General features: G+C 40.2%; 1 protein-coding gene across 4 annotated transcripts; it reads right to left on the bottom strand.

Annotated features, from left to right (window-relative positions):
• Positions 1–109623: 109623 nt before the first annotated feature.
• On the bottom strand, positions 109624–278316 carry LOC140486332 (phosphoserine aminotransferase-like). 4 transcript variants are annotated; one of them, XM_072585318.1, is made up of 24 exons: positions 277793–278316; positions 276445–276708; positions 268849–269024; positions 267412–267484; positions 267218–267321; positions 266912–267086; positions 263844–263957; positions 239109–239173; positions 229640–229748; positions 220811–220828; positions 217893–218022; positions 215682–215724; positions 212094–212240; positions 211294–211371; positions 207313–207479; positions 204337–204490; positions 137318–137378; positions 137169–137238; positions 130109–130314; positions 129850–130022; positions 122194–122363; positions 119598–119726; positions 116309–116446; positions 109624–116104 (listed from the first exon to the last, which is right to left on the bottom strand). In XM_072585318.1, the coding sequence occupies exons 2-24, from the start codon at positions 276659–276661 to the stop codon at positions 115999–116001; spliced, it is 2823 nt and encodes a 940-aa protein (XP_072441419.1). In that variant the 5' UTR covers positions 276662–276708; positions 277793–278316; the 3' UTR covers positions 109624–115998. The 4 variants fall into 4 exon arrangements, with proteins under 4 accessions (XP_072441419.1, XP_072441429.1, XP_072441437.1 ...); XM_072585328.1 differs by lacking the exons at positions 220811–220828; positions 263844–263957; positions 266912–267086; ... (3 more) ...; positions 276445–276708; positions 277793–278316 and adding an exon at positions 253825–253872 and having other exon boundaries at positions 215668–215724; XM_072585336.1 differs by lacking the exons at positions 220811–220828; positions 229640–229748; positions 263844–263957; ... (4 more) ...; positions 276445–276708; positions 277793–278316 and having other exon boundaries at positions 215668–215724.
• Between the last annotated feature and the right edge of the window lie 10042 nt (positions 278317–288358).

The raw sequence follows: 288358 nt of genomic DNA, 5'->3' as shown, positions 1-288358 counted from the left end.
GTGGACTTGTTGGGCTGAAGGGCCTGTTTCCACACTGTAAGTAATCTAATCTGTAAGTCAGTTGTAGAAGTACAAAGTAAAACATATGGGCAAATAAAGGAAAATCGGTAACATTGTGATTGTATTGCATCCAGCTGGGTCTACAGCCACTTATTTTAAAAGGACAATGGTGAATATGAGCTTAAATAACAGCAGACTTAATGCAATATGAAATAGTACAGATTTAAAATACTTTTACAAGAATAAAGTTAACCAGTACATTGGGAAGGAATTGAAAAGGTTGCAAAGTTACAAAGATTCAAGGTCAGAGAAAGACTGTACAGAATACAAGAATTGTACTTCATGAAAGTTGATGGATCTTATAGCACTGCCTCAAAATTAAACACTCAGGCTGAACTTAATTCTGGAGAATGAAACCTGACCTGGCAGATTCTGGTCAAAGTAGACTGGGAACAGCTACTTCTCTGTATATCTGCAGCAGAACAGTGTGGGACATTCAAAATGTAATCAATGCGAGTACAGGCCCAACAGGTTCCCTTGAGGGGGAAATATAGGAGCAACAAGCCCAGAGAACTCTGGAGGTCTAGAAATAGTTAGCACTAGATAAAAAGGAAAAGATTTTTAACAGGTTCAAAGGTAACAACTCAATGGAGGCCTTAGTGCAGTACAGAAAGTACATGCGGTGGGTGGTCATAAAACAGTAAGCATATCAAGGGGAAGAGGATGTCCAGGGAAAGAGTAGGGCCCTATTAAGGAACAGGTGTTCAAACTGCATGTGGAGCTGGAGGACATTGGTTTGGTGTTAAATGAGTACTGGCAGAGTTTAGAAGTAGAGGGCATAATCCCAGAAGAAGAGGTCGGCCGTTTAAGACAGAGTTGAGGAGGAATTTCTTCTTTCAAAGGGTAAGAATCTATGGAATCTTTACCACAGAGGGCTGTTGTTGTTGTGTCATGAAGAATATTCAATGCTGAGATAGACATTTTTAATCAGTAAGGGAAGCAAAGGTATGAGAAAAGAGAGGAAAGTGCATTTGAGGATTATCAGATCAGCCATGATCTCATTGAACGATGAAGCAGACTTGATAGGCCAAATCACCATATTCTACTCTTTAGTGTTCTGGCCTTGCGATTTTTTTCTAGTTACCAAAATTTAACAAGTTTTATTTCACAAGATCTCAACTGTTTGCAACGTGTATAAATCACTTGGATGAAGGGATTAACGGTTTGGTTGCCAAATTTGTTGATGACACAAAGATAAGTCAAAAATTAAGTTTTGAAGGAGGAATGCAGAGGCTACAAAAATACATAGATAAGAGAGAGGGCAAACACCTGGCAAATGGACATAATATAGAAAAACGTGAAATTGTCCATTTTCGCTGGACAAATAGAAGGAAGCATATTATCTAAATGGTGAGAGATTGCAGACGTCTGAGATGCAGAGGGCTGCATGGCGTGTACGAATTGCAAGAGCTTCATACGCAAGTACGACAACAACTAGGAAAGCATTATCATTTATTAATACAAAAGCAGGGACGGTATGTTTTAGTCATACAAGACATGTTATAAAGATGATGTACGAGGAAAGCTTTCCCACAGAGGGTGATAGGTGCCTGAAATGCACAGGCAGGCAAGGTACTAGTGGCAGAGATATTAGCAATGTTACACATGAACAGGCAAGAAATAGAGGGATATGAACCATATGTAAGCAGATGGGTTTAGTTTAGAATGGCATCATGGTCAGTGCCGACATGGTGAGCTGAAGGCTGAAGGGCTTGTTCCTGTGCTGAACTGTTCTATGATACTGGTGAGACCACATATCTGGAGGATAATGTACTATATTAGTCACCTTTCTGTTTTGTTCATTATGGACTAAAATAGAAACATCAGGGGCTATGGAAGGCATAGCTGCACTCTTAAAATCAGATTACTGAAATTCATTGTGTGAGATGTTGACAGTGCTGTTTTGTTCAAGCAGTTCGAAGAAAATGTATGCAGAGTGAAATGTGACTTACAACTGGTTGGTTTGTACAACCAGTAATGGATATCGAAAGCTATCAGCCTGACAGCAACTCCAATACTTTAGATGGGTCAGTTTTTGTCCAATGTGTGCAGGAGGGTTCCTGACACAGTATATAAATATGACAACAAGAGGCGAGGCCACATTAGATTTGGTACTGGGTAATAAACAAAGCCAGGTGTTAGATTTGGAGGCAGGTGTGCATTTGGTGATAGTGATCATAATTCAGTTACATTTACTTTAGCGATGGAAAGGGATAGGTCTCTATCACAGGGCAAAAGTTATAGCTGGGGGCAAGGCAATTATGATGTGATTAGGCAAGATTTAGGATATATAGAATGGGGAAGGAAACTGCAGGGGATGGGCACATTTGAAATGTGGAGCTAGTTCAAGGAATGGCTACTGCGTGTCCTTGATAAGTATTTACCTATCAGGCAGGGAGGAAGTGGTCGAGCAAGGGAACCATGGTTTACAAAAGAAGTTGAATCTCTTGTCAAGAGGAAGTAAGAGGCTTATGTAAAGATGAGGCGTGAAGGCTCAGTTCGGGCACTTGAGAGTTACAAAGTAGCCAGGAAGGACCTAAAGAGAGAGCTAAGAAGAGCCAGGGGAAGCCATGAGAAGTCTTTGGCAAGTAGGATCAAGGAAAACCCTAAAGTTTTCTGTAGGCATGTCAGGAATAAAAGAATGGCTCGGGTAAGATTAGGGCCAGTCAAGGATAATACTGTGAAGTTGTGTGTGGAGTTTATAGAGATAGGAGAGGCACTAAATGAATACTTTTTGTCAGTATTCACACAGGAAAAATACAATATTGTCGAGGAGAATACTGAGATACAGGCTATTAGACTGGATGGGATTGAGGTTACAAGGAGGAGGTGTTAGCAATTCTGGAAAGTGTGAAAATAGATAAGTCACCTGGATCAGATGGGATTTAACCTAGGATTCTCTGGGAAGTTAGGGGGGAGATCGCAGAGCCTTTGGCTTTGATTTTTATGCAGTCATTGTCTGGCTGTTTTCCTTAAGAGAAGAAGGTTAAAAGGTGGCTTAATAGAGGCATACAAGATGATCAGAGGATTAGATAGTGTGGACAGTGAGAGCTTTTTTCCTCGGATGGTGATGGCTAGCACAAGGGGGCGTAGTTTTAAATTTAGGGGTAATAGATATAGGACAGATTTCAGAGGTATTATCTTTATTCAGAGAGTAGTAACGGCATGGAAAGCACTGCCTACAACAGTAGTGGACTCGCCAACATAAAGGGCATTTAAATGGTCATTGGATAAACATATGGATGATAATGGAATAGTGCAGGCTAGCTGGGTTTTAGATTGGTTTCACAGGTCTGTGCAACATTGAGGGCCGAACAGCCTGTACTGCGCTGTAATGTTCTATGTTCTATGTTTAACTCTCTAATTGGCTCCAGAGCAGCTAAACTGCTTGTGGATGTAGCAGGTACAGAGAAAAGTCTTTGGATTACTGGAAAGGTGATAATTTGTACCTCTGTCAGCAGTAAAAATACCTGAATCCTAGAGAAAGTTATTTTTTCTTTCACTGATTGCTACAAGTTATTGTATTTCACCAAAAACTAAAATATTTTGTGGTTAGTGTACCAATTCCTGAAGAAGGGCTCATGCCCGAAACGTCGATTCTCCTGCTCCTTGGATGCTACCTGACCTGCTGCGCTTTTCCAGCAACACATTTTCAGCTGCCAATTGCTCTGTGCCTACTGCAAGGAAGTAAGCGGACCTAGCAAAGGAAAATTGAAGAACAGAAAGTCTTGGCAAGCCAAAAAGATGTTTCAATGAGCCCTGTGGACTGGTGCTACTGAACTGTGTTTCCCATTTATTTTCCTTCCAGCCATATAACCAATTTTCTTTTCTTAATCTATATTTGTTTTTATGTGTTTATAGGGGTTTTAAAAGAAGCTTACAGTTTTAATAGATAGATGGTGTTATCTCAAATCTTTTCTTTTGAGTAGTATTTACTTATTTGTAGTAAACAGTAGATCTTGTTAAGTACAGGAACCTGGTCAGTGTTTTCTGTTAACCTGATTCCAACAGACAAGTAAATCAGCAAATTTATATCCTTTGATTAAATCATTAACTTCTGTGGAGACTTGGGAGTAGTGGGAATTGTGAATCAATGCACTTTCCCAGTGAGTCATACTCATTCTAGTTGATAATGTTCCATTGCAGATCCTATGCCATTGTTTCATTTTAAACTGAATAGTTGCAGGCAACTTTCATCTCTCTGTATCTGAATTTACCATGAATAAAACAAGAGATGTGGATTTCTGGAAATATCAGTAAGTTTCAGAGCCTCTTGGTTGAAATGGTAATTCTAATGCAGTGTACTTCATATATTCCATGTGGGTTGCCTTGGCTTATTAAGTAATCACAGCAACTATTTTATGTCAAAAGGGTCCTTTTTAAAACCAGTTGCTGTCCATGAAAGTCTCAAGTATTAAGGTCAAATGATGCAAGTTGAAAATTGACAGTTCATTTTCACTACATTGTAACAAGAGTTTTGTGGTTTGTATGTTCCAGGAGGGGGTCATCCCACAGGGAGTGAGAGTCAGGATAATAAATGGGTGAAGGGCCATCTATAAGTCTTCAGGGTGAGTGCCACTTTCAAACCAATGTTCAGCACTGATGTCTGCTTGTGCTTGAAGGAACACAGTCCAGACCATGGTACCAAATTGCACAGAAAGACAAAAAGGCTTGAGGCATTGTGTATGAAGGAGGAATTCAGATTCTAAGGATATTAGGACAAGTTCTGGGTCAGGAGGGACCTATTCAAAAGGAATATATTGCACTTTGATGCAAAGATTGACAGGAAAAACTATTAATAATCTTTAAAGAAGTGATGTTTCAGGTACAGCATAGTTCCATTCCAACAAGAGAGAAAGACAAAGTAACCAAAGCCAGGGCACTTTGAATGACAAGAGAAATAGAAAATATGAAAGTTAAAAAAAGGGTGTAAGATGCAGGTCAGATGAAGTCTCTAAGTAAGAATCAGGTCAAATTGAGTGTTAAAGTGATGAGGAAATAAGACTGGCAAAGAAAAAAAATAAGAGTAGAATTGCAGTCAGCATAAGTGGGAAACAAACATTTTTTACCAATATGTAAACAATAAGCAGATATTAGGAGAAGAGGTGGATCTTGTTTAAAAAAAAGGTAAAATTTGATTCAAGGCAAACAGCAAGGCCAGAAAACCTAATGAATAATTTCCATCAGTATTTTCTGAAGAAGAGGATGCTGATAGAATTTTGATGGAAACAAAGATGATTGAGGAAATGAAGGGGTGAAAATTGATTAAAAAAATGTACTGGAAAGCTTGCCTATGCTTAGAGACAATAGATCACTTGCTCCATATTGCTTTCATCCAGGTTGTCATATTCTTTGAATATTCTCTCAATATGAGGAGAGGTGCAAGAGGTTTGAAGAGTGGCAAATGTGACAACCTTATTTAAAATATGAGTAACTTTAAAAGGATAAGAGGAGATCAGCCCATGGTACAATGAACCAAAGACTGACAGGAAAAACAATGAATAATGTTTAAAGAAGTAATGTTTCAGATACAGGGAAGAAAATAATAAGATAAAATGTAAATAGTAAGTGGAGTTTGGGAAGTGGGGTGGTCTTGTTCAGAAAAAAATGGGAACATTTGATTCAAGACAAAGGGAAAGGTCAAAATACTTAATGAATAATTTCCATTGGTATTTTCTGAAGAAGAAAATGCTGATACAAGATAGTTAGAAACAAAGGTGATTGAGGTAATGAAGGTAATGAGGAGAGGTCCAAGAGGATTAGAAGGTGGCAAACATGACAACCTTATTCAAAATATGGTATCAAACATTCCTTGTAACTACAAGCTGATCAGTTTACTATCACATATGTGTAAGGTTTTAGAAACAATAATCAGAGAAAAATATTTATGGGCAAATGAAGAGTTTTGAGCAAATTAAGGAGAGGTAATCCTGATCTGTAAAAGCAGATCATGCTGGACTAACCTTATTGAATTGATTGATGAAGTAACAGAGAAGGTTTTTGAAGATAAAGTGATGAATATTGTCCATGTGGATTTTAAGAAGCATTTGACAAAGTACCATATAAAAACCTGGTTAGCAAAATTGAGAGTTATAAAATAGGAGATCAGCACCAACTTTCTGGTCAATGGGAAACCCCAGGATTTTGGTAGTGGAGGATGCAGCAATGGCAATGCAATTGAATGTCAAGGGATGATGGTTAGGTTGTCTCCTTGGCAAGGTGGCATTGCCTGCAGTTATGTGGTGTAAATGCAACTTGCATTTGCCTAATATAAGCCTAATGTTGACCAGGAGTTGTTACATTTGACATAGATAGCTTCAGCATCTGAAGAATTGTGAAAGATGCCGAGTACTGTGGAATTATCAGCCAATGTCTGCATATCTAACATTTTTATAGAGGGAAAGATCATTGATGACAGAGCTGAAGATAGTTGGGCATAAGCCATTACCATGAGAGATTCCTACAAAGAGGTCCTGAAACTGAGATGACTGACCTCCAACAACTGCAACCATCTTTCATTGTGTGAGGGCTGTTTCATGCCATACTCCATCAAATGTGGCCTTGATGTCAAGGGCAGCCACTCTCACCTCACCTTCAATTCAGCTGATTTGTCCATAGTTCACCAAAGGCTGTAAGGAGGTCAGGAGTTGAGTCACCTTGGAGAAATCCAACTGGGCGTCAGTGAGCAAGTGTTGCCAAGCAAGTGCTACTTGATAGCGTTGTTAATGACATATTCCATCACTTTGCCAATGATCAAGAGTAGACTGACATAGCAGTAATTTGCCAAGGTGTGTTGGTCCTTTTTATTTAATACAGGCCATACCTGGAGAATTTTCCACATTGTCAGATATATGCCAGTGTTTTAGCTGTACTGAAACAGTTTGGCTGAGTGCATGAGAAGTTCTATAGCACAACGCTTCAGGTCTATTGCTGAAATATTGTCAGGGTCCATAGCCTTTCCAGTTTCCATTCCCTCAAACCACTTCTTGATATCACACAGAATGAATGGAGTTGGTTGAAGACTGACATCTGTGACGCTGTGGATCTCTGGAGCAGGCCAGGATGAATAGTATGGTGGCACTTTGGTGAGGATGTGGTCAAATGTGCCTTTCTCTCTTGATGGCTCTTTTTGCACCTGTTGAAGACCTAGTCTAGAGCAATTTCCTTTAAGAGTTGACCAGCTCAGTCAATACAGGTGCTGCTCAGCCACGCTTGGTGATAGTCATTGACGTCCCCTTTCAGAGTACTATTATGCCCTTGCCACCTTCAGTACTTCCTCTGAGTGTACTCAACATGGAGGAATGCTGATTCATCTGCTAAGGAGGGGGTTAGATACATGGTAACATTGGGGCCTTCCTTTGCCTATACTTGAACTGATTCCATGAGGCTTCATAGTGTCCAGAACCAATTTTGAAGACTCTTTGGGCAGTTCCCTCCTGACTATATACCATCTATGCTGAGCCTGTCCAGCTGGTGGTACAGGACTTATCCAACGATAGTGAAGTTGTTGTCTGGGACACTGTCTGATATACAATTCTGTGAGTACTACTTGACTAGTCTGTGAGACAGCTCTCCAAAGTTTGATATCAGCCTGCAGATTTTGATAAGGATCATGTTGCCGAATTGACAAGGCTGAGTTTGCAGTTGTTAGGAAGCAGATAACTATGTTGGCTCTCTGATAGATTAATTCTATTAATTCCACTCCTTTGCTGTTTTTCCATGACCATAAAAAGTTTTCATTTTCATGTGTTTTTCAAATTCCTTTTTTGAAGCTTGATATTGAATCTACACATAGCTACCTTGAGGTAATACATTCAAATTCATAACACATGACACGAATGAAATTCTCTTCATCTCCCAATCTATTACCACTTATCAAAAAGTAGTGTTATCTGGAACCTACTAATTAGTGTAAGGGTTTCTCCTCATCTACACAATTGTAATCCTTCACAATGTTGATCATCTTTATTAAGTCCTCCTTTAACCTTCTCAGGTCTGAGTGGGACTGTATTAGCTTCTCTCAGCCATCCATCCCTCAGTCCCAGTGCCATTCTAGTCGATATATTTTCATCCTCTTCAAGGCCATGGAACTCTTTCAAAAGTTTGGTGCCTAAAATTGAAAAAGATACTGCAGCTGAGACCGAATTTTTTTTTAACAGCTGTATCAACCCCAATTTTTTTCTGCTCTTGCGTGCTTTTTAAAACTGAACCAAATTATTTATAAGTATTTCTTGAAGCCAAGAGAACAAAGAGAAAAGCTACAAGTGTATGCCCAATATCATGATTTTTTTTGTTCTTAATCTTGCTCAAACAAATGCACAGAACTTCTCCTTAGAGACTCTTCACTTACTGAACAATTGTCCTCTAGCTTTTACTCAAATTTTGAAAAACTACTGAGGTCAAACTGACAGAATGTAAAGAAAAATATTCTATCATTGCACCTGACTGAGCAACACTCTCAGAAATTAAGTACAATGCATACATCATACTTCACAATCTAAATTCAGCTAATAGCATGTAGCTTCCGGCAAAAAATGTCAAATCAAAGTCCAAATTGTTAAGGGAAGCTGATGTTTAGAAGTAAACATTTTAATGAAAGCATTAAAAGCCATAGAAACAATTCAATACAATCACGACATGTGATTTTTCTTTTCTATTTTTGGTTAAGCACTTATTTTACACATTGGAAAAGCAATGAAGTTTATTGTTGAGCATGCATTTTGTGTGATTTTTGAGGAAAGGATAGATGTGGGGTGAAATAGGAATCATTTTTGATTCCTAGAATTGCCCTTGGGCCATCAAATGATGATTGTGGTGTTAGTGTACACTTATAGGCAAATCATGTCAGATATATATACATGCATACATACAAAATGGGAATAGGAGTTGACCATTCAGATCCTCCACCTTGCTCCACCATTCAATAAGATCATTACTGATCTGTTTGTGCTTCAAAGTTCACATTCTGCCCTCTTAGTCTTTTATTCCCTTCACCAACAAGAATCTAATGACCTCTGTCTCTCCACCTTATGAGGCAAAGTTACAGAGTACCTAAACCTTTAAAATAACATTTTTGCTTCATTTCTGTCCTAAAAACATGTCCTTTAATTTTAAAATGTGCCCCCTAGTACTGAATTGACCCACATATTTCTCTCATAATAAAGAATTGCATCCCATTAGCCCCCTTAATTAAGTATTGTACCTGCATACTCATGTTTTATGACTCATGAACTAGAACACCTAAATCCCTCTGCACCTCAGAATTCCATAGTTATTTGCCATTTGGGTAATAATCTGCATTTTCATTCTCTATTTCAAAGTGAACAACTTGACATTTTCCCACATTGTATTCCATGTGCCAATTTTTTTTTTAATCCTCTTAATCAATCTGTTCACAACCATCTTCAATTTACTTGTGTCTTCATCACAACCTACTTTCCTACCTATCTTGGTGTCATTTGAGAATTCAGTTCTATGTCTTCATTCCCCTCAACTAAGTATTCGATGTAACATGTCAAAAAGTTGAGGTCCCCACACAGAACCTCTCAGGACTCAGTCATCACACCCTGTCAAAGACAGATTCATGCATTCTCTCTTCTCTTCTGCCAGCCAATCTTTTATCAACGGTAAAATGTTACCCCATACCATGAACTTTTATTTTCCACTGTAACCTTTGAAGTTACACCTTATCAAACGCTTTCTGAAATCTAAGTACAGCATGTCTTGGAAGGCAAACTTTCAGCTGGTGGTGTTCTTGTGTATCTGCTGATCTTGTACTTCTCCGTGGAAGTGGTCATGGGTTTGAAAGGTCCTGTCGGTGGAACCTTGGTGAATTTCTGGAGTGCATCTTATAAATAGTACACATTGCTGCTGCTGAGCATCAGCAATGGTGGGAATGACTATTTGTGGATGACATGCCAATCAGGTGGACTGCTTTGCCAAAGTTGGTGTCAAGTTTCTTGAGTGTTGTTGGAGTTGCACTAATCCAGGCAAGCAAGGGAGTGTTTCATCATATTCCCCACTTGAGCCTTGTAGATGGTGGACAGGCTTTGGGGAGTCAGGACTCGCTGCAGCATTCCTAGCCTTTGACCTGTTTTTGTAGCCATAGTACTTTTTATACCATGTATCAACTGCTACTGACCTTCTAATGGTAGAGGTTGCAAGCTTGTCAAAGGAACCTTAGTGATCTATTGCAATGCACCTTGTAGACTGTAGACACACTGCTGTCACTGTGTATAGGTGGTTAAGGCTCTGAATGTTGATAGGCTGCCAACCAGACTGTTTTGCCTTGAATGGTGTTGAGCTTCATAGCTGTATCTATGCAGCTAAATGGAAAATATTTCATCATACTCCTGACTGGTGACTTGTAGGGAGTTCACCCAGACTTGCTCTGCTTCTGTAACCACAATACATATAACGCTCATCCAGTTCAGTTCAGAAGTACAGTCACTGGACCCAGAATATTAACTGTGCTTTCTTTCCAGAGATGCTGCCAGATCTGCTGAGCTTTTGCTTCTCATTTCCAGTATCTGCAGTTTGCGGACCCTCACTTTCCCGAAGGCACCAGCTATGAAAACCTTTCAAGTGTTGATGGAACTGGTTAAAGAATATTATGGCCCCAAGCCTTCTTTGATTCTGAGACACCATCGGCTTTATTCAATAGTTTGAGAACCGGGGATTCCTTATCAGGATTTTTGACTAGCTTAAGATGACTGGCAGAGGCATTTGACTTCGCTTTAACCCTTAATGAGATGCTGATTGTTTGGTATGTGGGATTAATGATGTAATCATGTAAAAGCACCTACTGACTGAAGCCCAACTGGACTTCAAACAGGTACTACAACTGGCTTTATCATTGGAAAATGCGGTTAGTGAAGCATATGAGTTGCAGGGTATTCCGATGAAGTGGACACCCTCGCCAGGCTGACTGAACTTGGGGAACATCATTTGAATGAAAGCAATTGCATAGCCTTACTCAGGAGGGACTCGAGGTCAGCCCGCAGCAAAACACCAAAATATTCCAAGCCTCTACGAAATGGTTAAAACTTTCTTCAGGATTCGGGCTGGCCATCCATTGTAGTTATTGCCAATGTGCAGACTTGAGAAAGCAAACAAATCCCAATAGAGCTAAATGGAATAAGAGAACTCATAGGACAGCATCCAAGAGAGTGAACACCCCAAAAATTCTACCTACATCTGATTTGGAACAGTCAAATTGCTTTGCAACATTCAAATCAAAACCAATCAAAATAAATATCTGGTTAAATGGTCACCGAATTCTAATGGAGTTTGATGCCAGTGTGGCCATTTCAGTGATTGCAGAACCAGTCTGTAACAAAAATCAGTCTGACCTCCAACACTTATGTTTGCACAAGACCTCATCTAGACTGAGAACCTGTACTGGGAAACCTTTACACATTCAGGGTACAACTTCAGTTCTGATTTCTTATGAGAAGCAGTTGGTTTAGTTACCATTGATTGTAGTAAAAGGCTCAGGCCTGAGCTTGATGGGATGAAACTGGTTGAGAAAGATTCACCTAGATTCGCTCAATGTTTTTCGATTAGTAAATAGCTGCCTGAATGAAGTCCTAATTGAATTCCCAGAAGTTTTTCTGAAAGCCATAGGGACTATCAACAGAACCAAAGCCACATTGCATATTGACCAGGAAGCAATTCCACGATTCTGCAAGGACAACCCAGTAGGTAAAAACAATGACTGCAGATGCTGGAAACCAGAATCTAGATGAGAGTGGTGCTGAAAAAGCACAGCAGTTCAGGCAGCATCCGAGGAGCAGTAAAATCGATGTTTCGGGCAAAAGCCCTTCATCAGGAATACTCAGTCATCAGGACAATCCAGTGCCATTTGCCTTATGGGCATAAGTAGAGGCAGGCATCAGAAGGCTGGAAAGTGAAGGAATCATCAAACCTTTCCAGTTTGTGGAATGGCCAGCACCAGTTGTACTGATTGTGAAGGCCAATGGGTCAGTTCACCTTTGTAGGGATTTTAAACAAATGGTGAACCACTTTTTGTAGCTTGATAAAGATCCAATCTGTTGCATTGAAGAGTTACACACAAGGTTGGCAGAGATATTGTCCTTCACAAAGCTGGACATGAGCCATGCATACTTGCAGTTAGATGAGGATTCCCAGAAGTATGCTACAATTAATAACCATAAGGGTTAGTAATAATAAAAGAGACTGCCTTTTGGGATATGGGCAGCCGGTGCAACTTTTCAATGGATGATGGAAAACAAGGTCTATCCCAGGTCAATGTTCTCAGTCATTGGGGACGCCCAATCAAAGTGATTAAACATGCATAGAATTCATTCATCAAATACGGAGATCAATAGAAAAACCTTGTGCATCTTTTGCAGTAAATAGACTCCTAGGAGTGTTGGTCATAGATAATGGGCCATCATTTACTAGAGTCATAGAGTCATAGAGATGTACAGCATGGAAACAGACCCTTCAGTCCGACTCGGCTATGCTGACTCGATATCCCAACCTAATCTAGTCACATTTGTCAGCACTTGGCCGATATCTCTCTAAATCCTTCCTATTCATATACCCTCCAGATGCATTTTAAATATTGCAATTGGACTGGTCTCTACCACTCCTCTGGCAGCTCATTCCATGCATGCACCACCCTCTATGTGAAAAAGTTGCCCCTTAGGTCTCTTTAATATCTGTCTCCTCTCAACCTAAACTTATGCCACCTAGTTCTGGACTCCCCCATCCCAGGGAAAAGACTTTGTCTATTTACACTATCCATGCCCCTCATGATTTTATAAAGCACTATAAGGTCACTCCTCAGCCTCTAATGCTCCAGGGAAAACAGCCCCAGCCGATTCAGCCTCTCCCTGTAGCTCAAATCCTCCAACCCTGGCAACATCCTAGTAAATCTTTTCTGAACCCTTTCAAGTTTCACAACATCCTTTCTATAAAAAGGAGACCAGAATTGCATGCAATACTTCAAAAGTGGCCTAATCAACATCCTGTACAGCCGCAACATGATCACCCACCTCCTTTACTCAATACTCTGACCAATAAAGGAAAGCATACCAAACGCCTTCTTCACTATCTTATCTACCTGCAATTCTACTTTCAAGGAGCTATGAACCTGCACTCCAAGGTCTCTTTGTTCAGCAACACTTCCTAGGAATTTACCATTAAGTGTATAAGGTAAAAACAATGACCGCAAATGCTGGAAACCAGATTCTGGATTAGAGTGGTGCTGGAAAAGCACAGCAGGTCAGGCAGCATCCGAGGAGCAGGAAAATCTATGTTTCGGGCAAAAGCCCTTTATCAGGAATACAGGCAGAATGCCTGAAGGGTGGAGAGATAAATGAGAGGAGGGTAGGGGTGGGGAGAAAGTAGCATAGAATACAATAGGTGAGTGGGGGTGGGGATGAAGGTGATAGGTCAGAGAGGAGGGTGGGGGAAGGTAGCAAAGAGTACAGTGGGTGTATGGGGGTGGGATGAAGGTGATAGGTCAGAGAGGAGGGTGGAGTGGATAGGTGGAAAGGAAGCTAGGCAGGTAGGACAGGTCATGGGGACAGTGCTGAGCTGGAATTTTGGAACTGGGGTGAGGTGGGGAAGGGAAAATGAGGAAACTGGTGAAGTCCACATTGATGCCCTGGGGTTGAAGTGTTCCGAGGTGGAAGATGAGGCGTTCTTCCTCCAGGCGTCAGGTGGTGAGGGAGCGGCGGTGAAGGAGGCTCAGGGCCTCCATGTCCTCGGCTGAGTGGGAGGGGGAGTTGAAATGTTGAGCCACAGGGCGGTATGGTTGATTGGTGCAGGTGTCCCAGAGATGTTCCCTAAAGCGCTCTGCTAGGAGACGTCCAGTCTCCCCAATGTAGAGAAGACTGCATCGGGTTCCCTAAACTGCTCTGCTAGGAGGCGTCCAGTCTCCCCAATGTAGAGAAGACCGCATCGGGTTCCCTAAACTGCTCTGCTAGGAGGCGTCCAGTCTCCCCAATGTAGAGGAGACTGCATCAGGATTCCATTAAGTGTATAAGTCCTGCTAAGGTTTGTTTTCCCAAAATGCAGCACTTCGCATTTATCTAAATGAAACTCCATCTGCCACTCCTCAGCCCATTGGCCCATCTGGTCAAGATCCTGTTGTAATCTGAAGTAATCTTCTTTGCTGTCCACCACACCTCCAATTTTGATGTCAACTGCAAAATTAATAACTATACCTCCTATGTTCATACTACCAGGGAATTTGAGTATTTCCTCAAGTTGAATGGTATTCAACGTATAAGAACAGCTCCATAACATCCATCATTCAATGATCAAGCAGAAAGAGTAGTCCAAACTTTGAAGGCGGGCTTAAAGAAACAGCCTACAGCTTCACTAGATACCAAACTGTCCCCGTTCCTATTTGATTATAGGACGAATCTTCATGCAACTACAGGGATAGCTCCAGCAAAGTTGCTAATGTGCAGAAGACTCCACACCAGGTTAAATTTAGACTTCTGGACCTGAGAGAGAGTAAAACAACATCAGGAACTCCCATGCCAGACAAAGACTCCACTACACATGTGAGACATTTTAATTCAAATGACAAACGCTTGCTTGTAGGAACCACAGGAATCGCCCTGCATAAGGTATGGTCAATGTTAGGTCAGGTCCAGTGACGTATAAAGTTCGGGTAGGTACAATGATCCTGAACAGGCTCTGGGCAGAAAAGACAAGCTACTGTGCATTACCGAGGCAGAGCTGGAGGAACCTGATCCTCTACTAAAATGCCCCAGGAGGAACTACAAAATAAAACAGTCTATGGCCTCAGACTCAGAGGGGAAGAGATGTAGTGACTATAATGAGGTCAACTGGGCAGATCTCATAGAGTATGAGTTCACTGATTGGGGCTGTTAATCTGGTCTAATCCAGGAGCCCTGGCTGTCAGATAAGAACAGGAGTGTCAGAGATCGTATTCATTCTGAGAGCTGACTCTGATGGAGCTGAATCAGTGTCAAGGACTTTCCACATGTAATTAAAGAATGACTTGGTGATCAGCCTCTGTGAAGTTATTACAAAACAGAGACAGTTAGGATCTCTATTATTGGAGATGACCTTTGCCTGGCCATTGTATGGTACAAACTGACACACACCAATTGCTCCTAAAATTTTTGCACAGGCAGTCCTTTCCCTGGAAAGCAGCATGACACAGAGAATGAACAAAGAATGAGAATGAACTAAGCTGCTGGCAATATTCATCAAGTAAATATTTCTACCTCAACTCAGCAAGGAACAATGAGTCAGGTTTTTGTCTTTCAGATTGATCTTCTTTATTGAAATGTGTCACCTGTTGCAGTCAAGACTGCAACTTCAAAACACGGTGAGGATCACACTCTGAGGGGTTGTGAACGACACTGCTACTATAAATTCATATGTGCCTGGCTTCTTCCAAGTTGGAGGTAGAGATATTTGAAACATCTCACTGGCTGGTGTTTACTGTTATATCCCTGGTGCTCTCTATTCATTTAAAGATTTCATTTCATTGTCTCTTACCATGGTGGGACAGTGTCTTTAACTGCATGCACATTACTTTGTGGATGCTGCATATCAACTCTGCTCGATTCAGAACTGAAAGAGAAAAGATTTCCTGAATTTCCATGTTACACACAACTATAGATATCAAATTACAGAGGTCAATGCCCATTTTCCTGACAGCAGCCATGATGCTTTTGTTCTGTAAGAACCCATTGCACTGACTGAGTTTGATCCACCCTGGGAAAGCAAAGAGTGGTAATTGGGCAATGATGACAAAACCAGTACCTGCAATCTCAAATCGCCAACCACCCATATCTTACATTCCTTCTGTAACTGACCTTGGTGTGGTCTGGTTGGTCACAACACTGAAATAAGACACAATAAAACATAGAATAATTATCCCAAACCATGTTTGTAAATGAAATCATGACATGTTGCATTCAAAGCTCAATAAACTATCTTCATATAGTCCTTTAGCGCCTGCCTTCCATGTGGGTTCTTCAGTCCTAGTGTGCCTATACAAGCTATTTAATTTCAGTACAGGAGACCGCAAATGGTTGTGGATGACAAACACAAGTGGCACTACATCAACAAGGTGTGGTTGTGGATTGTGCCAGCTTGACATAGATAATAGCAATGGCACTGGCAGAGTGACTGGAACTAAAAGATGAATTCTTCAAGCCACTGCTGCTTCAAGCCAATGCTCCTCCTGCAAGGCTGCATGTCAGCAATCTGAGTAATCATGTTCATAAAGATTGCTGGGCTGCTGTGACATTCTGCAAACCATCTTGCATACCATAACCTACAGCCTTGATAGCAAGGCGATCTTCAACTGCAACACTTACGCTGCTTGTAATGCATTGCAACTGAATCTCTGCCCTCAGTCTCCACAAGTGTACAAATAGAGTTGGCCACCACCTTTACACAGGAAAGCATGGAATGCAATCTCTGAGTGAAACCCTGAGTCGAGATAATCCTGTACTCCTCCATGCTCCATTAAATAACCACACGATTTCTGGTGGGCTTCCCGATGCACAAACAATTTCATTGTGTATATCCATCATCATCCCTCTGTCCCATTTGAGAGCTCGCTGACTCCCTAGCAGCAGAACAGTTGTGTGACTTGGTCGTCCAGCAAGCGGGCAGGAGATCTGTTTGCTCCATCGCCCTTGGCTGCAGCTCACTGGCCAGTGTTCTGTCTCTCACCACATGCAGAGCCCACCCATGTGCTATGCTTTAAATTACATGCATAGTATTTGAGCTGATGTTTACAAATGAAATTGTTTCACAATCCACTTTCATTCTTGCTTCTTTCTTGCTAATCCTCCACTGTCAAGTTGGATGACCCTTCATGGGTATCTAAGAGGGAAAAAGCACAAGGGTAAAAATGTGATCGGCAATGATGCAAAGCAATATGTGTATATTTAAATCATCTGAAGATTGTAAATTGGAAGGACTGATGGATTGCAAGAAGAATTAGGTACGAGGAAACATCAATTTCCAAACAATTGCAAGAAAATCACCAAATGAATACAGGTAATAAGCATTACATTTAGAGCACAGCCTATGCCTTGTGCCATGTTAGTTAAAAACTGTGAAACTGAGTATTCAGTGAATTGAACATTGCATGAATCCAGCACTGAAGTTGATCGGACATGGCCTTTGCAGATGCATTGACTGACATCGACCACGCAAAAGAGATCAAATAACTTCTTGTGCATGACATCCAGATCTTCAGAGTTGATTCCTGACACTGATATTCAAGACTAACTGTTCCATTGTCTTTTAACATGAGACTGGAGGGCCCCAGGCCCTTCGTAGGGCTTCTCATTATTCACAACTCCTCCACCAAGACTTCCACCTAAAAACCTTGAAGTCCACACTTTCCAATGTTGTACCACTACATACTATTCAAAGATTCACAGATCAGATTCACTCTCTGTGTGGCAACCTCCACAAATTCTATCCAATTTCACTAACCCCTATTAGAGATGCAGGTGAACTTTAAGAAGTGCAAGATAATTTTAATTGGTACTGGTTGCTTATAATGTTAGCTCCTGGATGAGATGTACAGCCAATTATGAGCATTTCTAATGCTACCTGGATGCTTGAGTCATTGAAAAAGGCAACACAACATGACATTGATATAAACAGGAGAGAGTGAAACAAAGCATTGACCTTCTTCAGAGTGCAAAACTTCCATGGCAGGAAGAGCAAGGTCTTTGGTGACTGATGATTTGGCAAATCTGAAGTAACATATCAAATAATCAGCAAGAAAAAGCTAGAACATGCGCTAAAGATTTAATGAAGAGATACTGTATGCAGGATTTATTAAAGAGGATTCTTCACTTTACCTTCTGGTGAAATGAAAACATTGATCTGAATTGGATATAATCAGGAATTTAAAACAGAGCTGTACAAGCTATACAACTGTTGGCCTGCAGGCTGTATAATGAGCATCTCTACCATATTACACATAAGACATGGTACACTGTATTGTAGCATATTAGAAATCACCAACTTCCTTAATGAGAATGGAAATTGCTACAACTGCATGCTCAGCCAAACTATATCTGGAAGAAAAAATGTTGTAATATTCAACACTCTAATTGACTTATTACATACTTCTTCTGTTTTCCCAGCTGTTATAATCATTTCTGTTAATTATTTTATTACCATAGTTGCAGCTACATAATGACATTTCCCTACCAATGGTGTCTTTATTACTCTTGCGTCTGTACCATTCTGTCTCTATAATATTCAGTGTGCCAGCCACATTACAATAAAATAACTAATATTAGATAAGGTATATATCATTAACAATAAGAAATGCTTTGTGAAATCTTTCAGTAACTGGGATCTGCCAATATTCACAAACACTTTTGGCTTTATATGTAATGATTTATTCAGAACCTCTTGATTGAATTGTTGCCTTATAATTAACCGCCAGCTATCTATTATCCTACATTTATCTGACAAGTGAAGACCTCATAAACGTTGTTTCTATCCCTTTCGCAAGCTGATTGCCACCATGCATTATATCCAGCTGAGATATCAGAATGCTCTGAGCTTTGGTTTTGCTCCAGAATCACTCTCCTGCTGCTCTGTGATAATTTCCACCACTGTAATTCAGACAGGCCAATAGACATTTATTGAATTTTCAATCATGGTGGCCTAATTTTTTTGTATTTAATACAAATGTAGAGAAAATCAAAGTTAATCCATGCCAGCAACTCAAGCAGAAAGTGCTATACCTGAAATATTTTTAACTTGTCATTGCAATGTAAAATGTGACGTTTGAATTCTATTGAAAAGCATCAGTCTATCCTATTCATGAACACTACTTTAAATAATCTAGGAGAAAGTGAGGACTGCAGATGCTGGAGATCAGAGCTGAAAATGTGTTGCTGGAAAAGCGTAGCAGGTCAGGCAGCATCCAAGGAGCAGGAGAATCAACGTTTCGGGCATGAGCCCTTCTTCAGGAATCAAGAAATGATCTACCAATGGCAACTGGAGTTAAGAGATTCCTAGATTGTCTGAGAAGGCTTGTAAAATGAAATAGTGTAGTTAGATGTCATGAATTACTAGTAATTAAGTAATGGACACAATACTATTTAAAATCAATTTAATTATTTTGATGTTATTTATTAAACTCCAATGATTTTCCATGAAAATGATTGACAGATATTCTGGGATAAACACGACATCCAAGACTGTCCACTTCATTCGTTGAACGCCTGACAACATCACCACCACCATTAATTTTAATTGTCAGAAAAATCACAGGCTGTGAGCACATAAGCAGAAATCCCTAACTCATGCATGTTATCAAAATGCAATTATTAAATGTAATTCTTCATTTGAAATGTTGCATATGGACACAAATTAGTGTATTTTTTGTGAGTAGATGGAAAGCCCCTGCCTGTAAGATGTACTAGTTGCATACTGAGGAATTGATAAGTCTGGTGAGAACGAAGGCGAAAAATCACATGCTTTGCTAGAGCTGTCTCTTAAAGTTACAATAAATCAGGCAGACAGTGTCGGCCTTTGAGGATAAATCTCTGAAGGCTTGTTGTGCCTCTCTGAACTGCCTCTGAGGCCAAGGGACTGAAAAGTGCCTGAATGTCACATTAAATCTACTAGGAGAATGGAGCACTTCAAAGAGGAATGCAATCATATCTGATGGAAAATACATTTCCTGAAAGCAGCTGACAAAAAAGTAATCTTTGATGGGTCTGTTGAATAACAATTGATATTGTCTTTTCCAACATTTTTCATTATTATTGCCTTATGCTGGCTTCTTCATGTATTAGAGCAATATTAACTGTTTGACAGAGACAAACCAAAGGATCCACAAACGACACAGGCAGACGTTCTTGAACTATTTTACTCAATATTATTCTTTATATTGAAAGAAAGGACAATAGTTTCTAGTAACTGAGTTTTTAATTGTGTTCTGTTTTGCTTTATTCAACATTGGTCAAAAATATCTTCCACAAGTCAAAGTTGGATAAATTTGAAGGTTTGAGATTTGTATGCAATGGATCAAACTCCAGGGAACATTGTTTGATCTGTAATATCTATACAATAAGAATTGGTTTTCAGTTAGAACTGGAGTCATTAGAATTTCATTTAGGTAGGCATTTTTGACAAGGTGGCTTTGAAATAAGAACATTACAACCATCTGTAGGGAGCACAAACATGAAATTCTATGAACTTTGTTTGACTCTACAGATGCTGCTTGACCAACAGTATTTCAACCATTATGTTGCTAATTCAGCTTTATAATATCCACAGTAATTTTAGTTTTACAAACGTAATACTGGTAGCAGCATTCATTAATATTGCCATCATTTTAGACATATTTTCCATAAGCCAATCAAATATTCATAAATGAATGCCAAATGTACATTAATTGAATGGAAATTACCTTGATGATATTATAAATATATGTAACTATATCCTCTGGTTCCAATCCAAGATGCCAGCAGAGTAGGACACTCCAGACAAAGCTTCTCTGCTCTGCCTACTTTTTTCTTTTTCTCTTGTCTTTCCAAACTTCTAACTTTAAACTTACGTGGAGGAGAATGGATGAGATGACTCCCGAATTGGAGGCTGTTCCAGAATGGTGTGGGAGGCATGTCCCAGTGGTGAGTCCTAAACCAGACTGGTGCAGGAGGTGAGTCCCAGAGATGAGTCACAGATCGGAGCCCTGCAAGGGGAGGCAAGTCACTAAGGAGAGTTCTGGACTGGAGGCTGCCATGGGGAGGCAGGTCCCGGACTGGGGTCCGTCGTGCGAAGCCGGGTCCCTGACTGGGGGCCATCGTGAGAAGGTGAGTCCCAGCCTAGAGGCTGCCATGGGGAGGTGTGTCCCTGACTGGAGGCTGCCAAGGGGAGCTGGGTTCCAGACTGGAGGCCGTCGTGGGGAGGCAGGTTCCAGGCTGGAGGCTGTCGTGGGGAGGTGGGTTCTGGACTGGAGGCCGTCATGGGGAAGCGAGGCCTGGACTGGGGGCCATCGTGGGGAGGTGTGTCCCAGACTGGAGGTTGCCATGGGGAGGCGGGATCCAGACTGGAGGCCGTCATGGGGAGGTGTGACCCAGACTGGCGGCCGTCACTGGGAGGTGTGTCCTGGACTGGGGGCCATCGTGGGGAGGTGAGTCCCGCACTGGAGGCTGTCGTGGGGACGTGTGTCCTGGACTGGGGGCCATCATGGGGAGGTGTGACCCAGACTGGAGGCCTTTGTGTGGAGGTGTGTCCTGGACTGGAGGCCGTCGTGGGGAGGTGAGACCCGGATTGGAGGCCATCGTGGGGAGGCCAGGCCCGGACTGGGGGCCGTCGTGGGGAGGCAAGACCTGGAATGGGGGCTGTCGTGGGGAGGTGAGACCTGGACTGGGGTCTGTCATGGGGAGGCGAGACCTGGACTGGGGGCCGTCATGGGGAGGTGAGGCCTGGACTGGGGTCCGTCCTGGGGAAGTGAGACCTGGACTGGGGTCCGTCCTGGGGAGGCGAGTCCCTTGCAGGCTGGAGGTGAGGCCTCGGGTTTTGAAGGCCGACATGGTCTAGAGACTTGGCCCAGGGCAGTCTGAAAGCTAGTCACTGGCACGGACTTGGATGAAAAAGACTGTAATTCGAGTACTTTTCTTTTCTTTTTGTTCTTATGCTGGAATTTTATTTAGTATTTTTTTCAATTTTGTACCAAATACTTTAATATCTGTACCTGGATATCTTGTATCTAAGATGGCGTCATAAGTGGTGACATTGCAAACTTTTCAATGCACTTATTCGAGTAGACATGACAATAAAGCCAGTTCTAATTCGATTATGTCCGTGAAGGAAGGGAATAAAATGCTGCTGAGAAAATCTATACAAACTGATAGCAGACCCTATAGTGATCACATGGTGGAACCATTTTGTTTAAGAAATTCTCAAGTTTTACAAACAGGCAAAAATTTGGAGGTAATTCCAAAGAAAGTTTAATGGAGTTTGCTGTGATCTGCCTTGGTTTGATATCATGAGGCTGTATATCACTGAGTATAAATACCACAGTTAGCACGAACTTAGTACACTCTCAAATCTGAAACTCTGCACCAGGGCAGATTACATTATGGACATGACAATACAAAGAAGATAAATTAGTCCTTACTTAACGTAACTATAAATCAATGATTAACAAAATGTACACATTTAGCATTAATGCATTATATATTGTAATTTGAAAATCTAAGCCAGATCAGTCTATAAAAACACAAACTCAAAGAGGGGCATCAAACCACATGATAAAAGAGAGACAGTAACTAAAGTCAATGTTTCCCATTGGATCAAAAAACTGAACCAACCAAATCAAGTATACTTCAATAATGACAATAAGAGAAATTAAAATGTTCAGGCAGTGCAAGAACTTCCTGAGGCATAGTCACTGTATCACAGGAATTGAACCTAGCACTGGGGTACTATTTCACTCTGTTAACTCTAAACACAAGGGTAAAGTAAAAAATAGCATCATAAACCTTGGATGAAATCAGCTAAGCAAAAACAACACAAATCACAAATGGTTTACCATACAATCTTAGAACGTACGAAATTTTAAAAATTACCATTTCAATTAATTTTCTACTTTCTGAGGCCAATTTCTATCTCAAAATTGTCCTATATTCAGCTATGGTAATAGCTGGACAAAGAAAAGAAACTAATGCCAACTTACTATTAGTGATTTCCAGACTAGATTTCATTTTAGGCAAATAGCACCTGCACTGAAACAGGCAGTACGTTCTTCACAAATACACATCAAGGTTAGATAGTATAATCTCATTTTTTATCTCTTCCTGTTTTGCTATACCATGAGCAGAGTAAGTAGGGAGATAGCCATTTTCAATGATATTTAAAATGTATTTACCTACCCTCAGCTAAAGCATTGCGACAGTTTGGGAAAGATTTTCCTTCTACTTGAAAGTTTTCTTGGTTATTGACATGGTTTTAAGGAGTATCTAGTCTCTGTACAATTCTTCATGGGTTCCTGAAAAAGCATTTCTCTCTTCAAGATGGCAGTTCCGCCAAGTAATTTCAACATGATTACAGGAAGATGGGAAGGTGAAGTAGGAGCAATTAGGGACAAGAGATAAGTCTCCAGCTACATAGATATATTTTCTCAAGAATCCATATCATTTCAATTTGGTTTATGGAACTATGTCCACAGACATACACTTCTTGGACAAGTAGTATGTAAAGAGAATAAGCTTTTTTAAAAACGCTGTCACAGATTTATGTTCACCTTTCACTGAAATATTTAACATCAATTGCTGCAAATTACTCAACATTGCCTGTTGCAGTCATGGTCACTACAACCTTGAACCTCAATGTCTTATTACCTTCTAGGCTGGAACAGATGCTGGAATGTTACATAAGACTTTTGTCAATCCTTTAGTCTGCTCCAAGCCTACTACCTACTCAACTGCGCCACCCCTCCTCACAACTTCCATTTGCACACCTGTCCCCCACACAAACACTACTCTTTTCGCTGACACAATAAGAGGTCAGCTGCTTGGGGATATAAACTATGCCCCAAAACTTAGCTGATAATTCTTCTTTCTGGTCACCCTGTTATAGATGAGGGTTTAGAAGAAATTTACCAGGACATTGTCAGGTGTGGAAAGCTTGAGTAAAGAACGACTGGATAGACTTTTGTCACTGGAGCATAGGAGACTGAGAGGCAATCTGATAGAAGTTTATAAGATAATGAGAGGTATAGCTAGAGTTGGTGGTAGTTGTCTTTTCCCTAGAGTGGGGGTTTTCAAGAATGAGGGAATGAGGGCACATTTTGAAGGTGAGAGCAGAGAGATTTTAAAAAGACAGGAGGCAATTTTTTTACACAAAGTGTAGTTCATCAGTGCAATGATCTACCTGAGAAGGTGGTGGATGTGGGTACAAAGACAACGTTTAAAAGACATTTGGATACATACATGAACAGGAAAGATTTGGAGCGATATGGGCCAGGAACAGGCAGGTGTGCCTGATTTAGTTTGGGATTATGTTCGGCATAGTTGAACCAAAGGGTCTGTTTCTATGTTTTATGACTCTATGACTCTATGCAATTAGCTGTTCTTTAGAGCAATATCCCTGGCTGAGCAGATTACTGAAATACTTAAACAATGGCTTAATCACATTTTTGTTATTTCAGTGAGGGAATTTCAGGCCCTTCGGGAGTCAGTAGGGAAATCTTCCACATTGTCAGGTACACACGATATTATTGTAGAGTAAATGGTTGATGGTTTTTTACTGTAAGAATAGTTACTGAGTATGTCTGAAAGGAGTTACATCAGAGTGATATCAGATTACATGGAACAAAAATTCAAAGTATCAAATCTCTGCAGCATGTTGTCTCTTCCCATCCCTTGCACATCATTACATTTAATATAGTCTGTTAATGTTCACTTATAACAATGGTGACTGGACCCCAGAAGCAGAAGCAAACTGCACTAAGAGCATAAACTGAAGATCAGCAGTGTTCAGGGTTAGCAATGAGACCAGCCAGTAATATCAAGCACACCCAGGCACCAAATTGTGGGGAGGTAAAGATCTTGCACAAAAGCTAAAAAAAAAAGGCAGAGAAAGCCCACAGCAAGAAACAAGTGAAAATAAATCAACTACATTGAATAAAACACTAAAGTTAATCAAAAGACTTATAGGACAGTGAGTGAAAAGAGCATTCACTAAACCCACCAACAGGAAGTTTGCAAATAAACTGATCAAAACCGTTCAGGTCGGAACATAGTTCAGTCAGTTTTATAGTGAATCGCAAGTATTGAGAGACACCATGTTACACCTGCAGTCACAGCAGACTACTGGTCACAAGAGTGTACAGGTGTGCCAAGTAGAAGACACCGAGGGCCAACATAAACTCTTGCTGGGAGATGTGGCTAGCCCACTGCAGGATTTTGACAACCCTGATTATGCAGACCACAGGATGAATTCTGGCATGCAGATATCATGGCAATTTTAATTTGGACACAAAGGCATATGTATTCATTTGTTCAAAGGTCATGCCGTGAAAAAATTCTCAGACCATCCTGCATTCAACTCTCCAACACAGGAGTTACTAAAATCAAAGTGGAAGGGAAGATATATTGCTGCACTTTACTACGATAGAAGATAAATCTCAGAAATCCTGTATTTCGTTCCTAATCACTCGATTTATTTGTTAAGTGGATCTGCCTGGAGAACTTTAAATATTCTCTGATAAGAGACACTGGAAATGCTGACGTCAATTCAATATGCCAGTTGTTACTCTCCAATGCAGTCACTATAGATCTAGACAAAGCAGCCCCTCCAATTTTCACAAAACAGAAGATACAAATGATTGAAAAAGGCACCAAAGAAGGCAGTGATGAGCCACCAGAGGCCATTTCAAATGCAGGTTTGCTTTTCAGTAAATAGTCACAGAGAAGAAACCTAACCACTTACATTTTTAGATTAAATTATCTACAGTGTGGAAACAAGCCATTCAGCAGGAAATGGTGGAGGCTGGTACAATTGCAACATTTAAAAGACATTTGGATGGGAATATGAATAGGAAGGGATTGGAGGGATATGGGCCGGGTGCTGGCAAGAGGGACTGGATTAGATTGGGATATCTGGTCGGCATGGACAGGTTGGACCGAAGGGTCTGTTTCCATACTGTACATTTCTATGACTCTATGACTAAGTCCACACTGGCCCTCTGAACAGTAACCCACCCAGACCCATTTTCCTCTGACTAATGCACCTAACATTTTGGGCGTTTTAGCATGACCCATTCACCTAAACTGCACATCTTTGGACTGTGGGAGGAAACCAGAGCACCTGGAGGAAACTCACACAGACAAGGGGGGAGAATGCGCAAACTCCACACAGACAGTCACCTGAGGCAGGATTCGAACCCAGGCTCTTGGTGCTGTGGGGCAGCAGTGTTAATCACTGAGCCACCGTGCCACCCTCAATTAGTTTTTCATTAGTGCAGGCTGAGAGTTTCAAACTTCTTGTACTCTGGATTCAGGCAGCACTCTTCTTGAAGTCTCTGATATATCATTCAAGGAGGATCAGTCTTTCTTTGTTGTAATGCATTGATTGTGGAACTACACAGTTTTATTTATAATTAGCTTGCTTATATTTTTAACATTTAAGGAGTGCTGTGTAGCAGTTTCAATGGATTAGTGTTTCAGTTTTTGTTATGCTAGGTGCTACCCCTGGCATATTCTTCTGCATTCCATAAGAAACTTGTTTGGTGATCTCCTACAATGCAGACTGGAAGCATTATATCTCCGACATGTGACAGCAATGATGCTAGTGTGATGGCACTGGAGATTGAGAAAGTACAGAGGACTCCAACAAATTCTTTGGAAGCAATTCTTTGAAGAATGAGCAATTTCTGCTTACTTCATTAGTAGTCATGTCCGAAATCTCTACTAGTCCTTCCACTCTTAAACAAATTTTATCCTGCCAAGAGCAACTTTAATACTTATGTCACCTTTAAAATTAAACAGCTACCATAGCAACACACACTGCACAAAGATTTCTAAAAGGCTTATCATTTTACTGCCTTATACTAGCCTATCTTAGGTACTTTTCCACCAACTCAAGTTCATTACTAGTTAGTCCATGGATAGTTTCAGCACACTAACTGTAAGGCCACTTACAGTTCTGCCTGAGGTGCACACAGTTAGAAAGATCCAGAAATTCAAAGATGAGAGTGCCCAGCTTCAGATGTCACCAAGGTGGCATCTACCAAGGCAGTCTGACCAAGTAGGCTCTCCTGTACTTATGTGGATATTTTTTAAGTAAGTGGTGAGAATATAGAGGTGCTTCCATGCTGAAAGAAGGCCACATAGTCATTTACTTGCCATCCGAACAAATGAAGCTGCTATCATACTGGGGAGATTCATAACCTCACTAACATCTCTAACCATTAACTCTTCCATTCTGCAAAGGTGAAAGGGACTGTGGAACTCAGTACATACATGGCTCCAGTATAAACATCCATGATACACGCTATTATATTTAACACAAACCTTTGTGACAAAATCTTATTCTATTGTTAAACTAGAAAAGGTATAGAAAAAAAGTACAAAGAAGTTGCCGAGGCTGAGGGGTTTGAGCAATAAGGAGAGTTTGGATCGGCTGGGACTTCCTTCCGAGTGTCAGAGGCTGAGGTGTGACCTTATAGAGGTTTATAAACTCATGAGAGGCGTACACAATGTTAATAGCCAAGGTCTTTTTCCAAGGGTACTGGAGTCCAAAACTAGACGGCATGGTTGTAAGCTGAGGGGGAAAGATTTAAAAGGGACTTGAGGGGCAACGTTTCACACAGAGGGTGTTGCATGTATAGAATGAGCTGTCAGACAAAGTGATAGAGGCAGGCACAATTGCAACATTTAAAAGACATTTGGACAGGTGCACAAATAGGAAAGGGATATTGGCCAAATGCAGACAAGTGGGACTAGTTCAGTTGAGGATGCCTGGTCAGCATGGACAAGGTGGATTGAAGGGTCTGTTTCGGTGCTGCATGACTATGACTCTATGACTCGAAATATTGAATTTCTATAGACGTTTCCTACTTGGATGCTGGAAATTAAATTTTAAAAAGTATAGAAACACCCCAAAAATGGTGGAAATATTATTTATGCCATTTTTAATCATGCTTCTTCCAATTAAATTGTGACAGGTAAGCAGCAGAACCTTCCGTGCAATTTCATCATCTTTTTGATCTAACTATGGACCACCAGAGGGATAGAAGTTGGGATTGGGTTGTTGATTTTGATTTTGTGCAATTATATTAAAAGTCAGAAAGCACACAAAGTTTTCAGCAAAGCATACACTTCAGATTGTTCTTGGCTACTTTGAAATGTTAAATTTCCACAGTAAAAGTATGAAGAAAACATAAATGAAAAATGATAAATATGATTGAAATGGATGCTTTACTGACTCAAGGTGATGATTTTTGCTTTATTGTCAATTTTTCTGTTATTAGTGTATCATTATAGTTATACAGAGAAACTGGAAATTTCGAATTGTTCTTAGAGGGTTTATTAATGTGTAAGTGAAGTTAAAGAGGTGCAAGCAATTAAAACCAAGTCTTGGAATAGATGACAAATAATCTCTGCAACCTTAAGAATGTTTAAAATGTATTGCCTGCCAAGACTGAGAAGACAGAAGGTAAAGAATTAATAGACAAAAATGAAGTCAAAATAAATCCAAGATAAAGACCTCAATCTACAGGCAATTGACACTGCAGCCCAGTATTCAATTATACTTGATAGCTGTTGATGTGAAAGTGTTGCTGTATTTGATGATTATAAGGAGCATGATCCATCTGGTTCTCTTTACTATCCTTATCGAGCAGTTATGCAGCATGCCTGCATGATAGTCGAAAGAGCTTTCAGCCAATTGTTAACCATCATTGCAACTATCAGCAACAAACCTGCTATTGTCATCCTTACAGCAAATTCATCAAGATCTGGACACCATGAACCTGTGAAAACAGAAGGGTACACCAGGTCCCACAGTCACATTCAGTGGCAACTTTATATGTGCAACCAAGAACATTGACAGTTAGTTAATCTGCCTTGTCTTCCAAAGTCCAATATATATCTGATTGAGCATTCACATATCTTAGCGACGCTATTGGATTAGCTTCCTTTGGCTGCAAAATAGATATTAATCAAGTGAGCTTGTCATTGCTGGCCCCCGTCAGAAAGACTCAGGTATATGGAGCATAAAGCAATTGAGTCATATCTCAGAAATCACTAAAACTCTTGAAAGGAATACCTTGCAAAAGCATTCAAGTGGAGCCAGTCCAAGTTCTTGCCTTTTTTGTTCAACTGTGATACATTCTAGTGCAGTGGGTGCCGTAGTGAGAGAAATTCTGTTGCAGCAGCAACTAGTAGATTACAGTATTGACAAATAATAGCACGGATGCAAGCTTTTTGGGCCTTTAACTATGGTCTTTTTTCTGCCATACCCAGCCCACACCCCACACCTCCCCCCCCCCCCCCACACCAACTATCACCCTCCCCCATCCCCAGGTGTAACTCTTGATGGAGAATAGTTCTGCCCTGAAAATGTTTCTCATAGAGATAGCATTGGGATATAAGAAAAAAAACATATTCCCAATTCCTGCCACAATGATGAAAATCCTGCCCAAAGTCTTCCCTGATCGGGGAACTATGAAGCTTCGGAATGATCGTAGTTGACTGTGTTATCCCTGAAAGCAAGAATTGCTCTTCATTTTTCTGCCCTGAGTTATTTATATGGAAAAAGAAAATTATAGATTTTCTATTCACATTTTATACTCTGCCAGCTTCCAGTCCATGGTTCATTCTGCAATTCTGCAGACATGATTTGGGAAATGTCCCAAATATGCCAACCTTACCGGAAATTGTAGAAACTCTGACATACCCACTTCCAAATAATTGTCAACAACGTCCAAAAAAACAGACAGGAGGGGTTTTCCACCCTGTCTCTGTTTTCCCATTACACTGAAAATAGCCAGAAATAGAAATTAAGGCAGAACTTTTGCCGTTACAACTCAGGAGCGTTGTTTTCTATTTTCTGACTTTGTGTGGTGCCTAACGATGTGAGAAAATCCAGCCCTATGAACCACATCTGGTTCATAATCATCGATGCACATGGAGAACAAACTCCGAAAGTAGTACAAAAGGCCACGAGACATATCCTTTCACTAAAAGACTGAACTATGAAGAAAGGTAACATAGGGGCATAAATCTGTTGCTGTGGAATTGCACAGGCAGCAGGAGCCCCAAATAGTGGTCCCAATTTCATGCACTACCTCAGGCAGCTTCGACATTGAAGTTGTTGAAAAGTTAGCCACTTGCCTTAACTTCAGCCATTGAAGTAAAGGGAAGGAATAATGCAGGCAAATTGACAGGCAGATGGGGAGTCATTCATGATAGCTGTGGAGTGAGAAGCTTATGGTCATTTCTGTTTGAAAACAAAAACTTTAAAGTTTTACCCACAGGTTATCAATCACTATTTGCTTTAGTTGTTCCCTCAGATGCTGAATTTATCCCTTTTAATCTTTAAGTCTGGCTTCTGATTTTAGACATTTCTGACTCCCTGATCACTTAAAACTTGATCAGCCTGTGGTCATTATCTCTCACAGTGCTACTATTGCAGTTAGTGTATATTTCTGGATAATTTACAATATGTATTTTCAAACTGCTGTCTGGAATTAGAAGATTGCAGATAACCAGCTTATTAAAGAAACCACACAATTTTTGTTAGATTTAAATAACAACTGCCAAGATTGTCTTGCAATGTCAGTTTGATACATTGGCAGAAAGTTAAGAACATGCATCATTGAGTGTAACCCACTCAAGCATGTTTTTGCTAATTTTGACTTTAAAGTAATTGCAGTTTGTTAGTTTGCATTCAGCAGCAATTTCCCACCAAAATGCCAAAGATTGCTTGACACACGAATTAACCACCATGGAGGTATCATTTCCTTATTTTTAAATATAAATAGTGTCTTGTGAATGAGGATCACTCAGCTTTTGGGGATGGGAAATATTTATTCAGTATATTCCTGCAGCTATCAGCAAAATAACATTGGCAGTGGGCCTGATCATTTCTGTCTTACTCTTATGGAACTGATGTGCCAGGAAAGGGGATAGGGTGTTAGAAAAAGACGATTTAAACAAAGGCATAGTATGGCGGACCATTAAAAGGATTGCCTAGGATTTTTTTTTAGTTTAATCAACTGACAACTGATAGTTCAACCAGAACATAATAATGGGACACTTCTACTGATTTGTACATGTGCAGTCTAAGAGCAGGTATTAATATGTTTTGAAAGATCATTGGCCCCATCTGGTGGATTATTTTCAAAACTATGCATTTTTGCCATTCTGGCTTTACATTTGCTACAGATAACATTAAACAACTCTCTGCTATCTACTGCTTTCCCTCCCAAAGGGGTAGCGTATAGCCCACAGTTCACATCCATTGATGCATTCCGGCATCATGTTGCATTCTTATTTTAAATTCCCACAATTGTTGTTTTTTGTCTGTCCCCATATCATTACCTCTGAATTAACCCAAGAATCCACTCTTGAATCTCTTCTATTTTTTTATCTCAATACCACTCCGAGGTGATCTCTTACAAAGAATGACATCAGATTCAAAATGGACTCGAGAGACACTTCTGTATCTCACCACTACCTCTCTTCATTCCTCCATTATTCTGAATTGTCAGATTGGTTGCCTATCATTCAGAATTGGATGAAATGCAATTTTCTTCAGTTAAACGTGAGAGAAACCCAAGCTTTTATCCTTAGTTATCACTATAACTCTGTTCCATTTCCTGGCACAGGCTTCAGCTTATACCAGAATGTTTGCAATTTCAGTTTCCAACTGAATCTGAGCTGAGCTTCCAGTTCCATCTCCTGTCCATTAAAAAGATTAGCTACTTTTACCTTTGTGCTCTGCCTAAGCAATCTGCCAATGAAACTTTCATTCATTCCATAGTTTCCTTCAAAAATGGCTAGTCCATTGATTTCCTGTCTAACCTCTCTTCTATCACCCTCTGTAAGCCTGAATTCATCCAAAGTTCTACGGTCTGCAAATCATATCACTCCTGTTCTCTCTGATCACTAAAAATTTAATAATTCTCATTCATATATTCAAATCACTCCATGGATTTGCCCCTTTCTACATCTTTAACCTACTCCAAGTTTACAAACTTTCTGTTTTCCTCAATACTGGCCTCTTTTTCAAACATTTCTTCCTTTGCCGAGCCACTGTTGCAGTTGTACAGGGCCTTCGTGAGGCCACACCTTCACTATTGTGTGCGGTTTTGGCCTCCTAGTCTGAGGAAAGACATTCTTGCTATTGAGAGAGTCCACTGAAGGTTCACCAGACTGATTCTCAATTGGCATATGAGGAAAGATTGGATCAACTGTACCTGTACTCACTAGAATTTAGAAACATATAAAATCCTGATTGGACACCATAGGCTATGCGTGGGAAGAATGTTCCCGATATTGGGCAAGTCCAGAACTAGGCGTCACAGTTTCAGAAAAAGGGGTTAGCCATTCAGGACTGAGGTGAGGAAGACTTTCATCACTCAGAAAGTTGTGAACCTGTGGAATTATCTACCACAGAAAGCTGTTGGGGCAATTCATCAGATATACTCAAGAGGGAGCTAGACATGGCCCTTGAAGTTAAAGGGATGAAGGGATATGGAGAGAAAGCGGGAATGGGATACTGAGATTGCATGATCAGCAAACATATTGAATGGTAGTGCAAGCTCAAAGGGCTGAATAGCCTACTCCTGGACTTATTTTCTAAGTGTCTCTGTTTCTTTGCCTTCAGCTGATTGAGATCCACTCCACGGAATACTCTCCTTAAATCACTCTGCCTCTGTCTTTCTTTCAGGCACTCGCCAACCTACATAACATCCTCTAAACACCTCTTACCCCCACCCTCCCCTACTCCTTCCCCCACCAGAACACAATATCTGTGACTTTGGTATGATTCTATTTTCAGTGTTTCTGCTCACTTTACCAAACACGGATGTCATTAGGTTTGTAAAGAATAAATAAAGGTGCCATCACACACAGGCCTAGCTGAGAATTCCTGGATCCAAACATTTTCCAGATTTTCTACCAGACTTCTGCCAGAAAAGTGATCGGAGTCCAAAGGAAAACCCGAGCAAATCTGGCGGCTGTGGGCATCTTTTTCAAATAATGTTGAATTAAGACGTTTAAAGGTTGTTGGCAGCTGATTTAGTCTTTCACTAAAACTAATCATGGGATACCAGTAATAGGCAATTATTTACACAGTCAAATTGCATTATTTTTTAATTAACTATTGGAATTATTCCAGCTGTCTGACTTCTGAGAAAATATTCATAGTATACAAACACTGCTAGTTTCACAATTACTTTAGAATATTTTGAGGTTATGAAAAGTACTCCATAAATGCAGATATTTCTTTTTATAATTCAGGACAGGTATCAACCAGTGTAACATTCCTATGATAGTTTTGCCTACCTGGCTCAAGTTTTAATATTTGCAGAGGATTCTAGGAGGCAAAAAACAGTCTATAAAAACTTTCAGCTCTGGTGTCTGCGTCATGATTTCTGTCGGATCTTGATGCATATCTCCCAAATGCATTTCCAATCTCAATGATGCATACACCAGAAGATTTAAGCCAATGCTCTGGAAATGAAACATCCATTAACATAGAGAGAAATCACTAGAGAAACTCATCAGGTCTAGCAGCATCTGTGGAGAGAAGAACAGAGTTAACGTTTTGAGTCCAATGGCCCTTTGTCAGAATTGTACTGACAAGGGGTCACTGGGGTCAAGTCACTCTATTTGTGTCTCTAATGACACTGCCAGACAGACTGAGTTTCTCCAGCACTTCTGTTTTTGTTTCAGATCTCCAGCCATCTGCAGTTCTTCATTTTATCCATCAACCTAGCCTGTCTGCTCTTACTCATTGGATTTCAAATGGCTGATTATTCTCTGGCTGACTGCATACATCTCTTCTCCTCCCTTAACTTTTCTTCTTTCAGATGAAATATTAAACCAACGTCCCACCTAACCTAGATGGGTGTCAATGATCCCACAATACTGTTCAAAGAAGAACAGTTCTTCCACTGACTGACCAACATCTATACTTTATCTTTCATAGTAAAACATTTAAAAGGGACGGGGGAAATAGACTAGGGAAAGTTGATGGTAGAAATGGTCAAGTCCAATGAGACCTATCTTGGCATTGGGAGCAATTTACTCCACCTTTTATGCTTTTGTTGAGAAGTGTGGTGAGATGAGGAGAAAATATATGAAACTTGTTGATGACCTACTAATGAGAGCGATCACAGCTTGTTACAGTGTTTGTGTTTAGGCTACAGTAATGTGTGTATTTGCTTATATCAAGCCTTGTAGCTCAACAATAATGGACTGAATGGTTTCACTGGAATAGCTGAAGTTTTTTTTAAAAACAGATACAGTGAATAAGATCTGATAATGTGGACTATTTATCATTTGAAACTGTGATTGTCATGGAGTTGTGCTGTGTAAATATCATACAATTAATTAGATGACATATAAGTGGTGAACAGCAATTGTAAGCTAAAGTATCATGTCAAAGTTTATTCAGTGCAAAAGATAAGTGTTTTTTTTCCAAGGAGACACAGGCAAGTCTTTCTGAGTTAATTGATCAAATTGATGTGGAACACATGGCACATTTGTGACATTTGTTAACGTCAAATTGTTCATTTTCTGAAGATTGGATCATGTAAAAGACTTCAAATATTCTTTTGAAACTTTCTTTAAATGGAATCAATATAAAAACAGTAAAAATTTAGCTAGCTTGAGGGAAGGTCTATTGATCAACAATGATTTGATTTGATTTGATTTGTTTTTGTCACATGCACTGAGATACAGTGAAAAGTGTTGTTTTGCAAGCTCTATAGGCAAATCATACCATACAAAGTGCATCAGGGTAGTAGAACAGAGTGCAGAATACAGTGTTACAGCTGCAGAGAAGATGCAGAGAGAGAGAGAGAGAGACCAACATTAACATTTAAGAGGTCCATTCAAAAATCTGATAACAATGGGGAAGAAGCTGTTCTTGAATGTGACTTTGAAGTTGGAACAGGGCATGTTGATCATCTGTTCTGGTCTGGTCTTTGGGACAAGCCCATCTGAAAATGTCACTTGTAATAGTAAGCATTTTATTCATAAGATAAGAATTTTTTTACTTTGCTTTATTAAAGGACATTGGGAATATTTCATTGTTAGAACTTCCTTGAGTTACTGATATCCAGAATAAACCTGAAGGATCAGGAGAAATGAGAATGATTATTGGCGAGCCAGCTAGGACGATTGAAGATAAAGAAATAACCAGGTTAGGTAATGGAAGAGGAAATTTTTGTAGATATGGCAGAGAATCCATTTAAGGAATGGTGTGTCCAGACTATTTTGAACAGTGAGAATCCAGTCCAGAAAGCCAATGAGTGGACTCAGGGGTCTACTTGTAAGGCATGAATGAGAAAGGCCATTTGGTTAATAACATTGCAAAGGAAAGAAAATAATTCACCACAAGAGATAAAGGAACTGGACGAAAACTAGATGGGAGGATGGAAGTTGTAGAAAAGTTATTGAAGCAACATGAGGAGGGGAAGTGGGAACAAATAGAGGAATCAAACAAATATGAGTGAGGTATAGCTGATTGCAATTTGTTGAAAGTCAGTGTATCAATGATCAACAGTACCATGACAATCCGAAAGAAAAGGAATTTTCACAATGCTGCAGAGCTGAGGATTTAGAACAGCAATGGGCAGACCTGAAAATTGCTTATCAGAGCCTGGTCAAAGAAAAGTCCTGAAGACAGTATCAGGAGGAGAATCATTTCAGGATAAAGTGGATAAACTACAGGAGATTCTGAGCTAGGTCAGAGGATGTTCAGGGCACTGGATTGTCAAGTGTATGGACCTCATCTCAGAACACCTCTAAATAGCAACTGATAGTCCCTGTCATACAGAGCCAACATAAACCAGGTTCAAACAGGCTGGATGGGATAATAGAACATGATTACATGGTACCATATACCCCTGTACAATTATGAAGAATGGCTGAAACCTTCATTAATTAGACTTTGGGAAGGACCTGTTCCGATATTTCCAGGAGTTGGATCAGACAGCTTTCCCCCATAATTTGGAGTAACTAGAAAGTGTTTTTCTCTACCTTATCCAGTAGCCTGTTTGCTGTACTCCCCATTATTCCTAAACAAGGAATGAAGAAATATGCTGCACTGCAAACTGATGTGCTAGATGCCTTGGATGGCATTCAGGAAATACCGACCAAGCTCTTAGATAATTTCCAACAAGGCTGAAAGATTCTCCTGTTTCCAATGTGGTTCGATTTTAGAAAGCTTTTAGACAGCCATTCCTGGAGCTGTCAAATGCAGAAATGAACTTACACATGATGCTTTAATATATATTCAGGCTACACTTGAAGAATTTGATCCTCTGGCCACTAATAATGCAGAAGCTGCAGTGTTGAGGAAAGTAACTCCCTATTTGAAAAAGACACAATGGGAAAAGAATGTAGGGCCTTAATGGAAAGTTATGGGGAAAATGCGTTAAGTAAAAAGTAGACTTTTACTCTGAAAGAGATCTGGCCTGGTAAGCAGGCATCAGCCTTGAGGCCAAATCTGAGGAAGGGAAGATTATGACAAAAAAGAGGGGAATTGGTCAATGATCTGATGACTGGTTTTAATACATGAGTACCAGTGATTAACTGCATAAATTTGGCTAATCTATATAAAAGGTTAGGACCCTATGGCCCAGTTAAAGGGAATCTTGAAGTCAGGCCAGTAGATCCTGATGGAGGAATGATAGAACTTCCAGTAACTAGGGTCCCAAGGTCAATCCCTACCTGGCAATAACAATTAACACATTGCTCAAGGCCCAGAGGCTGCACGAGGAGCAACTGGCACAAATGATGTTTGCTTTACATTAGGTCACTGAGCAGTAGAGCAGAGCCAGGAAAATTTGCAAGAGATACATTTGGGGGAGGTTCCTTCTGCATCATTAATGACCAGCTCAAGAGCTTCATATCAGGATCGATGATGTGACTAGTTCCCAATGCAGGAGATTAACACACGTGTATTTGGCCAAGGCTGATTGTGTGGCTAAAGGTGGAATATTGATATTCCCATAGTTATTCCCATAATTGTAGGGAAAGAAAAATGCAGATTTACCATGAAAGAAACATTGGAGTCGTACAAGAGAAACATCACATTTTCTAGAGATACATTCACCCAATACACTGTAGTCAACAGATGTGATTATGGTATAAACCCTGATTTTGTGTAGGATGGGGGAAGTAGCTATCATCTGTGCCCACCTTACCTCCATCACAGAAGAAACTTTTTGTGGTTTTAGTGTTTCTGTTGAATGTACTATGCAAGTAGTCTCAGCTGTTATGGGAGTCATGTTCCCACCTATGAAAGGATAAAAAATGCGGGCACCGATTCATCAAAAAGGAACAATGATGTGAGGAAAAGATTTTCTGGTTAGGGTCTAAAATGCCCTGAGAGTGCGATGGATGCAGACTCAATCAAGGCATTCAAAAGGAAATTAGATGGTCATTTGAAAATGAAGACTGTACAGGGAGATGGTAGGAGAATGGCATCAGGTAAGACACTCATTTGGAGAGCTGGCACAAATACCATAGGCTGAGTGGCCTCCTTCTGCCCTGCATCAATTCTGTGATTCCATTTTACTTTTCCAAGCTTGGTGAACCAGAAAACTAAAATGTAATGACTCAATGGCTGTCCTTCATTGCCTGTCTCACTGCTAACACATCTCTGAAAGTAAATAAGATAGCAAACATTGTAAAAGGCTGCCACCCTGAACATGCAGCAAATTCAATTAATCAGACGCTCTTTCACTGAATGATAAATAATGGCTCAAAAATTATGCTTTTTAATACATTCAGCTATTTTGCATCACCCTCCAATTTTCCTCTTTCCCAACATGCACATGAATTTAAACCTCTTGGATTAGGTGAGTGTCGCACCCAACCATAAGATGCACTATTGTAACATGAGTTCAGAATCATAAAATCAGTTGATCATTTTATGGGAGGTATAGTGATTGGAATGAGTTTGGCCAGGTAGATCTCATTGAGTATGAGTTCCCTGACTGAGCTGTTAACTTGGTCCAATCAGGAAGCCCTGGCTGACAGATATAAACAAGAGTCTCTTTTGTGAAGGGCAGTGCTTGTCACTGGCCACTCGGGTGTTTTCCTATCTTTCTGGTGGTGGAAATTGAATAAAGATTCATACACCTTGTAAAAATAAAAAAATTTTTAAAAAATAAACAAGAGTCTCAGGTGTGTCAGGGCAGACCGAGAACTGGATGGGGCATGAGGTGGACCGAGAGCCGGAAGGTGGGTAGGGGCAGGCTGCCTTAGAGTGGCCAGAAGGTGGGAGGGACGGGGACTTGCTGGGTCTGTATTGTCTGCACCTTTTTTTATGTAACTGAATGGTCTTATGTATAAAGGTTATTGTTGCTGTCTTTTTATATTTGAAACTAGGATTTGTGGTTTGTCCTCATTTCCCTGTAAACTGGTTGGACGGTAGGGTTTGGGGCCTAGCTTTGCTGCTCCTCTCCCTTGTAAAATTGCTGTTGTATATAGCTGTAAATGTTAACTGTTTTTTGTAAATTGTCTTGTAATTTGTTTAATAAAATATTATAAACAAGAGTCTCAGGTGTGTCAGGGCGGACCGAGAACTGGAAGGTGTGTAGGGGTGGGCTGCCTTAGAGTGGCCGGAAGGTGGGAGGGACTTGGTGGGGGGGGGGAGGGGGGACTTGCTGGGTTTTTGGGGGTCTGTATTGTATGCACTGTTTCTTATGTAATCGGACTGTCTTGTATGTACAAATGTCATTGTTACTGTTTTGTAATGATTGAAACTGGGATTTGAGGTTTCTCATTTCCCTGAAAGCTGGTCGAATGGCAAGGTTTGGGGCCTGGCTTTGCTGCTCTTCTCCCTTGTAAAATTGCTGTTTCTCTGTATACAGCTGTAAATGTTAATTGTTTTGTAAACTGTGAATTGCTTGATAAAATAAAAAAAACAAGATTCTCAGGTGTGTCAGGGCAGACCGAGAACTGAAAGGTGTGTAGGAGTGGGCTGCCTTAGAGTGGCTGGAAGATGGGAGGTTCGGGGGGTACTTGCTGGGTTTCTGAGGCCTGTATTGTATGCACTGTTTTTTATATAATTTGATTGTCTTGTATGTATAAATGTCATTGTTATTGTTTCGTAATGAGTGAAATTGGGATTTGAGGTTTGTCCTCATTTCCCTGAAAACTGGTTTAACGGTAGGGTTTGGGGCCTGGCTTTTGCCATTCCTCTCTCTTGTAAAACTGCTGTTTCTCTGTCTACAGCTGTTAATGTTAATTGTTTTATAACCTGTGTACTGTTTAATAAAATTTTTAAAAAACAGGAGTCTCAGGGATTCTGCTCTAGTGACAGTTCTGAGTTAGCTGGTTAGAGCCCATGTACTTTGCACTTGAAAATAAGGGGTGACTTGGTGATGGGATACCAGCCTCCATGGAGTTATTTGAGGGGGCAAGCAGACATTAAATTCAGGGGCACCCCCTACCTATACACATTTTTTGAATTAAATCAGTTATGACCGCGTGAAACATGACAAGGATGATTATTAAAAGGGATCACTTGTCTATCTTTTAGCCTAACGGAAGCCTTGTGAGAATTGGTTAAAACTGAGGTAAACAACCCCGTGGAAATTGCCTGCTCCACTAAAGACTGTTCCTCTTTTGGGAAATGAAGAGAAGGAGAGAGTGGATGGCAGTGAGCCATGGCCAATTACAATCTGTGAGCCAGGCAAAGGAGGAACCCAGTGCTGCTGCACGCCCTGAAAACCCAGACAACCAGCTGCAAATGGAGACAAGCTTACTCTGTGGGATGACAATATGTTTCTTTCCTCTGTTTATATCCAGGAGCGCTCTTACACACAAATCATCCATGGATTTTTTTATCTCTTTACCACTGCCTATAAATCACCCATTTCCCTATTGATTACTTTTTGCTGCAAAACCCGTTAGGAGCAGTGAGACATGAATAGAGGCAGAAGCTCAAATACCTGAAGCTATCCCAGATCCAGTGACTTTGAAGATTGCAATTATTTCAATTTGCAGTGGTGTCTATATGATATAATGGAAAGGGAGATCAGCTCCAACTGCATTAAGATTACCCTATGCCAGTCTCTCAAAGATGACTATAGCCTTCAATATGCCAGCTATTGGCTTCTTCATGATCATTTCCAGAGATCTGGAAGCATTCAGGAAAATGTGGCATGGTGGCTCAGTGGTTAGCACTGTTGCCTCACAGCACCAAGGACCTAGATTTGATTACAGCTTCAGGTGACTGCGTGGAGTTTGTACATTCTCCCCGTGTCTACAGAAGTTTCCTTCCACAGTCCAAAGATGTGCTGGATAGGTGGATTGGCCATGCTAAATTACCCATAGTATCCAGGGATGTGAAGTTAGGTTGATTAGCTATGGGAAATGCAGGTTTACAGGGACAGGATATGGGCGTGACTCTGGGTGGGATGCTCTTCAGAGAGTCGGTGTGGACTTGTTGGGCCAAATGCCTGTTTCAACACTGTCGGGATTTTAAACAAAATCTGCTTGGCATCTCAGAGATCACTGCATACCACTGCATCAAGGTGGTGGCTAATGCATTATTTAGGAGACCAGAGGAGGTTAATGAATTTTGCTTCAGATTTGGTTAGTCAGCTTGATAGAGGCAAAGGCATTGGAGTCCCAATTACCTTCCCATTGATGCATGTGACTATTAAGACACCTTCAGACTAGCCTGGTGCTTTCATGTACCACAAGTTGTTCCCATTCCTTAAAGGTGCAGCCAGCATATTTTCACTGGTAAAGAATTCTGCAGGTCTGTGTGCAATACCATTGGAACAGTATATCCTGAGACCCTCACAGAAAAGACTCTTAATCTCACACCACAACAGGATGTATGGATTTTTGGCAACTAGGTATACATTGCATGTTTATAGAATCATTCAGCAAAATGTGATTAAAGTGGGAATTATTTAATAAATCTGTGCACAGCAGGATCCATGAAGATATGAAAAAGACTATTTTATCTCCTCATGGTTACATCTCATGGAATACAGGGAGAACTAGCCATTTGGAAACAGAACTGGCTCAATGGGAGAAGACAAAGGGTGACGGTGCAGGATTGCTTTTCAGACTGGAGATCTGTGACCGGTGGTGTGCCACAAGGATTGGTGCTGTATCCACTGCTTTTCATCATTTACACAAATGATTTGGATATGAATATAGGAGCCATAGTTAATAAATTGGCAGATGACACCAAAATTGAAGGTGTATTAGACAGCGGAGAAGGTTACCTCAGAGTAAAATGGAATCTTGATCAGATGAGCCAATGGACTGAGGAGAGGCAAATGGAGTTTAATTTAGATAAATGCGAGGTGCTGCATTTTGGAAAAGCAAATCCTCACCATTAAGAACTCATACACTTAATGGTGAGGTCCTGGGGAGTGTTCCTAAACAAAGAGACCTTGGAGTGCAGGTTCATAGTTTATTGGAAGTAGAGCTGCAAGTAGATAGCATAGTGAAGAAGGCCTTTCGTAGGCTTTCCTTTATTGGTCACAGCATTGAGTATAGGAGTTGGGTAGGCATGTTGTGGCAGTACAGGACACTAGCTAGGCCACTTTTGGAATATTGCATGCAATTCTGGTCTCCTTCCTATTGGAAGGATGTTCTAAAACTTGCAAGGGTTCAGAATAGATTTCCAAGGATGTTGTCAGGGTTGGAGGATTGATGTGATAGGGAGAGGTTGAATAGGCTGGGGCTGTTTTCCCTGGGGCGTTGGAGGCTGAGGTGTGATCCTGTACAGGTAATACAATCATGAGGGGCATGGATAAGATAAATAGACAAAATCTTTTCCCTGGGGTGGGAAAGTCCAGAACTAAAGGGCACAGGTTTAGGGTGAGAGGGGGAAGATGTAAAGGTACCTAAGGGACAACTCTTTCTCCCAGAGGGTGGTACGTGTATGGAATGAGCTGCCAGAGGAAGTGGTGAAGGCTGGTACAACTGCAACATTTAAAAGGCATCTGCATGGGTATATGAATAGGAAGGGTTTAGAGAGATATGGACCAAGTGTTGGCAAATGGGACTAAGTTAGGTTAGGATATCTGGTCGGCATGGACGAATTGGATCGAAGGGTCTGTTTCCATGCTGTACATCTCTATGACTCTATGACTCAATCTGCAAAAGGCAGAAATTCTCCTTTTAGCTCCAAAAGGCAGGAATGCTCCATTTCAGATGCAAAATGCAGAGAAAACCTTCTACTAGAGAGCAGAAGAACTATTATTATTGCGAAATAAACCCTTTTAAGCAAGAAAACGTTATAATCGTTTTGAGACGACACGGCATCAGAAATATTATGGCCAGGAAGACTTAATTTGAGAGATGGACTGAACAGAAAACAGAATTAGAAATCTTAGAGAAAGCAAATGCCAGCAAAGCTTCAGAGGCAAAGCAAGCAATTAGTTAACCAAGAAAAGTATAAACTCACCCCTGCCTTGAGCCAATAGACAAATCTATAATTGATGCAACATAGAGTGCAACACAGGTTGATGAACAAATTGCTATGACATTTTAAGTCTGATATTAGATGTGGAGATGATTCAAGTCAAGCAGAATATTTAGCTTCCGTATCTTCCCAGGAGGAATCCTCCTGGGAAGGATAAAAATCATACTAAGCCAGAAGAAATGTTCAAATAGCAGAACTGAGGAAGTGAGCACTAATAATGCTGTTGCTAAGAGTGAATGGGAGTCCAAATCAATCAATATGTTGAAGTAAAAGGGTTAACTACTTCAGTACGAATTACAGGCTAATTGAGAAGAAAAATCTTCTGACATCATGTGAAGATCTGGTGCACCAATCTCTATGGAAGCCACCAGCATTGAAAAGAAATGACGAATGTCAAATGATTCAAGGCACCATAAGGCAGAAACTACCTGCCTCAGAAGGGAAGACATCTTCCATGAAAGGAATCCAAGAGCTTAAAGGTCCTCCAGTTTAAATTGACCGCCAGACCTCAGATAGAGTCATAGAGTCATAGAGATGTACAGCATGGAAACAGACCCTTCGGTCCAACCCGTCCATGCCGACCAGATATCCCAACCCACCTGCCAGCATCCGACCCATATCCCACCAAACCCTTCCTATTCATATACCCATCCAAATGCCTCTTAAATGTTGCAATTGTACCAGCCCCCACCACATCCTCTGGCAGCTCATTCCATACACATGCCAACTTCTGCGTGAAAAAATTGCCCCTTAGGTCTTTTTTATATATTTCACCTCTCACCCTAAGCATATGCCCTCTGGTTCTGGACTCCCCGATCCCAGGGAAAAGACTTTGTCTATTTATCCTATCCATGCCCTCATAATTTTGCAATCCTCTATAAGGTTACCCCTCAGCCCCCGACGCTCCAGGGAAAACAGCCCCAGCCTGTTCAGCCTTTCCCTATAGCTCAAATCCTCCAACCCTGGCAACATCCTTGTAAATCATTTCTGAACCCTTTCAAGTTTCACAACATCTTTCCAAAAGGAAGAAGCCTAGAATTGCACGCAATATTCCAACAGTGGCCTAACCAATGTCCTGTACAACCGCAACATGACCACCCAACTCCTGTACTCAATACTCTGACCAATAAAGGAAAGCATACCAAACACCTTCTTCACTATCCTATCTACCTACGACTCCACTTTCAAGGAGCTATGAACCTGCACTCCAAGGTCTCTTTGTTCAGCAACACTCCCTAGGACCTTACCTTAAAGTGTATAAGTCCAGCTAAGAGTTGCTTTCCCAAAATGCAGCACCTCGCATTTATCTGAATTAAACTCCATCTGCCACTTCTCAGCCTATTGGCCCATTTAGTCCAGATCCTGTTGTAATCTGAGGTAACCCTCTTCGCTGTCCACTACACCTTCAATTTTGGTGTCATATGCAAACTTACTAACTGTACCTCTTATGCTCGCATCCAAATCATTTATCTAAATGACAAAAAGTAGAGGACCCAGCACCGATCCTTGTGGCACTCCACTGGTCACAGGCCTCCAGTCTGAAAAACAACCCTCCACCACCACCCTCTGTCTTTTATCTTTGAGCCAGTTCTGTATCCAAATGGCTAGTTCTCCCTTTATTCCATGAGGTCTAACCTTGCTAATCAGTCTCCCATGGGGAACCTTGTCGAATACCTAACTGAAGTCCATATAGATCACATCTACTGCTCTGCCCTCATCAATCTTCTTTGTTACTTCTTCAAAAAACTCAATGAAGTTTGTGAGACATGATTTCCCACACAAAAAGCCATATTGACCATCCCTAATCAGTCCTTGCCTTTCCAAATACATGTACATCCTGTCCCTCAGGATTCCCTCCAACACTTGCCCACCACTGAGGTCAGGCTCACTGGTCTATCATTCCCTGGCCCTTCCTAAAGAGTGGCACCATGTTTGCAAATCTCCAGTCTTCCGGCACCTCACCTGTGACTATTGATGATACAAATATCTCAGCAAGAGGCCCAGCAGTCACTTGTCTAGCTTCCCACAGTGTTCTCGGATACACCTGATCAGGTCCTGGGGATTTATCCACCTTTAACCATTTCAAGACACCCAGCACTTCCTCCTCTGTAATCTGGACATTTTGCAAGATGTCACCATCTACTTCCCTACAGTCTATATCTTCCACATCCTTTTCCACAGTAAATACTGATGCAAAATATTCATTTAGTATCTCCCCCATTTTCTGTGGCTCCACACAAAGGCCGCCTTGCTGATCTTTGAGGGGCCCTATTCTCTCCCTGGTTACCCTTTTGTCCTTAATATATTTGTAAAAGCCCTTTGGATTTTCCTGAATTCTATTTGCCAATACTATCTCATGTCCCCTTCTTGCCTTCCTGATTTCCCTCTTAAGTATACTCCTACTTCCTATATAACAGTCATCCACTCAGTAAAGTTACTTTCTCAAAATCTGAAGATAATGTATTCCAGGACAGAAGAGCTCTTATGGTGCAGTGATAGTATCCCTACCTCTGGGCCAGGTGGCCAGGTCCCATCTGCTACAGAGGGTATGTAGTAGCATCCCAGAGCAAGGTGATATGGATGGTGTACTGGTTAGCTACGGATGCCTCACAGATCCAGGAGCCCAGGTTCAATTCTGGCTTTCGGCAACTATCTGTGTGGACTTTGCACATTTGCCCCATGTCTTGTGTGGGTTTCCTCCAGGTGCTCTGGTTTCATCCCACAATCCAAAGATGTACAGGTTAGGTTGATTAGCCATGTTAAATTGCCCTGTAGTGTCCAGGGATATACAGGCTAGGTGGATTATCTATGGGAAATGTGGGTTTGCATGGGTTGGTTGTTGCAGACTGGATGGACCACAAAGCCCCTGTAGGGATTCTAATAGAATAGTGAAGACTCCATATTGCCTGAATTTATAAAGCCAGAAACTTGGGGTGAGATGGGCAATGGTAAATTAAGTTCTCTCGATAGGTGTACAATATTAATAATGAAATAAAAACTGGGGAAGGATTTGTATATGATTCTGAAAAGGTTAATAAAGTGGTGAAAGCACTAATAGCAATGAAAATGTCAGATGAAACTGTGGGCACAACAGCTTAAGATCTCAAAGTAATGAGACCTAACATCTGATCATCTTCAAAGTCTCTGTAACTAGAACTGTCATATTGTTATGGACAGACTAGACCTCTCAAAACATTTTAAGAATGTAGTCGAGACCCTATTTCTTATTTTTAAAGGCAAGTGTGAAGTGTCTATTCTAGATGTAATGTGACTGGTCAAAATACTCAACACTAAGCAAAGTCCAATTTATTTAAACACTATAGTTCAAACACAACCAAAAACAGAGGAATTTAGAATAACAACTCAACTGGAAATGTAACAGAATACCAAGTTACAGCAACTATTACCAATTAACTGTTCCAATAAAGTATCATCCCATAAACATAACCCTTGGCAAAAAAAAATGAAATTTCAGGCACAGATTCTCATGTGCAGTTCTCCAGTCCAGCAGGAAAGAACATCAAGAGAAAGTTCAGAGAGAATAGCAGCCAGGAGACATTCATCAAAGCGTCCAACTCTGTTGAGATCCCAATAGCTTTTGATGCTACTGAAAAAACCAAAACCCAGAAATTGGAATCTGTGACAGCTAGCCACACCCATTCAGGCTGTTAAAAAAAACACAAACCCCCCAAGCTGTTTACTCAAGTAGCCTTCAGTAGCCAGCTTTATATCTCAGCCTTACAACCTCTCTTCAAAAATACCAGGACAAAATAACCTCTTAAAGTGACAGCATTGTCACAATACCAACATCACCTGTAACTTGTACAGGGAATAAGCTATATTTTCAGTTTGAATTCCGTCACTGCTACCCATGTGGTGGGTACACTCAAATCAAATCGGTACACCATATGGCCTGTGTATTTTTTAAAAATCTACACCTCCCAATATTACAGGTGTTCTACCACCATCCTCTTTCAGTGTAGGGATCTACAGTAATTGTTTGATCTACTGTGGTAGAGGAAAGCCAATTGCTTTTCAATCTAAAAAATGATCTTATAATCAACAAGCAGTGGTTTATTGCATGTTAGCAACTATTAAATGTTACTTGTTACAACAAATATCATTATGGGTACAATGAGGAGGACATAGATGTTCAGTTGCAGTCCTTTGAAAATCAGCCTTTATTGCCCACATCTAATTGCCCAGAGAGCAGCCAAGAATCAACACATTACTGGGTTGGAGAAACATAAAGACTGGATGAGGTAACAACAGCAAATTTCCTTCTCCAAAGTATAGTAGTGAACCAAATAACTGTAAGGCCAGCTTTTTATTGACTTCAAATTTTCTCCACCTGCCATTTGAACTGACATCATCAGAACATTAGCCTAGGAGTCTGGATGATTAGGCCAGCAACATAACTATGACTCCATCACCTTCCCTATGCTGTAATTGCTATTCTATCCTCCCTCCATGACAAGTGCAGTCAATCAACTAAATTGGAAATAGCTAATTGTCCATTGCCCTGAGCAATCACAAATTCCAAAAGTGGAGTCACAAGTAGATAGGATAATGAAGTAGGTGTTTGGTATACTTTATTGGTCAGAATATTGAGTACTGGAGTTGGGAGGTCATTGGTTAGGCTATTTTTGGAATATTGCATCCTATTCTGCTCTCCCTGCTACAGAAGGACGTTGTGAAACTTGAAAGGGTTCAAAAAGATTCACGAGGATGTTGGCAGGATTGGAGGGTTTGAGCTATAGGGAGAGGCTGAGGCTGAGGCTGTTTTCCCTGGAGTGTCGGAGGCTGAGGGGTGACCTTATCTAGGTTTATAAAATCATGAGAGGCGCGGATAGAGTAAATAGACAAGGTCTTTTCCCTGGGGTGGGGGAGTCCAGAACTAGAGGGCATAAGTTTAGGATGAGAGGGGAAAGATTTAAAAAGGACAAAAGGGGCAACATTTTCATGCAAAGGTGGTGTGTATATGGAATGAGCTGCCAAAGGAAGTGGTAGAGGCTGGTACAATTACAACATTTAAAAGGCATCTGGATGGGCATATGAATAGGCAGGGATTGGAGGGATATGGACCAAGTGCTGGCAAATGGGACTAGATTAGGTTGGGATATCTGGTTGGCATAAATGGGTTGGACCAAAGGGTCTGTTTCTATACAATATATCTGTATGACTCTATGACTCTACACAGTAGTTAATATCATCAAATATCTAAGTGTTTTTCAATTAACTGGTTGGATCCTCAAAGTAATGATTAGAATGGTTATTATTATTTGGAAGCATCCTGTTGAGATGTTTTTTAAATGTTGGCATTGCATTACAGCTGTAAACCAAATACAGACTTTTCAAATAGTGTGTTGTTCAATGCTTACTTGATCAGTATGGAATCTCAGAGAACTTGATATGCTTTGAAGTTCTCATGGATAAGTGCACTCAGTTGTACATGGCACCCTCAATAATCACTTCTTGCCAGTACCACTGCATATGGTTGGTACATTATCAAGTTGACCCCTTGACTTCAAGTACTTTTCTGCATAAGAAGTGCAGCATTTCAAAATGGAAGAAATCTGTCATTTTCAACTGCAGCTTTGCCTGAGATAGAGTATGCTGCAATTAATATGGAGTAATTTGCTCATAGTTCAAGAAAAGATTTAGTTTTAGTAATAGTTGCATGGTGAAGAAGCAGATTTCCTAAGCACAGGATTAACAAAATTCTTCACGGAGAAACCTTGATTTTTTTCAAAGTCTTTCAAGTTCTCAACACTGGAGAGATTACGACTGCTTAAAGCAGACTTGGCTTTAAAAAACTACAAAGTATTTTAGAAAAGGATTTTGAATTGCCAGACCTCTGTTGAAGAGGGAAGAGTTCTATAATGTAGGATTATTTAAAACATAAACTTCAAAAATAATTATTTTTGCAGGTTTGGGTTAATGCAGGCTAACATGTTGAAGAGGCAGCTTCGTAGGAGCTAATATGCATTTTTCTCCTGCTAGTTATCCTGGAGATTCAAAGTGTGGATGAAAGGAAATATTCTCACTTTTTCCAAACTGAAGGGTCATAATAGGTGTTAAACAAAGATTATTACCTGAGAAAGTTTAGTTAAATACAAGCAAATTACTTAATTGATTTATTGCTTGTTATTGTTTAATGCCCTTCCATTCACTCTTCACAAATCTCCTTTGAAAGCAGGTTGTCAGGTTTGTAAATTTTCAGTAAATGAGTGGAATGAGTTTCTATGTAGCCTTCATTCAAGTATATTTTTAATATATAAGGGATTATCTAGCTAAAGCCAAAGTTCATGAAACATTATGTAATATACCAAACTGAGAATCACAAAATAATTAAAAGTCTGAGAGTGCAAGCCAAGTTAAATGCCTGTGCTTTTGTTCCCAATTTAGGGCAATGGTTCCTTTCTTTAGCTTATGTAGTCAAAAATTGGGCAAATCATGCAGCATTTTCTGTTATTCAGAATGCAACAGTTTTTCTGGATTGCAATAAAGGCATCAAAGTATGTTGCCTTGATAGATTATTTGGAGAAAACTAATCTGACAAAGTGTCATGCCACCGGTACTGAATACTATTGTGCTCCTTAGGCCCAACATAATTCTTGAATTGTATGAAAGGTAGAAATAACAATTTGAAAAGAAATTTGGTCCAGATTTTAACTGCAGGGCAGTTGTTGGCAGCTGAGTTTTAACATTGGTTCGCAAAACTATGTCTTTAGTTCCCACATGTAATTTAAGTGCCAAGTGCCAGAGTCCAATTTATTTCAGATGGGAAATTCAGGTAGTGCTAATGATATCAGGAAAGTATTGATTTTAGCTGTCAGGCTATGCCAGTGTAGTCCTGTGATTAGGAATGGAGGAAGTGACAGTAGAACCTTCAACTAACATTATGGGGTTTGAAAGTATGCTACCACACCATTGGCCCAAGAAAAGTGAAAAAGGAATTTTAAAAAATACTCTTTGGTCATCATCAGGCCCCAATCCAACTCAAAGCTCAGTTCAACTGGTGGGAAATTTACTGCCACCTCACACTCACCTTGCCATATAGGAGTTGCACATTGGTCCCAGTAATCAGGGCTGATATTCATATGTGAAAATGAACTCTGCTGTGAAGGTCTCCTCCCCATCTCCTCAGATAAAAATTGTGGAGTCTTTATTTCCCACCAGCAATGCAAGGGCAAACTCCAACATTTGTATCTTTTCTTCATATGTAACTCTACAGAACCAAACTGCTTTAGTGACTATGCATTTTTTTATGAATAAAGCAAGCTTTTGAAATAAAAAAAGGCTCCCCCAGGTGTTAAATGGGGGTCAGTTCAGTTATTGGACCCTGCAGTGTCTCAAATCCATGTAAATATAGTGTTGCACAATTAAGAAGTATCTTTGGTTTGTTTGTTGATAGAGTCAAACTCCAATGTTTGTTTGTTTTCTTCATGGGCTACTCTACTGAACTGAACTGCTTTAGTGACAACGTATGAATATAAAGATATTTTTATAACTAAAGTATATTTTTGGAATTAAAAAAAAAGACCTCATTATCCTGTTTGGTTTCTGTAACTAGGTCAGATTGAAAGTGTTCCATTTTGGTATCATCAAAAAGGAATATAGTTCCATTCTTCCTTAGATTCAACAAAACTAGACTGGGGTTCAACACAACCTAGTTCATGCTTCACAATACAGAGGGACCTCGATTATCCAGCATTGGATTATCCGCCAAGATCGCAAGGTTCCAATGCTTGGCTAAATTATGTTATCCAGCATTTGATTATCCAGAATTTGACTAACCAAACAAAATGCTCCCTGCCCATGTCCTTCGGATATGCAAGGTTCCTCCGTATTAGAAAATACCTATGTAAAACTAATTCCTGCACCAACAAATTTCTCCTATGTGTAAGATGAAATCTTCCATTAATATCATTTTTTTTTAAAGTGAACAAGCCAGCAATCTGGTAGCATCTATGAAAGAGACAATTCCAAGAGTTCTAAATGGCAACATTCAAGCTCACCCTGCAATAGGGAAGGAGCCTATCTTTAAGTTTTGCGATAGGTCACCTAGAACAGATAATGAAGTGGAGCTCAAAGGTTAGAAGCAGTGAGTGAGGATGTAAAACAGAGAAAGAAGCAGGTTTCGTGTTAGGACCTCTGCTGTTAGCTATATTTCTGGGAAGGTAGTTGTGAATTACACAGAGTCTGTGGAGGGAGCTTAATGTGACAATTAACCAATCAATCAATCAGGTGGGAAGGTTGTCTATTGGGTAAGCCATGAGGCAATCAGAAAAAATCTGCAAGAATTATGCTTCAATGCAAATGTGAGAGTGGGTTTGAAAGTCCCACAAACAGTATTTGCTTGATGAAACTGAGCAAGGCTGGAGCTTAGGGCAGAAAACTCAGGACTGTCTTGTGGAAGTTGACAGTCAATCAAGAGCTGAAGCTATGCTTGTGAATTACTAGTGGAGTGCTGTTTTCAAGTCAGGGGGTGTAGACTCAGAAAATGAAGCTGCCTGAATAGCCTGCATGGTGGCTCAGTGGTTAGCACCACTGCCTCATAGCATCAGGGACCCTGGTTCAATTCTAGCCTTGGGTGGTTGTCTGTGTGGATTCCAAAGATATGTAGGCTAGTTGGATTGGTTGTGCTATAGTGTCCAGGGATGTGTTATTTAGGTGGATTAGCTATGAGAAATATAGGGGAATGATTCTGGGTGGGATGCTCTTTGGAGAGTTGGTGTGGACCTGTTGGGCTGAATGGTATGTTTACACAATGGCCGGATTCTATAAAGAGACAAACATTGAGGTGGTCAATGGCAGGGTACATATTATTGGGGAGTTACAAGACTAGATCAGCAAAAGTAAAGAATTGAAATCCCTTAAGAAAATGAATAAGATTTGATAATGTACTGGACTATTAATGTCTTTGGAGTGTGGGAGGGACAGTATTTGATTTCATTTACTATTTGATGTACATTGTGTGCTATATGATCACAGTGTAACCCATGTTTATCTCATGTTAATTTAAGATGTTAGAACTAAGTTATACATGTATTATTAATTATATTGCTGTTCTAACATTGTTTAGTAGTGTTAATTTCATTATGACCGAGATGGGATGAGTGCACTGTCTTCCTTTAGTCACACTACTTTGCTGGTCACAATGTAAATGTAATTGTTTTACCCAGTTCCTGATATAACTAATTACATACTTACTCTTTATTAGACATAGAATTTTTTAAAATCCACCATGTAGTCTTTTTCAATAAACAAACAAAATGTAATCCACAAAGACGTACAACTGGTTCACACAGTTTATAATAAAATCAGTTCTGCTATAATGCAGTAGTTCCTTTCTTGTGCAATCCCACATTATAAGAAAATTGCATAATAGCAGCACCAGTGGGGCTGAAATTGTGTTATAACCAATACATGCATTGAAAGTTTGCACTTTAGAAACAGTGTCCCCAATACTGTACATCAATCGTGTTACAGCAAATTCGTGTTAACGAAACACGCAGAATGACTTGTATGAAGCTATAAATGTTTTCACCTCTAATTAACCTAAACCACATGCATAAACTCCCAAACATGCATCTGACAACCAGATAAAGTGAAAAAAATGGATTCCTGTCTGCAAAATTTCATAAAAATTGACCAATAAGGCTTGAGTTGTTCCAGTGGCTATCAGTCTGATTTTCTTGTACACAAACAGAAATGTCACTGAACAGACGTGGTGGTCTCTGAGATCTTCACAAAAATATCAACAAACTCTTTCAGAGGATTCTTATACAAGAACTGCTAAACCACGATGCCAGCTACCAATTGAGATAGACAACAAGGCTTCTTTTCCTGAAACAGGAGAACTGAACAGGGAGGTTTCTTTCTGAGAGCAGGCTTCTCCCATTACTACCCAAAGCAGAAACTGGAACTTGGCAGTTACAAACCCATGAAATAAACAAACACGTCACAAACATGTGACTGTTAAATGCCTTATTAAAAGAATTGTTCCAAAGTCCTTTCATTGACCTCTTTAAAAACAATCCATACATCCAACAATCTACAAATCTCCAATTCAAGTCCATAAAAATTCTTAAATACAAAACTTCTACTTGTTAAAATCAGTGGAATCATTTTGCTTTATTTTCTTAGCAAGTCCCCTGGATCTCACGTTTTGCCTAATTTTTTAAAAAGTTATAGGTCCTTAGCCAGATCATAACATAAATTTGGTAGTCTTATCCAGGATTGTAACATAATTTGGGGCTCATCTGAGATTTGAAAGTACAGACAAATGCAAGTCCTGGGATATGCTGAAGTGAAGGCTGGTTGAGATGTTTATAATGAATTTTACCATACATATTTAAAAGCTAAATGGTTTTGTTAGTAGCTATGACTCCTACAGAGGGAAAATTTACAGTTGAGAAAATAATCAATGCGAGGGTAATAGCATGAGGAGAAAATTTGAAGACAGAAGATAAGGTGGGGGGGGGTGAATAAACAATAGATGGAGATGCAGTGCAGAGAGAGAGAAAAAAACAACAGTTATACAGACAAAGAAATGACTAAAGGTCAGCCTGGGGGAATCAACAGCTGTTAATTGGAAAGTGTTCAGGCTCCCAGGCCCATCTGCTCCATCCCATATGACCAACTACATATTTCTTTCTTTATTTTATTTTCTTCATTTAACTTTGGAATTAACTTAATTTTACCTTCTTTCTGTGGCTGCTGTGCTGGAGTGAGGTTGCGGAGAGGAGCTGTTGAGCAGTAAATCTGATCCATTCCTCATGGCAACGGCGGTTGCAGCTTGAGCAACTGTTCCAGTGTCAATGGTGGGGTCCATTCTTTTCCTCTGGCATTTTCGCAGCATCTGCAATGGTGGCAGAGTGAATGGTCTCCCAATCCTCAGGCGTTAACTTGGGCGGTCTCACAATCCTTGAGAGTTGGGTCCTAGCTATGGCAGCAGTGAGTGCTGCTTCCTCCTTGGTGTTGTAGCCTCAGGGAATAGTTTTGCAGCTGCTAAGTGTGGGCAGCGTGCCATAGCCACTTAAGAAATCAAGAAGCTGTGAATGGAACCAAAAATGAAATTTGTCTTTGTGTGAATTATTTCTTTCTATAACTTATATAATTAAAATGGCACCAGATTATGGTGACTTATACGTATTTTTCTGTATTTTATAAATATATTAACAATAAATTCCGTGCAATGCTATATAGAGGAGGCCACATTGAGAGCAGCAAACAGAATAGTCTAGATAGTGTGAAGTGCAGGTAAATCACCTGGAAGATGTGTCTGGAGCCCTGGATAGTGAGAAGAGAGCAAGTATTACACCTTCTGTGATTGTATGGGGATGTAGGGAGATGTTGAGAATGGAGGAGGAGGAATGGACCAAGGTATTCCAGGGGGAACAGTCCCTGCGGAAGGCTGATAAGTGAAGGGAGGGGAATATGTGCCTGATGGTGGCTTCCCACTGGAAGAGTTAACAATGGTAGTTAATAATCTTTTGGATGTAGATGCTGGTGGGATAGTAGGTGAGGATGAGAGGGACCCTTTCGCTCTTGTGTGAAGGAAGAGAGAGGGTGAGGGCTGAAGCGTGGGAGAGGGGTTGGATCTGGCTGAAGGCCCTGTCAATCACAGTTGTGGGGAATCCTTGGTTGAGAATGAAAGTAGACATTTCACCTCCCTAGAAGGAGCTGGCAACATCAGAACACATGTGACGAAGATGGAGAAATTGGAAGGATGGAAAGGAGTTTTTACAGGAAACAGAGCATGAGGATGTATAGTCAAGGTCACTGTGGGAGTCAGTGAGTTTGTAATGGATATCAATCGCTGCTCATTGGATGCTGCCTGAACTGCTGTGCTCTTCCAGCACCACTAATCCAATATTTGGTTTTCAGCATCTGCAGTCATTGTTTTTACCTAATGGATATCAATGGCCAGCCTATGCCCCGAAATAGAATCAGAGATGTTGAGGAATGGAAGAGAAGAGAAGTGTCAGAGTTGGACCAAGTGAAGGCGAGAATAGGATAGAATTTGGAAGCAAATAGATAAACCTTTCCAACTTCAGAAGAGAGATGGAAGCAGCACCATTGATGTCTTTGATATATCAGAGAAAGAGTTGTGGGTACGGCCAGTGTAGGACTGGAACAAGGAACATTCCATGTATCCCAGAAACAGACAGGCATAACTAGGACCCTTGAGGGTATCTTGGCACACCTCTGACCTGAAGAAAATGAGAGGAGTTAAAGGAGAAGTTGTTTAAAGTGAGGATGAGCATGGCTCGGTGGAGGAGGGTGGTGGTGGATTCCTTTGTCCATCCAACTGTTGTTTTCTCCCTCTGGGCTTTACCTCTGTATATATTTTGCCTCACCTCAGCCCCCACTCCATCTTCAGCATATATACCAATCTTTTCTGAGCTACAATCAATTCTGAAGAAGGGCCAGTGAACCTAAAACATTAACTCTACTTTCTCTCTACAGATGTTATCAGACCTGCTGAGATTTCCCAGCAATTTCTGTTTTTGGTTTTAGGAAAACTGGTTTAGTCAATGGAAATGATAAAATAGAGAATGGAAATGATGTTAGAAAAACCAAATGTTTTCATTGCTTTAGGGTAGGATATGTAAAAGCGGATTGTGAGTAGGATGGGTAAGTAATGGGAGTAATGGGAGTAATAAAAATGCTGAAGATGTCTTCCAAAAATAGAGAACTAGTGACAGAAATGTATTAAAAATGGAGATTAAATAGTGACAATTTTGCACATGAAATGTGTTTCCTTAGAATCTACTAGAACAGGAGATATGGTTCAGGTAATCACAGGAATTCATTCTTGGATACTGCTACATTGAGCCAATTTACTGGAGGTTATAGAGGTTTTGTCTCTGAGGGAGAAATGTTACCTTAATCCTCCAACAAAAAAATATACAAATTAATATTTCAGAGCTACTGGAGCAGATCTGTCATTGATGGCAGATGATGCAATTTACGTTCCCTATAATCTGATGAAAAAGGAAGTATTACAAGGGGTTTGTGAACCTGTTCATTTGTATAAAGTCACTTTATCAACACAATTTTGACAGTGAGAATTGTTGATTGTGGGAATTGTTCTCTGTTTATGTTTTTAGGGGATTGATTTTATGTTTGGGATTAATTTGTCAGCTCTGAAATTTTTCACATTTCCAAGAGTTTCACAAAGCCAGTTGAAGTGAGAGCAACAGAGATTTTGCAGGAGGGCCTGGATTGTTACCCACTTATGTTGTAGCTAGAACCCAAGCTCATAAAGTTAGAAAGGATCAAGCAGAAAAGAAGAACTGGCACATTGCTTGGATAAACCAGAAAATGGATTGGGCAAAGAGAATAAGACTCCCTTTCTGCAGGTTTATTCATCTGAAATGACAAAAATCTTTTGTGGATGAAGTGTTTGAGGAAGTTGAGTTTAAAGCTGGTTGTCAATCAGAAATATGTGCATTCCATAAGAAACATTAAGGACCCAATGGAAGAACATTGGGCGCATTGTAGCAGTGGGCGGCACGGTGGCACAGTGGTTAGCACTGCTGCCTCACAGCGCCAGAGACCCGGGTTCAATTCCCACCTCAGGCGACTGACTGTGTGGAGTTTGCACATTCTCCCCGTGTCTGTGTGGGTTTCCTCCAGGTGCTCCGGTTTCCTCCCACAGTCCAAAGATGTGCAGGTTAGGTGAATTGGCCATCCTAAATTGCCCGTAGTGTAGGTAAGGGGTAGATGTAGGGGTATGGGTGGGTTGCGCTTCGGCGGGGCGGTGTGGACTTGTTGGGCCGAAGGGCCTGTTTCCACATTGTAAGTGATCTAAAAAAACATTTCTCTATCAACGGAGAAGTAAGAAAAATAACTCTCTTCTGTATTCATGTTGAGAAATTTATAAGAAGTCCTTTGTGTTACAAATCATGATTAATACAAAATGGAATTATAACATAATTTGGGGCCCAACCACAATGTGAAGTCCAGGGTCAAATATTTTTGACTCCTCACTGAGTCCCCTAGTGAGAACCTATGTACTTCAGCTGTTTTCCCAGCAGTACAACTAACTGCAGCATGCTCAACATAGAATCTGCTTCTCCCTGGTTCTCATAACCCTACTCACCATCTTTAATCTTTAAATGCCTCCTTAGTGACCCCTGAACTATCCTGAGTGACCGAATAAAGATCTTGCAGAAACCCCTCTTCTGTTAGTAGCCACTTTTAAATGTTGCCTCTGAAAAACTCATGGAACTCTCTGCTCCATAAATACTATCATACCCAGATTACTGGCTTGCTCAGTCGAAAAGAAAACATCACTTGAATAAAAATAAAACCATCCCTATGAAATTTTAAGGTCATAGCATATAGCATAATAAAAACATAAGTAAATCTAAAAACACAAAGCTTTTCAAATATCCCATCTTCCAATATTTTTAACAGTTTTCCCCTACCCAATTCCCATGAGGAATTTTGAAATTTATTTCTGCTCCCATACTAGCTTTTGCAAACTTTGAGCAGGAGCTGGTGTCTGCAATTATTTCTTCTGGGAGACTATTTCCCATCAATCATCCATTTTTCCCTTCAATGATGCATTAGTGCAGTATCAAGATGGTTTACAGAATTCTAGATACATGAGGAAATTCAACTCATGAGCAGCCAATTGTCGAAAAATGCATAGCGCAAGCAAGGGTGCATTGGCAACGTCAACTTACTCATTCCAAGACATGGCTGATGTCTCAACATGGCCGTGCAGACTATCTACCTCAAACATGCCTTTCGCTACCTAAATCAGATTCCACAGTGGTTCAGGTACAAATTTAAAATTCAGGTACAAATAAGCAAACATGCACTACAAATTATCTGCCCGTTTGTGTGAGATTTTCAGGGTTCAATCAAATAGTCCCCAAAAACAGGAGCCATGATTGCAATGCGCAATAACTGCCTGACCATTCATTGTAAAATGAGCAGCCGATCCATGTTTTGGTATCCATTCACAAGAATGATTTCAAAAAAGATCAGCGCTACTGTTCATTGATTGCAAACGTCAGCAGGTGGCACAGCATTTTATTTCCCAGCACTATTTAAAACTGGACTATTTAAACAGAATCATTCAGAGTGGAGGATATGGTATATTCACTGTGTTGTGAAGAATCAAAAAGAACTTGGTTTTGTGCAAGGGAAATGGTGTCTCACAAACTTGGTTGAGTTTTTTGAGGAAGTAACCAAGCTAGTCTGAGGTACAGACAGATGTTTCTGTGGCCAGCAGCGAAAAAGCAGAATGGTGTGTTGTTTCCCTGGTGCCAGGATCAAGGATGTCTCAGAGAGGGTGCAGAATGTTCTCCCAGGAGAGAGGGCCCAGCAAGGGGTCATTGTCCACATTGGAACCAACGACATCGGAAGGGAAAAGGTTGCGATTTGGAAGGGAGATTACAGAGACTTAGGCAGAAATTTTAAAAAGGAGGTCCTCGAGAGTAGTAATATCTGGATTACTCCTGGTGCTACGAACTAGTAAGAGCAGGAATAGGAGAATAGAGCAGATGAATGCATGGCTGAGGAGCTGGTGTTCGGGAGAAGGATTCACATTTTTGGATCATTGGAATCTCTTTTGGGGTAGAAGTAACCTGTACAAGAAGGATGAATTGCACCTAAATTGGAAGGGGACTAATATACTGGCAGGGAAATTTGCTAGAGCTGCTCGGGAGGATTTAATCTAGTAAGGTGTTTGTGTGTGTGTGGCGGGGGGGAACCCAAGGAGATAGTGAGGAAAGAGATCAGTCTGAGATTTGTACAGTTGAGAACAGAAGTGAGTCAAAAAGTCAGGGCAGGCAGGGACAAGGGAGGACTAATAAATTAAACTGCATTTATTTCAACGCAGGGGGCCTATCAGGGAAGGCAGATGAACTCAGGGCATGATTAGGAAGATGGAACAGGGATATCATAGCAATTACAGAAACATGGCTCAGGAATGGGCAGGACTGGCAGCTTAATGTTCCGGGATACAAATGCTACAGGAAGGATAGAAAGGGAGGAAAGAGAGGAGGGGGAGTGGCACTTTTGATAAGGGATAGCATTACAGCTGTACTGAGGGAGGATATTCCCAGAAATACATCCAAGGAAGTCATTTGGGTGGAACTGAGAAATAAGAAAGGGATGATCACCTTATTGGGATTGTATTATACACCCCCGAATAGTCAGAGGTAAATTGAGAAACAAACTTGTAAGGACATCTCAGCTATCTGTAAGAATAATCGGGTGGTTATGGTAGGGGATTTTAACTTTCCAAACATAGACCCGGACTGCCATAGTATTAAGGGTTTAGATGGAGAAGAATTTGTTAAGTGTGTACAAGACAATTTTCTGATTCAGTATGTGGATGTACCCACTAGAGAAAGTGCAAAACTTGACCTATTCTTGGGAAATAAGGCAGGGCAGGGGACGGAGGTGTCAGTGGTGGAGCACTTTGGGGCCAGTGACCATAATTCTATTAGATTTAAAATAATGATGGAAAAGAATAGATCAGATCTAAAAGTTGAAGTTCTAAATTGGAAAAAGGCCAATTTTGACGGTATTAGGCAAGAACTTTCGAAATCCGATTGGGGGCAGATGCTCGCAGGTAAAGGTACGGCTGGAAAATGGGAAGCCTTCAGAAATGAGGTAATGAGAATCCAGAGAAAGTATATTCTGTTATGGTTAAAGAAAAGGCTGGTAGGTATAGAGAATGCTGGACGCCTAAAGAAATTGAGGGTTTGGTTAAGAAAAAGAAGGAAGCATATATAAGGTACAGACAGGATAGATCGAGTGAATCCTTAGAAGAGTATAAAGGAAGTAGAAGTATACCTGAGAGGGAAATCAGGAAGGCAAGAAGGGGACATGAGATAGCTTTGGCAAATAGAATTAAGGAGAATCCAAAGGGTTTTTACAAATATAATAGGGACAAAAGGGTAACTAGGGAGAGAATAGGGCCCCTCAAAGATCAGCAAGGCAGCCTTTGTGTGGAGCCGCAGAAAATGGGGGAGATACTAAATGAGTATTTTGCATCAGCATTTACTGTGGAAAAGGATATGGAAGATATAGACTGTAGGGAAGTAGATGGTGACATCTTGCAAAATGTCCACATTACAGAGGAGAACGTGCTGGATGTCTAAACGGGTAAAGGTGGATAAATCCCCAGGACCTGATCAGGTGTACCCGAGAACTTTGTGGGAAGCTAGAGAAGTGATTGCTGAGCCTCTTGCTGAGATATTTGTATCATTGATAGTCACAGGTGAGGTGCCGGAAGACTGGAGGTTGGCAAACATGATGCCACAGTTTAAGAAAGGTGGTAAAGACAAGCCAGGGAACTACAGACCAGTGAGCCTGACCTCGGTGGTGGGCAAGTTGTTGGAGAGAATCCTGAGGGACAGGATGTACATGTACTTGGAAAGGCAAGAACTGATTAGGGATAGTCAACATGCCTTTGTGCATGGGAAATTATGTCTCACAAACTTGATTGAGTTTTTTGAGGAAGTAACAAAAAGGATTGATGAGGGCAGAGCAGTGGATGTGATCTATATGGACTTCAGTAAGGCATTCAACAAGGTTCCCCATGGGAGACTGATTAGCAAGGTTAGATCTCATGGAATAAAGGGAGAACTAGCCATTGGATACAGAACTGGCTCAAAGGTAGAAGATAGAAGGTGGTGGTGGTGGTTGTTTTTCAGACTGGAGGGCTGTGACCAGTGGACGGCCACAAGGATCGGTGCTGGGTCCTCTACTTTTTGTCATTTAGATAAATGATTTGGATGCGAGCATAAGAGGTACAGTTAGTAAGTTTGCAGATGACACCAAAATTGAAGGTATAGTGGACAGCGAAGAGGGTTACCTCAGATTACAACAAGATCTTGACCAGATGGGCCAATGGGCTGAGAAGTGGCAGACAGAGTTTAAATGTGAGGTGTTGCATTTTGGGAAAGCAAATCTTAGCAGGACTTATACACTTAATAGTAAGGTCCTAGGGAATGTTGCTTAACAAAGAGATCTTGGAGTGCAGGTTCATAGCTCCTTGAAAGTGGAGTCACAGGTAGATAGGATAGTGAAGAAGGCATATGGTATGTTTTCCTTTATTGGTCAGAGTATTGAGTACAGGAGTTGGGAGATCATGTTGCGGCTGTACAGGACATTGGTTAGGCCACTGTTGGAATATTGCATGCAATTCTGGTCTCCTTCCTATCGGAAAGATGTTGTGAAACTTGAAAGGGTTCGGAAAAGATTTACAAGGATGTTGCCAGGGTTGGAGGATTTGAGCTCTAAGGGGGAGGCTGACCAGGCTGGGGCTGTTTATCCTGAAGCGTCGGAGGCTGAGGGGTGACCTTATAGAGGTTTACAATATTATGAGGGGCATGGATAGGATAAATAGACAAAGTCTTTTCCCTGGGGTCAGGGAGTCTAGAACTAGAGGGCATAGGTTTAGGGTGAGAGAGGAAAGATATAAAAGAGACCTAAGGGGCAACATTTTCACACAGAGGGTGGTACTGTATGGAATGAGCTGCCAGAGGATGTGGTGGAGGCTGGTACAATTGCAACATTTAAGAGGTGTTTGGATGGTTATATGAATAGGAAGAGTTTGGAGGTATATGGGCAGATACTGGCTGGTGGGACTAGATTGGGTTGGGGTATCTGGTCGGCATGGACGGGTTGGACCGAAGGGTCTGTTTCCGTCCTGTATACCTCTTTGACTCTATGACTCTATGACAGATTGATGAGGGCAGAACTGTAGATATTTTTTACTTAAACTTTAGTAAAGTCTTTGACAATGTCCAGCATAGTAAACTAATTAGTAAAGTTAGATCAGATGGTATTCAGGGAGAGTTTGCCAATTGCATACAAAAATGTCTTGACGGTAGATGACAGAGAGTGATGGGGAGGGTTTTTTTTTGGACTGGAAACCTGCGACCAATGGTATTCTGCAGAGATCAGTGCTGGGTCCACTTTTGTTGTCATTCACATAAATGACTTAGATAAGAATGTAGAAGGCATGTTTATGGTAGTATCGTGAACAGTGAAGAAGATTATCTAAGATTACAAAGAGATCTTGATCAATTGGGTCAGTGGGCTGAAGAGTGGCAGATGGAGTTTAACTTGGATAAATTTGACAAATTACTTATTAGTAAAACAAAGAAGGGAAGGACTTATATAATTAATAGTAGGGCCTGGATAGTATTGGAGAGCAGAGAGGTCTAGGGTTCAGGTACATAATTCTTTGAAGTTTGTGTCACATATAGACAGGGTGGTTAAGAAGGCATTTGGGATGTTATGTTGAGGTTGTACGAGAATTTAGTGCAGCCTCTTCTGGAATGTTATGTCCAGTTCAGGTGGCCCTCTTATAATAAAGATATTATGAAGCTGGAGAATGTTCAGAAGCGATTTCCCAGGATGTTGCTGGGAATAGAGGATTTGAGTTCTGAAGAGATGTTGCATAGGCTGGGACCTTTTTCACCAGAGCATAGGAATTGAGGGGTGACCTTATGGAGATTTAATGAAATTGTTCGGGGTATAGGTTAAGTGAATGAAAGGTATATTTTTCCTCAGGTGGGGAACTTCAAGAATAAAATTTTTAAGGTGAGAGGAGAATGACTTATAAAGGATATGAGGGATTTTATTTTATGCAGAGAGTGGTTCATGTGTGGAATTAACTTTCAGGGGAAGTGGTGGACCTGGGAATAGTTACAACTTTTAAAAGACATTTAGATAAGTACATGAATAAGAAATGTTTGGAGGGATATGAGACAAATGCAGTTAGCTGAGACTATTTTAGTTTGGGATTATGGTCGGCATGGACTGGTTGGTTTAAAGCGTCTGTTTCCATGTTCTATGATTCTAATTAACCCCATAGGAGAAAGAGTGCCCCAAGGATCTTGGATCTTGCACTGGAAGCCTTAATGGCAGAAGTAGAGAGGAGGAGTGGAGATCTGTATTCGCAGGACCTCAAGAGGCTGTCCAGACATGCAATGAGAAGGCAATGGAAGCATATAGTCACAGAAGTCAATGCCAGCAGTTAGTCCCAGTGACTGGGATGCACGTAGAAACATGTTAAAATAAATCACATAAATATTCAAAATTAGCAAATGCATTTTCAGGGAAGAGGTTTTGAATGCTGCAGGCATGCTGGTTTCTTTTCTGGTCTGACCTAGTTTCTCTCTATCTTTTTTAACAGTCCAAATTGTTCAGCTCCCCAACAACCAATCACCTCATTGTTGACAGAGAGAGGACATTGTCATTGTGTTATGAAGATGTACAGGTACTATACCTTTGAGAGTTAAAAGCCAACAGAACTAGCTGACACAGCACCAAGTGTTCTGAACAAGGTAACACTATAACATTTCTCAAACAGCTAGAGTAGCTGGGTTGCCTGGAGGAAAAAAAATTCAAATTCCGCCTATCGGTTTAAATTATGCCCCAAAACACCAAATTTTAATCAAGTTTGAATTTAGTATTTTGTCAATATTAACATCAATGAAATGATCCAATGCTTTGGGGTATAAAAACAAAAAAAAATTGAACAGTTGAGGAAGAACTGCCAAGCCACCAAGACATATTGACTGTCCACAGAATACCTCTCTTAAAAGTACCTTTAACTATCAATGACCTGTGACACAAAATTCCTAAGAAGAAGAAAAGAAGACAGAGGGGGAAAGAAAGGAATATTCGACAGCTCGCTGGTTTTGAAATTTGGATTTTTGGTAAATCTTAATCGAGGGTTTTTTTATCAGACCGTATTTTAGAAGGGAAAGTAAAATATAGGTTAGAGAAAGGAGTTGTAAATAGCTGTTACTTAATTAGTCTCAGTTAGACTTTTAAAAAGTTGTTAATTTTTACTTTAAATAGTGACTGTTGGGATAGTTCTCAAACTTTAACAGATTACCGCAGAGGGTAAATCTTTTCTGTGTTGCTGGTTGAAATTAGCAGGGGGGAATTTACCCTGTGTCATAACAATTTGTTAATAAGTTGCTAAACCACAAACAAATCGACCTCACTTTTAAACTGCCCCCAGGCTTCAGTCATCAGAACCCAAAAACAGGGTTCACAAGTGGCATTAAATTTCTTGCTTTCAAAGCGTGCGGCCATCCTTGAAAAGACCTGCATTTCAAAACAGTTCTTTTTCATTTCAGCATACAGTGTTAAAAAGCACAATTAAAAAAAAGACATAGTCTTTACATCTAAAACCTATTGGCAGAATTTTCTGAGGAGTGTCAATGTCTTGCAGATCACTACTCTGCTCCTTTTTTTTTAACACCACAAAAAGGCAAGAGATCCCAACTAGGGCTCCTTCAGAGTTGCAGTGCTTTACTTCCAATTAGACTGTTCCCTTGTAGCACAGAACTTTCGGAGAAAGACAAACTATATGCCATTTTTCACAGAAATAAGGGCTAACATTCCATTAGCCTTCCTGATTACGTGATAGCTTTCTGTGTTCCAACACAAACACCCCAAGTCCCTTTGAGTCAAAGCTTTCTGCAGTTTTTTTTTCCATTTAATTAACATTCTGTCATTTTGTTGTCCCTTCCTAAATCAATAACTTCACATTTTTCCACATTATATTCTATTTGGCAACTTTTTGTCTGCTAACTTAGCTTATCAATATCTTTCTGTATATTGCTTGTATACCTCTTGCAATTTATCCTTCCATCTATTTTTGTGTCATCTGCAAGATTGGCTATAGTACATTCACTTCATTCCTCTACGTCAGTAATTTTATTGGAAACAGTTATGGTCCCATCAGTGATCCCAGTGAAATTCTACTGATCATAGTTCACCAAACTGATAAAGAGCCCATTATCCCCATTTGCTGTTTCCTGACGATTAGTCAATTCTCTCTCCATGCTAATATGAAACCTCCAACACCATGGGCTCTTATCAAATGATTTAACCTTTTGTGCGGTACCTTGTCGAACACCTTCTAGAATTCCAAATACAACACATCTACTGGGTGAGACTTTCTCAAAAACTCCTTTAAATTAGCCAGACATGATTGCCCTTCACAAAGCCATGCTGACTCTACTTGATTAGATTAGTACTTTCCAAATATGCTGCTATTACTTCATTAATAATTGATTCCAACATTTTCCATCAACAGATGTTAAGATAGTTGGCCTATAGTTACCTGCTTTTTGGATCCCTACCTTTTGAATAGTGGTAACACATTGGCAGTTTTCCATCCTCTGGTAGTTCTCCAGAGTCAAAGGACTTCTGAAAAACTACAACCAATGTGTCTACTATTTCTGTAGCTACATTTTTAAGAATCCTAAGATGCAAGCCTTAAGGGCCAGGAAGATTATATACCTTTAGTCTCATTCGTTTGTTTAATACTACTTCTTTAGTGATGGTACTTAATTCCTCCATAGTCTGGTCCTCCCTTACACTGTAATCCTCTAGTCCTTGAAAACTTTTCCAATTCTAGCCCCTATGCATTTCTGATTTTAATCGCTCCATCCCTGGTAGCTGTGCGTCTAACAGTCTAGTCCCTAAGTTTTGAAAATCCCCTAATAAGTGTTTTCCATCTTTTTAGTTCTCTCTCCACTGTTAAGTTGCTCATTATGTGGCTTGATGTCAAATTTTATTTCATAGTGCTCAAATTTAATATTTTTAATGCACTATATAAGTACAAGTTGTTTTTCTTATTTATGCATTTTCAGGTAGTTCTAAGAGGTTCCTTGCTGTGCGGTTACTGCATTCACAATTTTAAAAGAACAGAATATTTAGGAGTAGGTACATCTCCATCAGCATCACCAAGTATGTCTGTCCCCCTGGCAAGGCAAACCCACCAGAGATGACAACACAGTGGCATACAGTTGGGAGGGAGTAACCCTGGAAATCCTCCGCATAGACTCAGAATCCCAAGGAAACTCATGACATCAGGTCAAAATGGACAAGGAAACCTTCAGCTGAATACTCTATACCACATTATCACTCTCGCTCAACTCACAAATCAGTACTCCTCCATATTGAACAATATTTAGAAGAAGCACTGATCTTGGAAAGAGAATTGAATTTTCTCTGGGTGGGTGGGTGGACCAAGAAACTCTATCACCAAGAGTGGCTTGAGAACACAACTACTGACAGAGCTGGTAAAATCCTAAATGACATAGCTGCTAAACTGTTTCTGCTCGAGGTGATGAGGGAGCCAACAAAAGGTTAATATCTTAGTGATGTCATCCACACCAATCTACATGTCAGAGAAGGATCTATCGATGAGTGTATCTATAGGACAGACCATCATCCAGTTTGTGTGGAGGTGAAGTCCCATTTTACATTGAGACTACCGTGCACTAGTGCCACTGTAAATGGGATAGACTTCAAATACATCCAGAAACTCAAAACTAGACATCCATGGGCACTGTAGGCCATGAGCAGAAATGGATTTGACCACATTTTGTAAACCCATGTTCTGGCAAATCACCCATTTTACCGTTAGCATCAAGTCAGGGGAACAATTCTGAGTCAATGAAGACTGCAGGAGGACATGGAAGAAGCAGCACCAAGAAAACCTAGCAATAAGGTTTCAACCTAGTGCAGCTATAAAACAGGACTACCTGCACATCAAACCATGAAAGCAGCATGCAATTAACAATTGGTTCTGCAGAAGAATTATGCCAGATTCAAATGTTATCTCTGTTTCTCTCTTCACAGTTGCTTCCAGACTTACTGAGTTTCTCCTGTATTCTCTCCATTTGTGTAATAAACAATGTTAAGTGCTCCCCACAACCAACAGATCAAACCTAAGCTTTGCAGTCTTGTCACATCTAATCATAAATGGTGGGAGACAACTTAACTGGTAACAGATTGTGGATGCTTCACACTATCCTTATCCTCAAAGATGAAGGAATCCAGTATATCACTGCAAGACACAAGACTAAAATATTTTGCATCCACCCTCAGCTAGATGCCGAGGGGATGATCAATTTTAGCCTCCTCCTGTGGTCCCCAGATTCCAATTTTCAAACAATTTGATCCACTCTCAGGAACGACTGAAGACACTGGAAACTGCAAAGACTATGAGCCCTCACAATATTTCAACATTAGTCCTGGAAAGTTGTGTTCCAGAATTTGCTGCATTCCGAGCCAAGCTCTTGTAGTACTACTACAACACTGGCATCTATCTGACAATGTGGATAATTGCCTAGGTATGTCCTGGGCATAAAAAAAACAACTTGGTCAATTACCATTCTAAAAGTCTACTCTTGATTTTCAGCAAAGCAGAAGGAGGTAGTCATCATATGTTGTAGTAGATTGCACTTACAAAGGAGTAATCTGCCCACTGATACTCAGTTTCAGATCCACTGTGGCTACTCTCCTCCTTAACTCCATGGACAAAAGAGATGAATTCCAGAGGGAAGGTGAAAGTGATTGCCAGTGACAGCAAGGCAGCATTTGACCAAGTGTGGCAACAGGAAGCTCAAGGAAAATTGGAGTCAATGGGAATCAGAGAGAAGCTTCACCACTTGTTGGAGTCGTATACATTGCAGAGGAAGTTGACTGAGGCTGTTGAAAGTCAATCATCTTAGTCGCAGCACATTACTGCAGAAATTCCCCAAAGTGTCCTAGTCCCAATTATCTTCAGCTGCTTCATCAAAATTATCTCCTGTCTATGGTAAAGTCAGAAGTCAGAAATATCAGGAGATTAGCACTATGTAATGATGCTCACTTGAAGGGTTGGTGCAGACATAATGGGCTAAATGGCCTCCTTCTGCACCATAGCTGTTTTGTGATTCTGTGGCCAACATCATCCCTGTCTATATTAGAGTGGTGCTAGAAAAGCATAGCAGGTTAGGCAGCATTCGAGGAGCAGGAAAGTTGACTTTTCAGGCAAAAGCCTTTCATTAGGGATGGAGGGCTTTTGCCCGAAATGTCGACTTTCTTGCTCCTCGGATGCTGCCTGACCTGTTGTGCTTTTCCAGCACCACTCTAATCTAGACTCTGATTTCCTGCATCTGCAGTCCTCACTTTTGCCTAACATCATCCCTGTACCTAAGAAGGCTCATGCAGCATTTCTCAATGACTATCGCCCAGTGGCCATAACTTTGGTCATCATGACGTGCTTTGAAAGGCTGGTTATGGCATTAATTAACTCCAGCCTCCCCACTACTTTTGACCCACTCCAATTTGCCTATCAGACCAACAGATCCACGTCAGGTGCCATATCATTTGCCCTTCACTCCTCCCTAGAACATCTCGATACCAAGAACAGCCATGTAAGAATCCTATTCATTGAATTTGGTTCAGCCCTCAATACTATTATCCCCTCCAGACCGATTACTAAACTTACTGATCTCGGAATAAGCCCCGCTCTCTGCAACTGGATCCTCAGTTTCCTGACCCACAAGCCACAATCAGTGAAGATTGGGGACAATATTTCATCCTCATTAACACTCAACACTGGAGTCCCCCCAGGGTGCATACTCAGCCCCCTACTGTACTCACTGTATACCCATGACTGTGTCGCCAAGTACCAGACTAATGCCATTTACAAGTTCGCTGATGACACCACTATAGTCTGTCGAATCTCAGATGGTGATGAAACAGACTACAGACGGGAGGTGGAAGACCTGGAAAAATGGTGCACTGAGAACAACCTAGCTCTCAATTCCAGCAAAACCAAGGAACTCATTATTGACTTTCGGCAGGATGTTACTCACGCACCCCCCCCCCCCTCCCCCCTACACATTAACAGCACAGAGGTGGAACCAGTGGAGAATGTCAAGCTTCTGGGAGTGGTCATCCTCAACAAGCTCTCTTGGACTTTTCATGTGGACGTAGTGGTTACAAAGGCCCAAAAACATCTCTTCTTCCTCAGGCAGCTGAAGAAATTTGGCATGACGGTGGATACCCTTGCCAACTTTTATAGGTGTACCATCAAGAACATTCTGTCTGGATGAATCACTAACTGCTATGGCAACTATACCACTCAAGATTGGAGACGGTTACAGAGAGTGGTGAACTCGGCCCGGACAATCACAAAGACCAACCTCCCATCTATAGAATCCATTTACCAGGCCTGCTGTCAAGGAAAGGCCACCAGCATTCTTAAAGATCCATCCCACCCTGGCAATGTTTTTTTTACAACCTCTACTATCGGGGAGAAGGTACAGAATCTGAACACATGCACCAGCCCGTTTTGAAACAAGTTCTACCCTACTGTTGTTAGAATACTGAATGGACTCACAAACTCTTAACATTCACCTGTACCAGTATTTTTGTTTTTGCTGCTGTTTACCTATTATTTACTTATCTATGCTACTTAACTATGTGATCTGCCTGTACTGTTCTCAAGAGAAAGCATTTCACTGTGCCTCGGTACACGTGACAATAAATTCAGTTCAATTCAGTTCAATTCTATGGGTCAGATTTCAACCCCACTGCAGGCCCTACATATATAGTGGATAAAGTTCAGTTTAATCAAACACTCATGTGGGTTGTAATATATCAAATATCTGTTTTCTACCGCAGCCATATTTCCGATCCAGTGATTTCAGGATGGAGGTTAACATCCTCAGAGAGTTCCACATCTATCAATAACACAGTACTTCAGGTGAAACCCTAAACCAAGAATTTCATTCCTAATCTTGGTTATTTTCAGATTGCAGGAAGGTTTCTGATAGTGTTCTCCAGGAATCAGTATTATGATTATTCCTTTCCTTAATCTATGTCAATGAATAGACTTGGATATGGAGAGCACAATGATAAAATTTGTGAACTGTGAGGAGGATAGTGATAGACCTCAAGAGAATATAAACAAAATAATTTAATATGTAAACTCCTAGTAAATGAAACTAATGGTGAGAAGTGAGAGATGAATCATTTTAGCAGGAAATATGAGGAGAGGCAATATTAACTAAAGGTTAAAAAACAAAAGAATTGTGGATGTTATAAATCAGAAATAAAAACAGAAGCAACTGTAAAAGCTCAGCAGGTCTGGCAGCATTGTGAAGAGAAATCAAAGTTAGCGTTTCAGGTCTGGTGACCCTTCCTCAGAATTGATGGTAGCGAGGAAAATGTCTGTTTATATGCATAAGACAGGGTAGGGGGACGGGCTAAGGAATAAACTATAGATAGGGATTGAGTCCAATGAGGGAGAAGAACAGTTGGACAGACGGAGGAGCTTATAACGATCTGGCTGGGAAGGTGAATAGCTGTTAATGGAGACTGTTAGTGGCTAACAATAGGTGGTGTGTAATGGCAGACTATGTGATAACAAGGCCTGGTGTGTGTGGTAGAGTGCTAGAACATGGGGGAGTTCAGGCCCTAAAATTACTGAACTCAATATTGAGTCCGGAGGGCTGCAGGGTCCCTAAGCGGAAAATAAGGTGTTGTTCTTCCAGCGTGCACTGAGCTTCACTGGAGCCCAGCGGCAAGGCAGCGCAATGGTTAGCACTACTGCCTTACAGCTCCAGAGACCAGGATCAATTCCAGGCTTGGGTAACTGCACAGAATTTGTACATTCTCACCATGTCTGCGTGGGTTTCTGTCGGGAGCTCTGGTTTCCTTCTACAGTCCAAAGAAGTGCAGGCTAGGTCGATTGGCAATGCTAAATTGACCATAGTGTGCAGGCTAGATGGGTTAGCCATGGGGATTGCAAGGTTGTAGAGGGTGAGTCTGGGTGGGATGCTCTTCAGAGGGTCAGTGTGAACTTGATGCGCCAAACGGCCTGCGTCCACACTGTAGGGATTCAATGAGAAAATGGTTAATAAAGCAGATAGGATGCTGGGCTTTATGAATATGGGGTACAAAAGTATTGAAGTTATGATAATCCTGGACAAAACACTGCTTTGGCTTCAGCTGGAGTAGTGAGTTCAGTTGTGGGCCCACACTTTGGGAAGGATGTAAAAGTGTTAAGAGGGTGCAAAAAAATTTAGTAAGAATGGTTCCAGGATAATTAACCTCAATTGCATTGCTAGGTTATAGGAGTTAAGATGTTCTCCTTGAAGAAGCTGTTTAAGAGAAGATTTGATTGATGTGTTTAAAATCATGAGGGGCGTGAGCAGATAGGAAGAAATTATTCACATTTGGCAGGAGGGTTAAGAATTAGAGGGCACTGATGTAAGGTCACTGGCAAAAGAAGCAATGGCACAATGAGGACAAGGTTTTATACATAGCAAATAGTTAGGATTTGGCATGCACTGCCTCACAGTTTGATGGAGGCAAATTCCACTCTGGCTTTAAAAGTGGAATTTAAAAGTGGACCTGAACAGAAAAATATTTGTAGGGCTATGGGGAAAAGAGGAGCAGTGCAATTGTTCGTTGAGAGACTCCTGCATAGTGACAGCATGGACATGATCCAGCTAATGGCCTCACCTGTGCTGTAACCACTCTACCATCCTAAGATTTTATTTAAAAGACCTATCGCACCATTTAAAAAAAGAGTAGGGGTGGCATTTTTAACCAATATTTTGTATTCAGCCTGAATCAAATTGATTGGAATTTATTGTTCATGGAGTCTAGAACAAAGAAGAACAAGACAGCAGAGTCTTAATTCAGTATAGTGTTGGTTTGGGTTGCATTACCCAGTTTACACCAGATGATCAAGTCCATAAAATCAAAACTGCAAATGCACATGAAATACCAAGACATTTTGTTTATAACATGTTAGTAGATGCATATTTAATATTTTATAATCCAACCTCAGTTTTCAGAAGCTAAAAATGCGGGAAGTTAGTTAAGAGTACTGAATATGAAATAAATTAAAATTAACATGTTATCCCCCTCATGAACTTTAATTTTTGTTGGTTATATTTGTAGGAGATATTGCCTTGTCAGGAAGATTTTGCAATTGTATATATTTTAAGGTTTAAGTCTCTCAGTTGCATTGACAACAATCATACGTACAGAGCAATGTATTTGAAAAGCTTTTAACGATATAGCACGGCTTTTTAATCAGGATGACCAGTCAATGAACCATCTTCAAACTTTCATTACTGCCACAGGCTGCCTATTAAAGCAGTTTTACACACAATGTTAATCATATGTCTTTTGAATGCTGATGTGACAAGAGTACTTCAAATTCATTTGAATGGTAAGTGACATTGAATAAAGCCACCTAAAGATATGATAACTGTTCTGATGAATTTCTTTATTCCACACCAATGGTTAATGGCTTCTTACAATTATCATGGGTGGGGTGTGGTGATGCTAGTTAGCTGAACGAGTGTGTTAAGTATATGGATATCATATTGGAAGTTCATCTTGTATCAAGTGCACAAAAATAGAGCATAAACATCAACTTTAGGCAAATTGCAAAATAGATAAATGCAAAATGTGTGGCCAAAGTGGATGGTATCAGTAATAAATTTTACATGAGATATATCAATTTTCTTTTTAAGGACAGCTATAGGTTGAATACGGATATGCTTAAATGAACATAACAGTCAGACTAGTTCGAGGACACCTCAATGTTGTCTCCTTCTGTAGTTATAATTTCTGCCATTCATAATTGCTGCATCTCCTATTCATTTCAGTCTTCCCCCAACAGACTTCTAAACACAAACTTGGTGTCACCTGATCATCATTTCTTAATTAATCACATGCAATGGAGAGCTAAAGATCTTTCAGGGAGTATAATGTTGTTTTGTACAGTAGGTTGCCTTAAAGGGGCAAAACAATCAATTTTACAGAAGGTTCCCATGCAGTTTACTAATCACAATTTGTTTTTCACTTTTTCCAGCCATCTATGAACATTGTCTCATTCGGAAAGTGATGACAGTTTTGAATCGTGGAGGGAGTTTTCTCAGGCAGGTGGGGACAGGTTTGAGTGCGTGCAGGGAATTAATTCCCCCCAAAACTGGTCTCAGGTCGATGTCATTCTGCCCTCTCACAGCTTTCACTTGAGCAGGTTTGAAGGTGATCAGGAATTCCTGTATAGCTGTTGGGCAAGAGAAAGAATTAACTTCGACCATAACTCTGCCTCTGCCTCACTTTCTTCCTTTAAGGCATGCATTAAAATCTAGTTATTTAATCAAACTTTTAGTCATCTGACTTAATACTTGCTCGTGGGCTGAATGTCATACTTTGTTTTATAAATGCTCCTGTGAAATGCTTTGGGATATTTTATTTATCAAATGTGCTATTTGTGTTTCTGTTGCATTATAGGTAATTAATTTTCTTTCAAACCAAGAATTCTGGATTTAACAGACAGGTTGTCTATTTGCCAAAAGGTCACAGAGGTGAGTGCACCTCAAGCACTGCTACTTCAGTGAAAGTGACAGAGTGGGAAGCCCTTTGATCTGTAAAACTGAAGAGTTGCAGTCATGGGCAGATGAGAGGTTCCAGCTCCTTGCACTCCTTCTAGAGAGTGTTTCCAGAGCTTAACAGGTGATTGGTGACTTGTTGTAAGTCAATTCACTTCCCTTGCATTTCACACAGCCCTAGCTGCAGTCCCTACTGTCAAAATCTCCCATGGCCACAGAAGCAACTTATGAACCTTTATCTTATTCTTCCAACGAAGACCAGCAAATGGACCTTCTTCTCAACCACCTGCCAGTCCCCAGAGCAGAGGGAATTGACATTGAGATCCAGCTTCAAGGCGGTAAGAACCCAATACATGGTCTACAGGCAGAGAACCAGTTCTCTCACGTCTGAGGACCAGTGCCTCAGGACACAAAAGTTTTCACAGTAGGTCATTATTAAATCTACTGACTCTTTGTTTCCTTCCTTGTGGGCCAAGTAATCATGCATCTCTAACAGCCAAATAGGTATCTACTCAGCTTGCCGCTGGGCATCTGTATAAACTGCAAAGAGAGAAAGTGGAGCTATTAGTGATGGTGATGAATTGTATGGATGGAGAGAAACATAAAACCTGTGAAGGGTGAGTGTGAGAAATGGATTGAAGCAGACAAAAAGGGGAGGCTGAATAGAGTGTTGGTGCTGGGGATGTGAGGACGTTTCTAGAGAGGGGCATATTTGTAGCTGCAAGATTCTCTGCACAACCCCAGGAGTATTGAGCAGAAGATGCTGGAAAATGCAGAAAGTGAGGCTTGGCAAATGAAAGCTTTAAGTCATTCAGTTTTCCCATCCTTCTGAGCTCTTTGAACCTCATTTAGCCACATATCCAGAGCTAAAGGACGCACTGCTCTAATGGCATAGTATAGTCAGAGAGTCATAGAAATGTACAGCACGGAAACAGACATTTCAGTTCAATTCGTCCTTGCCGACCAGATATCCTAACCTAATCTAGTCCCATTTGCCAGCACTTGGCCCATATCCCTCTTCCATCCATGCCAGCCTAGTTGAAGTGGTTGTCCTCATTCTGCCATTCCTGAATGAGTTCACTACACCATTGGCCATAAATCTCACAACAACGTCTTCATGTCTTCACGAAACATCGACTTCTCCACCTCCAGATGCTGCCTGGCTTGGTGTGTTCTTCCAGCCTCCTGTTTGTCCACCTTGAAAGCCCAGGCAAGTAACCTTTCTTTGACAGGTACAATGTATCATCACAACTGCCTGCTTTGATTGGCTTGGGAGTCAGGAAACAGAATGTTAATGCCCTGGTTCAGTTAAGAAGCTGCAGTAAAGCCAGCTGAAGATCCCAACAGGTTTCCAGCTGAAAATGGCTCTGGCACGTTAGCAGAAACTAGGTTTACAGAATTCCATCTCCACTAAAGGGAAGGAAAGGGGAGTTATACAAACCAGAATCTATGGTTTAGTTTTCACAAGCATTGTCAGAAATCAGCATTTATGGAGCCTCAGGGAGTGGACACTAAGATATGTGCTAAAACTTCCTCATATAGACCATAGAACGATAGACGAGGTACTTGAAATTGTAAGAAGGAAAATAACTCTAAAACTTGAATTCAAGAAAATAAAATTTGTCGTTCAGTGATGTGATCAGAACTAGAAAGTTATAGAGAACTCTTCTGGAAAGCAAAGTGGGGGCAGCAAAAACAGGGCTTGACCAAGATATAGTTGGAGGATGAATGTCACAGAGTAATTGCAGAAGGTGATGGATGTGTGAAATGGTGCAAAGCAGGGAAATATGTCTTACCATGCAGTAGATCCCCTGGCAGGAGTACCTATATGCAGCAACAGTAGGTGTGCTGAAAGGTGATTTGGAGATCATGCGATGGAACAAAATATCAAGCAGGAAAGTGGGACTATAGCATTTTGTCTTTATTTACTTATGGGACTTTGGTGTTGCTGACTGGGCTGGCTTTATTGCATATGCCTAGGTCACCTTCAGAAGATGGTGATGAGCTGCTGTCATGGACCACTGCAAACTAGTTGGTGTAGGTAGACCCCTACAATGCCGATAGAGAGGATGTTCTGCATTTTTGACCCAGTGACACTGAAGGAACGATGATATGTTTCCAGTTCTGGATGGTGAGTGACTTGGAGGGGAACCTGTTGGTGGTGGTGCTCCCATGTATCTGCTACCAATGTATTTCTAAATGGTAGTGGTCATGGGTGCTTTCTAAAGAGCCTTGGTGAATTTCTGTAGTGCATCTTGTACATTGTACACATACCTGACATATTCCTGCCTCTGCTAGCATTTTACCAGCAGTGGGAATTTGACAGACAGCCATTGTATCTAGAGCCAATTGAGATTCATAAGTGCCCAATTAGGGGTCCTCTGATTCAAAGCTTGAATTTTGTCCCTCCAAAGTCTTCTCCATATTTACGCACCCTTGTAGTCTCCTCACTGCATCAACAGAACTCAACTTTCCCACAATCTTTCACTCCTACAATTGAAACCGGGGTTGCTGCAGTCTCCCAGTGCTCTCCAGAGAAATGGGCTTGGATGGTTAAAAATATTCCAAAAGTTGAACAGGACAGATAAGTGACTGAAATTTCTTCAAAGGTATTATTTATTAATATTAACGAATGATCTACATTGAAACATTTCTTTGTTCCATTCCAATGATTAGAGGTCTCATTTAAGCAATTATAGCTGACATAGTTATAGAGTTCAAGATTTATACATATAGAGAAAAACAGAATAAACTACAATTTTAAACAATCTGCGAAACAAAAGTATTGCTGCAATGATTAATGTAAAAGAGTAGAGAAAGAGAATAATATCTGTTAACCAGTTGACAGGGGAGACAAAAATATTATATTAAGGACACGGGTTGAATGGAAATTTGAAAGAATCAAACCAGTGATTATTTGGGTTATGCAAATTAGGAGGTCACACATTTGACCCCACTCACTCTGGTCTGTATTGAATAAGTTTATTTCAGCTGTGAGTTCTACAACCAAGCCCAGCATGTCTGGGTGAGAGGAGAGAGTCAGCCAGTGTTCCATTCCTCATCAGTATCCAGCAATTCCAGCCACCCGCTACTGGAAGTTCCTATGTGTGTGTTTTGCTGAGGATTGTGTTCAACTACCATATCCCTTGCAGTTGAATAACCTGCTAATATTCACTGTCAGAGTTCACACGTGAATAATAGCCATCAGAATGAGGTATTGCAGGAAGGCCAATGTTTATATTACTGTAGGCCAGTAAGAAATTGCTCCCTTGGGGAAAGGAGAGGAAAGGGATACTTTCTCAGGAGAAAAGAAATATAAATTGTGGAAATCTGAAGTAAAAACAAGCAGAAAATGTTATGAATGTGTTGAACCTGCAGTTCATCAGAGCTTTTATGAAATCTCCCATCGAAAAGGAGCCTTTGCTTTCCATTGTTGACTCCCCCTGTGCAGAGCAACATCATTCAGAATTTAACAGAACCTAGTAATTTGAACAATAAAGAATTTTCATCAACTATATATATTTATAAAACATTAAAATTTAAGTGCCTGACTGCCTTTTCTTTATTTATTCTGTGTTATAACTTTAAAATATGCAGAAATCATAACTGCCGTCCCGTATTATTGTATTACTGACCTCCCATGACAGTTTTGAATTATTTGACTATCAAGAGTCTGCTAAACATTAAATTAAGCATCCACTCTGCCGTGTCCTAAACCATTAAGTTATGCAAATGTACAGATAATGGGACGTATGACAGCTGGAGGCATTAATCAGGGAACTCTGTCTCTGAACTGTTGCTCTGCAGAAGCTGCATCTGCCAACATAAAGAACAGATGCAATTAGATCTCAGTTAATGCAGTGATAAGCAACTATAGAGAAAACTCCTCATTTATGTTAGGTTGTGGACTCCAGCAATGCATGATATGCAAGGCAACTTCAGTTTTTATTTCCATTAAATTGGCTTATTTATTTTCACACTCTTTTTCAATTTTAATTGCATCAGGTTATAATTAATGATTGCAAACAATATCAGTGGTTAGAGACATCAATGATTTACAAAGGAGTTTGATTATAAGTATTCCAAATATTGCATTCTTCTCTTTCAATTTAGTCTCATTATCAATACATCTGAAGGATCAGCTCCCATGAAGCAAGTGTTGATTACATGCTTACTTTGTAGAGTGTTATGAAATATCAGAATTTAATATAAAGGCTGTTTCATTCTGTTTTTTGCTACCAACTTCAGAATTAATTTTATTTTTATGTACGTGTCCTGTTCATTTTTCTGTTACCCTGTTCATTTAAAATAAACAATTATATAGCATTACGTTCAAAGTGTTTATAATTGTAAGACTGATAACTAATGATCTCTGATAAATCTGGTGACAAAGCAGGAACCTGAAATATTAGCTGATTCTCTCACCACAGATGTTGCCAGACTCACAAAGTATTTATGGTATTTTCTGATATTTTTAACATGAATCTCTTTACTACCATGAGGACTCTTAACCTCCTCTTTACCAAACATTCACACTGTTATCCTCGTAAGAAGGTGTTCTTTTCTAAGGTGCTTAATAGAGCACTAGAAAGTTGCAGAACAGCACAATTTGGAGAAAAGAAAACACAAATGGCACAGCCTATGACAATTAGAAGGGACCAACTTGATGTGACCAACCCAAGGTGTAGAACAGACCATTTTACCCAAAGGCCAAATTATGTGGAGATGGAAAGGTAGTAAAAATAGGTAAAGGGGACTGTTTTATTTGTTCCCCATACAAGCAGTGCCACTCCAAAAGCAAATGACAGACTTGAGCCCAACATTAGAGTCTAACTTGAATCCAGCTGCCTCATTCAGGTTATTAAAGACTCAGTACCATCCAAGTGATGAGTTAAAAGGATCACTGCCCTGCTCAGCTCAGTATTAGTCAGCATTGTTTACAGATTTGTAAAATCCTTGGTCCAAGTTAAGTGTCGTTCAAGCTGATAAGTAAAGGGAACATTGGGCATAATGAAAACAGAAACTATATGTTGAATATGACATCCCCTGTCAGGTGTGCTTTTGGCAGGGAATGACTGTAATTTGAGTATTTTTTAAACATTTTATGCTTATGCTTAATTATCTGTACCTAGGTATCTTGTATCTAAAATGGTACCTAAAATTATACAATGGTATAAGTAGCGACATTGAAAACTTTTCACTGCAGTCATTCGAGTGCATGTGGCAACAAAGCTAATTCAATTCAATTCAATTCACATGAACTAGGCAGGGTAACCAGCCCATCACAGTCCCATCCACCATGACCTCAATCTATAATAGGGGGATGGGCAGGTACCAAAATCAGGAGGGTAGTTTAGAGGGAGGATGTACTCATGGTGACATAACAGGAATGCTTGATTTACAGTGAGGGCAGGAGATGGGTAGAACAAGTGTCAGCACACTGGAAAGCAGGACTGAATTGTGTTCTGATATACATGACTCAAATAAGAACTTCAATGTGGCTGTCTGCAGAACAATTATGAACAGTAATATTGAAATGCTAGCGTAAGGTTTACTGCCAGAAATAAAATGTGCTGAATGAGGAGTTTGGTGAATGTTGGGGAGGAGATTGTCTTTTCTACTACTCTTCCTATTACTTGTCAGCGTTTGATTTCTAAATTTTTGCAACCAAAGGAGTAGATAGATCAGTAATTGGTGTTATTCGAAACTGTAAGTTTTATGAGGATTGTAAACATTGGATTGCTTTGGCAGACTCCTGTGGCATGCCAAGGTGGATTTGTCCAAACCTGGACCCTGAAGAGCCCGAAGATTCTCGAAGGCACCTTGCAAGGTTATCCACTGTCTTCCCCATGGAAACGGAGCAGCGACTGTGGAGGCCCTGTGTAAGAGTACCAAGGCAGCAAAAACACATGACAGGCAAGCACTACAGAAATACACAAGGGTGATTTGTCACAGCCTTTGCTTCAACATTGTAGCCAAGTGGATATTATGATCGTCAGTAACAGAGGAATGGTAAGAAGCAGAGTTGTTGGTGAATGGGGAATTGGCTTGCATTCACTGACAAACTGTCCAGATAAGTGAAGCATTGGCAACCTCCATCCTTCTATCTCCTTCTCCTCTTTTTTTCTCAGTTGTTTAATATGTCCCTGGTGGCAGGAGCTACACCTTCATTAAGATGAGTCTTTCCAGTATGCAGCAGACAGCCACAAATTTTAACACGTGTGCTGCTGAGTATGACAGATCTCTTCCACTGTAGTCCAGGCAGCATAAACATTGCTGAAGCGTCCCAACAGTCTGTCATGGTCAATGTGTGTGTGTGATGTTGGGAGCATATAGCCAGGTGGTCTGCAGATAGCCCTTCTCCCCCATTATCCACACTAGATTGTTGTGCTGCCTGAAATAAAGACGGTACAATGGATTGCTAAAGTATGAATTCATCGTGGCTACTTTAATAATCCCAAGTATTAATTTGTAGAATGCGTTGAGTTTGGTGATTTTCTGGTGTTGTATGAAGTAATGGTTCTGAAAGAGATCATGTCATTAGGGGTGTCAGTAAGGACACTCAGTCAATGACACAGAGGTTGACTGAGTGTATCTTGGAATTTGATTCAGAGAGGAAATTCGGTGTGTCAGGTTAAGTAAGGTTTACTGAAAGAATTGAAGTGTACTGAGTTCGGAGTTCAGTGAAGGGCATTTTTTTTTCTACTATTCATTTTATCAGCTTCTGTCATTTGATTTCCAATTCACCACAGCAAAAAGAACAAGTCAATCAGATGGTGTTGTGAGAAATTGTACATTTTATCAGTATTGTAATTATTGTATTGTTTTGATGTAATCTTAATGTTTTCTGCTAATGCTAAAACCTTTTTAAAGGTGTAGAATGTACTAATTATAAATTAATGAATTAATTAACATATTTGAGATGGCAGGTGCTGTGCTGCATTTGCAGAAAGTGGGGGCTTCAGGATGCTGGTTTGACCCAGAGCAAACACATCAAAAGTAAGTGCTTGAGATTGCAGGAACTTCAGCTCAGAGCTACTGAGCCGGACCCCAAGCTGCAGACTCCACAGTACATTGGATGGGGAGTGGCATGTTTCCTGGACACTTTATTCCAGGAGAGGAAGAGTGAGGAGGAATGCTGTGTCATTAGGAGCAGTTATAGTGAGGGGGGATTGGCACTGTACTCTGTAGCAGAGTAAGTCCAGATGCCTGTGTTGTCTGCATCTGCCTTGTACCAGGATTTGGGATATCTGCTCTGAACTTGCAATAGGAAGGGAAGGATCCAGGGGTCATGGTCCACATTGCTACCAACATCATAGGTAGAATGAAGAAAAATATTCTGCTGGGGAAGTATGAGAAGTTAGGTGCAAAATTGAAAAGCAAAATGTCAAAGTTAATACTCTCCAGAATACTCGCTGAGCCATGTGCTGCAAAGAATGAATTCGTGGCTCAAGGGCCATTGTGGGAGAAGTGAGTTCTACCTTGTGGTGAACTGGAGAAAGTGGGATCTGTACCTTTTTGAGAGTCTATACCTGAACTATGCTAAGACTTCACAAGCCTCATAACTGGGGAAGTCAAGAGTGTGGTTCTGGAAAAGCACAGCAGGTCAGACAGCATCCGAGGAGCAGGAAAATTGACGTTTTGGGCAAAAGCCCTTCATCAGGAATCATAACTGGGGAAGTAGAGAAAGCTTGAAATTAAACAAGGCAAGTGAGGAATTTAGCTTGTGGCATTGTAAAAAAAAGTCAAGGGATTGAGTCAAGACAAGATAGCAAAATATTCGTGAAGAAAATGAAGATTAGAAAATGTCTGAGGAACAATGCACAGAAAAGTGAAAGATAAATCCACAGTCATGGTCAGATGCGATAAAGATAGCAAAAATACAAAATTAAAGGCTCTGGATCTGAATGCATGTAACATCTAAAACAAAGTAAATGGATTGATATGCACTTTAAATGAATAAGTATGATCTGACAGCCATTGCTGACAGTGCAGAATAACAGAGATTACGATCTGAATTTTGAGGGATGTATGATATTAATGATGGAAAGGAGACAGGTTAAGTTGAAGTGGCAGTACTCATAAGCAAACATGGCATTTTGAAATAGAATCCCTACAGTGTTGTAACAAACCACTAGGCCTAACAAGTCGACACTAACCCTCTGAAGAGTAACCCACCCAGACCCACTCCCTCACCATATGTACCTTTGACTAATGACCAAACTTACACATCCTGAACACTATGGGTAATTTAGCATGGCCAATTCACCTAACCTACACATCTTTGGATTATGGGAAGAAACCGGAGCACCGAGAGGAAACCCACGCAGACACGGGGAGAATGTGCAAACTCCACACAGACAATCACCTGAGACAGGAATCGAACCCAGGTCCCACGTACCAGAAGGCAGCAGTGCTAACCACTGAGCCACCATGTTAGTGCCATAGTTAGTGATGACTTTGGTTCAGGAAATCAGGATGTAGAATCAGTTTGGGGCATCACGTTGGCTCAGTAATTAGCACTACTGCCTCACAGTGACAGGGATCCTGTTCAATTCCAGCCTCGGGCGACTGTCTGTGTGGAGATTGCACATTCTCCCCATGTTTGTACTGGATTCATCCAGGTGCTCTGGTTTCCTCCCACAATCTAGGAGACGTGCAGGTTAGATGGATTGGCCATAGGAAATGCAGAGTTACAGGATTAGGGTGGGGAAGAGGGCAGTCTTGGGGTGGGGGGGGGGTGGAGGTTGCTGTTTGGAGGGCCAGTGTGGACTCGATGAGCCAGATGACCTGCTTTCACATCATGGGAGTTCTCTGATTCTAAGTGAAGAATAGTAGACTCCCGAACAGTAACCATGATGTGGGAAGTACACAAGATGAAATATCAGGTGTTTGTCATAAGGATGGCAATAGTTAGGGGTGATTTGGATCTATATACAAACTGGAATAATCATAGTGGTATTAACAGCCATGGTGGAATGTTTTTGAAATAGTTTCTTAAAGCAACACATTCAGGAACTGATTAGAGATGATTCTGGACTTGACTTGGTATTGAGTTTAATTAATTACTTCAGAATAAAGGCAGCTCTAGGTAAGGGCGATTATTTTTATTTTATTCATTCATGATGTGTTTCACCAGCTTGGTCAGTATATATTGCCTATTGCTAATTGCCCTTGAAAATGTAGTGATGAGCTGCCTTCTTGAACAGCTGCAGTCCATTGGTGCAGGTAGACTCATAATGCTATTAAGGAGGGACTTCCAAGATTTTGACCCAATAGCACTGAAGGAACAGTGATAAGTTTTCAACTCAAGATAGTGCAGATTGGAGTGGAACTTGCAGTTAGTGGTAATCCCATGTATTTGCTGTCCTTGTCCTTCTAGATTAAAGTGTCATGGGTTTGGAACATTCTAAGTAGTCTTGGTGACTTTCTACTGTCCATCTTGTAGGTGGTACTCAGTGCTGTGAATGAGCAGCAGTGATGGAGAGAGGGTATGTTTGTAGGTATGCTTTCTTCTGCATGGTGTCAAGCTTCTTGAGATTTCTTGGAACTGCACTCATCAAGAAAAGTGGGGAGTATTCCATTACACTCCTGACTTGTGCCTTGTAGATGATGAATAGACTTTGGGGAGTCAAGAGAAGAATTATATACCGCAGGACTCCTAGCCTCTGTTCTTGTAGTCACAGTAAATATATAACTGGATGAGATCCTATTTTGTTCAATGAAAACCCACAGTATGTTGGCAGTTGTGGGATTGAGTAATGGTAACACAGTTGAAAGTAATGAGGAAATGGTTACATTCTCTCTGGTTAGTGATGGCATTGTAGGGCACTTCTGTGGTACCATTGTCCAGATCTTGTTGCATTGGACATTGACTGCTTCAGTATCTGAGGAGTGGCAAATGATGCTGAACATTGTGTGAATCATCAGCGAACATCCCTACTTCTGATCTTATGATGGAGGGAAGGTAATTGAGGAAGCAGCTGAAGATGTTTGAGCCTAGGACACTATCCTGAGGAACTTCTGCAGAAATATTCTGGAGCTGAGGTTCAATACCCTCTCATTGTTTTTTTTTAATGCGAGGACCTTTGAGGTCTGTGCAGAGCATTGAGTTCCAAAACTAGAAGCCGATCAGATTGCACATAACCTCAGAGGAACCTGGGAAGAGCAATACAGCTTCAAGGGAACTTTGCTGAGATGCCTGACCTCCAACAACAATCTTTGTACCAGGTATGCATCCTATCAGCAGAGAGGTCTCCCCTGACTTCCATTGTCTCTGATCTGTGAGAGCTCCTTAATGCCACACTCAGTCAAATACAGCCTTGATATCAAAGGCTGTCACTCTCACCTCACCTCTGGAATTCAGCTCTTTTGTTCATGTTTGAACCAAAGCTGTAATGAGTAGTCCAGATGGAAACCAAACTGTTCTTCAGTGAGCAGGCTGTTGTTCACAATTGCTGTGTGATAGCATGTTGATGACATATTTGATCACGTTACTGACAATTGATCGGGTGGCAGGGTGGTAATTTTGTGCACAGCATATACCAAGGCTTCATTCCACATTGTTGGGTGGATGCCAGTTGTAGCTTGGTTTTTGTTTAATTCAATTGTGGGTGTGGTTGTTGCTAGCTGGGCCAGTATTTATTGACTGTACCTGGTTGTTCTTGCAAAAGTGGTGATGAGCTGCCTTCTTGAAATTTTGCATTGCATGTGCTGCAGGTACCAACAATTGTGCTATGGATGGAATTCCAGCCTAATAAATTTATTGGGCTTGTTGTAGATGGCCAGTGGATTGGCCATGAGACATATTTGGAGCATTAACAGCATTTCACAATTATCGTGGACCTAATGGTGTTAAATGAAAGGCCGCTGGTTCCTGCTTCATAGCAATGATATATTCTAGACACGACACACCAATGACACACAGGGATTACAAAGCACAGCCACAGAAAACAAAGCAGATTGAGGACCTCGTGGCTGACCTCATAATATACACTGTAATCATTTTGAAGGATTTAAGTGTATATTGCATTGGCTTTGTTAATGTCACTGTCTGTGGGTGGGAAAAGGTGCTGTACCCTAGCTTTCAGAGGGAGTAAATATAACTGTACCCATTCCCTATGGTGCCAATCTAATCAAAAGTAATTGTGATTATTGTTGTCATGCAATAAACCTTTTCATTACCTAAGAATAGATTATTAATAGATAGTCAACAATGAATTATCCTTGAGTACTAATCGTTAGATAGGACAAAGCAAGATAAAGGTGGATTGATGGCAGCAAACTACCTCAAACAACCATTAGTCAGATAACATATTGGTACAGAAAATCCCACAAGGTGTCAGGCAGTGGTCCTCAGACAATGTTTCACAATTAGCTGGCCACTAGGGAGTGAAATCCCTTCCAGTTTTATTCTTGCATCTTAAAATTAGTGTATAATGTCTACAAAGTGACATCTATGCAACCAGTGGCAACACATTAGGAAGCTTGCAATCCCCATTCTGCCTTTTCCTTCCTTGGAAGCAGAGAATAATGTATGTTCAGTTCTCTTTACATATACAGTCTTAATGAGCTCTTTTATATTACAGTGAACAGCAAGAGTGGGAGTGGTACAAATATTAGATTAGATTAGATTAGATTACTTACAGTGTGGAAACAGGCCCTTCGGCCCAACAAGTCCCCACTGACCCACCGAAGTGCAACCCACCCAGACCCATTCCCCTTCACTTACCCCTTCACCTAACACTACGGGCAATTTAGCATGGCCAATTGACCTAACCTGCACATTTTTGGATTGTGGGAGGAAACCGGAGCACCCGGAGGAAACCCATGCAGACACTGGGAGAATGTGCAAATTCCACACAGAGAGTCACCTGAGGCGGGAACTGAACCCAGGTCTCTGGTGCTGTGCCACTGTGCCGCCCATATCACCTAGTTCAACTTGGAAGAAGCTCAACAGAGACACAATCTTTACCTGCAGAGCCACTAGTAATGCCATTCTCACCCTGCTTGAAGTTGAAGTTGTAGCTGAAAAGGACTTTCTTATTGGAGCAGAGTAATCGGACTCTTCCGCACAGAGATTCTGGTTGTACAACTGCTTCCCTAAGATCCTGGGCTGAAAAGGCCTCCTCTTCAAAGAGATTTTCATCCCCTGCTTCTCCTCCCTGTTGAAACTTTTGTCCTCCTCTGTGCTGCCACTCTTCATTCTCTGCCCTGCCACAAACCAAGGGGAATACAAGCTCCTGCACCCAGGACGTAAATGGTCAAACTAAACCCCTGAAGACAAGACCCAATCCATCAGCATATGCCACAATAATACCCTGTAACCTCAGCAACTTTAAGTAAATGTAGAAGTGACCAAAGACTTACAAGTTCACCGACACTCAGGAAAATTCAAACAGTAACTAACCTGGCAATAGTTAATGATTCCTTCAAATATTATTGATGGGGATTCTTCCTGCAGCTTCACCCACCTCCATGAGTGAAATGTTAGGACAGGGCATTAATTGGATTGATTAGTTCCAAAATAGTAGTGCTGATTTTACAGGCTGATTGGCCTACTCTAGATGTTTCTGGTATTCATGCATTTCCCGCACTCACTTTAATGCTCTCCTATCGCCTGCCACTGCCACTCGGGAAATGGGTATGCTCGAAAAATGCCATCTTAGAAGCAAAATGCACCCGTTACACTCAAAATATAAATATTACCCAATTGAATTTTGCAGCAGCATAACACTGCGTTAACACAGATTATTTCACAGGTAAATCTCTGTCGCCCTCCAGTGTTAATTCAAATAACTGCAAGATATCTGTGAGAGAAATTCATCAGTTGTAGGTAGTTAAACTAAAGAAACATAAATAAATCATTACATAAATGTGCAGACAAATTATATATCATGCATTTTGAATAGGTATAGGATAATAGATATTGAACAGAAAGTTGTGAAGTCCAGAGATACGACATATCAAAAGGAAACAAAAATACATGATCTTATTTGCTATGTGTGCATTCACATGTAATAACTTGATTAATTAAAAAAGCTTTTGCTGATTTTTGCCAACTTTAAAAATATATTCAATAGTAAGAGCTATTTTGGCATGTTAGTTCCTGTACAAGAATCCCGACCTTTCTTCCACAAAAGTTAAGGTTAAAGTCTTGCTTTCCAGTTTACACTACGTCAAGAGATTGTTTTCCTCCAGAATGCTGTGGGGGTCTGGAGCTCACTGTCTGAAGGGTGGTATCAGTGAGAACCCTTAAGACAGTTAAGAACTTTTTAGCTGAACATTTGAAACACCATAACATACCAGGCTAAGTCCTGGAAAATGCATTTAGACTAGATGATGGTACAGACACAATGGGCTGAAGGGCTTCTTCCCATGTTATAAACTATTTTATATCAGTGTCACCTCCTAGAATTTAAGGTCTACACTCTTGCAAGTCAACAACAACAGGCTTTATTGAACGTAACTTTACACAGAGTGTTATGAGAGAGGAAATGTTATCCATAGCCACACAGATCCAGGTTCCAGTTCCATGTGATCTAACATCATTGTAACATAATTTGTTTTCCACATGCCTGGCAGCTACCTTTAGAATGAAGATAGAATTCCCTTCACTCCACATCTCTTCCCAAGTTCTTTTAGGTACCACATTTTACGATTAACATTTAACCTCAAACATTCAACACTCTTAAAACACTTCTCCATAAGAAAGACATGGAATTGAAAGTCTCACACTTCCTTGATCCAAGGGTGAATGGGATAGATGAAAAGAGAAAATGGACAACAATGCTGGAGACAATCAAATGAAAAGGTCTCTAGCAGTCCAGAGTAGAAATTTCTCTCACTTCAATACATGTTGAGGTACCATACTGCTGAGGTGCTGCCAAGTTCATCTTGGTGACAGCGTAGGACATGATTGTGCTCTCATGGACAATGGAATAAAATGCTGCTGCAGGATCAATAGAAATTTCCTGTGCTGTACTCTGATTTGCAGATCTATTTAAAAGATCAACTTTCATTCTGCAGTTGATCTCTGTCATTAGTAAGGAAATGAAGATTATTGTTATCTCTATCTGGATTTTCTTCCTGAAATTTAGATCATTATTCATCAGCAATAAGTTTACTTTTAGTCAATCATTCATTGTGATCTTGGAGTTCTGAACATTTCTACATGATAGGCCTTTTCCTCCATCAATGTCTCTCTCTTTTGTGTCATTTGGGTAAGAAATGCTGGTTATCTGAGTGTTAGACCTTTTGTAAATCTTCTGCATGCTTCTTATTTTCAGCTTGCTGGACTTGATTGTATTGGTTCTGAGTTATTAGCCAGACTTATAGCTCCATAGTTACACTAAGTTAGTTGGACTGTGCCAATGTTTGTTAAGGTTTGATCTATTTAAGTTCATTATGATGATCAAATTTAAACTTCACCACGGCATCTGTGACACCAGGAGTTCAATACTTTATCTTGTAGGTTTTGGATGGAAAAAACGTATTGGTTCCTTAGTCTAGATTTGAGGGATTCTGGAAAAGCAGAGCAGGTCAGGCAGCATCCGAGGAGCAGGAAAATCGACGTTTCGGGCAAAAGCCCTTCATCAGGAATAGAGGCAGGGTGCCTGCAGAGTGGACAGATAAATGAGAGGGGGATGGGTGTGGGGCGAAAGTAGCATAGAGTACAATAGGTGAATGGGGGTGGGGATGGAGGTGATAAGTCAGAGAGGAGGGTGGAGTGGATAGGTGGAAAGGAAGATAGGCAGGAAGGACAGGTCATGGGGACAGTGCTGAGCTGGAAGATTGGAACTGGGGTGAGGTGGGGTTAGGGGAAATGTTCAGGACATGGTTGAAGAGCTTCAGAGAGACTCACTGAGATTCTTGTAGAGAGAGAAGGAAAACTTCTTCAAGGCAGACATCCTTGCAAGAGGATTCGCAGTAGGGTTAAAATCAACTAGGTAAAATAAGGGCTGCAGATGCTGGAAACTCCTCCTCTCTCTACAAGAATCTCAGTGAGTCTCTCTCTCACTGCAACCCCCAGGTCATCTCCTCTGCCCTGAAGCTCTACAACCATGTCCTGAACATTTCCCCTTAGCCCACCTCACCCCAGTACCAACCTTCCAGCTCAGCACCATCCCCATGACCTGTCCTACCTGCCTATCTTCCTTTCCACCTATCCACTCCACCCTCCTCTCTGACCTATCAACTTCATCCCCAACCTCATTCACCTATTGTTCTCTCTGCTAGTTTCTCCCCACCCCCCCTTTTCATTTATCTCTCCACTCTGCAGGCACCCTGCCTCTATTCCTGATGAAAGGCTTTTGCCCGAAACGTCGATTTTCCTGCTCCTCGGATGCTGCCTGAACTGCTGTGTTTTTCCAGCACCACTCTAATCTAGACTCTGGTTTCCAGCATCTGCAGTCATTACTTTTACCTTATTGGTTCCTTAGCTTGCGGATTGATTTCTTTTACAGTGTCTAGCTGCTATCTCTGCACACTAACAAATTCTACATTCTGAATATGAACATGATCCATTTTGGATTTAAGGGTCTCTTGGCATTGTTGGTCAGTTCGCCATGCCAGATGATTTTTTTCCACACATTTTGTCCTCCTTCTGGGTGACATCTTCAATGTCATAGAGGCTCCGGATGAAGTGTTTTTGTTGTGATTTTCCCAGAATTATACATTTCTGTCTGCCATGGCGCGTGGTTCTAATTCCAGTTTTGTACTGTAGTGGTCTGTAGATGTTTATTCATGGCACAAGTGAATGAATACTAGGCCTGCAGGAATTCCCAGGCTTATCTTTGTTTTGTCTTTTCCAGTATCATAACAGTGTCCCAGTTGAATTGGTGTCCTTTATTGTCAGTGTCCTTCATTGACATGAGAGAGAGCTGTTTATGTCATTTTGTTGCAGCTGATGCTCATGTATGCTGGTGATGAATTTCCTGCCCATTTGTCCTACATAATGTTTCTCACAGTTGCTGCATGGTATTTCATATACAGTAGCACCTCGACTTATGAACTTAATCAGTTCTGGGACCCAGTTCACGAACTGAATCAATTTTTCCCATTGTTCGGAGAGCATAAGAATGCTTGGACGTAGCAACGAATGATGTTCACAGCGCGCCAAAGACGAACTGAATGAGATCACGCGGGGTCTGAGAGCTTTTGTATGCAAAGTGCGCCTAGCAAAGCAGAACAATGAAACCACGTGGTCGCACACGGGCTTTTTGCGTTCGTACCTTCGTTTGTGCCTTGAATTTCGTACGTACATTGAAGCAAAATTTTATGTATAATCCTGTTCATAAACCAATTTGTTCATGAACGAGGTCGTTCGCATGTCGAGGCACTACTGTATTACATTCCTCCTGCATGTCGTGGGCATCGGGTCTTTAGTCCTGGATAGTAACTGGCAAAGTCCGGCTGTTGGTTTATGTGCTAGGCGTAGAAGTCTTGTAGTCAGTTCTGCGATGTTTATAATAAAAGGGTAGGGTGGTCAGTAGTTTGGGGCACACACTGTCTTCTTGGTCTTGTTTGAGTGTTAGGCATTGGCAGATGCAGCTGTTAGAGTACCCATTAGTGGAAAGACTTTGCATAGATGTCCCTCTTCTTTTTTTAAGAGCTCTGGGTGTTACACTGTGTTGTAACTCATTTAAACAAAGTCTTGACACAGCTTTGGTTGTGGACGTTGGGGTGGTTACTGCTGTAATTAAGGCTCTCTTTTCTGTAAACAGCTTTTCTCACTAGTTACTTAGAGTTGTTACACATCTTGATAGGCAAAAGTGAGGACTGCAGATGCTGGAAACCAGAGTTTAGATCAGAGTGGTCCTGGAAAAGCACAGCAGGTCAGGCAGCATCCGAGGAGCAGGAAAATCGACATTTCGGGCAAAAGCTCCTCAGATGCTGCCTGACTTGCTGTGCTTTTCCAGGACCACTCTGATCTAAACACATCTTGATAGGCCTTTTCTGGTTACATTAACAGAATAGATATTGGTAGTCAAACTGAGAAAACCTGGAAGATAGGTCTATCTCCTTCAAGATCCAGAGCTGCTCTCCCGACCTGAGTCCTTATGACAATATTCTATTGAGTTCTGCACTTCTTGCCATTAACCATTCCAGAACCAAACGCTATATACAACATCCCCCGACAGGCTTTTGTCCCATTACTAACATTGATATATTCATGTATATAATTACTTTTATCCCATTTCCTCCAAGTCTCTGACTTCACAAATCCAGGTGGTCTGCAAGTTTCACTATTGTTCCAGAAGGTGTTCGTGAAAGTTGAAAGATGGTAAGCCTCTGCTTGGGGATTTTTGACCTTGATTATGTTCTCGACTGTACCGGGTCTAAAAGTCCCTTTTGCCACTACATACCTCACTGAGTTTGTCCAAACCAAATATTGACGGACAATTGATCCACAATTGGATGAGATTCTGGGTTCCTTTGCATAATCTCCTCAGCTGTACGAACAATATACGATCACACCTGATCTGCTGTATGTTTCCTATTGAGGTCCTGCATCCATACATATTGCTTTGATTCAAAGTGATCCACTGTCATGCATGGTGGAATAGAATATAATGGCAGCTTAATGCTCCCAGTAAGGCTGTTCCTTCTTATATCCATTGTAGGGTAAATCCCTAAAATTACCTTTAATTCATATACTTACTAAGAAATCTCACAAAACAATCGACACTGAAATAATAATTTAAACTTTACTTTATGTAACAACCAAAGTAAGGCCCCTTAAGTAAACAAGTTAAACCTCACCACTTGGCTGTTACCCAATTAATAGTGGAATCTGGCTAGGATTCCAACCAACATCGATCTGTCTCTAAAAAGTGTCCAGTGTTCAATCTATGTTGGTCTGCAAAGTTCTGCTACTGACTTGTTCTGGTGTTGGATTCTTAGACTTTTTTTTTCTTTCAAGTTTGTGGTGTGACATTATGATGATTCAATAGGTTCTTTTATCTCCAACATAGATTACTCTTCAAAAGACCTCAACTCTGTAGCTTTCCTTTTTATCAGAAGCAGCTTCCCTGTTCCTCGTTAAATTCAGAGTTAGTTGCCTGCTTAAAACACAGTTTGTCTTGCAATTAACCCCTTTATTTCAAAACATTACTTCTGCAGACAGTCTTAATTGCCCATTTGTCACAAGGCAGCAGATTACCAAACAGTGTTGTCACCTCTCTCCCAGGAAACAGCTTGTTTATGTTGGTTCTTTCCAGAGATGGTTAATTCACATGTTTCTTTTAATTCCTTTATAACAGTTTCTCCTTGCTTCTTTCATCTCAAGAAACAATTTATTCCAGAAAGAGTTACTGCTGATTCTTTCAATCCATGAAGTTATTAAAGTTGTGAAATTTATATTGTCACAGTTCCTCCTCTTTGTTCATTATTTTTAATATGATGAACAAACACTAGTAATTAGACATTCCACCATATCAGTTCATATCCAAGCTGAGTTGCTACACCAAGCACTATTTAAAATTGATGCACTATTTCATTATTTGGTCCAGATGTATGTAAACCGATAATCAATAAATGAATTACAGAATAATGGTCAGTAAATAAATCACAAAAGTAATAACATAAACAAAGTGATAAACATGCATTATGCTTCATTCATTGCAGGTTTAAAATGATCATATCTTAACAAGACTGTTTCTCTTTCCATCTGCTGCATTTGTTGCTGAAACCAACATGAAAACGTCATAGTGATAGACACAAAACAGATCCAACGACACAAAATAATAATAACAATAAGATGTGAAATAATACAAACCCATACAGCTGTGTGTATTTTACTTCCCAATTTAAGGTTTCTTCTCACAAGAATGTTCCAGGATGTTTTCAATATCTTGATTCTCAGACTATTTTGCTGAACATTAACATGTAGCCTGTATGCCTTTCTCAGTATCCTTTTTAATTTTTCCAAAATATTCCCTTTGTAGTACAGTTACTTTCCAATTACTGGTTATGTTAAACAAAGTTATATATATTTGATGTTGACTGCTCTTTCCTGCTTCCTTTATTAACCAGTTAATCGCATCAATGTGAGATTCTAAGATGTTGACAATATGGAAGGCTCATTCACTGAGGCAATATGGGTAGAGGTCAAAAATAAGATGGGTGCAATCAATCTGATAGGATTACAGTATAACCTCAATTATCCAAACATCAATTATCCAGATCTTGGATTATCCAAACAAGATCTCAAGATTACGTAAAAATGGCATTAGGCAACTCAGCATCCAGTTATCAGTTAAACAGCATTAAGGCATGTATTGCCGGATAACCGAGAAATGTTCAGATAACTGGCACTCATAAATTTCCGCTTGTTCATGGTCAGATCGATTATCCAAACAATCAATTAACTGAACAAAATACTCTGCTGCCCATCTCGTTTGGATAATCAAGATTCTATTGTATACTATAGGCCCCCCCAACAGCCACTGAGAGATTGAGGAATAAATATTTTGACAGATTATGGAAAGATGCAATAAAAACAGGGTTGTCACAGTGGGTTACTTCAACTTCCCTAGTATCGACTGGGACTCACTTAGAGCAAGAGGCATAGATGGTGCAGAATTTGTTAGATGAAACAAGAGGGTTTGTTGAAATACAATGTGAATAGTCCAACCCGAGGAGGGGCCATACTGAACATAGTATTGGCTAATGAGCCTGGCCAGGTGACAAAAAAATTGCAGATGCTGGAATCCAATGTAGAGAAGCCTTTCAGTGGGAGAGCATTTTGGAAACAGTGATCACTTAAGTTTTAAGATAACTATGAACAATGATATGTTAGGACCTTGCAGGAGGGTACTAAATTGTGTAAAGGCAAATTGCATCAGTATTAGGCAGGAGCTAGGGAATATTAATTGGGAGAAGCTGTTATCAGGCAAGTTCACGTTTAACATGTGGGAACTGTTAAAAGAACTTCTGATGAGAGTTCAAGACCAGCATGTTCCAGTAAGGGGGAAGGATAAGGATGGCAAGGTAAGGGACCCTTGGATAACAAGGGAGGTTGTGAATTTAGTCATAAGGGAAAAAGAAGCATATGTAAGGTTTAGGAAGCTAAAATTGGTCGGGATCCATGAGGAATATAACAAAAGCAGGAAAGTACTCAAGTAGGAAATTAGGAGAGTGAAAAGGGGGCCATGAAATGACCTTGGTAAGAAGGGCAAAAGGGAATCCCAAAACATTCTATAGATACATTAAAACCTAAAGGATAATTCGGGAGAAGGTAGGACTACTCAAGGATAAAGGAGGGAACTTGTGCTTGGAGGCAGAGGATGTGGGTGAGATCCTACATGAGTACTTTACATTGGTATTCACCCAGGAGAAGGATATGGAGCCTAGTGAGATCTGTGTGGAGCATGCTAATGTGTGAGGATGTTTTGAGATCAAGAAAGAAGTGTTCTTGGATCTATTGAAGAGCATTAAGTTGGATAAGTCCCCAGGACTCGATGGTATCTACCCCAGGTTACTGAGAGAGGTAAGAGAGTCGATTGCTGGGGCCTTCACCAAGATCTTTCCATCCTCATTAGCCAGTGGAGAGGTCCCAGAGGACTGGTGAGTAGCTAATGCTTTTCCTGTGTTTGAGAAGGGAAATAAGGACAATCCAGGAAGCTTGAAGCTCATTCTGGGGAAAGTGGGACCTCTACAGGCATATGGATAATTGGGGCTCATTCTGGGGAAGGTGAGATATCTATAAACAGGACGGTCTTCATTTGAACCAAAGAGGTGCTAATATCCTGGGTAGGAAATTTGCTAGTGTTATTCGGGTGGGTTTAAACTAGCTCAGCAGTGTGATGGGAACCTGTGGTGTAGTTCCAGTGCACAGGAGGATATGGACAGGATTTCATGGTCACAGGACTGTGCTGGCAGACAGCAAGCTGATTTGAAGTGTGTCTACTTCAACGCCAGGAGTATCCAAAATAAGGTCGGTGAGTTTGCAGCATGGATAGATACCTGGGACTTCGATGTTGTGGCCATTTCGGAGACAAGGATAGAGCAGGGTCAGGAATGGATGTTGCAGGTCCCAGGATTTAGATCTTTCATTAAGATCAGGGAAGGTGGTAAAGGAGGAGGTGTGGGTTTGTTAGTCAAGGACAGTATAATGGTGGTTGAAATAACTTTTGATGAGGACTCATTTACTGAGGTGATATAGGCTGAGGTTAGAAACAGAAGAGGAAAGGTCACGCTGCTGGGAGTTTTTTATAGGCCTCTGCAAAGTTCCAGGGATGTGGAGGAGAGGATTGGCAAAACAATTCTATGTAGGAGTGAAAGGAACAGGGTGGTCATTATGGGGGACTTTAACTTCGCCAACGTTGACTGGAAATTCTATAACTCTAGTTCATTGGAAGAATCAGTTTTTGTCCAATGTGTGCAGGAGGGTTTCCTGACACAGTATGTCAAAGGGCCAACAAGAGGGGAGGCCACACTGGATCTGGTACTTGGTAATGAACCAGGCCAGGTGTTTGATTGAGTGGTAGGTGAGCACTTTGGAGAGAGGGACCATAATTCGATTATGTTTAGTTTAATGATGGAAAGGGATAGGCACATGCCACAGCGATAGATGGGGGAAGGGCAATTATAATGCAATTAAGCAAGACCTAGGAGGCATAGAATGGGGTAGCAAAATGCAGGGAACGGGGACAATCAAAATTTGGAGCTGGTTTACGGAACAGATATTGCGTGTCTTTGATAGGTATGTCCCTGTCAAGCAGGGAGGAACTGAGAAGGTAAGGGAACCATGGTTGACTAAAGAAATTGTATCTCCTGTTAAGCAGAAGAGGGAGGCTTATGTGATGTTGAGACAAGATGGTTCAGATGAGGCGATGGAGAGTTACAGATTAGCGAGGAAGGACTTAAAGAGAGAGTTAGGAAGATCGAGGAGTGGACATGAGCAGTCTTTAGCAGGTAGAATAAAGAAGAACCCTAAAGCTTTCTATGGGTTTGTGAGGAATAAAAGGATGACTAGGGTAGGAATAGGGCCAGTCAAAGACAGAAGTGGGAAGTTATGTGTGAACCCTGTGGAGATCGGAGAGGTGCTAAGTGAATATTTCTCATCTGTTTTCACACAAGAAACGGAGAATATTGTTGAGGAAAAGATGGAGATACAGGCTACTAGACTAGAAAGGATTGAGGTTAGTTAAGGTGTTATCAATTCTAGAAGGTGTGAAAGTAGATAAGTACCCTGGGCCAGATGGGATTTATCTAAGAACTCTCTGGGAAGCTAAGGAGGAGATGGCGGAGCCTTTGGCCTTGATCTGTGAGTCATCATTGTCTACAGGTTTAGTACCAGAGGAGTGGAGGATTGCAAATGCTGTGCCCTTGTTCAAGAAGGATATAAGAGATGACCCAGGTAATTATAGTCCAGTGAGTCTTACATCTGTTGTAGGAAAAGTTTTGGAAAGGATTATAAGAGATAGGATTTATAATCATCTAGCAAGCGACAATTTCATTGGAGATAGTCAACATGGTCATGTCTCACAAACCTCAGTGAGTTTTTTGAGAAGGTGACCAAGCATGTGGATGAGGGTAGGGAAGTTGACGTGGTGTACATGGACTTCAGCAAAGCCTTTGATAAAGTTCCACATGCTAGGCTTTTGAAGAAAGTGCAGAGGCATGAGATTGAAGGTGATTTAGCAGTTCGGATTAGAAATTGACTTTCTGTAAGAAGACAACGAGTGGTGGTTGACGGAAAATATTCAGCCGGGGGTTCAATTACTAATGGGGTGCCACAAGGATCAGTTTTGGGACCACTGCTGTTTGTAATTTTTATAAATGACTTGGATGCAGGCATAAGTGGATCGATTAGTAACTTTGCGGATGACATTAAAATCGGTGGAGTGCTGGACAGTGTGGAAGAATGTTGCAGGTTTCAGGGGAACTTGGATAAACTGCAGAATTGGGCTGAGAGGTGGCAAATGGAGTTCAATACAGATAAATGTGAGGTAATTCACTTTGGGAAGAATAACAGGAAGACAGAATACTGGGTCAATGGAAAGATTCTTGGTAGTCCAGAACTAGAAGACATGGGTTTATGGTAAAAGGTGAAAGATATTAAAGGGACCAAAGGGCCAACTTTTTCATGCAAAGAGTGGTGCATGTATGGAATGAGTTGCCAGAGGAAGTGGTGGAGGCTGATACAATTACAATATTTAAAAGGCGCCTGGATAGGTTTATGAATAGGAAGAGTTTAGAGGGTTATGGACCAAGTGCTGACAAATGGGACAAGATTAATTTAGGATATCTGGATGGTATGGATAAGTTAGACTGAAGTTTCCATGATGTACATATCTATGACTGTATGACTCTATGAGAGGCTAGAAAAACTCTGGCTGTTTTCTCTTGAGCAGTGGCGGTTTTGGGGAGACTTGATCAAAGTCTATAAAATTATGAGATGCATAGATAGAATTGACAGTCAGAATCTTTTTCCAAAAACTGAAATCTCTAAGACTAGAGGGATGCATTTAAAATGAAAGGGAGGAAATGTTCAAAGGAGACATGAGGGGCAGGTTTTGTACACAGAGAGTAGTAGGACTCTGGAATGCACTGCCAGGGATGGTGGTTGAGGCAGAACAATAAAGGCATTTAAAAGACTTTTAGATAAGCACATGAATATGCAAGGAATGGAGGAATATGAACCAAGGCCAGATGGAAGGGGTTAGTTTTATGTGGTATCATATTTGGCACAACATCGTGGGCTGAAGGGCCTGTTCCTTTGCTGTACAGTTCTATTTTCTATGAAACACAACATTGTTGGTTGTGTCCCCTGCCTGACTACTATATTTTGTTATAATTCATTGCACCCAACATACCTTTAACCTGAAAAGTTAATTGTTTAATTGTACTTCCTGTTTGTCCCTTAATTGTGACGACTTGTTGACTAAACAACCTTTTTAAAAATTCATTATAAATGCTAAGTAAAGGTTTTGGATACCACGATGGTAACTGAGAGATTCAGAATAACTGGTACCAATTCATGATGAACATTTTCATACAACACTTTACCCATATTTTGCATAAATATCCCTCCTCCTGCTCCATCTTTTCGCACAGGATACTCTGCAGGGTTTTCAGTCACTTCTGATGTAAGCACAAGTGCGATCTGAAGTTCTGTGCATGTTATTAGCACTAAAAAGGATCCTGGTAGTCTAAGATGAAGGACAGGAAGACATTGTGGCTGTAAGACCTGCTCCTATTTTGATGGATTTTCAATGTTGAAGTTGATTTTCTCAAATTCTTGGAGCAGTAATTACTGTTTCATAAGTTGTTGCATTGTTTTGGAACTTATAGAAAAAAAATCAAAACAATGGCACTTTAAAAGAGGAGAAAGAGAGAGCAACAGGAACCACTTGGGAGGTGAGAAAATGGAGTAGTGAATCTGCACAGCTGACTGCCTCTGCTGTTTAGTTTCAAGTGTCTCTGGATATCAGAGTGCATTCTAAGAAAAATAAACAGTGAAATTCACAGCTGACCTTGGAGAAACCTGTGTGGGGGAGCTCACAGCAGGCGAGCAGTTAAGTGGCCATTTTTTCTAACGTGTAACGTTACAGTTTTTTTCTAAATCTGCAATAGTGAGTCGACTGGGTTTTTTTATTATATATTTTATGAGATCTGTCTCATGATTAAACTTTAAAAATATAAAGCAGAGGTACTAAATTGACCTGGACCAGTGGTTTTAGAGCAACATGACTGTGCTATTTTCTACTTCTGTATATTGCTAAGCTGCAAAGAAGGCCTTTAGTAGAGTGAATGCACTCTGCCTGTCAGATGTGGGAGATTACCGTGTTACTGATTATTATGTCTGCAGGAAGTGTGTTTGGTTGCCAATCCTTTTAGATCACATAGATCCATTGGAGCAACTGTTAGAGGTAGTGAGGAATTTACAAGAGCTAGGGGGTGTGATGAATGGTGGTCGCAGGAAGAGAAAGAAATCGCAGACACAGCAGGTCACCTGCAGGAAAAGTAGGTGAGGAAGGCAGGTGGTGTGAGACTCTCCTGTATCTATCCCCATCTCAAACAAGTCTGCTGTTTTAGAAAATGTAGGGGGTGATGGTCTTTCAGGAGAATGTAACACTGCCAACCAGAATTCTGGCACCAAGATTGGCTCTACTGTAACAAGGGGTATGTCAGGTTGAAAGCGTTTGATGGTAACAGGAGACTCCCTTGTGAAAGGCATAGATTATGTTTCTCAGCTGACCACAAGACATCAGAATGGTGTGTTGCCTCCTTGGTACCAGGATCAAGGGAATCCTGGAGAGGGTGTAGAATATTCCGAAAGGGGAGAGGGACCAGCAGGAGGTCATTGAACAAATTGGAACTAAAGACACAGAAAGGTAAAAGGATGAGGTACTGAGGAGAAAATATAGGATATTAGGAAAGAATTTGAAAAGTCGGTCCTTGAGGGTTGTATTATCTGGATTACTCCCAGTGCCATGAGCTAGTGAGAGCAGGAACAGGAGGACAGAGCAGATGGATGCATGGCTGAGGAGCTGGTGCAGGGGAGGAGGGTTCATAATTTTGGATCATTGGAATCTCTTCTAGGGTAGAAGTGATCTGTATAAGGAGGACAGATTGCATCTGAATTAGAAGGGGACCAATATATTGGTGGGAAGATTTACTAGAGCAGCTCAGGACGATTTAAACTAGGTGGGTGGTGGAGGTGGGGCCCAAGGAGATAGTGAGGAAAGAGATCAGTCTGAGCCTGGTGCACTTAGGAAAATGAACAAGTCAAACAGTCAGGGCAGGCAGGAACAAAGCAGAGAATGAGGTAGGACTGATAAATTAAACTGCATTTATTTCAATGCAAGAGGCCTAATAATTAAGGCAGATGAACTCAGGGCATGGTTGGAAACATGGGAACGGAATATCATAGTGCTTATAGAGATGTGGCTCAAGGATGGACAGGACTGGAGGCTTAATGTTCCAGGGTATAGAAGCAATAGGAAGGATTGAGAGGGGGAGTGGCATTTTTGATTAGGGACAACATTACGGCTATACTTAGGGAGGATATTCCCAGGAAAATGTCGGGGGAAGTTATTTAAATAGAACTGAGACATAAGAAAGACATTATCACCTTATTGAGATTTTACTATAGAACCCCCCATCCCCAGTAGTCAGTGGAAAATTGAGAAACAAATTTGTAAGGAGATCTCAGTTATCGTAAGAATAATAGGGTGGTTATGGTAGGGGAGTTTAACATTCTAAACATAGACTGGGACTGCCATAGTGTCAAAGGTTTGGATGGAGAGGAATTTGTTAAGTTTGTCCAAGAATAGAGAAGGTACAAATAAGGCAGGGCAGGTGACTAAAGGTGTCAGTGGGGGAGCACTTTGGGGCCAGTGATCATAATTCTATTAGTTTTAAAGTAGTGATGGGGAAGGGTAGACCGGATTCAAAAGTTACAAGTTCGAAATTGGAGGAAGGTCAATCTTGACAGCGTTAGGCAAAAACTTTCAAAAGTTGATTGGGGGTAGATATTCACAGGTAAAAGGATGGCTGGAAAATGGGAAGCCTTCAAACAAGTAATAATGAGAGTCCGGAGGTAGTATGTTCATGTCAGGGTGAAGGGCAAGGCTGGTAGATGTAGGGAATACTGGATGACTAGAGAAATTGAGATTTTAGTCGAGAAAAAGAAGGAAGTGTATGTTAGGTATAGACAGCAGAGATTGAGTGAATTCCTTGCAGAGTATAAAAACAATAGGAGTATACTTATGAGGGAAATCATGATGCCAAAAAGGGGGCATGAAATAGCTTTGGCAAATAGAGTTAAGGAGAATCCATAGGGATTCTACAAATACATTAAGGACAAAAGAGTAACTAAGGAGAGAAGAAGGCCCCTTAAAGATCAGCAAGGCTGCCATTCTGTGGAACTGCAGGAAATGGGGGAGATACTAAACAAGAATTTTGCATCAGTGTTTACTGTGGAGAAGGATATGGAATCTAGAGAATCTAGAAGAAATAAATAGTAACATCTTGAAGCATGTCCATATTACAGAGGAGGACGTCTGGACGTCTTGAAATGCACATAGGTGGATAAATTCCTAACATCGATAGTCACAGATGAGGTGCCAGAAGACTGGAGGTTGACAAACATGGTGCCACTGTTTAAGAAGGCCAGTAAAGACAAGCCAGGGAACTATAGACTGGCGAGCCTGACCTCGGTGGTGGGCAAGTTGTTGGAGGGAATCCTGAGGGACAGGATGTACGTGTATTTGGAAAGGCAAGGACTGATTTGGGATAGTCAACATGGCTTTGCGCGTGGGAAATCATATCTCACAAACTTGACTGAGTTTTCTGAAGAAGTAACAAAGAAGATTGATGAGGGCAGAGCAGTAGATGTGATCTATATGGACGTCAGTAAGGCGTTCGACAAGGTTCCCCATGGGAGACTGATTAGCAAGGTTAGATCTCATGGAATCCTGTGCTCATTCCTATGTGAGTCACTGCAATATGTATTTCCTTGGGATGCAACCATATAACTTCGCTCTTGGCAGTAAAGTACCCCAGAGTATTTGGTAAATGTTCCACAATGTGACTTCAACCTTACTGAGCCAAATTTCAGCCATAAATTCTTCAAAGCGTCCAAGGCTCATCAGTTATTTTGCACAGTGACAGGATTTTATGGATCCTATGATTGAACCTAATTGGAGCCCATCGTCTGCTTCTACAAGAGAATTATTTTGACTAGACTTGGGGATGCCATGCAATGACTCCAGAAATAGTGCACTTTTGGCATGCTGCCGACATGTTGCAATCTTTTGCAGTGTCTAAAAAATATTGTTAATGTCCTTTGCTCTATTTCATTCCAATAAAGCTTAGTAACATTGAGTAATACTCAAGTGCAGAAGTATCTTTTTATCAATTTGATCCAGTTCTAAAGGAAACGTTAATTCTGTTTCTCTCTCCACAGATGCTGCCAGGCCTGTTGAGATCTTCCAGCATTTTCTGTTTTTATTTCGGTTCTCCAGCATCCATTGTATGTTGCTTTTAGATTTTATAAATTAGTTTGCTACTCAGTTTGAAACAATGACCACCATAAAATAGCAGATAAAATAAAAGGACAGACAAAATAAAAGGGCGGCACAGTGGTTAGCACTGCTGCCTCACAGCGCCAGAGACCCGGGTTCAATTCCTGCCTCAGGCAACTGACTGTGTGGAGTTTGCACATTCTCCCCGTGTCTGCGTGGGTTTCCTCCGGGTGCTCCGGTTTCCTCCCACATTCCAAAGATGTGCAGGTCAGGTGAATTGGCCGTGCTAAATTGCCTGTAGTGTTAGGTAAGGGGTAAATGTAGGGGCATGGGTGGGTTGCGCTTCGGCAGGGCGGTGTGGACTTGTTGGGCCGAAGGGCCTGTTTTCACACTGTAAGTAATCTAATCTAAACATTTTTGGTAATATAGCGCTACAATGATAGGCTAGCAGATCTCGAGGAAAGAAATTTCCGGAATGTTGTAAGCCCCACGAGGGAACAGGTAGTTCTGGATATAATGATTAGGAAACTGAAGGTGAAGGAATTCCGAGGGACCTTTGACCATAATATTATAGAATTCACCCTGCATTTTGAGAAGGAGAAGATTGAATCAGATATAATGGCATTGCAATTGAGTAAAATTAGTAAATTTTACTCTATAATGATTCAATGTAAAGTTTTGTCCTTTTTGCTCTTGTTTACTTTACAAGAACAACTTTTACATTGGAAGTCTATAAAAAAAATGTCAGGATTGAATACGTGAAACTATATTATAGCTGGATGTTATTGTACTTGGACCACGTAAATTTGTAAACTCCTATTTTCTCTTATTTTTAACTTGCAAAATGAAAATGTACATAAAGAGACACTGCAAGGAGTTCAAGTCTGGGAACTGTTCAATATTCAACAGTCAGAGCATTGAGTGCAAGAGTTGGTTATGTTCTGGCTGTACAAGACATTGGCAAGGCTTTTCAGGTCATTCTGATGTAACATGTGTTTAGTCAACGCAAATTCACTGTAACGCGATTGACAAATAGGCGATGCTGTTTCTAAAGCACAAACTTTTAGCAATAGTGCAATTGCATCGCCAACACTTTAAGTGTGATTGGTATTGCGCGATTCTTGCAGAGTGCAGGGTCGCACAGGAATGTAACTATCGTGTTGTAGAAGAAATAACTGTATTTGGAATCCTGCATACAATTCTGATCACCTGCTAGAGGAATGATGTTATTAAACTGGAAAGGTTGCAAAAAAGATTTTGAAGCATGTTACAGTGAAATGGGTGGAATTATCCAATTTGGCCCTGAAGAACTTGGTGGATGGATCGTGCAGAGAAAGAGTCGAGAGTGCAGTAATTTGACAAGGATGTATAAATGTCAATACCTCCTAAAGAAACCATTATGTCAGGAATTCTTCATTTAGCAAATATTTCACACAAGACCTGAACAACTGCAAATGTGATGGTGGTGTATAACTTTTTATTTACTACTGGTAAAAATAGTCAACAGCAATAAGGTAAGATAATCTGTCTGTTCCTGTTTATTCCCACAGTAAATCCAGAACAACCAAACTTGCTTCAAAAACCAGCAAGTCTTCTATTGTGAAATGCTAACTATACTCTAAACAGGTCTTCATGGATTACAAATTGACCTTTTGTTCTGTCCATTGGAAGTCTATAAAAAAAATGTCAGGATTGAATACGTGAAACTATATTATAGCTGGATGTTAGGAATAATAACACACTTTATTATTTTAGTGTGTTAAAGTAAGAAAGGAATAGTAACACACTTTTGGGTCATTTGTAGTTGTTTGACCCTATTTTGGCTTCTATATACTACAATGTTGTGCCAGGAACAGATCATACAACTCAATTTCATAAATTCCTCATTACATTTTATAAGGTTGTCAACATTGACTCTTGGAAATACAACAATTTTTATTTGCAGCTTTGCCTGTACACCTCTTTTTCCATAGGCAAACTTTACAAAGCAGAGTTTGAATCTCTGTATCCATGGATACATCCTTGCGAACACTTTCTCATCTAACAGGGATACCAATTGTTGATACTCATCTCTATGAACACTTTCAGGCCAAGACTATAATCTGGAAATTTCTCATGAGCATGTGTAACTAAAACAGCCTCGTTCTAAATGACTCCTTAATGGGGCTCCGTGTCTGCCAATGCTCCGGAGGCACAGTACCCCAGTTTCTGATGCCCATCCTGTTGCTCCCGAAACAGCACTGCTCCTAACAGTATAGCTGAAGTTTCAGTAACTGTAATGGTTTGGAAGTATACATTGTAATGAGTTAACATCAGCATGTCCTTCACCTTTTGGAAAGGATCCCCTGATGCTGATTCCAACACCAGTCTTCAATTTCAGTAAGGAGTTGTCTCAACAGTTCAGTCATTGGAGCCAAATGAGGCAGAGAATTTTGCCACTATCTTACCTTTCCGAGAAGTCTTTGCAGGTCATGAACAAATTTCAGGTGTGAAAGTCCGAAAAGCTTTGGTTTCCATTGGTTTGCCATTGTTCCATCATTGTTGACAAAAGATCCCTCAGAAAATTTACATTTATTTTCAGTGTGTAGACATTATAAACCATGTGGTCATGACCTTCGACCATCTCATCATAGATATGTTGCCTATGTGGCATATGATGCTTTCTAAACATTGCAGCATATTGGATATAGCCCATTGCAAAAACCTCTGTGGCTGGGGAAATCCCAAACGGCAACATGTGGAAGCACAGTCTTCCAAATAGAGTGACAAATGTGTTAAATAGTTGTGAATGCTAATCTAATGACTTCATCAGAATCAAATTTTCTCTCCTTTTTAGAAAATTTGGTTACATTCTCACTTACTATAGATAAAGAGTGTTTTTCTCTCCTCATCACCTTGCTGAGCTGTGTAAGGATCAATACTAATTCTTATGGCCCCATGACTGAAGACAGTTCAATCAGTTTTTACAACGGGGAAAATGATACCTGGGCATTTCTTCAAGTTGCTTCTGACCTTGTTTTATTCAGGCAATCAATATCTACCTTAGTGTAGGGAAATATAACTGCATCACATTTTTCTTCAAAATTAATTCTCTTTATTACGGTTAACAATTTAGAGTACTCCTACTCAAAGTACGTTTTATACCTGCTATGTCCAACTTTGATCTTTTGAATGTATCAATTGTGAAGTATATATCTATTCTGTACTACTTTGTGCTGCAGAGTTGCCTACAGCATACCATTAATCTCAAAATCTACACTTCCTGTACCTTGTTGTTTCACTGTTATAGGCTGTAACCGGTGTTACTTCATACATGGTATGCAATCTGTAAACATAATGATACTTGCTTTCATATTGAGCTTAAAATTAATCAAATCTACATTGACATATATCTCTTTTTCCCCCAAAATGACTGGCTTGGATCACTAATTTCCCTGGCTTCTCTTCTACTGTATGTTGCTCTACCTCACAAACATCTGTGTTTGTAGCTATTTAACCTTTTGCTGCTCTAACTATATTCAACATCTACATGTTTGGACTCGTTGTTCTACAGCATTTTTAAAAAGGCAGGCAGTGCAGTTCCCTTGTTCTGCAGCATTGATACTGATTCTTAGTGTCTGGCATCTGGCCTACTGTCCTCACTTGCGTCTTTAGAGATTGTGCACCTTGCAAACTGAATGGAGTCTGTTCCTCTCCTGTGATAAGGTTGTCTTTCTATGCTTGGAAATTATCTGAGTGTATTCTTATTTTTTCTCTCTCTTTACTCCATGTTCCAACTAATCTCCTTGACAAATAATTTTGTTTTTTTCTAATTATCTGCTGTCCACCCTGCATTTCTCATGGCTACTCCTCCTAACCTGGACATTACAGGCAACTTAGTGTGGCCAATCCACCTCACCTGCACGTCTTTAGACTGTGAGAGGAAACACAAAGACATGGGGAGAACGTTCAACGTCACACAGATACTTGCCCAAGGGTGGAATTGAACCCAGATTCCTGACACTGGGAGGCAGCAGTGCTAGCCACTGTGTCACCTCACGTTGAAAAACCAGATCAACCTGATGAAAACGGGAGAGATATCAAGGCAGAAGGAGAAAGAAACTTGAAGAGTTTAATTAAAGTATAAAAGAAAAAAAAATGATGACAAAAACAGACATCTCTAGAGAAGATCAGCAGGTCTGCCAGTCTCTATGAAGAGAATAACAGTTAACATTTAGAGTCCAGTAACCTGTCTTAAGGTCTGAAGTCCTATGGAGTTGCTATAGTAATTTCTGTTTGAGATTTCCAATATCCACAGATTTGATGTTCTGAAGGATCACTGAATCCAAAACATCCACAGGTGCTGCCAAACCTGCTGAGTTCCTACAGAAATTTGTTTTTGATTCACAGTTCTTTGCTTTATTTGTTATTGTCATTGCTTCTTTTCAGATGGTGATACTTTGTTCAACATGTAAGGGTGTTAAGGAAAAGGTTTTCCTTATTTGTACGTTACTCTGGCATAAGCGATCGTAAGCATTTTGGATTTGATGACACTGGAAACAAATAAGCAACCCTACCTGTTCAATTATCAGATGCTGGTGTGAATTTAGTCATTTTTTATTCTGAAAAATTACATGCATGTGCCATTTTATATTTTTAAAAAAGTTATTTTTAAAGTGGGGAAGGAGTGCACTATATATTGCATTTTGTCACATCACCCTCTCTGCTGGTGTAACTAATGTCATTCAGTAACGCCTGCTTGTACATGTGCATATTAGTTTTACCCTGTGCAATACGTAAGGCAGCAGGAAGCAGGACTGAGGCAAGCTAGTTTGTTATTCTAAATAGGATAGTATTGGAAACTTCCAGATAGCTTTGGAAGCCCTAAAGACTGATGACTGGTTCTGAAAAAACCGAGATCAAATAACACAGAGGGGAAGAAATTAGGAGGGGGATGAATAGTAACCAAAGCGCTACCTAATTTTCTTCTTGTGGTGGCAGTCAGTTTGTTTAAATGTGTGCGTTCTTAGTCTATTTGTATGCCCACACATACATAGCAACTTAAAGAGTTGGGCACAGGCTGTGTAGGGAAACTTTTGCTTGGCCTGCTGGTTAGTTGGAAAATTTGCAATGACTTAGTTTTAAATGTGAAACCAGGCTCAATGGGCCTATTGTGTACTGTATCACTCTATATGTAAGCAGTATCTATGGAGAGAAAGAGAAGGAACGTTTTGAGTCTAGTGTGGCTCTGCTTCAGAACTGAAAGGAGCTGGAAAATGCTAGTGCCAAAGGGAAAGAGGAGCAAGATCCTTCTTGCTGGTGAGAGATGGAGAGTGTGTACAAAGCATGAGATAAAGACAGTGATAACGACTGTAAATGAGGGATAGCTGTGAAAACAGGCGTACCTGTTTGCTGTGAAATTTAACTGAGAATGTGAAGCTGTGTTGCTCCTTTCAAATGAAGAGGAGTGCAGGAGGAAACTGATTGTAGCATACACTGTGCAATTTGGCAACAGGGCCTGAAAGATTCACTAGATTTCTGACTTGCATACATAATAGGTCTGGGGCAGTTCCAAAAGCACCATTCTGATACATACGGAGCTGTGTGTAACCAAAATACAGAAGATGCACAAAAGCAATACACCTTGACAACAACTGATCCTGTTGGAGGAGATTAATGACTCCTGTGTTAATGTGGATTTAATTTTGATTAGGTTTCCATGTTACAAACTTGTGTCCTTCAGCTCAACAATATAGCAGAGAATTAAGCCCTTAAGACTGAAACAAAGAGTCCTCTGTTTCATGTTATGAAACAGACCCAGATTTTCTGATCAGGATTGGAAACCCAATTACCAACCCTGATGGCCAAGCAAAAGACACTTACATTTAGGTCAGTTCTGCTCTTTAATTCATGGCCAGGAGTTTTGTGGAACAAAGCAATTCAGGAATGTTTACAGTCAGCAAAAAAAGTAGATCAGCACAGAAACCACACGCTCTCTTTCACCAGCATCATATTCTGTGGTTTAAACATTCTGCAGTCACTATGAAAGGGTATGTGTGGAGCTAGGGTGACACATAGTTAAGAGAGCAGTGCCAGGTCAGTGGGTGGGTGAGGGACATTGGTGCTATAGGACTGAGTGTGTAGGGGGCAGGTAGGTCAGAAGTTGGGTGGCAGGTAAATGGATGGGCACTTAAGATGGGATGAGAGGTCAGGTGAAGGAGGGGTTTGTTTAGATTGGAGAGTACTGGCAGTGAGCTGGGAGTGAGAGAGAGCGCGAGAGAGCACGAGAACAAACACAAAAGAGTGAGAGAAATTGTGGGATCAGATCTGGATCCTGCGTAGTCAGCAACTGGAGGAGGGGTAAACACCAGGCCAAGGTGGTGTATCTGGGGATGGGGGTGGGTGTCAGTAATGAGTCAAGTTCATTTTAATAGCAACACAGGAGTCAGAATAGGCTCTAATTCCTCTTACCTCTCCTGGGGAACTAAACTTCAAGTGAGAAGGTTGCAGCTCATTGAAGTCAGAGTTCAGGATATTTTTGGAAGATTTCAAAGTCAGGTAACAGCTGCAAGGAAATTTTCAATTTCCCAGAGAATTCAATTCTAACAAATTCAGCTGTATTGCAATTTCTGCATGGTGCCAGCCCACAACTTCTATCTTACTGCAACAACCATGTCCCCAGTGGAATTTCTAGGCCGATGTTAGATCCAGTCCTTGGCAGATTAACGGCTTCTCTTTTCGCAATGAAGGGAGGACTTATCTGGAAGCAAAATACTAGTTATGAAGATGGCTTTGATGAGGAGATCCTGATTACATCAGGTCAGCCTCATTTAGAGAGGGATTTCTCTAGAATTAGTACTTGCAAGGTATATGGTGCACATTCATACACAATGGCTCCAAATCTGTAGATAGATTTATGGTTCGATAGTTTATTGACACAAATTGTTTGGTTTTATGTGTGCCTGGATTGAAGAAATCATTCACTGTTTATATCAGATTTTCAATCTCGTGTGGAATTCTGGAAGGCAGAGTTTAGACAAATTTCTGAAAATTACCCATCACTAAACAGCTTTTGCTTTTAAATTTTGATTTCTTTTTAGCTGAATGAATTCTTGCTGATGGATTGGCTGCTGAGGGAAGGGTGGCTGTTATACAAAAACATAAGAATTAAGAACAAGAAGGAGCTATTTGTTCCTTTGAGATTGTTTTGACATTCAACTAATTCAAGGCTAATCTGCCAGAATTGACCTTCCTTTAAAATACCCAAAGAACTTAATGTTCTTAGTATATAAATATCTACGATCATCTGTCATGAATATACTCAATGATCAAGTATCCGTAGCTCAACAATCAAAAATTCTAAAGATTCACAACTCTGGGTGAAGAAATCTCTCAGTTCTAAATAAATTACTTTTGTTCTCAGACTGTTATCCCCAATTAATTTTATCAAAAGGTTTCTGAAAATCCAAGTATACTACATCCATCAACTACCACTTCATGAATTTTGTTAGTACCTCAAAACTCCAACAGGTTCAACAAACAATTGTCATTTCACAAATCCCACAGTGCTTCAGAGGTTACTACCACTACCTCTCAACGTCAGAGACCCGGGTTCAATTCCACCCTTGGGCAACCGTGTGTGTGTGGAGTTTGCACATTCTCTGTGCCTGCGTGGGTTTCCTCTCCTAGTCAAAACGGGCAGGTTAGGTGGATTGGCCGTGCTACATTGTCCATAGTGTCCAGGGGATGTGTAGGTTAGGTGGATTAGCCATGAGAAATGCAGGGTTATAGGGAAACCTTTTGGAGGGGTGGTGCAGACTGAATGGCCTGCTCCCATGCTGTAGGGTTCTATCATTATACCTAGACTGTGCCTAATAAGATTATTGTCTGTTTGTACATTTATCACAAACTTTATAAATAGATTCTAGCATTTTCCCTATTACCAATGTAAGGCCAACAGGTCTATAATTCCAAGTTTTCTCCCTTCCTAAATAGCGGGATGATGTTTACTACTTGCCAATCAACCCAAAAACATTCCAGAAGCACCATTTATTTATCAGCAATATATTCCTCTATATTCCTTAATATTTATAACAAAAACAACAGTATAAGCAAGGACAAAGATGTGCTTTGTGTGGCAACTATTAACAACTTGTATTTTTATGATATTTTAAATACAATAATATGTCAAAGGCAATTCACAAGCATTTAATAAAACTTGACATCAAGCCATTTAAGGACAACATGCTAGGACAGGTAAACAAGACCTTAGAGTTGAGACAGAGTGACAGATGTACAGCAGAGAAAGACTCTTCAGTCCAACTCATCCATGCCAAATAGAAGTCCATTAATCTCATTCCATTTACCAGCATTTGACCCATATCCCTCCAAACGCTTCTTTTTAAATATACCCATCCAAATGCCTTTTGAATACCTCCACTTCCTGTGGTACTTCATTCCATGTGAATTAAATTTAAAGGAACATCTTAAATGATGAAAGAGGTAAAAAGGCTTAACAGAGATTTAGGAAGGCAATTCTAGCCTTTGTACTAGAGATACCACCCCAAAATAGTGATGTGATTAAGAGACATTTAAGAATAAAAACTATTGGTGGAGCACAGATATCTCAAAAGGTTGTCAACTGGGAGGAGATTAGAGATGGAGAAAAGCAAGAATATGAATGGGTTTATAGTATAGCCTGGTGTTGAGAAATTTTTAACTTTGTAAATAAGCATTTTTAAAAATTGTTTTCAGATGGCGAATCTGCTTGGTCCAGGAACAGTTGTACATACATGTTCAGCACTCAGTATCCAGCAGTGTTACACAACTGCTCATATCTAAGAGTGGGCACTTCTATAGCTTTGTGTCTGCACAAAATGACATGGCTTAATGCCTGTAGATCAGGAAACAGTCCTGTCCACCACTGACCCATGTTCTCTGTTGCCTCTCACTTGCTCCTTTTTCAATCACAAGCGAAACATTTACTTTAATCAAAAACATGCTTCTTCTCTGGATTTCAGATAGTTCAACAAAAGGTTTTTGAGCATTTTCCTCACTCAATTAAAATAAATTAAGTTTTTGTAAAGCTAAACATATTTCAAGTTGTTAAATGAGTTAGTGGTTACTGAAGTTTAAAACTTAAGCGAACTTATATTGTACATAGTTAAATCATAAACGTTGGATTCAATAACTCCTCCACTTTCACACAAGAAAGCATTTTTGACCCACAAAAATTTGTTTAAAATGTTTTAATATGTAATTTCATATATTCATACATACAATAAGACAATCAACTAAAAAAATTACAATCTAGTTATGTTGTGACAAAATATAAGAAATTAAAGCCCTATTTTTTGTTTAACCTTTATTAGATCTGTGCCCTCTACTGTTAGTCTGCAAACTCAGCCTTTTAAAATCAAGTCTTTCCTGAACTTTATGCTAAGGAGTTCAGTGAGACTAAACAGAGGTGATGGGTGAACAGGTCATGTTTGAAAGGCAGAGTTTTGGGAGTAGAAGCTCAATGGAAGATAGTCAGGAGAGCATTAAAACAGGCGAGTCCCAAGGTAACAAAGATCTGAAATGAGGGCTTCCAGTCAAACATGTGAATAGACATGTCACAGAGATGGTAGTAGGTCAGGGATGGCATAGATATGTAGCTGGACACGCCAACTGAGAAGCCAAGAGTGCAAACAGTCAGATTCATTCATTTAGTCAGTCATGTCTTAAACGCTGCTCAATGAGAGGGATGAAGTCAATGGCTCAGGAATGGAGTTTGCAATGAGACCTGTACCCAAGAGCTTTTGATGTTCCAATATTTGGTTGGAGGAAACACCTATTCAGCCAGTACTGGAGGTTGAAAATGCAATATGCAATGAGCGAATGCAGAGGAGGTAAGGGAGGTGGTGGGGATGGCAAAATAAGAGGTCATAAATGCTCTTGAAGGGCATGCTAGGTCAGTTTAAGTGTCATCTGAATTTAAAGGCGACTCCTTAAATTTCAAACTCTCACATTGAAGGTAACAGCCCTTGAAATAGCAAGAACAGGGCATGTTTGAACTCAGTAATTCAAACAGCTCTGCTGAGTTTTTCCCCAGTGAGGATCTTGCCTGTCCCATTTCCCCACCAGTCAGTCAAAGTAATATTGGTCAGTAATTGAGTTGGGGTTCCAGATGTGAACATCCAAACCAATTTTAAAATTTCTCCAGAGATGATACAGCTTAGTGAAAAATCTGAATGTGGGTGTATGAATGGGCTATCAAGTAATACATTGATAGTTCCATATTTTCTCACACATTTTTCATGCGGAGGTAATTAACTGAATTAAATCCCCAACAAAAATCAAATAAGCCTTTATTATTATAGTTGTTGTTTAATTTTCCAAGTTATTCATTGGTGCAAAATGTACTTGTTTTAATATCCATAAATCAAAAAAGCTCAAACTGAGGCCTACACACAATTTTTTAAAAAATCTATTCATTTCTTGGACACTGCTTGTTGCCCCAATTTTCTGCTTCTACCCACCAACCAATGCATAAAATTTCCATAACGTTCAGATAGGAGGTAGTTCTGAGATATTGGAAAGAGGCCTGAGAAACCAAAATTTAAAAAAAAAGGCCATGTGATGTGCATCTTGTATTCCAGGTTTAAAATTCAGAGCAGAGCAATCTACAATTAATAGATGCTTACAAATATTCAGCTACTTGTAAATTAATAAATCTGTTTCTTTTAACCCTTCAATTTTCACTCCTTCAAAACCTGTATCAACCATGCTCAGGAAAAGCATTCCAAATGCTAAATCATTCGTGACAAAAACCATTTTCCTTGTCACAAACTTCATTCAACTATGCCACTAAATTTTTCCTTTAAAACACTTGATATCTTCAGAGAAACAAAAAGGCTGCCGAGACACAAAGAGGAATGAACCTCTTTGGCGAGGCGGGGTGGGGGACTGGGAAAGTCTAAAAGTGCATAGGAGATTGGAGAAGTAATAGATGCCCTAGCCCTTCCAATCTGGGTTATCATTCAGTGCAGTCACTGATTGATCTCTCTTCACCACAGTCCCATACATCCAAAACAAAATTCTACTGATCTGTCTCAAGTATATTTAGGAACTGAGATGCCCCAGCCCTCTGGAATACGAGAATTCAGAGACTCACAACTCCGAGAATAAAGTCCTAAAATGGCTGATAGTCATAGTCATAGGGTCTGTTTCCATGCTGTACAACTCTTCAGTCCAACCTGTCCATGCTGACCAGATATCCCAACCCAATCTAGTCCCACCTGCCAGCACTCGGCCCATATCCGTCCAAATCCTTCCTATTCATATACCCATCCAAATGCCTCTTCAATGTTGCAATTGTACCAGCCTCCACCACTTCATCTGGCAGCTCATTCCATACATGTACCACCCTCTGCATGAAAAAGTTGCCCTTTAGGTCTCTTTTATATCTTTCCCCTCTCACCCTAAACCTATGCCCTCTAGTTCTGGACTCCCAACCCCAGGGAAAAGACTTTGCCTATTTACGCAATCCACGCCCCTCATAATTTTACAAACCTCTATAAGGTCACCCCTCCACCTCCAACGCTCCAGGGAAAACAGCCCCAGCCTGTTCAGCCTCTCCCTATAGCTCAAATCCTCCAACCCTGGCAACATCCTTGTAAATCTTTTCCGAACCTTTTCAAGTTTCTCAACATCTTTCCGATAGGAAGGAGATCAGAATTGCATGCAATCTTCCAGCAGTGGTCTGACCAATGTCCTGTACAGCCACAACATGACCTCCCAACTCCTGTACTCAATACTCTGACCAATAAAGGAAAGCGTACCAAACGCCTTCTTCACTATCCCATCTAGCTGCGACTCCACTTTCATGGAGCTATGAACATGCACTCCAAGGTCTCTTTGTTCAGCAACACTCCCTAAGACCTTACCATTAAGTGTACAAGTCCAGCTAAGATTTGCTTTCCCAAAATGCAGCACCTCGCATTTATCGGAATTAAACTCCATCTGCCACTTCTCAGCCCATTAGCCCATCTGGTCCAGATCCTGTTGTAATCGGAGGTAACCCTCTTCGCTGTCCACTACACCTCAAAGTTTGGTGTCATCTGCAAACTTACTAACTGGGTCTCTTATGCTCGCATCCAAATCATTTATCTAAATGACAAAAAGTAGAGGACCCAGCACCAATCCTTGTGGCACTCCACTGGTCACAGGCCTCCAGTCTGAAAAACAACCCTCCACCACCACCCTCTGTCTTCTACCTTTGAGTCAGTTCTGTATCCAAATGGCTAGTTCTCCCTGTATTCCATGAGATCTAACCTTGCTAACCAGTCTCCCATGGGGAACCTTGTCGAACGCCTTACTGAAGTCCATATAGATCACATCTACCACTCTGCCCTCATCAATCCTCTGTTACTTCTTCAAAAATACTCAATCAAGTTTGTGAGATATAATTTCCCACGCACAAAGCCATGTTGACTATCCCTACTCAGTCCTTGCCTCTCCAAATACATGTACATCCTGTCCCTCAGGATCCCCTCCAACAACTTGACCACCACCAAGGTCAGGCTCACCAGTCTATAGTTCCCTGGCTTGTCTTTACTGCCCTTCTTAAACAGTGGCACCACGTTTGCCAACCTCCAGTCTTCCGGCACCTCAACTGTGACTATTGACTATCTCAGCAAGAGGCGCAGCAATCACTTTTCTGGCTTCCCACAGAGTTCTTGGGTATACCTGATCAGGTCCTGGGGATTTATCCACCTTTAACCATTTCAAGACATCCAGCACTTCCTCCTCTGTAATCTGGACATTTTGCAAGATGTCACCATCTATTTCCCTACAGTCTATATCTTCTATATCCTGATCCCTTATTCAGAGGTTATTTCTGGATTCACCAACAAGGGAAAGACATCCCCTTAAGCCCATCAACATTTGCCAAGTTATATTTTAAAGTATCATGCTAATATTAATTATCTTGCCTGTTGATTTAAATCAGGGGCCTAGTTATGGGCACAAACCACCAACTAACAACAAGACACGTTTGAGTTTGTGTAATAATTTGGCTCTTAGCCATTTAGCTGCCATTTCTCACTGACAGTGAAATAGCAATCACCAGCAGGTGGTCAAGACACAGCATATACCAAATCACAGAATGCATTCAGGATAGCCACTTGGCTGAAGAATGCTTGTGCACTGGAGCACATATGCCACAAATAGTTTATCACAATAATTCCAGGAACTGCTTGTCCAAAAGATAGTTTTCTTTTGCAGACCCTGCTGGAAGAGATATGACTATTTTACACCTGTTCTAAACATTGAAAGTTCAGGTCATTCTATAAATTTCTGGCAAAATTTTTAAAAAACACTTTTGCTAAATTACTGAGTCACTCATTCCACTTAACCATTTAAATAAAATATTTATTCACTACTTAAATTTCTGCTACAAGTTGTCATTGGATTAGATATTAAATTATGTTTGGTTAATGCTAAGTACGACCAACAGTGCACCTTTCATGTTGTGTCTAGTTAAAATGCCCTAGTCGGAGCCTTAGCACCGAAGTCGTCATTTGGTCAACTCAGTCTCTGTACAGTGATTCAAATCAGACACTATCCCCTTTTCTATTCCTGCAGCCCTGAAAGTTCATGTCCTTTAAACGTTCCTTTAATTTTCCTTTGATATCAGTGACCATCTTCACATCCACCACCCTCTCGGGAAGCAAACGCAGATGTTTACCACTGCTGGGCAAAGGGAATGTAACAACAATCTGACGAACCACAAGAAAGTTTGTGATTTCTGATGAACCAAAAAGTTTGTCCATGTACCAAAGGAGTTCAAAGTGGAAAATGTCAAACCTCAGGTTTCTTAAAATACAGTTATTCATTTGCGTTTTGACTGCCAGGCAGCAAATTCTAACATAAAAGACGGTTTTTGTAATTAATCTAGAAACTAAGTTCAATGTTATGCCAAACAAAATACAATGATTCAGATTGTCATAAATGGCTAGGCTGAGGCGATTTTTTAAAAAATGCAAAAAAAAAGTGTGAAAATATTTATCTTTACTTTAATTTCATTGTCTTGAATATAGAAACCTAGGAAATAGGAGTAGGCAATTTAGTCCTTCAAGCCTGCACTACCACTCATTGTGATCATGGCTGATCCTCAATCTCAATACCATTATCCCCTTATCTCAAGACCTTTTAAATTGAAAAATCTTATTCTTGAATATATTCAGTGACTTGGCCTCCACATCCTTCTGCGGTAGAGAATTCCCCAGGTTCACTACCTTTTGAGCGAAGAAATTGTTCCTCACCTCAGTCCCAAATGTTCTACTCCATATCCTGAAACTGTGTCCCCTAGTCCTAGACTCTCCAACCACAGCAAACGGCCTCCCTCCATCTCCTATATACAGCCCAATTAGAATTTTAAACATTTCATTCTTCTAAACTCTGAATACACGTCCATGTGAAATGCCAGGATATCCGATCAGCAAAGCTACATTCTATCCATACTCTTCAGGCTTTACTTTTACTTCAAAAATTGTGCAACTACCACTTTCCCTGCAAATAGCCACAAAATCAGTTAGAAAGTTAGCTTTACTTGGGAGAGCCTGGATTAAAGGGAGAGACTATATTTTAAAAAAAGCTTTGTAATGAGATTGGTTCTTGGCTAATTCAGTGGTAGTTGCTCCACTAAAAATTGTAGTTTATCATAGAGAGTGATAACCTGAATAGATAGTTCAGGTGTGCCAGAATAAAAAAAAAGACTAATATAGTATGATTTATAAATGATTAAAGAATCTTAGATGTATTTCACCAACAAGACACACGTTAAAGCAAAGCCAAAGATGCTGGAAATGTTCTGCAGGGCTGTAAAGCATGAGACTGTTTAAGGTCAATGATCCACTATCAAAATCATTATTAACTGGAAATTGAGTTTTCTCAGAGAAGACGTTTTGTCAAAGATTTTTGTACTGCAATTACAATAATAATTTGTAAGAATATCAATTTAAGTGGAAAACCAATATTTACACAGCATGAGAGAGAATGATGGTTGGTAGCAGTGTTGCCATAGAGAAAGTTCACCAATTAATAGTTGGTTGACTGTTTGCCACCAACCTTAGTTTAACCTTCAAAGAGATGAAGTGACTGATTGATCAAGACACTGCCCTGAGAAAATGATCCAGTGAATCAGTGTCACTTATTTTGCTGACTTGAGAGTCAATGGTTCTCAGGGCAATGCCATCGTCAACCAACCTGTCTGGTTTGAAATTTAAAGCAAATGTGGTAGTTAACAGACAACGAACTATAATTTGGTGTTCTCTCCATGGCAACACTTTACGAATCAGCACTTTCATACAAAAATTGTTATTTTCCTTTAAATTAGTCAATTATCCTGATAAGCGTAAGGAGGGAAGCTTTGACAATGCATCTTTTTCGGTAAGATTAAAGTTCTGCAATATCCAACTACTCTCTATAACCAGAAATGCTAAATCAAAAAACGTTTTTCTACCAATGCCACCAAACCTGCTGAATATTTCCAGCATCTCCTGAAAACCTAGAGGTCTACATTTCAGAAATACAATGCAACATTGAAACCAAAACACTGAAATATTTTACACATGATGCTCCTTCATAAAGTCGATCATAAACTCTGCGAGTTTTTGAGCTTCTTCCACTGTCACAGCATTATAGAGGGAAGCACGAATTCCACCAACAGACCTATCACAACAGATCATATGGAATTAGTGCTATTTATACAAACATACAATAAACATCAGATCCCACCTTTGAAAGAGACCCATTTACACAATTGCATATTCCTTAGTTATTAAATGGAATTCCCAAAGACTTACCAAAGATTTCCCAAAGAAATATCAGAATCACAGTTCCACTAAGTTATATAATTTGGGCTGAGAGATTTACCTGTGGCCTTTTAATGATATCATGTTGTGTTTAGCAGCTTTGTCAAGAAATTCAGTTTCAAGAATACTGTCCCCATTAGCATTTCCAATGCGGAATGGAATATTCATTCTACTTCTGTAGATTGAAGCAGGTAGACTCCTGAGAAGAAAAAAAATATATTAAGCATAGTTCAGAATGACACCCCTCAACGTCAAGGTATCACTTAAGAGAGCATGGCATCAAGGAACCTTAGCAAATTGAAGTCAATGGCAGGGATGGGGGGGGGAAAAAGAAAACTGACATGGAGAAGACTGGCTGGAGACATAAAAGGAAAATGGTTGTTAGCGACTGATTGAGCTTAACCCCAGGATATTACAGCAGAAAGTCCTTAGGGCAGAATCTGAGAATCAACCATGATCAGCTCCAATGACCAGCATCAAAGAACCAAATGGCCTGTTCCAGTTAAAGTCCTATGCCCTTCCCTCAATTATATTAAAAGAGAGTGTCAGAAGTAGAATGTTTGCACAATGTCCAGGACCATTCATAACTCCTCTCATATTAAACCATTTGTGTTCCTTTGGAGCAAGATTGGGGACATTATGAAAAAAGTTATCAGGGACAAGTGGAAATGTTCTTTACTGAAGGGCAGAGCAAGTTCGAACAACCAAGTGGCTTACTCCTCCAGTTCAGATTCGCACTCAGTGAAGGAGGGTTTGAGTTTGACAACAATTGGAGGCCTCCTTAAACTGGTGTTAACTCAGCAGTTCATCCATAGTATTTCCTGTGTAGCGTGAAACCTCACCCAACTTTTACATGAGTAAGAAGGTGTCTGCACATGTAAACCAAACTCTATATGGAAACAGAGATAAAGTCATAAGAATTAAAGTCTGGTCAAAAATTTCAGATGCCACCATTCTTGATTATCAATGCAGTTGATCAAAAATAAGGAGGTTTTTGAGAACAAATGCAAACTAAACATTCAGATGAAAGCCATAAAAACACAGAGGTGCTGGTGTTGGAAAAAGTTAAACATCTCAACACCAGATTATAGTCCAACAGATTTATTTGAAAGTACAAGCTTTCGGGGCGCTGCTGGTTTGTCAGGTAGCTCATGGGACAGGATCATAGGGCACAAAATTTATAGTAAAAGATCAAAGTATCATACAACTAATGTGATGTATTGAACAAACCTAGATTGCTATTAAGTCTTTAATCACTTAGAAAGGAGTGTCGTGTTCCTTGACTGTCAATGAATCAACCCTCAACTCTTACGGTTCAGTGAGCAGAAAGAAGACTGGATCAGTTATACTAATACCGTACCTACAAAATAGGTCAGAATCCTGTACAGAGTACTTCTGGCTCATGAAGACCCATCTGCTATCTACAAGGCATGAATCAGAAGCGTGATACCTGGATCAATGCACTTCAAAAATCTTAAACCCACCAAGGCAAAGCAACCCATCTTGAACAGTATCCTATACATCTCAAGCAAATCACTCCTCCACCTTTGGTGCACAGTGGCGTTATTGTGCATCACACTGATGACACTCTCCAGCAACTGACAAATGGTTTTTCAACAGCACTTTCCAACCCAGAACCACTACCAACTAGAAGGACAAGGGAAGCAGACAAAATGAGAGGGTTTGGGGACAGGCCAATATCACTGCAGCCATCCATGCCTGTCCAGCTTTCCTTTCCATTCTTCAAAACAAAAAAAAGGAAGATTCAAGTCTACAAGTCCCTGCGGTCAGAATGCGGGGGACTCGATAAATTGCAGGGGCAGTGGCTCCAATTCGCTCTACCCTCTGATTGATTTACTGTCACATGTACCAAAGTACGGTGGAAAGCTCTCTTTAAGAGTAGTGCAGGCTGATCATAGTAAGGGAAGTACAGATCAAAAGGTTGTTAAAAGAAAACTTGAGGCATACAAATTATATTGCACAGGGCGTTCGCTAGGCACGATCAACATTAGCAAGATCAGCATTATTTGAGGTTAAAGAGTTCATTCATCAGTTTAGTAACAGCCAGGGAAAAGCTAATCCTGAACTTGCTGGTGTGTGTACTCAGGCATCAGTATCTCCAGCCTGAAAGAAGAGGGTGGGAGGGATCTTTGATGATGTTGACAGCCTTTCCATGTTAACAAGCCAGGTAAATGGAGTCCATGCACAGAAGGCCAACTTCCGTGATGGTCTAGGCTGTGCACACAACCTTCTGTAGGTTCTTACTGTCCTGGGCAGAGAGGTTGCCATTCCAGGCCATTATCCTCACAGACATTATGCTTTCAATCGTACATCTGTAGAAGTTGATGAGGGTCCTTATGGACATGCCAAATTTCCGGGGCCGCCCAAGGTAGAGGAGGCATTACCGTGCCTCTTGACGCTCGCATCTATGTGGGAAGTCCAGGACAGGCTGTCAGTTGTTATCACTCTGAGGAACGTGACACTCTCCATCCTCTCAACCTCATCACCGTTAATGTAGATGGGGGCGTGTTCTCCTTTTTTCTGAAGTCAATAATCAGTCCTTTAGTTTTGCTGACATTCAGAGAGGTGCTGTTCCCACTGCACCACATCACCAAGCCCTCTATTTCTCTTTAGTGTTTGACTCATCATTGCTAGAGATCCGTCCTACTACGGTAGTGTCAGTGAACTTGTAGACAGCATTTGGCAACACAGTCGTGGGTGTACAGGGAGTACAGTAGAGGGCTGAGGACGCATTATTGGGGGAGGAGGAGTGGGGCTCTGGTGTTGAGTGTTATTGAGGAAGACGTACTGTTAGATTTCAACCAGGTGAAAATAGATGAGTCAGAAGGCTGAAAATCCAGTTGCAGAAGGTGGTGCTGAGACCAAGTTCTCAGTTTTGAGATCAGCCTGGAGGGGATAATGGTGCTGAAGATGGAGCTGTAGTTAATGACCAGGAGTCTGACGTAGATGTCCTCATTATCCAGATGTTCCAGGGATGAGTGGAGAGCAAGGGATATGATGACTGCTGTAGACCAATTACATCAATAGGCAAATTGTAGGCGATCGAGGCAGGCTGGGAGACTGGAGTTGATGTGGGCCATGACCAGCCTCTCAAACCACTTCATGATTATTGGAGGTGCGAGCCACTGGGGGGGTAGTCATTAAGGCACTTTTCACATGCTTTCTTGGGTACTGGGGGGATAGTTCTGGCTTATAGCCATCTTATGCTAACCCACAAAAAAAAACTCACTTGCTACCAAACCTCATGCTATTTCTAGGACTAAGTTTAGTTTAAACATGGCAATTTAAAAAATGTTCAGAAGTTTAGTATAATACAAAAGAGAACTTACACATAGAATCCATTGGATCCATCAATTACATTGTAAATCAGCTTTGACTTAGCAATACTGTTTTGTTCCATCACTTGAGCACCACCACATTTCTTAATCCATTGCAAGACCAAACCCATAATGTAAATGCTGAAAGAAAAACAAATCTGAGTTACTACATTGTACACATTTTGCAGACAAGGCAAGACGCCAGAGCAAACAAGACTAAAAGGAGATTTTCAGCTTCACTAGATTAAAAACTAGCTGGTTCATTTACACTGAAACAGTTTCCACCACCCTTTCGGCAGGACCTAAGTTTAGACTCCATTCTGAGATGAACAAGCATATACATGCACATACTTGAAATGTCAAGTTCCAACACAATATAAAACTAGTCACTGTAAATAAATAATAAATAAAATACAATTAGTGCATGAATATGCTGGATTTTTTTTAAAGCTAGAATTACAAGTGCCAACTTTGTGCAGGAATACAAGTAGAAGTACAAAAAGATACTAATAGTAACAACCATAAATTTTCAGAGACTTCATACCAGCTCTATTTTACTTCATGTCACTTATTTTCAGTGCTGTTAGGATAGTTCATTGTGTGCAGTAAGGAAACATGCCAAAACGTGCTCAGGTTTTGCTAGGGAAAGCATCAAATGTGAGAATCATTAAGACATGCAAGAATAAGTATAGAAGTTATTTTAAAGTTGTTGAATATGGGAGCTGGGGGAAACCAAGCAGGTGGTTACTCAAAACCGACAAGGTTGAAGCATCAAGAAATAAACAAAGGAAAACTGGACACTGGGTGCAAAGTAAGCTGGTTCAGTTCAAATCGGATATGGGGAAAAACAAATTTTTAGAAAAAAGGAAACTAAAAGATCTGGTTGAGGTAAACCTCGAACTATTAATATCTGAAGATTTGACATCAAGAGTCTTTTTCCAGTTTATTGACAGTAATTGAAACATTTAGGGCATTTAAAAAGAGTTGAAGTGACAAGAGTTAACATAGCGTCATACTGCATGGAAACAGACTCTTTGGTCCAACTCGTCCATGCCGACCTGAGGACATTAGAAAGCCACAAAAGTATAAGTTCCAATTTTACTTCTTTACCATGACATACTGGGAACTCAAGGGTTAAACATTCCACCGCTAAAAGGACTCACTGCAGTATCGATTGCAAACCTGTCCTCTTACAGAATGAGACGGGACATCGCAGCGGGCTGGAGGTGGTGGTGGGGGGTGAGTAGCTGACTCCCAGAGAACAGAATCCTCACACGTGGATTTCACTTGTGGCCTCAGACAAAACAAAAGGGTGTTTGTCTTCCCTGGACATGACTGATGGCCTTGGCCATAACCTTATTAACTGCCTCCTGTTCCCATTATCATGCGTCCCCTACCTATTAAACATGGACATGCGAATCCAACCATGAGAACAAAGTCCTTCAGTCTAAAATCTCTATCTATAAATATATGGTTATGAAGAATATGATAACCTGTCCCTGTAAACCATTGGCTAGTTATCACAGGAAATCGGCAATCACCGGGCATTGTAAAATTGTAATTACCAGTCTTAAACAATGTAACAGCAATCAGCTATGTGACTTGTCAACCTCTGTACAATAAAATTCCTATAAAATATTCTGCATTTGTGTGGAGCAGGGATTCGTTGAGAAGTGCCACCACAAGTAGACCACATGACTCCTTTGGGGTCACTGAGAATCTCTCACCAGCTGTTCGATAATAAAGCATCTACCGTTGTACTGAAACTTGTGTTGTCTGGATTGGTGGAAAAAACTTCAGCACACCAGATATCCTAAATTAAACTTCTTCCATTTGCCAGCAAGTGGCCCATATCACCATAAATCCTTCCTATTCATATACCCATCCAGGTACTTGTTAAATATTGTAATTGTACCAGCCTCCACCACTTCCTCTGGCAGCTCATTCTATACACATACCACCTCAGTGTAAAAGTTGCCCTTTCGGTCCCTTTTAAATCTTTCTCTTCTCACCCTAAATTTATGCCCTCTAGTTCTAGACTCTCCCATCCCAGGGAAGAGGCATTGTCTATTTATCCTATCCATGCCCCTTATCATTTTATAAACTTTTATGAGGTCACCCTTCAGCCTCTGACGCTCCAGGGCAAACAGCCCCAGCCTGTTCAGCCTCCCCCTATAGCTCAAATCCTCCAACCATGGCAACATCCTTGTAAATCTTTTCTGAACCCTTTCAAGATTCACATGTGTTTGAGAGTTTAGTTTGTATTCACTGTGCAACTGTAACAAGTCCAAATTCAACACATTGCAAACAAATAGTGAAGTAGACACTGGAATGTTAATAAGCAGGATTTGGCAACTCAGCCTATCTTTGCTGGGTGCTGGCACCTAGCCAAATATTTATAGTTGCCCCGACTTGTTTTACCATCTACACATATAATACAGATCCACTAGACTTGAAAGCTTGGAAAAAGCTCTACGCTGTATAGAAACTATGGTCTCTGAAAACAAAATTGCAACATGGAACAGCTTATTTAACACAAAAAAAACTATTAAACCAAATAACTGCAATTAACAATTTAGATATGCAAGATAAAATAGAAACCACTTACCTATAGGTTGAAGGAGTATTGTAAAGAGAATTGCTGCTCTCTTGTACTTTATAGTCAAACACTATTGGACATTCCTTCAATGCAAATCCCAGAAGGTCCTCTCTGATTATTACCACAGTCACTCCCGCACAACCAATGTTCTTCTGAGCACCAGCGAAAATCAAACCAAACTGTTGAATAAGAGCATGCAAAATTCTATTAATTTTGATGCACTGCAAGCTTGGAAATTTGGATGCAAACAGCAAACAAAAGCTTAGAGAACTCCTTTCCTAACGGCACAGTGGGTATATCGACCACCACACCACTCTCTCCCATTCAGCACAACAGCTCAAGGCAGCAGCTCAACAGGCCTAAAGGTAATTAGGGAAGGACAATAAAAGTTGGCCTCGCCAATAATATCCCACTTCCCCATGAACAAATATAAAAGTTGATTAGTTAATTAAAAATTTCAGCAAATTGGATTCAGCTACCAGGTATTCTGGCTGAATCTAAACATAGGTTCCAAAAGATCCAGGACTTCTGATGCAAGGGATAAGTACTCCATGCCAAAGAAAATAAATATTGCATTTATATATACTGATGTAAACATTGTTATATCAAAAGCAAAGTGTTTAAAATTAATGTATTTTAAAGGGGAGTGGCTTTAGAGCATTCTGAACAGGAATAACGAACAACTCTCTCAACAATGGTACCTATGTCTTTGAAACCAACGTGTAAGAAAAAGAATAAAGTCCGGAAAGCAGAAAATAGGAAGCAAGTTTAAAAGTTGAACCTCAAAAGTAGAATCTCAGGATTGCTACCAATTCACATACTAATCAGAGTAGAAATAGTGAAAGATCTCTAGCATTTGTTGTTTGCAGTACAGATTCCAGCTTCTGCAGTAATTTACTCCCACTTTGTGTTTAATCAACTGTCACATCTCTTCAAGGAATGCCTACTCTGAAGAAGCTTTGCTCTTCCCTCAGACAGGGGTCCCACCAGCTCGCTACATCTCACCACTGCCACAAACCACTCCCTCCACACCCCCTAAACTGTTGCATAAATGCTGCCTCCTCCACATTTCACTTCAGCTCTGAAAGAAAAAAAGTCATCTAGACTCAAAAGATGAGCTTGATCTCTCTCCATGGATACAGTCTGACCGTTGTGATCTCCAGCATTTGTTGTTTTCAGTTGATAGGAATACATAATTGGAGAAAGTGTGCAAGGGGGAAGGTGTCAGATTCCTGGAGCATTGGAACCAGTTCTCAGGGAAAGTGTGACCAGGTTGCATCTAGGCAGGACTGGGACGGATGACCTGAGGAGAATATTTGCCAGTGTAGTTGGGGGGAGGGTTTCAAACTAAAATGGGAGGGATGGGAACCTATTCATGGAGACAGTAGAGAAGAAACAAAAACAAAAGACAGCAGCATTGGCAGAAAAGACATTCTCTTCCTCAATGCAAAATAACGAGCAGGATAAAATGCAAAAAGATGACAATGATGTCCCCTAGAATGTGAAACTCTGCCCCATTTCTTGACTACTTAGAGTCTTGCACCTTTTGCAAGTGCTTCACTTATTAAAAGGTGTATGAATTAGTCACACAAATTACTATAAATGGGGGGTACGATGTAGTTGGGATTACAATCTTGTGGCTGCCGGGTGGCCATAGTTGGGAACTGAATATCCAGGATTTTCAGTTTTTAGAAAGTTAAAAATCCCAAAACACCAGATTGTAGTCCAACAGGTTTATTTGGAAGTGCTAGCTGCTCCTTCATCAAGAGCTAGTGAGGCAAGATCATAAGACATCAAATTTATTGCACAAGGTCAAAGTGTCACACAACTGATGCAATTTTACCTAGATTGCTGTTAAGTCTTTCACCTTTTATAATGAGTTGCAGGTTTTGATTCATTAATATGTAAATCCCAGAATTTCTTTCAAGTCTATGACTCTAAGTCACATTCCCAAGATGATTTAAGGTTTTACAAAAAAAAAGGTGACATCTCAGCTCAGACAATGCATTAAAGGTGTGAGATTAGAGTCTGTCTGTATCCCAAACTTGCATCAGACTGGGTCTATTTCCAAAGTAGGAATTTATAAAATGTCACGTGGATTGACTGCCTGCAGATTGAGTGCTTTTTGAACAAAATAGAATGTATCTGCAAATGCAATTTTGCAAATGCAAATTCGCCCCTGGAGACTTGTGCGCCACACACCCATGCAGATGCTTTCATACAAGTGTTCTCTCTCAGACACACCCCAACATTCTACCCATGCACACACCCTGTCACAGGCACATACTCCATCACACTCACGCACACACACTGTCTCCCTCACATGCACACACACACACACAGATAAGTTTATGGAGTGAATTTGCATTTGCAGATACATTCTATTTTGCTCAAAAAGGCACACAACCTATTTTAAAAAGGAGACAGAAAGCAGAGAATTTTAGACCCTTAGCCTGATATTGGTAATAGGAAAAATGCTAGAGTCTATTATAAAAGATTTAATAGCACAGCACTTGGAAAATAGTAACAGGATGAGACACAGTATGGATTTACAAAAGGGAAATCAGGTTTGATAAACTTATTGGAATTTTGAGAGGCTGTACCTGGTAGAGTTGTCAAAGAGTAATTAGTTGATGTGGTTTATTTGAATTTTCAGAAGCTGTTTGATAAGGTCCTACACAAGAAATTGGCATGTAAAATTAAAGCACATAGGATTGGGTGTAGTAGACTGATATCAATAGAAAACTGGCTGGCAGACTGAAAATGAGGGAATAAAAGGGTCTATTTTCTATTGGTAGTCAGTGCCCAGTGGAGTACAGCAGAGATCAGTGCTTGGAACCCAGCTATTCATAAATTAATTTAATGATTTCGATGAGGGAACTAAATGTAAGATCTCACATTTTCAGATGACTTAAAGCTAGATGGGAGGATGAGCTGTGGGGAGAACTTAGAGAAGCTTCAGTGTGATTTGGACAAGCTGAGTGAGTAAATAAATACATGGGATAAATGTGAGATTTGGTCACAAGAACATGAAGGCAGATTATCAGAGTGGTGATGATTGAAAAAGGGGGAGTCCTTGTATACCAGTCACTGAATGTAAGCATGCAAGTGCATCAAGGTGCTGAAGGAGGCAAAGTATGCTAGCCTTCAAACGGGGAGGATTTGAGTATAGGAACAAAGATGTCTTGCTGCAAATTGTACAAAGCCTTGGTAAGCCACACCTGAAGTATTGCATGCAGCTTTTAACTTCTTATCTGAGGAAGGATGTTCTGGCGATGGAGGGAGCATAATGAAGATTTAGCAAAATAAGTCCTGGGATAGTAGAACAGAAGATAGACTGAATCAGTTAGGATTATGTTCACTGGCATTTCGAAGAGTAGTAAAAGAGATTGGAAATCTCAAACTTATCAAATTCTAAAAGAAAAGGGGGATAGACAGGGTAAATGCGAGAAGAATGGTCCCAATGACTGGGGTGTCCTAAACTAGGGGCCACAGACTAAGCATACCGAGTAGGCCATTTAGGACTGAGATGAGGAGACATTTCTTCACCTAGGGAGTGTTAAGCCTGTGGATTTCTTGACCTCAAAGTGGTTGAGACTAAACATTGAATGTTTTCAAGAAGGGGCTTGAAATAGTTCTTGGTGCTAAAGGAATCAAAGGGTATGTAGCAAAAGTGGGAGCACGATACCGAGTGGCATGATCAGCCACGATCATACCGAGTGGTGGAGCTAAAGGGCCAAATGGGCGACTCTTGTTCCTAGATGAAGGGCTCCTGCCCAAAATGTCGATTTTTCTGTTCTTTGGATGCTGCCTAACCTGCTGTGCTTTTCCAGCATCTTGAATCTAATCTCCAGCATTTATAGTCCTCACTTTTGCATACTCTTGTTCCTACTTCATGTGTCTATGTGTAGTTACCTCAGCAGGGTAGTGCAGGAAACATGACAACTAATTAAACAAAACAACCTTCCCAAAAACAAAATAATGTTAATGACTAAACATTATTCAGCTTCTTCAAACTGCATTAGGATAATTTTTCTCCAGATAGCAGTAAACAGCTTGCCATCTCATCCAAAAAAAAGAGATCTCCAAAGTACTACTGAAAGATTGCTATAATGTTGAGAGTTTCGTTCAGCTCTGAAACACCGGGAGGGGCAGTAGGTTGGGTCATAAGGACTAAACCTTTAAGGAAGGCATTAGAAAAGGCAGAATGATGTATTTGCTAAAACTGGCAGAAACCAATATTGACTCAATCATGTAATCAGCTGTCAGTGGAAAAGTAGTGGCAATTCAATGTTTAAACAATAAAGTTCTATAGAGTCATTAAACAGCACTATCACCACAAAGTAATGGAACCAGTGAAAATCAGATACATTCTTCAAACAACTCCTTTACTTATTAAAATTGATCAACATATCTACTGTGTCTGGCTTGCAAAAATTCAATGATTCAATTTAAACACAATAGCCTCTAGCATAAACATAAAAAGAACAGTAATGTTGAATGTTTAAATTTATGAAAATTTAAAATTTTGTGTAACAAATGCTCTAAACCTTGGGTACAACTTGGCATCAAATTACACATGGAAAGGAGTGTCATGGCTTGGAGATCACTATAGGCTTGCACATAAAATGGAAATATCAGGTTATAAAGATCAGAGCCTTAGGGAAAAAATGGAGTTTGCTGTAAAAAGTGTGCAAAATTAAAGTAAATTGGTGAAGAAAACAATTAAAAAAAGTTAAAAGATTTATTTGGCCCATCTCATTGCTCATAAATAACTAGTGTTCAAAGTTTGAGAAGATTTGTAGCTCGGGTACTCGTTGTTGTGGTTCTGTTCGCCAAGCTGGGAATTTGTGTTGCAGACATTTCATCCCCTATCTAGGAGATATTCTGTGCTTGGGAGTCTCCTGTGAAGCACTTCTGTGATGTTTCCTCCAGCATTTATAGTGGTTTGTCTCTGCCGCTTCCGGTTGTCAGTTCCAGCTGGCCGCTGCAGTGACCGGTATATTGGGTCCAGGTCGATGTGCTTATTGATTGACTCTGTGGATGAGTGCCATGCCTCTAGGAATTCCCTGGCTGTTCTGTTTGGCTTGTCCTATAATAGTAGTGTTGTCCCAGTCAAATTCCCAGTCAATTGCTTGTCATCCGTGCATGTGTGGCTACTAAGGAAGCTGGTCGTGCCGTTTCGTGGCTAGTTGGTGTTCATGGATATGGATCATTAGCTGTCTTCCTGTTTGTCCTATGTAGTGTTTTGTGCAGTCCTTGTATGGGATTTTGTACACTACATTGGTTTTGCTCATGCTGGGTATCAGGTCCTTTGTCCTGGTGAGTTGTTGTCGGAGAGTGGCTGTTGGTTTGTTTGCGGTTTTGAGTCCTAGTGGTCGTAGTAGTCTGGCTGTCAGTTCAGAAATGTTCTTGATGTATGGTAACGTGGATAGTCCTTTGGATTGTGGCATATCCTCATTCCATTGTCTTTCCCTTAGGCATCTGTTGATGAAATTATGGGGGTATCAGTTTTTGGCAAATACATTGTAGAGGTGTTCTTCTTCCTCTTTTTGCAGTTCTGGTATGCTGCAGTGTGTTGTGGCCCTTTTGAACAGTGTCTTGATGCAACTTCTTGTGTGTGTGTTGGGGTGGTTGCTCTCGTAGTTCAGGACTTGGTCTGTGTATGTGGCTTTCCCGTATACCTTTGTAGTGAATTCTCCATTTGGTGTTCTCTGTACCATGACACACAAAAAAACGTAGTGTACAAAATCCCATGCAAGGACTGCACAAAACACTACATAGGACAAACAGGAAGACAGCTAATGATCCGTACCCATGAACACTAACTAGCCACAAAACGACACGACCAGCTATCGTTAGTAGCCACACACGCGGATGACAAACAACAGGAGTTCAACTGGGACAACACTACTATTATAGGACAAGCCAAACAGAGAACAGCCAGGGAATTCCTAGAGGTATGGCACTCATCCACAGATGCTAGTCAACAAACACAAGCGACCTGGACCCAATATACCGGCCACTGCAACGGACAGCTGGACTGACAACCGGAAGCGGCAGAAACAAACCACTGTAAATGCCAGAGAAAACTTCACAGAAGTGCTTCACAGGAGGCTCCCAAGCACTGAGGATGTCTCCTAGATAGGGGACGAAACGTCTGCAACACACATTCCCAGCTCGGTGAACAGAACCACAACAATAACTAGTGTCTACACATATTGGATTCTGTTAATAAATTTTTAATATTCAAGGCATGTTTGCTTTTATAGATCAGTGCATGAGTATAGGCGTTGGGACATCATATTGCAGGATATTGGTTAGGCCACCTTTGGAATACTGCAGTCAATTCTAGGCTCCCTGCCATAGAAAAGGATATTGTGAAACTTGAAAGAGTTCAGAAAAGACTTACAAGGATGTTGCCAGGGTTGGAGAGCTTGAACCAAAGGGAGAGGCTGAATAGGCTAGGATTGTTTCCCCTGGAATGTCAGCGGCTGACCTTAGGAGGTTTATAAGATCATGAGTGGCATGGATAGGGTGAATAGCCAAGGTCTTTTCTCCAGGGGAGGGGGATCCAAAACTAGAGGATATAGGTTTAAGGTGAGAGGAGAAAGATTTAAAAAGGGACAATTCATTTTTTAAAACAAAACAGAGCATGATGCATGTATGGAATGAGCTGCCAGAGGAAGTGGTGGAGGCTGGTACAAATACAACATTTAAAAGGCATCTGGATGGGTATACAAATAAAAAAAAAGGGTTGCGAGGTAGATGGGCCAAGTGCTGACAAATGGAACTAGATTTATTTTGAATATCTGGTTAGCACGGATAATTTTGACCGACTGTTCTGTTTCTATGCTGTACAACTCTATGACTAACTGTACAGCCCATGGATCATTTGATCATCTTGTTTAACATGCCAAGTACAAATTTTTTGTTAAAATCAAACTCCAGATCTAAGTTAGCTTTTCTAGTGGTTATTGCATTCTGCAGTTTCAGCAAACTGTCAGTATTACTGATTTATGTGTCCTGTAATCTAGAATTATCAGATTCCCATTGTATTATCTGCTTTATATTAAAAAAAAGTTAAAACCAGTTGCATATAATTATCTATCTTTGCAATAGAAGCTTCAGAACAACATCAAAATAAACTCCTGTGTGTTTTATGGTATACTTTGGATCACCTGAACAATAGAATAAGGTTATCAAACGTCTCAAAATCATACAACACAATAGAAAATAATTCAGCCCATCATAGTTGCACATGCTTTTGAGGGAAACAGGTCCAATTTCTAACTCTTTCCTCAGTCTGTGCAAGGAGTTTCCACAATGTTAAAAGGAAATTCGATGATTACTTGATTTAATTTTTCCATCACCTTTCAAGACCATAACCTTTCTCCCCCCAATCATGTTCTGCCTGGTGCTTTTATCATTTACCTTATAAGCATGATCGTCATGCTATAATCAGAAGCTGTTCCATCTCCTTTTCTTTTTCAAAACATTCAGATTTTCATATATCTTTATCTAACCTTTCTCATTGGACGAACTATTTTTCTTGATCCCCGCCATGCAATTGAAATCTTTCATTTAATACACCAGTTTTTCTAAGAATACCCACTGCAATGTAAAGACAAAGGTGATCTTGAAAGTTAAGTGAAAAGGACTTACCTTGGAGACATCTACTGGCTTTGAAAGAAAACATGACGACATGTCACACACCAGCACAGTTCCTTTTGTGTCTGGGACAAAGGGAAATTCCACACCATGCAGTGTCTCATTGGCACAACAGTAAACATAAGAAGCGTTTGGATTCAAATTCCAACTACTTGGATTTGGAATTGCTGGAAAACAAGATTTTTGTTTTTAAAAAAATCAGATCTTACAAATTCAGTTGGCCATATGGATCCATTAAACAAGAAGTTCTTACTTATGTAAGCATCGAGCTTGGGATGAACAATATTCACTTTTCCATATTTCGCTGCTTCAATGGCTGCTTTAGCAGACCAAGATCCAGTCACCACATAATCGGCACTCCTCTCTTCTTTCAATCCAATAAGGTTTAAAGGGACAGCACTGAACTGACCAGTTCCACCTCCCTGGAGAAAAATTACCTTGTAGTTTTCTGGAATATTCCTGCATTAAAGACATATAAACACAGGTGAATCTTCCCCTTCCTTGAGGAGGAATGCCAAACACTGCTGTAAACCTTTGCTGAGATTAGCTTAAATATAATTAGAATACAAATATTCTTAACTCTAATATCACACAAGTAATTTGCTCTGCTAACCTACAGGAAATGGGATGTCCCAAGGCTAGGGTGGGATGCCTGACTTACAGATATATTGTAAGAAAATTACATCATCCTCTCCCATTATTCAGAGCCATTTACATGGCCATTCCTTTGCCATTCATATCCATTTGCATCATCATTCCCTATTCAGAAATCAATAAGTTGGAATTCTGACAACTCCTCTTTGTTAAAAAAATAGAATTCACATCAGATCCGACCATTAAGGAATAATTTGCATTACATTGCAGTGACCACCTCACCTCCAGAAACACTGTTTTGACTGGCATGTGACTGTGAGGGAGTGACTGGGGGTTATCTGGTGGACATCACTGAATGTGATGTAAAGATTTTGTATAAAGGAAGGACTGTTTCCTTTGTTCAAAGAGAGCTTCCCTGGACATGCCTCGCAGGAATGGCAAAGAGTGTTCAGGGTTTCTCCAAAGCTTGTATTGTACTGTGCTTAATAACATCTAGCTTGTTCACAGGTGGTGAGTTGCAGTTGCATCAAGTGTGTAAGAACCTCAGTTAAAAAAAAAGAAGGACTTAACACTTGGGCAATTTCAAATGTTCCAAAAGCACTTTACACCCAATAAGAATACACTCATCAATTCCTATCACTGAACAAGCACTCAGGTGCCACCCATCCCTGCAACATTTCTCCCAAATTAATGTCACCTCTGTGTACACCTGCAATTTACCATCTAAAACCTTATCACTCAATCACAATCCCTGCCAGTCAAGCCAGGAGGAGAGGTGAAGGGAAGCAGAAGTGACAGTGACAGTCAGCAAGAGATAGAGAGAAAAGGTGATACTGTGTTTATTACTGTCGGAGCTCTAGGACGTAGCTGTAAGTGTGCAGGTTGCACACCATCTGCATCTGGGGAGCCAATCAGCAAAAGCAAACAAAAATATTTCTATACGGTTATCAGTTTAAAACAGAGGGAAAGGTAACAGCCACAAATTTCTCTAATCTTTGAAAAGTGCCTTGGGATCTTTTTAGTTCACTCAATGAGGCTGGTAGAGCAGTATTTAAAATCACATTCAGAAAAGACAATATAGCAATTCAGTGAGTCAAGGCTGAGACTTTAAACTAGGTAATGCAAATTGAATAACTAGTCTCTGACCATTTTAATACAATCACCAATTCTAACCAATACAACTTACAATTGGAAACATAATTATGTAGCATAATCACAGAATTGTTACAGTGCAGAAAGACTCCTACCTTTCTATTTAGAGAGTTATAGGGAAAGAATTATTCAATGCCCTCTTAAATGCCTCAAATGGAGCCTACTCTACCACATTTTTGGACAGTGCATTCAAGAGCACAAGCACTCACAGCAAGAAAAGACTCATCGTGTATTGCTTCTTTTGTAAATCACTAAGACTATGCTCTCTGGTTTTTGACCCATTCATGAGTAGGAACAATCTTTCCCGATGTACCCTGTCCAGAACCCACATGATTTAAAAATTCCATTAAATCTTCCCTCAGCCTTCTCTCCAAGGTATAATAATCCCAATTTCTCCAATCTATCCTCACTCAAAAGGTAGAAGACAGGGTGGTGGAGGAGGGTTGCTTTTCACACTGCAAGCCTTTGACCAAGGATCGGTGCTGGGTCCACTACTTTTTTGTCGTCATTTATAATAATGATTTAGATGTGAACATAGGAAGTACATTAATATTTTTGCAGATGATATCAAAATTGGAGGTATAGTGTACAGCAAAAAAGGTTAATTCAGATTATAACAGGATCTTGAACAGATGGGCCAATGGGCTGAGGAGTATCTGCTCCATAAACTGGCATATGGAGTTTAGTATTGATAAATGGGAAGTGCTGCATTTTGGGAAAGTAAACCAGAGCAGGACTTATAGAGTCAGAGATGTTCTACATGGAAACAGACCCTTCGGTTCAACCCATCCAGATATCCCAACCCAATCTAGTCCCACCTGCCAGCACCTGGCCCATATCCGTCCAAACCCTTCCTATTCATATACCCACCCAACTGCCTCTTCAATGTTGCAATTGTACCAGCCTCCACCACTTCCTCTGGCAGCTCATTCCATACATGCACCACCCTCTGCATGAAAAAGTTGCCCCTTTAGTTCTCTTTTATATCTTTTCCCTCTCACCCTAAACCTATGCCCTCTAGTTCTGGACTCCCTGACCCCATGGAAAAGACGGTGTCTATTTATCCTGTCCATGCCCCTCAAATTTTGTAAACCTCTATAAGGTCACCCCTCAGCCTCCGACGCTCCAGGGTAAACAGCCCCAGCCTGGTCAGCCTCTCCCTATAGCTCAAATCCTCCAACCCTGGCAACATCCTTGTAAATCTTTTCTGAACCCTTTCAAGTTTAACAACATCTTTCCGAGACCAGAATTGCATGCAATATTCCAATAGTAGCCTAACTAATGTCCTGTACAGCCGCAACAGGACCTCCCAACTCCTGTACTCAATACTCTGACCAATAAAGGAAAGCATACCAAACGCCTTCTTCACTATCCTATCTACCTGCGACTTCACTTTCAAGGAGCTAGGAACTGCACTCCAAGGTCTCCTTGTTCAGCAACATTCCCTAGGACCTTACCATTAAGTGTATACGTCCTGCTAAGATTTGCTTTCCCAAAATGCAACACCTTGCATTTATCTGAATTAAACTCCATCTGCCACTTCTCAGCCCATTGGCCCATCTGGTCCAGATCCTGTTGTAATCTGGAGGTAACCCTCTTCGCTATCCACTACACCCCAATTTTGGTGTCATCCGCAAACTTACTAACTGTACCTCTTATGCTCACATCCAAATCATTTACGTAAATGACAAAAAGTAGGGGAAAGGGTTCAGAAAAGATTTACAAGGAAGTTGGCAGGCTTGGAGGATTTGAGCTATAGGAAGAGGTTGAATAGGCTGGGGCTGTTTTCCCTGGAGTGTCGGAGGAGGAGTAGCCTTATAGAGGTTTATAAAAGCAGGAGGGGCATGGATAGGATAAATACACAAAGTCTGTTCCATGGGGTGAGGGAGTCCAGAACTAGAGGGCATTGGATTAGGGTGAGAGGGGAAAGATATAAAAAGGACCTAAGGGGCAACTTTTTCATGCAGAGGGTGGCGCATATATGGAATGAGCTGCCAGAGGAAGACATGGTGGCTGGTACAATTGCAATGTTTAAAAAGCATCTGGATATGAAGGTTTAGAGGGATATAGGTCAAGTACTGGCAAATGGGACTAGCTTAGGTTGGGATATCTGGTCAGCATGGATGAGTTGGACCGAAGAATCTGTTTCCGTGCTGTACATCTGTGACTCTATGACTGAAGCTTCTTGAAAATCTCTTCTGCATACTGTTCTGTATATTCATGTCCCTCCTGAAGGTGTATGCAACACTCCAGTTGAGGTCTAAACAGAAAAGTGAGTCACGGCTGGAGCTGATGCAGAGCAAATGCAGGCAGAGTCCTGGAAGCGAGCCACGGCCAGAGTGAGGGAAGAGCCGGCGCGGGCCAAGTAGGGAGCCAAGTCACAGCTGGAGCAGGGAGAGCCCAGGCCAGCCAGAGGGACAAGTCCTGGAGGAGAGTCTGGGACAAAGGCCAGTGCATGGAGACACCAGGCCTTGTGTTCGAACGTTGATAGGCACAGACTTGAGTATTTTGAAGACACTTTTTATTCTCATTCAGACTTTTAAAACACTGTATTCCCAGGTCAGTCTTTTTCTTTTTTACTATTTTAATTCTGTAACAACACTTAAAAGTATCTGTACTAGGTACCCTGTACCTAAGATGGCACCACATGGCGACATTACAAAATTTTCACTGCACTCATGAGAGTGCACGTGACATTAAATGCTCCACAAATTCGGCATAATCTCGCTGCTCTTATGCCCCAATTAAATTAAGTCTAGAATATCACAGCATTTCTACAAATAAAATCTCTCTACCCATCCTGTCACCCTTAATGACACATGCAGATACACTCAGTCCTCCTTATCTGAGACATTGGTAGGTGCCCAGAATTCCTGTGGATAACAGAAAAAATGCAGATTCCACTAAGACCCTCTCCTTTGTACCCAATACGTCTTGAAACAAACACTTTAATACAATAAAAATGTGGTTAGCTAAATTTTTAAAAACATAAGAATGGACACACCTTTATCAGAGTAATCTTGAGGAAGCCAAGGTTAGAAGTAATTACAGTATATTGTTCGTATAGTATGGTACTGGAGCCAATCTCATGAGTATACAAATCCACAGGTAGCAAATCAGTGGATAATGAGAAATAAGTGTACATCAGATCTCTCTGCTCTTGTACACCTTTAACAATAGCACTCTACTGTTTCTCCATATTCTTTTTACCAAAAATGTATCACTTAGTACCTCCCCATTGAACATCATCTGCCACCTCTCTGTCCACTCCATCAATTTATCAATGTAATTTTGAAGTTCGACATTGTTACCTCACCACTTTACATTTATCAAAATTTTCAGTTATCTGCAAGCTTTGCACTTGTCCTGACTGCACAAATATGTTAAAACTCTCATTTCAGCAAACAAATTCTCTGGTTAGCCACTTACATAAACAGACTGTAAAACATTTGAGTAAATTAAGTGATCAGATGGTGATTTAATTTTTAAAACGGTTCATTGGATAGGCATTTATGGCCCATTCTTAATTGCTTGAGCACAGTTACCGGTTGACCACAGTGCTGTAGGTTTGGAGTCACATATGAACAAGGTAGGAATGGCAGTTTCCCTTTCCTAACAGGATATTAATGAACCGGATGGGTTTTTCCATTTAATAAAAAAAAGCATTACACTAGCTTTTTTATCTCAGATTTGTACTGAATTCAAAATTATCATTGTCATGGTGAGATTCAAACCCATGTCTCCAGAACATTGAACAAAAAAAAACTAACTAGAGATGCTGGAAGTATGAAACAAAAAAAAAACAGAAGCTACTGGAGAGACTCAGAAGGTCTGGCAGCATCTATGGAGTTAAAGTTGAGTCAACATTTTGGGTCCAGTGACCCTTCTTCAGACTTCCCATTCCAAGGAAAGGACACTGGGCCCAAAACATTGACTGTTTTTTCTCCACAAATGCCGACGGAGCTGCTAAATTTCAGTTTTTGATCCCCAGAACACTGGCCTGGGATATTTGTATTTCTAGTCCAACGTCATTACCAATGCAACATCATCTCACCAGCTTGGTACATGCTCTTAGATCCTTTTAAAATGTTCAACTAATTTATTCTGAGATTTCATCATCCCTTGATGTTCAACTGTATTCTCACTAGGGATATTGATCATTGATTATTGTGTCAGCAATGGCGAAGGTAGTTGACAGACTGCCTCTGAAACCAAAAAGTACTGGATTCAAGTTGGATTTCAGATCTGAAGCTCAAAACCTCAAAGCTGGCACACCATTGCAGAGCTGAGGAAGCACTTTATTCTTAGCGGTGATGACCTTCGAATAAAGTGTTAAACTAAGGCCCTACATGCCTGTTGGCATGAAGAATTCAGTTTCACAATATTACAAAGTTGGGTAAAGTAATCGTACGCTGGGAGACAGGAAAGTAGAATTTGGTGTATGTGAAATTGTAAAATGCTAGGGGGTAAAGCATTGTGTGGTATCTTTAAAAGATGGGTTTTTTTTGTAAAATGTATGCCTGTGAGCAGCAGCTAGGAGGTTTGCAGGTGTATAAAGAGCCTGAACTGAGACATTTGTATCAAAAGGCCATACAGTTAGCAGGCCAAGCAGCAGTTTTTACAAAGACAACAGGTTTTTGAATTTAGCCAATTTGAACCAGGCCTTTCACTTACTAAAAACTTTTAAAATTGGATGACTTTGATAACAATATTCCTTACGTAGGATTGGTCCAATGTTATGTCATCCCGGTATAAAAGAAGGGGGCAGTTGGACAAAGATCGGAGAGCTACCTGCCACCTGGCAGAGCCAACTGCCCTTAGTTGTTAAGAAAGAAATTGGCTTTCACTTATGTCTTAGAGAAAGAATCATCTAAAAAAACAATAACAGTACCAATGACGAAAAAGGCATTCCTGACTGAAGAATCGGAGGGTACGTTCCTGACACAAACCTGGCTCTAATTTCAAGAGACCAAATTCTATTTTTTTTTGTATATGATTGGGACTTGAAACAGCACACCATTAGAATCTTGTTTTATTCAGAAATAGTTAGTAGCTAGGAGGGATTTATTTGGTTTGTTAATAGTTTAGTTAACTTATTCATTGTTGGAGTTAGATAAATAAATTGTTACTTGTTGATTTTTAAAAAAGTATCAGGGATTTATTGTATTTAACCACAATAAAGTTCCTGCAGATTAGTTTATATCACTTTTCACATTCTTTACAGATGATAGGGCGAGGTGCTTCTCTCTGGGCGTTTCAGTTTTAGTTCTTGGGGAGGTGGGGGCATGGTATTTTTAACTTCCGCTTTATAACAACAGCTTCAAAGAGGGAGTTGGGAGTTATTCCCTGAGTCTGGATAGTATTTCTCTCATATCAACATCACAAGTGAAATAAAGAATCACATTGCTACTGGTGGGAGTTGACCAAGTCTACGTTAGCTGCTACATTTTTTACATTGGAATGACTATTTTCATGACCGGTAAACCACAAAAACCAGGGTGATTGTGAAAATAGTGTTATATTCTATAAACTCTTAATTGCAGTAAGTTAATTGAAGTTATCCTTACAGTAGTTCTCTCAGATCATTTTCTGTTGTGTTGACAATTTTGATGAAGTCTGAAGATCTGTGGCTCATTTCTGTTGAAACAAGAAAAAAAAAGTTGAAGTATGAATGAATGAGGTTAACTTAAAGTAATCTATAGTTTTGCAGGCTCACCTAGAACACTAATTCCAAGTCCCTTGTAATCCAGCAGTTCTTTCTGTGCTTGGAGCAAGACCTGGAGACATGAAACATCATCCATTAAAAATAATGACACACTAATACATCAAATCATAATATTTATCACAACAGCAGATTATAGACCCAAGTTACTTCTAAGCATATTGAATTTTGAAGTAAGACAAGCTGCTTTATTTTTATTTAGAAAGAACATACTAGTCTGGGATGGCTGAGAATGCAACTGAGGGACTATTTAGAAAATTCCTGTGTGGATTACTCTTAGCTTTGAGAGGTAGCCTGGAATATTATACCCTAAATGGTGTTGAGAAACTTCAGAAAAGACTATTTCTGAAGGAAATATACAATTTAAAAAACCTGAAATCACCCTCAGAGTTACATTGTCAGATGAAGGCCATAATTACAGTAGATAAGAGAAAGAGTAGTCTGGTTGAAAAGATGTCTATGACCTTCCAGGATCATGCACAAGAGAAGGGGTTACAAACCAGCTCAGTATGGCCTAGTCTGGTGTTCGAGTGCTAGTGGGCTAGTGTATGCGGTGAGGATTATTGCTAAAAGTATCTACTGGCTATCCTCTTGCTTGCAAGTGAAAAAAAAACCAAGCCAATTGCTAGAAGCAAGACTTTGGTATGAAGCCATTATAGAAGAAACTAGACAACTCCTTGCAAAAAATAAAATAAAATTTGCTGAAGCCAGAATCACCAGACCAAATTGTTCAACTGCCACACGGTCAGTCAATGCCACTGGATCAGTTGTTGTGGTTACTCTCCTTACACAAGACTCAAGTGTGCAGGTTAAATTGGTATTTGTTGAAACAACTTTAGTCTTGCACTGGTTAAAAAAAAAAAGAGTTCTGTCTAACTTTGTCCTTCTAATCTCAACCCGGTGTCCATCTAATACAAACAGAAAATTACACTCTTGTACAATATGAACAGTGAGACGTTGTCCGCTCTCAGTCTCTTATCCTGTTTGTAGGAAGCTCTTCATACTCTATTTTGCTGCCAAGGTTGACCAGGCCTTTGGGTGCACAAGGGTCCTATACAGTCATTTCTTCTGGACACTTAGCAGCAAGAACCTTTAATACCCTTAAAAAAAAAAGGTGCCATAAAGCACACTACAGCCTACCTTATAAAAAGAGCTATTACCTTACTCCTGTTCGAATCCCTTTTTGTAAAATCTTAAAATAGCCATCTACTCCTCAGATAGACAAACTGAAAACTGATTGGTGTATATTTATTTTTAAAACCTTACCTTTTTTAGCCATTTCTAATGTGTGCACATCATTTGTTTTATCCCGCTTTAGTAACCAATAAACTCAATCCTGAAAGCCTGGTTTAATTAGCTCCATTTAAAACAAGAACATTGGAACTAGAATAAGTATCCACAAAAAAAAAGTTTTAATTGTTTTAAGTTAATACTATGCTGGCTAAGAGAGACAGAGTCACAGTGAAGGGAAATCAGTTCCTAGCTCCTCACCAAAAACCATTATGAACTAGAGACTTTGCCAGCTACAAAAGCAGGAGACAGAACATTTGTGGTCTGAACTGCATGGGCTACGGTGGGATTTATGGTAGAAGTCATCGCACAAGTCATCTCATGAAGCCTACCTTGACACCAGGAGCAGCTTTCTGTATTGTTTAGGCCTTTGAGTGGAGAACTGAGTTTCCTGCTACACAAGGCAAGTTGCTAATTAAAAGGGGTTTACAGCTTGTTAATAACATTAATATCACCAGATGAAAATCAGCTCATTAATATTTAGCTTCCTCGCTTAGCAAATGCACCAAAAAGCATAAACATAAGAGTCAGGAGTGGGTGCCTGGCAACTTCAGTTCACCACTTACTCCAAGAATATCCATGTTGGTGCCTGGTTTCCAATATCTTAGGGCATTGTCCATGGACATGAACGACACACCCACATCTGCGGAATCTGACATCTGACAGCCTCTAGGAACATCTCCAATCAGAAGTATGCTTCTCTGCTTCAATGCTGCAGCAGCAATTAGCATTGTTATGCTGCAGCAAGGGCACTGAACATGCATCCAGGTCATGGACTGGATCTGGTTGCATCTGTGAGACCTTCACTAGCTGTCTTAACACTCACTCACTCCCAAGCATACTCAGAGGGATACTCTCAGCATCCAGTTTGCCTTTTTGCACTTTGACCTCTCAGCCAGAGAAACCAAACTCATGGTATTACTGTATTAGCACAGCCTAAGCCAGGAAGCTGATCCTAATTGTCGGCAGCCCTGCCTTTTTTGGACTCTTATCCTTCTGGATGGTAAGAGGCAGGTATTAAAAAAGGGAGAGGCAAGTGGCTGGCACAGCTATTACTTTTGATGCAAGTGGGGAGGTGTTTCGAGCAAGTGACTAGGCAGCTCAGAGGACATACAGGGGTGTTGGAAGTTTAAAAAGTGGGTGATAGCAAGTGAGGGAAGATTGCAGTGCATATTGACCTTCTTCTTACATTGCTGTGCATTCTTCCAAACTGCTGAGACTGAACTGTCCTGATTGGCAGCCTTAGGCCAGATTGGCATGGTCTCGTGTTGGGGCTCCCCCCGTTGGTCCTGGGGGAAGAGGACGTCCATACTATGCATCTCCAAGTCCCTACCAGCAAAGCAAGGTGACAAACTTCCCTTGGCTGTCACATCTGGAGCAAACATCAGGAACCATACAGGGCAGCTCCAGACTGACAGTGCTTGTCCAAGTGCTCCAGCCTTTAATGACGATTCCAATGCTGTAGACACCAGTCAAATCCGGGATCTTCTGGCAGTGGTGAGTTGTTCTGAAAATGACCCATAGTAAGCTGGAATAGTATTGGACAAAAGGGATACCACAAGGGATGGATAAATAGGCAAAATGAGGCAAGTTTGGCAAGATACAGAATTTTTAAAAAAAGGGCCAGGGCACACAGCAAATAAACCTTAAAAAAAAGCTAGGTAACAATCAGTGAGCTTCCGGATGAAGCACTGGTGGTATGGCCTGCTTTCTATTTATGTGTTTGGGTTTTCTTGGCTTGGTGACATCATTCCCTGTTATTTTTCTCAGGGGGTGGTAATTAGGATCCAAGTCAATGTGTTTGTTGATAGAGTTCTGGTTGGAATGCCATGCTTCTAGGAATTCTCTCGCGTGTCTGTTTGGCTTGTCCTAGAATGGATGTGGTGTCCCAGTCGAAGTGGTGCCCTTCCTCATCTGTATGTAAGGATACTAGTGAGAGTGGGTGATGTCTTTGTGGCTAGTTGATATTTATGTATCCTAGTGGCGAGTTTTCTGTTTGTTTGTCCAATGTAAGGTTTGTTACAGTTCTTGCAAGGTATTTAGTAAATGACATTAGTTTTGCTTGTTGTCTGTAATAGAGGCTTTCAAGTTCATTAGCTGCTGTTTTAGTGTGTTGGTTCACTTATGGGCTACTATGATGCCAAGAGATCGGAGTAATCATTTCAGAGATGTATTTGATGTAGGGGAGAGTAGCTAGGGTTTCTGGACATGTTTTGTCTGCTTGTTGCTGAGAAATCGGTGGCCTGTGTTCATTAGGTACCCGTTCTTTTTGAATACACTGTATAGGTGATTTTCCTCTGCTCTGCATAGTTCCTCTGTGCTGCAGTGTGCAGTGGCTTGCTAAATAATGTTCTAATGCAGCTTTGTTTGTGAGTGTTGGGATGATTGCTCCTGTAGTTCAGTATTTGTTCCGTATGTGTGGTTTTCCTGTAGACGCTGGTTTGAAGTTCCCCATTGGCTGTTCGCTCTACTGCAACATCTAGGAATGGCAGTTTGTTGTTTTCTTCCTCTTTAGTGAATTTTTTGCCAGTAAGGGTATTATTGATGGCCTTGAAGGTTTCCTCTAATTTGTTTCATTTAGTGACGACAAAAAAGTGTCATCCACATAGCAGACCCAAAGTCTGGGTTGGATGGTTGGCAGAGCTGTTTGTTCAAGTCTCTGCATTACTGCCTCTGCTAAGAACCCTGATAGCGGAAATCCCATGGGTGTTCCGTTGGTTTGTTGAAGGAGTGAGTGGTAAGGCATAGCTCCACTAGCTTGACGATATTGTCCTTGCTGATGATGTTGGTGGTATTTGGTGTACGTGTCTTGATTCTTCTAATAGTGTAGTCAGTGTTTCCTTGGCCAGGTTGATGTTGTGGATGTGAAAAGGACTGTTACGTCAAAGGAGACCATTATTTCATCCTCTATCTTGGTATTTTTGATAGTCTTCAAGAATTCTTGGATAGAGTGAATGGAGTGATGTGAATCTTCTACTAAGTGTTTTAGTCTTTGGTGTAGGTCCTTGGTTAATCTGTAAATTGGTATTCTGGGTAGCGAGATTATGGGTCTGAGCGGTCTCCTGGTTTGTGACTTTTGGGTCATCCGAAGAAGCGTGGTGGTTTTGGATTTTTCTGGTTTCATTTTTTGGAAGTTGGCCTTATTTATTTATCCAGATTTCTTAAGATTTTTTGAGTAGGGCTGTGATTTTGTTCTGTGATGGACAACGCATCCATCCTAGGACAAGCCAAACAGAGATATGCATGAAAATTCCTAGAAGTATAGCATTCCAACCATAACTCCAACAACCGCATTGACTTGGATCCCATTCACCACTCTCTAATTACAGGAAATGGTGGCACCAGCCCAAGGAAACACAAACACAAATAGAAAGTAGGCCATACAACTAGTGCTTCATCCAGAGGCTCACTGATGCTGCTACCTAGTATGGTGACAAAACATCTGAAAACCTTCCAGCTCAGTGAGCAAATCTACATCCAGAATCTCAACCTGAGCTACAAATCTTCTCAAAACTTGCTTATATTAAAAGAAAAGCTCAATGCAACTCAAATTTAGCCAAAACAAGAAAGAGAGAGATAAGATCCAGCCCAAGTTATTTTTCTCAAATGGAGTAACTTCTGCTTTTTTGGGGGAGAACCTTAGCAGGTCTGACAACTTCTGAAGAGAAAATAGTGAGAATTGCAGAGCCAGTAACCCTTTTTCAGAGGGGATGGTAGCAATGAAAAAATGGTGGAGGATGGTATATATGCAGAAGACATGTGGTTGGGGCTGGGGGTTTGGTGGGGCGGAAATAATGGTGAGCCAGAGGAAAAAAAGAAAAAAAGCTGATAATTAGGCAACAATTGTATGATAAAAATTGGTTGGCTGTGATGAAAGCAGCCCATGCCATGACAGACCAGGAGTGTGGAAGTGAGTTAAGGACATGGAAGTTGATGTTCAGGTCCTAAAATTATTTGATTCAATATGGAGTCCTACAGGCTGCTGGAATGTGAGGTGCTGCTCTTCTATCTTGCACAGAGACTCATTGGAGCACTGCAGCAAGCTCGAGATGACGACCTACATAGTGTTTCTAAAAAAAAACTTTTCCAATTTCAGATTTCTAATAACAATCCCATTCCCCCACCCCGTAGTTTAAAAGGGAATGTTAAGATGCGATCACTAAAAAAAAAGTTCAGTTCAACTTTAAATATATAGTCAAAGAGTGTGGTACTGGAAAAGCATAGCCAAAAAGCATAAGCCCTTCATTCCCGAAACGTCGAGCCTCCTGCTCCTCAGATGCTGCCTGACTGGCTGTGCTTTTCCAGCACCACACTCTTCAACTCTGATCTCCAGTCCTCACTTTCTCCTTTAAATATATAGTAAGGAACATTGTTAAAGCTATTTTTCAGAACCAAACATTTTATTCTGAAGTTCAAATACTGATAAAAAGAAAAGAATAAGCCTCACAGCTGAAAGTCAATTGCTGAAGGATAACAAGACTTATACTATTAAAGACTAAAAATACTACTTTGTAGGCAACCTATATTAAAATTACAGAACAGAAGCATTCCCTTTTTGCACAATGGAAGTAAAGGACTTCACAGGTTATAATAATATCTGGTTAGAACTTTAAGTTTGATTGAGAAATAATTATAACTAATTAGGTAGAACATACATGTGCAATTAGTTCAATGTATACTCAGCAGAAGCAACAAAAAAATGTATTTGTATAGAGTTTAAAAATATCTAGAAAGCCAGGAAAAGGTGCATGGCAATACCACGCACTAATGTAAAATGTTAATTAACAGGAGGATTACTAAAACCATCCAATGCATAGAAGTGGGGGAAAAAAATCATTATCACATGAATTATTTTAGGATGAACTGCACTCAAATGAAATATCTTTCCTGAAAAGGTTTTAAAGTAAAGGATTGTCTTCAGACTGAACAGATAAAGGGACAGTTGGGAAAAAAAAAACAAATAAGTTGATTAAATTAAAACTTTTATCATAAAGGAATTTTCACCAAATATTTGAGAAACAATGATAAAATGACACATTCAAGTGAGAGGACTTTATACAGAAGTCTAACACTCATATTTACCAAGTAGATGGTATGTAAATAACCGTAAAAACTAAGACCAAGACTTCTCTGTGAAATTTCATAAGTATCAGGATCCTCTTATAATTGGTAAAGTCACCACAGACCTATAAACCATAGGGCTGCTTTCTAAGAGAAACAACTGTTTTAACTAGAGGGTTACCACAGGCAAAAAGGTGATAAGGGTGGGGTGCGGGGGTCTAGGAGGCAGAGAGATTAAGTAATAGCATCATTCATGGTAACCTCAGCTGATGCAAGAATTGAACCCACGCTGTTGGCCTCACTAACCAGTCATCCAGCCAACTGACTTAACCACAACTAAAACCTCTAGAATCTGTCAAATGATATTTTCGCCAACCAGGAGAAGATACCTTCCTTAAATCAGTTTTAAAAATGTAAAAAAAAAACTTTAAACGTTGATGGATACAATCTATTCTTTGAAAAATTATTATATATTCCTCAATAATTATGAATATCATTAAGCTGGATTCTATTAGATTTGTATTAGATTTTTGATCACTTTTAGCACTGTAGTTTACATACCCACTTAAAAGTGGTATTTATTAGTTTCTGTGAAATTAGGTTTTTCGATTACACTGGAAATGAACCCCAACATCTTAGACAGTTCATTAAAATTGAGAAGTGAAGAGAGAAATCCCAGCCTGGCTTATTTCATAGCCAATTACTAAAATTAAGCAGGCTATTTGGAGGATTGTAACATTTTCACATAGTTTCTCCTATGGGATGGTTACCTAAAATCTTACAAACCCAAAATAAAGTGTTTCTTGAATTAACTAGCTTGAACTCATTAGATCATGGTCATCAGGGAACTACTCCTGATCCAGTTTATTTCTAATAAGAATTCAACAGTTGTAAAATCACTTGAAGGCATACTCTTATGTTATCCTTTAAAGTATAAGATGCATTGCATCCAGAATAAAAAGTAATACTTAGGTGCAGAAAAATTTATTTCTGTCTTTTCTCCCCACCCACCTTAACCTAGTAACTTGCAATTTCAGATGGTTACAATGAGGTTCCTGACCCTTGATATTCCTCCTCTAGCACGAGTTAGGTGAATCTTCCAGCTTTGTTTTATCTCCTAACAAATTTGGTCTTTCCAATTCAAAGTGCAAAATCTCATCTGTGTTCTTGTGTTGTGAACCAAAAGAAACTTGTGGCCTCTAGCTGCTGTGTCTAACCTGGCATGAGCATTTTCAAGGGTAGCTCAAATCCTTACCCTCCTTAAGCACATTTCTGTGGCAACATGAAACACATATGCCTCATATCCTTGAAATCCCAACCTTTCTCTGGGAATAAAAACAGATTAGAGTCCAACTGTATTCAACTTGAAAATCCAACACCTTTCTGGGACTTAATGCTCAGCTATCAATGAAAAGTACAGACCACTCCCATTGTCTCCCAGTGTAAAGTCCCGAACATTCTTCTCAGTAAAATAATCAAGGTCCTCTTCAAAAAAAAAATCACCAAACTGTCCAGACGTGATGACTGTCAGAGTTCAGGTCAAGTCATATGACACACTTCATTTTCACTTAAAGACAGTCCCAAAAAGTAACAAAATCTTAAACTGTGTAAAAATGTTCACTAAATGTTCCAAAACTTTGATTTAAAAAATAACTTTGCTTTAAAAGAGGCTTGCACAATTACAGTAGTGTTTAAAATTTGCTCCATGAAAAATATAACTGGGATTTTTTATGAACAGTAATATTAGTATCTGAAAATTCAGTATTTATTGAAATAACAAGGCCTGCAGTTTAAACTAAATTGAGTACAAAAAAATTGAACTGAAATAAAATAATATAATCTATCTTAAAATAGAGTAATAAAGATGTAAATGTACACAATTACTTGTACTCCAAATTCAAAATGTTTTAACTCTACTTTCTTTCCATACCCAGGCTTACATTTCAAAACCTCAAGTCAGACACTTACCAAACTTTGGAAGGCTCACTGTTGTGTTATGTCTCATACTCATCTTTTAATATCATTATACCCTCAACTCACGTGCTATGGATAATTACCTCAGAAGCCATCTAACCTGGCATCACTTAAAACGAACTATAATAAAATCATCTAACACTAGCCCAGACACTTGCCTGTGAATGTAATAGTTGATATAATAGCCAGCCATAATAAGCAAGTAAATTGTTCGATCACTTAATCCACATAGTTTCTTAAGTTATGAGGGACAACATACTCAGGTATCATATCTTGCTGGAAGAAAAATCCACATCACTAACTAAAACAGAAATTGTTGGAAAAGCTCAGCAGGTCTGGCAGCATGTGGAGGGAAAGCAGAGTTCACGTTTCAGTCCACAACTGGAGGAGGGTCAATGGACCTGAACTCTACTTTCTCTCCACAGATGCTGCCAGACCTGCTGAGTTTTGCCAAGAATTTTTATCTTTGTTTCTAATTTCCAGCATCTGCAGTCCTTTGTTTGATGTTTAACAAGACGTCACTAACTGCTTGCTCTAAGTACTGTGATAATGATTCCCATAAATATATCTTGCTCCTTCTATTTACTTATAGCAAGTTTGGCCCAAAGCTCCTCTTACCAGCACAAGATTGCAAGCTCTCAGGTAAAAAAAAACATAGTTGAGGCTAAAGAGAGTTATGTGCTACAGAGTCATGTTAGGAAGCACTGTGTCCAACTACTCAGAGTAATAACAGGTTAATTGTTTGTGTCATATTAAAAGATTAAATTGGAATATCCCTCTGGACATTAAAGGGTTAAACTGCACTGACTGAACATTCTGGAAGTGGGTGGGGACGACATTCATACAGGAATCCAAATGACTCCCACTCCATTTAGTCAGTCATTTGCTACTACTCCCCTACTATTATCAAATTAAACTTCCATTCACAAGTGCTTTCATAGCCATCCCCCGAAGCTAGATATATCACATCTACATTGTCTTAGGGAATCACGGAGTTAGGAAATAGTCTACATAATGGTTCCCCAGGATTAGGGCATTTACATTATCTCAGAGGATGATCTCATCCTACCATTGTACCTGCGGTAACATGTGACTGAGGGAGTGGCTGGGTTGTCTTGAGTGGCATGTGACTGAGGGGGTATCCAGAGTATTTGTGAGCATTACCAACTGACCAGTATAAAGGGGATGTGGGTTTTTTTTTGTTCGGGGCCTGTTTGACTCGACTTCGCACACCCATGAAGAGGGTCAAAGGGGTCACCTCGCTTGTACGCTTTAATAAACTTTAACTGTTTGCAGAAGTTGGTGTGTGTGAGAATTACATCTCGTGTGTGAAACTTCAGGAAAAGAGCCTAACATTCTCCTTGATTTAGTTTCTTCTCCCATATATCCACAATATTTCCAGCCCTAACTAGTACCCTGGCTAGGGATGAAGTAAAATACCATCATGGCATCCAGTGAAATTTAAAATCAACTAATAAACCTGGAATATACAGCTAGTCTGAATAATGCAGACCATGACAGCTATCAGTAATTGTAGGATAATCTTATTCAATGTTATTTAGTGCAGGAAATCTGCCTATTCGATTGTATGTGGTTGACTCTTAAAATGGCTTAGCAAGTCATCTCAGTTCAAGGGCAATTAGGGGTGGACAACAAATGCTGCCTCTGCCTGTGACATCTATATTCTATTAGAACACAAAAATGGGAAAAATTCCTCTATGCCTCCACACCCTCCACCAGAATCACCCAATACCTCTCCACTTCTTCCAGGTTGAACACTCAACCAATCCTCACCTCTTATCACACTTTTCCACTGGGCTGAACTTGAAGACCCTCACCTTTGGCTCCTTACTTCTTCCAAAAATCTGTTTCTATGAAAAGCTTCAGAAGCCCAAGCTATTTTTGCCTTTTATGAGGTAGTGGAACATTCTTTGCACTCATCCTACACTGATTTCCTTTCCTCCTCGATTTTTTTAATATACAAATCTTAAGTGGTGCCAAATCCCAAACTGCATCCCAAATTGAAAAAACACTTTCTTCCAGTTGCCAACCTTTCCTCCCCTTCACATGATCAATTCCAGATCTACAGCCTAAGTCTCCACTTCAGTGTCTAGTCTTAGGTCCAGACTCCATGCCAGCTACTTTGAATATACTTCTTCCCACTTCATCTGATGTAGGGATTCTGTTCCATTATTCCAATTTCTCCATCTCATCTATTTTGAAGACAGAAATATCTGGTAAAGCATACTGTAAATTTTTCCCTTAACTGAAAAAAAAAACCCTCCAGTGTGGTTGACAGGGTCTTTGACTGCATCTGCTTCAAAGTCTGCACTTGTAATCTTGCACCTTTTCTGGAAATAAGGATTCCCCTTGTATCATTCCCCACACAAGCCTCCACACACAAACTTATCATCGATCACCATTTCTACCACCTCCAAGCATTTCTGGCCTTGCACCACAACACTAATTTATTTCTCAGTCATCTGCAAAAGCTCTTCCTGTTCAACTTTTGTTCTTTTACCTTTTCCTTTCCTACTATGCAGTCACTAACATCTGACCAGAAATAGGAACTTAGTGATCAATACACTCAATCCACAAACAATACAGTATGCTTTACATTGTCTCCTGCAATTTGATTTCCTCAGTGACCAACTAATCAAGGGATCAAAAAAAAAGTATTGAGGTAGAGATCAAAGCATGGAGTAGGCTTGAGCAATCTATTCTGTCTCCAGACTACAGTGATGTGTTGTCATTCACAAATCCACTTATCTGTGCAATTTGTTCATTGTGGGTCCAGTGTTTACTTAACCACAATTTCCAGAAAAACTTAGGTCAAAAAAAAACATTAGCACCTAAATTAAATATGAAAAGGCTAAGACCTGGAAGGAATCCATGATATACTGCACTGTATTTTCTTGACTAGGAAGTACACACTGTATATGCATAGTCTGCCATGTTGCTTTCTGTAATATTTATACAACTTGGTGTTAAAATTAACAAGTCATGTTGGAAACTCTTAATTGTCACACTTTCCATTATTATATATTTCTTACTTTATTAGGTTTTATTTTCAGTAGCGAAACTGTATCTTGTACTAAATGTTTGGACAGGTGGCACTTATCTAATTGGCTTCAAAATGCATTCAACATTTGCACTATTTTCCTCCATGTATGACACCCTAACCTCCGTAGGGCACAGGTGTAACCAAGCCTATCATTTGATTTCTCTAATTCACTCTGACAACCTATACTGTTTCAATAACATTGGAAGATGGGAAACACCATCTAAATCTTTCAATTAAGCTTTTCACAGCCTTCCAGAATCAATACGAGTGAGCTGCAGTTCCATGTCCTAATTTTGCTATTACCATTTATCCTAGCTCCATTTTCTGCTTTCTGGTTTGTCCCATTATCAACTCCCTTTGTCATTTAATCTTACCTGCATTGAGTCTCACCTGCCTTCCAGATAATCATGAACCTGCCTTTTTGTACACACCTACATGTCACATAACACCCCTCTCCATCTACAACATTACCTCTATGTTAGTAGTTCTACAGAGTAATTGTTTATAAAACAACAAAAAAAAAGAAATCAGTCCTTCTCTCCAGGTGCACCAAAATGGAGAGCCTGAAGACCATACAGAGACTGTGCAATTCAAAAAAGGTGCCATGAGAAGCCCATGAAACGAGCAGACTTTTGAAAAATGAAATCCATCTGGTTCACCAAATTCTTCAGAGAAGGGAATTTCCAGTTCATACATAATTTGGCTCATCCAAACCCAGACCCATAGCAACTGTCTTCTGCAATCACATAGCATGCCACCATCATTTTCAAAAAAGATTTAAAAGAGTAAAATTACTTGGCATCAAACTAAGCATCAGGCAAGACAAAAGGTATATCCAGTTCAGTCAACTCTACAACCACTCCAGCTTTAGTCTGTTCATCTGAAATTGAAATATTTTCCTACAAACCTCCAGTCAAACAGCCTGTCAAAAATCAGACAGATTCCTATCTTACAGCCAACTCCCCATCACCATCGCTGGTATCCTCAATTTCAGAGTTGGTGGTAGTGGTATATGGGTATCTGCCCTGGGAGCCTTCAACCTGAATTCAAGCTCCCTGAAGCATGAAGAAAATAAAAACAAACATTAACTGCTGTTAGAAGTCTGCACTTCAGGCAACATCTAGTGAGACAGAAATAGAGTTAGAGTTAATGTAGAGTCAAAGATGAATCTTAGAAAGAGAAGACAAGGAAGTCTCCTCTTCCCTTTCGCAAATGTGGAATCAATACTCCCATGTTCAACACCATTTGGAAGAAGCATTGGAGATAACAGAACCAGAAATTTGCTCTGCAGGACCCCACCAAGAGTATGTTTGGATTTCATGGCTGGCTGAATAGGGAGGTTAAAGCTGCCAGACGGTGTTCTCTCACTATATGCCCAGATCCGAAAGGAATGAAAAGCTACTTAACCTCACATTATTCCAGCACAGCTGAGAGAAAATCAAGGATCAACATTTCGATCCAGAGCTAGTTGTGAAGAAGGTCATACTAGACTCTAAACATTAGCTCAGTTTCTCTCTGCACAGATAAGGCCAGACCAGAATTCTCCAGCGGTGTATGAGTGTTTCAGATTTCCAACATCTGCAGTATTTTGTCATTGTTCATGATGGTAATGGCACAAATGACCATCCCACACAAATGTCGGTCTTCATAATGAAAATACTTTATAGTTTATCATGGCCCTTACGAGTGCTGAAACTAGGAAACTTTTCAAGACAGATCTTACAGCTCATAAAATGGGCACCTAAGAGGTGCTGTGGACGAAAGTTGTACACCACCATAATCTAAACTTGTGCGTTAGCATATCCCTGACTCTATTATTACCATCAAGTCAAGGGATCAATTCTAATTCAGTGAAGAGTATAGAAGAGAGTTTGCCAGAAGCAAACAAGAAAATGGAGGTGTCAAAGAATCTGAAAACAGAGGACTACATGCCTGCAGAAAGAGTCCTTAGCAGAAATGGGACAACTCTGTTAAACTCCGATCCAAATGTTATCTTCAAGTAACAGAAATAGCAATAGCAACTTACTGTCAGCTTCAGTATCTGGATTACTTTATTAGATTTTTTTGTGCACCATTGGACTTCTCCATAGCTACAACCCACGTCCTTTTATATATAAATAAATAAATAAATAAATATTTGCAGCACAGAAAGCAGCAAGTTCCAGATTCCCAACCCTCAGAGAGAAAAAAAGTCCTCAACTCTTCTCCTAGCCTTCTACTTTTTACCTTAAGCCTATGATCCCTAGTTATTATCCACCTTATCGAATCTTATCCACCTCTATCAAGACCCCTCTCAACCTTCACTGCTCCAAGGAAAACAACACTAGCCTAATCAATCTTCCTCCAAGCTCAGACCCTCTAGTTCAGGCAGCATCCTGGTAAATCTTCTGTACAATCACATCCTGTCTATAACTGCACACAATTCTTTAGTTGTTACCTAACCAGCATTTTATAGGGTTTCAGAATACAAAAGGAGGGAGGTTATGCTATGCTTCAGCTAATATAGTTAAGAAAGCATAGGGGATATTTACCTATCTTACATGCCCTGTTACTTATAGAAATCTATCGCAACACATATCAAAGTCCAACTCATCTTCAGTAGTTTAGTGTCATAGTCAAAGTCAAATGTACAGCATGGAAAAAGACCCTTTGATCCAACTTGTCCATGCCGGCCAGATGGACCACCTCAACCTAGTCCCACCTGCCAGCACCCGGCCCATATCTTTCCAAACCTTCTTATTCATATTCCAATCCAGATGCCTTTTAAATGTTGCAATTGTACCAGCCTCCACCACTTCCTCTGGCAGCCCATTGCACACACGCACCACCCTCTGTGTGAAAAAGTTGCCCCTCTCTTATCTTTGTGGACAGCACGGTGGCTCAGTGGTTAGCACTGCCACCTCACAGCCCACCAGGAACCCGGGTTCAATTCCTGCCTCTGGTGACTGTCTATGTGGAGTTTGCACGTTCTCCCCTTGTCTGCATGGATTTCCTTCGGATGCTCTGGTTTCCTCCCACAATCCAAAGATGTTCAGGTTAGGTAATTTGGCTATGCTAAATTGCCCATAGTGTTAGGTGCATTTAGTCAGGGGTAAAAGTAGGATAGGGAAATGGGTCAGGGTGAGCTACTCTTTGGAGGGTCAGTGTGGACTTGTTGGGCTGAAGGGCCTGTTTCCACATGGTAGGGAAACTAATATAATCTTTCCCCTCTCACCCTAAACCTATGCCCTCTAGTTCTGGACTCCCCTGCCAGAAGGAAAAGGCCTTGTCTATTTACCTTATCCAGACCTCTATAAGGTCACCCTTCAGCCTCCGACGCTTCAGGGAAAACAGCCCCAGCCTATTCAACCTCTCCCTATAGCTCAAATCCTCCAACCCTGGCAACATCCTTGTAAATCTTTTCTGACCTATCATCCATATAATGTAACACATTGCCTTATTAGCCCACCACAACTCATACATTTACTTACAAGAATTTTTGATTTCCAAGTTTCAGCCGTTTTTAGTTAGGATCTGCAAACTTTAAAAGCAGCAGGAGATCTCCTAGATACAGGATTCACCTCTCTAGATTGGAAAACTGCACATGTCAATCCATTTTTAAGAAGGGGGGGGGGGAAAAAAAAGAGGAAAAGCAGGGAATTACAGACCAGTTAGCCTAACATCTGTGGTGGGGAAATTGTCCGAGTCTATAATTAAGGATTGGATGACTGAACAACTTAAATTATCATTCAACCAGGAAGAACTGGCATAGATTCATGACTTAGAAACCTCATTTGAATTTTTCAAAAAGGAACTAAGATAGTGGAGAGGGAATTGACTGTGGATGTTGTTTATATAGATTGCCAGAAAGCTTTTGATAAAGCCCTACGTAACAGACTGTTAACTGAGGTAGAAGTCCACAGAACTGAGGGAAAGCCACTGGCGTGGCTGGGAAATTGGTTAAGTGGCAGACTATATATTTTTAAAAAAAGGGATAATGGGTAGGTACTCAAACTGGCAAGATGTGACCAGTAGTGTCCCAAAAGGATCTGTACTAGGGCTTCAATTATTCACATTAACACCACCTTGGGTATTTGCATAGAAAGTCATATCCAAATTTGCAAATGACAAAAAGTTAGGCAACATTATAGATGACTGTAGAAAATTACAAAGGCATATTGATACATTTAAATCCATCTACCATAATTTAAGCAAGCTGAAGTTATCCATTTTGGACTGAAAAGGAAAGATCAGGATACTTTCTAGTTAGTATGAAGTTAAACATGCAGATGTCCAAAGAGACCTGGTATTCAGGTGCATTGACTTTTAAATTGTCACAAATAGGTGCATAAAATAATCACGAAAGATAATGGAATGCCGGCCTTTATACCTAGAGGACTGAAGTACTAAGATGTAGAAATTATGCTACAATTATACAAAACCCTGGTTGTGACATGGGGTAAATGCCCCCTGCTAATTTAAACCTGTAACACAGAAATAATTTAACCGATGTTGTAATCTGTTAAAAATCAAGGGGCAAGGAACTGTTCCCAAAAGTCACTATTAAAAAATAAAGTTGTTAATTTTTACTTTAAAAGTCTAACAAAGAATATTTAATTAACAACTATTTACAACTCCTTTCTGTAACCCATCTTTTACCTTCCCCTCTACAATACTAGTCAGATAAAATTCCCATTAAGATTTACTGCAAAATTCAAATTTCAGAACCAGCCAGCTGTCAAATCTTCTCATTGTATCTTCCTCTGCAGATTTGTTCTCCATGTCGGTGTCAATGTTTTTTCCTCCGTGCAAAATCCTTCTCTAGACACGTACATCTCAGAGTTCTCACTAGCAGCTCATATTTGTTGGTCTTTTGGCAGTTCTCCTCCAACTGTTTCCGGTTTTATACCCCAAAGCATCAGAGTGTTTCATTGGTGTTAATATTGTCAAAATACTAAATTCAAACTTGATTAGAGTTTGGTATTTTGGGGTATAATTTATACTGATTGGCCAAATTTGAATTTGTTTTTTGTCTCCAGGCAACCCATCTACTCTAGCTGTTTGGCCAAATATTACATTGCTACCTTGTTCAGAACACTTGGTGCAGTGTCAGATTGTTCTGCTAGCTGTTAACTCTCTTAAAAAGGTACAGTACCCCTTACACCTTCATAACACTGTTCCGACCCCAACTTGTAGTACTGACACCAGGTCTGGGCACTACTCCTTAGAAAGGATCTATTGGCCAACCAAGATATATAGTACAATTTAGGTTTACAACAATGATACGTGGACTCCAGGAGTTGCTATGAGGAGGCCTGTTTTTGAAAATTTAGAAGGTATAGGACCATAAGATATCGATATAGGAGCAGAATTAGACTATGTGACTCATGGTTTGCTCCATCATTCAATCGTGAACTGATATGTTTTGCAATCCCATTCTCTCTCCCCTTTGATTGGCATCGTCTCCACATCCCCACTATCCAGGCCTCCCAGTAATCTGTAAGTTTCAATCAGATCCCGCCCCTTCATTCTTCAGAAGTCCATTGAGTACAGACCAAGAGTCATTAACCACTCCTCATATGACAAGTCCTTCATCCCCAGGATCATTCTTGCAAACCTTCTCTGAACTCCCTCCAACACTAGCACATCCTGTCTCAGATACAGGGCTCAAAACTGCTCACAATATTTCAAATGCAGTCTGACTAGAGCCTTTTGCAGATGCATCCCTGCTCTTATATTCTTGCCCTCTTGAAAATGAATACTAACATTGCATTTGCCTTCCTAACTGCCAAGTGAACTGCTTGTTAACTTTAACAGAATCCTGAACTATGATTCCCAAGTCCCTTTCTGCTTCATATTTCCAAAGCCATTCCCAACTTGGAAAAGTAATCTATTCTTCCAAACACAGTGCATAATCTCTCATTTTCCCACATTGTATTCCATTTACCACTTCTTTGCCTACTGCCTGGGCCTGTCCAAGTCCTTCGGCAGCCTCCACTTCCTCAACATGACGTCTCCTTCCACCTATCTTTGTCATCTGCAAACCGTAACAACGCCCTCAATTCCTTTAACCAGAATGTTAATGTATAATATTAGGTTAAGGGGTGACCTGATTGAAGTCTTCAAGATACGACATAATAAATAAAGATAAACTATTTCCACTGTTTGAAAATTCTTGATCTAGGCAGCAGAGTCAATAGAGTTGTAGAAACAGAACCCTTTGGTCCAACCAGTCCATGTGAAACATAATCCCAAATGAAAAAATAGTCCCACCTACCTGCTCCCTCCAAACCTTTCCTATACATGTACCCATCCAAATGTCTTTTAAACATTCTAATTGTACCTGCATCCAACACTTCCTCAGGAAGTTCATTCCACATGCAAATCATCCTTTGTGTAAACAAATGTGCCTCATGTCTTTTTTAAAATCTCTCTTGTCTCACCCTAAAAAATATGCCACCATCCTAGAGAAAAGACAACTACCATTAACTGTCTATAGTTCTCATTTTATAAACTTCTATCAGGTCACCTCTCAACCTCCTAAGCTCAAGTGAAAAAGTCCCAGCCTTTCTTTATAACGCAAACCTTCCATACCTGGCATCATCCTGGTAAATCTCTTCTGACTCCATGCCAACTTGATTATATCCTATACCTGGATGACCAGAACTGGACATAGTATTCCAGAAGAGGCCTCAGCAATGTCCATTACAACCTCAACACAACATCCCATACTCCTGTACTCAAAGGAATGAGCAATGAAAGCAAGTTTGTCAAATGCTATTTTAACCACCCTTTTTACGTGATGCAAACTTCAAAGAATTATGTATCTGAACCCTAGGACACACTGTTCTACAACATTACCCAAGACTCTACCATTAATTGTGTAAGCCCTACCCTTGTTTGTTGCACGAAAATGCTATATCTTGCATTGATCCAGATTGAACTATCTGCCATTTTTCAGCCCACTGACCCATTTGATCAAGATCCTCTTGTAATCTTAGGAAACCTTCAATGTCTACTATGCCACCAATTTTGGTATCATCCACAAATTTACTAACGAGGGACAGACTGCCCATGAACAATGATAGGAAGTACTTCTATGCAAAAGGGTGGTAGATATTTGGAACTCTTCCAGTGAATGTAGAATCAGTTGTTAATGCAAAATCTGAGATAATATCATTTGCTTAGCAAAACTTACAACATATGAACCAAAGGCAGATATATGGAGTTAGATCAGCCATTATCTCATTGAATGATGGAAATGCTCAACGGGCTGAATAGCCCACTCCTGTTCTTGTGTTCTTAAATTCACTCACAACACAACTTTTGCACTAAAAGTTAAAAATCACAACACCAGGTTACAGTCCAACTGTATTTGGAAGCACTAGCTTTCGGAGTGCTGGTCCTTCATCAAGTGGTTGTGGAGTATAAGATCGTAAGACACAGAATTTATAGAAAACATTTACACAGTGTGATGTAACAAATTATATATTGAAAAAGACATACTTACAGAATTACATTGTATTTTGCTCAAATACTGCATGAATCCATGTCAGATTCTGTAAATCCCTTTTTTTAGATTGGGGCACAGACAGCCTCACACACGGCACCTCACACATTCAATGCATTATCTGGGCCAACATGGCACCTATTGCTCCAGTTCATTTGAGAATGCAACTTGAAGAAATTTCTGGGATTTACATATTAAAGAACTGAAACCAACAGTCATTCTAAGAAGATGAGAGACTTAAACAATCCAGATATTTTTCAATATATAATTCTAGTTACATCACATATAACCTTTGCTATAAATTCTGTGTCTTATGATCTTATTCTCCACAACCACCTGAAAAAGGAACAGCGCTCCAAAAGCTAGTGCTTCCGAATAAACCTGTTGGACAATAACCTGGTGTTGTGCGATTTTTAACTTTGTACACCCCAGTCCAATACCAGCACCTCCAAAATCAAAAAAAACCTTTGCACACCTGCCACATCCAGTTGTGAATTTCAGGGGACAAATAACAGAGGCTCCATCAACATCCTCGCATTAACAGGCAGCACAATCCAGCTTGCAAATGTTTGCAGTTAACATTTGCAACAAGCTTGAAGTATTGAGTCAGTAAATCATCTTGGCTCCTTCAGTACAAGTCAATCTGATTCACTTCACAAGGTATGAAGGAACAGCTAAATACACTGGATAAAAGTGTTTTATCAATGCTGAACACTTGTGCTCCAGAATTTACTACATTCCTGGTCAAGTTAGAAGCACATCTATCCAATAATGGGTAAAGCTGTCAGGTACATCCTGTGTTGAAAAAGTAACAAACTCCATTTGAGCCACTAACATCTTTTTGTCTATTTTCAAAAGACAGAATACAAAAAGACAAGTCACTGAATATATTTAAGATAGACTGATACATTTTTAAATTTTAAAAGGTATAAGTAATATAGGGAGAAAGCAGATCAGCGATGATCACATTAAGTGGCAGGGCAGGCACAAAAGTTCAAATGGCCCCCTCCTGCTGCTACTTCTGGGTTTCAACAAAAAGTATTGTCATAGGACTATTAAATGGTATTTAATGATCTATTTTATGTTTGCATAAAAGTTATAATGTGATCCTGACAAAAAAAAAAGTAGAGCTGAATTCTATGCACGGGGAAAGAAGGTTGATGGATGTCGTGGATGTCGATGTCTTCATTCCGGGACATCATTGTAAAGTTCCTCAAAATAGTGTCACAACCAAATTCAACTACACACTGGCCTTCACATCATAAACAATGGCTTTGATATATAATTGGAGCAAATTTCTACTCAATAGTGGGTGTCAACAAGCAGGCTGACAATTTAAATACATAAATGCAGAAACAGATGGCCAAGGGGTAGCATATAAATGAGAAACAGAACAAGCCAAAGAGAAGTATCCTTAATTGGTTTTAAAAAAAACCCACTGCATGTGATCCACTGGCTTTTCGCCAAGAAGCCGGAAAAGCGAGGTCGAAAGGAAAATATAAAAGTTCTTTTTGGAGCTTACTGCCAACGCACTCAAGAGCAGGGGTATGCATGAAATGTGTGTCTTTTAAACGTTTATACCGTTTTCCTAGAATTTATTAGGAGGATATCAAGTAATATTCATTTGGAAGACAGATTACAGTACCTACAAGTACTTCACTTTTAACCATTAAGCGGAATGGGAAATTAAACCAGAGAGAAATACTTCAGAAAAAAAGGCACAGAAAAATGACATCTGATTAGAATGAATCGCTTACTTCAGGAAATAACAAACGAGTAACACTTAATAACACACAATACAAATATTCGATGTTAAATCATAAAACAATCTCTATTCTTCTATCTGTAGGCAGTTGCTACTTATCAAAATCTATACAGCGTTAACGTTAGTAGTACAATTCATAAGAAGCGCTCTATTCCATTCATTTCTTGTGATGTGGACTTTTCGCCTACACGTACATCTGAAGCTCAAAACGAACTTCTATTCAATTCCCTGGCACCCCAAGCTCAGCGTTAAACGATTTAATCCTTAACACGAGTGACACAGTAACTCACCGGCAGTGGTAGCTTGGCAGGACCAGCCCCGAAGTTGATAATTTGCTTCCTGCCACTCTCCATTTCGGATCGTGTATATATGCCCGTATCTGAATATTTAAGTGTACCTATAAACGCCTGTGTCTTGATATTGAATTATACGCTGAAATCTATGGATATGTCTCTGCTTCACTGCGAACCCTTCACGGCATCGCTTGCTGCTCACTGGTTCATTTCACATAGCAATTGTAATCGCTTATTTCTAATTGGCTCTCCCATGGTTCATGTTGTATCCAATTGGCTGTTGGCTCCAGCACGCGCGGTCTGCGTGAGTGCTGCAGTTTGGTGCAAGAATGGCCCCGATTGCAGCAGACCGGCGGGTGAGTGACTGCGCTCACTCCTTCCTACACAGTCACTCAACTATCTCCCAATCTCCCAAATATGCTCAGATTATACCCTGGGGAAGATTAACAACGAATCTGTTAATCAAATATGCAAATAAACTCCTTACTGGAAACCTGACGCCCGAGAAAAAAAACTGGTTTTTGTTTATTCAGAGCTTTCATTCATGCCCTGTATTTTCGTTGTAATGAAATTATGCATATTTTTAGAGGGAGGGATGATTTGACTTTATGTTCCCCTGTAGTCGAAACGAATTGTGGAATACAATGTTTTGAATCGAGGTGTGTACATCAGCTGGAGCTTATAAACATGTTGGCTGTAAATAACATTTGACATCATCATGTTCCTTTCTCTTTTCTGCTTCCCACTGAGATTTCTGTAATTGCCATTCTAGACACTTCCGGCACACCGGTTGGCGGCTTCCATACAAAATTTGTGCATCTTGCATCACCCGACTCGGGTCTTTCGAAAGGTCTCAAACAAGCCTTGCCGTTCAATTACAAAAACAGGAATGCCGCAGATGCTAGAAATTTTTGAAAAATCAGGAAATTTTTCAAATACTCAGCTGGTCTCACAGCATCTGCAGAGACAGTTTACATCTTGTTGGTCAACTCTGTCACATGTTGTGGCTTAGAAGTCCCACTATAACTATGGCAGTCTCTGCCACATTTGCTGCAAAGAAGGACAAGGTAATGAGAAAATACTGGTCTGTACTTCAGAAACATAGAAACTAGGAGCAGAAACTGGGTGGCATGGTGGTACAGTGGTAGCACGATTGCGTCACAGTGCGCCAGAGACCTGGGTTCAACTCCTGCCTCAGAGGCGACTGACTGTGTGGAGTTTGCACATTCTCCCCATGTCTGTGTGGATTCCCTCCGGGTGCTCTGGTTCCCCCCGCCCCGAACTGATAGCCAGACTACTGCAACCACTAGGATTCATAACAGCACACAAACCAACAGCCAATCCCAGACAACAACTCACCAGAACGAAGGACCCAATACCCAGCATGAGCAAGACCAATGCAGTGTACAAAATCCCATGCAAGGACTGCACAAAACACTACATAGGGCAAACAGGAAGACAGCTAACGATCCGCATCCATGAACACCAACTAGCCACAAAACGACACGACCAGCTATCCTTAGTAGCCACACACAGATGATAAGCAACATGAATTCGACTGGGACAACACTACTATTATAGGACAAGCCAAACAGAGAACAGCCAGGGAATTCCTAGAGGCATGGCACTCATCCACAGATTCAATCAATAAGCACATCGACCTGGACCCAATATACCGACCACTGCAGCGGACAGCTGGAACTGACAACCGGAAGCGGCAGATTCAAACCACTACAAATACCGGAGGAAAGATCACAGAAGCACTTCACAGGAGGCTCCCAAGCACTGAGGATGTCACCTAGACAGGGGACGAAATGTCTGCAACACAAATTCCCAGCTCGGCGAACAGAACCACAACAGTGGAGTTACAGATTTGAGAATTTTAGAATTAGAACTAGAATTCCTGCAGTGTGGAAACAGTCCCTTCGGCCCAACAAGTCCACACCGACCCTCCAAAGAGTAACTCATCCAAACCCATTCCCCTATCCTATATTTGCGCCTGACTAATATATCTAACCTACACATCCTTATGGGCAATTTAGCATGGCCAATTGACCTAACCTGCACATCTTTGGATTGTGAGAGGAAACCGGAGCACCCAGAGGAAACCCACGCAGACACTGGGAGAATGTACAAACTCCACACAGTCGCCCAAGGCTGGAATTGAACTCGGAACCCTGGCGCTGTGAAGCAGCAGTGCTAACCACTGAGCCGCCCATTAAGAAAGTTACTGAAGGAATCAAACGCCGGGCAGCGCCCGGAGTTAACTGGTTGCGAACATGTGACCAGGCGCATGTCAAGGAAATCGAAGTAACTACTGAGCTAAAGCCAGTGCCTAAAGAGGACATTTGGCCCAAAGACCCATTTCCCTCTGATTAATGCACTTAACACCATGGGCAATTCAGCACGGCCAATCCACCCAACCTGCTCATATTTGGATTGTGGGAGGAAACCTACGCAGACAGGGGGAATATGTGCAAACTCCACACAGACAATTGCCTGAAGCAGGAATCAAACCCGGGTCCCCAGCGCTGTGAGGCAGTAGTGCTAACCATTGAGCCACTGTGCTGCATTGTCAGCCCCTAATCTGTAGATGATCACCAATGCATCCATATTTTCAGGGCCACTTCCTTTAGTATTCTGCAATGGAAATTATCAGGCCCTGGTGATCTATCAGCCTTTAACCCTTTGAATTTCCCCAGTACCATTTTCTTACTAATACCAATTTCCTTCCATTCCTCCCTATTGTTATGTCCTTAATTCCCAGCATTTCTGGGAAATTACTTGTATCCTCTTTTGTGAAGACTAACCAAAATATTTGGGATTCTTCTGCTGTCCCCCATTTCTGACTGCATGGGACCTATATTTATCTTTATTAATCATTTTCTCTTAACTCCAGAAGTTTTATAGTCAGTTTGTATGTTCCTTGGAAGTTTTCTAACATACTCTAGTCATCCCCCAGTTGATCAATTTTTTTTTGTTAAATTCTAAACTGCTCCCAGTCCTCTGGTTTATTGTTTTTTCTGACAAATTTATACATCTTACCTTTGGATCTAATATGATATTTTAATTTATTTCTAAGCCATCTTTCTTCTTTTATTTTTGTATCAGATAGGAACACTCGGATCTGAAGAAGGGTCACCAGACTCAAAACGTTAACTCTGCTTTCTCACCACAGATGCTGTCAGACCTGCTAAGTTTCTCGAGGCATTTATGTTTTTGTTTCAGATTTCCAGAATCTGCAGTTCTTTATTTTATTATTGGAATGTATATTTATTGTAATTCATGCATTTGTTCCTTAAATTATCCTATCCACTGCCAATGCTTTAGGAGTGTTCTCTAATCTTTTGTTGCCAACTCCTGCCTCATACCTGCAAAGATCCCTTTGTTTAAAATTTGGACCTTTCGGATTCGGATTCAACTTCTTCACTCTCTACACGAATGAACAATTCTATCATTTTAGGGTCATTGTTGTCCAGCAGATCAACAGGATTGTTAATTAATCCTTTCCCATTGCATAACTCAGTGTAAGACAGCCTGCTGTCTAGTTTTTTCCTCAAGTATTGGTCTAAAAAAATCACCTATACATTCCAGGAAATCCTTCTCCACAGTATTATTGCTGTTCTTAGATCCTCTTCAGGAACAGGTGAGCTCTCAGTTTCTCACATCTTCCAATATTCCTCTGAAATGTCACCCTCCAGAAGTCTCAACTTTTGATCGTTCTTGCCCCATTGTCTATTGCAATGTCTCCCGCATCCAAATGGACAAATACAGTCATAGAGTCATAGAGATGTACAGCATGGAAACAGACGCTTTGGTGCGAACTGGCCATGCCGACCAGATATCTCAACCCAATCTAGTCCCACCAGCCAGCACCCAGCCCATATCTGTCCAAGCCCTTCCTATTCATATATCTATCCAAATGCCTCTTAAATGTTGCAATTGTACCAGCCTCCACCACTTCCTCTGACAGCTCATTCCATACCCGTACCACACTCTTTGTGAAGAAGTTCCTCCTTAGGTGTCTTTTATATCTTTTCCCTCGCACCCTAAACCTATGCCCTCCAGTTCTGGACTTCCCGACCCCAGGGAAAAGACTTTTCCTATTTACCGTATGCATGCCCCTCATAATTTTGTAAACCTTTATAAGGCCACCCCTCAGCCTCTGACGCTCCAGGGAAAACAGCCCCAGCCTGTTCAGCCTCTCCCTATAGCTCAGATCCTCCAATCCTGGCAACATCCTTGTAAATCTTTTCTGAACCCTTTCAAGTTTCACAACATCTTTCTGATAGTAAGGAGACCAGAATTGCATGTAATATTTCAACAGTGGCCTAACCAATGTCCTGTACAGCCACAACATGACCTCCCAACTCCTGTACTCCATACTCTGACCAATAAAGGAAAGCATACCAAATGCCTTCTTCACTATCCTATCTACCTGCGACTCCACTTTCAAGGAGCTATGAATCTGCACTCTAAGGTCTCTTTGTTCAGCAACACTCCCATGGACCTTATCATTAAGTGTATAAGTCCTGCTAAGATTTGCTTTCCCAAAATGCAGCACCTCGCATTTATCTGAATTAAACTCCATCTGCCACTTCTCAGCCCATTGGCCCATCTGGTCAAGATCTTTTTGTAATCTGAGGTAACCCTCTTTGCTGTCCACTATACGTCCAATTTTGGTGTCATCTGCAAACTTACTAACTGTACCTCTTATGCTTGAATTCAAATTATTTATGTAAATGACAAAAAGTAGAGAGTCCAGCACTGATCCTTGTGGCACTCCACTGGTCACAGGCCTCCAGTCTGAAAAACAACCCTCCACCACCTCCCTCTGTCTTCTACCTTTGAGCCAGTTCTGTATCCAAATGGCCAGTTCTCCCTGTATTCCATGAGATTTAACCTTGCTAACCAGTCTCCCATGGGGAACCTTGTCGAACACCTTACTGAAGTCCATATAGATCACACCTACCGCTCTGCCCTCATCAATCCTCTTTGTTACTTCTTCAAAAAACTCAATCAAGTTTATGAGACATGATTTCCCATGTACAAAGCCATGTTGACGATTCCTAATCAGTCCTTCCCTTTCTAAATACATGTACATCCTGTCCCTCAGGATTCCCTCCAACAACTTGACCACCACCGAGGTCAGGCTCACTGGTCTATAGTTCTCTGGCTTGTCCTTACCACCTTTCTGAAACAGTGGCATCATTTTTGCCAACCTCCAGTCTTTCGGCACCTCACCTGTGACTATCGATGATACATATATCTTAGCAAGAGGCCCAGCAATCATTTCCCTAGCTTCCCACAGAGTTCTCGGGTACACCTGATCAGGTCCTGGGGATTTATCCACCTTTAACCATTTCAAGACTTCCACCTCTTCCTCCTCTGTAATCTGGACATTTTGTAAGATGTCACCATCTATTTCCCTACAGTCTATATCTTCCATATCCTTTTTCACAGTAAATACTGTTGCAAAATAATCATTTAGTATCTCTCCCATTATCTGCGGCTCCTCACAAAGGCCGCCTTGCTGATCTTTGAGTGGCCCTATTCTCTCCCTAGTTACCCTTTTGTCCTTATTGTATTTGTAAAAACCCCTTGGATTCTCCTTAATTCTATTTGCCAAAGCTATCTCATGTCCCCTTTTTGTCCTCCTGATTTCCCTCTTAAGTATACTCCTACTTCCTTTATACTCTTAGGATTCACTCGATCTATCCTGTCTATATCTTATGTATGCTTCCTTCTTTTTCTTAACCAAACCCTCAATTTCTTTAGTCATCCAGCATTCCCTATACCTACCAGCCTTTCCTTTCACCCTGACAGGAATATACTTTTTCTGGATTCTTATTATCTCATTTCTGAAGGCTTCCCATTTTCCAGCCGTCCCTTTATCTGCGAAATTCTGCCCCCAGTCAGCTTTTGAAAGTCCTTGCCTAATACCGTCAAAATTGGCCTTTCTCCAATTTAGAACTTCAACTTTTAGATCTGGTCTATCCTCTTCCATCGCTATTTTAATTATGGTCACTGGCCCCAAAGTGCTCCCCACTGACACCTCAGTCACCTGCCCTGCCTTATTTCCCAAGAGTAGGTCAAGTTTTGCACCTTCTCTAGTAGGTACTATGATGACATAAATCTAAGCTCTGTTCCATTACCTCCCAACAATATTGACATTCAAACACACAATCAACATTCTATTACTTTTTCAGTCTTTTATGTGGAAACTAGAAGCAGACTTTGCCAGTTAGTTCTTAAATCCTGTTGATCATGATCCTTAAATCTTACATTGATGTATGGATCATGAGTTTATGGCTCTCTGTGACCTAACTTCATCTATCTTCATAAAATCCATAAGAATTGTGGATGCTCTAAATCAGAAAATAACCCAGAAATTATTGAAACAGCTCAGCAGGTCTGGCAGCATCTGTGAAGAGACATCAAAGTTAACATTTCAGATCTGGTGACTCTTCCTCAAAAGTACTATTATAGAATCTTAGTTTTTTTATTATAAGATATAGGACCAGAAGTAGTGATTCAGCCAGTTGAGTCTGTTTCACAAATCAATGAGAGTGTGGATGATCTGATCCATTTTCCTGTCTTATCCCTTTACCCTTAATTCCCTTACTGATTAAAAAATCTGTCTGTTTCGCCCTTCCATATAGTTAACAACCCACCTCAACTAAAGAATTCAATAGATTGACCACTTTCTCAAAGAAAGAAATCCTCCTCATCTCTGTTTTAAAGGGTGAGATTGTGTCCAAGACACTCTGACATGGGAAACAAGCTCTCTGCATCTCTCTGCGGAATCGTCCCAAAATAATCTTTTACATTAAATAAGGTTTACTATAATTCTTCCAAACTCCAATGAGTACAGACCCAGGTTACTCGGGCCTCTGAAAAGAGATTTAATATTATTTTCTACAATATAAGCCAGCACTAACTGATTCCTGTGCCTGTGCAACTGTACATGGTTCCACACTATTTCCTACTATCATCCAGGTGAAGATGAAAAAAGGGATAAAACTGAAAAACTGGATGCAATATTTGATATCTTTGAAGTGAAAGACATTTGAAAGCTAGTAACAGCATATATTATTTTAAAGTGTTTCCAATGTTAATATTCTCAAATGTTGCACTAATCTCCAATGTTGTTTGCAATCTAAATATTATTTTGAATGACCGAGAACTTCCATGGATAACATTTAATCCATCTAATGAAAACATCTTACAACATTGTCCCTTTTAAAGCTAGCTCCACTATGAATAAATAAAACAATAATTGTATCCAGGCAAAGTTAGAGTGTGCTAAATGCAAATATAATAGTTGAATAGTCAAATTATTACAGGATTATTGATTATTGAAAGGTTTTTAAAATGTTTAGCATGTGTAAATAGGCATTGAAGGTTTTCACCAAGAAACAGATAGGAGTAGAAAGATTTCAGTTGCAAATTTAGGTACTGAGGTGGAAAAAAATAAAAAGCTCCAAATTTGTCCCCAAAAATTGTACTTAATTCGTAAGGTTTACAGAAGTACGTTACAAAATATTTAAACTTAAAATTTGCAGAATCTGCAATAACATTCAACTTGTCTCCAGACAACATTTTCTGTTATATGATATCTCATTACAATTGTAATACTCTTATTAGTATAGTAGATATTTCATATCAGGCATACAGTGCAATAGAAATAAACTTTTCTTCTTATACCAATGTTCCATCTTTTGAACCTTAATATTATTTCAATACTCACGAGTTTCAAAGCATACACGTATAGGGCATACAGTCAGAGGTGTTCTATATAATTTCCAGCACTTGATATACTGTGTCTAAAAGGTCTTGGATAGAAACGTTTCCCATTATGTCTCTGTGATAGTTTGCTCAAGCCTTTGTGTGCTCCTCAATATATAGTCATAGATCATGAAATATCCCAGTTTGCAACATTTAGTAAAGGGCAACTCTTTGTTTTGGAAAACCAACACATTTTGAACAGACCAAAGAGTACCTTTTACCAAGTTGATTGTCCTTGAACCACAGTTGGTTGATATCGATGTGCGATTTTGGAACAGCCTGTAGATTTTTAAGGAGCTTGATAGGGTAAATACTGAGAGAATATTTCCCCTCTTGGGAGAGTTTAGGGGGACCAGAGGGCATTGTCTCAGAATAAAGGGGCACCAAGTTCAAACTGAAATAAGCAAGAACTTATTGAGAGTTGTGAGTCTTTGGAACTGCTTGCAAAAGAGAGCTGTGGGGACAGAGTCCTTGTGTATATTTAAGGTTGAGGTCCCTTTTGGTCATGGCTGACCATGGGTTACATCTTCATTGTTCTGGTCTGGCTTTCTGCTTCCCTGAAGCAATGCCGCTTGTGAAACCAATGCTGGAGTGTCAGTCCCGGTCACAGATCATTGATAACATATTTAAGATTAAGATAGATAGATATATTCTTGATCAGTATCAAGGGTTATGGGGTTGGGCAGGAATGTGAGGAATGTCTGATCAGCCGTGATGGCAAAGGCAGACTCAAGGGGCTGAATGGCCTATTCCTGTTCCTATTATGGTCTTATCTGCGCCCTGTACAGAAACAATGAGAATTGTTGCACATGATCACCAGGTTCTTGCAAGAAGACGACCGTCATTTCCACATGTCTAGTATTTACCACAGCAACTCAGAATTTCACATTTTTAATGCACTCCCCAACCCATCTGAATCATATCCACATCTTTCAGGTAGTCTGACCAGATTGTGAAAAAGATAAAAGATTAGTCAACACAATTTCAAAGAAAACATTATTCCCTGAATTTATCTTGGTTCCCAGGGTTCATTTATAGCTATTGCAGATGCTAATCACACAGCAGAGGATCTGAGCAGAAGCCAGTGACACTCTCCATAAACAAGGAAGCTCTGATTAAGTGTGTCCACTGCCTGGAATTTTCATCCCTCTTCCTAATGGATTTGTCAAAATGGTCTATGCAAAACATAATTAGAACAGGGACAGAGGATAGCACTGACTGACTCCAGATTGGATCAGGAAGATTTTCAATTCCTATTCATTGATTGAAACTGTTATTCTAATGTTTCTTTTTCAATAGCTATATCCAATTACCTATTTCTTTTAATAAATCCCACTGTGGAGAGGAAATCCATCATGTACGTGTACCATATTCTGTTTGGGGTCTTCTCCTGGACTAGATGAGGCAGGGGTCCTCCCACATAAGCATTCGTATCCTTGAGTAGCATAAGGTTCTCTTATGGAACATGGGTCAAGGTGGACCACCGACTCTAGGGCAGAACACATTTAAAGATGGAAAACCTCTTGATGTTCACCTTGGTTGCTTCCAAACAGATAGTCAGAGACTCCAAATAAGTGTCATAGTTTTCCAACGTTTTGTCCTTTTTGAATTCCTCCATTTTTTTTTCTAATATCAGCAAACTCAATTTTACCTTCCATTTCCATCATTTAACCCTCTTTTTTTTCCCCTATAAGTGATAGTTGTCCAGTAGGATGCAGTTATCAGAGAAGAACATCAACTTGATCTCAACCATCTGACTGTCAACACAGGTGACAAACAGGAAGTTTATCCTGAAATAGACAGACTTGGTGTATCTATGTGATGCCTTTGAAGGAGGGTTGCTGAAAATATTGTACAACTTAGCATCTTTCAACATTTCAGCATCTGGACGTGGCATCCAGTTTTTGTTAGTCCTGTCTCTCTAACCTCATGACAGTGCAGTTAAAGTTGCCATCCAGAACAGCAGACCTGGATGTCCCATGTGCAGTGGAAGTGGCTGAAGAATAGCCAGTTCTTTGGTCACCCAAATTAACCAGAGACAAGCACTTTTGTACATTGCAGCTGTTAGGAGGAGGCTGATACTCGCCACCTCCTCAATATCAGTGACTGTGAAGTTACCTTTATGCTGCATAATACCTAGGCCAGAGGAATGTAACTTATTTAATTTCAACTGGATTGATTGCCCATGTATCAATTACAGTAATCAGTGCCTGCCTGTAGAATCTCAGGTGTTGTATCGTATACTTCTGCCAAAATATTAAAGCAGTTTTAACTTTGTCGAGTAAGCTCAGGTTGCAACATTATGCAGTAGATGTAATGATACACAATTGAATGAAAGTGCTCTTCACACCCATTTTTATATAGAATTACAGAGTGGAAAAAGGCCCTTTGGCCCAATAAGTCCACACCGACCCTCTGAAGTGTATCCACCCAGACCCATTCCCCTAATCTATTACTCTACATTTCCCCTGACCAATACCCCCAACCTACACATCTCTAAGCACTATGGACAATTTAGCATGGCCAATTCACCTAACCTGCACATCTTTGGACTGTGGGAAGAAACGGGAGCACCAGAGAAAACCCATACAGACACGAGGAGAATATGCAAACTTCATGCAGACAGTGGCCAAAGGTTGGAATCAAACCCGTGTCCTTAGCGCTGTGAGGCAGCAGTGCTAACCACTGAGCCACCGCACCATGATTGTTCCACTGCTGATGACCAAAGCTTAGCTGTAAAGGCCCCAAGATCAGGAATTTTCTCCCTACATCTCTCTACTTCTCAACCTCACTTTTCCTCCTTCAAGACATTCATAGAGTCATGTAGCACAGAAATACATTCTTCGGTCCAACAGGTCCATGCCGAACAGAATCGGAAACTAAACTAGTCCCACCTACCTGTTCCTGAAATTTATATAATTAATATTGTATTTTGATCTCTGATCTAATATCCCCTCTTGTGGCTGTATGTCATTTTGTGTTTTGGAATGCTTTATTACATTAAAAATATTATATAAACATAAGTCATTGATCCATGGTTACTTTAACAAAGCATTCAATAATGTTGGCTAAGCATGCCTTTTCCATTTGAAATTTGTATTGATTTCTCTTTTCATGATCTAACTACTTTTTTATGATCTAACTATTTATCCATTCCTTTAAGTAGAAGAAAGACCTTAGATTTCACATTCAGTATTGAAGCAACTGATAGTTGAAAAGTAACTTGCTGAGATAAGCCCAAAGATAAACTATCAATTATGCTTCAATATGAAATTAACTGCTGCCTTTTACAAATTCCAGCTTTGGCTAGATCCTGTTGGCTCTGCTTTTTAAGTGAATTACTTAAGATGGTAAAACTCTGCTCATATGAAATCTGGAAAAGTCTCTTTTGCCAACAAAGTCACTACTTCTACTACGATATTTAATTTTAGAAAATGGCGGTTCACATGACTTTATTACAAGTCATTCATAAAGCACATGTGGTAAATAAGCTAACCTCTGTTTGCAGCACTTATAATTTGAAACTGCCTTGTAGAAAGAAAAATCATTCTCTCATTAAGGAAGTAACAGTAATTCAATCAAGATTGCTAAAATTGAACATAATTACTACATTGCCCTGGTTGCTCTCTAAATGACCATGGAAATATTTTAAACAATCATTCTCTAAAAAAACTAAAGATCAAAGAGTCTCTTTTCCAGCAGATGCAAAGCCACATGAGATCACTAAATGATGCTCTGATTTTATTGGTGAACATACATTGACATTACAGAACTGTCGCAGGGCAGAAGGATGCTGTTCAGCCCCTCATGTCTGTGCTAGGCTCTCCAAATGAGCAGGTCACTCAGTGCCATTCACCTTCCTTCTCTCCATAAATCTTCACCTTCTTCCTTTTCAAATAACCATGTATTTCCTTTTGAATACCTTGAAGACAATATCTTTTGGCAAACCATACAAAGCTATTTATTTTAAAATAAAGTCTTTCATCACATCACTTTTTTTGCTTCCTTTATTAAGTACTTTAAATCTGTGCCCTCTTGTTCTCAGGGAAGGAGAAAGTGAGGACTGCAGATGCTGCAGATCAGAGTTGAAGAATGTGGTGCTGGAAAAGCACAGCAGGTGAGGCAGCAGCCAAGGAGCAGCAGAATCGATGTTTTGGGCATAGGCCTTTCATCAGGTTTCCTGATGAAGGGCTTATGCCCAAATGTCGATTCTCCTGCCCCTCAGATGCTGCCTGACCAACTTTGCTTTTCCAACACCACAATCTTCGACTCTTGTTCTTAATCCTTGCATGAATGAGAACATTTTCTTCACACTTACTCTGTCCAGGTCTCTCATGTTTTTGAATACGTTGATCAGATTGCCTCTAAGCCTCCTCTATTCCAAGGAAAACAATCCCAATCTTCAAGTCTTCAATCTATCTTTGTTACAGAAACTCCTCCTCTCTGGAACAGCTCTCATACACTACTTCTGAATGCTTTCCAATGAATTCACATTCTTCCTAAAGTGTGGAGCCCAGAACTGTTCACAGTACTCCAGGTGAGGCCAAGCCAATGTCTTAAACAGCCAATTACTCAGAATAAAACCAGAAGATTTTGTTTAAACAAAAAAAAACTTCAGTACACAAGTTAAAAATGTAAAACAATCTACACTCCACAATGATTACACTCTAACATCCAGGATTAACGTGAATAAATATAAGTTAAAAGACAAACTGGCTGATCAGTCCATAAAACATGTCAAATAGCACATGCAGTCAAGACAGATCACACACGTTTCTCATTAAGCCTATTCCAGTACCAAGTTGACAGAGCCATCATATCACCTTAAATATTTCCTCTTTCACATGCAACTCCAAGTCTTCACTTTTGAAGGCAAAACTTCGGAATTCCTCCATAAGCCATTCAATCATGAACTGTTTCACTGACTTCTCACGTCCTAGTAATTCAATCACTTCCAATGAGTCAGTGTTCCACTAGATTCTCAAGACTACCTTCCAGCTCTACCTTGCAGTACGATTCCATCTCTTCCACAGTTTTCCTATAGTTAGTTTCTCTGAGCTCCAATTTTTCCCAGCTGCATTAAACAAGTATAGCTTATGGGCTTCCTTGACACTTATTCTGAGCTGCACTGAACTACCAGTGGTTTCCAGAGCTTGTTCTGATCCCTTACTCACAGGGAAATCCAGAAATTAGACTTTGTATCATCTCTGGGAATCTCCCAGTCTCAACAGAGACAGATAAGTCAGTGTTTCGTGCCTGTTTCAGTAACTGTCTTGCCCAGCACAACCACCTCCAGCAAAAAGCTGTTCAAAATATCATGTAGCTTTCTACTTTGGCATTACTGTGCTTGCAAGGAGAGACTTAATAAGAAAGTATAGAGATTTTGTGTCACTAATGTCATAGTAGCATATAGTTCTACTTTTTTACAGAAAGGTAATAGGAAGTGGATATCTCCACATGAAAAGCAAATCTCTCCATTTCATGGATGGAACTTGGAAAATAGGTCAGGATCGGAAGAATCAGGACTTGTGGCCCAACTCAAGATTTATACAATGCCCATTCTTCCTTTACATACATCCTATTCATTTCCAATATCACCGATACATATGTTTAAGTACATCCACAGCTTGATACCAGACGCTAACAAAGGTTGTTTAATTTCATCAATGGAATTATATAAAATAGATTATTCTGCCCAATATTCCTGTTAGGGTGAAAGAAAAGGCTGGTAGATGTAAGGAATGCTGGATGACTAGAGAAATTGAGGTTTTGGTTAAGAAAAAGAAGGAAGCATATGTCAGGTATAGACAGGAGAGATCAAGTGAATCCTTAAAGTATAAAGGCAGTAGGCATATACTTAAGAGAGAAATCAGGAGGGCAAAAAGGGGGCATGAGATAGTTTTGGCAAATAAGGTTAAGGAGAATCCAAAGGTTTTTTTTTATAAACACATTAAGGACAAAAGGGTAAATAGGGAGAGAATAGGACCCCTCTAAGATCAGCAAGGCAGCCTATGTGTGGAGCCGCAGGAGATGGGGGAGATACTAAACATTGTGTTTACTGTGGAGAAGGACATGGATGATATAGAATGTAGGGAAATAGATGGTGACATCTTGAAAAATGTCTATTTTACGGAGAAGGAAGTGCTGGATGTCTTGAAACGCATAAAAGTGGATAAATCCCCAGGACCTGATCATGTGTATCCTAGAACTCTGTGGGAAGCTAGAGAGGTGATGTCTGAGCGCCTTGCTGCAATATCTGTGTCATCAATAGTCACAGGTGAAGTGCCGGAAGACTGGAGGTTGGCAAACATGATGCCACTGTTTCAGAAGGGTGGTAAGGACAAGCCAGAGAACTATAGACCAGTGAGCCTGACCTCGGTGGTGGGCAAGTAGTTGGAGAGAATCCTGAGGGACAGGATGTACGTGTATTTGGAAAGGCAAGGACTGATTAGGGATAGTCAACATGGCTTCGTGCATGGGAAATCATGTCTCACAAACTTGATTGAGCTTTTTGAAGAAGTAACAAAGAGGATTGAATAGGGCAGAGCAGTGGATGTGACCTAAATGGACTTCAGTAAGGTGTTCGACAAGGTTCCCCCATGGGAGATTGGTTAGCAAGGTTAGATCTCATGGAATACAGGGAGAATTGGCCATTTGGATACAGAACTGGCTCAAATGTAGAAGACAGAGGGTGGTTGTGGAGGGTTGCTTTTCATACTGGAAGCCTATTACTAGTGGAGTGCCACAAGGATTGGTGCTGGGTCCACCCACTTTTTGTCATTTATATAAATGATTTGGATTTGAACATAGGAGGTATAGTTAGTAAGTTTGTAGATGAAACCAAAATTGGAGGTGTGGTGGACAATAAAGAAGATTACCTCAGAGTACAATGGGATCTTGATCAAATGGGCCAATGGGCTGAGGAGTGGCAGATGGAGTTTAATTTACACAAATGTAAGATGCTGCATTTTGAAAAAGCAAATCTTAGCTGGACTTCTACACTTAATGGTAAGGTCCTAGAGAGTGTTGCTGAACAAAGAGACCTTGGAGTGCAGGTTCATAGTTCCTTGAAAGTTCCTGCAAATAGATAGGATAGTGAAGAAGACATTTTGTATGCTTTCCTTTATTGGTCAGAGTATTGAGTAGAGGAGTTGAGAGGTCATCTTGCAACTGTACAGGACGTTGGTTAAGTCACTTTTGGAATATTATGTGCAATTCTGGTCTCCTTCCTATCTAACCTGAAAAGGTTCTCTAACCTGAAAGGATCCTTAAAAGATTGACAAGGATGTTGGTGGGTTGAAGGATTTTTGCCATAGGGAGAGGCTGAATAGGCTGGGACTGTTTTTCCTGGAGCATCAAAAGCTGAGGGGTAACCTTATAGAGGTTTATAAAATCATTAGGGGCATGGATAAGATAAATAGAGAAAGTATTTTCCCTGGGGTGGGGGAGTCCAGAACTGGAGGGCATAGGTTCAGGATGAGAGGGAAAAGATGTAAAAGAGACCTGAGGGGCAACATTTTCACACACAGGGTTGTGCATGTATGGAATGAGCTACCAGAGGAAGTAGTGGAGGCTGGTACAATTGCAACATTTAAAAGGCATTTGGATGACTATATGAATAGGAAGGGTTTAGAGGGATATAGGCCAAGTGCTGGCAAATGGGACAGATTAGGTTAGAATATCTGGTTAGCATGCGTGAGTTGGACCAAAGAATCTATTTCCTTGTTGTATACCTCTATGACCCTATGATTCTAAGTACCTACTGACAGCATATTCTGTCCATCTCCACCATCATCCTTCCTCAACTAATCCTCTGATCATTACACACTATTCCCTTTACCTCCATTCTTTTGACTAGCTTCCTCTTATATTGGCAGCCTCTGCCACAAGAGAATGGTTTGCATTTGGCGGTCAAATGTGTTAAGCATCACTCAGTGTGGTTAAAGAGCCCAACTGCAGCATGGCAGTATCTGCCATATTTGCTGAAAATGAAGGTCTCCCTGTGAATCCTCTGATTTCCCCTTAAACAAACCATCTATTCAACTACAATACGCCCCATGCTAGGAGTTCCAAATTCTCACCATTCTCTATTAAAGAAATTTCTTTAGATTTCTCTTCTGATTTTTCCTTGACTGATGGCCTCTAGTTTTGTAATTTGTTTTACTGTGTCTCTATTGCCTCTATATCCTTTTCAAATTATGAAAGAAAGAATTGTATCCAGTATTCCAAGTATAATCTAACAAAGGTTTGATACCATATGAACATTCAAATTAGGACCACAAGTAGATCACTTGGCTCCTCTTCCAGTCATTGTTCTTACCCACTTGGCTCCTCAAGCCTGCTCCACCATTCTTAAAGATCAAAGCTGATCTGATTACTCCACAGATCTGCCTACTCCAGTAATATTTCATCCCCTTGCTTAACAAGAATCTACCTCAAATGAATACACAGCGACAGATGTTAAATATAATCCTCAATCCAGATCTATACGTTGGTGATCTGATGCCGTATTTGTGGAGTAGTCTGCTGTGAAGGTCACAGCTTTGAGAACAACATTCAACAGGTTGTAGATTGTGCTGGAGTGTGATTCTGCTGCTACTGGTGAACCACAGCGCCTTATAGATGCTCAGTCTTGAGCTGTTAGATCTGTTCGAATTCTATCCCATTTAGCACGGTGATCGTGCCACAATACAGAATGTAAGATATTCTCAATGTGAAGGCAGAACATCATCTCTACAAGGACTGTGCGTTTGAAACTCTTCCTAATACTGTCATGAACAGATGGATCTGTGGCATACAGATTGATGACGATGATTTCTAGTATGTTTTTCCTCTGTGCTGGTTCCCTCACCAACTGCTGCAGTTCAGTCTCGTAGCAATGAGCTTTAGGACCTGACCAGTTCAGTCAGTAGTGGTGCTGCTGAGTCATTCACGGTGATGGATATTGAAGTCCCCACCCAGAGTATATTAGTCTACTTAATTTTAAATTCTTCTGATGACTGAGTTTCCTGCACTGTAACCATGATCTCAGCATTTTTTAAACTATGTTTAGGAAGCCCTTGGTGAGGTGGTGGGACGTGAAGACTGATATCCTGCAGTATTCCAATTCTGAGGATATCAAATGAGAACTTTGATGGGTCAAATTATAGATTGCTGATGAGTTTGCACATGAAAATAGTAGGTGATTTAAGAAGCCTGCCAGCAAGCCTGCAAACACACATGGCTTTGCACGGAGCTCGGAGTCCATCCTTTCCAATATATAAGTGGTGACCCAACCACAACTTCAGTGCCTAATGGCTGACATTGCATCTGCCACTGCTGCAGAAGGATCAGTCACCTAATTCTTTAATGCTGCAGTACAAGCTTACTGCTGTCGTGCAAGAGTGGACTGCTGCTAGGCCTTGCTTATGGATTACAGTATGCAAAGGGACTTGCAAGCTATCATCAATCTATCCTCCAACAATTTATTAGGATTACTGGAGTACAGTCTGGGGAAATTGCATGGCTCCAAACTGCGCTGCTATAGTCTTTGAAATGCTTTTTGATGGGGGTAGACCTGCAATCCTAGAAATACCCACATGTTCATCCAGCACTTTTATCTTGGCTCTTTTCCTGTCTGGGAACAGCGGGAGACAGAGCAGAGGTGACATTAGAGACCCGGAGGCTGCCGGGAAGGTAAGGACTTAGTATAAATTTGGGCAGTGGCTAAACAAGAGGTACTACACATGTTGTATCTCCCTCCCACCCACGCTCCTCTAACCAAAAGAAAAAGATTCTGTAAGGTAAGGCTTTTTTCTTTCTTTTCTTTCATACATTTAAATGCATTGTTTGCTTTTAGTTAGTTGATATAAAGCTAACACTTACAATGGCAGGAGACCTCATTGGCATTCCTGACTCTTACACTTGCAAGGCGTGTGTCCAGCTGCGGCTCTTGTTTGACTGCATGACGGCTCTGGAGCTGCAGATGGACTCTGAGGAGCATCCACGATGCTGAGGATGTCATGGATAGCACACATAGTGAACTGGTCACACCACAGATTAGGATTGCTGAGGGAGACAGTGAATGGGTGATGAAAAGGCAGAGAAAGAGTAGCAAGACAGTGCAGGTGTCCCCTGTGGTCATCTCCCTCCAAAACAGGTATACCGTTTTGGATACTGTTGGAGGAGATGGCTCACCAGGGGAGGGCAGCAGTTGCCAGGATCATGGCAGTGTGGCGGGCACTGCTATTCAGAAGGGCGGGAAAAAGACTCATAGGGCCATAGTAATAGGGGATTCTATTGTAAGGGGAGTAGATAGGTAGTTCTGTGGCCGAAAATGAGACTCCCGGCTGTGTGTTGCCTTCCAGGTGCTTCGGTCAGGATGTCACCGATCGGCTGCAGAGCATTCTGAAAGGGGAGGGTGAACAGCCAGTTGTTGTGGCGCACATTGGCACCAATGACATAAGTAAACAAAATGAAATGAGATCCTGAAAGCAACATTCCGGGAGCTAGGAGAGAAGTTAAAGAGGAGGACCTTAAAGGTAGTGATCCCAGGTTTGCTACGTGTGTCATGTGCTAGCCAGCGTAGAAATGAAACAATAGGCAGGATGAACACGTGGCTTGAGGGATGGTGTAGGACGGAGGGGTTCAGATTTGTGGGACATTGGGACCGGTTTTGGGGAAGGTGGGACTAATACAATTTGGATGGTTTACACCTGAACCAGACTGGAATTAATGTCCTTGGGGGAGTTTTTGCTACTGCTGTTGGGGAGGTTTTAAACTAATATGGCAGGGGAGTGGGAACCAGAAGAGAAGACTACTAGACAGTGAGGTGGAAACTGGGAACTGTAAGGATCACAAAGTTAGCATTACCAAGAGGAAGAGTAGGCAGAGAGCAGATGAAAGCAAAAGAACTAGCGACCTGAAGTGCTTATACTTTAATGCAAGGAGTATAGTGGGTAAGACAGATGAACTTAGGGCTTGGATTGGTGCCTGGGAGTATGACATTATTGCGATCACAGAGACTTGGTTGAAGGAAGGGCATGATTGGCAACTAAATGTTCCAGGATATAGATGCTTCAGACAGGATAGGGAGGGAAGTAAAAGAGGGGGATGAATTGCATTGCTGGTCAGGGATGATATCACGGCAGTGCTAAAGGAGTACACTATGGAGGGCTTGAGCAGTGAGGCATTATGGAAGAGCTGAGAAATAAGAAGCATGCAGTTACATTGTCGGGTCTGTACTACAGACCTCCCAAAAGTGAGCGTGAGGTCATAGACCAAATAGGTAAACAGATTATGGAAAGATGTAGAGGCAACAGGGTGGTGGTGGTGATGTGAGGTTTTAATTTTCCCAACATTGACTGTGATACACTTAGAGTCAGAGGTCTGGATGGGGCAGAATTTGTAAGGAGCATCCAGGAAAATGTTCTCGAGCAGTATGCCAATAGTTCAACAAGGGAAGGGGCCACATTGGACCTGGTGTTGGGGAATGAGCCAGAACAGGTGGTAGAAGTTGCAGTCAGGGATTTCTTTGTGCATAGTGACTACAATTCTCTATATTTTTTAGAATACTCATAGACAAAGATGAGAGTGGACCTAAGGGAAGAGTACTAAACTGGGCCAAGGCCAATTATATCAAACTTAGGCAGGAGCTGGGAAATGTGGATTAGACACAGCTATTTGAAGGAAAGTCCACATTTGATGTGGGAGGCTTTCAAAGATAGGTTGAAGATTGTGCAGGATAGGCATGTCCTTTTGAAAATAAGGGATAGGAAAGGCAAGATTCATGAACTGTGGATGACAGGAGAAATCGTGCAACTAGCCAAGAGGAAAAGGGAAGCGTACATAAGGTCCAAGCAGCTAAGAACAGAACGGGCCTGGAAGGAATATCAGGAGACTAGGACCAATCCTAAACGAGGAATCAAGCGGGCTAAAGGGGTCATGAAATAACTCTAGCAAGCAGAATTAAGGAGAATCCCAAGGCCTTTTATTCTTGTACAAGAAGCAAGAGGGTAGCCAGAGAAAGGGTTGGTCCACTAAAGGATAAGGAAGGAAGGTTGTATGTCAAACCTGAGAAAATGGGTGAGATTGTCAGTGACTATTTCACATCAGTGTTCACTAAGGAAAGGGAAATGAAGAATGCTGAGATTAGAGATAGCTGTTTGTTTACTCTGGATCACGTTGGTGTAAGAAGGGAAGATGTGTTGGGTAGGCTAAAGGATGTTAAAATGGACAAATCCCTAGGACCGGATGGGATCTATCCCAGGTTGCTGAGGGAGGCAAGAGAGGAAATAGCTGGGGCCCTGACAGATAGCTTTGTAGCATCCTTAAACACAGGTGCTGTGCCAGAGGACTGGAGGGTTGCTCATGTTGTGCCCCTGTACAAGAAGGGTAGTAGAGATATTCCAGGTAACTACAGACCAGTGAGCTTGATGTCAGTGGTGGGAAAGTTGCTGAAGAAGGTACTAAGGGATAAAATCTATTTATATTTGGAAAAGTATGGGCTTATCAGTAATAGGCAACATGGTTTTGTGCAGGGTAGGTCATGTCTTATCAACTTAATAGAGTTATTTGAGGAAATGACCAAGTTAATAGATGAAGGAAGGGCTGTACATGTCATATACATGGTCTTTAGTAAGGCATTTGATAAGATTCTCCATGGTAAACTAATGGAGAAAATGAAGTCACATGGTGTGCAGGGTGTTCTAGCAAGGTGGATAAAGAACTGGTTGAGCAACAGGAGACAGAGTAGTAGTTGAAGGGAGTTTCTTGAAATGGAGAAAGGTGACCAGTGGTGTTCCACAGGGATCAGTGCTGGGGCCACAGTTGTTTGTAATATACATAAATGATCTAGAAGAGGGCATTGTTGGTCTGGTCAGTAAGTTTGCAGATGACACGAAGATTGGTGGAGTAGCAGAAAGCATAAGGGACTGTGAAAGAATACAGAAGAATACAGATAGACTGGAGAGTTGGGCGGAGAAGTGGCAGATGGAATTCAATCCAGGCAAATTTGAGGTGATGCATTTTGTGAAGTCTAATTCTAGAGCGAACTGTACTGTAAACAGAAGATCTCACGACCACAGCGCCGCATGTGTCTCCAACCCCACGCCGATCTCTCTCACCATGCCTAACCCCGGCCCCACACCGATCTCCATCACCACGTCTAACCCCGCCCCCACGTCGATCTCCGTCACGTCTAACCCAGCCCCCACGTCGATCTCCGTCACGTCTAACCCAGCCCCCACGCCAATCTCCGTCCCCGCCCCCACGCCCAATCCCGCCCCCACTCCCAGCTCCAGCCCCACACCAGGTCCTAGCTCCCAGCCCTGCCATGTTTTCACCATCCCTCCAGAACGACCCCTCTCTGAGGATGAAAGATCAGTCCTCAGCAGAGGCCTCACCCTCATTCCCCTACGCTCTCGGATTAACAAGTTCAACATGCGGTGTGACATCGAACAATTCTTCCGCCGCCTTCGCCTCTGTGCCTACTTCTCCAACCAAGATTCTAGCCCACCCTCTGACGACTCTTTCACCTGCCTCCAACACACCCCATCCACCTGGACACCCCATGCTGGCCTCTTACCCGCCCTCGATCTCTTCATAGCCAACTGCCGCCGCGACATTAACCGCCTCAACTTCTCCACCCCTCTCACCCACTCCAACCTGTCACCTTCGGAACGCGCAGCCCTCCACTCCCTCCGTTCCAACCCCAACCTCACTATCAAACCAGCAGACAAGGGAGGCGCGGTAGTAGTTTGGCGCACCGACCTTTACACCGCTGAGGCTAAACGCCAGCTCGCAGACACCTCCTCCTACTGCCCCCTTGACCATGACCCCACCTCCCACCACCAAACCATCATCTCCCAGACCATCCAGAACCTCATCACCTCGGGGGACCGCCCATCCACCGCCTCCAACCTCATAGTCCCACAACCCCGCACCGTCCGTTTCTACCTCCTGCCCAAAATCCACAAACCCAACTGCCCCGGCCGACCCATTGTCTCAGCCTGCTCCTGCCCCACCGAACTCATCTCTGCATACCCCCACACGGTCCTGTCCCCCTTAGTCCAAGAACTCCCCACCTACATTCGGGACACCACTCTCGCCCTCCACCTCCTCCATGATTTTTGCTTCCCTGGTCCCCAACGCCTTATCTTCACCATGCACGTCCAGTCCCTGTACACCTCCATCCCCCAACACGAAGGACTTAAAACCCTCCGCTTCTTCCTTTCCCGCTGTACCAACCAGTACCCTTCCACCGACTCCCTCCTTCGACTGACTGAACTGGTCCTCCCCCTGAATAACTTCTCTTTCCAATCCTCCCACTTCCTCCAAACCAAAGGAGTAGCCATGGGCACCCGCATGGGCCCCAGCTATGCCTGCCTCTTTGTAGGATATGTGGAACAGTCCATCTTCCACAGCTACACTGGCACCACCCCCCACCTTTTCCTCCGCTACATCGATGACTGTATCGGTGCTGCCTCATGCTCCCACGAGGAGGTTGAACAGTTCATCCACTTTACCAACACTTTCCACCCCGACCTCAAATTCACCTGGACTGTCTCAGACTCCTCCCTCCCCTTCCTAGACCTTTCCATTTCTATCTCGGGTGACCGAATCGACACGGACATATAAACCAATCGACTCCCACAGCTACCTAGACTACACCTCCTCCCACCCTGCCCCCTGTAAAAACACCATTCCATATTCCCAGTTCCTTCGTCTCCGCCACATCTGCTCCGAGGAGGACCAGTTCCAAAATCGTACAACCCAGATGGCCTCCTTCTTCAAGGACCGCAACTTCCCCCCAGACGTAGTCGACAATGCCCTACACCGCATCTCTTCCACTTCCCGCTCCTCCGCCCTTGAGTCCCGCCCCTCCAACCGCCATCAGGACAGAACCCCACTGGTCCTCACCTACCACCCCACCAACCTCCATGTCCAGCGTATCATCCGCCGTCATTTCCGCCACCTCCAAACAGACCTCACCACCAGGGATATATTTCCCTCCCCTCCCTTATCAGTGTTCCGAAAAGACCACTCCCTCTGTGACTCCCTCGTCAGGTCCACACCCCCCACCAACCCAACCTCCACTCCCAGCACCTTCCCCTGCAACTGCAAGAAATGCAAAACTTGCGCCCACACCTCCCCCCTTACTTCCCTCCAAGGCCCCAAGGGACACTTCTATATCCGCCACAAATTCACCTGCACCTCCACACACATCATCTATTGTATCCGCTGCACCCGATGTGGCCTCCTCTATATTGGGGAGACAGGCCCATTGCGGAACATTTCAGAGAAACCTCTGGGACACCCGGACCAACCAACCCAACCACCCCGTAGCCCAATACTTCAACTCCCCCTCCCACTCCACCAAGGACATGCAGGTCCTTGGACTCCTCCATTGCCAGACCATGGCAACATGACAGTTGGAGGAAGAGCGCCTCATCTTCTGCCTGGGAACCCTCCAACCACAAGGGATGAACTCAGATTTCTCCAGTTTCCTCATTTCCCCTCCCCCCACCTTGTCTCAGTCAAATCCCTCGAACTCAGCACCGCCTTCCTAACCTGCAATCTTCTTCCTGACCTCTCCGCCCCACCCCACTCCGGCCTATCACCCTCACCTTGACCTCCCTCCACCTATCGCATTCCCAACGCCCCTCCCCCAAGTCCCTCCTCCCTACCTTTTATCTTAGCCTGCTGGACGCACTTTCCTCATTCCTGAAGAAGGGCTTATGCCTGAAACGTCGATTCTCCTGTTCCTTGTATGCTGCCTGACCTGCTGTGCTTTTCCAGCAACACATTTTCAGCTCTGTAAACAGAAGACCCTTGGGAAAAGTTGAGGAACAGAGAGATTTGGGAGTTCAGGTCCATTGTACCCTAACAGTGGCTGCACAGGTGGATAGAGTGGTCAAGAAGGCATATGGTATGCTTGCCTACATGGGCGGGGTATTGAGTATAAATGCTGGCAGGTCATATTAAAACTGTACAAGACTTTGGTTCAATTCTAATGACAATTCTACTTCAAAATTCTTCTTCTACTTCTACTTCTACTTTAGAATACTGTGTATAGATCTGGTCACCACGTTGCCAAAAGGATGTGGATGCTTTGGAGAGGGTGCAGAGAAGGTTTACGAGGATGTTGCCCGGTATGGAAGGTGCTAGCTATGAAGAGAGGTTGAGTAGGTTAGGATTGTTTTCATTAGAAAAAAGGAGATTGAGGGGGGACCTACAAAATCATGAAAGCTATGGACAGCATTAGATAGAGACAAGCTTTTTCCCAGGATGAGAAGTCATGCGTTCAAGGTGAGAGGTGAAAAGATTAAGGGGGTTATATGTGACAAGTACTTTACACAAAGGGTGGTAGGTGCCTGGAACGCGTTGCCAGCAGAGGTAGTAGAGGCAGGCACGGTAGATTCATTTAAGATGCGTCTGGACAGATGCATGAGTAGGTGGGGAGCAGAGGGATACAGATGCTTAGGAATTGGGCGATAGGTTTCTACAGTGGATTTGGATCGGCTCAGGCTTGAAGGGCTGAAGGGCCTGTTCCTGGCTGTAAATTTTCTTTGTTGGTAAAACCACCATCATCCCAGAGGACTGTCCTCTCATTAGGGAGAGTTGATTGGCGGTGAATTTAACCTGAAGGTCACCACCCCTTAGATGAGTAACAAGGTAGAGAAGTTGAGATCTTCGTGGTGACCACAGTTGGTGTAGGAATTCAGCTTATGTTGTTTGGTGCTCTTTTACATTACAAACCAGCCATTCAGCCAAGTGGGATAACCAATTCCCAAATCACAAAAACTTACAGAATTGTAATAATAACCAGAAAAATTAATTAGCAACTAACTTAATCAGAAAATAAGGTGATGTTTATAAGAAGCACAAATGTGCTCCTGATGGTAAGATGGTGCATTGACATGGCCAGTGAGTAGAATGTAGGAATTTGCTTGCAGACTGAGCAGAGATGTTTGATGTTCACAATGTAGTGAAGACTGCATTGTAAGCAGCAAATATAATAGAAATCAATAGGTCCCCAGGTCCATTTCAATCTTTGATTTGTAAAACAATTTACAAAATTAATCCAGCAATTAAGGTGTTAATGCTAAAACTTAAGTTGAGCAGTGTGAGCATTCAAAATTTTGCCAGGAACAATTCTCACAAAAAGTGGTGGAGACAGAAGGAAATGGTAAAATGGCCTTCATACTCTCATAATCTTGCACCTGTGAATTTGTTTATATTCGAATTCGAAAGAAGGAGCTATTATGATTCCTCAATAACTCTTTGTTGCTATGAAATCTGAACAAAGCACAATTGCAGCTGCAGATACATAAAAAAACTTCTTAAAAGGCCAACATGTAATACACAGCAGGGGATAGACAAAGCTTGCAGGCAACAAGACAGGGTTGAGTCTAGAAACTCCCCTATTACATTTGAGACAAATTTATTTCAGACAAATAGAAATTATTCTGACTTGAAGCCATAATTTTAGTGAAAAGTGATTTGTTTGAATATTCAAGTACTACTTAAAATGGATTTAAAAACTGTTTATAATTTTGAAGTAGAATTGTCATTAGAATTGAATTTTAATTGTCATTGTTAATGACATACTCTATGTGATTTACCCATTGTCACAATGTAGTTCAGGATTGGATTTATGAATAAATAGAGTCATAGAGATGCACAGCATGGAAACAGACCCTTCGGTACAACCCGTCCATGCCGACCAGATATCCCAATCCAATCTAGTCACACCCGGCCCATATCCCTCCAAACCCTTCCTATTCATAGACCCATCCAAATGCCTCTTAAATGTTGCAATTGTACCAGCCTCCACCACTTCCTCTGGCAGCTCATTCCATATACATACTATCCTCTGCGTTAAAAAGTTGCCCCTTAGGTCTCTTTTATATCTTTCCCTTTTCACATAAACCTATGCCCTCTAGTTCTGGACTCCCCGATCCCAGGGAAAAGACTTTGCCTAGTTACCCTATCCATGCCTCTCATAATTTTGTAAACCTCTATAAGGTCACCCCTCATCCTCCGATGCTCCAGGGAAAACAGCCCTAGCCTGTTCAGCCTCTCCCTATAGCTCAAACGTACGAATACATATTAAAAGCATGAAGTCATATACTAAAATCCTCATGAACTCATACATAGATATAATTCTTGATGATATTGGTTAATTTAAACAAGTTATTTCTGCTCGAATATGCCAATAATTACATTGTATCCTGAAATTTCATTCCAGAACCCAGACTATAGCTTGTAAAGCTGACTAGATTCCTTTAATGAATCTCTTAGGTGATGTTTTGTGCTGACAATAAATTTGACTGGATAGATTTACCTGGATGGGTAAAGGTTATAAAATCAATAACAGCCTAAGCTGATGCCTTAATAATCTTTAAGAAACTTAGCTCAAGCAATGATATCGATGCTCGTCTGGATCTGACATCCCCAACTCTTCCCTCTGACTCCAACCCTACTAATCCCACTTCTTGCCAAATTGACACTATAATCTCTGACCTTCTGCTTGTCAACAATGAATGGTCTGTGCTCAACAAATGACTATTTTATTCCCTTATGCCTCAATCTCAATCAAGTTTGGACTTCTATCTTTACTTCTATGCCCATTAGCTCTCACTCAACTCAAAAGGCCCTTTCACCTGTCTACGATACTTACACTCCTCCTAGATCCCTTGATCTATCAGTTTAATATTGGCTATCTGAATTTCTCTACTCCCCTGACACACTCAAACCTGCAAACTTGTCATCCTTTGTTCTTTCTGAGTTTATCAACAAACCTGCTGATAGAGATGGAACCCTTGTCATCTAGCATACTGATCTATGGAGCTATGAGGGAGGAGCTGGCCAAAGTTCAATGGTGCAATACCTTAACAGGGATGACAGTGGAGGAACAATGGCAGATATTTCTGTGTATTATGCAGAAGTTGCAGTATCATTTCATTCCAAAAAGGAAGAAAGATCCTAGGAGGAGGCATGGGTGGCCATGGCTGACAAGGGAAGTTAAGAAACATATAAAGTTAAAAGAGAAAAAGTATAACATAGCAAAGATAAGTGGGAAAACAGAGGACTGGGAAGCCTTTAAAGAACAACAGAGGATTACTAAGAAGGAAATACGCAGAGAAAAAATGAGGTATAAAGATAAACTGGCCAAAAATATAAAGGAGGATAGTAAAAGCTTTTTTAGGTATGTGAAAGGCAAAAAAATGGTTAAGACTAAAATTGGGCCCTTGAAGACAGAAACAGGGAAATATATTATGGGGAACAAAGAAATGGCACAAGAATTGAATTGGTACTTCAGAACTGTGTTCACTGGGGAAGACACAAGCAATCTCCCTGAGGTAACAGTGGCTGAAGGACCTGAACTGAAGGGAATTTATATTTGCCAGGAATTGGTGTTCGAGAGACAGTTAGGTCTGAAGGTTAATAAGTCCCCGGGGCCTGATGGTCTACATCCCAGGGTACTGAAGGAGGTGGCTCGAGAAATCGTGAATGCATTGGTGATTATTTTCCAGAGTTGGATAGATTCGGGATCAGTTCCTGCGGATTGGAGGGTGGCTAATGTTGTACCACTTTTTAAGAAAGGTGGGAGAGAGAAAGCAGGAAATTATAGACCAGTTAGTCTGACCTCAGTGGTGGGAAAGATGCTGGAGTCTATTATAAAGGATGAAATTACGGCACATCTGGATAGTAGTAACAGGATAGGACAGAGTCAGCATGGATTTATGAAGGGGAAATCATGCTTGACTAATCCTCTGGAATTTTTTGAGGATGTAACTCTGAAGATGGACAAGGGAGACCCAGTAGATGTAGTGTACCCAGACTTTCAGAAAGCTTTTGATAAAGTCCCACATAGGAGGTTAGTGAGCAAAATTAGGGCGCATGGTACTGGGGGCAAAGTACTAACTTGGATTTAAAGTTGGTTGGCTGACAGGAAACAAAGAGTATTGATAAACAGCTCCATTTCGGAATGGCAGGCAGTGACCAGTGGGGTACCGCAGGGATCAGTGCTAGGACCGCAGCTTTTTACAATATATATTAATAATATAGAAGATGGTATTAGTAATAACATTAGCAAAATTGCTGATGATACTAAGCTGGGTGGCAGGGTGAAATGTGAGGAGGATGTTAGGAGATTACAGGGTGACCTGGACAGGTTAGCTGAGTGGCCAGATGCATGGCAGATGCAGTTTAATGTGGATAAATGTATGGTTATCCACTTTGGTGGCAAGAACAGGAAAGCAGATTACTACTTAAATGGAATCAATTTAGGTAAAGGGGCAGTACAAAGAGATCTGGGTGTTCTTGTACACCAGTCAATGAAGGTAAGCATGCAGGTACAGCAGGTAGTGAAGAAGACTAATAGCATGCTGGCCTTCATAACAAGAGGGATTGAGTATAGAAGCAAAGAGGTGCTTCTGCAGCTGTACAGGGCCCTGGTGAGACCACACCTGGAGTACTGTGTGCAGTTCTGGTCTCCAAATTTGAGGAAAGACATTCTGGCTATTGAGGGAGTGCAGCGTAGGTTCACGAGTCAATTCCTGGAATGGCGGACTACCTTACGCTGATAGTCTGGAGCGACTGCACTTGTATACCCTGAGTTTAGAAGACTGAGAGGGGATCTGATTGAGACATATAAGATTATTAAAGGATTGGACACTCTGGAGGCAGGAAACATGTTTCCGCTGATGGGTGAGTGCCGAACCAGAGGACACAGCTTAAAAATACGGAGTAGACCATTTAGGACAGAGATGAGGAGAAACTTCTTCACCCAGAGAGTGGTGGCTGTGTGGAATGCTCTGCCCCAGAGGGCAGTGGAGGCCCAGTCTCTGGATTCATTTAAGAAAGAGTTGGATAGAGCTCTCAAGGATAGTGGAATCAAGGGTTATGGAGATAAGGGATTAGTGGTGATGGAAGAGCACATTCAGGCAGCATCCAAGTAGCTTCGAAATCGACATTTCAGGCAAAAGCCCTTCATCAGGAATAAAGGCAGTGAGCTTGAAGCGTGGAGAGATAAGGCAGGAACAGGATACTGATTAAGAATGATCAGCCATGATCATATTGAATGGTGGTGCAGGCTCGAAGGGCAGAATGACCTACTCCTGCACCTATTGTCTATTGTCCACTTTGCAGAGGCTGAATGCCAATCCTCAGACACTTTTTCCTATCTCACTCTGGATGTGACATCACCACCGAATATCAAACCATGGCATGGTGGCACAGTGGTTAGCACTGCTGCCTCACAGCGTCAGAGATTTGGGTTCAATTCCAGCCTCGGGCGACTGTCTGTGTGGAGTTTGCACATACTCCCCGTGTCTGCATGGGTTTGCTCCAGTTTCCTCCCACAATCCAAAAATGTGCAGATTAAGTGAATTGGCCATGCTAAATTGCCCGTAGTGTTAGGTGAAGGGGTAAATGTAGGGGAGTGGGTCTGGGTGGGTTGCGCTTCGGTGGGTCGGTGTGGACTTGTTGGGCCGAAGGGCCTCTTTCCACACTGTAAGTAATCTAATTATCATTTCTACAATTTCCATGGCTTTTCTGTTTGTTGAACTTATTTCTTCCTATGCTGACAGTACTTTTTCTCAGCTTGTCCAGTGTCTTGTATGCATGATCGTTGAAGGGGTTCAGTTAGCAGGGCTTTGGTGACTTTACCTTCTTACTTTGTCATTTCAATTATTTCCAAATTCTAACCCTAATTGCCTCATTATGGATGTCCAAATCTTTAACTCCATCAGGTCACATGTCATTTCAGTACACTGTCTTGCTCCATTGCTTACATTCCGTCTTAGGTCTATTGCAGTGATCTAATGCAGCCTGGCACAAGCTGGAGGAAAAGCTGCTTATTTTCTGATGAAGTACTTTATAGCTTTCATAGAATTATAAAATCATACAGTACAGAAGAGATCCTCCAGACCATCAATTTTGCTTTGCCAAAAACATACTAACTGCACTAATCCCACTTTGCTGCTCGAGGTCCATAGCCTTGAATATTGTGGGTATGGGTACCTGCATGGTCCAAATTATGGTTGTCCTTTGGAGGATACATGGAACAGTCCTACTTCTGCAGCTACACTGGCACCATCCCTCACATTTTCCTCTGCTGTATTGATGACTGTATCAGCTTCCACGAGGAGCTCGAACAGTTCATTTACTTTACACACAACTTCCACCCTGACCTTTAAATTCACTTGGACCATCCCTGACACCTCCATCCCTTTCCTGGACCTCTTCTTCTCCATCTCTGGCAACCAACTCTGCACCATTTCAAATCCACTGACTCCCACAGCTACCTTGACTACACCTCCTCCCGACCCCACCCTCCTGCAAAAAGGCAATCTCGTACTCCCAATTCCTCCACGTTTGCTGTTTCTGTTCCCAGGATGAGCGATTCCACTCCAGTATTTCCCAGATATCTTCTACGTCAAGGACTGTAATTTCCCCTCCCCTGCGATCAACAATGCCCTCAATCATATCTCTTCCATTTTCTATAAGTTTGCTTTCAAACCCACTCCTCACCACAACAAGAATAGAATCCTCCTGGTCCTCACACTTCACCCCACTAATCTCCAAATCCAACACATCATCTCCATTTCTGTCACCTGCAGTCTGGCTTCACCACCAAAATGATATTTCCCTTCCCACCCCTATCCGATTTTTGCAGGGACCGTTCCCTCCGCGACTCCCTCGTTAGGTCCACACTCCCCACCAACCTTTCCTCTATACCTGAAACCTTTCTCTATAGCCGCAGGAGGTGCAAAACTTGCCCTTACACCTCTTGCCTCCGTCCAAGGCCCTTTCAATGCTGGCAGAGATTCACCTGCATTTCCTCTAACCCGACTTATTGCATCCATTGCTCCCGATGTGGTCTCTTGTACATCGGAGAGACCGAGCGCAAACTCAGAGACTGGTTCAAAATAAACTGGAGGAGGCCTAGAATGGAGGAAGAACACCTCATCTTCCACCTCGGGAGCTTACAGCCATATGGTCTTAATGTAGGATTCACTAGCTTTCAAATCTTCCTATCCCACATCTTATCCCAGGTACAGTCCTCTCTGTCTGCCTTGTCCCCTTCACCTGATCTAATGGTTCATCTTTTTTTCCCACCTATCTGCTCCATCCTCCCTCCTCCATTTATTTCTCAGCCCCCTTCCCCCTTCCCAGTCCTGACAAAAGGTTCCGACTTGAAATGTCCTCTCCTCTACTCTTCTGATGCTGCTTGACCTGCTGTGCTTTCTCCAGCTCCACACTTTATCGACTATGATACTTCAAGTGCTCATCCAACTAATTTTCAAAGTTTGTGAGGTTTCCTGCTCAACTACCCTCCCAGGCAGTGCACATGGACCCCCACTACCCTCTGAGGTGTAAAGGATTTTCCTCAGATTTCCTCTAAACCTCTTGCCTTTCACCTTAATATTTTGCACCCTTGCAATTGACTCTTTAATTAAGAGGAATAGTTGCTTTCTATTCACCCTATCCATTGGTCTCATGATCTTATACAGCCCTGTCAAGTACCTCCCCTCAACCTTCTGTGCTCCAAAAAGAACAACCCGACCTAATCCAGCTTCTCTTCATAGCTGACATGCTCCAATCCAGCCAGGCAATATGCTAATGAATCTCCTTTGCACACCCTCCAGTCCAATCACATCTTTCCTATGTGGTGACTAGAACTGCACACAGTGCTCCAGCAGAGTCCTAATCAAAGTTCTGCACAGTTCCAACATAAGATCCCTGCTCTTTATAAACTATTTCTCAACATGATAAAGGCAAGTGACCTTTTGCCTTCTTAACTACCCTACTGATCTATCCTGCCACCTTCAGGGATCTGTGGAAAGGCATCCCAAGATCCCTGTGTTCCTCTGAGCTTCCTAGTGTCTTGCCATTCATTTAGTACTCCCTTGTCTTGTTACTTCTTGCAGAGTGCATCACTTCCATTTTTCAGGGTTAAATTCCATCTGCCATTGACCTGCCCATCTGACATCTGTTTATATCTTCCTATAACCTAATACCTTCCTCCTCACCATCAACGATCCAGTCAATCTTTCTGCACTCAGCATTGAGTTCTATAAATTCAGTCAGTGAATTCTTCCCTATTTTGATAGATTTTTTTTTCTCCCAGTGTCACTATCTTGTTTTCATTTTTTTTCATTCAGTCAGAACTGATCTTTACTCTATTATTAGTACCTTCTCTGGGACAATTCTTTCTTCCTTTACTATTATCCAGTCCCATTTCCTTTGATATTTAATCTCCGTTGCTCCCTTACCTTTGCTTGTTAAATAGTGTAAAACCCATCATATTTACATCTCTCAAACAAAACACTGCAGATGCTGGAAATCTGAACTGAAACAAAAACTGCTGGAGAAACTCTTCACATCTGGCTGCATCAGTGGAGTTCACATTTTGAGTCCAGTATGACTCTTCTTCAGACCTATCATGTTTCTTCAGCAAGTTTTGTTTTTAATCCATGTTTCCATTTGTCGTTAGTTCTGAAGAACAGTATCATTGGGTTTGAAATGTTAACTTTGTTTCTCTGTTTATAGATACCTTCAGACTTGCTGAGTTTCTCCAGCACTTTCTCTTTTTACACAAACATAGCAACATGCACTCAGGGAAATGCCATGAATGCATTCACGAAGAAACACCAAGTACTGAACAAGTGAATATATTGCTTGTGTATCAGGTCCCTCAGGTTCCAAAAGTAGGGATTAGAAATGCAAACGTTTGCATAATAATCTACTATCTGAAAACAAACAAGGCAATCATTATAAAGAATGCAAAGTACCCAGTAAAGCTTATTGTGTAAATATAGGCACTCCTTCATCAAAATTATCCATTATGTCAAATGAGGGAAATCAAGAATAATCTACAAGTGAGTGCCTAATTAATTTCTGAGGTTTTTAAGCAGCTTCTCTTTTGAATATTTAACTTGACCGCCCTCATATAGAAACCTTTCTTTGTCTGGATTCAACAGGTTGAAGGATCAATTGTTTGCAGGATCATGCTTTGCAAGTCATGTTACTGCCCAATAGCAAGTGGACACTCAGGATTCCCTGACAGTACAAATGGAACTAACAGGAGACAATCTAATCCTAATTATAGCGATGAGGCTGCATAATGACTAATGCTGTGAAGTAAATGTGCCTGGATATTCAATATTTAGGAAGGATAGACAAAAAAGGCAAAGTAGATGGGGGTTGGCTCTGTTCATGAAGGTTGAGGTCAATACATTAGTCAGAATAGATCTTGGATCAGAAGTTCAAGGTACAGGCCGTTCTGCTCTGATGCGTGTTTCATTAACGCAAATTCACTATAACGCGATTGACGAGTTGGGCACACAGTTTCTAAAACATGAACATCTAAAAGATGTATTGGTTATAATGCGATTCTGGACCCATTACTTTAAATGGTGCTACTATTATGTGATTTTCTTATAACACAGAATTGCACGAGAACAGTACTATTGCATTATAGCAGAACCGACTGAACAGAATCAGCTTAGGTGAAACTCAGAAACAGCAAGACATTGTTCACAGGCCACCAAGCTGTAGTCATGTAGGGCACGGAATAACTCAAGAAATTAAAGATGCATGTAGAAAGGGGAATACTATAATCATCAATTTACATATAAACTGGGTAAACGCATTTAGCTCTAATATGGTGGAGACCAATTCATGGAGCATATATAGTTTCAGATCATAAGGCCATACGATGTAGCAGCAAAAGCAGGTCATTTGGCCCATCAAATTTGCTCTGCCATTCAATGAAATCATGACTGATCTGCTAATCCTCAACATTCTTACCTTACCCTCATAACTTTTGATTTCCTTATTAATTAAAAGTCTGTTGATGGGGGATCCAAGAGGATTACATCGCACCACAGGATAAGCAAGACGAACCTTCAACCCGCCCAACCTGGATCATCGTGATATTCTGGGGCTCTAGGAAGATCATGGAGTGCCAAGAAACTTTGAAAAGCTAACTTACCTGTGTTCCCTGCCATCCAGAAATGCCGAAAAAAGGAGGAGCATCTGAGGCCGGGCCTGCAGCTCAGCCTGCAGGATCCTTGGACTTGATTACCATCCAGGCCCTGGTGAACAAGCTCACAAAATCTCGCGAGATGTAGGGGAAACAAATAGAAGAAAAGCTGGCTCCAATCTCTATCATGCTGCAGAAGCATGAACTGCAGCTGGGAGACCTGGGAAAGAGTTTGGATGTGGTTGAGCACACATTCACAGTGGTGGAAGCTGATCCCAGTCCATCCAAGGATAGGATCCAAGCCCTGTCTGTAATGTGTGTGACCAAGTGGATGATCTTGAGAACAGGGGCAGGAGTAAAATATATTCAGATCATCGGTCAACCTGAGGGTAAGGAAGGTGAGCAGCCTGCAGAATTTATTGAGGACTGTCTCCCGAAATTCTTTAACTGGAGGCTGGCATGAGAGGCTTGAAGATCGAGAGGGATCACCAGGTCACGGCGCGGAGATCGGGCTTGGGTCAACATCCTTGTCATCTCCTGGTGCGGTTCCATCACTATAGAGATAAGGAGAGAATCATGGAAGCTTCCAGAATCCAGGGGAAGGATCCAAAGGCCCTAATTTATGAGGGCTCCAAGATCATGTTCTTCCAGGACTTCTCAGCAGTGGTGATCCAGAAAAGAAAATCTTATGACGGTGTCAAGAGAGGTCTGAGGGAGCTTGGGATCCAGTACTCTCTCAGGTATCCGGCAGTGCTTCGGATCAGCTTACATGGATCCATACATCTCTTTGACACTTCGGAGAAGGCAAGAGACTGTGTGGACAAATTAACCTAATCTGAACAATTTAGTATGATAAATAGTAGTGTTGTTTGGGTATGTATTTGTCGTTTTGTAAAATAAACAGAGGAAGTCCGGATGGGGCTTTCTTTTCTCTTTTTTTTACTATTGATAATAATTTGGTTTAAACAATGTTTGGCAGCAGTTGAGATGTGTATTTTCAATTTCTAAGTTAAGATATACCAAAAGGATGGGTGGCATATTCACCCCTTTGTTTCTTTAAAAATATTTTCTTTATTCATATTGCTATTCTATGGTGTGTTTACTTTCTTTTCTACTTGTGTTCAGGGTGCGGCTCTAGCTAGGAGAAGGGAAAATGGATGGGAATGCATAGATGCCTATTTTTGGGCAGTTTGGGATGGGTAGTTGCCCCCTCCGGGCAGGGGGTGAGTTCCCCTATTCAGCACCATTAGCGTTTTATATATATATTTTTGGTTTTTGTTGTTTTTAATAGTTTTGTAGGTTTGTTAAATGTAGTGGTTTAGTTTATGTAGTTTTTATGTTCGATGGATCTGGTGACACTAAGGTACAGCGATTTGTGGTTCGAGTTCCTCCTCTCTGGAAGGGTATGGCTAATGACTTGATTAAATGGTGTACCTGGAATATCGAGGGAAGTCACTCACCAATTAAGAGGAAGAAGGTACTTCTGAGTCTTAGAAAGAAGGTGGATATTGCTTTGTTACAGGAGACACACTTGGATGATAGGGAGCATTTGAAATTATGACAGAATGGCTTTAATTGAGTTTATTTTTCATCATTTAATACCAGAAGTAGGGGAGTGGCTATATCGATTAGGAAGAATCTCTCATTTAAGTTACTTGAGTGTGTTAAAGACACACACGGGCGGTTTGTAATTCTTAAAGCTTTGATAAATGGGGAAGAATATGTTTTAAATGTTTATTGCCCTTCAGCTTATCCCCTCAAATTTCTGGTAGATGCATTTTCTAAAGTGATCAGTCTCGAGTCCTGGCACATCATTATAGGGAGAGATTTTAACTGACTCATGGATACCACAGTAGACAGGTTGCCCAAAGGTCCCTTGATACCCTCTGTACAAACTAAACAATTAGTGGATCTTTGTGTGGAGTTAGGATTGGTGGCCGTCTGGACGCATCTCCACCCTACAGGCAGGGATTTTACATTTTTCTCCAATCCATACAGATGCCACATCAGGATTGATTTTTTTTCTCTCTCTGACACCTGTGGCAACCCCGGACTTGGTGGCATCTTGTACGATTGGTAATATTACCATCTCTGATCATGCCCCAGTGTACCTTATGGTTAAGATTAAGGACATTACAGTGGGTTCAAGGCACTGGCAAATAGATCCCTTTATTCTCAAGGATAGTAAGTTTGTGGAGTATTTTTCTAGGGGATTTCAGGCATTCCTAGACATTAACTCAGGCTTGCTTAGTAGTCCATCCGCTCTTTGGGAAACTGCCAAAGCCTATGCCAGGGGTTAGTTATCTCCTACTCTGCCAGTAGGAGGCAGCAGAACTGTGAGCAGCAACGTCTCCTCGAAGCATGGTTGAAGGCAACCGAGAAGGCCTACTTTGACAGACCCTCACTGGCTAAACTACAGAGGATGCGGTCTGCATTGAATTCCTGCTCACGCAGACGGCAAAGAAGGAACTTGCTTTTGTAAAGTAAAGGTTATACGAGCATGGTGACAAGCCAGGCAAATACTTGGCATATCTTGTTAGGAAAAGAAGTGCCCCACAAGCCATTACGGCGATTAGGGAAGGATCTGGGAACCCAACATGTGACGCTAAAAAGATTAATGCGGCACTTCAGAGATTTTACTCTAAGTTATACCAATCTGAGGGTTGTGAGGAGGGCTGGCCAAAATGGAATTTTTTTAAGGATCTGTAGCTCCTGGGCGTGACCCCCAAACAAGCATCCTTTCTCAATGCCCCCTTATCGGAGCAAGAAGTGCAGAAAGCTGTAAGGCAGCTTCAGAGTGGAAAGGTGCCTGGTCCTGACGGACTTCCCAGCAAATTCTATAAGGAATTTATAAACATTGTCAGGCCCGATGCTCAATATATTTAATGTTTCATAAAGTCATGCTTGTCTCCCACCGTCTCTGAGAGAGGCCAATATTTCACTCTTTCTTAGAAAAGGGAGTTCCCAGAGGGCTGTGTTGTATAGACCCATTTCACTCTTAAATGTGGACTTTAAAATCCTCTCTAAGACTCTCGTGTTATGGCTGGGGACGGTGTTACCTTCTATTGTTACAGAGGATCAGGCGGGCTTCATGAAGGGCCGTAGACCGTCCTATAATGTTAGGAGGCTACTTAGTATAATTCAAGCCTATCAACAACAGTCATTACAGAAACTAGTGATTTCTCTAGATGCAGAGAAGGCATTGGACCGAGTTGAATGGTTGTATCTTTTTTTATATTCTGTAGCGTTTGACTTGGGTGAGGCCTTTATAAGATGGGTAAAGATTCTCTACAGTGGCCCTCTCGCAGCAGTCATCACCCCTGTGCGATCAAGCAATTTTAACATTTTTAGGGGCAGTTCCAGAAGTGGGGTCAAAATTGCATAAGATTTCGTTATATGCGGACGATGTCCTAATTTTTTGTCAAATCCAGCTATTTCAGTGCCTCTCCTGATACAATGCATCTGCACATTTGTGTCCTTTTCAGGGTACAATAGTAATTTTGTGAAATCAGAAGCTATGTCTAAGGGTAGTATTAGGAAGGAGCTAGGTCTTGAGGGCAAATATCGATTCCCATTTAAATGATCACAGGGGGGTTCTATGTATTTGGGCATATTCATTACTCCAGATCTGGATCGGCTGTTCAAAGCCAATTTTGCTCAATTATTTAACAATCAAACGAGACCTTCAAAGATAGGAGGCACTTCCAGTCTCGTGGTTGGGTCGGATAGCGCTTATTAAGATGAATATTTTCCCCTATTTGCTATACGGATGCTCCCCAACTTTCAATAAACAAACATTCAGGAGACTGGACAGCTGGTTCAGCTCCTTTATTTGGCATCTTAAGCGATCCCTCATTAAATTAGCTAAAGTGCAACTGCCTCACAGATTGAGGGGAGTGGACCTTCCGGACATTAAAAATTACCAATTAAGCTCGCTTTTATCCTAAGTGAGTGATTGGGCTTGTGGAGGATCCTCTTTCAATATAGTTAGATATCAAAGCCTCCCAGGCAAGGTGCCCCCTTACTAGCTCGCTGTTTTTAGACAAAATGAGGACAGTTAGGGAATATTGACATAACCCAATCGTTATTTATACTGTCAAAGCATGGAGGGCAATTCGGCAGAGGGAAGGCAATATTGGCAAAACATCTTATTTTACAACTTTAGTGGGTGTGCCGGGATTTCAACCAGGGATGATAGACTCAGGATTTGAACGTTAGGTAGCTAGGGGTGTGTCTTGCATGAATGATTTATTTGAGGGAGATGTAATGACGTTCTTCGATCAGTTAGTACGGAAATATGAGCTCTCTAATAGGGACCTCTTCCACTCTTTTCAAGTTTGGGATTTTATTCAAAAAAAGGCTATACTTTACAGGGGGTGCTAGTGCTAAGAGTACACTTTCTGTCAGTACCTTTACATAGGTAGCATATTCCCTTGGATTTTCTGACAAGTATGGTATACCACAAAACTGAGAATTTTTATAAGACATGGAAGCCCTTTTTGAAATACCTGGACACAGATTTATCTGCCACACTAACAAGGTCGTTTATGTAGCCGTCACGATTGTGATTTAGGAGTCTAATATCCGGGGAGGAGGAACTGTGAATGTATGAGTTTTATGTTTGGCTGAGTTGAGTTATTACTATTTATTAGCTTGTTCTTGGTTATTATTTAATCAGTTAAATAGCTAGTTTGTTTTTATTCTATATTTTTCTATATATGTTTATACATTTGTACATGAGGGTAGGTTGGGTTTCTTTTTTACTTGTGTTTTTTGTACTTGCAGAGTTACATTGTACTTTGCTCAAAAATTGCATGAATCTATGTAAGACCCTGTTAACTCACTTTTTAGATTAGAATCAGTCTAAACATTATGGCACAGACAGGGAACGCAGGGTGCTAACACCTTCAACATATTACCTGGCATACCAATTGTTACAGTTAACCTGAGAATATAACTAATAAAAACGTTTTGTGATTTACGTATGAAAGAAGTGAAACTATCATGGTATTCTAACAGATGAAAGACTCAACAAACAATCAAGGTATTTTTCAATGTATAATTTCAGTTACTTCACACTGTAAACTTTTGCTATAAATTCTGTGTCTTACAATTATGTCCTCCACAACCACCTGATGAAGGAGCGGTGCTCCAAGAGCTAGTAATTCCAGTTAAACCTGTTGGACTATAACCTGTTGTTGTGTGATTTTTAACTTTGTACACCCCAGTCCAACAGCGGCATCTCCACATCATTTTATTTCTGTCAATAAACTTGATTCAGTGATGGTATGATTTCCAAATCAGACATCACGGTGCTTTTCTACCATATCAGACAGATCAGTTGTATGGGGTGGCACCTATTTTCATGTATAACTGAACAAGGCAAAGGTTCATCATTGCCTGTGCCCTACTATCTCATAATTCACACATAGGTCAAATTCTGGTTTCTCGGACTAGTGAAAAAATAAGAAAATTAGAAACTGGCTCAGATTGCAATCATCATCTACATATTCATCAGTATTGACTATAATTTTCAGTAAACAGATCTAAAAATAATAAGTATTTGCACTGGTTTTGGGTACAAGCTACATTGTGCTTTATGACATCAGAACTCAACAAAACCATCTTTTTACATGAATTAATAAACTATAAGAAAAGTTAGTTTTTATAAAATACTATTATGCCAGTGAATATTTAGTATTTTAACCCTAAAAAATTGCAGCTTTCCATAAATATTCTTTTCCAAGTGAGTTATATAAAACTAATATGCAGATTATGTAAATGTTGTGCTAAACATATTCCTAAAATGGCAAATAAAATCCAATTAAGGTGACGGTGAATCCTCTCCTTCACACGTTTTTGAGCAGTAATTAAAGATTAGAGCAATGGAAGGAGAAGGAAAATAAAAACAAACATTTAAGGGTGGTGGGAGGGGGTTTAACCTCTTTTCATACATCTTAAAGTATCATGCATAATAATTCTGATATATTAAGCTGTGATTGATAAAGATGTGGCTGCTATTACCTTGACGGAAGAGATAGTTAGCTATAATATTACAATACAATAATAATACGAAAACTTTGAGGAGTCGTTGAGTTTGAATTTCAAAGTTTGCAGAATGAACTTCAGGAAGATATATATCGACTTGTTAAATGGGCAGAAATGAGGCAGATGAAATCTAATGCAGAAAAGTATAAAGGGGTGCATTTTAGTAGGAAAAACAAGGAAAGCAATATACCCTAAAGATTACTATTCTAAAGGGGATGTAGGAATAGAAACATGGAAATATGTGTGCACAAATCATAAAGTGGGACTGCAGATTGAGAAAATGGTTAAAAAGACATACTGGCTTCCTGGATAAAAACCAAAAGAACCACGGATACTCTAAATCAGAGACAAAAATACAAATTGCTGGAAAGCTCAGCAGGTCTGGCAGAGGAAGGGTCACTCAACCTGAAACATTAACTATGGTTTCTCTTCACAGATGCTACCAGATCTGCTGAGCTTTTCCAGCTATTTTTATCTATAGGATTCCTGGGTTTTATAAAAGGGGCAAAAGCTGAAGTATTGTATTTAATTCTTAACACTGCACTTAAGACAGTCATGAAGGTGTTAGAGAGGATGCAGAGAAGATTTACAAGATTAGTTTCAGGGATAGGTTGACTGCAAAGAGTGAACAAATTTGGATTGTTTTCCTGAAGGATGAATGTTAAGGGGAGATTGGAAGGACATATTCAAAATTCAAGAGAAAGAAACTACTCCCACCAGTGAAAGGATCAAGAACAGTGGAGATAGATTTAAAGTTGATTGACAGAAGGACCAACACCACAAAGAAAAACCTTTTTTTTTACAGAGGGTAGTTTGATTTGGAATGCACAGCTTCACAGGAAGGTTGGAGGTAGATTCAACTGCAGTTTTCAACAGGGGGCTGAATAAATACCAAAGGCAAAACTTTGCAGGGTTCTGAGAGAAGTGTAAGGGAATGAAACATGCTGAGCTGATCCTGCATTGACCTGATGATTTCAAATGAATGGCCTTCTGTGCCAATAACCATTTGATGATTTTACAAACACAAGTTCAGACTTTATCATCAATCATCAATACTGCAATAGTGATAATTAAACATATGATTTTTAATATATAAAACTATATTTAGTGCTTAGTAAGAAAGGTAATAATTCTGGGTAAAGGACATTAAGACAATGGCATATGCAAAGTAGAGGGCAGGGAAGCAGAACTTGGTGTGGGACTTCTAATTCTTTACCCAATTTTCTCAAAGAATGTATTCTAGAGGTCAGGCATAGGAGAGTTAAATAATGTTGTTCACAATTTTGTCATTTCCAGGTCCTCTTGCATCCGACAATTATCGGTAGGGAACTAGAACTCAATCTATAGTATTCTTCAGAACAAATAGCATGCCCTCACTTCCCATGTTGATTGGATATCTCAATTTTCCCAACCACTTTGCTAATGATCCTGTTACCAGAATGAGGGACAGAATAAACATTAGACCAGCCGCTCAATGAGAAGAATTTAAAGAGAGTTTATCTGCTTACATTAATTTTTATAATAGGATACTCAAAAAAGTTGACGCTCTGCAAGCTTGAGTGTATGATTTAGGATTTTATTAATCAGCATAAGAAAAAATGTAACAAATTCAGTAACTTTTACAAGTCTTTCATAATGCAACATTTACACTTTCCAAAATAGAAGAGCAATTGCATCACTTAAAAATTTCATGTGAATTATTATACAATGTATCAATTGAATGAATATTTCAGGATATTTGATTCTGTTTTAGATTTCATAAAATATTCATCAGCAGCCTTTTGTGCATTTTCATTCCCTCCTACCGTGAACAAAGAAGCATCGTTATCAACAGCAACAAGACAATTAACTTGTTTTTTTAAAAAATTCTCTTTGTTAAAAGATGCCTTTGTTATTCTTTTACTTTTATGACTTGTCTGCTGCTCTGTTAGATGTGTCTGAAGCAATGGGCTGATCAGCCACCGAAAGGCTTAGCAATTTCTCTGGAACCTGAACCACCACATATTCTTGGGGTTGGCCATTCCTCCTGGATGAATATTGCTTGCTAGTTCGATGTTCATTAGAACCAACTGCTTCTTCAGATTTCAGAAGTTTGTTCTCTGAGTTCTGGTGGTTACATTTTGAGTTTTTGGACTTGGATTCAAATGATTGATTTTCAAGTTGAGCAGTAATATTTGTGGAAGCATCAAGAATTTGAGTAGTATCAGACTGATTGTGAGAGGCTTGATCTCCAGCAAACAACTGTTAACATATCAGAACAGAAAATGAAAAAAACTACAAGAGAGTGCCCAATTCATCTTCTGTTTTGATGACTGTCAAAGTTTAAATAATTGTTAATTTGTTGATCTTAAGACTACGAATATCTAAACCTCACTCCAACTCCCAAAATTTCCTTCACTTTACTTTATCTACAACAGCTGTCATTACTCCTGCCAGCTTTGCTGTGGATATGTGCTTAGAAGGAATAAATGATCAACAATAGCTCTACAGTCTGAACCTAATTCATTTGTTGGTGCTGTGTGAAATCACTGAGAACAGCTGTAGTAATGGTTGCAATGCCATAAGAAATGCAAGTTCTTATTACTATATTTTAAGATATTTATTTGATTTCATTTATTGCCACAATTAGGACAATACAGATGATACAGACAATCAAAATTCTGCACATTTTGTGAAAAATGTTGTATTGTCTCGACTATTATGGGTCAGCAGGTTGGAATTCATAACTCTCCCAATTAACTACAAACTTCAATGTGTTTTTTTTAAATTGGAACTGAAACAAATACTGAATGTGGAAGATCACTGTTAGGGATCTTCGCCTTTGAGCTAGTAACACAGCAGAACATATTATGACAATCATTTCAACCGCATGTTGCCATAAGAAAATGTTCAGACAAACTAAAATTAAGTAACTGACATACTGGGAATTTGTCCATCAAAATACATTAGTGAAGGATATCTCAATTGATCAATTTGTTAGTTTGAAAGAGTTGAAAACTTGTACATTAGAGTTCAGCTATGAAATCATTGGATACAAAGTTCATTCAAAATCTAAGTGAAGCTAATATTGTTTTGCAACGGAAACAGAAAATACTGGTGTTTCATACCAGATAAGTACCTTCCTGAACAGTGACAAAGACAAGCTAACATTAACAAGTACACTCCATATATGATTTGGTCAGCACTGAAGAGCCCTACAAACTTCTAAAGTCCGAAGATCCCTGCTCTCTACTTAATTATTAATTCATTAGGGTGAACTGCAGCTGTATTCAGTGCCTCTAGTTAAGTGAAAGGAAAAAAATATCATTGACCATGATCTGATGACCGAAAAATTTGTGCTTTTGGCAATCAAGCTCAGGTGTAAAGTCTTGTCAGCAAACTAGCCCACCAATATTCACTGTCACATCTTATACAGAAGTAACAGCCATGTGTTAGATACGTAATGGTAGCAGAGGAGAAAGTCAGGACTGCAGATTCTGGAGATCAAAGTCGAGTGTGTGGTGCTGGAAAAGCACAACATGTCAGGCAGCATCTGAGGGACAGGAGAATCGACCTTTTGGGTAAAATCCCTTCATCAGGGATGAAGGGCTTATGCCCGAAACATCAATTCTCCTGCTCCTCGGATGCTGCCTGACCTGCTGTGCTTTTCCAGCACCACACTCTCAATAATGGTAGCAGATCTTGTAAAGCAACCGCTTTAGCATTCAGTGAATGTCACGAAAAACAAAGAGGAAGAAACTATTGGTAGCAAAAATCAACAAAACCAAACTATTGGTAAATTTAATTAACTGTTATTTCAATTTACAGCTGCTTGCACATCTTGTAGCATTTCCAGAAATTAGCACAAAAGGAAGCCATTCCATCCATTCTGCCAGACTAAATCATTGAAGCTACTCCTCAAAGTATCAGAGTACAGAACAGGTGCTTCAGTCCATCATGTCTGTGCCATCCATTACACTAAATTTACAGTAGTCCCACTTTCCAGCACTAGGCTCATAGCCTTGAATGATATGACATTTCAAGTGCTCATTCAAGGATTTTCCTTTCAGCCCACTTTGCTGAAAAAAAAAGCTTATCCAGCTTCTTTTCATAGCTAACATGCTCCATTCCTGGCAAGATCCTGGAGAATCACTGAGTACTCACTTGTCTTGTTTCTTCTTCCATGTGAATCATCTCACTCATTTCAGGGTTAAATTCCATCTGCTCATCTGATTATATCCTCCAAGAATTCAAGCCTTTTACCTCACTCTCACCCACCGAACCAATCTTTGCATTATCCCCCCAACTACTTATCATATCCCCATAGTCTCATTTATGTTATGTATTTATATCATGAACAATAAGGCACCCACCACTGATCACAATGGCTGCCACTGAACCCTGGCCTCCAATCATAAAAATAACCCCTAACATGACCCTCTCTCTCCTGCTACTAAGATAATATGGATCCAATATACCTAGTTATCATGGATCCCATATGCTTTTACCTTCTTTATTCAGATCCTAGTCTTCGGTTACTAATCCTTCTACAAATGGAAATTGCATCCAATATTAACATTATCAAGCTTTTCATAATTTTGTAAAAGTCTTGATTTTCTCTGCTCGAAGAAAAACATTAAGCTTTTTATCTGCATATTAATTAGCGGGGAATCATAGACAGGGACAACATGAAGTTATGTAAACCTGTTTTAAAAATGAGCATTTCACTCCTCTTTATTAAGAGGAAAAAAGTACTTTTAAAACTCCTCAGAGTTACAGCACCCGCTGTTCTTTTGGTTTTTATTGGTTACATTTTCATTTTTGGGGATTTCTTTTCCATTCTCACTAAATCCTTTACTAGGTGTAGCAGTTACACACTAACAATTCTTCGGTGTTTGTGATGCATTTTGTTTTCTTCTGATAAATTACGATTACTAGATTACTTACAGGGTGGAAACAGGCCCTTCGGCCCAACAAGTCCACACCGACCCGCCGAAGCGCGCGCACCCACCCACACCCATTCCCCTACGTTTACCCTGCACCGAACACTACGAGCAATTTAGCATGGCCAATTCACCTAACCTGCACATTTTTGGACAGTGGGAGGAAACCGGAGCACCCGGAGGAAACCCACGCAGACATGGGGAGAATGTGCAAACTCCACACAGTCAGTCGCCTGAGGCGGGAATTGAACCCAGGTCTCTGGCGCTGTGAGGCAGCAGTGCTAACCACTGTGCCACCATGCCGCCCATAATATGTAGCACAAATGCTAACAATTGTATGCGTATGTATACATTATTAAATTTTGTAACTCGAAAATAAGATTTTCATCATTATTGGTGAACAAAACTCCCAAAATTTGGGGCGACACTGTGGCTCAATGGTTAGCACTGCTGACTCGGATTCGATTCCAGCCTCAGAGGACTGTGTGTGTAGTTTGCACATTCTCCCAGTGTCAAAAGTGTACTAATCAAAGCAAGTTGAGCTGTGTTGCTTAGCAATTACGGATGAATTTACATCAATAAGTACAGCTTTTCAATGAAATGATGTGACAACACTAGCAATCAATTGCCTAAAGATCAGTTAAGTACCAACCAATGTTAAATGAATGTGCCTCAATGAATGAGGGAGGGACCCTCTTGTGGCACTGTGGTAATGTCCCTACCCAAAACTGCGAGCCCCACATTAAATTCCGACCTCCTCCAGAGAAGTGTAATAATATCTATGAATAGATTTATTGAAAAAAAAATAATAAATTTAAAAAACTTTAAAAAATAATAAATTAGGGTCCAATAACAAACAATACAATGTTTAAAAGACATTTGGATAAGTACATGACTAGGAAAGATTTAGATGGATATGGGCTAACAGCCGGCACATAGGACTAGTTTAGTTAGGGATAATGGTCGGTGTGGACTAGTTGAACCGAAGGGTTTGTTTCCATACTATATGACTCTATGACACTAATTCGTTATTGAAACAATGTATTTTATAAAAAATAATCTGTTTCATTTATAACTGACAGCTATCAATCAAGTTTATATTACTGCAAATGTTCTTTTAATCTGCTAGTTAACAATTACTTTGACTGAAAGATATCCTTCAACAAATACTACCAGAACAGATAAACTATGTATTTATTTAAATGCCTTTTATAAGCTCTTACTGTGTACAAATTGATCACTGTTTACCTATGGAATGTAATTAATTTGTTTTGAAGCATATTAAGCACAAAAGATTCTATGTACTTCTCAGTGTTTCCTTTAAAAATTATAAACTTTATTCACCTGTATAACATGCGGTGTTTCCTGAAGCATTTTCTCTTTGGTTGATTCATCTTGTTCTTTCTGACCATTTCCAACTGTGGATGATAACTGAGGTTGTCCAACAGGACCAAAGTCTGATTGGTCTATTCCAGCCATGCTGGCCAATTTCCCAAGACTGCAAAATATTTATATATATATATAGTGGTGGGATAAAGTGCAAGACAACTTAATAAAACATATTCTCTTGTAGCTAAAGGGACTTCAGGGCAGAACACAAATCACTGACAGAACACCAATCATGTTTTCCTTGATCTTGTATCTATGAGAGACATTTAACTTAATAAAGTTCTTGCAAAGTGTGTGCAGGCTTAGGAAAGAAAATGACAGTGTACAAAGGAGAAATGTTAAAGAAAGGCTCACTGCTTAAGGAAGAAGATGCACAAATTATTGAAGGTAGCAGGACAGACAGAGAGAGCAGTAAATAAAGCATGGTTTTCCCGGCTTTACTAACAGAGGCATACAGTACCAGAAGAAAGAGGTGATATTAAATGAGACACTTGTTAAACCTCAACTGAAGTATAGCATACAGTTGTGAGTGCGAAATTGTAGGAAAATTGCATTAGAGAGAGTGCAAGAGTGATTTACAAGAATGCCTCCAGGAAATGAGGAACTTCAGTTATGAGGATATATTTAAGAAGTTTGGACTATTCTACTTGAAGAGAAGACGACTGAGTGGAGATTTGATTTTACATCGTAAGTGAGCAAGATAAAGAAAAGCTGTTCCCAGTCATAAAAGGAACAAGAATGCAAACATGGATTTAAAGTAATATGCCAAAGTAAAAAAAAGTCACTCAACAAGTAGTTAGGGTATGGAATTCACACCCAGGAATGGAGGTGGAGGCAGGTTCAGTTGAGGCAGATGGATGAAAGAATGAATTGGATAAAGGAATTATTGAAAATAGAAAATTTTCATCAGTCCAATGTTCAGGCAACAAAAACACAGCATTATATTGGTATCCTTTCTTTTTTCATAAAAACGCTTACTTTATTCCAGATTTATTGCAATCAACGAGGGTTTAAGTGTTGTTTGCTAATAAAACTGAAGATTGGAAATGGCCATTAATTTGAATCTTTAGGTCAAAAAGAACAAAGCTTCAAAATTTATTTTTGTCATTCTCAGAAGAATTATTTGCACCTGTAATTGTAATACCTGAAATGTGAAAGAGAAACAAAAGTACCTATGTATCATATATATTAGTGAAATTCTTAACACTTGTTATCACTAATGGGAAGAATAAGTTGTTTTATGTTTTGTAAATTACAAAGTATTTTCTGCTACTAAGGAGGACAGGAGTTATTGTATGACTGTTCAGTAAAGCTTCTAGTTATTTTGACCTATTACAGCCTGTAAGAAATTAGTATGATGTTCTGTTTAAGAATGATCAACTATAAGCGCATTTTCAAAAGTCAGAATTGCCTTATGCTCGTGACAAAGCAAGGTCATGGGTTTAAATTTTTGTTGTTGTTATTATGGCTAAGGCTAACACAAAAGTTGTGGTCAAGAAACACACTTTCATGGTATGACAAATGTTCATGAAGATATTGAAGCGAATTGGTTTGATTTGAAATTAGCTTAGTATCTTAGTACTTTAAGGCTTACTTTTTAAACAGTACATAACAGATGTTTACTTCAAGTAGCACTTTGAAATTAGGTTTTATAAACAGTCTTGTGGTTATTTTGTCCCTTAATATACAATCAATTGAATGTATTACATTGTTTCTTATGTGTTTTTTTGTTACTTTACTTTTTATATACTTGTTATCCCATTGTGGTGGGTTTTTATTTAATATGTACAAACTCTGCATATATTTTATGTTGGTGCAACTTTACTCTGCTAAATCTGTTTCAAGCACCAGAGTTATGGTGAAGTCAATTATCACCAAAAAAGTCTTTCAGTCAAAAGATACTGATAGGTTTTAGAATTTTCCTGAGAACTAGGATGTATCAATTAGGCATTTGTGATGATATTAAATTACTAGAATGTGACTTTACATACACCACATAGACACAAATTGTTCTAATGGTGTCACATTAAACATCTATGGAGTTAGTAAGGTAATAAGTACAAGCTGTCATAAAAAGGATTTGACCGACATTTGAAATAATAAAATCAGAAAAAAGCAGGGCGTGATATGAGTAAGATAACCATCACTTTTAAAGAAACCAATTAGGAGTTGGGCACACATTACCTAGCCAATCTGAGACTGATCATGTGATGTTCATGCCAGCCAATTAGATTGCAAACTACATCTGATCACACATGGGGGAAGTAGTTAGCAAGAATTAATAAGCAATGATACTTACTGGTACAGTGCACAGAACAAAAGACCGAAGATAGAAGGAACACTTCATTGAACAGAAAGCAACAGGCGAGGTGTGGCCAATCAACCAGAAACCATGAGGTGGAATTCCATTGTGAATTGACAAATCCATTGCTTTTATAAAGTATCATTTCTTTTGCACTTATTTGATAACGTTAAATTATGTGAAATTTATTCAAACATACTCATACCAAGAGTAGACCTGCATTTAGTCAAATTTAAACAATCTTGAGATTCTTTCTCCAAATTGGTCTTTTATTGTAATTGACTTATGTCTCACAATTAAAGTGGAGTTGAATATTCCAAATCTCACATTATTAAAGTTTATTAAAATGTTAAACAAGTACATAGAGGGTCAGAATATAAAAAATGGAGTCGTTCATACTCAACCCTACTTTTGAGAACACTCACTTTCTTTTATAAAGCGTAAGGTTAGTCAGGGGTTATGAATATTCAGCCTTCTGTGCCAATTAATGTATCATAATGTTATTGTAGGCACTTGTGAAATGCATTTCCACGGCAAACAAGATTATTGGTCATATAACACATTTTAAATTTGAGCCAACTTTATGTAGCAGAAAGGAAATACAGAAAGAGACATGTACAACAACTTACCCAGCATCTTTTAAGAGATCTAAAAAAGCATGAAATTTCTTGAAAGAGGCTTCAATGCTTTCTAGTACTCCTTCATCCTCAAGGATCGTACTTGTGGTAGATTGCGCTTGCAGAGCATCAGACAGAGTAAGATTGATTTTTCGAAGCTGGGCAATCTCAACTTCAAGCTGTCAAAGGTAAGCAGATCACAAGAACTATTTTGTATTAATTGCTTAGTATATTCTATTTCTGATTCACAATATTAACAAAACATTTACTTGTTTCACTCTTGAAGTTTAAGCGAAGTCAACAGTATAAACTTACTTCATATGGACCTTGATGTTGATGCATACGATCCAGGTAATGAGGTTAGCACTGAAGCAAACTCTAAGCTAAATCCTTAAGAAAAGGAGTGAATTGGTAAAGCACCAGTTCCAATGTTCCCAATATATTTTTTAAGTTCTAAAATTCACAAGCCAATGAACAGCTTTTTTTCTTGCAGATGTTAAAAAAGTAATTTGAACCGATGTTGAAAGATTGAACACATGGGGCTAAATCTTGGAGGGGCAATCATTATGAAGGGGTGGACAGGGGCAGATGCAGAGAGAACATTTTCACTTGTGGGAGAATCTAAAACTAGGATACATAGCACAAGATACTGGATTAGTGGTGCTGGAAGAGCACAGCAGTTCAGGCAGCATCCAACGAGCAGCGAAATCGACGTTTCGGGCAAAAGCCCTTCATCAGGAATAAAGGCAGTGAGCCTGAAGCATGGAGAGATAAGCTAGAGGAGGGTGGGGGTGGGGAGAGAGTAGCATAGAGTACAATGGGTGAGTGGGGGAGGAGATGAAGGTGATAGGTCAAGGAGGAGAGGGTGGAGTGGATAGGTGGAAAAGGAGATTGGCAAGTCGGACAAGTCCGGACATATCAAGGAGACAGTGCTGAGCTGGAAGTTTGAAACTAGGATGAGGTGGGGGAAGGGGAAATGAGGAAACTGTTGAAGTCCACATTGATGCCCTGGGGTTGAAGTGTTCCAAGGCGGAAGATGAGGCGTTCTTCCTCCAGGCATCTGGTGGTGAGGGAGCGGCGGTGAAGGAGGCCCAGGACCTCCATGTCCTCGGCAGAGTGGGAAGGGGAAAATCCACTGGAGAATTCTGGAAAAATTGCTTCACAGACTGTGGTCAGACTATGACATCGCCACCACAACAAGTGAGACAATAGCTTATTCCTTTCATAGTGAGTCCAAATGAGGGTAATCTAGGGTTCGGGCACGTACAGTTCCAGACGATGTCAGTGACATAGACCTCCTATCTCAGTGTAGTAGCATATTATACGTCAATTGTAAAAAGGTGTTACAATCATTATTATTCTCTCTATGACTTTAGCCAATAAAACATACAAACCTTGTAGAATAAACAAAAAAAAATCAGACTAGCTAAGTACATCCAGTCATGAAGCAAGGTGAAATAACAACGCAAAGGCCAGTATCCCATCACCAAGTCACACTTTATTTACAGGTGCATAGTACAAAACACTGACTCAGCTTGCTTAGAGCCGGCTCCTAGAGCAAACAGAACCCTCAACACTCCTGTTTATATCAGAACTCCCTAACTGTACCAGGTTAACAGACCCACCTAGGGCTGACTAGTAGATGACATTGGTAGAGGTACAGATAAATTTCTGACGGATGTGGAAGGATCCCTTGGGGCCTTGGACAGAAGTGAGGGTTTTGCACTTCCTGCAGTGGCAGGGAAAGGTGCCAGGAGCGGGGTGTGGGCCTCATGATGGAGTCACGGAGGGAATGGTCATTTTGGAATGCTGATAGGGGTGGGGAGGGAAATATATCTCTGGTGGTGGAGTCCGTTTGGAGGTGGCAAAATGGCAGAGGATGATGCGGTGTATGCAGAGATTGGTGGGGTGGAAGGTGAGGACCAGGGTTCTACCCTTGTTGTTTTGGGAGGGGTGGGGTTCAAGGGCAGTGGTGAGTGAAGTGGAGGAGATACGCTGGAGGGCAATGTTAACCACTTAGGAAGAGATGTTGTGATCGTGGAAGGCGGCGGCTATCTAGGACTTTGAGTTTGAATTGGTCATCCTGGGAATAGATGCGGCAGAGGTGGAAGAATTGGGAATAAGGGATAGCATTTTTACAAGAGGTAGGGTGGGAGGAGGTGTAGTCCAGGTAGCCGTGGGAGTCTGTGGTTTTGTAGTATATGTCTATGGTTAGTCAGTCGCTAGAGGTCCACGAAGGGGAGGGAGATTTCCGAGATGGTCCAGGTGAATTTGAGGTTGGGATGGAAGGTGTTGATGAACTGTTCAACCTCCTCATAGGAGCACAAGGCGGCGCCAATACAGTCAACGATGTAGCGGAGGAACAGGTGGGGGGGGGGTTTGTTCCCAGGATGACCAATTCCACCTCAAAGTCCCAGATGGCCTCTTTCTTCCACGATTGCAACATCCCTTCCATGTGGTTGACGATGCCATCTAGCACATCTCCTCCACTTCACGGAACACTGCCCTCGAACCCAACACCTCCCAACACAACAAGGACAGAACGTTTCCACCCCCCCCAATCCCCCATCCCACCAAGCTCCACATACTTCCGCCACCTCCAAACAGACCCCATTACCAGAGACATATTTCCCTCCCCATCCCTATCAGTGTTCTGAAAAGGCCATTCCCTCCACGACTCCCTTGTCAGGTCCACACCACCCACCAGCCCACACTCCACTCCTGGCACCATTCACTGCCACCACAGGTAGTGCAAAACTTGTGCCCACACCAGTCCTCTCACTGCCATCCAAGGCCCCAAGGGATCCATTCACATCCATCAGAAATGTGCCTGTACCTCTACCAATGTCAGCTACTGCAACTGTTGCACCTGCTGTGTTCTCCTCTACATCGGGGACCCACAAGCCTCATTCCTAATGAAGGGCTTATGCCAAAACATCGATTCTCCTACTCCTCAAATGCTACCTAACCTGCTGTGCTTTTCCAGCACTACACTCGACTCTGAGTTCCAGCATCTGCAGTCCTCACTTTCTCCATTATAACCATGAGTCTGGTAATATAATTTTTTACATGTTGTGATTTGTTCACATATGTAAACTTTGCAAATAATATTTAAAACGAAGACATAAAAGTACAATCAAATAAATGTGAAGAGCTCTTTTCCTCAAGCAGCTGAGGAAGTATAACTGATTTTAGCATCCAATTGACCAATTTCAGTCTTCTAGTCAGATTGTCATTGTCTGTATGGAGTAACAGTGATATAATCCTGGACATATGGACAGAAATAAAAACTATTGCTGAGAATTGTAAAGTAAGTTTCATTAGTTTACAAATAAAATTAAGTAATAATATTACACTTTTTAGATTCAAATACAAAGAAATGAAATTAAAAATCTGAACTATAGACTGAATACTAATAAGACACATGCAACTGTGGACTGAATATTATGAAGACACGCCTATAACTGTCGCTTGATTCTGCTTAGATGAGTTGAACAGGGTTCATCACACAGTTCTAGCTCGATGAAATGTGAGGCAATATGAAGGCATCATGCTACAAATGGAGAAGTTACGGTCAATTTTCGTAAACTTCACCTGCTCACAATGTTCATTCATTATTTATATATAGTTTTGGTAGTCATGACTAAGTAAATTAAGGTCATGGATTTCAAATTCATTTGCTGCCTCATCTGGATCGAGGCCTGCTGATTATATTTCTCATCTTAGCGTTCTCTGGCAGTGGTAGTCTCCCTACCTCTGAATCAGAAGGCCTGAGTTCAAGTTCCACCTGTTGCAGAGGTGTGTAATATTGCACATCTGTAGCAAGTTGATTAAAAATATCTATACAGTTTTGCAAGGCCAATTAATGATTTAGTAATTAAGGCAAAAAGCAAGTTCCAATTTCTCATTCAACAAGATGAACATAAATTAATTGCAAGGCATACAGAGGATGACAGAATAATACAGAAAAAAAGCACCTTGGTTCACCATTACCTCCATCAAACGAGCATCAGCCTTTGTCCGTGCTCTAATTTCTTCTTCCAGTCTTAGTCGACATTCTTTTAGTTCCACCTGTAAAAGTGTTAGACAACAGAAATGGATACTTGGCAAACTAAAGAGCTCGTTATTGATCTAGTTTATAAAGTTCAAGGAACGTATGATGATTACAGATATTAAAGTCCATTAGTTGAGACGAAATGATTTTGTTTCGAAGACATCAATGGAAGGTGAGAATTCAAACAGTAAGATGGAATGCTGGGTTGCCTTACAGGTCGATACCGAAGACACATAATATGGGCCTACACCTTCAAAGCATAAGTGTACTAAGAAGGGTAGACAATTCATTTGTACTCAAGAGACACCCACTGTATCTCAGTCACTTTAGTTGTACGATCTTACATTTACTTAATTTACATAGTCCTTAATTTACACACAAGGCTAAACTTATTTGACTTTAATATCCTAATTTGATGTATTTAGTACAACTAAAAGATTTAAAATAAATACACAATGCATCCGAGTTATTGAGTGGGCTTACTCTTTCCAACAATTATAGTAGCAAATTTCTGTGTTAATGTTTAAGAGCTGCAAAATTGGTCTCTTAATCTATAAATATGCTGGGTTCCAAATTTTAGTTTGTTATTGAAAGGCATTACCAAAGCTCTACATTATATAAACGACAGTTGGTAAATATTTTTCTTGTATTCAATTTAAAAATAAGTAATTTTAATATCTAAAAAGTGTATGTTTAAATACATTAATTCTTACATTCTCATTTTCACATGCAGTATTACCTTTAATTGTTTATACTGCTTGGTTTTGAATGTCTCGTATGAGTTTTCCATATCATTCATCTGCATTTCTGCCTTAGAAGTACAGATCACCGCTTCAGTTTCTGAAGATGATCCACTCTCCAACGTGATCTTCACTGGATTACTTGCCTGCAATCAAAACTAAACATTCATTTTATTGGAAGTCATTATTTCTATAATACATCACTAAAGTATAGGTGATAATGGTGGAGGACCTAAATTCTGATTTTTATTTCGAACAATTTTTTTTCAGACTGGGTCGATTTAAACTCAGGTAACAAAAGTAGAATGGTGACATTGTTCATCACCCATCTCATTCTGAAATATTAATTGATGTAGAAAAACTACATATCTGTACAAACATTTTAAACTTTCAAATATTTTGCTTCAGCACTTCATTTCAGCCCAATAAGTGGGAAAGGTGAGGAAACAAATTCTGCTTTAAGAAATGTCAAATTACGATACAGCGTAATACAACAGTTATAAACAGAACCATCCCTCTAACCTTCAATCAAATCCATTCCAAATCAACAAAGATTCTCTTTGCTGGCTTTTAATAGCCAAGGTTGTAATTAAGTAATGTTAAAGACAAAGTGAAATGTACTGTGATTATCCTTGACTCAAGTTATGTCATGCTGTTTTTTCCTAGTACAAAGACAAACATTTTAGTGAACACAAGATCAAAGAAGATTAGCAACAACTGTAAACGCTGGCAAGATAACAGATCATATTTACCCTGTCATAATCAAACCAATAATTAAAATAATGACTAGATATGTAAAAGTGGAACAATTAAAACTGACCTTCCTTTTGAATAGAGGTTAAAGTGATGAAAGAAAAATGTGATTCACCCAATACGAATAATACAGAAGAAAATCAAACCAAATAGAAGAAAAAGAAACTGGAAAGATAGCATATTAATTAGGAATAAGTGTAAATTGCAGTCTTGCCAGCAAAGTCTGTTAGTATATCAGTTCTCTGTTACTTTCATCAGAGGCTGGACAAGCAAAGCAGGTAATAAGTGCCATTGAGAAAATGGTCCCTTTGGATTGTTGAATGGGAGATGCATTTGGTGATCAGGCAGAGATTGAGATGGTAAAAAACTGGGTGATTGGTGAGACAAGGAGGAATGTCCTTTTGCCTCTGGAAAGGACACTTAAAAAGTCTTGTGTGGAAGATGATGAACTGAGCGGAGAAAGTAGCAAGGAGGATGGAAAGAATTATAAATCTTTCTGTGTAGAACGTATGCATCATCTGCAAGGTGTACTGCAGCAACTCACTGCAGTTTTTCAACAGCACCTTCAAAACCCCCAACCTTCTACTATCTTTGAAGACCGCAATGGATACATGGGAACACCAGCAGCTGCAAGTTCCCCTACAAGGCACACAACATCCTGACTTGAAACTTTATCACTGCCCCTTAATTATCACTGAGTCAATACCTTAGAATTCTCTTCTGAACAACATGAGCTGCAGCAGTCCAAGAAGGCTACTACTATCTTAAGGGCCATTAGGCATGCACAAACTTTTTTGGCCTACCGTCAATAACATCCTTATCCCATGAACAAACAAAACAAAAATGCAGTTGTGACAGGTAGTCAATTGACATTATATAAATATGAATAATCAATTTCTGGGGATAGACAGCTAAGGAAGGAAAGAAAATACAACATAAAAAAAAGGGTGAGGGTTGAAATCTCAAGCAATGTTAATTACAAAAGCAGAAAACTGGGTTGACAATCACCAATATAACAACAAAATGATTCTGGAAAGCATGCAACTAAGTCTGGAACAAATCGCGCTAACTTATCATATAAAAAAAGACACAACCGAGACCCACTCGGTTCCCAAAGCAATATCTTTTATCTGGGTGAAACAATAGGATTTTAAAGACAAGATTTTCATTGTGTAGAAGATCATGGTGCTGGATAGGGACTTGTTAGATTGGTGTTCAAGGAAGTAAAGAGCCACAGTTTTATTTGTTCTTTTGTTTTCTGTGGCACTTTATCAAATGCTTTCTGGAAATCTAACTGAAGTACTTCCCTTTATCTATATCAAGTGTTCCTTTCTCAAGGAAATCCAATAGATTGGTTGAAGATGATTTCCCTTTCACAAAATCACAGTGGCTCTGCCTGACTATCTTCTACAACATGTTTAATCCCTTCAAATAGCATCCCAATGATGCCTGGCTAACTACCCTATAATTTCCTGCTTTCTGTAACTTTCTGAATAAATGAGTTATATTTGTTATTATACAAGCTAATTAGACATTCCCCTAATCAAGGGAGTTTCGGAAAATTAAAAACAATGTGTCAACTATCTCACTAACCACTTGCTTTGAGACTCTAGGATGAAGCCCACCAGGACTTGTCAGCCTGCAGCTTCAACAACTTATTTGGTATCATATCTCTGGTGATTCTAATTAGAAACTTGTTGAAGTCAAACATTACCTGGATATAGGTTTGCTTGCTGAGCTGGAAGGTTCATTTTCAGACGTTGCATCACCATACTAGGTAACATCTTCAGTGAGCTTCCGAATGAAACACAGGTGGTGTAGCCCGCTTTCTATTTATATATTTGAGTCTCCTGTGGTGACATCATTTCCTGTTCTTTTTCTTAGGGGCGGTAAATGGGATCCAAGTCAATGTGTTTGTTGATAGAGTTCCAGTTGGAACGCCATGCTTCTAGGAATTCCCGTGCACGTGTCTGTTTGTCTTGTCCTAAGATAGATGTGTTGTCCCAGTCAAAGTGGTGTCCTTCCTCATCTGTATGTAAGGATATTTGTGCAATTTCCTCCTCCAGTGAACTGTTCAATTGTCCACTACAATTCACAACTGGATGTGGTAGGACTGCAGAGTTTAGATCTGATCCATTGGTTGTGGGATTGCTTAGCTCTGCCTATCATTTGTTGCTTATGCGGTTTGGTATGCAGGTAGTCCTGGTTGGTAGTTTCACTAGGTTGACACCTCATTTATAAGCATGTCTGGTGCTGCTCTAGCATCCCCTCCTGCACTCTCTATTGAACCAAGGATGATTTCCTAACTTGATGGTAATGGTTAAGGAAACATGGCATTCCAATCGGAACTCTATCAACAAGCACATTGACTCAGATCCCATTTACCACCCCCTGAAAAAAAGAACAGGCAATGACATCACTGCCCCTAGGAAACTCAAGCAGATAAATAGAAAGCGGGCTACACCACCACTGCTTCATTCAGAACCCCACTTAAGATGTCACCTAGTATGGTGACGAAACATCTGAAAACGAATCTTCCGGCTCAGCAAGCAAACCTACATCCAGAACCTCAACCTGAGCTACAAATCTTCTCTACAGAATGCTATGCATTGCAATTGGAAAGTACTTTATACATTGATCATTTTTAAATGCAAAATAGCAATTACACAAATAGATATGCGTCAATGGTATCATACATACGAGTTGCAGCATTCTGTTTGTGTAGTCAGTTTTGTTCAGTTTCATCTGGATTTGAAATTGTAACTTGAAACACAACAGCAGCTTTAAAACAGTTAAAAAACAAGAACTGCTATGATTTACCATCATGCCTTTACCTGTACATCCCTATTTTGGTGTGACGAATCTAGGTGAAAATTCCTGTTAATAATAAGATCAATACCATCAATTACTAATCCTGTAACCAAATTTACTTAACACACCAATTTCAAATTAACTAATCAATAGCAAATCATCTATATCTCTTCTGAAACCAGTTCTTTCAGCCATGGAGACTAGCAAGTCAGCATGTCCTACTTAATCAACCAGTTTTTTTTAAAATGGAAAAAGCCTAGAAATCAAATATTAATAGCCAATGAGCTGTCACCAACTACTCCTATCTGATATCCAGAGGTGTGTATATTTGCAGTAATTATTTGACAATGATCCTTTTGCAAAATGCTGTGCTTAACATCAAAACATGAAGTGTTGATCCTAATGAGATCAGCTAACTAAATGCAGGCCAGGTGGTGATCATGAATCCTTAAAGTTTGTACAACTTAGTAGGACTGTATATATTTCCTTCATCTGCAAAATAACTTTCTTAATAGCTGTAAATATATGTTGTGACATAATTCAAAACATAACTGCTTAATACTAGACAAACTTCAATGGTAAGCTTTGATAATGTGATAATGTGTCTGACATAGAAATATGAATCACAGCTATATCTCAATATGTGAACAAGTACTACAGCAGTAGTAATGAATCCACTTGTAAAATTCCATTACAATACACAGATGGAAAGACCAGTTGATGGAACAATTCCCATTCCTCGTTAGCTGGTATTTGAGGTGGTGTACATTTCCACACGAAAACTTTGTTACTCAAATAAAAGCAGGATGTTTGGTATAATCTCTCTAATACTGAATCTATTTGTTACACTTCTACTGAAGAAAGATGGACTAAAGGCATCAGCCTTGTTTTCTTCACCTTGATACTTCTTATTTACATTTTCAAAAACTGTCTCCCTAATTCAAAGTAAAAAGAACCATCTCACCTTTTTGAGATAAAATACTCAGAACCCCTAGTGGTCTGATTCTCCTCATCAACATTCAAAAAAGAATCTTCATGACTGTTCTGAGCAATCACTCCCTTATTACATTAGAAGGAACATATTCTCTTTGCACTACTGTTATTGTTTCAGCATCTACCTCCATTCCTTCTTAGACATTCCTCCTACCATAATTAATTTTCCATTTAACTTTTAGCAATTGGATTTGGTATGTCCAATCTTATTTACAAAGGAAGCGTGTTATTTTCTTTATGTCATTCTTTAGTTCCAGGTTTTCTCCTTTATGACTCCAGTATCCTCCTTAATGGAAACTCATCACCACCTTCTCAAGGGCAACAAATACTGGTACAGCCAGCAATATCCAAATTCCATGAATGGTTATGCAACATTCAACTTTCTGCAGAATTCCACTCTAGCCCCTTATGCATTATCCACCCACTAAGCAGTTGTGCCTTTACTCATCCAGGTCCTACACTCTCCAATCTTCTCCCTAAACCTCTGTCCCTCCACATCTTTTGTAGACACTACTTAAAACTCAACTCTAGGATAATGATTTGTGTACCCTTAATTTTTTTTTTGGACTTTAACTATTTTAGTTTTAGTTTATTTTAATGCTAAGAGGTGTTGGGAAGTTTTGTCTACATTAAAAAGCACAATATTAATGCAATTTATTGTTGCATGTCTGGCAAATTGGGTAACCCAAGTCTCCTTAGTGTTAATACTGGTTATCCAAAGTGACAAAAGCTCTGATGTCTTAGCAAAAAACTCAAATTGAGTATGAGATTTTTTTTTAAGATCCAGATCATCGGGGTAACTATTGAAAGGAACAGAAATAAAAGATGAGAAAAATCTAATTTCCATTGATTTAACTTGAGGACTAGGCAAAAGTGAGGACCGCAGAAGCTGGAGATTAGAGTAGTGCTGGAAATGCACAGCAGGTCAGGTAGCATCCGAGGAGCAGGAAAATTGACGTTTTGGGCAGGAGTCTTTCATCGTTCCTGATGAAGGGCTCCTGCCCGAAACGTCAAGTTTCCTGCTCCTCAGATGCTGCCTGACCAGCTATGCATTTCAAGCACCATTCAAATCTTGATTCTAACTTGAGGACTGTCCATTGTCCATACAACTAAGCACTAACCAAACGCACAAACATATGGAACATCATCTAATCTGATAAAGCTCAAGGAATTTTGTTTTGAGGATCTAATACAAACGAGAAAAAGACCATAAAAATGAAGGTACATTTTGAAAAAGTTACCTGAATCGGTTAGCACGTGCAGCAGTACGCCACGGTACATACCCCTCTGAACCTGGTGGCAGTGGTTCTGGGTTAAAATCTGAAGAACTAGGAGCTCTTTTCTTGCCATTCTCTGTAAACGTCTTTGTACCTAAAGTGACAGATAACATTTACAATTTGTCGAGCAACTGAATTTTACTGGCATGCCTAACAAAGCAATGTCATTATGTAAACAAATCACATTAATGAATTAGTACTCCTTTACTCCAAATGGGAGCTAAATTCAAAGGGCAGATAGATTGGAGATTGGACTAAAATATTGTGCTCTGATTCTGGGACCACATGATTTATAGATTTGATTCTACATTCTAATTCTCTACCAATACAGGAAAGGAAGTGTTACTAGTTTTGAAGATGTTTAATTGTGAATTTTTATGTAGTGAAACTTTAAGCCCATTTGGTTGTTAATGTGTTTCAAATTTGCACCTTTCTCCATGTATCATATCATTTTGATATATTATCGTCACAAAGCTGGTTTCTTTTTTTCTAAAAGCTGTTCCTTTTCTCAAGGATACTGTGTTCTTGGTTTCTTTCAGAGGGGTAATAAACCGCTCTCGGTGTCAATTAGTCTGGTTTGGTACAGAGATTAAAGGGTATTGAAAGGCCTTTTTGTTTAGATGTAAATAGATGAGACTTCAGGCCAAAGTGGTCACGTTTTAGAAGTGACCTGTATAATGAAAGGGGAGTGGTCAGCTCCGTGGCTGAGCAGTTTAATTCAGTCCAGAACTAGTTGGGAGTTGAACAGTGAGCTGTGTGTAAACAAACTCTCTCTCTCTGTGCCCTTCGAACTTTAACCTGTAAGCATCTGTTCCATTCATTTATACTGGTTTCTAAGGAGGTTTGTTTATTGGGACTGTTGTGTGTATTCGGAACAGCATAACTAAGTCTAGTTTGGATAAAAGGAGTTCTGTAGAGGTTTTTTTTAAAATTCCCTACAGTATGAAACAGGCCCTTCGGCCCAACAAGTCCACACCACCCTCTGAAGAGTAACCCACCCAGACCCATTCCTTTACTCTATACTTACTCCTGACTACTTCATTTAACAGTATAGGCAATTTAGCACAGCCAATTCACCTGGCCTGCACAGCTTTGGAGTGTAGGATGAAACCGGAGCACCCGAAGGAAACTCATGCAGACACGGGGAGAATGTGCAAACTCCACACAGACAAGGAGGGGAAATCGAACCCAGATTCTTGGCACTGTGAGGCAGCAGTGCTAACCACTGAGCCACCGTGCCACTGTTCTTTGTGTTTCATAGTGTAATTTTGTGAATACATTTTTTTTGTCTGTTTTACCTGGTAGTCAACCTTGCTAACTTACTCTGGGTAATTTTCGTTGTACACTCACCGAAACAAATTGCAAAGTTATGGTCTGGGCTACCTGTTTAACAATGTTTTGAATGGTCTGGCCTCGTCCAAAACATTATTTTCTCCCATATTTATTAAATATTTTCCTCTATTTGTCGTCAACTATAAATTTAAACCAAAAGAAATATAAGATTTAAATTCATAGAAAATTATCATAGAAAGTGGTTTCGTGATTTAGCTATTACCAGATGTAAGATAGCCTGCTCCCTGGTTGGCTCCACAGCATATTGCTCTCGGAAGCTATCCCTAATGCACTTTATGATTCCATTGTTGAAGCAACCCTTTCCAATTTGAGTAACTCAACTAAATGAAGATTAAAGTAACCCATAATTATTGTTCGGTTCTTTTTACACGCTCACATTATTTATAGCCTTTCCTACAGAGTGGCTACAGTTTAGTACTGTACACTACTCCTGCCAAGGTCTTTTCTCCCTTGCTGATTTTTATCTTCGGCCAAGTGGACTCTACATCATCCAAGCCAAGATCATCTCTTGCAACTGTCCTCATTTGATTATTTATTAATAATGCCACCCAACCACCTTCCTATCTTTTCAAAAAGTCAACTATCCTTGAATGTTACATTTCCAGTTTTGCAATCATGTTTCCATAATGGCTATGAGATATTCATTTACGTCGACTTGTGCTACCTTACTTCAAATGCTTCACGCATTAAGATATAAAACCTTTAAATTTGTTCCCTTATTGAAATTCTCTATACTTTTATGGTTTCTTGGTACAATATCATATTCACAAATTCTATCCCTACCTTTTATGGTAACAATCAGCCCCAACACAAACCTGCAATCATACCTTCTCCTTTACCTTTGATTTTTTAATTTTTCCATGCACTGAACCCATCTCCCAAATTATTTAGTTTAAAGTCCTATTTACATTGTAAATCTATTACTCTTCAAATGAAGGTAACATCTGGATTTGGAATGAAATAAACTGGCAACAGTCATCTCATACTTATATCAAATATGAATAAGATGAGAAAGCAAATTCAGAAAGACAAAGATAATTCATGCATAAAATGCTGAAAAAATCCTCTAGGTTCTTTGCAGACCTACCTGTCTATCTACAGAATAAATTATCACTAATGATTCTATGGGCATTTAATTTCTGAGCTTTTGGGCAATTCCTCTGCTCAAGCACATAGATACATATTTGGAGTTCTTGCTTAACAAACTCTGATAGTCATCAATCAGGCAGGAAAGAAACAAACAAAATTCAGCTTCAGAACAACAGAAACAGCAGCAAACAAGTAAACCTCTGATCTTATAACTGTCAAGGGAACCACCTTGCTATTGAGTATTCACAATAGGTTTAACTTGGATACTGCACCGTAGCCAGGACATTATTGTTCAATGAAGAAGGAAATTTTGCTAAATAGGATTGTTTTACAGGTAACTGTAAGAAATATTGCATTCAACTGCTAGACTGCAATCACTAATATTTAATGGAAAAGAATACCACAAATGCAACAACTACCACCACATACTATTTCCTTACCACAATACTTCCATATAACTGCAGCATTAAAAGAAACAGAAATAATTTCAATAACATTAAGCTCTGAAAAAACAGCATGCATCAACTTACATCTACTCATATGCTGATTAATTCTGGATGCATAAAAGCTAGTAAAGACGTCCAAACATACATAAGAGTGAAACCAAATTTAGCATTCACATTGAGAAAAGAGAGGGCTTTCCAGAGACCAACAATTTTAGTTATATATTTGACATATTTTTATGTGACAGAAATTCAGAAATTTTTGTGCACAGTCCAGGAAAATGCAGCCAACAATAGAGTCATAGTCATAGAGGTGTGCAGCATGGAAACAGACCCTTCGGTGAAGACAAAAGGAACTTGTTTCCTTAAAATGAAGAGAAGTTTACAAACAGGTCTGGCAGCTTCCGTGGACGGAAAGCAAAGTTAAGGTTGCAAGTCCAGGGACCCTTCCCCAAAATAATTTCCTGAGTTTTCTCAGCAATTTCTGATTTTGCCTTTGTTTCTGATTTCCAGCATCCTCAGTTATTTGTTTTTCAGTGTTTAACTCACTACCATCTGTCTTTCTCATATGCCCACCTTGAAGATGTTCTGCACTTCTCTCCAAAACAATTTCAGTTCTAATCTATTTTCTTATTCACTTGTCATTATTTTCAATGTTGCTCTTGATATTTGACAGGGTATTTATCAAAACTCGCTTCCACAGCTACATCACATTTCTCAGTCTCACATCCCATATGGATTCCAAGTTAAATTTCATTCTTCATGTTTTGAATCCACCCAGGGTTGCAGGTATCTCCATAATGTACAATGCTTCTCAGTCAGCTGCCGTTGCTGTATTCTGAATCTATACTCAGTGCCGTATATCGCGACATGCACATTCTTGACCCCTCAATCTGCAGAAGGATCACTAACCTCAAAACATTAAGTCTGCTTTCTCTCCATAAATGCTGTTAGACCTGCTAAGTTTTTCCAGCAATTTATGTTGAACAATGTATTTGTGTACTATTGCACCTTCAGCACTTTAAAACTTGCTTATATTGCACCTTTAAAACATCAAGACATTGCAAGACAAAAATAATGTTTTTTATAAATTGGATTGATGTAACTAAAACCTTGGCTGAAGAGATGGGCTTTGAGAAGTCAAGACTAAGAGGTAAGGCACTTAAACTAGGTCAAATGAAGAATCTGAACCAGTCATTCACAAGAATAATCTTTTCCTTGTCAAAAAGACTGGTGTAGCGATGATCTCTGAAGTATTTGCTCGACATGAATGCCACAGAAATGGAGATGTTGGAAGGTTCTGCCACGAAAAGTTGAAAGGTGACACACTAAATGCCAGCTTCAGGAAATAAAAGGCATCAGAAGTGGCACTTGTTTTGAATATATTGCAGTGCTGGGTGCAGTGATGTGCAAAATATCTGTAAGATACCGATGAACATTGTTAGAGGGACACTCATCCATCACACTCCTCACTTGAACCATGCAGGTAGTGGACAGGCTTTAGGGGAATCAGGAGGTGAGACACTCACTATAGGATTCCTAGCCTCTCACCTGCTCTTCTAACAACCATATTTACTTGGATAATACATTTTAGTTTCTGGTCAATTTAACTCCCAAGATGTTGACATTGGGGGATTCAGTGATGGTAATGCCACTGCATGCCAAGGGGTGATCATTTGATTGTCTCTTATTGAAGATGATAATTGCCTGAAATTTGTTTGGCTTAATGTTACTTGCCACTTTTCAGCCCAAGCCTGGAAATTGTCCAGGTGATGCTGCATTTGGACATGGATAGCTTTGGTATCTGAGAAATTGTGAACAGTGCTGAAAGTTACACAGTCATCAGCAACTTACCAGTTTCAGATCTTATGATGAAGGGAATGTCATTGTTGAAGCTGTTAATAATGGTTGGGCCCCAGATACTACTCTGGGGAACACCTGCAGAGATGTCTGGAACTGGGATGACGGACCTCCAACAATTGCAATCATCTTGCTATGCACCAGGTAAGATACCAACCAGCGGAAAATTTTACCAGTTTTGCTTGGGCTCCTTGATGCAACAACCAGTCAAATGCATCTTCGATTTCAAGGGCAGTTATTCTCACTTCACTTCTGGAATCCAACTCTTTTGTCCATGTTTGAACCAAGGCTATAATGAGGTCAGGAGATGAGTGCCCCGGCGGAACCCAAGCCAAGTATCAGTGAGCACGTTATTGTTAAGCAAGTGCTGCTTGATAGCACTGTTAATGATACTTTGCATCACTTTACTGATCATCTGTAGTGATCATGGTGGCCGTTATGGGGGACTTTAACTTCGCCAACATTGACTGGAAATGCTATAACTATAGTACGTCGGATGGATCAGTTTTTGTCCAATGTGTGCAGGACGGCTTCCTGACACAATATGTCAAAGAGCCGACAAGAGGGGAGGCCATACTGGATCTAGTACTTGGTAATGAACCAGGCCAGGTATTTGATTTCGTGGTAGGTGAGCACTTTAGAAAGAGTAACCATAATTCGACTATGTTTAGTTTAACGATGGAAAGGGTTAGGTACATGCCACAGGGCAGGAGTTATAGATGGGGGAAGGGCAATTATAATGCAATTTGTCAAGACTTAGGAGACATAGAATGGGGTAGCAAAATGCAGGGAATGGGAACAATCAAAATGTGGAGCTAGTTTAGGGAACAGATATTGCATGTCCTTGATAGGTATGTCCCTGTCAGTTAGGGAGGAACTGAGAAGGTAAGGGAACCGTGGTTGACGAAAGCAATGGTATCTCTTGTTAAGCAGAAGAGAGAGGCTTATGTGACGTTGAGACGAGATGGTTCAGATGAGGCAATGGAGAGTTATAAATTAGCTAGGAAAGATTTAAAGAGAGAGTTAAGAAGAGCAAGGAGTGGACATGAGCAGTATTTAGCAGGTAGAATAAAGAAGAACATTAAAGCTTTCTATACGAATGTGAGGAATAAAAGGATGACTAGGGTAGGAATAGGGCCAGTCAAAGACAGAAATGGGAAGTTATGTGTGAACCCTGTGGAGATTGGAGAGGTGCTAAGCGAATATTTCTCATCTGTTTTCACACAGGAAAAGGAGAATATTGTTGAGGAGGAGACGAAGATACAGGCTACTAGACTAGAAAGGATTGAGGTTAGATTAGATTAGATTAGATTAGATTAGATTAGTTACAGTGTGGAAACAGGCCCTTCGGCCCAACAAGTCCACACCGCCCCGCCGAAGCGTAACCCACCCATACCCCTACATCTACATCTACCACTTACCTAACACTACGGGCAATTTAGCATGGCCAATTCACCTGACCTGCACATCTTTGGACTGTGGGAGGAAACCGGAGCACCCGGAGGAAACCCACGCAGACACGGGGAGAACGTGCAAACTCCACACAGTCAGTCAGTCAATTCTAGAAGGTGTGAAAGTAGATATGTACCCTGGGCTGGATGGGATTTATCTAAGGATTCTCTGGGAAGCTATGGAGAAGATGGCGGAGCCTTTGGCCTTGATCTTTATGAGTTGTCATTGTCTACAGGTTTAGTACTCGAGGACTGGAGGATTGCAAATGTTGCGCCCTTATTCAAGAAGAATGGTAGAGATGACCTATGTAATTACAGACCTGTGAGCCTTACGTCTGTTCTAGGAAAAGTTTTGGAAAGGATTATAAGAGATAGGATTTATAATCATCTAGCAAGCGACAATTTGATTGGAGATAGTCAACATGGTTTCGTCAAGGGCAGGTCATGTCTCACAAACCTCTGAGTTTTTTGAGAAGGTGACCAAGCATGTGGATGAGGGTAGGACAGTTGAGGTGGTGTACATGGACTTAACTAAAGCCTTTGGTAAGGTTTCACATGGTAGGCTTTTGGAGAAAATGCGGAGGCATGGGATTGAGGGAGATTTAGCAGTTTGGATTAGAAAGTGGCTTTCTGTAAAAAGGCAGCAAGCAGTGGTTGATGGAAAATATTCAGCCTGGGGTTCAATTGTTAGTGGTGTGCCACAATGATTCGTTTTGGGACTACTGCTGTTTGTCATTTTTGTAAATGACTTGGATGCAGACATACTTGGATGGCTTAGTAATTTTGCATCTAACTCCACTAAAGCCGGTGGAGTGTTGGGCAGTGTGGAAGAATGTTGCAGGTTGCAAGGGGACTTTGATAAACTGCAGAATTGGGCTGAGAGGGGGCAAATGAAGTTCAATGCAGATAAATGTGAGGTGATTCACTTTGGGAAGAATAACAGGAAGGCAGAATACTGCGTCAATGGAAAGATTCTTGGTTGTGTGGATGTGCAGAGGGATCTTGATGTCCATGTACATAGATGCCTGAAAGTTGCCACTCAGGTTGATAGTGCCATTAAGAAGGCATACCATGTGTGAGGTTTTATTAGTAGAGGAATTGAGTTCCGGAGCAGTGATGTCATGCTGCAACTTGACAAAGCATTAGTGCGGCCTCAATTAGAATACTGTGTACAGTTCTGGTCGCCCCATTACAGGAAGGATGTGGAAGCTTTGGAAAAGATGCAGAGGATGTTGCCTGGTCTGGAGGGAAGGCCTTACAAGGAAAGGCTGAGGAACTTGGGTCTGTTCTCATTGGAGAGAGAGTGGCTTAGAGGGGATTTAATAGAGACATACAAGATGATCAGAGGATTGGATCGAGTGAACAGTGAGAGTCTTTTTTTCCGAGGATGACGACGTCAGTTTACACAAGGGGGCATAGCTGCAAATTGAGGGGTGATAGATTTAAGACAGATGTCAGAGGCAGGTTCTTTAACCAGAGAGTGGAAAGAGCGTGGAATGCCCTGCCTGCCAATGTAGTTAACTCAGCCACATTAGGGGCACTTCAACAGTCCTTAGATAAGCATATGGATGATAATAGGATAGTGTAGGGGGGTGGGCTTAGATTAGTTCACAATTCGGCGTAACACTGAGGGCCCAAGGGCCTGTTTTGCACTGTATTATTATAGAGTCATAGAGATGTACAGCACGGAAACAGACCCTTCGGTCCATGCCGACCAGATATCCCAACCCAATCTAGTCCCACCTGCCAGCATCCTGCCCATATCCCTCCAAACCCTTCCTATTCATATACTCATCCAAATGCCTTTTGTATGTTACAATTGTACCAGCCTCCACCACTTCCTCTGGCAGCTCATTCCATACACACATCACCCTCTGCGTGAAAACGTTGCCCCTTAGGGCTCTTTTATATCTTTCTCCTCTCACCCTAAACCTATACCCTCTAGTTCTGGACATCTCCCATCCCAGAGAAAAGTCTTTGTCTACTTATCTTATCCATGCCCTCAATTTTGTAAACCTCTATAAGGTCATCCCTCAACCTCCAACGCTCCAGGGAAAACAGCCCCAGCCTGTTCAGCCTCTCCCTACAGCTCAAATCCTCCAACCCTGGCAACATCCTTGTAAATCTTTTCTGAATTCTCCTGCTCCTCAGATGCTGCCTGGCCTGCTGTGGTTTTCCAGAACCACATTTTTTAACTCTAGTACTCCAGCATCTGCAGTCCTCACTTTGTCCTAACCTTCTTCACTGTCCACTACACTTCTATGTTCTACGTAGACTGACTAGACAGTATTAACAGTTATTAGATAGTATTCTACATACTTTTCAACGTTTTTGCCATTTCTTCATGTCTCATACAATTTATCCCATTTCTGCTTCTAAGGGACTAATGTTTATTTTAACTAAGTTTTTATACATGCAAAAGTTCTTAAAATCCGTTTTATGTACGCCTGACTAGTCTGCTCTTGTATTTTTTTTTATTAACAACATTTAGGTGGCCCTTTATAAGTTTATAGAACTCTCCCAATCTTCAGACTTGTTACTATTCTCTGCAATCTTGTCAACATCCTTTAATTTATGATTATCCTTAACAGTCTTTAATTAACTACTGCTCTGAACTTCTTGAGTGAGTCATTTTCGATGGAAAATATTCTTGATGAACATTCAAAATATTGCTTGGAATGTTTTTCATTATTTGTTTATCGCAATCCTTTTAATCTATTTACCTAATCAACAATTACCAGTTCTCCCCTTACAAGTGTATTTTCCATTAAATTTAAGATCCTTTTTTGTGATCAGCGTATGTCATTTTCAAGTTTAACACAGAATTAGATTATGAAAAAAAATTCCCAGTGGATCTTTTACTCTGAGTTTACAAAGTAGCCTTGACTTTTTAGAATTAAAACATTAGAATTAAAATTCCAATATTGACAATATTAGAATTAAAACAGCTTTATAATTGTTTCATTCCATGATATATTGTTCCAGGAAATTATCCAAGGAGCAGGAGAATCAACATTCGGGCATAAACAGAAGGGATTATGCCCGAAACGTCGATTCTCCTGCATTCCTGAAGAAGGGCTTATGCCCGAAACGTCGAATCTCCTGTTCCTTGGATGCTGCCTGACCTGCTGCGCTTTTCCAGCAACACCTTTTTCAGCTCTGATCTCCAGCATCCGCAGTCCTCACTTTCTCTAGGAAATTATCACGTTCTACAAACATATTTTTTAGATTGTTCCTTTAATTTTCTTGCCTATTTAATTGTCCCACTCTATGTAAAAATTAAAAGCCCCAAAGTTATTGCACTGTTTTTGTTATAAGCCCCAATAATTTATCCAAGGAGCAGGAGAATTGACATTGCTGATGTTAACTAACAGGATAACTACTGTTAAAAGGCCTCTAACATTTTTTTCCCATGAATGATTTCTGACTCTATCTACTCCTGGTGTCTACCATGTCTACCCATATTAATTCTATTTCATGCTAAGTCCAAAATCCTTTCTTAATAATGTTTTATATCATTCATCACTATAATCTCTGCATTCTGTCTGATTCTTTGACATATTGTGTACCTGAGTGTTTGTTTCCCGACTTTGGTCACAATACACCTCATTTCCATTGTCCCATTATGTACAAAGCAGGAGCAGTTCTCTATATTGTTATTCACCTTACAATGATTCCATCAGAAACTAGTACAGTCAGTCATTTGTAGTGCTGGCACACTAGTCTCAGTATATCCAACTTTATTTGTTTATTGTATTTCACAATTACTGAAAGTTATAAAATCTTGGCATTTTATTTTAATTTTTTTTACTGAGATTATAAGAGATAATGTTAAAAATTTAGGACACTATATAAATATCTAATATTTAACAAAGAACTAGCTAAAGTACATAAAGTAGATTGCTTGAAAAGGTCCAAAGTCAATGTATTTGAAGAATTGGCAGAGCTGGGGAGTTATCTGGATGACTTTTCTTTTGACTGTTTCTTTTACCTCTACTTTCTGTTTTTAATCCTGTCTTTTGTATGCTAAGATGGTGCTGGAGATTGGAGGTTTTGGACACTTTTCACTGTACTCCTGTACCCAAGTACATATGATGATAAAAATCAAAACATAAAAATATAAATTCTTGATTCAAACAGAATCAATCGCAGAACTGTAAGGATGCAAAAAGAGGTCATTTGGCCCACCATCATGCTGACACCAGTTCTTCAAACAAGCATCGTTACCTAGAGCCAATTTCTTGCTTTTTCCCATTATCCCTGCACAGTATTTCTATCCAAATTATCATCTAATACCTTCTCGAATACCTTAATTGAACCTGTCTCCACCACAATACCAGTCAGTGGATTCCATGCTCTAACTAGTCACTGAATGACATTTTTTTTTCCCCCTCACATCATCTTTGTTTCTTTTAGAGAACAGTCTGAACTTCTTCAATGTACTCTCATAACTGAAGTTTCTCATTCCTGGAACCATTCTTGAAAATTGGCACACTTACCAATGATTCATATCTTTCCCATAATGTGGTGCTCACAACTATGGCAAAACTCCACCTGAGGTCTAACAAGTGTGTTGTGGATGTAGATTTGATTGCTGAGCTGTACAAGTTCAGCATTACCTCCCTAATTTCCTACTTTAAACCTCTATCAATAAAGCAGAGAACATTGCATGCTTTAGTTACTGCTCTCTCCACTTGACACTTCAATATTCCAGCCTATGTTAGTGCTGCAAATGTCCAATCTCACAATCTTGGAAATGAGGTACTGAACACATTCACAAGTGTCTGTCATTGTACCTTTAACATAGATTAAAGAAAAAAAACATTAACTATATTACACTGGGCAAAAGCTGTTGGAAAGATTTCAATACAAGCACTAGAGAAGGACTCAAATACAATACTATTTTTATCCCAACAGTATACTGACAAACACCAAAACTTATTTACCATTATTCCCACACTGAAACGTCTTGCTCACTTTGGCATATTTGTAACCAGTTTTCTTTTGAGAAATTTCTGCATATTCACTGGATGCTTTTTCATCAGCTGGTATCTCTCTCCAAAATTTCCAAAATAATGTACGAACTAAATTCACTATTACTTAAATTTCAGAGCAAACATCTCTGAAACTTGGTTTTCAGCAGTCCTGAGGAGATTAATACACTCTTGTCTCCATACACTGATGCATGTACATATACACACACACACATTCCCTTCTGGATTCTTGTGCGTGTTTCGGTCACTGGGCAACAGCACAGTTTATATGTGCTCAATAATGACTAAATAAAAAACAAATGAAAGAACTGGGGATGCTGTATCAGCAACAAAAATAGAAATTACTGGAAAAGCTCAGCAGGTCTGGCAGGATCAGAGAAGAGAAATCAGAGTTAACGTTGCAGGTCTGGTGACCCCCTTCCTCAGAACCAAAAAGTATAATGACTAAAAATCCTTCTGTATAAGTACTGTCCATATTAATGTTATACTTTATGTATTATTTGCAAAAGAAACATCATTACCTATACGAATAGTTGCTTTTCCTTTCAAACCATGTCTCAACTTCACAGTTTTTCTTCTTTGTTTTTGTTTAGCAGGGTCTCTAGAAGACGTTAGTGTTAGCCATTTGTACTGTTGTGAAATAAAAGAGGAACAGCATGACAAATGCTGACATTACCTGTAATAGTTACAAAAGTAAAATGCTACACACTACTTTAGTTTTGCTGTTGAAGCAAGCTGCGTGATTTATTTTCCAAAAATACTTTTGTACTAAGAGTACTTTCACCATCAAATCCTTCTCATGCATTGCCCTTACCTCAGCTGACTAACCAATGTCTGTTTCAGCTTCACATTATCTGAATTTGAACTTCTCATCCTCTATCCCTTCACAATTCTGTAACCTCCACCAGGTCAACGTCCCCTCCCAAACTCTGTTCCTTTGACTGACCATTTACCAGTTTCCCTTCCTTTCACACTATTCTTGGTGGCCATACCTTCAGCTGATTATCCACAATCTGGAATTCTCTCTCTACACTCATTCATTTCTCACACCTTATTCATGAACAATTTAGATAAGTTTTGGTCACCTCTACTGATATCTCCTTCCTTGTCATGTTATTAGCTAATGTTAATATATGGCTCCACAAACGTTTCTATATTAAAGACACTATGTAAATTAAAGCTGTTGGTACAACAAAACAAATTTTCCTCCATCTTTGTAAAATAACAAGAGAATCTTTTAATCAGAGGTCAAAAAAGGCCTCTGTTTCAATTTCCAATACTAACACACCCCATAAGAAATTTCAATTTTATGTTTTCCATAGCATTAAGTCAACTCCCTAGGCACCTTCCACTAAAGCAAAACATACACAGAGGATAAACAAATTAAAAATGACCAACAGTAAAGTTGAAAATACAGCTATTGAGAGGGCAGTTAAAGATGAACAGTAAGGGTTTGAGGCAGAGGTCAGAGGAAGTAATAATGAAGATTAAAGGCAAGAAGATTTTACAACAGTGAAGAGATGTAAAGTGCCACATGTACTTTTAGAAGAAAAATAAAGCAAAATTTTTGTAAGTCACCCATCACAGCACTTACATCAATAACAAAAGTCATACATAATTTTAAAAAAGTGAAATTAAAAGACCTTCATCACAGTTCAGTGAATGCTCAGGGAAAGCAGATTTAGGAAAAGCAGATTTAGGAATGATGAAATATCCTGAAGAGGCAGCTACGACAAGACTGCCACAGCGGGCTGAATACTTGGCTGGAAGGTTCCACCAAAGAAGACATGCTAGGCCGAGACTACCATTCCTAGACAAGACTGTCTGCTGAGCCATTTGAATATCTGGATACCGAAGACAAAGAAGACCTCCACATAGGGACAAGATCTCCACGCCGGGACAACACCTGTGAGCCAGGATGCCACTACATAGGGAGTTTGCCAAACAGGAAGACCACGATGCCGGGTCTTTATTCAGGCACCTGGGCCTTGCTGTGGACCTGGAGCCTCAGCCTAATCTTCTAGTCCAGACCGGGGAAGTTAGCCTGGGATGTGTTCCTTGCTCACCAGGAGACCACTGGTTAGAGTGGAGGGGTTCCTGCTCATTCTAGTATTGCTGCAGTTCCTACTGCCACAGAAGGCCTCCTCCTTCACCTACCACTTTCCAGTTTCAAAAGAAAAGAAAACAAAGAGAAAAAAGTAAAAAGAAGAAAAAAAAAGGCCCACATCACCAGATGAGCCCCCTACAGCACTGCCATCCTGAAAAATAAGTTTTGAAATTCATATATTCAAAAAGAATTTTGAAATAAAAATGAATTACATAGTTTGATGTATTAACTGAATTGACTAGAGTACGTTAACACATTTATTAAAATATTTTTAATATGGAAAGTCTCAGCTTCAAAAAAATAGTGACATTGGTATGCAAGGCAGATGCTGAATAAGTACATTGTGTACAATTTCTTAGAATTTTTCAATGTATTTAATATATTTAGAATGGCCACATTTTTTCTGTTGTAATGGCAAACTAAGAGTTGTTTTTTCAAAAATATCAGAATTGTTATGATGGAGGAGGATGCCATCCTGCCCATCACATCCGCACCAGCTCTCCAGATCAGCATTATGATTTTGTGCCATTCTCCCCATAATCCTGCACATTGTTTCTAAGTATTAAAATTATAAAGAAATAATTTCAAATGCTTTATTTATTTTAAGAGTTGTACTAGAGAAAAAAATCAGTTTACATTAATTATAAGCTTGTTGCAACTGCTGTTCTTTTCTAGTACTCTATAAACTTCAGAATGTACAGGGAAGTGTGCCAAACATTCATCAATATAAGTACAACAATGTTTGACTGCATTATGAAGATAGTGTATTTATGAAGCATACCCCGCTAGATCACTTGTTCTATCTAGCATGGAAAATGTCAATTTTTTTTAAAAAGTACAGAGGAACGAACAGCAATCATGTGACATGGTAGCCAGTAAGTCTACAAACTCACACATTACAAACACAGGGAAAAATGGTGAGGGAGGAGAGTGTAGAGCATAGTCTCTGATTAAAGGGGTTTAATTTAAAACAGAGACAAGAAAGAATTTGTTCTTTAAGAAGGTTGCATGGCTTTGGAACTCTTTATCACAGAAAGCTGTGGGGGCAGATCCCTCGTGCATATTTGTTGAAATAGATAGATTCTTGATCAGTATGGGGATCAAGGGTTATGGGGAAGTCGCAGGAAAATAAATATGAGGAAAGTCAGATTAGCAATGATCCTACTGGATGATGGAGCAGACTTGAGGGGCTGAACAGCTTACACTGTCCCTATCTCTTATGGTCTTATGGGATCAACCAAAATTCTACCGTACAGATCCTTATACAAAGTCCCATTCATCTTTCCGGTCTGTGCTCACTAATCTACATCATCTGCCTATTAAATAATGACTCCTTTTTAGAATTCTCATCTTGTTTCCAAAAGCCTTCAATGGCCATGCCACTCCATATCTCTACTATCTACATTAACTTCAAAAACCTTCAAGATATTGGAATTCTTCAAAATTCCAATCTCTTGAGCATCTCTGATTTAAATCATTTCATTAATGGCCATGCCACCAGCTGCCAAAGCCCTAACTTCTGGAAATCCCTCACTAAACCTACCCTAGTCTCTGCCTTCCTTTAGGTCATTCTGTAAACACTATCGCCTTGATCAAGCTTTTAGTCATTTGACTGAATATATCTTCGGTGGTTCGGTATCATACTTTGTGTTATAACTTTATTGATATATCTTCAAAAGTTTATTACATTAAATGTTCTAAGCTCTTTAATTCCATTCAGAATTTAAAAATTCTGGGCAAAGCCACAAGTGATATGCTAGTGGTAATAAATCAGAAACAATATGGGAAAGTTTACATTTTTTATTAACCGAGTGGACTTCTATAAAATTGCTCCTTGTAAGAGGGCAAGGAATGAAAGAGTGAAAGTAGGGACCAAAAACCGCCACCTCATGTATTCCTCTCTGATGTGATGTCCAAAGGTCATTTAGCAACCCCACGCGGTTTCAAAACCCCTTTCTAAAATAAATTGCTGTTATGTACTTAAGCCCAAATGCTGGCAATTGGGACTAGATTAATTTAGTTGGCATGGTCGAGTTGGACTGAAGGGTCTGTTTCCATGCTGTACAGCTCTATGACTCTGACGGATTCACTGTATCTGATTGCTCCAAACATATGTTGGCAGCCAAAGTCCAAATTAATTGACATTTCATAAACTACACAGAGCAAAGTTTGTTTTAACCAGCAGCTTATGAAGCAACACTCAATAAACTGGCAAAAAATATATACCTCAAATAGCACATATTTACTGTGTAAATTTGTGAAATTATCATCGCTTTTTAATTTTTTCACCACAATGTAAATATACTTGTGCAATTAACTGGCCATACAAAATAACAACAGTTGATTCAATTTTGAGTCAATTTATCCTCAAGGATCAACATTTATCATGTTGTCTGAGGATGCAAGTGGGAAAGCTCACTGCTGGTAAGTTTTATTGAAGGCAAAGTTACATGATTACTTATGCGATTTATGCAGTACATAAAGTATAACAGTAATGTGTATATTCTCTGCATTACTTTTCTATGACTTAGTGCGTGTTATTACATTGGTTACGTGGATGTCTTAATTTCTGGAATATTTGATCAACCAGTACACTCCTGGTCCCAATAGTACCAGTTAATAAAAAAGTTTACTGTATTTTTGGTTCATTTTGCAACATTTGTCAAAGAGGATTGATGAGGGCAGAGCAGTAGATGTTAAATATATGGAATTCAATAAGGAGTTCAACAAGGATCCCCATGGGAGACTGGTTAGCAAGGTTAGATCTTATGGAATATAGGGAGAACTCGTCATTTGAATACAGAAATGGCTCAAACGTAGAAGACAAAGGGTGGTGATGGAGGGTTATCTTTCAAACTGGAGGCCTGTAATCAGTGGAGTGCCACATGGGTCGGTGCTGGGTCCTCTACTTTTTGTCATTTACATAAATGATTTGGATGCAAGCATAAGAGGTACAGTTAGTAAGTTTGCAAATGACACCAAAATTGGAGGTGTAGTGGACAGCAAAGAAGGTTACGTCAGATTACAACACAATCCTGACCAGATGGGTCAATGGACTGAGAAGTGGCAGATGGAGTTTAATTCAGATAAATGCGAAGTGCTGCATTTTCGGAAGGCAAATCTTAGCAGGATTTATACACTTAATGGTAAGGTCCTTGGGCAGAGGTGGGGAACCTTTTCATGTTGGAAGGCCGCATTATGTTAGTTGTAATCTAATAAGGCCGCATCCAAGAAACTTCAATTATATATTATTCAAAATTCACATTATTTTGTAAAAATCTAACTACTAATTTTCTTTTACTCTCTGGTATTTTAAATACATTCATTTTAAGATTAAAATAAAAATCATAAAAGGACAAAAAAAAAATTAATAAAAAAAAAATTTGTTCTGCAAAATTTGGATTCATTCAAAAGGCCATACACAATGGCCTAGAAGGCCGCAGGTTCCCCATCCCTGTCTTAGGGAGTGTTGCTGAACAAAGAGACCTTGGAGTGCAGGTTCATAGCTCTTTGAAAGTGGAGTCGCAGGTAGATAGGATAGTGAAGGCAGCATTTGGTATGCTTTCTTTTATTGGTCAGAGTATGGAGTACAGGAGTTGGGAGGTCATGTTGCAGCTGTACAGGACATTGGTTAGGCCACCTGTTGGAATGTTGCGTGCAATTCTGGTCTCCTTCCTATCGGAAAGATGTTGTGAAACGTGAAAGGGGTCAGAAAAGATTTACAAGGATGTTGCCAGGGTTGGAGGATTTGAGCTATAGGGAGAGGCTGAACAGGCTGGGGCTGTTTTCCCTGGAGCGTCGGAGGCTGAGGGGTGACCTTATAGAGGTTTACAAAATCATGAGGGATAAATAGACAATGTCTTTTCTCTGGGGTCAGGGAGTCCAGAACGAGAGGGCATAGGTTTAGGGTGAGAGGGGAAAAGATATAAAAGAGACCTATAGCCAACTTTTCCACACAGAGGGCGGTACCTGTATGGAATGAGCTGCCAGAGGAAGTGGTGGAGGCTGGTACAATTGCAACATTTGAATGGATATATGAATAGGAAGGGTTTGGAAGGGTGCTGGCAGGTGGGACTAGGTTGAATTGGGATATCTGGTCAGCATGGACGGGTTGGACCGAAGGGTCTGTGTCCATGCTGTACATCTTTATGACTCTAGTTCAAAAAGGCAGCTCACCACCATTTTCTAAATGCATGTAGGGGCAGGGTTTTAAATGCTGGCTGAGACAGCAACACCCTCACCCCATGAATGAATATAAAAACAGAGGGAGATCTTCAGGCCAAAAGATACACAACAGTGTGAAAGGAGCTCTCATCAGTCATTCCCTCCAGGAAATCTGGAGGTTACTGGAGACAGAATTACCCATGCAAGCTGCACTTTGCTATGTTCATCCACAGTGTTTGATTCCTTTTCATCTGCATCTGATAAAGCAAATGACATATTGAAGAGGAAACCAAGAGGCACCAAGCACACATTAATGTGTTAGAATCAACAGCAAGTCTGTTCCCTTTCCGATGGTCAGAGCGAGATTGTGTTATTTTTTTAAATGTTTAAAACGTCGATTATTTAAAACAGAAACCATGGGTGAGAAGAAGCAGAAAAACATTGAAAAAAGTCAGAATTCTGCTAAATAGTGCAAATTCCTCACCCATGATACTAAACAGTGTATTATCCAACTGTTCAATAAATACAGCGAGATCAATTTATAATAAACATGAGTTTATCACACTTTAACTGCTGACTCAAAACAACAGAAAAACATTAAATCTAAATCAAATCATTTGTCAGAAATTTTTATTAAAGAAAATGACTTCATAAAATTTTGAAAATGCTCTAAGCTTTTTAATTCCATTCAGAATAAATTTCTTTTAAAATTCTGGGCAAAGCCACAAGTGATATACCAGTGGGTAATAAATCAGAAATAATATGGGAAAGTTTACATTTTTTACTAACCGAGTGGACTTCCTATAAAATTGCTCCTGGTAAATAAGAGGGCAAGGAATGAAAGAGTGAAAGTAGGGACCTAAAACCGCCACCTCATGTCTTCCTCTCTGATGTCATGTCCACACTGTTTCATCTCCAGTTTCTTACACTGTCTTGGTTCCATCATCTTAAAGTCACATTTCCATAAATTGCCAAGGCATTTGATCTTCCACAGATTAGCTCAATGTCCATTTTCTCTACTTAAATACTTTTGCACTGAAACTATTTGTATTCCAACTGTCCATATCACTATTTTCCAGTCAACTGTATTCTCCATTTACTCTTCCACTTATTTTTCTTTATTTATTTTCATTTCTAACTACATTTCCATTCATTTCTTGTTCACATCTAAATCTACCCTCTAACTCAAATGATGCTTACACTTATTCCAATACCATAAAATGCTGTGATGAATGTAAGTGAGATAGAACTATAGAGCAAGGCAGGTGCTTAAACAAACCAGCAAACACAGATAGCCACAGGATTAAGACAGGACTTCAGAGAAATAAGATGGACAAAACATTGTTGAAAATCTGTATTTGTATAGTGCCCCTGAATGCAGAAAAATATTCCAAGGCATTTCAGTACTAAAAGCTCAGTCAAGGATGTAGATTTTGAGGAGCATTTTGAAAAGTTTAGATAGGAAATTCGAGAGTTCAGGATCATGGCAACTGAAAGCATAACTGGCTGAATTACCAAAGTGAAATAGGCAATTTTAGTGACCAGGATATCTGTGAAATAATCCTCTGAGCAACTGAGAGGGCAAGAGTAAACACAGAAAAAAGAACGATCAAAATGGCAAGTTGACTGCTTTGTATTGATATTAGTTAGTCCAGCATGAGTAACTAACACCATGTTCACACCAAAACCCTCAGCTTTTTCTGTGATGAGCACTTTGGCAGTCACAGTTTCCAGTGGCAAGTCTCGCATTTAATTGTGATGGGAAAGTGCAATGCAAGAACTCTTATCTGGATAGTAGGGTGCATTCAATTTGGACTCATGGAATAAATGAACAGTAATATAACACTGGTTTTAGTCTTGACAGCATCTTTGATTTAGATTAATAGTTGTAATTCAGAAAAAAGCTGCAAGCTTTACTTGCCTATATCTCCCATTATTTTGTGATAATATAAATTCCTTTTAAATAAGAAATTGCGCTGGGTTTTCACAGGCCTAAAACCATTTCAGAATTTTATGTGCAGTTGAGTATTCTGTAGTCAAATAATAATGGCCTGCAATTAATATTGACTCAACCAGAGGGGTCAAGGAGGATTACTGGAACCAAAAGATTAAACTCTGCTTTCTTTCCACAGATGTTGCCAGACCTGAGTTCTTTCAATGTTTTATGAACATTGTTGTTCCTTCAGCTTTGCTAGATTAAAATATGAAACTCCCTCCATAACAGCAGAGTGCCTGCATCTACAACTCATGGGATTTCAAGATTCAAAAAGGCAAGCTGTTTATTGAAGGCAAATAGAATAGAATACAACAGAATAGAATAGAATATGCTTCATTGTCACACACACAGATTACAGTGAAAACTTTACAATGTCACCCCATATGGCACCATCTTAGGTACAAAGCACAGAGGTATACATCTTAGATTTAAAAATGCAGAAATAAAGGGAAAAAGAAAAGGGAAAAAAAAAGTTACATTACTTAAGTCTGGGAAATAAATGTCAGTAACAGCCAAATTCTAAGAACACATTTTTTAAAATTGCACAAGAATATTAGTGCAGCTGCATTTAATTTTCATCTCAGATTTGTCTTGTCTGTCTCATCACTCTCTCTACATCAGTAATATTATTCTCAAATTGCAGCACGAAGCAATTACTTATTTTTGGAAAAGCACTGTAAAAACACACTGCATGCAGCACTTTCAAAATGAGTACTGTGCAACATTGCAGCATATCCAAGATGTGGGAGTAAGGAAAAGGAATGATTCATGATTAATCAATTTGAAAAAGTGGCCCTCAGCCAAAGTTCCCTCTAAACTGCCATTCCGATGTGCTACACACATGATTGCCCTGTCAACATGGATTGCAGCACGGACTTCTGGTTCCAGTAGTTGCTGCTGCACATGGACCTCAGGGGTCCGCACAGAGGGGAAAAAAGGGAATACTGCCCTTAACCAAAAATGTTTGAGAACAACTGATTTATTTGCCCCTAGATTAAGATTACATGGAAATAGCAAGAGGTGAGACATTGGAAAAAGAACCATGTAAGACTTCTAACAGGTTTGGGAATGGCGACAGGGGAAGCAAATGACACTATTGTATCAATTAATTTCAACGGGCGTGAAACAACAGAAAGATATTAACAGGACTACAATGCATTACTAATTTGTGTCAAATTAATTGCCTAAGAATAATCAGAGTAGACAACCATGCTTAGATACAAGGTCTTTGATATTATCACAGACAGGTGGGTTAAGCCAGGAAGCAGTTTATAACCAAAAATGTTTCATTCCCACCCAACCTCCAACTACCCAACATTTTGTGTCTATTACCTATTTTATACAACAAATTTGTCGTTTTTAACGCTGGACCTCCAAGAAGTCCCCTTGAAATTCACCAGAAAATGAATTGCATCCTGTTTTTATAGTAAATAGGTTTATTTTATATCAATGTTGCATGTAACCATTGTGATACAAAAATGTATAAGTATACTGTTTTAAGTTGTAAATGGCAGTGTCTCAGAGCATGACTCCGAGGGTTCTTCCATGCTGCATTGGTACAAGCTTGAATAAGGACTGTCTTGTTAAAGACCTACTCAGATTGAAGATTGAATTTGTCCAAATCCTTCCAACAATGGCATTATTATAAAAGAGTCCAAAATAAATTCTTCCTGCTACACAACATTACTGAGTTATCTTTATGTTGGGTAAAAGTAGTTGTTACCTCAGAAGTGACTCCAATTCCATTCAGCAATATCTTTTCAATAATGGATTTTGTTAAAGATCGATCTGGAGGGAATAAAAATGTAATTAGAAATTATTGAACTTTTTAGATATGTAGCAAACTTTCCACAAGTTTTCAGACCAAAATCACAGTAGCATTGTCAAATACACAATGTTATTCTCCTTAAGTGAATGAAAAGCAAATGTGTTGTAGTATGACAAGAATGGATATCTCTACAGAGATCCTGGTGCAAGCTGAAATCGAACACTGTCCTCTTGCCTCAAAAATACCAACACCACCACAAAACATACCATTATCACCACCAAAGAACATATAAAAGCCACCTCCACTATTAAAACTACCATCACCACGAAAACAACTTACCAATACCAATGCCACTCCTAAAACCACTGCCAAGAAAAACCTCCTCTCACGTGAAACCTGATTTGATTTTTAAACTGATGAGTGTTAACATTACTTTCTGCCAGCCTTAATTTAGCTGAGTGATATTAGTTTGGATAGCCACATACAAATGCCCTGTGAGCCCAAAGTATAATACACAATTCAGAACTAATTGGACATAAAAGGTAGAACAGAAAAACCTAGTTACCAGAGTAAAGCAAAATCTATAAATTACAAAGACTTGAGAACATGCAAATGTCCTTTACTTGCATGCTTTGCTATTTTGTGACAAAAAAAGGACTTCATCAAAATGTTGCAGAAACCAGCACGACTCTATGAAAATATTAACATTCAAAGAAGACAATTCTCAGCATCTGATTATTTTGATTATTCCGAAACAGTAGTTACTTACAATGCTTCACAGCAGAAGGAGTAGTTCTGTTACAAAATATTCAATTGGTCACTCAGAATAGTATATGGATCATTGAAGAGCAGCTGTGGGATCACTGTCAAAAAGTGTGATGCTGGAAAAGCACAGCTGGTTAGGCAGTATTGTAATGTTAAAAGATTAAATTGGAATTGCTCTCTGGACATTAATATAATATTAAAGAGTTAAACTGCACTGACTGAACATTCTGGAAGTGAGTAAGAATGACATTGATGCAAGAATGTGATGACACCCACTCCATTTAGACAGTCATTTGCTACTACTCCCCCTATTATCAAATTAAACTTTCAGAAATGCTTTCATAAGCCATTCCCCGAAGCTAGGTATATCACACCTACATTGTCTTGAGGAATCAGTGAGTTAGGAAATAGTGTGCATAACAATTCTCCAGGATTAGGGCATTTATATTTGTATTATCTCGGAGGATGATCTCATCCTACCATTGTACCTGGGGTAACATGTGACTGTGAGGGAGTGGCTGCAGTTGTCTTGAGTGGCATGTGATTGTGGGGGTGTGGCCAGAGTATCTGTGAGCATTACCAACTGACCTGTATAAAGGGGATGTGGTTTCTTTGTTCAGAGACTCACTTTGACTCGACTTCGCATTCCTGCGAAGAGGGTCAAAGGGGTCACCTAGCTTGTACACTTTAATAAACTTTAACTGTTTGCAGAAGTTGGCATGTGCGAATTGCATCTCGTGTGTGAAACCTCAGAAAAAGAACCTAACAGTATCAGAGGAACAGGAGAGTCAACGATGAAGAGCTTTTGCTCAAAACAAGAGCTTTTGTGGTGGTGGTGGTGGTATTTAGAGGCAAGAGGACAGCGTTCTATTCCAGCATGCATCATCAAGAGCTTATACTCGATAGATCGACTCCTGCTCCTTGGATGCTGCCTGATCAGCTGTGCTTTTCCAGTAACACACTTTTTGACTCTGATCTCCAGTATCTGCAGTCCTCACTTTCTCCTCGATCATGGTGAAATAAGAAAAGGAAAGAAAAATGGACTCCATATTGGAGCAGGGAGTGTTACCACAAACCAGGCATCAACCCAGGTTCTATGGATTTGGGTTCACAAATGTCTAGAGTGGTTGAAAAACTAGTGAAAGCTCAGCAACATCCGAGGAGCCAAGAAGGGCTCAATATAAACCAGTGCAGTAATAGTTTCCAACAGACAGCAGAGACTGAAAGCCCAATAAGCAGTATTTGCACTGTGCAAGTCGGCAAGACTGAATACATGTAAAACACCAGCCACATTTGGGGTGAGGAAAGAAATCAGATCCTACAAAACCACATCTGTATCTTTTTCTCAGCTTCCAAAGTTCAAGATTCTGTGGATTTGTATGGGGTGTTAGTTGCTCTAAACCCTCTATTCTAGTGGAATAGGGTTGCTAATCTAGCTGCAATAATAATGATCTGATTTCATCTGCAGATGTGATATCAAATTAAGTAAATTCTACAAGTATGTTTAGATTTATTTCATAAAGATTGGACTTTCGTTTTAATATTCATTGATGGGATGTGAGCAACGCTAGCAAGACGAGCATTTTTTACCCATCCCTATTTGTCCAGAGGGCAGTTGTGGGTCTGGAGTCACATGTAGGGCAGACTAGGTAAGGGTGGCCATTTCCTTGTCTAAAGGAAATTAGTGAAGCAGACGGGTTTTTCCAACAATCCACAATGTCATCTTCAGACACTTAATTCCAGATTTTTATTTGAATTCAAATCTCACCATCTGCCATTTCAAACCCGGGTCATCAGAACTTTGCCCAGGTCTTTGCTTTAATACCAGTAGGCTATTGCATACCCCGATAGTGAAGAATCTTATCTGTCTTCTTTATCGGTTTCACAGCAATCGTGTGGTGTCACAGGCACTTCCAAGAATCAATACTAAATCAAATAGAAGGAACGGTGGACTGAGAAAATAAGATATTCTTTCCAACTCTTCCTTCCACAACACTTCATCTCTGGCCTCACATCCCCATTCCAATGAAACACACTTTCACAATTCTGGACGTAGTTTTTTGCATTCTTAGGATGTGGGCGTTGCTGGCTGCTCAGGATTTATTGCCCATCCCTAATTAACCAGTCAACCAAACTGCTATAGGTCAGGAGTCACATATCAGCCAGACGAGGAAGGGATGGTGTATTTCCCACATTAGTCAACTAGATGGGTTCTCACAACAATCAATAATGATTACACTGTCGCCATTAGATTATTCTTTTAATATCAGATTTTTGATTGAACTCCAGTGTCATCATCTGCCAAGAAGGAATTCAAACCCATGCCTACAGAACATTCAAATTGGTTTCTGGATTACTACTCCAGTGACATTACACGATACCAAAACCATTCCATAAAGACCTTACTTTGCTCATAGTAATATCCAACTTGATGCATATACAAGAAGACAATATCAAAGAATCGCTGCTAAATATTTGAAAATTGTATCACATCTTAAGAAAGTCAGAGGAAAAAATAAATATTTATTAAAAATTCATCATGCTCTAGAACCATGACTACTAATTAAGCCCGAGTTGATCATAAATAATGCAGTGCTGACAGAACTTTAAGAATCTCATTATAACTCAAATAATAAGCACCACATTCCTGAATAATTGACCCTGTGAATAAAAAAGGGGAAAAAAAAGGCCACGTTGTTAGCAGCAAATGCAATAGACTAGATTGAATGAAGTGTCGGTAAAATGCTGCTTCACTTGAAAGGTGTACTTGGGCCCTTGGACACTGAAGGAGGAGGAAGCAAATGGGCAGGTATTGCACCTTTTTGTGGTCATAGGGCTATGGGGTTTTTTGGGAGTGAAGGAAGGCTGACAGACAGGAAGAGGAGAGAGGAATATGTCTGGTCCCATTGAAGGTGGCAGAAATGGCGGGTAAGGATCCTCTAATTGTGGATGCTGGTGGGATGCTAGATGATGACAAGGGGGACCATATCACTGTTGTGGGTGGGAAGAGAAGGGGTGGAGGGCTGAATTGCGGGAGATGAATTGGACCCAGCTGAGGGTCCTGTCCACTATGATGCTGGGGAATCCTACATTGAGGAAAAAGGTGGACATGTCGGAAGCTTCCTGGTCAAAATTGGCATCATCAGAACAGATGCAATAGAATTGAAGGAACCGGGAGAATGGAATAGACTCTTTAGAGGAAGCAGGGTATGAAAATTTATAGTCAAGGTAACAGTGGGAGTCAGTTGGAGTGAAGATTGCATTGGGGAAACAAAGTGCAACTGGATGACTACTTCACAGAATATTTACGTTCAAAAAAGACTCTGCCACTTCAACACACCACCGTGTTCCATGGCCAACATCTTTGTCTCAGGCTTGCTACAGTGCTCCAGTTCAGCTCAGCGCAAGCTAGAAGAACAGCACATAATTTTCCACTTGGGAACTCTACAGCCTTCTGGACTTAATATACAGTTCAATAGTGTTAGGGCTTGAACTCTCCCAAGTCCTTACCCCAATCCCCACAACACACCTTCCCCCCTAAACCCACCCCCTGCCCCTGACCATCTTATCACATGGTCTACTATTACTGACAACCCATTTTTAGCCAGTAATAGTCCCCATTAGTAGCTTTCCATTCTCCCAGGCAGATCATTATCCACTCCTTTGTCTATGCAACTGTTCCTGTCTCTCTTTGCTTTCTATCTCCACCTTCATTTACTCCTTACCTTCTCGCCCCACCCTATTCTCTGCATAAAAACCAACCTTTTTCTAGTTACTATCAATTCTGAGCAAGGGTCACTGGATCCAAAACATTACCTCTGATTTCTCTTCACAGATGCTGCCAGACCTGCTGAGCATTTCCAGCAATATTTGGTTTGTGTCTGATTTCCAGCATCTGCAGTTTTTTTTAATTTAGTCAGTATTGGGACCCCTGCTTTTCCTAATATAAATTAGTGATGAAGATCTTAGTATACAAAAGACAATTTCAAACTTTGAGGATGATACAAACTTTAAAGTATTGTAAATTAAGCAGAATTGTGCAGAACTTCAAAGGGACATAGAAAGTTGGTGGAGCGGACAGATAAGTGTTAGATGACGTTCAGTGCAGAGAAGTTGTGAGGTGATGCACAGGTAAAATAAAATAAGCTTACAATTCCAAAGAGAGCACAAAAACAGAGGAACTTTGGTGCATATGTGCACGAACCATTCAAGTGGCATTATACATGAAAAAACAATTAAATAATGGACAGTATATTGGGCTTTATTTAATAGGACACAGAGTGCAAGTGCAAAGAGGTGATGTTAAACTTGCATAAGACCTTTGTTAAACATCAACTGGAATAGAGTTCTGGCCACCACATCATGGGTAGGATGTAAATACATCAGACAAAGTGCAGAAGAGATTTACATCTATAGTTCTAGGATGAGAAATTTCAATTATGAAAATAGTCAAAGAAGTTGAACTTCGATAATCGGGAAACTTGTATAAATAATTATTTAGAATAGAATTAGCTGTCATATAGAAAAGGGTGGGTTGATTAGGAGCAGTCGGTATGGATTGCTGAACAGAAAATAGCATTTGACTAACTTGCTGTACTTTTTCAAGAGGTAACAGAGATGATCAATAAGATAATGTTGATGTGGCAAGCATGAAATCTCAAAAGGGATTTGACACAGTGCCACTTAGCAGAGTTGTGAGGAAGATTATGGGCCACTGTATAAAAGGGACAGTAGCAAGCCGAATATAAAATCGGCTGAGTGACAGGAAACCAAGTAACGGTCAATGTGTAGTGGAGTTCCCTAGGAGTCAATTTCTTGCTTTTTTGGATATAAATTAATGATCTGGATTTTTGTGTGGTTTGCAGATGACACTAAATTTGGAAGAATTGTAAACTATAAAGGAGGGTAGTATGGAACTCGAAAAGGACAGAGATGTTGATGGAGTGGATGGATATATGATACATGAGAGTCAGTGCAGAGAAGTGACAGGCAATGCACTTTGGTCAGAACATTGAAAGATGATTTTTTTAAAAATTCTAAAGTGGGTGCAGGAGCCAAAGAACCTGAGGGTATATGTTCAAAATCAGTGAAACAGGCAAGACAGATGGAGCAGTTAATAAAGCATACAGAGTTCTCAACTTTATTGACAGCAGTATAAAGTACAACAGCAGGGAGGTGATGATGAACTTGTACATGGCACTGATTAGACCCAAGCTGGAATGCTGTGCACAGTTGTGGGTGCCACATTATAGGAAAAATGTGACTGCGTTGGAGAGAACATGAAATAATTTACAAGAGAGTGGTTCCAAGAATGAAAAACTTCAGTTAAGATAGATTGAAGAAGGTGGAACTGTTCTCCTCGAGATAAAGCAGCTGTTAGGAGATTTGACAGTGGTTTCAAAATCATGAGCAGAATGATTAAAATAGATAGGGAGAAACTTTTTACACTCATTAAATAAAAAGAGAACACGAAGGCAGAGACTTAAAATCTGATATGCAAAAGAAGAAGTGGTGTGAGAAAAAACATTCACACAGCGAGTAGTTTGAGTATATGGAGCACTGCCTGGAAACATGATAAAGGCAGGTTTAATTGAGACATTCAAGAGGGTATTGGATAACTATTTGTATGTAAGTTAGCTCACTGAGCTGGAAGGTTTGTTTTCAGACATTTCATCACCGTGACTAGGTAACATAATCAGTGAGAGTCTCCGGTGAAAAGCTGGTGGAATGTCCCGCCTGTCTATTTATAGGTCTTGGTTTCTTCAGGTGGATGATGTCACTTCCGGTTCCTGTTTTCAAGGGAAGACAATGGGATCTAAGTCGATGTGTTTATTGATGGAGTTCACCAATAACTAGAACCCCATTAATAAACACATCGACTTAAATCCCATCTACCTTCCCTTGAAAACAAGAACCAGAAATGACATCACCCACCTTAAGAAACCAAGACCTATAAATGAACAGACAGGACATAGCACCAGCGCTTCACTGGAGACTCTGATGATGTTACCTAGTCACGGTGACAAAACATTTTGGGCGGCACGGTGGCACAGTGGTTAGCACTGCTGCCTCACAGCGCCAGAGATCCGGGTTCAATTCCCGCCTCAGGCGATTAACTGTGGAGTTTGCACGTTCTCCCCGTGTCTGCATGGGTTTCCTCCCACAGTCCAAAGATGTGCAGGTCAGGTGAATTGGCCATGCTAAATTGCCCCTAGTGTTAGGTAAGGGTAAATGTAGGGGTATTGGTGGGTTGCGCTTCGGCGGGGCGGTGTGGACTTGTTGGGCCGAAGGGCCTGTTTCCACACTGCAAGTAATCTAATCTAATCTAATCTAATCTAAAAACAAATCTTCCAGCTCAGCAAGCTAACTTACTTACTTATCACCCTGAGCTACAAATCTTCCCAAAAATCGAAGATTTGTGTCAAAATAGTGTGCAAGTGAGGATCTAAAATTTGAATTTAGGCAACAAGTATATGTAGATTTTTTTAACCACAAAATAGTTTTTCAATTTAAAAGACTATAAAAATGGCTGAGAACATTGATTGAACTCTGTGACCCTGTACTGCTGACTTACAGAGTTAAGCTGAAATTCTAAGAGGACAATAGAGTTTTCATAAAATGAATACTGACACATTAATTGACCATTTGAACTAACCTTGAACTCCAACTATGGCATGATGATTTATGTAATTAAGAGCTCTTTCCCAGGAATTATCATTGAATTAAGTTGCTGTAAATCATGTCACCTTAATGTACGTGATTGGTCTTTCCTGTAATTAAGGCTGTACTATTTCTTAAAAAACATATGAAAAATGTGTAATTTTAAAATGTAATTGCGCATCTTCACCATGGAACACAGAAGCTTTAACCTGTGTTGCTGGATAGAATTGCGTCAAGGTACCTTAATTCAATAAACTAATGACCCTTTCATTTTGAACAGACCGTATTAGTTGATTCTTTTGACCGATCTCGAACCAACAGGCCCCTCGAGGGGTCATAGATCTTCACAAGGATATGGGGAAAAGGCAGGAGATTGGCACTAGGGAACAGAAATGGTGTAAACACAATTAGCCTAAATGATCTCCATAACAATTCTGTGAAAATGGAACCTTAAAAGGAGCCCAAACGTACACAGCCTCCATCTTGAAGCACAATGCCAGTAGATGCACCACTTAGAGGACACATTGCAACACTTCTTCACTGACACTGAATCAAAGTCCTGGAACTCCTCTCCAACAGCAGTGTGGGTCACTACCATACTCGTACAACCTTCTCAATTGCAATTCAAATTCTGTAACACATGTTGGGCTAGCCAGCAATACCCATATTGCGAACAAAAAATCTAAACCAGCCATTTTAAGGTTATGGTTTTCAGTACAGGTCAGAGGCTGGAAACCCTGCAGCATTTAATTCAACTCCCAACCCCCCAAAGCCTATCCATCATCTACAAGGCACAAGTCAGGAGTGTGACGGAGTACTCTCCACTTGCCGGAATGGACGTAGCTCCAATATCACTCATAGAAATTCAACATCAGAGGCAAATTGATATGACATCCACAACCTTAAATTTTATTCCTTCCACCAACAATGCAGAGTGGCAGCAGTGTGTACCATATACAAGATGCACTGCAGAAACTCATCAAAGCTGCGTTTTAAAGTATAGGCAATTTGGTGATATATCCAGATTCCATATTGGTGAAATTGGAAATCAACATCATCTCCAGACAGTCATCAGTGGTATTGTCTGTAATTCCTGTTTATGTTGTCAAGTTTTTCTTTCACCTGACTGTATTGCTGTTCTACAATATGCTTTTCTGGATGCACGAGAGCTGTGTTTGGTTTCAGTACAGCGATTGATTCTCTCATTTACTGATTTATTCTTGAAGAACTTCAAGATCATTATGAAAGGTCCATAATGAAAGTTTTTCTAATTCCATCACAGTTTTAGCTTTCTATTTGTCCAGTATTTTACTCCTTTAAAACTTACTGTAATAATTGTTTAGCCCCCCAATTCTTTTTGTTCATTTCCTTTGAAGCTTGGACCTCTTCCACTTCAGTAGTTGGTTGACTGGTTTCCTCTATGTCCTATTTGAATTCTTTCACTAGAGCATCACTACTGGCCTTTATTTCTGAAAAGATAGACTCATCAGTGACTTACAGTTCCTTCTTGTGCACAACAAACATTTCTGCCTATTTTATACATGTCATTTTCTCCAACATTGCTTTGAGTTCAAGTCAATGTTTCTGCAGCTGTTATTGTGAAGTGGATTTGATATACATACAAATTGCACCATATCTCCTTGTAAACTAGCAATATTTTCTATGATAATGAGCTTGTATTTCAGCTTTACTTTCCTTCTTTCTTTGTCAGTTCTTCATTCATCTTAAATGAACAAAGTAAACGTATCCCATAAAGATTTCATCAACTCAGAAATGGTATTTTTAAGCCAGGATTTATCCTGAACTTAAGAACAAAATTACTGCAGATGCTGGAGTCTGTACTGGAAAAAAAAATGCTGGAGATCACAGCAGGTCAGATAGCATCCATGGAAAGACAGCATGCTAACATTTCAAGTCCAGAAGACTTTTCATCTCGAATCTTCACGAAGAGTCATCTAGACTTGAAACATTAGCTTTCTCTCTCTCCATGGATGCTGTCTGACTCGCTGTGACCTCCAGCATTTGCTGTTTTCAGTTTATCCTGAACTTTTGTTCAGCCTTTTTCGTTTGCATATTCATTTTACTCTCCACAGTAGAAAGCTGAGGTTTGAACTTGAATAATTCAGCAGAAAGCAGGTTTGCTACTTTCATATCCAGTTCTGCAAGTGGTTTTTGAAGTTCTACTATAGTTTTTGTTACGTCTCTCATGTTTGATTGATTCCATGGATTGTGACAAGTCTAAGATCACAACATGTTGATATACCTTGGATGGAGCCACCTTTTCTGAACTTGAGGAAAATGAAGTGGTGCACATTTTTAAACTGTGCAAGACAACGTTACTTTGTAAAGCAGTGAGCAGGGTACTTTGAGACAAAATGGCACCAAGAATCTTTGAGTAAAGGAAACCTGATGACAGCCCTTGGATTGGTTGAGTTGCAGTTTGTTTCAAATCTATAAGAGCAAGGCAGTTACAGACATCCAAAGTGCGCAAACTGAAAACACATGGCTCACCTCCTTCTGTGGATGAAAAGACAGAAAAAAGCAAGAAAGCTTAAAAGAAAGAACTCTAACAGAGTAAGAGGTAGGTTCACTCAACCAACTACTGAAGTGAAGAATAGCCATTACTTTACAGACAAGAATGTGTCATAATTGCTAAAATCAAAGGAGCTGTGAGTGATAATTTAACCCACTCTGTGATGTGGATGTCTGGTCTTCAGAAATTTGTTCGCTATCTACAGTTTCTTTTCAACACAATATCTGTGTCAAACCATCTATAGTAATCATGAATGACTATGTCTGTGTATTTGGAGTTTTAAGGGAATATTTTTAAATTGTATAGTAGTAGATTTAGAATATTTAATTGCTCTGCCAGTTGTTAAAATTGTGATACCATAAGTAGAAAAAATAACAATATTTTCTGTTAATGATGAAACCTGGTATGAAAAGTTTTTATCCTGAATAACAGTCAGTCAATCAAGTCAGAAAAACTAATCATATTGGTGGTCTAACACCAGATCATCGTAGAGGACAGCATTTTATAACGGGGAGCAAGAGTAACTGGTTGAAGTCAAGATTAGAGTGGTGCTGGAAATGCACAGCAGGTCTGACAGCATCTGAGCTCCTGCCTGAAACGTCGATTTTCCTGCTTCTCGGATGCTGCCTGGCCTGCTGTGCATTTCTAGCACCACTCTAATCTGGACTCTAATCTCCAGCATCTGCAGTCCTCACTTTCGCCTAGATACTGGTTGAACTCCACCAGGGTTATCCAAAATGAATATGTTGATGAGAAGTCATGTTTGGTAGTCAGGGTTAGCTGCAGACATAGCAGCGTTGGTGGGACAATGTCCCGAGTGACAACTTAATGACAGCAGCTCCCCAACATTCATGGGGATGGCTGGGTAAAAGCTGGATTTGGTAATACAGCATCTGTGCTGGCCCTTTCATGGACTCAATTTTCTCAGTCATTGTGGACACCCTATCAAAGTGTTTGGATGTAAACAAAAAGTTGTGTGTCAAAAACAGGGACAATGATAGAAAAACTGCAAGCACCTTTTACAATACACGGACTCCCAGAAGTGTTGGTCAGAGACAACTGTCCATCATTTACTAGAAGGGAATTCACATACTTCATAAAGTCAAATGGCATTTGGCAGATAAGGACAGCTCCATACCAAACATCATCCAATGGTCTGACCGAAAGAGCAGTCCAAACTTTGAACGCAGACTTAAAGAAATAGCTTACAGCTTCACTCAATACCAAATTGCCTGGTTCCTATTTGATTAGCAGACCATCCCTCATGCAATTGGGGGAATGCTCCAGCAGAGTTGCTAATGCGGAGAATACTCTGCAGCAGGTTATATCTGATCTTCTTGGACCTGGGGGTGGGCAAGGGTAAAATGGCATCAGGAACTCCAGTGCCAGACACAAGACTCCCCTAAGTGAGACAGAAGAAGTTGACTTCAGGGGATGAAGCTTGGTGCCAAAAATCAGAGAAATGGCCATGTATGGCTAAGAGACATGGTCCACACGAGGTCAAGTCCTGTGACATACAAAGTTCTGGTAGGTGTGATGATCCTGAAAATGAGTGTGGGACACATGGAGGCTGCAAACTCAAACAGGGTGGGAGCAAAACATTCATGGCCCTTCAGAACAGCCAGAAAGGTTGTTAAAACACATGTGTTCTCCCCCTCCATCTAGCACTGAAGAAATCTCAGAGTCTGAAATGAACATAGCAAACGTTGCAGCCTCAACACCTTTATTGCCTGAAGAGGATTAATTTCTTTTGAGATGTTCCGGGCACAAGAGGTGGGCTACAGTCTGCTTCATGTCACCCGTATCCGAGGTTGAGTCAGAGGAACCAGACCTGGTGTGAAAGTGCCCCAGGAGAGGCTACAAGAAAAAGAACAGGCCCAAATCCCTGGAATTAGAGGGGGAGGGATGTAGTGATTGTAATGAGGTCAGCCAGGTGGATCTCATAGATTAGGGCTGTTAACCTGGTCCAAACAGGGATACCTGACTGACAGATATAAGCAGGCGTGTCAGAGGTTCTATACACTCAGAGCGGTCTCTGTGGAAGCTGGACCATGTCAAATACTCTGCATATATAAATAAGGAGTGACTTGGTGTCAGGATATCAGCCTCTGTGGAGTTATTTCATTAACCTTGTATAAAACACTGATTCAGCCTCATCTGGAGGATTACATCCCGTTCTGGGGCCTCACTTTAAGAATAATTTGAATCCATTAGAAAGGGTGCAGAAAAGATTAATGAGAAGCTTCCAGGTGTTAGAAACTTCAATTACACAGGCAGTTTCTGATTTCACTGGAGAAGAAAATGTTGAAAGATGACTGATAGAAGTATTCAAAATCATGAGGGATGTGGACAGAATAGATATGAAAAACTATTTCATTGATAGAAAGATCAAGAACAAGAGTACACAGATTTAAGTTAACTGCGAAAAGAAACACCAGAGACATGATGGTAAGTTTTCTCACATAGCAATTGGTTAGGATCTGGAATGCACTCCTTGAGGGAACAGTGGAGCTAAGTTCAATTGATGCAATCAAAATAGAATTGAATTACTATTATGCAAAAATGAAAAATCTGCAGTGTTCCAGGGAGAGTCACTGGATAAGTTGCTCTTTTAGAGAATCCGCATAGGAACAATAGGCTGAATGGACTCCTTCCTGTGTAGCAATCAGAGATTCAGTGAAATTTATTTACAGTTTCTAAGCTGTGAAGTTTTAGTGAATCTTAACATCTCCCACTAGATGGCACTACCACCATTCTCTTGAAGAACATAAAATATATTGAAATAAGGTATCTCTTAGTTTCAAGACAGGTGTAAAAGAACTTACAAGCATTAAAGGCATCCAATAACAAATACAAACAAGCTTGAGACTTAAATATTGGCTGCAAATATACCAGATTGCAAATTTGCGACATGCCATTGAGACTCTTGAATGAACAAAAGAGAACAAAGACTGACAAAACTATTCTGAATTATTTCCAACTACAATAATTTATGAAAAGAGCCTTCATGTAGCAGTTCCCTTAATGCAGCTCAGAAAAGAGAATACATGAAGTCGTGATCACATGCTAATTCTGTTGATTGATTTATTGATGTCACACGTACTAAGAGACAGTGAAACATGTTGGTTTGCATGCTATACAGCCAGACTCTACCATACAAAGTGCATCAGGGTAGCAGATCAGAGTGCAGAGCAGTGTTACACCGCAGAAAAGGTGCAGAGAGAAAGATCAGAATTAACATTTGACAGGCCATTCAAAAGTTTAAGAACAGTGGGGAAGCTGTTTGTATTTGTATTCAAACTTTTGTATATTCTGCCAGATGGAAGAGGGTGTAATCCCACTGTTTAGCACCTTCAATAATAACATAAAACACAAATATATTGTCTATGTCCATTAGCCAATAAATCTTAATTTACTACGGCTAACTGGCAACCATGGGCAATCAACTAAGTGAACAATACTATTGTGGTAATGTTACTGAACTAATTCAACTGCCTAGCCAAGGGCATAGAAACAAGATAAATTTAAAATCAATTAATTAATAATTGTGAAACACAGAAAATAGAAGAGAGAAAAAAAGGCCAGTGATTCAAGCCTGCTTCATCATTCAATATAATCACAGCTGATCATTCAAGTCTGTTCTTTTGTCCACTTTCTCCCGATACTCTTTGATCCCTTTAGCTCTCAGTCCTAAACGTACATCCCTTTGGAGTTTTGGATCCTGGCTTTGAATTCTCTACTCAAGATCATCCTTCCTGCATTTGCCCTGTTTAGTGCGCTTGAATTTTAATACGTAACATGAGATTCCCTGTCATTCTTCTGAACTCTCTGAATTCAGTCCTAACCAATCCAGTCTCTCTTTAAACAGCAGAGCTGCCATCCCAGGAATCAGTCTGGTAAACCTTTGGTGCATTCCCTCTATAACCAAACATTATATTTCATCTGCCATATATTTGCCTATTTGTCCAAATCATACTGAAGCATCTCTGAATTCTCCTCACAGTTCACCCTCCCATCCAGCTTTGTGTCACCTGGAAGAGATATTCAAGATATTCCATTTAATTCCCTTATTGAAACCAATAATCTATATTGTGAAAAAATTGGGACTCAAATGCTGACCCCAGCAGTACCACACTTGTCACCAGCTGCTACTTGGAAAACAGCCTACTTATGCCAACCAGTTCTCTCTCCATGTTAGTACACAATCTCAAATCCCATTTGCTTTAATTTTAAATGTTCATCTTTTACGTGGTGAAAGGTTAAATGTCCTCTCTGGACACTAATGTAATATTAAAGACTTAGACTGCAAGGTTGAACATTCTGGAAGTGGGTGGGGTGACATCTGTCTCACAGGTCGCATGCAGGAATGTGGATAACCATTCATTGCAATTCACACCTCATTTCGGCAGTCATTTGCTACTGTACTCCTGCTATTATCAAATTAAACTATGATTCAATCTCTTCCATTCAGAAATGCTTTCTAGCCATCCCTTGATGCTAGGTATGTTGCACTTGCATTGTCTTGGGGAATCAGTGAGTCAGAAAATTCTCTGCATAACGATTCCCCAGGAGTAGGGCATTTACATTCGAATTATCTCTGAGGATGATCTCATCCTACCATTGTATCCAGGGTAACATGTGAGTATGGGTTGTCATGAATGGCATGTGACTGTGGGAGAGTAGTCAGAATATCTGTAAGCACTGCCAACCAACCTGTATAAAGGCGATGTATTTTCTTTGTTCAGAGTCTTTCTTCTGACTCAACTTCACATACCTGCAAAAAGTATCAGAGGGGTGACCTAGCTTTACAAGCTTGATTAAATTTTAAACTGTTTGCAAAGTTGGTGTGTGTGAATTGCATTTCATGTGTGAAACCTCAGGAAAAGAACCTAACAGTGGGACCTTATCAAAAGCCTTCTGAAAATCCAAGGAAACCATATCCACTAACTCCCTGTGTTTAACTCTACTAGTTACATTCTTGATTTGTTAAGCATGATTTCTCTTTCACAAATCCACGGTGACTGTCTAAATCTGCCACCATTGTCCCAGGTGCTCCACTACAAAATCTTCTCTGACAGACTCAAGCATCTTCCCTATTTGTGAAATCAGGCGATTTGTACTATGATTCTTTCTTCGCCTCCTAAGGGTTACCTTAGCCATGCTCCAATCTACAGAAACTGTGCCAGAGTTTGTAAGAATCTTGAAAAATGATCAACAATGGATCTATTAGTTCTGCAGCCACTTTTTTAAATACTCTGGAATGAAGGTTATTGAGCCCCAGAGATTTCACAACCTTTCATTCCAAAAATTTCCTGAACACCATTTTCCTACTAATTCTAATTTCCTTCAGTTCCTCCCTTTCACTAGTTCCTGTGTTCCCAAACATTTCTGAGGTGTTATTTATGTCCTCATTTGTGAAGACAGAATCAAAATATGTAGTTAATAATCATTTTATTCCCATTTTAACATCCCCGACTCCTGATTTTAAGGGACCTTAGCATTCACTAATCTTTTCCCTTCACATACAGTCAGTTCTTCCGTAACATGATGATTGCATTCTTGTGCAATCCTACATTATAGAAAATTGTACTTTAGAAACAGCGCTTAAATTATTGGTGATGTGATTGTGTTACAGCCAACACAGATTTTAAAATTTTGCGCTGTAGAAACAACATCCCCAATTCGTCAATCACATTATAGCGAATTCGCATTGATGAAACACGCATTATAACAGAACAATTTATACCAATAGAAGCATTTACAATCAGTTAGTATATTCCCTCCTAGCTTACTATCGTACTCTGCTTCCCCTCTTAATCAATCTCCTTGCCCTCCTTGGCTAAAATCTAAACTATTCCCAATCCTCATGCCTACTGCATTTGTTGGCCAATTGTCCCTTTCTTAGATCTAATACTATCCCTAATTTCCCTTGTTAGCCTTGGCAAGTTTCCTTTCCCATTTCATTGATGTGCCACTCAGGAATGAGCTATTGTTGCACTTCCACCATGCATTATTTAAATATTTGCCATTGTCTATCTACAATCATCTCTTTTAGCAACATTCCCAATTTATCATTGCTAGCACGCACTTCATATCATCGTAGCTTCCTTTGAGACTGTAGTCTCAGAATCAACTACATCACTCTCCATCTTAATGAAAAATGTTATCATATTCTTGTCATTCTTCACAAACGGGTTAAACAAATGAAATGGCTGGTGACCATGTAGGTAATGTTGGTCCAAACAAAGTTGATTGCTAGAGCTAGTAAGGTTTCTGCATCACTACCAGAGGAGGAATCTGGGGACTACAATGAGTGAAGAGTGCCATCTTTAGTATACATGAGCTAGTACAAGAAGCCTACAGACATCGCTTCAGGAATTTAAGGAGGGACATTGCATTTGAAAGAATCAAACAAAGTAATTGAGATGGGCGGATAAGGGCACTGAAATTGATCAAATAAGTGATGCTCTTACAGTGACGATTATTTTGGAGGAGTTTAAAAATTCATTTCTAAAGTAGTGAGAACTCACGTAGAAGAGTAGAGAGTTAAAACTGCAAGATTAGCAGCAGAAAAGGCAGATAATTGAGTTGGTTTGTAAATCAAAGTTTAGCTTTTCACATCAATTTCAATCTGTGAGGAATAGAAATTTGGGTAAAGAAAGAAATTCTCAGGTGTTAAGGGAAAAGGGAGATTTCATTGAAGATAGTAAAGGTAGTTTATCACAGGGTAAAAAGGAAGCCCATGAGGGGGTAGAGAAGTTAAACAAAAAAACTCAGGTGTTTTCACAGCAATAAAGTAGGCCACATCAAGTCGGCAGTGTTGGTGGTTTAGGAGACGGATGTGGGGAAACAGGATAAGCCAATGGGCTTTGTTAAAGTGGTAAGAAAAAAGCACAGTGGAAGCTAAAAAAACTGCACCAGAATGTAGAACCTGGTCAGGGGTTGGTTGAGAAGAAAGTGCCAGATCTCTTTAATGAATTTACTTGCAAAGGTAATGTTTATGGATATATGCCAGGAACAGTAGAAAAAGAAAATAAAATTTTGAGAGATATGGGAGCAAGTCAATGTTTGATGGTGAGAGAGGAGGAGATATGTAACTCCAAAGGATTACTGCCAGAACAGGTAGTAATATATGGAATTCACAGTGAGAAGAGTAGTGTTCCATGAAATGTTGGAGAGTCCGGTGAAAAGTAGTGAAGAGGTGGGAGGAGTAATTGAGAAATTCTCAGTTACAGGAATACAAATTATCCTTGGTAATGATATAGCAGGATCACAGGTTGGAGTGATGCCGACTGCAGTTGACAAGCCAGTGTAAAAATCAGGGAATTGAGATGTTACAGGAAGTACATCCTGGGATTTCTTTTTCCCGACTCTGTGGTAATAACATCTCAAAGCCAAAGGTTGAAGCAGGATCAGCAATCAGAGAATAAAGATAAGTAAGTTAAAGTTCATTTCTCAAAGACTATGTTTGATCAAATGGTTGAGAAAAAACAAGAACAAATGGAGGACAAAATGCATATTTTCAGTTCAGAGAAATTAACAGATTTACAAGATGAAAAACTAAAGCAGTTGTATCAAAAAGCATAACCAGAAAAATCTGAGTGTATCACAGAATATAACTATCTTAAAAAAAGAAGTCTTGATAAGGAAATGGAGACATCACATATTCAGGCAGATGAGAAATGGACAGGAGTTCATCAAGTTGTATTATGAGTGGGTTATAGAAAGGAAGTTTTGCGAGTAGCACATGATTTCCTAGTAGAAGGCCATTTAGGATTAAGGAAAACTCAAGCCAAAATACAAAACACTTTTATTGGCCTGGACTGCATAGGGATGTTGTTGAATTTTGCCAATTATGACATGTATGTCAGGTAACTGGAAAACCTCAGGCAGTGATAAAACCAGCACCATGAATATCCATTCCCACATTTGAGGAACCTTTTACAAGAGTCTCAATAGATTTTGTAGGACCCCTACCTAAAAAGAGTTGAAATCAGTATTGTTAACATAATGGATGTATCACTAGATTTCCAAAGGCAATTCCATTACGCAGTATCAGGCGAAAAGGATTGTAGAAGAGTTACTCAAAGTTTTCACTAGGTACAGATAATCTGCACAGATACAATCAGATCAAAGGTCAAATTTACATCAAAATTATTCAAGGAAGTTATGGATAGTTTAGGAATAAAACAATTCAAATCCACTGCATACCATCCAGAATTGCAGGGAGCATTAGTATGGTGGCATCAAACTTTAAAGACCATGTTGAGGGCTTAAAGACAAGGCTATTCAGAGGATTCGGACAAAGAAATTCCATTTATGCTTCTTACAGTTCGAGATGCACCAAATGAACCTAATAAGTTCAATCAATTTGAATTATTTTCTGGCCATGAGGTAAGAGGACCACTGAAATTAATTCAAGACACCTTGGTGAGTCAAAGTTCAAAGACTATATATTGGGACTATATGTCAATTTTCACGGAAAGATTAAATACAGCAGGTGAGTTGGCTAGACAGCATTTAAAAGTAGCACAGTATATGATGAAACAGAAAGCGGACATGAAATCAAAAACTTGCAATTTTGCTAGTGGTGACAAAGTATTAATGTTACTTCCAGCAATGGGTGAATCTTACAGCAGGGTTTAGTGGACCTTATCAAATTGAAAGGAAATTGAGTGAGGTGAGCTATTTAATAATACCAGACAGAAAGAAATCCCACAGAGTGTATCATATTAATATGCTCAAAAGATATTTTGGTGGAGAAAGAAAGTAAACAGAGAACATATTGCTCATTACAACACAAAGTGAAGAACTAAAGTCAGATCCTCTCGTGACACCGAATATACGTATTAGTTTAAAGTCATCCCATTTGATATGATAAATGGACCAGCCACATTTCAAAGATTAATCAATACAGTTATTTTGGGATTACCCAATAGTGGGATGTACATTGACGACCTGGTGATTTTGAGTCACACATGGAAGAAACATTTAGAGCATCTATCAATTGTTCGATCGACTTCAGGAAGTGGGCTTGGTGGTCAACCTAGAGAAGAGCGAATTCACAAAAGTCCATGTCATGTTCCTGGGTCCGTTACTGGACATGGACGATAGTCCCATGGATGTGAAAACAAAGGTTGTTGGGGAGTTTCCCATATTATCAGCAAAGAGGGCAGTGCTATAATTCCTGGGATTGAGTGTTTTTTAATCGAAAATTTGTACTGAATTTTAGCAGTCCGGTTGCTCCACTGACTGACTTATTGACGAAGTTCAGAAACTTCAGTGGACAGTGGACTATCAGAAAGCATTTGACAGCTTGAAAGCTGTGTTACCCCAGTGTTGGCCACACCTAATTATGCAAAGCTATTTAAGTTGGCTATCAATGCATGTGCTCAGGGTGTCAGTGCTATGCTTTCGCAAAAAGACAAGATGATAGAAAGACCTTTTGGGCATTCTTCCAGAAAATTGAAAAATCACCAACAGAAATATTGCACAATTGAGATGGAGACCTTGAGCTTGGTGGTTGCATTGCAACATTTCAATATTCATATTACCAGTACTGTACACTACTCCAAATAAAGTTTCCCTAACGACCTGTTAAAACTGAAGCATAACCATTCTCATTGCTCTCAAATACACCTCCTTAACTCTCAACAAATTCCAGGAAGATGTCCCTAGAATTCCCAGATAATTAGCCGTTGCTAATACTCCGAGAATTTCTCTCTCTATTACCCTCCAGAATCTTCAAAAAGTACCAGAATCTGACTTCTATTCCCAGTGCTATCACCCACTGTGGCCACCAACCAGTGTTCTAGAGCCCAGACTGTGCTGAAGAGAATATATCAATGTTCATAATAATACCGTTCAGAATTTTTAAAAAATCAGATTTACTCTGTGCAACACCACAGAAGATCTGCTAGCATTACATTAAAAATCTTTTATCCAGTGTAGGCTTCTTCATCACGCTATCTGCAACAGTATTTTTCCAGAGGAGAAAACGATGCTGGAGATTAGAGTCGAGAGTGTGATGCTGGAAAAGCACAGCAGGTCAGACAGCATCTGAGGAGCAGGAGAATCGATGTATCGTTGGGCATAAACCCTCAACCAGGATGCTGCCTGACCTGTTGTGCTTTTCCAGCACCATACTCTATTTTTCAGAGGTCAGTCATATGCATAATGCCTGGAATGGGTTGTTAATGATCAGGTTCATATGTGTGCATCTAATTACCTATAGTTACCATTACCTACAATCACAATTCCACACTTGTGACTAAAACCACCATATCCTAGCTCCATCTACTAGCTCGATTGTAGACAATTTAAATTTTAAGCAAACTGAATTACTCTTTTTAAAATGTTCTCCAGATGAAGGCAATCCTAGTAAGGTTGCAATTTTCTTATCAATCCTTAATAGCCCTGCAAAAGTAGTTGTTAGCTTTAGAATCCTATGGGGCATTTTAAACGCAAGGGAGAGGGTTTGGAGCATATGGCATGTGCCGTAAAGTTTAAGTCAGTGCACTGATACAACTTGGACATCAATTCACTCATTCAAGTTTTCGACTTTAACTTATGTCACAGTCCCACTTCTAGCTGATGGATGTCCATTCGGCTACTCAAACTGATTGGACAGCATGAAGGCTGCTTATTCACGGAGAGATATCGGAGCTGTCACTGGAAGGTAACTAGTTTCACAAGCATGCATAAGGAGCATTGGTGAGCACTAGGCAGTGTTTTACTTTGATCCACTGTGCATACATCAGTCTGAATTAGCCAATTCTGGAGACTCATGTTTGGAAATGCCTACCAAGGAGCAACTATCATCAGCGTACATTTTCAGCTGAAACAAAGAAGCAATCTCAGACAGTGCAGTGTCACTTCATTCCACCACACCTTCCACCGATTTTCACATCAGTACTCATGCATGTAAACTTAGATTTGGGACCAAAATTTATTGAGTGCTCCATTACACCAAGTACACTAATAACTGTTAGAAGTTATGGTAGTTAAGGTCACTGGCATTCAGGACTGTTGTAAGTCACCTAGAACTGGAGTTTAAGCCGAAAGCACTTGTTTGTGGAGTCTTAATGTAGGCAAACAACAGAATACTGGTGTAAGGCATGGTAAGATGTGCAAAGATCTGATTCCAGAGGTTAAAGTGCTCTCTAGCTCAATGGAGATATCTATCTAGGTCATGAGTGCTGCCATTTCCCTCTCACCCTTGCACTTAGCCCGCTTCACTGAAAAGATGACTTTTGTCATGCAAACCCAGCAGAAAGGATATATTGGCATTAACAATACTTCAAAAGAAATTCATGATGCTGATTCCTGAGTTGAAGAGATTAACTTAGTGAGACTGCCTGAGAAAGTAAGATCTTTATTCATTAAAGTTTCAAAGAATGAGTGGTGATCTTTTTTTGTTATTCATTTGTGGAATGTGGGCATCACTGGTTGATCCAGCATTTATTACCCATCTCTAGTTATACTTGGGAAGGTAGTGGTGAGCTGCCTTCTTGAACCGCTGCAGTTCATTATCTGTAATTAGACCACAATGCCAATAGAAAAGGGATTCCAGAATTTTGACCAAGCAGTACTTAAGGCATGTGGTCTCACCAATATGTTGTAGAGCTTAGAAAAATGAGAGGTGATCTTAATTAAACACGAAGGGGCTCAAAAGGAGACTGAGAGAATAGCTCCCTTTGTGTAGATATACAGAGTAAATGGGCAGTTTCAGAAAAAGTGCTCTTCTATTTAACACAGAGATGAAGAGTAATTTTTTTCTGAAAAGATGGTTAATTTTTGGACTTCCCTGCTCCAGACAGTAGTGAAAGCTCAGTATTGAAATATAGTTCAACAAATCATTGATCTAAAAATGAAACAAGGGTTAGAGGTATTGGGATGGCAGAAAAACGGAATTGAGGCCATGATCAGATCAGCACTTATTTTAATAGCACTAAGCTATTAAAATACACAATTTTATGTTCCTGAAAACATTGGATGGTCTCATTGATTTGATGTCATCAAAACATTAAAATTCAGATGGCCTATTCCTTCTCTATTTCTTAGGTTCTTGCACAACCAACGTAGTAGCTTGTTGTGTGCTCCACAGATTTTCAGTCTACTATAGGACTGATGTGAGAAGAAAGGATATGTAGTTACTGTTATGAAGGTGTAGGTGTGTACTGTACCTTTAAGAGAGGAAGCTGGCACAGTATGTATTGTACCTTTGAGAGAGACAGGAAGCAGGCATGGACCTAGAAAGGTTGTGAAACAAATAGCTGGAGCATGCATTCCATGGTACTCAACAACTTTGAATTCAGCCAGTTTCGATACAAAAATCCCATCAAATCTGAATTTTAATGTTTTGATGACATCAAATCAATGAGACCATCCAATGTTTTCAGGAACATAAAATCGTGTATTTTAAACAGTTTGCCAAGGTGACAAACAGCACCAATGAAATACAGCCTGCAGAGCCTCTCTCTGAAAGGTATCTTTTCATATGACATTCGTGAAGCAGAAGACCAAAGAAAAGACCCAAGAAAGTACAGTCGACAATACAAAGGGAAAAGAAAAATCGACAACTGGCTGGTTTTGAAATTTTAGATTTTTGTTAAACTTAAGCAGGGGATTTTCTCGGCTATTTTTGTAGAGTGGGAAATAGATAAATCGATCAGACAAAGGAGGATTACCATGTGGATAGTTGTTGTTTAATGTTCTTGTGTTTCTTGGATTCTTAATTGTTTTCTTTAAATAGTTTGGAAGTTCTTTGTCATTCATACTTTAACAGATTACGAGGCGAGGTGAGCTTTTCTGTATGCATGATTTAAATTAGCAGAAAAGTTTACTCCGTGTCATAACAGTTACCAACAAGAATAGTGGAATAAAGAGATGAAATGGGAGGAGATCAATGGCAGGACACTTAGTCAGCGGTTGTGAGCCTGGTATAACCTGGTGCAAGACATCAGAACAATGAATGAGGTAAGTTCAAGAAAAAAAATTAATAGCCTTGAGGTAGAATATCAGTCAGCCTCTCGCCTTTTAATAAAGGCTGTTCTCATTAAGGAGGATCAGAGCAGTTGACAAGAATATCATAGGAACATAGGAATTAGGAGTAGGCAATTCAGCTCTTCGAGCCCACACCACCATTTAACATCATCATGGCTGATCTTATCCAAGTCTTGACTCCACTTTCCTGCCTGTTACCCTGCTTTTAATCAGAAACTTATCTATTTCTTTCTTAAATGTATTTATTGATTCTGCCTCCACTGCAGTCTAGGGCAGTGACTTCCAGAGATTCACAATCCTCTGAAAGAAGTAGTTTCCCATCATTCAGTTTTGAACGTACTTCCTCTCACTCTATATCTACAACCTCTTATTCTAGACAGTCGCAGAAGGGGAAACGTCTGTTCAATGTCCACTGTATCAACCAGGGGTTAGGTCAGAGTGGAAGCAATCAAGTAAGTCAAAGCAGGAAAAGAAAACACTCCCAACAGTGTGATATCAGAACATGCTGTCTCCAGGATGTACAGCAAGAACTCACCAAGATCACTTCAATTGCATCTTCCGACTTTGCAACTTCTACCATTGACAATAACTAAAAAGGTATTGACAAGTAAAATATTATTCCAAGTAATACACTATTGCAACTTGGACACATACCATCCATCATTCCTATGTGTTCCATGAATCTTCTCCAGCTCCCTCACCAAAAACCTATCCTCTTGGTGGGCTGAGAGGAGAATACACAAATTGAAGAATATCTTCTTTCAACCCTCTATTCTTACCTGAATTGCATCGAGACACCCCCAGCTCATAGTGTTCACCTATGGCGGCAAACAGACGGTTATTACCAATTAAACCAAACTCCTTAGTTCAGCCTCAGTCCCCTCCCTTTTCTTTAGCAATGAGGACTTGAAGTCAAGATAGCTTCTCTCTAGCTCTGTTAACTTGAGACTTTGTAATCATTATCTTTGTTAATTACTCATTTCTAAAATTATCACTTTATTGCTTTGACTTTAGTTTTGCTGAAGCAGGCTATTTCTTCATAACTCAACTTTTATTTTGAAATTCATGCATACTACTGTGCTAAACCTTAGCTTTTGAAAATTTGCTCACTGGTCCCTCGAGTACAAAAATTGTGGTCTCATACACAAAAAGGCTGAACAACCCTGGTTCATCTACATTCAATTGATGTCAACGGACATCTAGTGCAACTGACTGTAGCATATCTATAAGGAGATAATTATTAGTTCTGCAGTACATTAAACATGTTCCATTCAAACACAAGGTCTAAGTTGCAATTCACAGGAACTATAAACATATAGAATAAATAAAAAACCATGGGAGGAAACTAAAATGTAACAAATGCTGCAGTTTATTACATTAAGGGAGATCGAATATAAAAGCAAAAGATACTGCAGATTCTCCACTTCACTGCATTTACAAACTATGCCAGAGGTATACTGGATTAGTGGTGCTAGAAGAGCACAGCAGTTCAGCACAACTAATCCAGTATTTGGTTTTCAGCATCTGCAGTCATTGTTTTTACCTATGCCAGAGGTATCACAATGTTCATAAAATAATACAGCATCAACTTCTTAACCAGCAACTATCCTCAGCCGTGTTGCCTTATTTCACTTTGCTCAAATGTGGGAAGACATTTAAGCACATGAAAAATGTAATACTAAAACGAAAACATGCTGTAGCAATGTCATTTCTATTATGAAACTCACCGATTAATGGGTTTTTTCTAACATCCAACACAATTAGAGAACTACTGGTCTGCAAGATATCAAGCAAAGCTTTGGCTCCTTTATTAGAAATTCCACATTGCTGCAAATCCAGGGCTGTAATAAAAAAAACAGAATTCCTAGAAATTAATGTAAAATACTACAGACAACATTTCCATAATATTTATAATACACAGAAATGAGCTACTTGCAATGGATCTAACCTTTATGTTTACGTTCCTTCCACTCAAATTCATTATCCTTACTATCCTTTTGTTCCTTCTTCTCTTATCTACTTTTTCCTTAAAAGTATCTATCCTATTCAGCTCAAGGAATAAGTTACACAATTTAACTGATCCCCTACATTCACTATTGGATTTATTACTTTTATATACTCGCGTAAAAGTTGATCTCATGTAAACGTTGACCCCTTATTTTTAGCCAAAAAATTTTGTTTTTTCCATATATCTTGTGTAAAAGCCGAATCCACCATATCATATTATAAACCTCTTACAAAGGAAACTGCATGTTTCATTCACCCACTTAAACAAAATTGCATTCACTCATTCATTCATACTATGGAAAAATTGACCAAAATTGACACAGAAGCCATTTTTGTCATAAAACAACTTTTGCAGTAAGATTTCTAGCTTGCTTGTGCAGTCTGAGGCCTAAGTGAGGAATTCTGTTTTGATAAGCCTGACCTTGCAACTGCCATTAGTTCTGTCCCAAAGAATGACGTATTGTGTCTCTGTCCCATATCAGTAATTCTAGCCTAGCTGAACCAGCAGTATAAAATAACATTCAGTTTTGTAGACATTAAGAAATGTAGGTCTGGGCAATGTATGGGAATCTTACAACTGCCCCTAAGTTGTGAAATTACTGGGCAGTAGGCTTGTATTTAACTATAAAACTTGTAATATTTGGTATTTCATTGGAATTGCATCGGACTTTATTCTGAATGAAGACGTCATCCATGGCCATGGAATAAAGCTAGTGGATTGCTCAAGGTCTGCTCTCCTGACTATCTTGTTTTAAAAGATTTGGCAAAAGATTTATTTCCCCAACATCACCAGTAACTTTCCTCATCGCTCTTTGTTTACATACATCGAGTCTCTATTCATTCATTCATAACTCTACTTACTGGTAGCCCACATGATTTACTACAGCACATTTTAATTCATTCATTCATTCATTCAGACTAGTACGAAGTCTATTGGCACGTATTGCACTTTGATCACTATACATCCAAAAGAAAATATCGTTAAAACGTTTATCATTTTAATTGTGCCATTATATCTGAATAAAAGTGAGATATATTAGCTACATATAACTTTAATACTTTTACAAATTTGTTAATATTGCTGAGGTTCATAAATACGAGAGTAAATGGAAGGGAAACATAAGAATTTGGCGGGAAAGTTCAAGGCGCTTACACATTCAGGGTTTGGGGGGCAGGTGGGGGTGGATGGGGTTTTGGGGGTGAGATGGGTGGGAGCGGATGTTTTGGAGACAGGCCGGGGGGCTCACACGCAGTGTGCTGTTGCCTCAGCTCATGAATAGGGAGCAAATTACACAGAAAACTCCAAGCCCCAGAGGTAATCAATTAACCAAATAATCACGAAATGAATGAAATCAATAATGAACGAAATAGTGCCCACCCATCTCGGTCAAATAATTGAGGTTCCTCTATATACTGAGCTGCAGCATGAATTTCAGTCCCTCAAAACTAGTGCCCATGAATTAGTTGACCAAATGAGCTGAACCTTTAAAATAGTCTTTAAAAAAAGTCACTTTTACACGAGTATGTATGGCAACAACTCTCATATTAATGGCCCTTGGTCTGGAATCATATGCAATTAATTTTCTCTTCATCTACCTGATCAAACTCTGATAACTGACTTGAAGATTTACTATCAGGTCATCAATAATCTTCAGGTCCTATACTGTTGGATCTTTCCTGTTTTTGTGTGCATGCAAGTAAGAATGTGTTTAAATGTGTTTCCCTATTGCTTCTCTGGGTTCCATTCATGTATATATCTTGCTTATGTGATATCCATTCTATTTGTGTTGATTAGTTCACGGTAAATAGCAATTTGTCTACTTCTTTACAGAAATGCTCACTGTTGTATTGCTTTTACAGAATCTATACATTTTCTTTCAAATGTATTCAATGGAGTTTTCTTTCAATTCCCTGAATCCCAAGTATTTTTTTCTTGAATTCCCTTTGGCCACATACCACAGTTAGAAGGCCGCTACCAAATGCCTCTTTACAATTATTAAGTGCACAATAACAACTTCAAAATGTGATGTCCAATTTTCCCCATGGCCAATATTTCTGTAAGGGCATGGAGGTAGTGTGGCCCTTGAAATCCAAAAACTATTTTGAATTAGAAATTCAAAACTATACTTTACAGACTTCACAAAGGAATCTGCATGCATAAATGTTTTCTGGCAAAAGAATAATCTGGAAGAGGATCCCCTTTGATATACATATAGTTATTCGATGTGTTAATAATCCTCTATACGTTGCTGTATCCCTTGTTCAGTATGCAATCAGCGAGGCTTAATCAAGGTAAGCATATCCTTCTTAGCACTGTCAAAGAATTTCCATTTAATGAAAACAGGACACAATTTTTGCTTCCCACCAAACTGTCAACCAAAGACCAGTTCAAATGCCAACAAAACCAAAATGATGGATAATCTGTTGTGTGAAAGACAGTGAAATCCCATGTCCTTTCGGTATCACCACAGCCAAATTAGGGGTCAGAAGATGGAAAATAGATTATTTTCCATCTCTCTTGAATGGGGACTCAAGTGCAACCTTAAGATTAGCAAATATTGGAAACTAAAGATCATTCCTGGGATGATTCTATATCACTGAGCTAGTGAACTATCATGATTAATTTGTAAACCAACTGAGCAATTATTACCCATTAGCTGCAATGGATAGGAACATACAGGATTGTATTTATGCAATATATTTTATTTCAAACTGGAAGAAATTCACGGTTTACATTTAAAATTCACTATATATTGAAAACTACAATTATGCTTTTGGTTCCAACTACCTTTAAGCCAAAGGTCATCTTTGAGGGCATCTGCAAAGGCAATAGCTCCAGCATCACCAATTAGTGTATTACAATTCATAGTAATGCGCCGCAAACCAGTCATACAATCTAGGTCAGGATGCCTATAACGAAGACTCTCTGCCCAGACTTGACTGTGCCTTTTTGTTGCTTGATACTGTATAAAACATAAGCACATAACCTTACAGTTATTGCGCAAGGCAAACATTTATGTTGAATTGCTACTATATTTGTGATTTAAAACTGCGAAGTATAATACTTCAGAAGTAAGAAACTATAAAAACCTACCTTAATAATGCCTGTCATATGCTGTGCTCCACGCCATGTTAAGTTACAGCCTGTGAAGTTGACTATTTTGATGGTTGCTGAATTCTTCACATTCTGACAAATGACTAAATAAAAACCATTAGATTTTATGAGCTGTGATTATTAAACATTACGAATCCCTTAGTAATACAAACGCGGTGGAAACAGTAACTTACTTTCCAGTCCTTCATCTCCAATTGGACAATGAGCTAATGAAAGGTTCTGTAGTGTTTTTGTCCTGGATAGACCCTAAAAAAGTTTGCACATGACACTTATAATTAACATTTCAAAAAGGAATTATGAACATTATATACAAAGTGCATTAGCATTTTCTGGTTACCACAATTATATTTGAAAGATTCGTATTGACCAATTTCCTCCTTTATGATTAACTAATAATTGCCATTTGATAAATCGAGTTAAGTTTCAATGTTTTAGACAATTTTGAAAGCTTCGGTTCCCACATGAACAGGAAGGCAGGGAGGAAACAATTCTGTGTATCAGCAACTGGGAAACCTGGAAGTGCTAAGGATTTAGCAGCAACATCATGTTGATGTTTTTTTTCATTATGTTTCCCATTTAGCAACCACTGGCTTGGTAGGAAATCTGCAGTTTTAAGGTGATTAATATGGTTGTGACTTGATGAAAGAGCAGTGCTTCAAAAGCTAGTGCTTCCAAATAAATCTGTTGGACTATAACATGGTGCTGTAAGATATTTAAGGGAATTGGTACACTGGGTGGAAAGAAACCTTTCCTTGGCGAAGTCTGGGACAAGCAGGCATATAAGAGACATAACTTTAACCTTCAAATCAGAACAGGAACACGCAGGAAAAATGTTCAAAAATACATCTTCTCACACAAAAGATGAAAGTAGCATGGAACACTCTCCCTCAATTAATAATTTAAAATCTAAGATGGATAGATGTTTTTTTGGATAAGGGTTTGAAGAGTTGTGGACCTTGAGGCATGGGCAATTGAGAACCATCATGCCAATTAATGACAGAACAGATTCAAAGGGTTAAATGGCCTATTCTTATTCCTACATTCTTATTCAAAAATTTAATTTTGAGTAAGTTTACTTGCTGCAATCTAAAATGTGACATCAATCTACAATCTACTGCACTAAGTTAAATCATTTGTTTTCTTCAGAAATATGCCCAGATTCCCGTTAATACAGAAAAGTCCCTCTGATGAGTGGACCAATAACCTCAGGTTAGATTTAAAATCACATTAAAAAGCAAAAACATTGAAAAGGCAGTTAAGAACGGTTTCCCCAGTTAGACAGCTGTTGAGATCTGGAATACGCCACCCGAAAAAGTGCTGGCAAGATTCTGGAAATAATTTAGAATGAGTGTGGACAATACATTTTGATCGGGAAATTATAGGGTTACAGACAAAAATAAGGAATCTGGGGCTGTTCTTTTGAAGAGTCAAAAGGTACAATGGGCAAAATTGTTTCCTTCTGTGCTTTAGGTATCTATGATTCTCTGTATGATTGAGGAAGCGCATATGTCATTCATCTTAAGAATGTACTTGAACATACTTCTGTCAGTAATGAACAAAAATTACCAGAGTTATGTTTTCATGGTAATACTATCTTGATGTTTCCTCACCTTTGTTAATGTCAGAAGATCTCCGTGTCTCAAAGGTAATCCTTCTAACTCCAAGGTTTTTAGAGCACTGGAAACACTCAGAGAATCTCTAACTGATTTGCACAATTGAATTGTAAAATCTTTGGACCTGATGGCTGGTATGCGCTTCCTGATGTTCTGTTTACATCTTTCACTCCCTTTAGAAAACAAAAACAAGAAAAAAAAACAAAACTACAAATGAACAATTACATGAAATTTGCCCACACCAGTGCTGCAAACACAATCAACTCAAGGATCCATTCATCCCCTTTTAGTCATCAGGTTTCCTGAGCCCTAAGAAGCCTGCCCTCCACAGCCAAAGTTGTACAATGGAACTTTGCTTTCATCTCACTTTCACATGAAATGTGTGTCAAACAATATGCATAAACTTGCCCTTTGGTTAATTAATGTCAAAGACTTGGCCAGGAGAATCTTTTAAAATTCTGTTTACTACATTATTCTTGCACAGAATTTTCCAGTTTACCTTCAATATTTTGTCTCATTATTTTACAAAGATGCAAGTTTTTTTTTAAACACTACAAAAACTGACCAATTAGCCTAACTGATTTACAATGGTATAACTACGAAATCTCACTATCATCAAAAAAAAACAAAAGAATGCTGTAAATCAGAAACAAAAACAGAAGTTGCTGGAAAAGCTCAGCAAGTCTGGCAGCATCAGGGAAGAGAAATCACAATTAACCTTTCAGGTCAGAACAGTTCCGAAAAGGGTCATTGACCTGAAATGTTACCTCTGACTTCTCTTCACAGATGCTGCCAGATGTTGAGCTTTTCCAGCAAGTTCTGTTTTTCTCACTAGAATTAAATTGTTCTTCTTTGCTTTCTCCTTTCATGCATTAATCCAACTTCCCTCAAATTTACTTTATGGTATTCTCATTAATTTATTAATGTGGTAGCATAGGTCCATTTTGATTATTTTCTTTTAAAGTGAATATGAATTTAATAACTCATGATACTTTCCCAATGTTCAGTGATTGTTTCAATGATCCTGAATAATTTACATCAGCCTAATCTTAGTACATACACTTGCCTTTCACTTCCTAGTACACAATACATTCCTTAATAGATTCACATTGAAAAAACTTCAATATTTGTCAATTGAGATACTGTCCTCAGCAATCATTTTCTGGAATAGTTTAACACCATCTACACATTGGATACATGGCACAGAAACAGGCCAAGAATGTGGTGCTGGAAAAGCACAGCAGGTCAGGCAGCATCTGAGAAGCAGGAGAATTGACGTTTTGGGCAAGAGCCCTTCATCACGAAGGGCTTATGCCTGAAATGTTGATTCTCCTGCTCCTCAGATGCTGCCTTACCTACTGTGCTTTTCCAGCACCATACTCTCTACCCTGATCTCCAGCATCTGCAGTCCGCACTTTCTCTGCAGAAACAGGCTAGTCAGCTCAAACATGACCATTTAAACTCGGCTTAAGGTTTCTCCCGTTTTTTCACATCTAAATTTACCAGTGCAAATATCAATTGCCTTCTCCTTCAAGTGTTTGTCTAATTTGTCCGTAAGTGCATCAAACCACACACTTCAGTTGTTACTTGCATTCTCTGGGCAAGAGGTTTTTTCTGTATCTCCTACTCAATTTCCTGGGTTGGAACTTTCACCCTTCCTGGTATAGCAAGAGTAATGATAATGGAGGTGACTGAGCTGAAAATGAGAATGAAAATAATCAGATTCTTGACTTCAAGAGAAATTTTCAGCAACTTTCCCCTCAACTCTTAAATGGCAACTTCAGAATCTTTCCCTTGAGTGGCAAATAGTTTACTTCCATATTGTTATTAGCCCAATTCGCCCTATTTACATTGTACTTCCAATTCTCCTCTCCTCCATTGAGAAACTAGATGGCACAAACACCTGACTGATTAAAAAAGAGCAGGTAACTGGCCACCACAGTTCACCAAATGCCCAATGACAGCCAGCATCCAACTACCTTTTCTGCACAATGTTCCTGCATGGCCCATGGCCACCATTCCCCTTGACCCTTCATCCACACAATTCAATTTCAGCAAACCACCATCCTCGTGACATCAGCATGCTTGTCCTTGAACCGACTCAGGCACTGGGCCTTTAACACTCCATTTTGGAGATGAGGGACACCCATGACTTACAGTAGCCTACCAAGTTGCTCTATATGCAAGGTCAGCCAAACATCTCAGGCATCTATATAGGATGCTTTTTCACTGACACAGATACAGGCATTTTATGGCTCTCAGCTTGCATTGTTAGCAACTACTGATTTTCAAATTTACTTGAAAACTCCAACTGTGAGTATGTGACTCTGTTTTCTTAGAGCACACAGACTTTAACACTAGGTTGCAAGCTACCAATCTCTGGATAGGTGATATTATTGCTTTTCAGCACACAAGATCTTGAGTACCAAGTTATAGGATTCAGCCTCAATGATTTACACTTTTTGGGAGGGAAGAAGGGAGGGAGAAGCAGACAGCCTGTGATGGTTGCAACACTGAATAGTGAATGTACCATTCAAACAAGGGATGGTCATATCATTGTATATCAACAGGCATCAACATCACAGATGCAGCATATGCTAGTAGCTGATGCAGCAAGCAAACTGCAATGCTTCAAGTTAATGGTAATGTGTTGAAAGAGACCATATATTTTAACTTTTTTTTAAACGAACAGCAACTGAAATGGAAGCTGGAATGTTATGAATGGAATACTAGGAAAATTTTGCAACTTGATCAGCAAGTTTTGTATATGGTTGAACTATGCAATACAATGTAACTTTTTTTTTAAAAAAAGGGAGGAGAATGAGATTGAACTGCACCAAGAATACTTCAAGTTAGTGAAGCTGTGCCTCACACCAGCCCTCTGACTGGCTGACCTGCAGTGTTGAAAGGCTGCAAGTGCCAAGTAGCAGAATGGAAGAGATACCCACAGCCTGCAGACAGAAGATATCATCTCTCCCCTACTCACTCTCCTTTTGAGGAAAAAGATGAAGAAAAAACAAGACAGCTTAAAAGAAAGAATTCATACAAGAAAAGACCTATGTTCACCTGCTGTTTTAAATAATCGACTGTCTCGGTCCGATAATAATATATTATTACTGCAACAAAAAAAAACAAGAAAACAACTTTCCACCTTGTAGTCTGGACTTTGATCTTTGGAACATTGTTTACTGGGTCTATATTATTTTTCCAATCATAATAAGTGTAAACCATTTGTTTTTTATCTGTCCTAATTATATTGTGCACGTATATTTTTGAGATTTTGATTTTCATTGCTTATGTTCAGGTTAAGCGTGTTAAAATAAAAATAATTTTTTAAAAACAATTGTTGCTGAAGAGATCTGGTATGAATTGTCATGAGTAGCAGTCAGGTAGATTGGTCACTTTGGTGGTCTCATTTGGATTTTATCGAGTTAAACGTTTTGTGATAGCTTGTGCTTTATCAGCACACTTTCCCCATTACATTGTCACAGTGTGAAAATCAAAGAAGGAATGTCCTTTGCTAGGTGAAGGAATACAACATTTAGGACGTATTGCTACAGAAGGTCGGTAAAGGGATTTGTATGCTACCAGACTAGGCAGTTGACTGTGGTCAATCAGGCACTAGGCCCTCCAAGAAACCAGGGATCAGTGTACTGGCAATCCAGGAATTGGGTTACACACATTCCTAGAAGCCAAGTGTAAACAGTCCAGAGATTACTGATAGGTCAGTTAGGATACTGAGGAGACATTAGTCCCAGGATGGCTGAGTCCAGACATGCTGCCAAGTCTGTTCACAGGCTAGCCACAGTCAGTCATGGATGTTTGGTCAATAATGGTCAGGGAGCTTATCAGGAGGAAGTCTATAGAATTCTAGGTATGGTTTTACTGTATTAGGTTACTGAGAAAATGGCATCTGTGATCAGGGGCAATTGCAGGTAGTAGGCTAGCATCCTATTTTTATTTGGAGGGCATTAGGGAGACCGAAAACTCTTGATGGGGGATGGTGGGTTTCAAACAGGTCACAGTAACTCTAGCCTCTCGATGGGGAGTGTGTAGGACCAACAAGGGTATGAGAATTACAAAAGTCAGGTGGGTACAGTGGGAACGTTATTTGTGATGTAAAGGGACTTAACAGAAACAGGGAAATATTAAAACATTATCGGGGCCATCAGGGCAGCAACAGAATAGGAACTCAAAGGATGGGGCCATTTTCATCAGAGCAGAAACTGCACATCACACATGTGAACTTCAAGTTGGAACCATGTTGCCACATCAAATTAAAAGTCAGTTGCATAAAAACTTTAAAAATGGCAACTACTGCAAAGTTGACAGAGAAGGTTAATATTTCTTTCATACAGAAGGGGACTAAACAAGCTTGGTTTTGAGACCCTTCTCGTTCAACTGTATTAATCATACAACCACTAATTAAGTAATGTCTTCCAATTGGTTTCAATTTATTCAAGAGCATAAATTTCAAATTATTACTTCAATCAGTGAGTATTACATTGACTGCATTATTGTCTCGTCATGTGAATTAAACAAAATGTCATGATAACAAGGAAATCAGAAGTGGAATCTAAAGTTCCTATTTGCCAGCCACATTCCATATAGTACGTTCTGGAGGACAGTCCATCATAGCTGCCAGATTCTCTCACTCAAATGTAGAGAATACAAGGGCATGGAGTGCAATCTGGGAAAGAGCCTTATCTTGGGAGGGATGGGAATAGCTATTGTCATGGAGTGTTACTAGCAAAATTCAATCCCAGAGTGGCATAAACGATTTTGTTGTCCACCAGGCAATTGGTTCAGGGAACATACCTCAAAGCTCCCTTTCAAATTAATGATATTACTTCCTTGGGAAGTCTCTAAGAGAGAAAAACGTATGGGTCAGGAATCCCTTCAAAACTTTTATGCCGTCTTTGTGATATTACCCACAGCTCACATGGAAATTTCCATCGCTGGAACCATTGTGAGTCTGATAATTCTATGATGACAACAAAGAAAGACACAGTGATGAGAACATCTTGCACAAACCCAGGAAGAACATTAATTGCTGCACATCATCCAAAGGGAGAGAGTAGAAGGACAAGATACACCAAGAAGGTGCAGGCAAATATGATACTCCAGAGTTATAAATCTCACTGCCATTTTCTTCAACTGCCTGAAAGACAGTACAAGATGACAATTAAGGATGTCCTGCAATATTATCTCCAAATTGTAGAAATGGTCGCGAAGATTTGCGCTCACAAGGACTGAATGGAAATCCCATCCTGATAACTGTCAAGAGCACAGCTATACTATTTTTTAATGCTCATAAAAAGCTGTATCATTAAAACATAGAAAATAGGAGCAGGAGTAGACCTTTGAGCTTGCTCCACCAATCTACATGATTATGGTTGATCATCCCAGTTCCCTGTTCCTGCTTTCTCCCCAAATCCTTCGATTCATTGGCCCCAAAGACTATCTAACTTCTTGAAAACATTCAATAGTTTCATCTCAACCAATTTCTTTGGCAAAGAATTCCACAGGTTCACTACTCTTTGGGTAAATAAATGAGGCTTACCTCTTTCTGATCCTGCAACCTGATTGTGCACTCCTCAATCATCAGGGAACATCCTTCCTGCATTTACTCTGTTTAGTCCTGTTAGCAATCTAGGATTTCTATTAGATTCTACCCTCATTATTCTAAACACCAGTGAATAGGACCCTCACTCTTCATTCCAGATAATCCTTCATTGCACTCCCTCCATAGCCAGACCTACCTTCCTCAGGTAAGGAAACCAAATATACACACAATACTCAAGCTGTAGTTGCACTCCAGACTTACAGAATTGCCATAAGACAGCCCTGCTCTTGTACTCAATTCCCCTCACTATGAAGGCCAATGTTGTCTTCCTCACCACCTGCTGCAACTGCATGCGTATTTTCAGCAACTGGTGTGCAAGGACGCCCTGGTCCCCTTTTCTAAATTTATCGCCATTCAGGCAATAATCTCTTTCCTGTCTTTGCTAGCAAAGTGGATAAACACATTTATCCACATTATACTTTATTTGCCATGCATTCACTCAACTTGTCCAAATTACATTGCGGTATCTCTGCATCCTGCTCAGAGTTCAACCTCCTATCCAGCTTTGTGTCATCTGCACACTTGTTGTTACTATTGATTTAGGCAAAAGTGAGGACTGCAGATGCTGGAAATCAGAGTCTACATTAGTGTGGTGCTGGAAAAGCACAGCAGGTCAGACAGCATCCGAGGAGTAGGAAAATCGAAATTTCAGGCAAAAGCCCTTCATCAGGACTTATTATTGATTTAGATGAGGGAACTAAGTATATATTCCTTTCCAAAGAAACTGGTGATCTGTGTGGCATCTGCCATACTTTCAAGCATAAATGCATCCAGAATATTACCAATGCTGCTCTCACCAGAGCACACTTTTTCATATCCTTACTGCTTGACAATGATAGCCAAGCAGCTAGCATATTGGCACAGGCACAGAGAGCTATTTTCTTCACTCATATTGTTTCAAGAGTGTCTGATCACCAACCTGTGACATTTGTGAACGGAAAAGGCTTACATTCTATTAATGGTCAATTTTGGAGATCTGCGCAAGATATCCTGGGGGATGTTGTGATTCATGCATAAAAATCTTTCATATGCTTACCCCCTTTAACAGGTTCTCAGGCCATACAAGAATGTCTGCTAGTGTACAAGGCTTCTCACTCCAAAAAATGGCTCATGACACGTTTACAAAAGCCTCAGGCTGACTCAGAATGAGATAAAATGCTGCTCATGCTTCAAATAGGGCTATAGTGGAACAGGCCATAGGCTTACTAAAGCTGAGGTTTTGAAGGCTGGGCCATTCTGTGTGGACCATAAAATATGGACTTTCTGCAGTTGCAAGGAAAGGTGCCATTGGGCTGTGTGGGGGTATTGGAGTGAAGGAAGAGTGGACTAGTATGAGCCAAAGGGAATAATCCTGGCAGAAAGCTGACAAGGGAGGAAAATGTGTCTGGTGGTGACATCCTCAAACCCTGCTTCCTGTACAAACTCTACACCATTTTCCCAGCTCTCCCAGTTTCCATTGCATCTGTTCAAATGACACGGGAGCCTTTGAAATGTCCACATTCTTCCTCAACAGATGATTCCCCAGCACTATTGTTGACAGGGGCCTCAGCCAGGTCCGATTCATATCCTACACTTCAGCCCTCACCCCCTCTCTTCCCTCCTGCAACAGCAACACTGTTTCCCTATGCTCAGTTCTGATTTCCATCTAACAGCATAAAAGAGAGAGACACTAGAATAGATGCAAGAACAAACCAGGTTTCCAAAGATAACAGAACTGAGGTTATAACCTGGGAAAGACCAAGTATGATGGGCTCTCTTTCAAAAAAAAATCAGATCAACCATGATCATAATGAATAGCAGAGCAGATTTGACAAGTTTAAAAGCCTACGTTTCCTTATTCATAAGCTCACATGACCTATTTGAATTTTTTAAATAAAAGGTTTAATAGAAAGCCTTATCTGTATCTTCTCTATATTATTTTATGATTCTCCACTGTAAAGTTAGTCATTTTAAATTAAGTACCTTACCTGTTTCCCCAAGGCCAGGTTGATAGTAACTTCTAACAGCAAGGAAAGTTAAATTCTTACTGACACTAATACAGCTGAAAATCGGTGCCCACTCAGATAGCTTGATCCAGTCAGCATTAATGTCCAAAACACCTTGATTTAAATTTGCCTTCACAGCTTTTAGTGGAACAAGGTCATGCAGAGCACACAAGTGTTCATAATATGCTTCAAAATCCATTGGCCCTTGCTAGCACAGGTGAATGGAATCGATCATTTGACGTGATTCTGGGAAAACAGTGAGGGAAAGAACTGTCACCATTTGCAACTAAGAAATTTTGAACTATACCGAGCACCCAAAATAAGGAATGGAAAACCTAGTAACAGCAACAGGAAGTCATTTGGTCTTGTGACTGAATGGCAGACATGACAGCATGGGGATGGGAGGGTGGGAATGTTGCAGACTGACACATTCTAAGGTCCAGGACCACATGCGGATGGATGCCCTAAAGCTTGGGGCAGTTGTCGCCAAGGCGTAGCGGGGAAAGTCTGGGGAAAGTGAGGTCATTCTGATGACGTTAAGGGGGGTATAAAAACCGAATGAAGTGCAGATGCTGTAAATTAGAAACTAAAACAAAATTGCTGGAAAAGCTCAGGTTTGGCAGCATCGGTGAAGAGAAATCAGAGTTAACATTTCAGGTCAACAACCCTGAGGAAGGGTCACCGGACTAAAACGTTAGCTCCGATTTCTATTCACAGATGCTTTTCCAGCAACTTCTGTTTTCGTTTTAAATGGGGATTTGTTCAGTTATCGGACCCTCCCGGTGCCCCAATTGCATGTAAATGTAATCTTACACAAAAAAGATATCCCTTTGGTTTGTTTGTAAAGTCAAACTCCAATGTGAGTTTATCTCCAAATAATACTGCACAGAACCGAACTGCTTTAATGACTCTGTGCATGTGTGTGTTCATGAATAAGGTATATTTTTAAATTAAAGAAGGGTGAGATGGGAGAGGAGGGCGGAGGCCGAGCTGGGAAGTGGGGTAGGGGGGAGGGAGGAAGATAGGGGCGAGGGTTTCGAGGGCTGCAGAGAGTAGGGTAGGATGATGGGATGCCAGAGGATAGGGGTGAGCAGAAGGAAGCAAGGAAGAGGGAGGAGGATCCAGCGAGTGGAGGAGGCGATGAGATTTGAACCGATGTCTCCGGAGGGTCAGCCCAGTGCATTCAGCAGGGGAATGTCGCAAGATGAAAACAAACATCTGCTGAATGCTCAGAATCCGTGCTCGCCACTCATTGCACATGGCAGTACCCCCTCCCAGCGGTTAACTGCTCGGTGCCTTGCTAACGGACACAGACCCTGGTTTTACTCACCGATCCAGCTCCAGCCGTTACCGATGCTCACTGCGGCTGCGCGGCCCTGGACTGTGAGCGCGGGCGCTCCCGCCGGCTCCAACCGTCCACCCACAAGATGGCGGCTGCTGACCGGGGCTGTGCTGTGGCTGTACTGGTACTGAGCGTCTTGAGTTGTTTATCATCCGGGACTGATGTCAGCTCAAACCTAAAGCACGGATCGCAACGGAAATAGTTTATGACCATTTGTTTTTCTTTTGTAAAGCCCTCCTATTTGACTCACTTTCTTTTTGCTATACTCGAATGGAGCGTTTATTAAGCATCCTTCCTTAGTTGCTCAGCGGGTCCTTAAGAGTTAACTACAATGCAAATTAAAAGACGAAAAGGCGCGATTAAGGTCTTTTTCAGTAACATGCAGGAACAAATTATTGCAGAAGCAGTAATCTGTACTGAAAACAACAAATGCTGGACATCGCGGCGGTGTCCCCCTCCACACCAGCTCTGGTGAAGATTTATGGAGACTCGAAACGTTAGCTTGCTGTCTCCATGGATGCTGACTTTTTCAGCAACACAGTCAGTTCTTCTATAATGTAATGGTTGCGTTCTTGTGTAACCCTGCGTCATATAAAAATCGTACTTTAGAAACAGCGCGAAAAGTGTCGGCGTAGTAGTCGCGTTGTTGCCAACACACATTTCAAAAGTTCACGCTTTTGAAACAGCAACCCCAATTCATCAATCACATGATAGCAAATATCACGTTGACAAAATGCATATTATAATAGAATGGCATATACTTAAGTTCTGCACGATCAAACAGCCGTTACTTATTTCATTATGTTTTTTTACCCTCTTTCAGAAATGCAGGATTATGTTATCGAAAGTGTATAATAATATCAAAATGTTGCACTTGCTAAAGTTATTAAATCTTACAAAACAAATTCGTGTTTTCTCAGGTTAAGTTGGAAGTGATTGGATTGTGTTACACAATAGTGGAGCAGAGGAGACTGAGGGGGGATGTGATTGAGTAGTCTAAAATTATGAGAGGTATAGATTGGCTCGACAGGAAGGAACTTTTCCCTTGTTAGAGGCACCAATGACTTGGAGGCATACATTTAAGATAAGGGGCAGGAGGTTTAGGCGAGATGTGAAAGTGATGGAATCTGGAATTTATTGCTTGTAAGGGTGGAGAGTGTGTTGCTAGAAAAGCACAGCAGGTCAGGCAGCATCCGAGGAGCAGGAGAATTGATGTTTTGGGGCTTAAGCCCTTCAGGCATCATGAAGGGCTTATGCCCAAAATGTCGATTTTCCTCCTCGGATGCTGACTGACCTGCTGTGCTTTTCCAGCACCACACTCTCAACTCCGATCTTCAGCATCTGCAGTCCTCACTTTCTCCTCCTTGTAAGGGTGGTAGAGTCAGAAACATTTAAAACATTTAACTAGTATTTAGATGTGCCAAGTGATGGAAAATGGGATGTTAATAGTTAGGTGTTTGTTTTTGACTAGATTAGACTTGATGGGCCAAAGAGCTATTTTCTGTGCTGTAGACTTCTATAATTAATAAATGGATGGTCTTTTGTATCTAGCAATTGTTTGCAAATATACTGGAGTTGTATATTGCAAGAGGAGAAAGTAAGGACTGCAGATGCTGGAGATCAGAGCCGAAAATGTGTTGCCGGAAAAGCGCAGCAGGTCAGGCAGCATCCAAGGAACAGGAGAATCGACGTTTCGGGCATCAGCCCTTCTTCAGGAATCAGGATTCAGGAATCAGGATTCCTGAAGAAGGACTGATGCCCGAAACGTCGATTCTCCTGTTCCTTGGATGCTGCCTGACCTGCTGCGCTTTTCCGGCAACACATTTTCGGCTTGTATATTGCAAGAGCCAATATTATTGTTTACTTGGAACCTCAAAACTCATTGGTAAAAAAAAATTGAGATGAGACAGTGCTATCTGTGAAAAATGATGTCATCTTTGGTGTCCTCTAAGTTTCTAACCTTTCTGGTTAAAGATGGAGGTAGAATCAAAATGCATTGTGGACAATGCACCTGTGGCACATTCCCGCCAACTGCTATCCATGTGATTGGGTGACGTTCCATATGTCTGTAATGAAGCATAAAAGAAAGCAAAGTAGTGCTTAAAACAGAATTACTCTGTTATCACTTATACTGATACCATGTAACCATGAGGAAGGATGTGTGATAATGAACATCAATTAAAGTTTAAAATGAAGTGATCACCATTGCAAGAAAATGTTTGGAAGATCAGGGTGAATGAGGAAATAAAAATTGAACAGAATTTAAAAGAATTCATGAACTGACAAAAAATGACTGTCAAATGTCTACTGCTAAAATAACCGTGATGAAGTGTATAAAGCAGCAGTAAAATAGAAACAGAGTGCTGGAGGAACTCAGCAGGTCTGACGGAAAGAAACAGAGTTAATGTTTTGATTCTAAACTTATTGTTTCTCCACAGAAGTTGCTAGAACCACTGAGCTTCAACAGCATTTTTGTTTTCAGCATTTTGCCTTTAAGGCCGTGTTGAACCTGCATTTACTGGAGAAGTTTAAACCATGGGAATGAACCTATAAATTATTTTGCATTAAAATAAGGACAATTTAGCTGTACAGCCAGTGAATCTTTCCTTACACATTTGGACATTTAGAAGCAAACAGCAGACAGGAAGGAGAATGGATTTCAAAAGTAAAATTTGAACAGAGTAGTTAAAGGACAATGTTGAAAGGCCAACATCCTAATGAAGTTTTAAAAGAGAAAAGATTTGCTGAATCCAGAAGGATAGTCAGAAGTCAATGGTGTATTTTTTGAGTTGGGTTTAATCAGACCAAACCAAATGTATAGTTTTCTCATCCAGGACATGGAAACGGAATAACAGAAAGTTAAGGGAACAGGAGTAAAGTGAATTCTTAATTCACAGAATGCTGAAATTTCAAGCACTCATCCAAACTGAAATTTAAACCCTGAATATCAAAAATTGGCACAACAACTAATGATGGCTGTCTATCATACTGTATGGTGCTGTAGCCCAGTACGACCATTGATGCAATGGCAGATTAGGGCCACAGTGGTAACATTGATTATTAACAATGTCCTTTTCTGGCTGCCTGGGACATTTTCCCCCCACCAAGTCTCTGTGGGAGCGTCAGAATGACTACCTTCGAAAAGGCATTGTCTCTGTCTCTGGGCGAGAGCACCACATAGGACAGTTACTTTTGTGGAAAATTCTCTAACCATCTCTTTCACTTCAGAGCTGCTGTGCCCCCAAGGCCCTGCCTATACTGGCTGGAATTGGTGGGGCCAGCTGTTGCAGTTGAGGCCTCAGGAGGGAAAATGTCCAAGGATTAGTAACAGGCTAGTCCTGGATCAGGATTGGGAATTTGGGTCTTGGATCTGGACCTGTTTTCCCTGGAGCGTCAGAGGCTGAGGGGTGACCTTATCGAGGTTTACAAAATCATGAGGGGCATGGATAGGGTAAATAGACAAAGTCTTTTCCCTGGGGTCAGGGAGTCCAGAACTAGAGGGCATAGATTTACGGTGAGAGGGGAAAGATATAAAAGAGACCTAAGAGACAACATTTTCACTCAGAGGGTGGTACGTGTATGGAATGAGCTGCCAGAGGAAGTGGTGGAGGCTGGTACAATTGCAACATTTAAGAAGCATTTGGATGGGTATATGAATAGGAAGGGTTTGGAAGGATATGGGCCGGGTGCTGGCAGGTGGGACTAGATTGGGTTGGGATATCCGTTCGGCATGGACGGGTTGGACCGAAGGGTCTGTTTCTTTGTTGTACATCTTTATGACTCTAATTCACCCATTTCCCCCAAATGTTCATGGAGCTGGTGGCATTTGCTTTGGGCTTTGTAAGCTGAGCTATTAAAGGGTTAATTTGCTTTGGTGACCTGCAGGAAATTGGATGTCCCAAGGCTGGGGTGGGAGGTCTCTCTTAAAGGATGATTGTAAGGAATTTACATTCCCATATCTTGCCATTCAGAGCAATTTACATGGCCATTTCCTGGTTATTCAGCAGTAAAGGAATTACATTATTGTCATCCTATTCAAAATCAGTAAGAACATTGCAGTTGGAATTTTGACTACTCCCTGTAATTTAAAAAAATTCACAACAGATTTGACCATTAAGGGATGATTTACATTATATTGTTTCTGGAAATGATGTAGTCACTGCATCGTGTCTTGAGTGGCATGTGACTGTGAGGGAGTGACTTGGGGGGGGAAGTTTGTCTTGTAGGCATCACTGACTGTGATGTAAAGGTTTTGTATAAAGCAAGGACTGTTTCCTTTATTCGGAGAGAGATCTTTGATATGGCTGTGCAAGCCCTGCGAACTATGTTAAAAGGTTTCGCCAGAAAGATTGCACTGTGCTGTGTTTAATAAAATTTTGGTTGTTCACAAAAGTTGCATCAAGTGTTTAAGAATCTCAAGGAAAAGAACCTAACATAGGTCTTTAATGGATTAACATGGTGTCACCCCGTCTTTTTCGTATCTCGCAAAATTCTGGACAAAGATGGACTGACTATGTCTGCCACCAAATGAGGATCTGAAATTTTTTTATTGCAAAAAATATGCTTTGTTCTTAAAAATTCTTCATGTACATATGCAGATACTGAAGTATTTCTGTACAGTCTTTGCACCTGAATATCAAACAATAGAAATTGGTATTCCTTGCAGTTGCAAAAATAAACTAAGGTATTTCATAATTCTACAGGACCATATTTATGTACTTTTGACGAACCGTGAGGGTCTGATAACTCAATGGACCCCTGTTGTACTTTGGCAGAAGGACTCCACCCCCATCCAGCTGCCCCAAACTTTAATGCAACCCTCAGCTGTAGTCCTGGACTTTTGCATGTGCCAGACTCCAATATTTGGTCAAGGTCAACATTGCACTGGAAGACTGACAAGTTTCAGCAGACCAAAGAACTTCTTTCACCAAGTTGATTGTCTTCCAGATGCGGTCAATGTTTGTTTCAGTGTGCATCCCAGGGAACAACCCATAGAACACATAAGCCTACAACATGGCGCTGCTCGGGACAAACCTCGTCAAAAACACTGCACCTCTCTTCATGGTGCTGCAACTGGCCTAGTATGCCTCACCACCTTTATTGGCGATCCTGCTTGGATTGTTCTGGATGCTGGTATTACAATTCTTGACTCAATGTTTTATGTCTTTTTCCATTGCTGACCACCAACACAATTGCTTAATTCTGTTAGTCATAATGTCTGTCCCTTGAAGTCCTTGAAATCATAGATTGATAAATCACTGGATTTCTGTCCTGAACGAGAGAGCCGGAAAACTGGAGATTGGTAATTATGGTGCCACAATTTAAGAAAAGTGCTAAGGAATGATGGGTAGATAATAAGGAGAGTTTAGATGGATATGGGCCAAATTCTGGCAAATGGGACTTGTTTAATTTAGGATATCTGATCTGCATGGACGAGTTGGACCGAAGGGTCTGTTTTCATGCTGTACATCTCTGACTCTAAAACCAGGTAATTCTAGAATGGTGAGCCTGACATCAGTCTTGGGCAGGTTGTTGGAGAGAACCCTGAGAGACAGGATTTACATGTATTTGGAAAGGCAGGAACTGATTAGTGATAGTCAATATGGCTTTGTGTGTGGGAAATCACATCTCACTAACTTAGTTGAATTCTTTGAAGAAGATTGATAAAGATAGAGCAGTGGACGTGATCTATGTAGACTTTGGTAAAGCGTTCTGGTTCCGCATGATAGACTAATTGCAAAGTTTGATCACATGGCAGACAGGGAGAACTAGCCACTTGGATACAGAACTAGCTTGAAAATAGGAAACAGAGGGTGATGGAGGGTTGCTTTTCAGACTGGAGGCCCATAACCAGTGATATGCCACAAGGACTGGTGCTGGTCCACCGCTTTTTGTCATTTATATAAATGATTTGGATGTGAGCATAGGACATATGGTTAGCATGTTTGCAGGTGACACCAAAATTGGAATTGTAGTGGACAGCGAAGAAGGTTACCTTAGAGTACAACAGGACCTTGATCAGATGGGCCAATGGGCTGAGGAGTGGCAGGTGGAGTTTAATTTAGATAAATGTGAGACGCTGCATTTTGGAAAGGTCAATCAGGACAGGACTTATACACTTAATGGTAAAGTCCTGGGGAGTTGCTGAACAAAGGGACCTTAGAGTGCAGGTGCACAGTTGCTTGAAGAAAGTGTTGGGATGCTTGCATTTGATGGTCAGTGCACTGAGTATAGGAGTTGGGAGGCCATGTTGTAGCTGTACAGATCATTGGTTAGGTCACTTTTGGAACACTGCATTCAATTCCAGTCTCCCTCCTATTGGAAGGATGTTGTGAAACTTGAAAGGGTTTAGAAAAGATTTGCAAGGATGTTGCCAGCGATGGAGGGTTTGAGCTATAGGAAAAGGTTGAAAAGGCTGGGGCTATTTTCCCTGGAGCATTGGAGGCTGAGGGGTGACCTCATAGAAATTTATAAAATCATGAGGGGCATAGATAAGGTGAATAGTCAAGGTCTTTTCCCCAGGGTAACAGAGTCCAAAACTAGAGGTCATAGATTCAAGGGGAGAGGGAAAAGCTTTAAAAGGGACATAACAGACAACTTTTTCAAACAGAGGTGCGTGTATGGAATGAGCTGCCAGAGAAATCACAACATTTAAAAAGCATGTGGATGGGTATATGAATGGGATGGGTTTAGAGGGATATGAGGTAAAAACAATAACTGCAGATGCTGAAAACCAAATACTGGATTAGTGGTGCTGGAAGAGCACAGCAGTTCAGGCAGCATCCAAAGAGCAGCGAAATTGACGTTTCGGGCAAAAGCCCTTCATCAGGATGAGCCAAGTGATGACAAATGGGACTGGATTAATTTAGGATATCTGGTCAGCATGGACAAGTTGGACTGAAGGATTTATTTCCATGCTGTACATCTCTATGACTGTGTGATTCTATGACCGTACATCTTGGAGAACAAGTCCATTCTTCCTTCTTAACTTGTCCTCCCACATGCTGTTGTGGTGGGGATCATTCGCTTTCATACTTGCTTTAATTTGGTGTCACTAATCTGAGCGTGTACCTGATCTTCACCTTCGGTTTGGCTCACAGCGACAGGATCTATGTGTTCCAGAATGGGGTGCTGCCATGGTTCTCCTTCATTGTCACTCTGCTTAGCCAATTCATCTTCCCTTTATGTTCCCAGTTGGGGAAGTTCAATGGTGGGCTCTAACATCAATGATACTGTATTCACAGCCTTGGGCAGTTTAGAGAATAAATTTGAGCAGTAATAGTTTCCTGCCTGTCAAGATGAATCCTCTAGCTTCCCACAGTAGCAGGAAATCATTTGAACTGTTGCAGACATACATGCTGTCTGAGAGTATGTCTGCTGGTGGGGACAATTTTGCAGCATGGCTGAATACGTATGCGACAGCTGCTAGCTCAACAACATGAGGACTTACTTTGTGGGGAGCTTCAACACTAACTTATTTGGGGTTTGGCCCTGTAGATCTCCATTTATACATCACATCCTGTCTTCAATGTCCAGGATTTATGAATGCTCTTATGGGGGAAATTTGTCTTCTGCCCCCCAGGTTCCTTGATTTTGTTTTGGCACAAATGATTCCTTGGAGACATTTGTTGCCACGACTTGATGCTAGTGGACTTCACTGATGAAGGGCTTTTGTCCAAAACATCGATTTTCCCGCTCCTCGGATGCTGCCTGAACTGCTGTGCTTTTCCAGCACCACAAATCCAGAATAATGGGCTTCACCTCCATAGCTCAAATTGTCAGCTAGGAAGATGGGCTGTTTGGTACATTTGACTGCAATGTCATAACTGAAATAACTCCATGAAGGCTGACATCCTGTCATCAAGTAATGCTTTATTTACCGTACATTGTACGTGACATTGACCCTGGTATCTCAAAGCTGGCTCTAAGACTGACCAGAACCTCTGACATTCCTGTTTACATATGTCAGCCAGGGCTCCATAATTGACCAGGCATCACTCAGGGAACTCATATTTTATGAGGTCCCCTTTACTGGCCTCATTCCAATCACCAAATCAATCCTTTAACATTAGGGACCAGTGCACAATGCAATTTTGACTGATCATATCACCTTTAATCCTGTCATCCAGCAAAATGGGGTGTGATCCATTACAATGGTTGGGGGTGTTCATGCCAATAATAAATGGAAAATGTTGTCCCACTCCGAACATGGTTAGCAAGTATTCCTCACACATGAGGAAGCCCAACTCTAACAATTAAAGAATTTGGGAGATTAAGGCGACCAATCTGAGTGTATTGTCTCGTTCTTGACGATGTCTGACTGCCAGTATGGCATCAGTGGCTGCATCGTCTGAGGTGAAAGGAAGTTGTGGGTCAGGTGTCTGCAGTGCAGGAGCCTGTTTTAATTCAGCAACAGTGATCACTCCCACAGGGCATTCTTTTTAAAAAGGTCAGAGTGTGGAGCAGCTTTAGTGGCAAAACCATCAATGTTGTTTTAACACTATTCCACAATCCCAGAAAGGAACTCAATAAGCTTACTATTTTGTGTTTCTCCTGAGCTAGCACAGTTCCCAAGAATGAGGCCCAGCACGTCCTGAAGTCTACCTTTTTGGAATTAACATTTAGTCCTGTAGTGGTGAGAAGGGCTAACAGTTCCTTTAACAGCATCCAATGTTCAGTCCTTGTCTCTCTGCAGGAAGAGGTTGTCCAATTGCTTGACCAAACAGTCTAGATAACCTCTCTAAAACTTTAAAGCCTCTGATGAAATATTAACAGAGAATCGTGAAAACCCTGGGACAATCAGGTCCCTGTGTATTGCTGACGCTGAAATATGAAGGCAAAAAATAATGCTAGTGTAAGTGGAGTGGATGGATCAAAAGCTACATCTAATGTGAAATATTTTGTCCACTGACCTGACTCGTCATGGTTTCAGGGCTAGTCACTGCTGTCAGTGCCAATGGGGAGAAATTGAGAAATGCAGATGCTGGAGGTCAGAGTTAAAATATGTGGCGCTGGAAAAGCACAGCCAGTCAGTGCCATGATGAGGTTTTATTTACATCCCTGTAATCAATGGTGAGCCACAAAGAGCTATTCAGTTTATTAACTAGCCATATTGGTGGGTTATTGGTTGACACTGCAAGACGTACTGCTCCTTGTTTTAACAGTCGAAAAGGGTGACACTGGAAAAGCACAGCAGATCAAGCAGCATCCAGAGGAGCAGGAGGACCTATATTTCGGACCTATAATGAATCCCTGCAGTGCATCTTGTAGTTTATACATGCTGCATGAAAGGTGGAGGGACTGAATGATTATGGATGCGCAGTTTGCTTTATCCAGGATAGCATCTTGCTTCATGGGTGATGTTGGAGCTGCATTCATCCAGGCAAGTGGGAAGTATTCCATCCCATTCCTGACATGTGCTAGCAGATGGACAGGTTTTGGGGTGTTAGGAATTCAGTTACTAAACGTTGACCAGCTTTTGTAGTCACATGATTTATAGGACTGGTCCAGTTCAATTTCTGGTCAATAGCAACCGCAAGGATGTTGATAGTGGTGGATTCAGCAATGGTAGTTCCATTGAATGATAAGGTGCAACGGTTAGATTCTCTCTTGTTGTGATTGCTATTGCTAAGCACTTATGTGGCACAAATGTTACTTGTCACTGGTCAGTCCAAGTCTGGATATTGTCCAGCCTCTTGCTGCATTTGGACAAGGATTGCTTCAGTATGTGAGCAGGTGTGAATGGTATTAAACATTGTAGAATCATCAGCAAACTTAACCACTTCTGACCTTCTGATCCAAGAATGATCATTGATAAACCAGCTGTAGATGGTAAGGCCTGGTATTACCCTGACTAATTCTTGAAGTGATGTCCTGTGTTGCCAAAAAACTAGAGGCCCAAAATTGGACATTCTAAATTGACCATAGCCAGAAAAATTAGGCCTGACAGAAAATTAACCAAACTAAATTAAACAGCAGTCATTAGCAACAGCTACAGACAACAATGGAAACCAAGGTCAAAGAGTTACAAAGATTCTGGGGAACCACTTACAACCAGCTCAAGAGTTGTGCATTGGAGAAGAATCAGTCAGATTTTCTGGCACCTTGACTTCCAGCCATCGTCTGAGGATGTTTACTTTACATCTCCCTGGCATTGCAACAGTGAAGAATGTTGGTGTGAGCCCATTAGATGCGTTAAACTTTGTTCATGATCCCATTGGCCAAACGATACAGAACATTCTAGAAAGTTCAGATGAGGGAGGATAAAAACACACATCATGAAGCCACTCTCTCCGTGAAGACTCTCAGCAAGAATTGTAGTGGACGATTGCGTGGCAACCCAGGAAGACTGAGGAGAAGATCCAACCTCAAGATTAGAGTGGTGCTGGGAAAGTACAGCAGGTCAGGCAGCATCTGAGGAGCAGGAAAATTGACATTTCAGGCAGGATCCCTTCATTCAGGAATGAGGCTCACCACACTGCAAATTTTTGCTATAAATTCTGTGTTACGATTGAGCCCTCCACAATCACCTAATGAAGGAGCATCACTCCGAAA

The sequence above is a fragment of the Chiloscyllium punctatum genome, chromosome 2 (genome assembly GCF_047496795.1).
Source record: "Chiloscyllium punctatum isolate Juve2018m chromosome 2, sChiPun1.3, whole genome shotgun sequence".
NCBI lineage: Eukaryota > Metazoa > Chordata > Chondrichthyes > Orectolobiformes > Hemiscylliidae > Chiloscyllium > Chiloscyllium punctatum.
This window is presented reverse-complemented; position numbering and strand designations above follow the sequence as displayed.

Coding starts and splice junctions, on each gene's coding strand:
- LOC140486332 (XM_072585318.1), bottom strand. CDS start 276,661: ATGGATTTTGAAGCATATTATGAACACTTGTGTGCTCTGCATGACCTT. Junction 229,749..239,108: donor GAATTGGAGTCACTTCTGAG/GTAACAACTACT, acceptor ATTTCACAACAG/TACAAATGGCTAACACTAAC. Junction 207,480..211,293: donor CTGATGCTCGTTTGATGGAG/GTAATGGTGAAC, acceptor TACCTTTGACAG/CTTGAAGTTGAGATTGCCCA.